Raw genomic sequence first — 288,358 nt, forward strand, 5'->3', positions numbered from 1 at the left:
GTGTGTGTGTGTGTGTGTGGGGGGGGGGGTTATGTATGAAAATGGCTCTAATTCCTAATACGAAAGACATAATAATAAACAATAAATAAAAGTAATAATAAATACAAAATAAAAAATGTAATACAAAAATAAACTAAAGTACACAGACTATGACATTGCCCAACTCCGTCTGTCTATCGATTGGCTCTGGTTTGTTTTCCAGCGCAGAGTAGCGCGTTGACGCGTACTTCACAGCGCGTGCTTCGCAGATTAGAAGCACCACTGGCGCGTGCTGCTACTGCTGGCTCACCTTTCGCGCTCACTCTCGCGCGCGCTTTTACCTTTCTAGCTCACCTCTACCCCGGCCACTTCTTAAAGCAACAAAAAAGGGCCAAGGAGCTGCCGTGAAGGAGCGGAAATAAAAAGATGGAGGAATGCCCGGACTGCGGTTAGCAGCTGGAGGACCGACAAGAGAACCGCTGTCGCAGAGGACTAAGAGCAGGAGGAGGAGGAGGAGAGAGAGGGAAGCAGACGCATCTCACATCTGCGGTGACTTTGGGGATTTCTGGGCAGCGTGAGGAGAAAAAAAGGAAGATACGTTACATTTTTTTTCTGATGCTGTTAAATTCTCCCGCGTGCAAGAGGAATAATTACCATGTGTTTGGATTATCGGTGGACCAGCGCGTTATGCTCTGCAGTTTCGGCAATTAGGGGGACATGTCCTTCAAAATAGTTGCGTCTTTTATTAAAAATAAACACTGTTGCCGGGCGTGATGAATTCTTCCGCTCCTCATTTTTAATCGGAAGCATCCGCTGGAGTGTTTGGCCACCCGGGGGAGCGGCGAGGAGGACGTTTTTTAGGGGGGTAACGGAGGACGGTTTTAAAGAGGTGATACCCTCCCCCTTCATAAATGCTTGCGTGCCGTTAGTGCTCTCGCTCTCAGTCGACCTCACCCCCTCCTCTCTCTCTCTTTCCCCGCGTCTCACACGCAGGCAGACGCGTCTCATATGCATACACAGACACGGGCAGGACTGGACATTATCTCACCCGCACACCGACACAGCATGCGCGCATAATCACACACATACACACAAGCCTTTCCTCTCAACCAGCCAGCCCTCCCTCCCCCCACTATCTGATGACTCCCCGGTGTACAGGTGGACGTGGTACGGAGCCGACTGTAGCATCATCCTCATCCTTAACACCGCCACTGTTATCATCATCACCATCCTCCTCCTCCTCCTCTTCTTCTCAGCAGCACAACCACCACCATGTCCTCGTCGTCGCGCAAGATCTCCTCGGAGTCGTTCAGCAGCTCGGTGGGCTCGGACTGTGGGCTCGAAAGCCCCGGGGGAGACGGAGGGGACGGCGGGTTGGAGCCGGCGGAGGAGATCCGAGGGTGCCCCTTCTCTTCCTTCCCCTCCTCCCACAGAGCGGTGCTCTGGAACGGCCGCAGCCCCGCCGAGAGGACCGTGTTCCCGGCGGGTGAGGAGCAAGCACCCGGCGGACCACACAAGAGGGTCACCAGGAGGAGAAGGGTGAACCTCGACTCGCTGGGGGAGAGCCTGAGGCGGCTGACCTCACCCACGGTAGGATTTCAAACAAGTGTGAAAAAGCTTCACTGTGACCTCATCAATTGTCTTTAACATGTTTCTAAAGAAAGTTGCGGTGATTCTGGTGCATTTTGCCTCCTGCTGTCAGAATATTGGTCACATCAGGGACTTAAAGTGTGTGTGAATTTGTGTAAACGATAAAGTATTCTTCTAAATCATTAAAAAACTCCTTGTTTGTCATACAATTAGGTCAATTACTGACCAAATCAGGTCTCCTGAAGATGAAACCTGTAATTTAAAACCAGCAGGGTCAAATATCCTGATGCATTTATTTCACTGCTCAGAGATGTCTCCAAAGTTCAGAAGGAACAAAAACAACCCAACAACAACATTCAAGCCTCTCCACATTAGTGTATTACTCCCAAAAACCCAGACAATGCCCTTTCTTACATCATGATAGGATGTGTGCTGTGCTGTCTACGAAAACAGCCTCTTTTCATCCCTCACCTCTGATAGCCTGAATCATCTGGCTGATTATATAATAAATATGTTGTTGTGAGTTAGAGAGAGACAGAGAGAGCGATGCCCATGGCTCGTCTGTGTGTATGCGAGGATGCTGGGAGTGTGGCGAATGAGCCTGCTGCTGTGTCTGCGTGTCTCAGTTGTGTGACAGGCTGTAATACAATAAAACCGCTATTAGAACTGAGTGCGATTGTGATGGATGGCGTGTTATTAGGGAATCTGCTATTGCACTGTCCCTCGCGATGGTACATCGGTTTGGGATTTGATTGCATCTGTTGTTCTGTAGTTACTCAACAATAGAAAATAAGTAAACAGATGGACAGACAAATGTGGGCAAAACAAAAGTACCAGTTGGGGACAGGACATCAGCTTTTAAATAAATTATACCACAATCTCCAATACTTATGATATTAAGGTATTTGCATATTATCAGTGTCACCATAATGTTGCTTTTTGGTGCCTTAAAACTGGGTTTAAGCACTCGCCTATTCCAAACTTCTTTCTGGACAGAGAAGATATTTCCTAGAGATATTTGTAAGCACCAGAAAAATGTGCATGCTACAAATAAACTGGGGAATAAAACAACAAATCGAGTAATAGGATGACTGTTGTGAATGTCTCTTTGTACCTGATTTGCTCAAGTATAAAAGAAGCTTATTTAGCCACAGTGCTTCAGTAAAAACATCTGTTAGTTTAGGTGCATAAAAATAATTAAAAAATACTATAGTGCGTTTATTGCAAGTAGTCTGTCGTTACATCCTGATGCCTGTTTAGGATATTGAACTGTAAATGTTGTCATGAAGGAGTTCAGTAGACATTGCCCAACTCTAAAAACGACAAAATCAGCGCAAGAGTAGTCTTCTTGCTGTGTTGTGAGTGAAATATGTATCTATCCTGAGTATTTGGTCATTGGTTTGTGACTTTGCAATTTCATGCTGAAAATCTAAAAGATTATGAACCTGAGTAGTTTGTGATAGTTTGGCCATGGTTTAACATGAGTGGGAAGTAAATCAGACACAAGCCGAAGACTTTGAGCCACAAAGTGTGTTGCTGAGACTTGAGACAGGCCGGAGACATGTCCAGGGTCTACTTTGCCTCTCACCCTATGACAGCTGGGATCGGCTCCAGCACCCCCATGACTGTGACTTGAATAAACCAAAGAAGATGGATGGATAAATGGAGTGCCACATTGACTCCATAGACTGTGTGTAAAATATGGAATTAACTTCCAGGTCCTGATATGCTCTAATGCACAATTGTGTTAAACTTGTGTTGTTGTTTTTTTGCTAATAACCAGCAAACCGTGACTCGTCTGTTTTGCAAAAACAAACGTGTCCAAGACTAAAGACGACTCCTCGTGTCGTAATTTAGCACCTCAGTAAACACTTCCTTAACGAGTTTATAGCTTCACTTACTTAAGTCTTAGTGAATACTGCGTGATGTTCATTCTACATTACTTATGTTTACAGCACTTTTTAAAACACACAATTACAAAGTGCTGCAATGTTTGGATAAAACCACACATTAAAGATAAGTTTTCAGTTCCCAGCATACAGTCAAACATAAGGTCATACTTCTAGTCCCACATGCATACTTCCATGCACGTATTAGAATCAAACCAAAGCCAAATATAAAAATTAAGGAAAAGGCAATTTATAAAAATGAATTTTCAGCAGTTTTCAGCATTCAGGGCTGAGGATGGCTGATCCAAAATTTTAGGTGTTGCAACCTAAAAAGTGCGATCGCCTCTGGTTTTAAAATGGAGTGTGTAACAGTTAAGAGGTCCCGATTGAATGATCAGAGAAGCCGGGCTCAGTAGGTCTGCTATATAGCAGCAGGAGCATGGCCATGTAGGACTTGAATAGTTATTGATAACGTTTTAACACAGATTCTGAGCTTTAATGGAACCCAGTGAAGAGAAGCATAAAGAGAAGTGAAAAGCAGACCAGCTGAAGGCGGATCTTAGATGTAAGAATGTGGACTGGATAAGCTTTGAGATGTGAGTCAAAATCAAAATTTGATATTGCTTACAACTGACCAGCTTAGAGTAGCAGTCAGGGCTGAGCCCGAGATTGAACTGGAGGCTGTTGAGGTTGTTGGGCTTAACAGTAAAATACAGAATAGCAATGATGCGTGTATTCTGTATGTTTACCCCTGGGTATACAGAATACACGCATCATGGTGTGGCTGTCTATCGATTATTGTGTCTCCCAATGATGATCATGGGAGTTGTGATGGTGATGAGGTCAACTCAAATCATCAAAATGTAAGTCCACAAATGTCAGTGGCGTTGTCCATTGTTTATATACAGCCTATGCTTGATTCCCTTTGGTACCGGCACTAGGTTCAGTGTTTTTATTTTAAAAAAATACCTTAAACTTCACAGTCCTTGTTCCTTTTATCCCTGAGTAGATTTTAGGGATCAAAGACATGGATGTAATGGGGATTTTTTTTCTTGACAGTCAAAATGGCCTGAAATGGTGAAAATGAAGGCAGCGGCACTGTATAGTCTTGTCTTGTTTGTGGTCTGTTGGGGGACTAATGAAGAATAAAGCTTTGTCAGATGTTACCGCTGGGATGCTTCGTCATCGCAGCGGTAACATCTTGTTCCACTTGGACAGAGATAAGTATAATAGCTGAATAGATGACCATTAGGTATACAATACATAACAGTCTTTGCTTCTAATCTGCTCTCATATGGTTACAAGATCTGTGTGTACTCCACGGAGCAAGAGCACTCCTGTGTTTTCATCAGGCTACGGTTGGTTGCGGGAATAGGTTTCTCCAAATTGCAAACACTCAGCTCTCGTGCTCCCATTCCTGCGAGAAATAGATGTTGTGGTGAAATCGATGCAGAAGAGCAGCGATTGTCTGCTTTTCTTTTCTTTTTTTTTCAATGGCCAGGCATAACCTCGCAAAATAACAATATTCAATAGCATAGCTGAAAAAAACTGAAGTTGGTGTATATTGGAGAGGACCAGTGAGAGCCAGCTTCAACTCTCAGCTGCAGCTCTTACTGGCCCTGATCTTTAATAGATCTATGAAAAAATAGGGAAGAGGGAACACTTAAAGACTGATTAGTATAACACTCAATGATGGTAATATCGTACATGTGGATGACTCTGTGGAACTGTGTGTGTCTACATGCATGTATGTGTTTTTTTTTTTGCAATAATATGCAACAGTTTGGCATCCTTACGGGTCATTATGATGTGCTTTGATCACAGAAAAAGGGAAAATGTCCAAGGTCTGATGGGCATTTGTGTGTTAGAGCAGCTCTGCCAAAAAGCCGTGGCGTAAACGTCTCCTTATCATGTTTCTTTACTATGGAAATGTAGGGAGGGATAGAAACAGGGATGGGGAGGGATTAAAATGGAGCCGTAAGTAGCGACATACATATGCAAATTAACTCACTGACTGATCAAACAACACGTTGTTTATTATCTTTTTTGTTCTCCCTCTCACACAAACTCTGCTCAAGCACACAATGGGTGCGTGCAGAAGCAGTGTCGACTACTGATTGCACTGGACCGTGACCGACGGAACAGAGCGTGCTCTCTGTGGTTGTCTTCACACTGACCTAGAAGAAATAACACACACAGATACATCCGTGCTCACCCACAATTACATGTGGTCAAACGCTCTGCCTGTTTCTTGTGCGCTTGGTTTTGTGTACACACATGAAGGGTGGCCATTAGCTTTGTGACCTGTAATGCTGATCAGCCCTGAGTGTTGGTCACAGATATGAAAAAAGTGAAACTCTAGAGTACGTCCTAGAGTGTAAATCCTTAAAGAGTAGATCAGTGTTGCTGGAAGCTACACTGCTTACAAATATCGATTACCTGTTACATAATTAATTAATTATAGGATTACCTTCCTGCTGCTGTCTGTCATCTTCTCCCCTGTGGATTTCTTCACAATGAGTTTGTCACCTTCTGGTGACTTTACCCACATTTATATTGTATGAGGAGTCATGAAGTACTGACTCTGCTAATTCAAATTGGTGGAGGAATCTTCATGTTTTAATAAATAAACTTACTGGCCACTTTATTAGACACACTGCTTTAAGCTGTTAAGCCTCCAGCAGTTTTCTGATCTCCGCAATCTCCTCCCTTTTGCTCCCATCTTTGGGTGTGTGGGTGCTTAAGAGGTTAACTGCTCATTTGTGCAGATATCTAAGCCAATCGTGTGGCGGTAAATCAGCGCATTTAGGCATGTAGACACGGTCAAGACGACCTGCTGAAGTTCAATCTGAGCATTAGAATAGGGATGAAAGATGAAGGGTCAGAATTTGGTGCAAACAAGATAAAAGTATGAATCCATCTTGTCTTGCATCTGGTGGTGGTGTAATTTTCGGTTTCTTGCCACAGTACCAGCTGAGCATCATGTCACAATGCACTTAATCTCATACTGGTTTCTTGAACACCACAGTGACTTCAGTGTACTTAAATGAGCTCCACAGCCATCAGATCTCAATCCAACAGAGCACTTTTGGGGTGTGGTGGAACCTCATGGATATGCAACCTGCAATACCTGTATGATGCTGTCATGTCAATATTAGCACAATTTCCTATTCCACACAGTCTATCACAATCCAAACAATCAATAATCACATCAGATGCAGCTGTTATTTCATTAAAACTGTTGTTTTTTGTACCGTTAAATTACACTTTTTAGAAGATGAACATTTCCTCCTTAGCTCTAGCAGCTAAGGCAGACAGGTTTAGCAGACGTGTTAACTGACAGCACCACCTACAAGCAGAGCATGGTTCCTCAACCCAAATGACCATGCATAGCACAGGAGTGGGAGCTGTTCTAAAGGGGATATCACACAGACACACACACAAAGGCACCAAGTATACAAAAAAGCACAAGTCATGAACTCTGTTTGTTCAGATACATTTTTTTTACTGAAACTGGATCTGAGTAGCTGCAATTGTGACATATAACAGTATTTTAACAGCTAATGGGCCTGTGAGTAATCAAGGCTGAAGGTTGTTACTGACTTATTAAAGGCCTTACACTGGATGCTTTCCTTTGGATTGACTTTTATTCCTGCATAGCTGTCCCCAAGTGACCAGAGTTTACCTCACCTCTGCAAGCTGAGATTTTGTTTCCCTTAAATATACAAGAAAAATCTCCACGAGCCGTCTTAGAGAAGAGTGTTGTGGTTAAATGCATGCTGGAGGAGGCCTGCAGACGAGTTGACACACACACACACACAACTCCCAAATGTCAACCATGCATTGTGCAGACCTCCGTGTTGGGAAAATTGGCTGCTTTATTCAACTCATGTCCAGAGGCTGGTTTGAAATGTGAAAGTGTAGAAGAAAACAGGACATTTCAAAACAAACAGATGCGCAACCGTATCCGAACAAACCTCTGTGCAAAGCGTAGGTCGACCTTTGTAGTGACAATTTTCAAACCTGTTTTGTTTTTGCTTTCCATCCGTTTGTCAGACACGGTTTTCTAAAGTGATTTACAATGAGTGTGTTCAACCTTTGTAGAGGAAGCAGCTAGATGTCATCAAATATTCACTCCACTGTCGTGTCTGAGACACTGGCTGCATTACGCTTATCGCGCTTTATAGTCACATTAACTGCTGAACTGTTCTCAGAGAGAGCCTTAAAATCCAGATAAAATGCAACGATTGGTATTCATTTTATATAGTATGCAATTTAACATGTTCATTATCACCCATTCAGTATCGTTCTGTTGCTCCCAGCTGAGAGTTTAAATAACCCACAGCAACAAGTTGGGCATCTTGATTTGGTAACTCGACGCTTACCAAATCCTACCATCTCAGCACCTTTGTGTAACTGAATGAGATTAATGTGTGTACAGTAAACAGGCCAGGGATGCAACAATGTAGACTAATGATCATGAGTGTGTACAGTAGGTTTGCACATTTAGGGCTGATACCAGTGTGTGCCTGTGTGTTTGGCCAGGTTTACAGTAAGTATTATTATAATGTAATGTGGCCAGTGAATAGCTTCATGAAAGATGCATTTAAAGGAGTCAGGCTGTCATGAGAAAACACTCGTTCTGTTCTGTACGTACATTTAATTCAGTTCAACTTTATTTATATAGCGCCAAATAAAAAGAGCTGTTGGTCCAAGGCGCTTTATGTTGTGAGGTAAATCCCAACCATTTGAGCAAGAAATTGGTGACAGTGGGAAGGAAAAATTCCCTTTTAACAGGAAGACCCTCCAACAGAATCTGGCTGAGGGAGGGGCAGCCGTCTGCTGTGACCAGTTGGCGATGACGAGAGGAAGACATGACAACAAACACACATACATACACAACTATGCTGTATATAGAAGCTTTGTATGAATACACAGTGAAAGTATGTTGTTTTTCTTCACTATTGGTTTTTGAAAAGTACAGCCCATTGGGTGTGTTTATATCTGGGAGTTGTGCTCATGCTGTTTGGCTGATCTGTGGCCAACTGGTGCTAAAAAGTGACAAAACGTGTTTGTGTCATCAGGTGTTTTTTAAGCAGCTAACATGCAGGCTAGCTACAATATGACGTCTAACTGCGTTCACCTTTTAAAACGTCTGATGACGCACACACAGCCTGGTTCCCTGACTACTTCTCATCATTTCTCATGTTTTTTGTGCTGCATGTTCACAACTCACTAGCCTTTATGTTTGTCATTCCCTCTCTGTCTGCAAGACACACACACACACACACACACACACACACACACACACACACACACACACACACACACACACACACACACACACACACACACACACACTGTCCGGAGTGGGTGGAGGCCTCAGAATGACCTCTCCAGCTGGCACACTGTGTTCTAGTATTGTCACTACAGCCTTGTATTTCAGCTGTACCACAGATAATCACATTGGACCCGCCCTCTCAAGCTTAGGCTGTCAGTAACGCAAAACACGGCAGCTGTACACACATGCACACGGACAGTTAATCTCATTGTGTTATGGTCATTTTGACATTTTTATTTAACAATATTGTTTTGGGTTTTTTTTTCTGAAATTTGGATGATAACAATATAAAAGGGAGTAGAAAAAATCCGTTTGGATGGAGGCTAGTTATTCACACCTGTGCTGTACTGTGACATGGCAAAAGGTCTTGAGTGGAAACAAAGCCTGTTACATATTAATCTATCTTGGCTACAGTTACACATCAAGGCTGACTTGATCACAAGTAATCTGATTGTATTTTTTATATCAGACTGGATCATGTTTTGAAAATGCATTGTACAAAAGAAGAAGAAGTAGAAGAAGAAGAAGAAAAAGGACTGAAATTATTGTTGAGCTGTCCAGGATGTACCCTTGCCCTGGTGTCAGCTGGAATAGATACCGACCCTGCCTAACCCTGGCTGGATAAGCTGATAAGAGGATGGATGGATAGAATCAGTGAAATGTGATTTCATTAGGTCTTTGTTAGGTCGGCCAGATTGTTAACACATTCTAGCAAGCAAGCTCATGACACTCCTATTTGTTTTAAAATTCCTGTGCTAATGTACAGGTCAGGCTCCAGATCATATATCTCAGTTTCTTACAAAATATGCTGCTGCTCGCTGTCTTCATTCACGGAATCTGTTATTTGTTCTTCCTCGTACACGACTAAAGACCAGGGGGACAGCGCCTTTCAGTCTGTGGCACCAAGGCTGTGAAACAGTTTACCATCACAACCCTGTTTAGCTGATTCTGTGGACTATTTTAAAAAGCAGTTAATTTTTTTTAACAGGCTCTCTACTAAGAATTTTATTGAAATATTATTATTATTTATTTATTTTTAAACTACCTGGTTATTTTATCATCTTGCCGTCTTATTGTGCCTTTTAATAAGCAAAATTAGTGCGATCCTATCAGAGCAATGGATTTCAAAAACAAAATGCAATTGGATTTTACAATTAGTCAAACTTTTGCATCAATGTCCGTGTGTCCCTGAAAAACCACACGGCCACAGACCAAAGACATGCTGGTGATTCTAAATAAAGTATAAACTGAGGCACATGTCATCCTCTGACAGCTGGCACAGCTGGAGAATTGGTTAAGGAAATGAAAAATGTTAAAATGTGTCCATATCTACACACATGTTTTCAAGCTGAGGTGTAATACCAACTGAAAGATCAGCAATGAATCAGGAACAAATTTTTATTGGTTAAAATTTGGAGTTTGGTAAATTAGAGTGTGAAGTTAAAGGGCCATGCCATTTATCATAAAAAAATAATTCAAATGAGGAGAAAAAAAAAAAAAGCTTTTCTAATATTTTTCACTTCTGCTTGCAGACGCAGACTGTTCAGGAAGCTCTACAGCGGACTCTACAGTTCTACAGACAACAGGAGATCAGGTAAGGCTGGCTTGCAGTCAGTCTCTCTTTCTTTCTTTTATTGGCCTCCGGTGCGTGGAAACTTCTTCTGTCACTTGCTGTCTTTCTGCTGTCTTGTCTCCGTATCCCCGCCGCTCATTCTCTCTCTTTTTTCCTTGTTTTTCTCACTTGGCTCACTGTCACACATGTTCATACGCACACCTGTTCAGAACCTGTGAACCTTCCTCGTGTCTCTGCTATCTCCCGTTCTCCCCGCTGTCTTCTCTTCCTCTGTTTCTGCCACACTAATACAAGCGAGACAGACAAACACACGCACACATACATATATAGACACACACTCCTTCACCTCTTGTCTCGGGCTCTCTCGCCATCCTGCCCTGTCAAAACTGTAAGACACAGTAGAGAGGCTTCAGTCGGGCGTAACACAAGTAAGCATTGTTCACGAAGCATACACTGCATACTGATACAGACCCTGGACTGTGACTTGGACTTCTACTGTTATTTTCTTTAACTTTCCTGACCACTCTCCTTTTCACACTTTGGCCTCAGTTGTTGTCGCTCGGTATTTTCTTGCTTCAATTAATGTACTTCATTAAGTAATTACCAGAATTCCCACAAGTAATACTCATCTTGCCTCTAATTTTGGAGCATCACAGTGCATGTAATTGTGGCATAAAGATTAGGGAATAAGCTTGCGAGCAAAAGGCCTCTGAACTGTCTGACAAGGAGACAAATAAAAACATTCCTTATTTGCATTGTTGAGGTGACCTTGAGCATTTTTCCATGCCTCTCTGTTGTCCATCTGCTTCTGCTGGCTCTGCTAAGTGATCAGCAAATATGAACGTGTGCAGGGTATGCATCAGGTCACAGAAAATGCTAAAAAACATATGTACTCAATTACCATTGAAAGTCCCGAGCCAATCAGCTAGTGTCTCTGCCAAGTGTAAAGTTTGTTGGAGAAGGATTATGCTGTGGGGTTGCTTTTCAGGAGTTGGGCTCGGCCCCTTAGTTCCAGTGAAAAGAATTCTTATTGCTTCAGAATACCAAAATATTTCAGACAATTTAATGTTCCCAACTTTGTAGGAACAGTTCAGGGATGACCCCTTCCTTTTCCAACATGACTGCACACCAGTACACAAAACAAGGTCCATTAAGACATGGATGAGTGAGTATGGTGTGGAAGAACTTGATGGAGTGGAGACTGCGAGCCAGACTTTCTCGTCCAATATCAGTGTGTGACCTCACAAATGTGCTTCTGGAAGAATGGTCAAAAATTCCTATAAACACACTCCTAAACCTTCCAAAATAGTGCAAATGTAATTTCTCATCACAGAGACCATTCATGATGAACCACCATAACTTATGTGTTTGGTTTGTTTCCTTTACAGGTGTCAGGAAGTTGGAGGGGAGAGACGAGAGGAGAAATGTCCATTTCTAGAGAATTCTGGTTCAGAGGAGGATGTTCTACAAATCCTCCAATACATGGCCACCATACTGGGTAAGTATATGAGATAAAGGTAGATGGGAGTGTGTTTGCCACAGATCCTGCCTTTGTGTTTTTTTCCCTCCCCATTTGCATGTCCTTCAATATTAACATAGTTATTTGTGCATGTACATACACAGAACCATCCCCCAGAGGCTTGACTTGGAAAATACATTGTAGACACTTCTAAGCCTTTTAAAGGAGATGCGGTATCATGGGTAGTGTGCATGCAGTCGCAAATATACAACTATTTACAAGGATAAGCAAACACACACCACCACACACTGTATGACTCACTATGGGGGCTTCTACTGTCTCCAATGCCCAGCATCAAACACACACACACGCACACGCACGCACACTGTCCTGGTGAGTCACTCAGTACAGCTTCTTCTTCCCTCTGTTACATCTAAGATCTCTTCCTGCCTCCATCTACAGTCTCGTACGTCCTTTGAGTCTTTTTAAAAAAATTTTTAATGTTCTGATTTTCTGCATTTTCTCGGTAAGCCGGTGTTACAGTATGGCGTTTATGTCTGTTTTGGGAAGGTGTTTGCCTATGCAAATGTGCTAGCATGCAGTCTTCCAAACCCCCCCCCCCCCCCCCCCCCCCCCCCCCAGTGACACTTCGCTCAACGTGGATGACGCTGTGCAGAGGTCGAATGCTTATTGGCTAAAAAAAAAAGAGCCTTAACAGGAAAGAAAGTGACAGTGGAAAAAAATAGCATGAAAAGCAAAGACTTTGCTCGTAGTGGACACATTTCAATGTTTTTTGCACTCAGTTTAGCTTAAAGACTGCTTATTTCAGACACTGCCCCGTGGTGACAGTATATAGCTATTATGTGTTCACTGGCTTTAGAAGCTATCTGTACACTCTGCATGGGTCCAATTCAAAGCAGTGTTTTAACCATTACCACCACTATGTTCATAACGTTGACTCTAGCGATAGCAGTAAAAAGTAATCCTTCTCGCATCCTACCCTTAGAATTACCAGTTGACCTAACCTCACTAACTGCATGTCTTTGGACTGTGGGAATCTAGAGTACCCAGAGAGAACCCACACAAACAAGGGGAGAACCTGCAAACTCAACACAGGTGGTGGAATCGAACTCAGGACCTTCTTGGTGTTAGACAACAGTGCTAACCACCATATCCTTTAATTTCTGTAATGAGTAAGAACGCATTCATGCATTATTTTTATGCCACTTTCTGATAAAAGCATCCAGCTCATTAATACTCTTTGGTTTCTGTGCTGCCAACGATTTTCAGTGAGAATAAAAGCTGAAGTCAGAGACATCAACTCAAGGATATTTGAGGAATGATTTCTAAACTTTGGGCTGATTCAACTCTTCAGTTTACACTTGGAGGGAAATGGATTCTGTAATCAAATCAATCCAAGTTTTATGTAGTTCTTGGTCAAAAATGTACTCTGCTGTGGTCTCCAGCTGTGACATCCATATAGTCTATACTCAAACTTTTGTCCTCACCATGCCTCTCCTTTCCCAGCAAAACTGGCAGTAATTTTATAATGCTCCTAATAGAAAAACTGGAGCTAAGCTAAGGCATCATCCATCATTAGCTTTCTTTCCCCATAGATCACTAATGGCGTTTCACTAAGGTGCTCCATTTTTTTAAAGGAAACATTTACAAAACCCCATTTAGGCCTCTTTTAGCCTTTATTGTCATTGTACAGAGTACAACGAAATTGGAGTGCCACTCCCATTTCGTTGTACTCTGTACAATGACAATAAAGGCTATTCTATTCTATTCTATTCTATTTTTATCTGGGTTTTCATTCTTTTGGTCATCATCCTGAGCGCATGACTGTTGGAAGAAGAGTACAAATCAGCTGATAAATAACTGATACCTGTATCATGGTTCATCTTAATAATAATAATAATACATTTTATTTATAGAGCTTTTCAAGGACAGCCAAGGACATGTACAAAAAAGCGAACAAAAAACAAGTAAAGGAGAACTAATTAGTGTTTAGATTACGCAGTTGTGTCACATAAAGCGAAACACTGAGGCCTACAGAGGATTTGGCTTTTGCTTGGACAACTGCATATACTCTCAGGCACAAGAGTACCAAAATTTCTTCTGTGACGTCAGAAGACTATATTAATCTCTAATCTGGATTCACTGACTGTGCTGTTTGCAGTTTTGTTTTTCTGTGAGCCTGTTTAGTCGGACCTTTTGATGTCTTTAATTATACTTCACAAATTCTATGGATTTTCTTCCGTATTTATTTATTTATTTATTTTTTTACAGTTTTATCCTGTTTTGAGGTTTTATTTACGTCAACTGTCGCTTTGACTTTTTTCTAATCTTTTAATCCCATTTTTTTTCTGTCACTCAACAAGCACCCGACATGTTTATTTTATTTTATCTGTATTAATTATACTAGCACAGCTTTGATGTTTGATTACTCAAAACACTGATTTTCTCTGCTCGATATCCCTGAAATGATTTTTTCTGCTGGATTTGAATCTCTGTCTAAACATACCATGGAGTAAAGATAATGTTGGGTTTTATATAAATTGTCGCTGTAACAGAAAATCATACTCGTGTAGGCATCAAAACATTAAAGTGCATATTTCTTCTTCAAAAACAGGAGAGTATCTTCTCCAATATGTTGATAGTTTAGCTGTTTAGTTCACTGTCTATGATATCAAAACTATGTTTACATCCTCAGAAGAGTGCAATACAGCATGGCTGACACTGGTGTTTCTCATCCCCCTGTCCCAGGAGTACCATTCTGTGAGCTGCGAGAGCATTTTGGAGAGGAGTTCTTTGGTCTCTGCTTTGAAGAAAATGAACGTGTACTTCGGGCTGTGGGTGGCAACCTCCAGGATTTCTTCAATGGCTTTGACGCCATTTTGGAACACATTCGCACCTCTACGGGGCGCCGTGCCTCATCTGAAAGCCCCTCCTTCCAGTGTAAGGACCCCCGTGAGGAGGACAAAGGCAGAAGAAAATTGGACAAAGTTGGAGATCAGGCAGAAAGAAATGGAGGAGGAAAAATATTGGTTCTTCATTGCTTCAACCCTGCCCCTGTTGTCGGGTTGGTCATGCCGGGGTTGATCAGAGCTGTTGCCAGGCGTATCTTTCATTCACAAGTGGAGGTGGAAGAGGTGCCCCCTCTAACTCCCTTGTTGCCCAATAAAGATGCAGAAAACACAGACTGTGACTCGACGACCCCGACCCCGACCGCGTCTCCCACTGCCTCACCCTCCTCATCCCCATCCCCTCCCTCTCCTTTCCCGACCACTGCTCCGACAGTTTGCCTCTCCTTCCAAATCCAGGAGACCAGCCCTCTTTGCATCTCTTCCCTCCCCAACGCCGCCTCGGCGACCGGTAAACGACCCCCCCTCTCGATCTCCACCAACCCCAGCGATCTGCGCATTGGCCTGGCCACATTTTGCCGTGCCTTTCCGTTTCACCTTGTCCTGGGGCCTCACATGGAGCTACTGCAGCTTGGGGAAGGACTGAGGAAACAGACTCGTATAGAGACTTACCGGAGCCTCTCGTTCAGGGACTGTTTTGAGATTGTCTCACCTAAGATGGATCCCTCATTTCAAGGCATCCTACTGAGGCTTGCATCCCCATTTACTATCCGTACCAGGCCTGACACCACACAAGCGGACATCAAGGAGAAGGTAAAGCTATCCTACATGGAAGATTAACTCCAGATTCCAAGTTCTTAAGTAATGAGGTCACTATTGTCATGTATTAATCAACACATCCTAAAAATCTAACCATGCCATGATTTTATTCCAGATGTATGTGCTGTCTTTGTTGCCACAGACACAGAGATTGTTAACAAGCATGATGCACTTGTGCTGTTGGAACAGCTTACATTCTGTATCACTGTTAAAACAAGCATGGCACTGCCTTTAGATCAGTGAACTGTGGCTTAGTTTTGGGCAGACTGATCCATGTTTAGCCTGATTAGAAGAGCATGCACTCTTTGTCATGTCCCAGCGTAGGGCTTTATGCACCATGGAAAAAATGGAATCTTTGTTCTGCCTTGGTATCACATGAAAGCTTCCAGTGTTTCCTCTAAATTAGTGCAAGAAGGCCACAGTTTTATTGTCTTTATAGTTACAAATTTCCCCAGATACCGATTTGTTTAATGTGTCCTAAGTCAAGGCTGAATTTAGTATAGCTAAATTTGAACTTCTCTGTCTTGTCTTTCATCTCCCCCCCCAAAAAAGTAGTCATGTGTTAGCAGCACTTTGTTTGTATTGAACTCTGTTCCACGTCATCACATCAACGCCCACAGGCTTGTAATGATTTTGCTCAGGAGAGGTGTGGTTTGAATTGGTTCCAGTTTGCGAGAAAGAATTAATCAGTGGGATTTGTGTGCTATATCCAGCTCTCTATTGATTGGATGGTCTCCACAGGTCGCCAGCGATAGCACCGAACACCCTGACGCTAAACAGAATCGACAGAGAAGAGATTAATCAGAGCAGCCACGGTGCTGCGCAGTGTATGTGTGATTGTGTGATTGAGTGAGTGAGATAGGTATGTCTTGAGCTTAAGCTGCAGAGAGGTGCATTAATTTTATAGATTCATATCTACCATATCCGCAGGTCATGAGATATTTACATCTTTGATCCACCTTGAAGCTGAAAGCTAGTTTCTGATCATTTTAGCTACAAATTTCTTCCCATCCACTTCGAACCAAAGTCTTGAGCATGAAGAAAAAACTGTGATTTAGGTAAATAAGTGATATTTGTTTGATTTTAAATCACTTGGAGGGTTGTTTTCATATTTATGCGTTTGTCCTGTTCCTCTGCTGTCCTTTTTAGCGGTTGCTTGTGTAACAGGTGGCTTATTCTGTGTTCAGATGAGAGATGAGATGATTTTAATGAGACAGTGCCAGGACTTATGCAGGCAGACTGTTTTGGCAATTCTAAGCACAGATGCTATTTTTACTCTTGTAGGCAAAGCAACACCATGAGCAAAAGGGTGGGTGAATATAGATGGTGTGGAAGATATGGAAAGAAATCTTTACCTATTGGCTTTGTAGCGGGCGCAATAGCTGGGGCAATGAAATGACTACATGTATCATATATAGTGGCAAGTTAAATGAATGGCAATGTGAAGCTATAGTGAGTGGCACACAATGTGTTTAAAATCTCACCATGTTATGCTCCTTGTCTAAGCACTGTTTGCTCTAGTCATTGCCCTGGCACGGCAGCTAGCAGTTAAAATTCATTTTTAAACTAAACTGACGTAAATATTTCAATAAAATACCTGTATAAATAATTGAAAATCATCGAATTTGTTTTACTTTTATGCAAGACGATAAGTGGGTACATCAAGGAAGTCATACTGATTTTACATCATCGGCCACTTTGATCTTAAGTGGGCTGGACCAGTGAAACTAAATGATAGGCGTGCAAGTTCTGGTAGCTGGTAGCTCATTGCAGAGACTTTTCTGCAATTATAAAAGCTAAAGTTTTCATGAATTCACTGAAAATGTCCTTTTTTAAAAAAGTCACGGAGTGACAATTTTAAGAACTATTGCCCTTAATTACCACATTTCAATACTGTAATAATTTCTTAAAATAAAGCACTTATTTGGGCATGGTTGTTGTCTGAAAAATGCAAGCTGCAATGTAGATGCTAAGATGCATATATAGAAGGTTCAGTTTAAGTGTTGTCAGTCTTGCTTTGGCCATTTTTAGTTCTTGATCCATTCATTTGCACAGCTACACAGGTTCATGTCCTGGACACATGTATGCAGAGGCACACAATAACAATGAACCGCAAAGTCCACATTCCACATGCCCTCAGCAGTCGGATCCCACCTCTTCACAGTCAGATCTCAAGCACCACTACAGCGTCTCCTCTCAAGCTTTCATCTTCTCTCTGTCAGTGTCTCTTAAAAATTCACTGTAATTCTCTCTCACCTCTCTCTCCTTCTCTGCTGCTTACTGAGGTCTGTCTCTTCCTTCACAAAGCTTTTCTGCTTCTTATCTCCAAGCCTTTTCATTTTCTTCCATTTCTTCGGGGAGTAAATTAATTTTAAAAATGTTTTTATCGATTAAAAAATGCAGCTATGATTGCTTCAAAAATGCCAGATGCATCTGGTTGGCAAAGCACAAACATAAGTTACTGATTGGTGCTACGGGCAAAAGATTGCGTGTGAAATCAGGTTTAAAATCATCCACAGTCCTCTGGTCGAAAAAGGTATTTTAGCACATCTATGTTTACTTCAGAGTCAGTGAGGCTTCCTTCTGTGTGCGTCACCAGTGACCAAACCTGGCACTGCTGAAATTTAAGTTATATATCATCTCCAAACTCCAAATACTATTTGCTAGAGACTTTAAAATATGTGTTTCCAGAGCAGGCAAATATAGTTTTTCCCAAATTTTTGCCCGGTGAATCTTGTGTCACCTGGGCAGACAGGCAGAAAAAAAACGAGAGGATGGGCTGACATTTTCACCAGAAAGGGCAGACAGTGAAGGCGACAGGCCAAGGTAAAGAGGCCTCACTCCAGTGCCGTGCAATGTGTGTGCTTGTTTGGATGGCCTTCACTGAATTTTCAGTTTGACTTCTTTCCTCTCTTCGCCCAGGGATATGTGCTGTGCAAGAGACCTACTGAAAAGGTCAGCTTGGTCTTTGTGCGCAGCGAACACTGTGGTCAACACACTGAGTGCAAACAGAGTGCACTCTTATATACTCACCTCTAACCGATGCATCATCGCCTTCGTCATGTTTCTCTCACACTGGAGTTTACGTCTGCCTCTTAGTAGGGGTGGGCGACATAAACAATATGCGATTGAAACGATATAAATTTGGCCAACGTCAGAGATTTCGACTATACCGCTCTATTGTGATAGTGCATGTTGATGATGTCATCAAGCTGCGCCTGTTTTGGTCGAAAGCATCGCACACACCACAAGAGCAGCGACTACCATTAATAACTAACCTTGTATTGTGCATGAATAATCTCAGTTGTTCTCCTGACTGAAGTTTGGCCCGTGTATAGCATCCTGCTATGCGATTGCATTTGTCCCTAACCACCAGAATCCCTCACGTTAACTTTTAATGAGTGGAAGAAAAGTTGATGTTCATCCTCCAGCTTCACTGTGCTAATGTTATGCTAACATAGCTGTGTCGCTAGCAATCACGTAGCACAACATTATATACCAGGTAGTCCAACTTCAGTAACCCTGCAAACACCACTGCTGTTTAGTTTTCTGTCTTCATTATTTTGGAAGTGGTAGCAGAGCTGTACGTTTTAATTCGTTTCAAAAATCTCTCAGTCAGAACATGGCGTGAAATGTTTAGGTGTAAACTAGCGAGCTAACTTCCTGTTAACTTGTAACTCCGTTAAATTTAATAAATTCTGTTTTCATGGATGCATGGATGTAAAACTTAATTGTTACACCCGATAAAGCAGCAACGCTGATCATTTTATTAAAGATGAAAGAATTTAGACCGTTTTAAACTCTCAGTTTGACTTTGGGACGGAGTTTTGGACCCAGAATACTCTGCGAAGCTCCTCACTACGGCAGCCGTAATGCTCTGACAATCCGTCAAGCAGTGCAGCTTACCAAAGTTGTACTAAAACATTTTTTAACAGATTTCTGCACGCCAAAATTAATTCGAGGTCAATAAGCACAACCAGAATTTATACATAAAGCACACTCTCGATTTTTGAGAAAATTAAAAGATTTTAAGTGTGCCTTATAGTGTGGAAAATACGTTATACAGAAGAAAATAATATATCACGATATATATCCTTACTGCACGTGCTTCAAATTATGCCGCAATATGGATTTTAGGCCATATCGTCCAGCCCTACCTCTTAGATTATTTGGATTCCTTGTTTCTAATTTGGAATAAGTACATATGCATTTAGTATGGTGCATTTTTGTTTTCTTCATACAGAAGATAGAGCTCTCTTGAAACATCTGTGTGAGAGGTCAGACAGTGAAACATAGTGACAATGCTCCCAGTCTTAATAATGTGGTGAGACTCTGTCATGTACAAGAAACCAGTTTAAGTGACACAATGCTTTATCCTGTTATGTGACAGCTGTGTGCAGGCAGGAGAAGGACCCAAAGTGCAGACTCTGGAGACAGAAAGTAACTCAAAACACAGCTTTAATGCTGAACTCAAAAGGGTAACAAAACTAGGACTAGACAGACAGACAGACAGACAGACAGACAGACAGACAGACAGACAGACAGACAGACAGACAGACAGACAGACAGACAGACAGACAGACAGACAGACAGACAGACAGACAGACAGACAGACAGACAGACCGACCGACCGACCGACCGACCGACCGACCGACCGACCGACCGACCGACCGACCGACCGACCGACCGACCGACCGACCGACCGACCGACCGACCACCTACATAAGGGTAGATCACAACACAGACACAGAGAAACACAGGGCTTAAATACACAAAGGGAGCAATCAGGGAATGGGTAACAGGAGGGAAACACAGCTGGGGAAAATCAGGCCTAACGAGACAAAGGAAGCAAAACCAGACACATTTACACGAGACACGGACTTTCAAAGTAAAACAGGAAACATAACACAGACTGAGCTTACAGACAGACTCACAGGCAGGCACTACAACAGAGGGAACAGAGACGTGGGACCAGGGCAGACACAGACACTGACTGGACACGGGGATATAGCAACTAAGGATTACACCGAGACATAAACCATAAGACAGAACTCTAAGAGACCAAAGACTAGAAATGATAAATAATATAATAAACTCAAACCCTGGGTCAACAACCCAGGCATCCTAACATATCCTGCTGGAAGCAACCGTCAGAGGATGGGTACACTGTGTTGATGAAGTGACGGACATGCTCAGCATTGATACTCAGGTAGGGTGTGGCATTTAAATGATAGTCAATTGGTACTGAGGAACACAAAGTGTGCCAAGAAAATATCCCCTGATGCTATCATCCAAATGTTGCAGCAGAGTCATCAAAACAAGGCAATATTTTTCCAGCCTTCTGTTGTCTGCTTTTTGGTGAGTTGTGTGAACTGTAGTCTCATTTTATTGTTCTTAGCTGACAGAAGTGGTTCCCTGTGTGGTCTTCTGCTGCTGTAGTTCATCTGCTTCAAGTTTCAATGTGTTGCGAGTTCACAGAACTGTTCTGCACACCTTGGTTGAAACGTGTGGTTGTATGAGTCGCTGCTTCTTTCCTATCTGCCCAAAGCAGTCTAGCCATTTGCCTCTTACCTCTGACATCAACCAGAGAAATGAAGCTCACATTTCTCCTTTTCTGGCCACTCTCTGTAAACTATAGTCATGGCTATATGAAAAAAAAAAATCCCAATAAATCAGTGGTGTATGAATGATAGAACAGCTTCACTTTAACAGGCTGATGAAGGGATTCCTGTTAAATATCTCATGTCTGAGAAAGGTTGGCAGGTTTGGTGGTATTTTTGGGGGCAAGGTCTGAATGCACTGGATTTTGATATTTTGTTGCTCTTAAAAGTAACAGGGTGAATAGCTCAGAATCTGTGAGTCATGGCATCTGCCTCCACAGCAGTGATGCTTTGTTACTAATATCAGAAAAGGTCCTAGACTCTTTGGGTCAAAGAGTCAAAATTCTGGTTAGGATGAGTCAGTCGAAGTCTAAGTGAGCGCTATGTGTGAAGTGGTCTATATTAGCTTAAGCTTATATTGTTCAGCTGATTTTTGGCAGTTATTAATAACACGGTGTGTTTTTGGGCAGTCACAAAGAAATCTTGCTAAATGATAAAGTGAACAAACATTTGTCAAGGAATGGACAAATCTGCTGTGTAATACTTGCGTAGCAAATGCTTCTGTACTGCATATGTATGGACTCTTCAGTGAGGTTTGTGTGTGTGCGCATTATTTGTGCACCTGTTTGTCGGAGTACAAAGAAAATCTTGACATTAGCGCCGCCTTTGATCTCTGAGAGATAAATCACCGTCGTTACCGTTTGTTTGGTGGAGAGTGCTTTGAAAATCAGTGTCCTTCCTGTCTATGTTTACAATTGCTACTTTAATAAAATGCAGCGACAAGGAGGAAAGAAATGAACTGACAGACTGGGAGAAAACATCAGAAGAGGGGGAAACGGTAAAAATATTTTTAGCCTGTGATTGTTGAGACAAAGAAACCTAAAATAGAAAGAGAAGGATTGATACAGATTTAGTGCTTCAGTGTTTTTGTAACATTTGGCACAGAGATTGACAATTGAGTCCCTGTGTGATAAAGCCTTAAAATGAATACATCTACATATCCAAGTAATGGAGAGGCACATTCATCAGATTCTTGGGACGGATCTGTTTTCCACCCTACTACCGTATCAATCTTTTGTGGACGAGCACATACTATACTCCCAAATACTATATTTTGGGGCCCAGAGATTTGGTAGTAATCATAATGCAAAGCAGAGGTTTTAGAACTGCTTCACTAACCAAATCACCTATAACCTATAATCACATATAAGTTTAAAAAAAACAACAACTTGAAAATAAATGTTTTTTAAGTTCTTTTTGCCTTTATTAGATAGTGGACAGGGAAGCAGGGGAAGGAGCTACATCTCAGCCTTGTAACACACAGGCTCCTGCTCACCTGTCGAGCTAAATTGGCACTCCATGTTACACATACAGTAAGTTAATCCTGTCATGCCAAGTGTATCACATTTAATACATGACTTTTTGTGACCTCTGCATCATCAGTGTGATTTCGTCCCCCACGAAAAGCCTAAATAAAAATTGCACAAAACATTTTTAAGCAATAAATTGCACAAAAATAATGGATGTAGCGAACATGATACATATATGTTCATTTATATACATTATTTTCTTTAAATATGTCAGAAGGTTCACTAAATGGTCCAGTTTCAAAAATCTAGAATTTTCCCGCAGTTATTTCACATTTCAGGCTTTACAGGACTGAAGATAACGGCCATGATGATGTAACTTTCAGGAGAAAGTAACAGAACGCCTCGTAGTTTTCCTCTTGTGGTGAAAGAGGTATGCCTCTCTCTCTAAGAAAGATCTCTGATTTGCGATACTAAACACAGAGTTTTCTCTAGGTGGTTTACAAAAAAAAAAAGTCACTGAAGGGCTGTGAAAAGTCACTAAATCTTGTTGGCACCAGTGAGGTGAAGTGTGAAAGTCACTTCTGTAAAAGAGTGGGCTGTCAGTGGCTCAATCTGAGACCTTAAAAACCAAATAACAGCTCAGCTGGCATCTCAAAGCAAGGATGTCCTGGGTTCAGGGTGTGTGTGTGTGTACGCGTGTGCGCTTGTCTTACTGTGAGAGTGTGATATAAGAGAACTGTCCAATATAGCCAGATCTTTGTAGCATTTTGTCCGTGTGTGTTTGTGAGTGAAAGAGGGGGTGAGGGAGGCTGACTCATTGACTCTTTGCTGCTCAGTGCCTGTTCATGCAAATGAGAATCTGTTGACATGCCAGAGTCTGCTCACAAAAGACAATCCATTAACTGTCTGTTCCACCTCCTGCTATCCTTCTTCCACTCTCTCTTCCTCACTTCCATTTTTCAAGTCGAGTGCGTCTAATTTTCCCCCATGCCTGTCTCTTTCTCTCTGGTCTCTCCCCCCCCTTTCACTTTCTGCCTCTGTTTACCTCTCAGTACCTTTGAGCTGTTTTATCCTTTGCCCTCTCTCCCTTGCTGCCAATGGCCACAGACACCCAAATCTGTGCATTTCAATAGTCAAATGTGAATACTACTGTTTGCTGCTGATCTTGTATTGTAAATATTACATATCCAGAAAACAAATATGCACTTATGGCTTTTAGTTGGAGCATGAAGAAGGGAAAGGCAGTTCTTGCTAGCATGTAATAAAGCTGTTAATAATATGTAGGTTTGATTTGCCTTGGTGTAATTTAATAAGGAAACATCTTTCTGACCTTTTAAAGTTAGAAAAAGCACTCAATAACTAGTAACTACACACCAACTACACACTTTGCCAAATGGATCATCATGGCCTTGCCGTATTGGTCCATTTGATCAACCTTTGTTGTTATTATTTATTTAATTTTATTTTCAGTTGTTACAGATGGGACAGACATGACTGAGGGATAGGAAAGGGAGAAAGAAAGATGAAGGAAAAGAAAAACAGAAGGGAAGAGGGACAGTGAGGGAAGGGCACTTAAAAAGAGAAAGAAGAGAAAAAAAAATCTCCTGGATCACCTGTTGAGAGAAAAAGAAGAGAAAACAAGCAAAAACAAAACAAAACAGAGCAACATACTAAACACAACACCATCACGTTAATCTAGCTAAGTGTAAACAGCAGTAAATACTAAATATTGAATGTTATTGTGTAGCAAGCAGGACCGACAGCACAATGTGCTAGGAAATAGCAGCCAATAAAGGTGTAGTTTATGTCTATGAACAGTGAACACCCGTGTGCACACCTGTGTGGATCAGTGCGCTTGTATTCAAAAGGTTTCCCCATGTAATGGTCTGTTAGAGGATGTAGAGAGCCATAGCCCTGCCCCCCCAGGGCATGAAGCAGGCATGGAGGAGATCCAGGCTCCAGACATCCAGAGGCCCCAGAGTGCGAGAGCCCAAGGAGGACCAATGGAGGGGCATCCGTGCCACCCTCCTGGGAAGAGCTGAGGAGAGCCCCAGATGAGGGGACACCCAGTAGCCACAGAGCAGAAGCCAGAGGGGGCTGCACTGGCGTGCCCACCGGCTCTGCCGGCAGCCAGCTGTGCCAGAGTGAACCGAGCCGCAGGCCCAGAGGCCGGAGGCCCGAGGGCCCCCTTTGCCCCGGAAGGGGCCTGACCAAGCAACAGGCACCAGGCCCCGCCAAGTAGTCACCGGGAGTGAGCTGGTACATACCTGAGTGCCCAGCCCCGGACACCAAGAACCACCACGCACCGATGCCTGAGGGCATCACTTACCGGCAGGGAGTGTGGTGAGGGGAGATAGGCCTTGGAGGGCCTGGGAGTTCCCAGAGAGGTGGAGTGTAAGACCCAACCTGACATATAAACTAGAGATGGACTGATCCGATATTACGTATCGGTATCGGTCCGATACTGACCTAAATTACTGGATCGGATATCGGAGAAAAATAAAAAATGTAATCCGATCCATTAAATATCACGAAAGCACCTCACAAAACTTGCAACACGCCGTAACTCACCTCAGAACGTTAGCACGTCGGAGCAGTATGCATCACGTGATAGAGCGGCTGTGGCATGCGGGACCTGTCGGTGGTCTGGATAGCATTTGGAGCTTCGCTAGCAACCCGGCATTTCATCTCCGACAAAGTTATCCCCGAGAGAAGTAAAGCAAGTGTGTAAGTCCATCTCTGAATGTTTGTAAAGCATTCCTGCGTTAAGCTTAACAAGCGACTGCCTCTTCTTGCTGCTACTTCATTCATGAAACTGCTTAATGATCAGCTGATCGGCTTTTCTGTCGCGAGTCCGTGTCTCTTGTTTGTTTTTGGCCCACTTTGCACCAGAAAGAGGAAACCAGCGGCTGAACAACAGCAGCACGTTTAAGCTTGATAAGCTGTTGTTAGAATGTATTTAATATTACTTTCTACTCGAGGATCTTTTTCTACGTAGCTGACGCTGGTAACTGTGCAGGGGCGGATCTAGCAAAGTTTAGCCAGGGGGGCCGATAGGGCATTAACAGGGAATAGGGGGCACAAAGACATACTTTTCTTTCTTATTCTCATTTAAAATGTCTAGCTTTTAATAAATAATTATCTGACACCCAAAGTTTTAATTTGATGTAAAATGAATAGAAGTCAATTACTGTATATAGCGACTATTAAGTCTAATATATATACCCTAGTAAGCTATAGTACTTTTTCCTTTGGGAAGGTACCATCTGTGCAGTCTGCAATTTTGTTGAAGAAAGATGTTGAATCTATTTAATATTTCTTGAAAAATAATTGATTTCTGTGCATTTTTTTTCACACTGCATCAAATTAAGGTTGATTACGTCGATTAAGCATCATGAGGTGGAGCGTGAGGGGTGGTTCCCTATTTTTTATTTATTTATTTTTGTTGTTGCTGGGAGTTGGAACCCTATTAGTTAGGTTGCTTAATATTTATGCTAAGTACTCTTTAAAAAACCAGAATAGGGAGGATGGTGTAGGTTTAAGTTTATTAGATTGATCAGTATTGCTGAACTATGAAATTTTTTTTTTTTTGGATACAGGTATAACAGAATAGCTTTAGTGTAGTTGTTGTTTTAAACTTGAGTATGAACTTATACAAAATGCAGCAAGATATTTAAAAAAACAGTTTTGTTGATTAAAAAACACTATATCGGATTCATATCGGTATCGGCAGATATCCAAATTTATGATATCGGTATCGGTATCGGACATAAAAAAGTGGTATCGTGCTATCTCTAATATAAACACAGACAAACAGGCACACACAGACACAAACATGCATTCCCACCCTAATGCACACATATACAAATACTTAACACTCACCCAACGTAGGGATAGACATACATGGACACTGTACACACAATCACACTCCCCAAACAAACTCTATACCCCAGGTCCAGGTACCCTCGCCCCTGGAGGGGGAAACGGCACCTAGACCCAGGAGATGTTACCCTTTCCCCCGGGGTGGAGGCAAGCAGACCGCCCCAGGCTCCGCAGCAGCAGGGAGGCCCCAAATCCCAGATCCCAATCGGACGGTCAACACCTATATGTATGTGTTATGAGAGTGTGAGTAATGTGGATGTCTAAGTTGTGGAATAAAATTGAGGCACGGGTGGCCAGATAGAGGCACGGGTGAGGCACACTATAATTAAAAGATAAGATATGTGCAGTAGCATGGCATGCAGTAGTAAAGTGCATTACTGCTTATCTCATAGGTGCAGAAGAAGTTTTGATCCCTTATGGTGAACACACATTGACTTTATTGCCAGCTACAAACAAGAATCACTGCAATATGCTGAAGTAGGGTTACAACACACTGACCTCACCTTACTTTCTGCTTTTATAACAACATTTTAAAAAGGACATTTCAGTGCCTCCTGTAGCTTCTCCCTCACTAAAATCTGATCAGAGCTTTTTGCTGTTGTCTGTCTTCTTTCTGTCTTTATTGTGTATTTGCTGGTTTTTCACAACCTTTTCTCCTCACTTGTTCTTCCAGCTATTTCTATAATATTGCTATTTTTCACCATTCGCTTCCTTCTTTCTCTTTCACCCATTTCTCCTAACCTTCCCCCTGTATCTCTGTCGCCTTCTTTTCCAGCCACTGTTCCTTTTCCCTAACCTCCGTACAGTTCGCTCGCCTCCTCTTTCTCTGTGCAATGATGACAGGGATGCAGGCAGAAGCAGAGGAGAGTGCTGAGCTAAACAGAGGCGCACAACTAGGGCAGCACGACTGCCTCCAGGGGTGTGTGTGTGTGTGTGTGTGTGTGTGTGTGTGTGTGTGTGTGAGTTTTCTCGCGGACTAACACAAAAAATGGGAGCGACGGAGCGACAGGGACGGACATTCAGAGCAAGGTGGCGAGGCAGCAGTACAATTATAGCTACTGTACAAAAACCCTCTTTATTTAATAAAATTCAACCTTCTTTGTGAAACAGTATTGAAAAAACTGAAAATCAACAAAAAAGGAGACTAACAGTTGTGAATGTTTACAACAGTCCTTTCAGAAAATTATGTTAGATCTGGAGGATGGTTTGAAATTATTGCTGGATGTTTGTAGGGCTGATATCCCAATGCCGTGACACGGTGCAGACATTACAGTGCACATTAATCTGTCAATTACTGGACTTCATGTAGTTAATGTGGGGGCTTTTTAATGATGACTTATTATTAGACATTATTCAGGCTTCTGTCATGCTCCTATTAGTTTTTCATGAGAGCTTGGAAGTGCTTGATCTTTAATGATGGTCTTGCTGCTAGTACACTGTACTGTAATGTACTGTCATCTACTCTACTGATAACCAACCATTGTTTTGGTGTGGCCTGTTTTGGCATAATAATGGATTATATGAAACAGAATCCTACGAATGCCAAAATGGGACCAGCAAAACATGTATTTGTTATATAGATGTACAGTAATGTGCAAAAATCCTGGGCCAGAATCTATATTTGTGCTGGCTCGTTGGTCTAGGGGTATGATTCTCGCTTCGGGTGTGAGAGGTCCCGGGTTCAAATCCCGGACGAGCCCTGAATGGTTTAAAAAATATTTCATGTTTTCTATGTTTGCCCCCCAAAAAATATAACGAAATGAGTGGTAGCTCAAAACTATTGCATGTTAATGTTTATACATATTTTCCCAATAAAAACAGGACCTATCCATACATTTAGAAACACACTAACGTATTTCAAAAAACAGTTGAATATAAACTTGATCTCCTGACTGACATACTGTCAATACATGGCTACAAGTTGTTTTGTATATTTACTCCAAAACGTTGTTTAACGATCGCTTTCAATCTGTATTGTCATCTTTAAATAAAGTGACAAGTCACACATGGTCCCCTTTGTGTAAGTGTGAGGAGTTCAGCCCTGCCTCCTCTATGGAGAGCACAGGAGATGAGAGAAAAACAAGGAGGTCAAAATCTCCACTCACAGCAGGGTTTCGAGGGATGTCTCTGGTCGACAGCTGTGCTCCGCGTTATCAGATGCAATAATCGGCCTTTATTGGAACAATAACAGTAATTTAATTTTCAATCTTATCGGCCTGTAATATACTGGGCACCAATATATCATACTTATCTAATTAATAGTACATATCGTGTTACAGTAGTGGTCTGATAAGATGTACACACTAAATAGAAACACTGAGGGACATCGTGATGACATCGTGATAACTGAGTTACAATCAGTGTTTTCTGTGTAACTTTTATTAATAACAACTAGGAGCCTTCAAAGTGCTTAAAAGCAGGCAAACTTAGGACCCGTATGTCATTATTGAAACAATGTTGCCTTGCTTCCAATATCAGCAGTTAGCTGAACTAAAATAAGTTGTAAGATCAATTTATAATTTGTGTTTTCATGCAAATCAGATTTCAAAGAGAAAAAAATATCAGTGTTACTTTTTGATCATGTGAAAGAGTCAGAAAAAAAGCATTTAAAGGCTGCGTAGAGACCGACAAGACGGAGAGTAGTATATTTGTACTGATGTCACAGTCTCCATGGAGATACTTGTTAGTATGTCAGACGTGTAGGCCCTCCCACTTGGCCAGGCTCAACCTCAGGAAACAGCAGCTCACAAAGACATTTGTTCAGGTTGGCATATGTTTTTTCTCTGCGTGCATTTGAGCGCGTGCATCGGCGTGTACGAGCAGTTATGCTCACATGACTGTTTTTCCAGTGCGATGAACTCTGTCAACCAGTAGTTTTCATCTGAACTGAATCACAACAAGATTCAGATCCTATAAGTTGCAGCCTGCATATGTGCAAATATGTTTGCATGCATTTTTGTATGTATGACTGTCAGCATTTCTGAGAAACAGACAGTCACAGGCCGCGTGAGTGTGTCCCTCTTCGATGTATGTGTGGGGAAATGCCGTGTTTGTGTGTAGATGTAGACTGTATGTATTATGCAGACCTAGGAGAGCCTTGTGCTATAAATAAAACAGGGCTGCAGTGTGCTCACTGGCGGAATAATCTATCTGACACTATGGAGAAAGAGGGAGAGCGAGAAGGAATGGAGCAGACAGAGATGAGTTCAGAGAGAGAGGAACGAAAGACGAGTGAAGAGAGAATGAAGAAGAGGAACTGAAGAAAAAGGAAGGAGCAGGGTTAAGGACTGAGCAGGAGAGAGAAAAATTAAAAGGGGCTAATCCACAGGGCCTCTAGCACTTAGTTAGCATCATGACACAACTCAGAGTCATGTTCAAAAGGGCGGTAATGCCTTTCTTCACTATCTCCTTGTAAATCTGCCATCCATGCTCGCCTCAGTCTCTCCCTTCTACATTATGTCTGCAAAGAGCAAAAGGTGGCTTGTTTTGTTTATGTTCCTCACACCTGTGGTAAGGACATGTAGCAGGTCCTGCACACATTTGTCATTGGGTGTAAGTGCTTGTGAGCAAAATGTCAGAAGCTATTAAAACCTCACTGAAATCTCTCTGATACTGTGAAGATATTGTTGGCAGTAGAGCTGCCGGTTATGGATTGGGTCGCTTTTTTTTTTTGTTACAGTTTACCCAACTTGACCACATCTTTTGACCTTTCGCCAAACCAGTATTAGCCTTCTTTGGCTGAAGTTTTTGTTGTCCATGGATCTACTAACATTGTAACTGTTGCTAATGCTAATAAACTTTATCCAGTTCTTACAGACCCTTTCCCAAGAAGTCTGCGTGCATTTATACATTATAAAACATTTGATCTTGCCTTTCAAAATCTTATTCAAAACGTTAGCTAAATCATAGTAATCTGCTGTTGCTGTAATTCTAATCTGTGTTGTAGTTACAGCATTATGTATATGTACATTTGGATGCAGACTGCAATTTTTTGACTCATTATGTTATTATTTGTATGATTGCATATAATTTTTTTATTGAAAACTAATATTGAGCACATCCAACAAATAGCCACCGAATAAACAGCTGTTGACCTTGAGCTATATCTAGACGACTATAATGGGGCTTGATATTGGATAATAGCTGGATATTAAAAACATCAGTAGGTCTTTTATCAGTCATAATCCAAACGTGTCACTTTTGTTTCATTAGTACAAGTACTGTAGATCATTATTTGTCTGCTACTAGTATTAATTGAACATGGTTATGATAACAAGAATCTGTCGTTTTAAAGCTACAAAGCTGATGTCAAAACCACAGTCTGCCTGCTTTCTTTAAGTAAAGAAAAAGTAAATAGACGTTTGCCTCTTTAACTCTTCTCCCTGCCAGGTGATGGAGTTGAAGGGTCAGATGATCCATGTGCCCGAGTCGTGCTCCGTGATGTTTCTGGGCTCTCCCCGTGTGGATAAGTTGGAGGAGCTGATGGGCAGAGGTCTCCACCTGTCAGATATCCCCATCCATGATGCCACACGGGATGTTATCCTGGTTGGGGAGCAGGCCAAGGCTCAGGATGGCCTGAAGAAGAGAATGGATAAACTCAAGGTAAATCGGTTGACAGTGTAGGCTCTGGCAAAGTAACTAATTTACCCATTTAACTAATGGGAAGGCTTTCCACAAAGGTTTACGAGTGAAGTTTTGTGTTTTTGTGCTTCATCCAGAAGCACATTTATAGGTCAGATTAAGGACAGACCAGCTGTTTGGGCTTGGGGGAGGGGGGGGGGTTAGCACTAGCTAGCAACATATATCAAGAATAAGAAAGTGTATGGTCTTAAGCTATAGTCATTTCACTCATGTGTTTGTTACGTTGCAATCTTTTCTTGTGATGCTAAGTATGAACTCAATGTTGAGAGTTACGGCTCACTGCTTGTTGAAGTCTTAACACAGTGAGTGTCTACAGCAAGCTACTCTTCTCTCTTTTTCCTCTACTACCTACTGACTGCCTCACTTCATGTGAGGCTCACCTTGTTCTTTGCTGCTGTTCAGTTTGTCAGAGACCAAGTCATGGCGCCTAAACTGGTGAAACTACACAAAAATATTCAGTATGTTTATTTGAGCTTTTCCACAATGCGAACAACTGAAGTGAACAAATTAAATCCAGTGCCTCAGCTGTACCGGCTACTTAAAGCTCCATATTGACTGTATTAATGCATACTGCCTGGAAAAAATGTGGCTCCTGGGACTTCCTCTCATAATTTGCTTTCAAAGTACCCTTGAGCAAGTCACTGAGTCTTGACCCAATCCTGTGCGTCTGTTCATTGCATCACTCTCACTGCAACTACACCCCCAGGCTAGTGTTATAAATAGCTATGTCTGAGTCAACTTGCCTGCTTGAACAATGGTATAGCACTAAGAAGCTTACCCAGAGATGCAAATAAACATATACAGACACACACAATCCAGAAAAAACAATCACACATAAATACATTTGCATCCACCAGCATTTTTAAAAAATTTGATGCAGTACTCCCACATCTCAGCATCTCTGTCATCAGTGCCCTCTTCAAAGCAAAGCGCACAACCTCTCGCTCTTCTCTTCCAGGCCACATTAGAGCGGACTCATCAGGCACTGGAAGAGGAAAAGAGGAGAACCGTGGACCTGCTTTATTCCATATTTCCGGGCGATGTGGCGCAGAAGCTGTGGCAGGGTCAGCCGGTGCCCGCTCGCAAGTTTGATGACGTCACGATGCTCTTCTCAGACATTGTGGGGTTTACTGCCGTGTGCGCTCAGTGTACGCCTATGCAGGTCATCTCCATGCTGAATGAACTTTACACACGCTTCGACTACCAGTGTGGCATTCTGGATGTTTATAAGGTCAGTAGACCGAAAGATATCCGCCTCCTTCATAGGATGTAGTAATAATAGAACTGTGAAATATTATTTAGGGAGGAGCAGTTTGATTTGGTTGCAAATGTAATATCTTTACCGGTTAATGAGTATACTTGTGTAAAATGAGTTCATTAAGATTGTTTTCCCAAATTTAAACCTTCCCAGAAAGTTCGAGCCCTCATTTCTTGGAATCTTTGGAGTGTTACCACACGAGCCAGCCTTTTCAGGGTGTGTCACTGTGTTTGTGCAAGTGCGTGTGCGTGCACTGTGTGTGTACGTGCCCTCATGTGTGGGTGCACTTGTGTTGTGGAAAAAGTAACTGATTAATGGCCAGTCTGTGAGAGCTTAACAAAGATGTGTCAATATTGTCCATCTGACAGTGTGGCTTTATGCCTAGTTACTGTATCACTGTAGTCTGCTGTCTTTTCCTCTTTTTTCATCTTTACTTTCTGTTACCACGTCCTCTTTTTTTCCAATCTTTTTACCTGTTTTCAATTTTTCCACCTTCGCTCCTCTCCATCATCGCCATCGTCAGTCATCTTTCATCTCTACCTTGGTACCTCAGTGAGCGTGACGGCAGCATACAATTTCCCATAAAAATGCGCTGTTACTGTGTTCTCTCTCAGAAGTGTCACACACATATCAGATACACGGCGAAGTGAGATGCAGAGGGTGAAGGCAGGGAAGTTGACTGTATGTAACGAGGTATATGTGTATAGCAGGGGAAGAGTTAGGGTGTCAGCTTGTGTGTGTCAAAGAGAAAGCAGAAACAGGAGGACATGGTGAGGAGACTGAATCACCCATATGTCGCCATTGTCATGGTTACTGTCGAAATGATTTAGCCGGTGGCAGGCCTTAATGAGAGCAGTTTGTCTCCAAGCCTCTCTACTCCCCTTCCCCAACCACCACCACACACACACAAACACACACTTCTGTGCCATTTTTTAAAAGTCTGTGTCCATGACACCTAGTTTGTGTTGTCATGTGGAGACATCCATGAAAGTGACACTTTGTTTGCTTTATTGACACGTGCGTTCTTAAACTGTTTACACTTGCTGCTACTGCAGACTAGGAAATACTTGGCTTTATGGCTTAAATCTTCTTCTGTTTATGCAGCAGTTGTCATAGTTTGGATATTACACAGAATCAGTATACTTGAGAAGAGGTGAAACCTCTCTTAAGTGTAAAATCCTCATTAATCAATGGGGATTGGAAAAACTAATGATGAGCACAGAAAATGTGTATTCGTACACATCACACAGTTTCTGCCGATTTGTTAGCTACACCCTGATGTGAATCTCCTGTTCCACCACATCACAGAAACAACCGATTGAGGTCTGATGGAGGCCATTTGAATACAGTGAATTCATTGTTCTGCTCAAGAAACTGGTTTAAAATGATTTGAGCTTTGTGACATGGCACCAGTATGATAATGTGAAGATGGGGTACACTGCGGTCATAAAGGGATAGACATGGTGAGCAAACTGTGTTGGTTAATTGGAGATAAATGATCTGAATTTCAGGAGCAGGACCACACCTCCAAACACGCCCTTTCTGGGTCTTATCTATATATCTTATCTGGGGCAGGGATAGCTCAGTAGGTAAAGTGGTCGCCCCATGATTGGAAGGTCGGCGGTTCGAATCCACTTAACGGCTACCCTGAGGTACCCCTGAGCAAGGTACCGTCCCTACACACTGCTCCCCGGGCGCCTGCTTAGTGGGCTGCCCACTGCTTCACTGAGTGAATGGGTCAAATGCAGAGAAAAAACAAGTAATTTCCCCATGGGGATCAATAAAGTATCCATTATTATTATTATATATGACCCCCCCAGTTCTTCGTGTCCCAACCTCCCTCCCCTTTTTCAACTCTTTCACGTCTTCATTTCTCATTAGTACATGGGGATCTGCCAGGCCCATCTAGGCCTTCCCCAAACTGCAGCTCAATTCTAGATTAAGCCATTCATCTTTATCTACTAAAAAATGCTGCCAAACCTAAAATAAGGACGTGGGCCCAGCTAGTGAAACGGTACTCAGTTGGTACTCAGAGGCACTATTGCACCACCACTGGCATCCCGAACTGTTGAGAGAAGGCAGGATGGGTCCATGCTTTCATGATGACCCTGTTATCCAAATGTTGCAGCAGAAATGGAGACTCATCAGACCAGGCAACTTTTTCCAATCTTCTACTGTCCAATTTTCAGTGAGTGAGCCCAATTGAACTGTAGCGTCAGTTCTTTTTCTAACTTCGCTCGGTGTTTCACTGTGGGAATCGCCTCGGCGTGACCAACTACGGAAGCTCCAATGACACCACGTCTGTCTATGACAGACCTGTCGAGCCGTGCTCAGGGCTCCGCCCCCTCGTACTAACACGGCCGACCAGCTCCTCCTAACTCATTCTCGCTTTCTTCCCGTGAGAAACTACTTTGAGCTCCCTCAGCGCATCCAGGCTAACTTGATTAGCTGCTTAACAGTTCTCAGGCGTCCCGTGTAGGAGTACGTCGCCGAACGCAGTTTTTCCGGTTCCAGTTTGGATCGTGCTGAGTAAGTCCTTCGAAAGAAGTGTACTTAGAGTTGCACTGTGGAACAGCAACCGCGTCAGGCGAGCTGTCCCAGCGGTTCCTGGTTTTAGTTAGCAAGGTAGCCGACGTTGTGTGACTCGGGCTAACGCGTTACGGCGAGCTGTTCGTTAACTTGTTAGCAGGCCACGAACCACATTAGCGTCTCACTAGCATTAGCTTGTTGGTCGACGTAGGGTTCGGTTAGCATTAAGTTGCTAACGATATTGGCTAGCGGAGTGCAGCTAACGTGTCACGACGAGCTGACTCCCGCCGCGACTAGATCGGATTTAACACCCGCTGCTAGTCCTAGCTACTTACGGGCTAACGTGTCGAGATGAGCCTGGTGTAGCCTAGTCTCACCCCTTTCCGCTAACCATGTCTACGGCTCCTACGCCCGCCAAAAGGTCGGAGCCGAAGGCTAAAGAGGCTGCATCCCGCCCGTGCCCCGCATCATGCGGTGCCACCATCTCGGGCAGGGACCCTCATCCAATGTGCATCGTCTGTATGGGTGCCAAGCATGCTCAGGCTTCACTGGCGGACCCTCAGGGATGCCCACACTGTGCTTTGATGCCAGAGAAAGTCCTGGAAAGGAGGCTGAGAGTAGCAGTAACGAACAGTCAGGACCCCTGCCTGTCGGCTGCTACTGCTACGAGCGATATCCGTCATCCGCAAGCCTCCACAAGCTGGGCGGACATGATGGAAGAAGAGTCCCCGCTCATGCCCCCATCGTTCGAGGACCTCCTCGATCAAAACGTGGGCGAGCCGGGTGGCGAGGACGCGGAGGGCGATGCCGACTCTGACCTCCTCGACCTGGAGGACATGGATGAGGAACAGGAGGATGACTCTACCTTTCCTCCCCAGCAGTCCAGGCCACCGAGTGGGGCTGAAGTTGCACCCCTGGTGGACAGCAATTTGTACGAGGTCTGTAACGGGCTGCTGCCAAGCTAGGCATCCCATGGCCAGCCGCCCAGGATGCCGAAGGGGCAGAACGCGACTTGTACGACGGCAAGAGGCTCCCACCAGCCTTGCCGCCATCAAAGCAGCTTCTGCCAGCAGTCCCAGCCTGCATGAAAGAAATGAGTCGCTATTGGTCAAGCCCTTTTAAAAGCAAGCTTCCGACCAAGGGCTGCTCTAAGCTTGAGATCCAGGGGATGGGTGAACTGGGGCTGACTGAACCCCCAGCAGTGGAGCCTTCAGTGGCGTATCACCTTCACCCTAACCGCAGGGCAATCTCAGCTTCTTCTAGCATTTCTTTGCCCAACAAGATAGATCGCCTCACGGCATCTATTTATCAAAGGACATACAAATATGCTGCACAGTCAGTGTGCTCGCTTAATGCAGTCACACTGCTATCAGCATATCAGGCAGAAATTCTGGAAGACATGGGCCGTCAGCTTGACTCGGGTTCCCCGAACCCAGCCCTCTGGGATGAAATCTGCGTGGTTAATGATCTCATTCTTCGCTCCTCCAGGGGAGCAGTCCAAGGGTGTGGTCGCGTTATGGGCCTTGCAGTCTCGGGTGAGAGAGCCTTGTGGCTAAACCTGTCAGGCCTGGGTGATGCTCAGAAGGCTGAGGTCATGGATGCAGCCTATGACCCAACCAAGGGTCTCTTTGGCCCAGCCCTGGAGAGAATGAGAGAAACAAGCACCCGCAGAAAGCAGGAGGGTGAAGCATTCAATCTCTGCTTACCCAGAAAACCTAACTCTCAGCCCCAGCAGGTGCCAAGAGCTGGCTTTGCAGCAACAGCAGCAGCTGCGAGAGGGAGACAGAGTGGGGTCAGAATGCAAAGAGGAGCAGGAGGCCAGCAGGGTGCCCACCAGGCCAAGGTAGAGAACCGAAGACCTTGGGGCAAGCATTCCTTTGTAGCAGTTGCTGCAAAGAACAAGCCGTCACACCCCGGAGAGGGGAAAAAGAAGCGGTCAGCCTAGCACACGCATTCTGTGTCACCCCTCTTTTCTTCCCCAAAGAGAAGGAAGGTGTTAGAAGGGGTAAACAAATCACTCCAAAGTTCAGGGTCTCCGGAAGTTTCCAGTTCACCAGGAGCACCCTCTCAGTCTCCTCCTCCAGTTCAGGGAGGACAGACTTGTGGACAAATGGCGCAGTGTCACCAAACACTTCTAAGCACTCTGTCTGTGTCACCAAGCACTGCCCAGAGTCACCAGACACTTCACTGTGGTTTGGGGGTAACAAAAGAAATAAAACGTGCATTTCTGCAGCCAGGCAGTTTGCCAAGGGCAGAATGTCCCCCCAGTTTCAAAATAAAAACAAAAGAAAATCACTGCAATTTGTCTTTGTTCCCAGCGGGGGGAGCTCACGCTCTTCCCGAGGGGGAGAGCCCCAACTCCTTCCGGGAGACAGGGGTGACGTCACGCTACCGCTTCTTCAGAGGCCCGCTCGCAGCGCGGCTGGAGCGGTGGCGCGCATGCGCAGTTCATCCCTGGGTCTTGTCAACCATTTCCCATGGTTACAGACTACAGTTTGCGGCAAAACCACCGAGATTCGGCGGAGTGTTAGCTTCTGTGGCCAGTCGCGATTCAGCGAATGTGGTGGAGGAGGAAATATCCTCCCTGTTACACAAACAGGCGATCGGAGCGGTTCCCAGCGAAGAAGCTCAGCAGGGCTTTTACTCCCGCTATTTCCTCATCCCGAAAAAGGACGGAACGTCGCTCCGTCCTATTCTGGATCTGCGTGTGTTAAACAAGCATTTGAGAAAGTACACGTTCAGAATGCTCACACACAAGACGCTTTGTCCCTCAATTCACACAGGCGATTGGTTTGTTACAATCGACCTATCAGATGCATATTTTCACATCGCCATTTATCCTCCACACAGGAAATATCTCAGGTTCGCTTATCAGAGCGTAGCGTACGAGTTTCAAACTATCCCATTCGGGCTATCCTTAGCTCCGAGGGTGTTCAGCAAATGTGTGGAGGCAGCGCTGTCTCCGTTAAGGAACAGCGGCATCAGAATATTTTCTTACATAGACGATTATCTAATATGCTCACGATCGCGCGAGCAGGCGATCAAAGACTCCGAGGTGGTGGTGAATCACCTCACGGAGCTTGGGTTCACTATCAACCTGGAAAAGAGCCACTTGGAACCCGCACAGTTTACAGAGTATCTGGGGCTCAGAATAGACTCCATCTCTTATCGTATCGCACTTTCAGAGCGGAGGATCGCATCCTTCACTCACTGTCTTTCCCGTTTTCAGCTGGGGAAAGTCGTGCGGTTCCGACTCTGTCTCCGCCTCCTCGGCCTCATGGCCTCGGTGATATCGGTGGTACACTTGGGGCTGCTTATGATGAGAGATTTTCAGCGGTGGGTCGCTTCTCTGCAGCTGTGCCCTCGCCGACATCTCAGTCGTGGTGTAAAAATAACGCAGCCGTGTATTGCGGCTCTCCGGCCCTGGAGGAGCCCGACAGCTCTCGCGGCGGGGGTACCGCTCGGGGCAGTATCATCCAGGGTGACGCTGACCACAGATGCATCCCTGTCAGGTTGGGGTGCAACTATGATGGGCAGAGCAGTGAATGGCGTTTGGTCACAGAGACTCACTCTGAATCACATAAATGTGCTGGAGCTCCGCGCGGTGCTCCTAGCCTTACGGCATTTTCTGCCGTATCTCCGGGGTCAACATGTTTTAGTGAAAACAGACAACTCCACTGTAGTTGCTTATATCAACCGCCAGGGCGGCACCCGTTCCCGGCAGCTACACAGGTTAGCCAGGGAAATAATTATGTGGAGCAGCACTCGGCTCCTCTCCCTTCGGGCAACTCACGTGCCAGGAATTCTGAACAGGGGGGCGGACCTCCTGTCCAGAGGAAATCCACTGTTCGGAGAATGGAGGCTTCACCCACAGGTGGTGGAGCAGATTTGGCAGAGATACGGCCGGGCTGCCGTAGATCTCTTCGCCTCGCGAGAAAACACACAGTGCCCCCTGTTTTTCTCCCTGTCAGACGCACACGCGCCACTGGACGTGGATGCGCTGGCCCATCCTTGGCCAAAAACTCTGCTGTATGCTTTCCCTCCCCTCAGCCTGATCTCCCCAACACTGATCAGAGTGAGGGATCAGGGGCTGTCTCTGATTTTAATAGCTCCACGGTGGCCATCCAAACACTGGATAGCAGAAATCATCCAGCTTCTGGTGGACGAGCCATGGCCACTCCCCATCCGCAGGGACCTTCTGTCTCAGGCGCGGGGGGAGATATACCATCCCCATCCAGACCAGGTTGCTCTCTGGGCCTGGCCCGTGAAAGGTGGAATTTGAAGGCAGCAGGCATGCCTCCGAAGGTTATTGAAACCATTCAGAATGCCAGAGCCTCCTCCACCCGTTCCATTTACAGCAGTAAATGGCGTGTTTTTGAAGAGTGGTGCCATGAAAAGCAGATTATCCCTTTTCAGTGTTCAGTGGTGGAGCTGTTGTGTTTTCTTCAAGACTTGCTGGACAAAAGGAAAGCTTTTTCCACTATAAAGGTCTATTTAGCAGCTATTTCAGCCTGCCACGTGGGGTTTGGTGATAAACCTGCTGGGCAGCACCCCCTTGTAGGTCGCTTCATGAGAGGAGCGCGTCGAACGCTCCCAGTTTCTAGACCACTGGTCCCTTTATGGGATCTGTCAGTCGTTTTAGACGCCCTCTCCCACCACCCCTTTGAGCCTATTGGGGCAGTGGGGTTGAAGTTTCTCTCTCTTAAAACCTCTCTGCTGTTGGCTCTAACCACAGCCAAGCGAGTTAGTGAATTACAGGCTCTGTCTATTCACCCCTCTTGTCTACAGTTGGCCCCGGGACTCACTAAAGCACTCCTGAGGCCTAACCCAGCCTTTGTCCCTAAAGTGTTGGAAACATCATACAGGTGCCCTACAGTAGAGCTCCTAGCTTTTCACCCCCCTCCATTCTCTTCCGAGAGGGAGCAGAGGCTGAACACTTTGTGCCCTGTCCGGGCCTTGGGGACTTATGTTGACAGAACAGCTGGATTCAGGAAGTCGGATCAGCTGTTTGTTTCCTGGGCCTCCCCTCACAAGGGCAGGCCCGTATCACGCCAGAGACTAGCTCATTGGATTGTAGAGGCCTTAGCTCTGGTTTATAGCTGTAAGGGCTTGCAGGCCCCCCCGGGACTCCGAGCACACTCCACTAGGGGTGTGGCCACATCCTGGGCGTTGTTCAGAGGTGTATCAGTCCAGGATATTTGTGCGGCAGCAAGCTGGGCTACGCCGCACACGTTTGTCCGGTTTTATCGGCTGGATGTTGCACAGTCATCCCTGGCTCAGATGGTGCTGGATTCTGGTGCCTCAGGTTCGACCTGAGATCCTGGAGTAGCACTGGAGAGTAGCTTCGGGAGCTGGCGCAATCCGGGAGTGGGCCATATCTCCCATAGTGAAACACCGAGCGAAGTTAGAAAAAGAACGTTGGGTTACTTAACGTAATCCCTGGTTCTTTGATAACAGAGTGAGGTGTTTCACCAACACTTCCCTCCTTGCTTAGGCACGGAAAGAAATCTGCTTGGAATGAGTTAGGAGGAGCTGGTCGGCCGTGTTAGTACGAGGGGGCGGAGCCCTGAGCACGGCTCGACAGGTCTGTCATAGACAGACGTGGTGTCATTGGAGCTTCCGTAGTTGGTCACGTCGAGGCGATTCCCATAGTGAAACACCTCACTCTGTTATCAAAGAACCAGGGATTACGTTAAGTAACCCAACGTTTCCTGTTCTTAGTTGACAGGAATGGCACCTGGTGTGGTCTTCTGCTGCTGTAGCCCATTAGTTTCAAGGTTTAATGTGCTATATGTTCACAGATGCTCTTCTGCAGACCTTGGTTGTAACAAGTGGTCATTTGAGTTACTGTTGCCCTCCTATCAGCTTGAAGCAGTCTGAACATTCTCCTCTTACCTCTGACATCAACAAGACTTTTTCACCCAGAACTAACTGCCTTTTCTCTTTTTCAAACCATTCTCTGTAAATCTGAGAGCTGGAGATGGTTGTGTACGAGGCTATCAGCAGTCTTTGAAACACTTAACGCTTTCTTTCATCATCATCTTTCTTCCTCACTCTGATGCTCAGTTTTAACTTCAGCAGGTTGTTTTAATTGTGTCTACATGCCTAAATGCACTGATTTGCTCACGATTTGAATTGGTGTAAATAACAAAGTGGCCAGTGAGTGGATTTAGGTTGATCCAAGCATCTCTGCCTCCCAACCCATTAACAGGGAAGCATAACAATGGTTAATATATAGGACAATCATCAGGTTCACTTACCAGCAATTCACCATAGTAGAAACAATTATTTTTTTCCACTTGAATGTAAGCTTTAGGTTGATCCTGGTTAAGTACAAAAAGTTTTAAAATGTTCATGGTTTCCAGGAAAACAGATAAAAATAAACCCACAATTGATTGGTTTTATACAATACTGATAATTTTATCATGATTAACTCATTCACTGCAATTGACGTCTATAGCCGTCAATTGCAGTGAATGAGTCAATGGGTTTAACTCATTCACTGCCAATGGCTGGCAGTGAATGAGTTAAAAACATTTTAACTTTTTTTTGTCTAAGGCAAGAGAGATATGCTGTAGTTTATATATTTTATCAGGAATGAGAGCAAGGAGAGGTCTCTGCAGAGAAGTAGTGAGCATTCCTCAAATGTTTTTGGGCAGAGATGGGCCAGCACAAGTCACTTCAGCCAACCATGTCCAACAGCTGAGGAACACCCACTTGGGCTCTGCAAAGGCTCCTTACTCATTGAAGTCCTTCAGCTTTAGCTTAACATAGTTACATGTACTCATAGCCACTCTTCATTTTGCAGATTGAGACAATAGGTGATGCCTACTGTGTGGCAGGAGGGCTTCACAAGAAGGTTGATAGTCATGCAAAGCCGATTGCACACATGGCTCTGAAGATGATGGAGCTTTCAGAGGAAGTGTTGACGCCTGACGGTAAACCTATCAAGGTGAGTTTTCATTCATTTTCCATCTTGCGTCCCTTATAATAATTTCAACTTGCTAAAGGGGTTGAAAGCGTCTGTTTATTCTCTCCTATTCTGCAGCCCTAACCTTTTTTTCCTCCTATTTATCTATTTTTTGTATAGAAAGCTGTCTCCTGAATAAGTTATATACAGTTTAATCTTGTGCTACTGTTGATCCTGTACCTAGGTTTACGTTTCAAACTTCATGTGTGTGTGTAATTGTAAAGCAAATCATACTAAAAGGCAAATTCTGCTGAATTGGTTGTTATCAAAATAACTTAAGCTGATCCGAAGTCCTTCTGTAAGGTTGTGGTTACAATTTGGTGCCGAATGATGCTGTTTATCTCTTCACTTCCCAGATATTGACATTCTTGACAATGTGGACTTATCAAACCAAGTGTGATCAGTCAGTTACTTGCTGATCAGAATCCCAAATATCTCACCGTATCCTCTCCGGTTATCAATTGTTATTCCATGGCAGTTTAAACAATGCATTCAGTCATAACAGTAGCTAAATGACTGCATGCAACAAAGTGCAAGTGTTTGTTTTCACATAAGCTTCATTAGTCTTATATTTCCCTTTTAACAGTTTTCTCTGATTCATCCACTTCCAACAAGATGAAACCTTAGTTTGAGTGCACCATTCACTGAGCTGCCTCTGCACTACGATAATGCTTCCTTAACAAGTTTAGTTTGCAGTCATTTCTCTTTTATGTCCTGTGGTTATAATTATAAATAAGACTTTGTGAGACTTTCTAGCAGTGCCAGAAACAGAAAGAAAAAATCTGAAAAGATATGAAGACGTTAGTGACATTTATTAATTGCCAAGAGATTTTCTTGGCATATTACCACCCTTAAGCCAAGCACCGAATACTTTATTTAGAAGTGCCGTGAATTAGCCAGCTATTGTGAAGCTTTGGACTGCATGCTTAATTTGAAAATTTCATCAGCCAGTTAGCACTATTAACACATTGGTTAAAGATGCTTTAAAGATCCTTTCTTGAACAAGAAGCATATTTATATGCAGTGTGCATTTAAGTGAAGAAAAAAAAACACTCTTAATCCAGCATTAATTCTAGTTTTGCAGCTGTTATCCCAGGATATCAACATGTGTGACAAAACATACTGTGCATACTATGTGCAGTCATTTATTTTTAGTACTAAAAAGTGTTCCAGGAAGAGAAGAACACAGGTAAAGATAGGCTCCCCTTTTCCTTTTTCTTGATTCTTCCCTTGTTACTTTTTCTATCTCTCAATTTTTCCATGTTTTCTAATCAATAAATAATATATGTTAAGATGGTTTACCCAAGCCAACAACATATTTAAGACAGCCTAAGTGTTGCTTAGCTGACATTGGTGCAGTTAATACTCTTTTTTTATCTTTCTTTTTACACCAGGTCCAACACATAAGTTTGTTGTATTTGTTGTACAGTCAATTCAATTCAATTTATTTTATATAGCACTAAATCACAACAACAGTTGCCTCAGGGCGGGTTTACAATATAGGTGACAACCCTACAATAATAAAGAGAAAACAGAGAAAACCCCAACAATCATATGACCCCCCTATCAGCAAGAGCTTTGGCGACAGCGGGAAGGAAAAACTCCCTTTTAACAGGAAGTAACCTCCGGTAGAACCAGGCTCATTTGCCAAAATCGGACAAAGACATGCTGTGGATTAGAAATTAATAGACAGAGATTAATAATAATGAATGATTAAATGCAGAGAGATGTATAAACAGAAAAAGGTGAGTGAAAAAAGTTAAGTGAAGAAGAAAATGGCATCATGGGAAGCCCTCAGCAGCCTGGACCTATTGCAACATAACTAAGGGAGGGAGGATTGCCCTAACTATAAAGTTTGTCTTTTTTTGCCAGTCCCATTTTTACAGGTGTATAAAATCCAGCCTGTAGCCACGCTGTCCGCCTTTACAAACATTTGTGAAATTGTGGGTTGTTCTAAAGAGCTCACTAAATTTGAGCCTAGTACTGTAACAGGATGCCACCACTGCAACAAGTCAGTTCGTGGAATTTCTCCTCTCTTAGATATTTCATGATCAACTGTAAGTGGTATTATTGCAAAGTGGGAGTGTTCGAGAACCACAGTAACAGTAAAGTTAGAGAGCAGAGTCGACAAGTGCTGAGGCGTGTAGTGCGGAAAAGTTGGCAACACTCTGCTGACTCAGTAGCTGTGGAGATCCAAACCTCCTCGGGCATTAACATCAGCGTTAAAAACTGTGCGCCTGGTGCTTCATGGCCTGGGTTTTTATGGCTGAGAAGCTCCTGTAGGTGTAATGTGTCCATATAGTGCCACATTTAACAGCTGCACTTGAAATAGTAACAGTGGTACTGTCCACATCATGTTGGTGTTGTGAGCTTTGACACATCATCGCAAAATGATCACTTATCAGCTCATTTTCATAGGTACGAAAATGAAAGCTAGTTTGTGGAACTGCATTTAACAGTGGTCTCACTGTACTTTTAAAAATGCTTTAAATTGTGTGTGGCTTCAAAGAGAGAGGAGAAGGAAAGCTGCGGGAAAAATGATGAGTACAGTATTTTAAGTAGGAAGGGAAGCAAAGAGTCACGAAGGAGTGAACCGAGTTTCAACCTCTCATGTTAATTTAGACGAATAAAAAGGAAAAGGGAATGATTTATTTATGACTATCCTTAGTCCAGTCACTGTGAAGGTCACCCAGCACACTTACGATGCCAAAGTGGCTTTGGAGGCTTTGCTGTATTAAATCGTATTACAGGCTGAGGCTTTGATATTCAGTGTTTTTCTTATTGGGAATAACCAAAACATTTAGAAAGTCCTAAATAAAAGATACTGAGTAATGAGTACTTCTGGTTTAGTACAATTTTGCAAAATATGAAATTAATTAGCTCTTTTTTAAAAGACAAAAATGGATATTTGTGACTTTAACAAATTGAGGAACAATAAACATCAAGACCCACAAACCAGGCATAAGTGTAAGAGAGACTAAGATGGACAAATGTTAAATAACAGAGAGAATGCTGCTCTGTGTACTGCATGCTCCTAACATTGTCCATCCATCTTAAAATAGAAAGACCTTGCCAAGCATTTTTGGCCTGCTCTCTTGCTCTCCCACTTTCTCTCTCTATTTTCCCCTTCCCTTCTTTATCTTTCACCTCCGCCTCCTCATCTCCCCGCCGACTCCTCCGCAGCCTGGCTCAAACTCCTTTCTTTAATTTCACCTCTTTCTTTTTTTCCCTTCATCCCGAAATGCAGTCTTGTTCTGCTTTCCCTGTTTTGCACGCTTTGTGATGCTCTCCTCCTTATCTCTCATCACTTTATGTTGGCATAAAGATATTCAACACTTCAGCATGACAAATGGTGTTCAGCGAGTGCACTCAGCTCCAGCCAATGCTGCACTGTTATGCAAACTAACACGAGAGCTGTGAGAGAGGAGTGAGAGAAAATGTTTAGCCACGGAGAGAAGACTGAGCAAGTGATCGAGTGACACAGAGACATATACAGAGGAGATGTCAAGAGAGATTCACGTATAGAAACCAAACATTGTGCCGTATGTTGTTTTTATCTACATTATTGCCTCAATTACAGGTCTATGCCACGATCTGTATGTATGCGTGTGCTTGTGTGTATGAGTGGGTGTATGAGTAGGTGAGCAGGTGTGGATGGGAGTGATGTAGTGCTTGCTGCGGCTAATAGGAACTGTTCCCAAACCTCAATGGTTTTCTCACCAAATATACTTCACAAAACACACTGTGTTAACACTCTCTGTATGCAGGTTTATATTCAAACTAAACAGTTGTTATTCTTTTTTAGTGGGCCTATCCCCAGCAAACAGAGACTGCATCTGCAGAACTGAGAAATGGACATGGACGTCCATGCAACCTGTATAGGACATTTACATGCAACAACCCGGCAGGTTGTTGCATGTAAACGATGCTCAGTTGGTACTATTCCTTAGCCCCTCATCTGTTGTTCCGACAAGGTTTGGGGAAAACAAAAATATATATTTTATTTATTTATTTATTTTCTCCTGTTATTTGGTAGGAGGGGATAAAATGGCTCTTTTGATGTTGAAGGTCGTTGAACTTGTACCATTACACAACTACTGGCAGCATAACCCATTAATACAAGGCGCGATGGGACACTTTAAATTTTGTTTATGGCAAATTCTGACTCTACCCTCTGAATGTCGCAGCAGAAGTGGAGATTCATCAGACTAGGCATGGTTTTCTGATTTTCTATTCACCAAATTTAGTGAACACATTCAAATTGTAGCTTCAGTTTGTTCTTCTTAGTGGACAGGGGTGGCACCTGGCGTGGTCTTCTGCTGCTGTAGTCCAACACCTTCAAGGTTCAGAGATGGTCTTCTGCATATATTGGTTGGAACGAATGGTTATTTGAGTTACTCTTGCCTTCTTCAGCTTCAAGCAGTCTGGCCATTCTCCCCTGACCTCTGACATCAACAAGGCATTTGCACCCAGAGAACTGCTCTCTGCAACATCATTGATGGTTTTTATGGGGAAATCTCATTAGACCAGCAGTTTTTCAAATACTCCAACACCTGCAGCCAAGCCACATTTATTTAAATCACATTTCTTCCGCATCCTGATCCTCATTTTGAACTGTCAAACAACTTCTCTCTGAATTATATATTTTAATCTCTAATATATTGATATGATGATAAGAAAAAATAGCAATGCACAGTTTTTTGATTTATACCAACCCGCTCCTCCCTGCATGCCTACTCGTCTATTCTATAAAATTTGTCAATGACCACCGAATTGGTACAAATTATTAGGCACTTAATATTAAGTGTCACCTATTAGGGAATAATCTCTAACAGGCATTTTTTCCAGTTTCAAAGTCTAAAAAAAGGCTTCTGTTTTTTCTTTCTTTCTTTCTTTCTCAGAGCACATGGCAACATCATTCAGATTGCTTCTTTTGTCTCAACAACAATCAGAAGCCCAAGACATTCAGTTTTGCAATGCTATAAAGAGATGGTTGCATAGCATGTTTAGGAGGCGGGACCCATTTGACTTTTTTAATGATTGACTAATCAGCTAACTGACTGTTTCAGAATTACAAATCTGACTTAACTTTGCTTAAGTATTGCTGCACTTTTGCTTACACTGGCTAACCCTAGCTCCCAGTTTTTTTGGTACATCTAGCCAAAGCTAATGCAGTCTAAGACAGTGGTCCTGCCAACAATTGTTTTTCGTTAAAACTGTTTGCATGACTAGGTATTTTTTTCAGATAATGCTATAGGGTCTATACCTTACAATACGAAGAATGACTGATGTTATGTTAAAATGAAACCTAACTGAGCCTTAAAGCAGTTTCCTTAAATGTGTTTTACCTCAGTAAAACTTACAAACTGCTGAATGACTGTATGAGAAATATTCACTCTTTAACAACAACTCCCTCCTCTCTGTGTCTCAGTCTGTCTCCATCTTTGTGCTTCTGTCAGCTTGGCCAGAGGCTAGAACGCGATTGGTCGTCTGCGCTGCTGCGCCATTTGCTCTTTGGCTCACTGAAGGCCATGTGCTATGGATGCTGACTCACAGCGAAAAGGGAGGGGAAGGGTGTATGAGTTTTACAGTGTCTGTGTTTTGAGACTGAGAAAGAAAGAGAAGTGTGGGCGCTGGATGTAGATTTGTTTGTGTGAGTGTCTGTTGTAGAGACAGACAAGTACATGGCCATCTGTAAGCGGTTTAGCTACAAAAATAGGTCACACTAGTGCACCTAGCAGCACCTTTCTCCTGTGCTTTCTGTCTCTCTCATTTCCTTTGTCTCTCCGCCTCTGCTGTCAAGGTTTTGCCATCTAATTATAGGGTTATTTTGTCTCCCTCTCCATTGTCTTTCAATCTGTCTTGCTCCTTCTCTCTCACTACTCCACTCGGCTGTTGTTGCTATGACTACCATGCACTGTGCTGGAATGCACAGTGTGGCATTGATTACAAAGGTGAAGAGACGCTCAAACAGATCATTAGAAATCTACTGGGTTCCACCAGAGACATTATGAGGAATCTTGAATAGAAATCTATGAAAGCATCCAACAACACCATAGACCACGGTTGTTCCGCTCCCAGCCTTCAAAGAGCCAATCAGCAGCAGAACCAGAAAACATATCAGCCAATCACGCTGTTGCAATGACACAACATTCAAGGTTCACAGCACCGTATTGGTAAACAAATATAGAGACCGTGGCTCAGGGGGTTGGGAAGCATATCTGTAACCGGAAGGTCGCCGGTTTGATCCCCGGGCTCTCTGTCCTGGTCGTTGTGTCCTTGGGCAAGACACTTTACCCTACCGCCTACTGGTGTTGGCCAGAGGGGCCGATGGCGTGATATGGCAGCCTTGCTTCTGTCAGTCTGCCCCAGGGCAGCTGTGGCTACAACTGTAGCTTCCCTCCACCAGTGTGTGAATGAATAGTGGCATTGTAAAGCACTTTGGGTGCCCTGAAAAGCGCTATATAAATCCAATCCATTATTATTATCTACTTGTTGTAGTAAAGATGTAGGTATGTCTGTCTCGCATGTTTCCTGTCTAACTGTAGCAATAATGTGAATCAGCATGACAGCAAGAGCTCCAATGGGATAAGCCAGGGATATTACAGGATTTAAAGCAACATACAAGATGAAAACCAAGCAAGCAAAAAAGATGTGACAAAAGAGTGAACTTCAGTTACAACCAGCACGAGAGACAGGAGTTAGTAGGACCTCCATCATACAGCCCTAGAGTTCAGCTGGCAACCACGTGGCAACCTCTGGTCTCTAGGGAAAAATTTGTATTCCCTGACCAGCTGACAAGAGTCTGCTGGAGATTGCTGGTGAAATTGTTGTAAAGAGGGTCATTGCTTTGGTAGTTTGCACAGAAGATGCAGATTTGTCTACAGACAGTCACTGAGAGGTTTTGAAACCAGAAACAGGAAAAAAGTTCTCCCTTACTGCTGCAACCAACACGTTTCAAAAGGCACACTTGTACTTTTAAGGGGAGACAAATAATTTCCATTTCTTCAATGCAAACTATGGGGGATTGTGGACAAATACTAGCGGAATTGCAAGGAAGTTTTAGTGCAGCACTGTATCCGGACCAATTTCACTACGCTGTCGATCGTCTGAGTTGTTTTTAAAAATAGTTCCCAAGGTCTTTCCAAAATGCGCTCCAGTGTGTGTAAAGAAAGACCAAACAAGTCTGACTTTCCTGTAAAAGTTAGGAAAAGTTGTAAAAGCTGTTGGATATATTTTATTGTGTATTTTCATATCTGATTCTCTAATTTGGTTTGCGATACTGAATCGAAAAATAACAAGCCCGGTCTTGCACCAGGTAAAAAGAATACTTACCTGGTGTGTCGAATAAGTCAAAATATGGTTTTAAAATCCTTATTGTAGAAAGAGTCTTCAAATACTTCAGGACTCGGTAGCACTGGCTTATTTGGGAGGGGTCTGTTCGCACAGCCAGACATGTACACCCCCACAATGACTTGTCCCCGAGTGGTAGAAATAAATGCTTGGTTGAGTGACCATGAAATGCAGCGATAGCCAGATAGCTTTCACTCCAGCCATTTATAGATTCATGCTTCAGCCAGATTATAATACGAACACCGCGTTGCTGCCATGGATCTGTTACCAAGTGGAGATGAAATCAATTATTTATTTGATTAATTTCCCTCTCATGCTCATGCTATTTTAAGATTTTCATCTCTCAAAAAATCTGCTTCTCCAGGATATCAGATTAGGTAATAACATCCAGACTAATATGGAACCATGATTACGACGCTACAGTTTCCATTTATCGGATCAATGCACACAACATAGCCTTTGTACTGCAGGATAGACAGCAAACAAATTAATGGCATCAGCCTGGTTCAGCAGGGAAATCAAATTTATGAACATCTGCAACAGTGGCAGGTTTGTTTACTCATTTTAGAGGCCAAGACGAGTTCAGTTTGGGCGCCTTGCTCTGAACTTTGATGCGGACAGTAATATTCTTTGGACTGTAAACAGACTCAAGTAAAACCGCTGTATAGAGTCTGTTTTAATGCCAAGTGCATGCGTGCTTCCAAGATATGCACATGAAATCCTTTCACTGCTTTAACATACCTTCCACTTCTGTTTTTTTCTTCTCCCACCACCTTCTTTCCTTTCTGTCTCAGCTGAGGATAGGTATTCACACAGGTTCGGTGCTGGCAGGTGTGGTCGGTGTTAAAATGCCACGCTACTGCTTATTTGGAAACAATGTGACGCTGGCCAGCAAGTTTGAATCAGGAAGCCATCCCAGGTGTATCAATGTTAGTCCCACAACGTATCAGTAAGTACCTGTGCTGTATGTTGCATAAAAATGTGTTTCATATATACTGTATACAGTACCTTAAATTATGGAAGTATACGCCCTCACAGGCTTTTTATTTGGTGTTACTGTTTTAGTGTGACTCATTATTCGATCATAACTTGATTTAATATTCATGTTATTTTACTTGACCTCTGTTTTACTTTTTTTAATCTTCTCTTATTTTCGTCTCTTTTCAACAGACTGTTAAAAGACGACCGCTCTTTTTCATTTGTCCCTCGTTCAAGGCTGGACCTCCCAGAGAATTTTCCCAAAGAGATCCCAGGGACATGTTACTTCCTGGAGGCGGGCACATCCCACAGTCACGCCTCACTGACAAGCTCTCGCTCCGCTCCTCCGGCCTCTATGAGGAAAGTCTCCTACAGTATTGGGACCATGTTTCTAAGAGAAACAAGTTTGTAGAGCCCATACACAGACCAGGTTACACAGTTAATTATTATGTTAGTGACTGGATTTTGAACTTGTGCAGGAAACCAATTACACAGATCTTTGGATATGCAAATGCATTATTTAAGAAAAACTTTGATTCAGACCTGTGGGATGGCCTGTATGAATGAAACTTTGAAAAGGCTTTCATCATAAGTGAAGAAGAACAACATGCCCTCGTCTCTCCTGAGCAAAAGAGATACGGTTCAAAAGACTTAAGGAACAGCTACTGCGCTAGTCTCACAAGGACCCTCCCCCAGGGAAGTGTACTGATGGAATCAATTAGAAGAGAAACCTTAATATAAACCTTCATGATCTAGCTGGATTCCTCAGCTCCAGACCTGGAATCTGGTTCTCTCTGACCTGCGTCTAAACACGGGAATGCTTGGAGAAAGCCTGGGGATAGACCAAACATATGACCGTAATTGCACTCAATAGAAATGGAACTGCGCAAATTGAACAAATCCACTTCCCATTAACAAACTGGGTGCTGAGTATAAAGTTGGGTGAATTTTTGCAAGATGGCAACATTGCCATAAACGTTTGCTGTGCATCATGGCCACTTTTACAAGGATGATAACAACACAGCAACCCCTTCCTCCCCTAGCAGCTGTCTCTATGTAACGTCATGCTTTACCAAACATACGTCTAACAACTGCTACTTGTTATATTAGGAAGCATCAACCTAGGAGAAGTTGGTTGTGGTGGCGGGTGATTAATGAGAGGCACAAAGGAGACAATTTAGTAGTCATCTAAGGACAAATGCCAAAACCACGAGCATTAGGCTGACTTTATAGGTCTGTCTACTTCTAGCCTACTGAAAACTATAACCAACCCAAGTCCAGCCATTTCATTGCATATTATATGTGTAGGTCTGAAAATTATTCCCAGCTCAGTGCCTTTTTATTGCTCAAATTTGGACAGATATAAGATGAATTGAACTATATATATACTATAGAAAATATAGGGATCGCTCAATTTATCTCATGTTTTAAGTTGTTTTATGACTTTTTAAAAAACGGTTAATGACATGAAAGGAAGAATGACATTTGCCAATGCTTTTAAGCCACTTTTGTATTTGTTGTACATTTCACTCTTGGATGGTAATGATTGGTTGGCAAGATAAATCAAGCCTTCCTCAAAGAATTCAGATATTTTAATTTGCATTCACTCGACTGTGTCCAGATCCAATACTACACACTAAATAGTACTTATAATACAGTACTGTGCCAAATTATTCACTTAGTCGTAGTATGCGTATCTTACACAGTTCACACTTACACACATAACCTGTTTTAACGGCTTTATATTTTTAATATACAGTATGCAGTTCTCTACTAGCCCTATCAGGTGCAACCACCAGGTTTCAGATTACGTAGTAGTCTGAGTATAATTTGCTCAAGAAAATCAAGCGATGTCAAGCAAATTCATCTGAGACAGTCTTCATAAGCTATCATCATGCAGCGGGAGCTGAAGGTTTGAAGTTGAATAGTCTTTGTATATTTGATAGCCCCGGCAGATTTGGGTATTATTTTATAGTTACTTTAAAGTGCTGCCAGTGTTCTTAAACAGTTGAGTAAAAAAAGGTTTATATCAGTTTAAATGGTTGATTAAGGTAAAAAAATATATACGGGGTTATAGTTTAAATTATATCGATATATATTTGATGTTAAATGAAATGTTTTTATTATGATATGAAGGGAACAGCGATAACAGCCTAAATGAAATTATTACTAATGGATGGCCCCCAACAAGCAAAAAACATGCATAAGATCTGTTATTTAAATCCAAATGAGCGGTACTCATTGCTTCCTTTCCATGCTTGACAACATCACATTATTGCTCATGTTGCTTTAAATCTAACTTACTTAATAAACTGATAATAACATCTGTTCCGAAAGAAAAGAATGGCTTCGTCACTGGTTTACTCCTGCACAGATTATAGTTCATAATTTTAATAGAAATAGGATGTCGCAAATTCACTACATCTTGCCAAATGACATTCTTGTTGCTTGAACCCAACAAGATAAAATAAAAAAGTGCCAAATGTGTATTTAGACACGCCCGAACACCAGGTTTTATTCCTGCTTTCCACATCTTAATAGCTCGCAGTAGTAGCAGGGAGGAAAAACAATGGTTACACATTGAAACCCATTGATATAAGAGATAACAAATACCTTTTCTGCCCTCTAACTTAGACATTCACCAGCACAACTATGTGTTGTTCCAAACTGATGGAAATGGTGTTAAGAGGGCAAACAGCACAGATTTCCTTTTAAACTGCCAGTGTTCATTATTGCCATAAAATTCTGTCAGCAGAGTCTCAGATGGGAGGAAGCATTACAAAGCTTGCACATTTTAATTTAATTAAATATTTTTTTACGTGTCACCATCATACCCACATTTCCTATTAACAAAAACGACTATTTCTAAAGTGTATGCTATGCAGTAGAGGGCTTACAGTTGGCTAGACAATAAACACATCAGTCAAAAACATGGCAGCGTAGCTTTTTGCCTAAAAAAATATTACGAGTTGCAACACAGCGAAAAAGTTTTTTATTAACATGAAACTAGGTGCCGTTGTTTAGTGGGACAGCTTTGCCATCTTAAGCTTAGAGTTTATCACTTAAAGACATCTGTCAACTTTAAGCTTAAATCAGTGGATTATTTTGCGTAGGGGGTTGCTAAACATTTTTATTACACTTTGCGGCAGCAGAGAAAAAAAAAATCTGTCCAAGACCGTCCATTCGTTTTGTATGATGCATGGAGAACCAGAATCTGCAGTAACCATCTGAGACATCAGCAAAACATGCATCTTATGTAAGTATTCATCAGTGGCTCAGAAGATTAGCATTTCTCTTTACATAAACTGTGTCAAGCCTATCAGTCAAAAGTAACGTGTATGTCAGACATAATGGTGTTCATCAGGTCTTCCAGAGTCAAGGGAAGTCGGTCTTTAAAGCCAGGGAAAGTAAAAAGGTGGTTATTGTTTTTTTAATTGACCATAAAGTTAGTTTTCACAGCTTTTCTGTGAGGTACCAGAAGGGTGATTTTATATGAAACCACAATTTTCAAAGTGTCTTTAAATTCTACCTAAAATTTTGTGTTATCGCTGCAAATAATCAACAATATTTGCATTGATTTCTTTTTTTGGAAGGACTCAACTACTGTGTTGTACCCACCAGTAAGATAACCCCCCAGAAACCTTGTTAAGTGTATTTGACAGCTGCGTTACTGAGCCTGGGGGAAGGTTTTTACAGGGCAGGCTTTCGCATACAAATGTACAAGTACTTCCCAGCTGTCATCCTGGCGAAAATGCATAGACAAATTAATGTATACTTGATAAATCTACTGTAGCATAAATGTAGTGCAGTGCCTAAATTTTTGCTGGTAGGCTTAAAATAGGACGTTACACCAGCATTACACCCACACAACTTGTGTCCAGTCCTTACATCTCCAAGTCTGTAGATTCTTGGCATAATAATAAATGTTTGGCCTGATCTAACAAGTCTATTTAGAAGCAGAGGTGTTGCAGGTACTGATTCTTTACAGTGATACACCAATGCACAAGTCGGTGACTTACTCACACACAGGCGTTCTTTAAGGTAACAATGGCAATACAACTGAGCTATAGTGTATAAATTGTCTCAAATAATGAACATGAACAAATACTGTTAAGTCAGTGTGTGAGGGTCCAACATCCAGTGAGACAAAGCCAAATACATACATGACTCCTCCAGCTGTTGTCTGCGTGCCTGATTGCGTGACTTTGTGCGTGTGTGGGTCAAAAAATAGGAGATACTACAAACACCACTTATTAGCAACATCTGTACAATTTTAATTATGTAATGTATTCCAAATGGGAAAAAACAAACAAACCTGAAATTGTATTACGATTACTTTGCAGGTTCTTTTTGGTATAATTCCAAAGTGAATTGTGAGTTGTAGCAAAACAAGAATCTCTGCTTTGTTGTCCTTATTTTTTATTTCAGCTTTATACTTTCTGTCAGTATGTTTCATCCATCTAAAGGCAGGCTGGTTTTCTCGACGCACCTCTGTCCCACAAAACCTTCATGCGCTCGGTAATGTCTTCTTCTTCTTTTTTTAAGAACTTAAAAAATATAGACACTTTTGTTACTTTTTCATTCTGTGTTTTACTGAATTAAATGATTTTGTTTGATGATGCATTCATGAAACATTTTCTTTAACTGAAATAGCATGAAAATATCATTTTTATTGAAGAATAAAGTTGCTATGTTTTTTGCAGGACATTGTTATAAACTGTTTTGTTGCCAAGTTCAGCTTCACCCCCACTGACATACAGTACAAAGGGTCAAAGATGATGGGAAACTGGACTTTGCTTGTTTTAACTGTCTAGTTTTAACAGCAGAAACAAATGAGGGTTGATGCCTGGGTCCGCCAAAAGATTTGTATTTCTATGTTCAGCTCCAACCTTTGAGAAATAGTAGCTTCCATAGGTTAATTTAGCACTAATTAATCATTTCATTTGAGACCCAGTGGTTTATAATCACATTCAAAAGTCTGCAGAGGCTCTTGTACTTTGGTGTTTTATGTTGTAAACATAGCAAAACTGAACCTGGAAATGAACCCCGTTTGACCCTGCTGTTGGAATTAGGTGCACTGTATATGGAAGGGGCATGATGACAACTGTTGGTTTCTGACTGACATTAAGGGCACATCTTATGTCTTATATGATGTAAATAAAAAACACCAAGTATCTTTAATAAGGAACAAAGCCTGTGGCTGTTACTGTGAATGCGTGCGATGACATGTCAATGAGTGTGTGAGACGGTGTTTGTGTGCAACTCTGGTAAAATTTAAAAACTAAAATCATATTAGCATAAATAATAATTGTAACAAAAAGTAGACTTTATTGTTATTTTTATTATTATACCAAATCAAATTTGACACTTTAGAGGTTGTGTGAACATCTTGTGACCAAACTTTACTTCTTCAAGAAAAGAGATGCTCAAGGATTAATATTAACACTTAATTCTGAAACAGGCAGGTTTAAGGTAAAGTGACACTTGATAGTTGAATGAGTAGCTGTAGCCAGTTTATAGGCTGTTAAGAGTAATCACTTTCAATCATTGCTATGTTGTGTGTGATACCCTGTGTCTGCATTTTCCTGTTGCTTTTCATTCTTGTTTTTCTGTGCTCCTGGTGTACAGGTTACAGACTATATAATATGATTAAATATGCAGAGACCAGGTGACATCACTGCCAACTCTCTCAGGCTGTATAAGGGGATGGTACCACCGTGAGCCACGGGCATTGTTACCTGCTGTTTTGGAGCCTTTAGCATTTTGTCTGCCAATATCCTGTTTTTTTCATAGTGGAAATGACAAGCAAGAGGTAGATCTCACTAAGACCCGAAATGTTTGTAGCAACACAAGGCATTTGTTACCTTTTTAACGAAATAAAAATAGCGCTGTATTAAAAAAAAACAAAAATTCAACATCTTTGTGCTGCCAGAGAGGTCGCCTCCTGCTGGCTGCTGGAAGCGATGCAAGTTTAAAGCACTGTCACACTTATTTATTATATAGGCCTTTAGTGTTTTGAGCTTGCACTTCAGTAGCAATCACAGCATTAGGTAGTGTGACACCTTCCTGCAGGCTTGTGCAGACGTGTGGATGTGTTAATCTCTAAATCAGAAGATAAACAATCGAAAAGTAATGTCTTAATAAATTTGTCTTGTTACTATTGAAGCTCCCTATCACCATTCATTCTCCACCTTAAATCCCAAAACGGACGTAAATGGACGTAGCGTTTTTGGTGGGAGAAATGTTTTGTCACTCACACAGCATTGTAAGATGGTGTAAGATGTATCCTTAGGCCCCCTCCTCGATTCAGAGATGGGCTTTCCCTTTACTTACCTGGATGATTGAGCATGCATCAAGACATTTTTTTCCTCTCCACCTTAAAGTTGTGTTTGAAAACAGAAGCTGACAAGCGTTACACATTAATGACGGTTCAGTTCGGCTTAAACATCTCAGTTTGTTCTGACAATGTAACAGAGAGTATATGCGCTCAATAGCAGGGCTGTTTCATTGAACCAGATAAAGGCTGTTCCTGTTGAAATGCAGAACCAATACAATCAATAACATTATGAAAGCAATTTGAAGGATCATACATGTGCTGCAAAGGAAAATGATCTCTTTGCTGAATAATTGCAATGTCTTCAAAATAAAAGTATTTTACTTATTTTTCTAAAAGTACCCAAAGGTTTTAATTCTCTAACTTCTGTGTGTCTTATGTTCTTCAACTCAACAAACTGTCTGCTTGCTATGATGCTCAAAGAATGCATAGTCTCTCACTAACTAGAGTTTAAGTTTACTATTATCTGCCAAATTTTTCCAGCCTTCATTCAATGCATTAAATAATATCAATTCCATGTAACATTTTAAAAGTTATTTTTGCTTATTTTGTGTATTTTACTGTATCAATCCTCTCAGATATTGCAGTGCTGCTGGTAATGTGATGACAGCTTTGGTTGTAACAGTCAATGAACACGACACAGCCAGAAGCCTGCAAAGATTTTTATGAACCTTCCAATGATGTTTTCCTTTCTTTTTACCTTTGTTCCTCATTCCTCCATCCCTCCAGCCCTTCATCTGTCCCTTCTCCCTTTATCTTTCCCCCTTCCTTCTAACTATGCAAATACACCCCCATTACCCTAATTGGCTCTGGGAGGTTTGAATATTTCGTGCAGATCATCTTCACTGATCAGGTGGGTGAATGTGGTCTTCGGCATAACGTCGAGCAGGTACTAATGGAAATCACACGCAAACAATGTAGGTAAGAATGAATGAACAAAGGTCAGGTTATTTTCACACTGTGCCAGTTGTATTAGCTCAATTAAGTAGGAGTTATAGAGGTTCTGATAGTATTAGCAGTTCAACAGGGAATTATGTTGTTGTGGGGTGAGGGTATGTGCATCTGAATGAATTATGTAGTTATTATTCATGGATGGATCTGTAGAGGAAATCCTCTGCTCTCTGATTCTCATTGAGGAGCATATGGTGTGCTCTACTTGACCTCTTGGGAGAATTTCTGTGGGAAAAATGATGGCAGAAAAAATATAGCAGAATTGACTGACCTCTAAGAAAAGGTTGCGCATAAACTGTACTCTTCCTTAAAAACTGTGATTTGTGTTCAAAAGCATCATGCTTAGCCTTTTTGTAGTCTGAGAAGGTTTTTTTTGTCTTATCCATTACTAAAGAATTACTTTAATGAAATCTTTAATTTTCCTAGCTGTAATTGTTACAATGTTGCTGTTAAAACAATTTCATGTTTTTGTATTTTATGCAGAAATTAGATACAAAAATTAGCCCGATTGTAAGCCTTCTCTTTCTGCCTTAAACTGTCACACAGCATGCTGTCAAGGTTCAAATGAACTTCAAACTTAATGCATATTTACATTATATTCCCTATTAAATAACCTCAAAAAGTTATTTACTATACCTTTTAAACTGTCTGCCAGAGCAGCCTGGTGACACTGGGACACTATATAGCATAGCTAGCAGGTCAGGTTGGTCTGGAAATAAACACGGTGGCCCCAAAAGACTGCAGAATTGCCACTACGTACACTTTTTCTCACAGTTAAATTTCATAAAATAAGAATGTGTGGTGAGAATGTGCTGTACAGTGGCTCTGGCTTTAAACTATAATGGAGATAAAAAATAATAATAATTGAACACAAAGATTTTATCTTTCCAAATTTAAACTGTAGCGTTACTGCCGAAGCCCAGAGTCACATCCTGACAAATATTAACCCTTGTGTGGTGTTCGTATTTTTGTTACTCAGCCAGTGTTCATGGGTCTGGTGGACCCGCTAGAGTTTTGGCTTTCCAAATTAACACTATCAAACAATTTTATGTTAAATTACTCAACAGATGTTTACTTCATCCCAATTACAAGACATATGAACAGCAAACATGGTTAATTTTTTCCCTTTACCTTTGTTAGATCACATTTATGAATTAATGTGCTTCTCGTTTTTCTTTTATATAAAATGTTATAAATAAATCAGTTATAATCAAGTGGAGTGAGTGGAAAGACACAACACATTTACACGTGAAAAAATTGTTTAATTTTTCTTTTGAAAAAAACTGAACACGGGTCTCACAGACCCGAACACCATACAAGGGTTAAATCATAACCCTGTAAGAGAACTGGTTCATAACCCAACACCTTTATTTCCTACATCAATATGTAGACTTTACTAGTAAAATTTAATCAGGCCTCTTATAATAATTTTTCTTGTTATTAAACATCTGCAGCAGTGCCTAATGGTCATCTTTACTTCTGATTTTACTCTCAGAAAACCCAAAATGCAGAGATAGGCTGTGTTTTTTTTCCTCCCTTCAATAGTTTTTCTTCAATTTTTGATTACCCGACTGCGGTGAGAATGTAGTGCACCAATTCAAAGAGGAGGAAGACCCAAACACATAACACCAGAGACAACGTTAAATCCAAAATCCATATCCTTAATCCAGAGAGGCAGCGGTCATGCACAAGTAAATAAGATAAACAAAGCCAACAAGGGAGAGGCAAAAAGCAAAACCCACAAACACTCCAAAGGTTCATACACTTCATATTAACAAGACTTTTGGGAAATGCTGGGACGCTGAGCGGCAGGTGAAAGACAGGAGGCACATGTATAGGAAGTGGGAACAAATGTGGCAGCTTAAACACAGACAAAGGAAAACTAACAGAAGACACGAGAACGAAAGATCGCAAGAATAAAATGGGAAATAACTTGAAAAATGAAAGGTATGAGGCACTCTCTCACTGCTTTCACCTATATATCCATCTTTTGTGTACAAAACGAAATACTAAGAAAAGATTTATGATTTAAAATCAGCAGCTGCTTTGTCCTGGTGGTTGGCAGCATGCTGATGACGAGGATTGACCTTCGTCTTCCTCGATGTTTTTGTCAGCCAATAAACTGTCAGACGCCAGAGGTGGGCGGATCGATCCAAGTATCAATAGCATCAATTTCAATGCTGGTATTGATATTAATGTGACATGATCGATACTTTCTTTCTATCCTCCAAGTGCAGTATCAGTATATTGTGATAAATAAGTAATGTTTTTGGTAATGAAAAAATATACCTCAAATATGGAAAATGTCTGAACCTGTTTGTGTTTTATTTAAAGGCTGTAACACATTTAAACAACAGAGGTTGACCCAAAGTGCTTTAGAGACACATTCCAGGTCTATCACGTGGCTAAAAGGGTGTGTCCACACTGCCAACCAGCACAGGGGTATATTTGTATCTTTGCAATGTTTTCATTGCTGCACTTTAAGCCAAAAGGGCATAGTCCTCAATAGTGAATCACCAAAGCCCTCTCACCTGTTTTCTTCTTTAATCTTCCCCCTCCCTCCATCGTTCTCTCATCCATCACATACCACAGTTATCTCTTGGTGATTTGCACATCACTCTCTTAGTCACTTTCTCTCATTTTCTTCATTTTTCTCTTTGAAGCACAGTAAAAACTTTAAACAGTATTCACTTATTCCAGGTTAATGCTAATTTTCTTCACCACAGCCCTTATTTAGACCCTGCTGTTGTATTACAGCACAGTGGAATATTCAAAAGAAACCAAATGAAAGCGCCAAATGAGAACAAAAGACATGACGTCAAGTAAACAGAAACCTTGGGTGAATTTATCCCAAAGACCCAATAATACCCATATCCTGCCTCGCTCTGAAATGTTCTACCAGGGTCACCAGAGTGGAAACGGGATGAGGATAGTCGAGGATTAGTGCTGATCCATGCATATTAAAAGATCACAGAGGCAACCATGTAAGGCTCTTTGAACCTTACCTCTTTGTGTGGGTCTGCATGTTTTTCTGTGTCTATTTACATGTGTGTGTCTGTAAGAGCTTGTAACCACCTCAGAGACATCCACCTCCTGTGTTTTTGAGGATTTTTGCTGGACTGTACGCATTAGAGTTCAGATTATGCATTAATTCATTTTTTTTTACTGGCTGTGGTCAACCATATGTGACATACTTGTTAATCTCACAGATGTATAGGACAGCAATTGTTTTTTTTTTTTTTTGTTAACCACAGTCTGTATATATATATATATATATATATATATATATATATATATATATATAGAGGATTACTTGAAAACACCCAATAATCCTAAGCCTTGGAACAAATAGAATGTCCACTGCATTAATGCATCAGCCTCTTTTGGCGTTTAATTCTGCATTGATTCAATGCGGGAAAGCTTCCTCAGAGAGTTTGGTCCATGTTGACGTGATAGCATCACACAGTTGCTGCAAATTTGTTGGCTGCACAGTCATGATCTTTCATAGTGGATGTTAGGAACACTGGATGATGAAATCCCAACACACCACTGAAATTGATACTTTTTCTCTTTAAGTACTAAACATTACCAAGGCTGGACATTGGTCACTCCTCAATTATATGCTATGACCATATTCCCAACCCATCCTCACTTACGCTCCATTGGTGGATTAGTTTATTAGATGTACACGATTGCTTATTTTGCTTTTTTCCCCTGCACAATCAAAAATTTTGAGTAGATTGGTGGGTATGCTGGACACATATGATTGGTTGTTCCTATTAGGATTTTTTTCTACTCAAACAAGTATATGGTATTTAAAGTGCTGTTTTCAACATATTCCTTGATGACCTTGATGAAGGCCACAGACTCAAATGTGCTGGTGAAGTTATAAAGCCATCAGAAGATGGGTACACTGTGGATGTGTTCAGCAACAATACTCAGACTGTGAGGTTCCAACAACAACCAACAACCATCCCACATCCAAAGTCAATTAAATCACGTAAATGTGGTTTTTACACTTTTTCTGTCAAACCTGCTGAACCATAAATGCAGCGCTGATGTATGGATGCTCATCATGCCTATGCATACTTCAAAAGAAACTGTCCCCCAGATCTACTTTCACTGAGCTAAACATCTTCCACTTTAGCACATTTCTGATTGTCGTTTAAACATTTGTGCCTTAGTATGGATAGAAATATGTAGAAGGAAATATGTGAGCGTCTTCTCCAACACGTTAAACCACTTATCTAATATCTATCATCTATCACTTTGGACACCTAATGTGTTTTTGAAAAATGATGAAAAATGCTCTTTTTACATAGCTGAAATCACACTAATACACAATGCATCCCTTTTAAAACTCCAGAGAGCAACTGTATCTAATTCAATGTTTTATGTTTTGTGGTTTGGAGTCAATCCAAGGGTGTTCAAAGGAAGCAGCAGGACACAGACACACAGCTGATGAAACAAAGTATACATGACTGTGCGTGTGTGGTGAGAGTGATTTAAGGATACGCTCTCAGTACTACATCCTGGAACATCCTGTAACCTCATTACCATGCGCTCATTAGATACTCATTTAAACCAATCAGATTTCTCCATAATCTAATCATTCTTTATAAATTATGAGAGAAATCCATTATTACTACAAACACCCAGCTAATTAGAACTGGGATGCACCATCTGCTGCATGTTTGTGTAAGACTACATAGTTGGGGATTCACTGTTACATGCATACACTGTATTAATGAGGGTGATTTAGATGGACCTCACCTTCACTGACTTGTATTCTTTTTAAGTTATATAAAAGAGAACGACATCACTTTTGTTGCACATGTGTTACCTATACTGACCATATAAGAGACGTGTTCCCCTTTTATTATTTATTTTGCCTGCAGATCTACTATTCTTACACGTGCATGTATGTATTTGTGAAGCATTATCTTCATTGACTTGACTCGGACATGAGGCAGTTGAAAAACACAAACTGCAAACAAAATGGATTTCTACCCATTTTTAGGAAATATTGTGTAAACTTCTCCAGAGTTTGAGAGTAAGTGATTTTTATTTTTTTTTCACATTATCATATTAAGTATGCACTGTTCCCATTTTTCAGCTGAAGCAGGCTGCTGCCTCTAGCAAAAGTACTCTAAAAATCCCACAGCACAGCATGACACAGCAGCAGGCACAGTAAGCAACCAGCCGGCCGACGTAGATTTTTTAGCAGATGGGGCTTCATATCTTTCCTGCAGGAGTTGGTAAACAGCAAAAACAGTGATAAATGAGAGTGAGTATTGGTTTTTGCTACCTATCTTTTCCTCTGGAGTGTTTAGTCTTTGTCCACAACTAACCTTAACAGACAGAGAGTTTATGAGAGCGCAATAAATCTCGGATAATCTAATAAGTTGAACATAATTTTGAAGCACTGCTTTAATTTGATTGCCATAACAGACTTGGGGAAAGAAAGGAAGGATGTAATACGATACACTCCTATGAAATAGACTCATGGACTCCATGCAGTCCGGTGGAAAAAAGTTTACTCTTATTGTTTCCATAGCAATTAAGAGAGTAATTAGCAACTAGTTGCTGCTAATCAAATGCATTTGATCTAAGAACCTCTGTAAAATCAATAGTTTTGCAGTTTGCTGGACTGGAGGATTCTAGTAACACTACAATCTTTCCAGGAGTCAAGTCCAGGTCAGATGGTGCAATGTGCACACATCACTCATTGATAGTTGCGGATTTCTGTCAGAATCTGCAGTTTCAACGTTTCTCCAACGTTGTCTTCCCAACAGTTTCGCTAACATCTACACTGGACGGCCAGGAAGCGTTCACGATGTCTTCTTGGGCGCTTCTCTGGCGCTGATAATTTGCGTCTGTCTTTGTCAGTGACATAAAAGACGGATTTAATGCGACATGACCGTTCAAACAGCAGTCGTTTTCTAAAACATCAGATATGTATCGGATTCAGTACCACATACGAAAGTGACCCAGATTGGATTTGAAAATATCGGATTTGTGCTGTTCACACTGTCATACCATGATCGGATATGGGTCGCAGAGGGTCAAAAAAGTCAGATTTGATGTGCTTTCGCCTGCAGTGTGAACGTAGCCTTAGACTCTACAGGCCTTACTTAAGCACGTTAAGTGTTAAAGTTCATGACAATTGAAAATTGAAAAAGACGAAACAAGTACGGGATGTAAAGTTACATTTAAATAAACCAAGATTTCATGAACTATGTCCTTTGGACAGATGAGATGAAAGTGCAGATGTTTGGCTGTAATGCACAGCACCATGTTTGATGAAAAACAAACACAGCACATCAGGACAAACACCTCATACCAACTGTAAAGAACGGTGGTGGAGGGGTGATGATTTGGGTTTGTTTTACAGCCGTCGGACCTGAGCACCAAGTAATATTCAGCTTTGGTTGCACTTTATATTTTATTTCTAATTAGCAAATGTAGCAAACTGTAGACTGACAATAGCATTTAGCATTTGTCACCAATACCATCTGTCTGAAGAGGATGGACAAATTATCATCATAATGAAGACTATTAGAAGTACAGAGAGACCACTCTTTATGTTTCCTGCATATTCATATGAAAATGTATTATCTACACTACCCACAATGCAACTTAGCTTGACTTTTGGCTAATGTAGCCACTACCCTTAAGCGGAGGTGATGGAAAAGGCTTTATAAAACTATTCACAGATGCAATTTTACTGCAGAGATACTCTGATGTTAAATATGGGATTATTTTTACCAACATACACGGAAAGTGAATTAAAAGTGTAAAATGTTTATAAGTGGCATTTTCTTTATCGTCGTTGGAACATAGATTAATTGATCATCTCAGTCAGCTCTCGTTAAATTCAAGACGCGCAGCCACGTACACCCGGCCACTCTAACAGATGTATAAACAGTTAGTCTGACCTTGTGCGTCTGCACGCATTCACAAGTTGAAATAGAGCTTAACAACAAACATACCGCTGACCTGTTTGACATGTGACATTTGGGAACTTGTTCTAGTCAGTGTCCTCTTCTTCAGCTGTAACAACATCTGTGCCTGTGTCATGTGTGCATACGTGCATTCATCCACATGCTAACAAACAGTAGACGAGGCATATTTATGTTTGGGTGATTTTTTTTAACCTTTGTGGTCAGAGCTACGAGGGAAGAAAAGACATGTCTATGGTGAGAAACGGTTGACTTCTTGCCATAAACTATTCACTATTACTCTTAAAATTTCTTCTTTCATCCACGTAGATGCTTCAGAGCTGTGTCAGAACAGAATGTCTAACATGCATATAAAATGTGGAGCAAACATTTGGGTCTATGGTGGGAATCTGAGAGAGGCAATCTGATCTTTAGACTTATTTTTTATTAGCATTCACTGGTCCCTGAAAGTCCTGATAAAGGCCGCACTCAAGGGCAGCATGGCTGTATCCTGCAAAGAGATATTATTATTTATTATTTTATTTTATTTCATTAACGTCACCACGACAGGGCACAGGGTGATGTGCCTTATGTTTTGCTGCTGGTTTGGCCAACCTTCTGGAGGACACAGGCTCCTGTTGTGTTTAAAACAAGACTTTTGCTCACTGCTTCAACAAGGGTAATTTTAGAGGCAAACAGCAGCTGTAACATCCGCTTGACTCTGTGAATAAAATGAGTATGCTATGTACATACATGTGCATTGTTATTTTTGTCCTATAGAAAATCTGTATTAAAAAAAATAAAGTAAATGAAACATACAGGGAGTGCAGAATTATTAGGCAAATGAGTATTTTGTCCACATCATCCTCTTCATGCATGTTGTCTTACTCCAAGCTGTATAGGCTCGAAAGCCTACTACCAATTAAGCATATTAGGTGATGTGCATCTCTGTAATGAGAAGGGGTGTGGTCTAATGACATCAACACCCTATATCAGGTGTGCATAATTATTAGGCAACATCCTTTCCTTTGGCAAAATGGGTCAAAAGAAGGACTTGACAGGCTCAGAAAAGTCAAAAATAGTGAGATATCTTGCAGAGGGATGCAGCAGTCTCAAAATTGCAAAGCTTCTGACGCGTGATCATCGAACAATCAAGCGTTTCATTCAAAATAGTCAACAGGGTCGCAAGAAGCGTGTGGAAAAACCAAGGCGCAAAATAACTGCCCATGACCTGAGAAAAGTCAAGCGTGCAGCTGCCAAGATGCCACTTGCCACCAGTTTGGCCATATTTCAGAGCTGCAACATCACTGGAGTGCCCAAAAGCACAAGGTGTGCAATACTCCGAGACATGGCCAAGCTAAGAAAGGCTGAAAGACGACCACCACTGAACAAGACACACAAGCTGAAACGTCAAGACTGGGCCAAGAAATATCTCAAGACTGTTTTTTCTAAGGTTTTATGGACTGATGAAATGAGAGTGAGTCTTGATGGGCCAGATGGATGGGCCCGTGGCTGGATTGGTAAAGGGCAGAGAGCTCCAGTCCGACTCAGACGCCAGCAAGGTGGAGGTGGAGTACTGGTTTGGGCTGGTATCATCAAAGATGAGCTTGTGGGGCCTTTTCGGGTTGAGGATGGAGTCAAGCTCAACTCCCAGTCCTACTGCCAGTTTCTGGAAGACACCTTCTTCAAGCAGTGGTACAGGAAGAAGTCTGCATCCTTCAAGAAAAACATGATTTTCATGCAGGACAATGCTCCATCACACGCGTCCAAGTACTCCACAGCGTGGCTGGCAAGAAAGGGTATAAAAGAAGAAAAACTAATGACATGGCCTCCTTGTTCACCTGATCTGAACCCCATTGAGAACCTGTGGTCCATCATCAAATGTGAGATTTACAAGGAGGGAAAACAGTACACCTCTCTGAACAGTGTCTGGGAGGCTGTGGTTGCTGCTGCACGCAATGTTGATGGTGAACAGATCAAAACACTGACAGAATCCATGGATGGCAGGCTTTTGAGTGTCCTTGCAAAGAAAGGTGGCTATATTGGTCGCTGATTTGTTTTTGTTTTGTTTTTGAATGTCAGAAATGTATATTTGTGAATGTGGAGATGTTATATTGGTTTCACTGGTAAAAATAAATAATTGAAATGGGTATATATTTGTTTTTTGTTAAGTTGCCTAATAATTATGCACAGTAATAGTCACCTGCACACACAGATATCCCCCTAAAATAGCTAAAACTAAAAACAAACTAAAAACTACTTCCAAAAGCATTCAGCTTTGATATTAATGAGTTTTTTGGGTTCATTGAGAACATGGTTGTTGTTCAATAATAAAATTATTCCTCAAAAATACAACTTGCCTAATAATTCTGCACTCCCTGTAATCTGCAGTTAAAATATTCAGAATATCAGACTATTTAATGGAAATAATATATGAATATTCTGGTTATCTCTCCTATAGTTAGATTTCAGGAAATTTAAATCAAGGTGACTGGAGTGTAGACTCAGATACCACAGCTATAAGGTTAAGGTCTAATTTGTTGGCCTACAGTAGCTGACCCCGTTTGTTTTTTGAAATCTTGCTTTTGTTTTTAATTCATTTGAACTTGTCCTGGACTGACTGTCAGCACCTGAGGCTCAAGTAAAGCTGAAAACTGTCCGATCCCAGGTGTATACTAACAGGGCAAGATTTTTGTGACCTGATAGCACTGAACAACATTTTTACTCAATATTTCTGATGTGTCATGTTGACCAGCGTTCCCCAACCTTTTTGCGCCACGGACCAGTTTATGCCCAACAATATTTTCATGGACCAGCCTTTAAGGTGTCGTGGATAAATGCAACAAAATAAAACTAGTACCGGTACCGAAAAAAAGGTTTATTCATAACACATGTGAAAACTATGGAAAAGACACACACACACACACACACACACACACACACACACACACACACACACACACACATGTTTTACAGTCCTGTGGATTTTGAGTGTGTCTGTGTTCTTTTTCACCAGTCTGAGCTGGTGTGGATGTGCATTTAAATGTGTGTCTGTGATGCCATGCACTTTGTCTCCTACCCTGGAGTGAGGTTTATTTTTGAGGTGATGCATGATGGTTTGCTCCCACAGGACACTCGTGCTGTCAAAACAAATCACTCGGTGTGTGTGTGTGTGTTTATGTATGTCTCCACATGGCTGGTTTATTTCTTTTATGCATCTGCCCCTATTAATGCTTACAGTGCATGTATGTGGCTATGGATAGATTACTTTGCATGTGTGCATGCAGACTTTGTATGTGCAATAAAGCTATTTTACTTCAGAGCCCTTAAAGTGAAAAATTCGAGCTGTAACTGTGTATATATTTTCAACAAAAAACCAGGCAGCAGCTATAGCTACTATGTCACATACAGCAGGTTTACTTTATATATATATAAATGTATATCGTGTTTTTATATGTTTTTGACCAGCATCAATAATAAACTATGGTATTCAAAAGAACCACTGAAGAATAACCATACTCTGATCCAGCACTGATAATAGAAACAGTCTCCTTGTGCAATCATCAGCCACCTTATTATGTACACCTTGCAATTTTTAGACCAGGAACGTGTCCAGAAGGGGGGCATGGGGTGGCAGCCCTCCTCCCCTGAAATTTGATTAGATAAGCTTTATTTTCAGTCTCTGAAACCAGCTGAGTGTTTCCTTGGCTGTGTGTTTGGGATCATTGTCTTGCTGAAACATCCACCCTCATTTCATCTTTATCATCCTGGCAGATGATGGCGGATTTTTCCATTCATTCTTCACCAAAAAAGCTCCACATCATGATGTTGTTATGGTGTTTTTGGGGTGATATGCAGTGCCTTTTGACCTCAGAACATGGTGTCTATTATGGCATCCAAGGAGTTCAGTTTTGGTTTGGTTATCTGACCAGACAACGTGATTTAGTGCATCACTTAGTGACTTTGAAACAATGGTACCTGCCAGTTGGAGGTCTTCTGAAGCTCTCCACAGGTGCTTCGTAACTCTTAGTGTTAGGATTGCTTTCTAAATACTGATAGATTTCATTTGGTGTCGTAACGTTCTATACCTTTTTGCACCTCCCTTTCTTCACGTGTTCAATACTGTTTCCTTGTGTCCTTTCTCATAATTACACATAATTTATGGACATCTATGGTTTGATTACTGTGCATGATTGGACTGGATGGGTTGTTATCGACATCTGGTGAGAATTTCATGTCAATAGTACCTTTAGAAGATATTTACTTGTTGACATGTTTAATACTTATTTTACCGGCTGTATATTTAAAGCCTTATGCTGCCCCACGTTTCACATAATAAATCTAATAGGTCACATGAGCCTGAAAATGATGTTTTCCATGTCAATTTTTCAATGCTAAAATATTGTACTGTTGTTATTGAATTTTCAAACTTTCTTAAGCACTGCACATGCTCTGACAAAAATTATTGTGAAATTAGTGTGACTTTGGTTTTTGACATTTATTCCATATTTTAACAATAATTAAAGTTATGTGTTGTGTTTTTGTGATTTAAGTATTTTGTGTAAAAGCAAATGAACCAAAAAGTCTGTAAGGTTATGAGGAAATCCTTTTTGAGGGTCGATATTGACTGATCTCTCACTACAGTTTCAATCACAGTGCAATGCCTTATAACACAAAGTGTTACAGTGAATTTGTGGAAGAAACAACATATTCTGTGGGGGGCAGGTGCAGGGCACCGGATCAAATCTAAGGTCTAAATCCACTGTGGCAGCTGTGACGTTGCTCTGACGTGCGGATGTGTGTCAGTGCCTGAAGGGGAATTGATTTTGTGCATCCAAGGCTATTCCCCGAGGACTCGCAAAAGTTGACCATGATCATAGCTCATTAACACACACACACATAGACATTTACATGTCTGTGTGTGTGTGTGTTAATGAGCCATTCCAAAACACAGTTATCAGTCTATTTTATTAACCCAGCTGATTGCTTTTGTTACTGGCAACAGATGGTAGGAGACTTTCTAATCAGCCCTTCATGCGTTTACTTTCAATTGTCGTTGTATTTGGTCCACATAACTCTCTTAAATTCTGCAGCACTCTTTTTTCCCGTCAGCTGACTTTGTTTTATCTTCATCTGCCATTTTCTGCCAGGTCTAATGATATTTGATGTTAAACCACAAAATTATCATTTGAGACTTAATAGTTATGTAATATGTTTCTAAACCAAATTCACTGTTACATTAAATGTATTAAAGTTACTACTCAAACAAGTATGTTCTTACATACCTTTTCCTGCACACTTAAATTGAAATCCTCATTCATGTTGAGGAAAAACACTTCAGAATGGTGTAAAAAGTAGGCCTATGTGGCTGGGACCACTTGATCCTACTCTGTCACCATGATTATTACATATGCAAAATGGCATACAACATTGGAGGTCATGCGTTTTTAAAATCTTAATATATAATAGCCCACAGATTTCTGTGGGACCTGAGCTCTTTTTGCTACCACGGGTATCACTGCCTGGTGGCCACTAAAAAGAATGCAGCTTTGAAGAACCTTGCAGACTCAAAAGCTATGTCCATCTTTCATGCAGACTACCCCAAGAGTTGATCCAGGAGTTGAAGCTGTATCACGACCGCTTTCATAAATACTTCAGGGTTTCAGCGGGCAGTTCGAGCTCTTGTTGGCAGAGTTGGGAACACTTCTCAGGAGGCAGAGAAACAATTTCAGAGAGTTGATCGACCCGGAGCAGCATCCAGCTGTGTGTCTGAGGTAAAATAGTATTATTTTACTATTTCCATATCATTGCATATTCAGTATGCAGTATATATTCAGTACTGGTGCTCATTTTGAGCTAGGAGCATCCTGTTTGCCAAATGCAGTCTGTTTATTGGCATTTGAAAAATTGGAAAAGTAGAAGTACAGATACCTGGGTTAAAAAACACTCTAGTAAATGTTGAAGTACCGAAGCAACTCTTTTGCTCAAGTAAAGGTGAAAAATTACAGGCTCTGAGAATACATGAGAATACAAAAATTATTAAAAATTAAATTCTAATTGTAATTTATGTATGTAGTTTGAATCTGTGATATAGGACCTCTGCAGTCAAAGAGAATTCAGCAGTTTCACAGCTATCCTGGCTGATGTCCATCCCCTACACTGACACTTAGTGTAACCTAAATCTAACCATGAACACCACAGCCTCTGTGCACCGGTCCAACACAGAGCTTTACTGTGAATTCATCCTGGACAAACCTACCCAGTATTTTCATGCAACATTTGAAAAACAAAGTTAGCATAGCTTATTTTGTTTTGCAGGACATTTCACAAAACGAAAATACATAATTTATCAAAACCCATCATATACAAATCAAATAAGTGAGTAACATTATGACATCACATGTAAGTGTTATATAGTTTATCGAGTGTCACTGAGCAGTCTTTACCTTTTAATCTAACCTGTCCTGTCTTTCTCCATCTCTGAGTGAAGTTAGCTCGCACTCTTTTCTCTCCCTGTGAAATACAGCAGCTGGACCTTTAGCTAGCAACATAGTGTGCAACATTCGATTTGTAAAGTCCTTAACTCTACTATTTCTGCCCTCTCCCACTTAACTTCCTTATTTGGCCCTCACACACTCAGATGTAGGTGCCCCAGTTACTTATAGAAAATAGGACAGTGACTGTGGATGTGTGTCTGTAGGGCACTTTTTCCTGCACACATAAGAAATGGGTGAGCAAATGTCATACTACAGAAGATGCTCTGTGTGTATGTGCTTGTTTTTGTCGTCTGTTCCTAGTCTGACTAGCTAATGTGTAGTGATCACCTTAATCGTTTTGCAGATTGAGCCTTGAAATTTTAGGATAGGTGTGCTGGTTCATGTTAGCTTTGCAGTAGAATCTCCCTGTAAGAAGCACACATGTTATTTATTGAGCGTGGTATTAAACTTCCTGTTTTGTCCTCTGTTAGCCGTATTTTAGAAATGTCAAGGGTCCTGAAATGCAAATTATTTCCCTTTGCTGTATTGGAGTATTTATGTTAACAATAAATGACTAGTTGTGAATGGAAAGTTCATATCTCTTCATATCTGCTGAGCTCACCTCAACTCTTAACCTTTAAATTAAGGTGTTTTCAGTCCCATTGCCACAAGTGTATAAAATCAAGCACCTTTTCAAATACATCCAGTAAATAAAACTCTAGAAGGATGTGCTGTTTAGGTAAAGCCAGACTAGATATGTCACCTTTTGCAGGATTTGCAAAATTGACAAAACTCTGAGAATGAGGCCCTTTACATTGTATTAAATGAAAATAAATATATGAAAACATATGAAATCAGACACAATATGTCACGGTCTGGCTGGCAGACCGTGGGGATGTGAGAAATGAGGACCCAAAATGCAGGACTTGGCGCTGAAGGCAGTGCGTTTATTTACAGTGGTGACAATCCAAACAACAATAAATTCCCCGTGCGATCCCAACTCCCGTTCCGTGTCTTCTCCTTTATCCTGTGCTCCGTGCTCTGTCTCCGTTCCCTGTGTACTGTCCGTGTGCTGCCTCCTGGTCGCCACAATTCCTCCTGAGAAACACGCATACAAAAGGCAGTCGTGAGTACAAAACCTAACGGCAGACTTGCACTAACCTTGCACGATAAACTAAGACTGACGGGAAGTCACTCAACGATCCAGCGTCGAGGAGCTCTCAGCCACACTGTTTTGAAGCTCCTCTGACGAGGCTTGATCGGCGCCAGGTGTGTGTGGATTCCTGGGTGGGACCGGTCAGCTGGCAGGGCCACACCCACCAGGCCTAGAAGTGCCTGCCACGACCGCACCCTCACACACATGCACACACCCATAAACACCTGACAGTACACCAACACGGAAAACAGGACAGCAGACACAACCATAATAACAATAACCACAATAATAATGATAATAACTACAATAGTAGTCCAGACTGCTCACGGACCCCGAATCCCTGGAACTGGGTCCGTGACACAATAGGCAACAGTGTGGATTTAGGTTTGTAGTCATCCCATTTAAGAGCACGTGCACTAATTACATGGCATTTGCACTAATACTGAGGGTTACTGAGTGTCAGTGTAATTCCATGCTGTACAAAAGCTATCACATTAACTCACTGACTAATCTCAGTCAGGTGCATCAGGAGGATTAGATAGAAAATGGAAAACACACACCAATGCCTCTAATGTCATATTGTACATATAGTATACATGCATCTTAGGCGATATTAATGCAGTACTGTTTCAAATCTAGCAAAAAACAAACAAAAAGAAAATAAAGGCATGCACTGGCCTTTTTTTTTGCACTGTTTATGATTTCTCCTGCAAACCAAACTTTGGTTGATTGTGGACTCAGAATGAAACATTGCCACTGAATAATGTATGACTCTGAAGTGGAACCAGCCTGAGCGATAGAGGATTATAACGAATTCCAGTGGCACATAGAAGTCAGTCCTCTTATCCGTTGCTGAAACACTGCTTCATATCTGAGCAAACATGAAGCTCAAAGCTTGGATTGAGAAAAAAAAAGACTCGGGGCCGTGTACGCCATATCTTCGCCGACTCCAAGCTCCTACATCAAAGTACCACCACGCTCCCTCAGAAGTAGCAAAGTTTTAAGTATCCACAAGAAAGAAAATGCAGGAGAAGAGAAGAAAAAATCCACTCTGAATATATTTTCCAGCCGACCAGACAGACATAACAAAGTCAGTCTATGACACTACAGTAAATCACTTTAGGCTTCAGCTCACAATCTGTTCTCACTGAAGTAGTGGCTTGGCAAGTCAAAAAAGCATGAATATGAAAATATCAAATTCTTTGCTTTCAGTCATTCTGTTGTGGATACACATGTATCCTTAGGCTTATTGTCTTGGCTCATGAGTCCACCCCTTCTAAACTTCAAGCCATGGACTGCTGCCCTGAAATTCCCCTGTAAAATTTCTTCATGCAATTTTCAGTTCATTGTTCCCTGATGATGATTGCAAGTCCAAACCCCGAGGTACCAAAGTAGCTCCAGAATGATGCACTCCACCATCGTTCACAGTCAGGCTGAAGGTTTTTGTGTTGTTGTGCAATGCCTTTTCCCCCCTTCCAAACAAACTGGTTTGCAGTCAAAAAAAGTCAAGTTTTATTTCACAGGTTGGTGGATCATCCAGATGATCTTTTGAAAAGATCTTTATACCATTTTCTAGTTTGTTCACCCCTGTAATGTATCATCTGCACGTGAAAGTCATTATAATAAAGGCATGGTTAAATCTAAGAGGCCCAAAGTGTGCCTAGAAAATATCGCCTGCATAATTACACCACCAGCACCAGCCTGACCATTAATACGAGGCAGAAAGGCAAAACTCCATGCTTTCATGCTGTTTATGTCAAAATTTGACCCTGATATCTGTATGTCACAGCAGAATTTGGTTGTATTTGAATTACTGTCGCCTTTTACCAGCTCGAAGCAGTCTGGCCATTCTCCTTCTGGTATCAATAAGGCATTTCCATCAGAAGAACTGCTGCTCACTGGATATTTCTCTCTTTTTCAGACCATTCTGTGTAAACCCCAGAGATGGTTGTGCTGGAAAATCCCAGAAGATCACCAGTTTCTGAAACACTCTGAGCAGCCCGCCTGGCACCAACAACATTCAGAGTCCATTAAACCAACTTTCTTCCTTATTCTGATGCTGCGATTGAACTTCAGCACGTTGCCTTGGTTATGTCTATGTGCCCAGATGCACTGAGTTGCTGCTTTGTGATTGGCTGATTAGATATTTGCTTTAACAAGTAGTTGAACAGGTGTGCCTAAAAAGCTTCTGTGCATAAAAACACAGAAGTGCTGATACAGAGATTTTATAAACTTATAAAAACGTTGGACAGAGAAAGGCTAGCTGCTCGCCTCTGTTTAAGCTAAGCTAATATGCTTCCAACTACACTCTGCTGGGAAATAAATAAGTGTAGTTTCCAGAATTCTTGATGCATTTTTGAAGTAAATGCAAAGCAAAGCATATGTCACATCGGCAGCTGGCATAAATCACCTCGAGTAGATGAGAATGTCATCATATTGAATCATTAAACAAAGTAATGGACACATTAAAGGATGAAATAAAATTAAAGAAATGTCAGGCGCAGCTGAAAACGTATTACTTACCAGCTCAGCAAACAAGTGCACCCATTACGTGAGCTTTCCTTCCTATGTGGGATTGGCTTCCTAATCACTCAAGCGCAAAGTCTTCAGTGGACTTGTTAGGTTCATAAGTTACAACAGGGTTTTATGTTTTGTTTTACACGTTGTTTGCAAGGCAATGGTTAAAAATGTTATTTTGAAATCGAGTCTAATTTTAAAAACATACCAGTGAAAGTTTAAATGCAGCAGAAACTGTTCTCCTGCTCTTCCTCCATCAGAAGAAACATGACTCTTATCCTCAACAGCAGGCAGGTGGATTTCATCTCTCACTTCAAGCTAAACTCAGTCTCATGCCCAAAGCAGTCTTGTCTCCAGCCCACACATAAGACAAAAAAAAGAGAGAAAATCTATTCCCGTGGTCTTGTCTCTGACACATCAGTAAACCTGAAGCAACTAAAAATGGTCTCTCTCTGAGGAAAGCCTGTGGGCCTCCAGTCTGACCCCGCTGCCTCCTCTCTCCTCTTCACCGCTGCAGCTAACGTAAGATTTAAGACGATGAGGAGGCAAATGAATTCACTCCAGCTGCAGACAACGACGGCACGCATATGTCATTTCAAGTTGTATACAGATACAACTCTGTACAGGCTCAGCAACATACACTTGAATCAGTGCACTTTTTCTCTGACATTTCAACACTATGTTATCTGTCACATATACAAGTGTAAACAAAAGGACTCCATAAAGCCACCTGGAGAGTAGGCTAAGGATAGCTAGAAAAAAGAGAGCGATGAAGATGAGCAGCAGATTCTGCAGGTTGGGTTAAACAACCAGTCCGTGCCATTGTGTGGGTCTCAGACAACCAATGTTTGCCTTTGATTACAATTTGAAGGCAGATGTGACACTGAAAGAACTCTTTGTGGCTGGTTTGCTTGATGTGTTTGTGTATCTGTTCAATTCAAAGGTTAAAGCAAAAGCTAAGTGTAGGACGTTCATTGAGATTGCTAACAGACCTCTTGGCACTGATGATAGCCAACGTGTGCAGGCGAAAAGACTTACGATCACAGGTAAGAAATAATATGCGATGCAGGAAAAGAAAAGGTTAATGCGGCAGACTGACACGAGCAATCTATGAGTTAGCCTCGAGAGCAGGAGAATAAGATTGAAGGAAGGGGACGGTCAGCTGAATATGTTCAACAAAAACAGATGCTGCCAGGCAGAGTTGAGAAGAGAGGGAAAAAGAGAAAGATGAGATATGATGGCAGTGACAATGTGGAGGAAGAAAGGAGGAAAACATTCATGCAAGATAAGAGTGAAGTTAAGAAAGAGAAGCAAAGTTGAGAGACATTTACATTTAGATACACAAGGGAGGAAAGAAAGACAGCAGTAAACAAAATGAGGCTTGAGCGTGCTCAACTGTGATACTCACATACATAAAATTGTACTTGTAGCATTGGGTAGCAATGCTGAAACTCGTTAATATGCAAAGTTTTAATTGTTGACATTGAGAAAAGTTATTTTTCAGAAGAATTGGGATGGACATTTTTTTATTATAATTATTATTCTGATGTGTAGAGAATAACAACAAAGTGTAGAAAGAGTGAGGGTGAATGACAGGAAATGATCTGGGAGAGAACTGAACCCAGACCCCTGCAGGAGGACTATAGATGTCAGTGTATGTCATAAGTAATGCTTAGCATGCATACTGAGGTTTAGGTTTTCTTACTGAAATAGGAAAGAAAACCTAGTTTGTCCAAAGAACATTGGTGGGTGGTGGATATGTTATTAAAAACAACTTTATATATTGTAAAGCATTACTGGTGCCCTCACAAATGTGCAAGAGCATGTCATGTGCACAAATACACCTCCATATGACCTTGGATGCTGGCTTTCTCCTCTTAACACCAGAGAATATGGCAAAAAATAGAGATTAAGAAAAGCAGCTGATCTGCAAAATTATTAAAGTTTATTTTATTTGCATTTTACACATTTTAAACGTTTGAAAATGACAAAAAAAAGTTGTTTTTTTATTTTGATCATCACCAATTCCCTTGTTAAACATATCTATTCTTATTTTTTAGCCAACAGTTGGATGGAAACATTTTGCTTCTGGATTTAACAGGGAGTCAGTGAAGTGACGCTAAAATGGGAGAAATATGCTCTCTTTCTGGTTCCCTGTCAGTACTCGCGCTGCAACATTTTAGATCAACTCAAGGCTTTTCAGGGATTATGAATGGCAACAATCTAGCCTAGAAGTAAAAAGGCAGGAAGTAGTTTTTCAGCATCACTCTGAGACAGGATGTTTCTAATTCTAGAGATATCGTGCAAACATATTAAAGCAGTCCTACATATGTTTGATATTACATGGAAAAATATATCCAAGCTAAAAACCACTCCAAACCTCCTCAGCGTGTTTCTGGAGGCTGAGGTAAGAATTAGGATTTATTCACAATTTCACAACAACTGACAGAAACCTCTCACCAACCAGTCATGTGACCAGATGTTGCCTGGTGGTTGCCAATCAGTTTCTAGTTTCATGAGACTTAAATCTGATTCAGTGCGTAGAAAGAAAACAAAATGACATGTTGGATATATTGTGTGTCTGTGTATTGGTTTGGTGATTTTTGTTGAATCCCCTGTCTTTTTTTATACTTATCAGAACTGAGAATCTAAAGATAGATGGTGTCAGATACTGTCTAAGTTCTTAGGTCCTTTGAGACAAGCCTGTAAATTCTGGCTTGGCAAATAAACTTGACAGGACGTGACTGGATTCGGGTTGAATACCAAAGCAACTTCAGTGTCAGTGTTTTTCTTCTTTGGCACTTCTGAAAGGTGTGCGTTTGTATGGCAGCTGAGTGTCGGCTTCAGATGGGCGGCTATGTGGACGTGTGTGTATCCTTCTGTCTCTGCGGAGCTTCAGCCTTCATCTTGAAGCTATCCCAGTAGGTGGGGTCTTCGTCTGTTAGAGGTGAGGCTGAGTCGATGAGCTCTCTGAACGACAGCACGGTAAATGTGGTGGGCGGAAGAAGAGAAGGCGGACGAGGCTGTGAGGAACCAGGAAGAAAGTTAATATTGTTTATCCTACAGTATGATAGCTACTCTTACTATTGTAGCTAAGTTTTCTTTCTTTTTTTAATCTATTCATTCCAAGTTCACATTTTTTTAATGGAAAAGTTATGCCTCCTTACTGCAGGGCATGTGTTGTCTGCTGGTCCGAGTGCTACAGCAACATGATGATCAGCATCCAGTAAACTCTCCTGCAGAATGACACACAAATCCAAAAATATGCAGTCTGGATAGACTTTGGAACCAATCATTTTAGGGTGTTTGGCACAAAAAAGGGCACACAGTAATGCCAATAGAGAGAAAATCAATAATTTATTTGAGTGGTGAGGAAAACTAAATTTTAACAGGCAGAAACCTCCAACAGGCCATCGGCATCGATGCTTGGGGTAAGTGCAAAGAAGAGGATGGAGAACCAACAAAAAACAAAATGCAGCAGTAAACACTCAGCAGGTTGGCGATGTGGCCAGTGATAGCTCATCGCTGCAGTTTCAAAGAGTTTCTGAAAAGTCAGAGAGGAAAGGAGACACAGAAGAAAAGTATGTGTGTGCACAAACTGCAGGGGAGATGACACAAACTGTAAATGCACTGAGAGAGAAAGGAAGATGTGAAGTGACCATTACGTCACAGCGTAGCTGGTTTACAGATGATATAGGGTCACCTGATCCAGGCCTAATGATAAGCTTATCAAAGAATAAAGTATTTAAGGTTAACATTAAAGAAGAGAGTCTGCATCACGACCTGGTTGTGTAGGAATGGAGCCTGACAGCTAAAGGCCTCCCGTGGTATTTTTGGAAGAGCCAGAAGTAGAGAGCAAAGTGCTCTACTGGGTACTATTAGATCTTTAAGATATGACGGAGTTTGGTCGTTAAGGGTTTTGTATGCGAGCAGGATTTTAAATTCCTTAAATCTGGAAAATATGATCTCTTTATAGTTTCTCTTAGTGCTTTTAATGGAACATGCTGGATCAGAGACGTTTTGAGTGAGCCTGGTAAAAACCCATGCACCAGGTCATCAGCTATGCTCTGTGACAGGATGTTCCTAATTTTAAAAGATGTCATGTTTTTTAAGGGCTTGAAAGAGATGACCTAGATCATTGTGGTGTGTTGTGTACCAATATGTTCTTGCTTTAAATATTTGTAACTTAGTGTCTGCTCTACGGCAAAGAAATGTACAGGTTAATAGGGGGAGCAGAGCAATGGCAGAAAGAGGAGTTCTTTGCTCTGTGAGGTGCACTCCTCTAATCTTCAGTTATCATGTTAGGCAGGATGAAGAAACACTCGAGAGCCCCCCCCCCCCAATCACAACCACTTGTATTTCTGTACGAGGCCACCTATGATTCTCTCTGAAGATGCTCTCAAGGGCATATTCACTGTGGAAATGTGCATCAAGGTCCCCTCTGCATAGCACCCAAGTCCTTTGAACCAATGTGTTAAACTTTCCTAAAAGCTGCTTCCAGCTTGTTTAATGCGATCCCAAATTATATGCAATGCATGGAAGCTCGCGTGGAGCTCGTCTTGTTTTGAGCTGACCTGATTTGTGACACATTACTTAATATAAAAAAACAAAAAATACACACACACACACACACTCATGTTATCATCTTTGCACTTGAAACTAATCGGTCATCAGTTCTATAGCTGCATACAGTATTTCACTCTGTGTGGGAAGCAGCGATTGCTGAGGGCTGCGTGGCTGAGAGGAGGAGAGTCTACTGATAAAGAATAGCTCAGAGCAGCTCATTTCCAAAAAATGTAAGAAACAAACACAGAATAGCTTATTTTTATCTGTGTGTGTGTGAACTGAGCAAACATTTGTGAAGTGTGAACTAGCACAGCACTGATGCATTTGTGACACAAGTGGAAAATCCGGAAAAATGGAGCAATTATCAAATGGCATAGCAACATTTTAAACCTGAGAATAAAACCACAGACTACTTGGAAGCTGATGAGAGACAAAAATAGACTGAATTGTTGAGCTGTGACCTCTAATACACAAACCTCTAGATTTTAACAACATCTCTGGACTTTTCTTTTTCTTCACAACACCAGACTTACTTCGAACACCCAGTCCTCTTCTTCTTCCTCATCTAGATGCATCTTGGTCTGGTGCAGTACCCGGTCCTGTGTGAGCGGCTCAGACGGCAGGTGAAACTCCACCCTCTGCAGGTTGAAGCCCAGACCGGTGCCGATGGCTTTGATGAAGCTCTCCTTCAGGGCCTTGATGGAAAGGGAAGAAACCCGATCAGCTGCATGCAGAAAATGATGATCTGTGTGTATGCGTGTGTCTTCATGTGTGGGATGGTGTGTGTGTATGTGGTGGAGGGTGTTTTGGCTAAGAAGAAACACCACTTAAAACCGCAACAGATGGGAGTTTGTGCACACATGTTTATCAGAGTGCACACCAAAGAAGGACATTGTGTGTCAGTGTGTGTGTGTGTGTGTGTGTGTATCCAGCCAAAACCGACCATGCACGACAACCAATAAGCCACAATAACACTATTACAAGGCTAATCGCTATGGCAACCGTTGAGCTCTGCCATTAGTCAACAGTGTGGTGGTGATATCAGTGCTTGACGTCTCTGTGCCACCCTCTCAATCGCACAAAATCTTTACTTAGCTCCACTGTTGCTTTTGCTGACCATCTGTGTGTGTGTGTGTGTATTAGAGAGAGAGGGAGCGAGAGAGTGTGAGTGCATGCAAGAAAATGAGAGCGAAAGGAGGCAAAAACCAAAGAAAATGAAATGAAAGCGCACGTCTCCGATGACAGCATGCAGCGATGCAGCGGGGCAGCGTTTGAGAAACAAATTTGCACATGTATGTAAAAAAATACAAGTGTGTGTCGCCTCAGAGGACAGCGGCAATGTTACGTTCTCCCTGTGCTTTCTTCTGTTACACACACAGGGCACAAGGTAGTATGGTTGCCATGGTTACCCAGTGGCGGTAGAACGCGGCGAGTTGCTGGTGCTCCGAGCCGGCTGATTGGATGGCGCTCCACTCGTGCGCTGTAAACTGACGAGTCATAATGCGGAAAAACTCCAGCACAGAGCTGCAACCTGGAGCGAATGAAAGAGGTGCGGGGACAAAAAAAATACAAAACCAAAACAGGAGGGGAAGAGAGAATGGATGAAAAATTATAAATGAGGGGAGGAGAATGAGGGAGGTGATGGAAAAGAAAAACAGTAATATTCAAACACAGCCTGTGTTTGATGGAAGTGTTTCGCACATTTGAATTCTGTGGTCACACAGAAATCCAAATTTACACACACAAACAGCCTTGGCCTAGTCAATACTGTATATATATGGTGCAGCAGCGACCCCTTGTGGTGGAATTTCATAGCTAAACGAGTCCAAAAATGTAGTCATTTCATATATTGGCACAGGTTTATCCTAACCAGGGAACCACAGTGTTTACCTGGCATGGCGGTCTTCATGATATCCACCCCGACCTGCCTCCCCTGCTCTGCAGCAAGCACTGCGTAGTCCCCTTGGTGGGAGAGATTGAAACTCCAGGCCAGATCTGACTCTGAACTGACCTGTAAGGAGAAGGATTATATGTTTGAATGTATCAAAATAAATGAAGTCTATACTGAGCTTGACAAAAATCCAGTATTTGGGCCACGCTGACCCTCCCTGCACTGTATTATAGATCTATTTCTGATATATTTCTGATATATCAGATTTATATCTGATTTTTAGTTACTTGTGCTGGAACACTTGTAGTTTAGTGAAATGACAATGCAGTGAAGTAAAATGCTGCAGTATATGCAGACTTTGAACTTTATGGAAAAAAGGAGTGAACCTTGCCAGGTGTTGCCAGGTAAGGTTTGCCTCTGGGAGATCGCTCCAGTCTGATCTCTGACCATGGGATCCCCATCTTCTCACACACAAGCCTCCTTAGCAACAACCGTCCAGCCTGTTGAGGCAACAGAGACGCAAAGACAGCTGTATAAACTTTTCAGAATAATTAAGGGAGCACTTGATGATAACAGCAGAATACAAAGTTTTATAAACTTTGGGGACATCACTCTGTCCAGGTAATAAACATAAACTACTTTTGATTGCTTTGGTGCAAATTAAAGTGACAACAGGTGTACTGGAGATACAATATGCAACATATTAATGGCATTTCAGGTTGGGGCCACAGACTGCTGCTCTCTACTTTTACTTCAGTTTAGCTTTTTTTGTTTTTTTTTACCAGTGTCCTTATCACTGCTGGTAGCTTGAGACAGGCTCTCATGACACTGTCTCTCTTCACAGATGAGAGCAGATTTGCACTAAGCACATGTGACAAGATGTGAAAATATCTGGAGATGCCATGGCAAGCGATACGCTGCCTGAAACACCATCTGTGAAGAGAACAGGGCGCCCTGCCAGTTCTGGTGTTCTCTGGCAAGAACCTGTGAGGAAGGTCCCGCTAAAGACCGTTAGGCCCTCATGCCACCGGAAACCTGTAGGAGTAAACCTGCTGGGCGTCATTCTGTAAGTCTCTGCTTTGCACTAAGTTCAATTCAATTTAATTTTATTTAAATAGTGCCAAATCACACCAACAGTTGCCCCAAGGCGCATTCCAGGTCTATTCAAAATACACGAAAAGCTGTGAGATGTGTTTTATTGTGTTAAGTAGGTAATGCGGAAAAAAGAAAAATCACAGCCATCTTGTGGTCATAATCAAGACACACTGGTCTTCCCAACAGAAGTTAACTTTACAGATTTAAAGTGTCGCTACAGGTATCGGCAACACTGGCTCTTTGTTTACTTGGCTCTTGGCCGATACCAAGAATCGGTAAAGTTTAGTTTTGGACTCACCATAGCTGACTTTGCATCCTTGGCGAACACAAACTGCCCGATCCGATCTTTCTCCTCCCGCTGGATGCAGCGAGCAGCGAACAGCCAGTCTGACCTGCCCGGCGTCCACGATCCGCAGCGGAAAGCCCACCGGACGGAACCCATCTCCTCGCCCCCTGCTCCACCTCTGACATCCGGGCTCCTCCACCGCAACGTCGGGCTGCTTACGAGCTGCTAATGAGCTAAAGTCAGCGCGGCGTCTTCGAATGTAATGTTCAGAGACGTGCGGATTTTCGCCCAACAGACTTTCCTGTTTACATTTCGGAGTTGACAGCGGTGCACATGCCCGGAAGAGCCCGGCCTGATTCAATGTCGTCATAAGTGGGCGCGGTGGAGGATTAACCAATAGGAGCAATTCAAATGGCGCGTCACTGGCGGTAACTTCAAATGTTTCAATAACATTGGAAATACGACAACACTACGATTCAGTTTCAATAAATTACCCCATCCCCGTGCAATACAATGACAAAAGTAGAGACGATGTCCGAATGAGATAACACCAAGTGCTTTTGTTTTATTTAGGTCTAAATGTCAAGTCTAAATCTCTCGAACCTTAATCGTCTTTACAGCTTTGAAACCTTAGTCTCTCCCGTTTCAGACGGGGCGATGAACGCAGCATTAAAATTGCATTTTAAACGGTGCTGTTTGGATTGCGGTTTTTCTGTGTGATTAAGGTGAGTTGTTTTTACTATTATTACCAGTGGTGTTTTATTGGAGGAGCTGACGAGATGCAGAAAAAACATGAAATTTATGACTGTTCTGACAAAAATGTGCTGAGCCTCTCTGGTTACTGATGCCTTGTAGTCATCCAAAAAAAAAAATCGTAATTTCAACGATTTGGAAGGTTAAAGAGGGAAAAATGTTTAACCTTCGAGGTTTATCCATTTATATATTTATTTATTTATTTACATACAACTAGGTCTTTCTTGTGTTCTTGTGCGATAAGGTAACGCATTATCATAGTAAAATTCTTGTTACAACACAGTATTGTCTGCTAATTATAGACAGATAGTGACGACTCGCAGAGTATAGAGATGTTTGATGTGCTTCAGAGACACGTGAGGCATGAGCAGTGTTCCTACCCATCAGTATTCATCATAGTTACGAGCGATCTCAGTATTTGCCTGTCTTTAGATTGAAAGGTGGCCTGTAGCTGATTGTCCAGCTCCAATCCAAAATTAGGGCAACTGATTAAAAAAAAACCTTAGAGTAAATTAAAATACTCAACATGTGTTTTTTTTATCTATAAAAACGCCCCCCAAACTAACTCATTCCGCTTAATATACAGATTAGTTCATAGTATTTGTATGATGACGCAATCGGTGTAATTTTGCCTCTCCATGCAATCATGGTGTATTTTAAATCAAACAATCAAAATGTGATAGAATTACAGACTTTCATCCTTAATCCAAGGGATCTAACAAAAGTACTGCATTAACTATAGGTATACACAGTCTTTCAATTTTAGTGGCTCAAATGTAATTTGTAACATGACTGACAATAAGTTTTATGGCCAGCTGAGAGAGAGTCATAACTTAAGGGTCTGCTGTGGTACATCAAAAAAAGAAAAGAATAAATACACTGAACAGCCCAGCAACATCAAAAAGCCTGAAAAACCATAGAAAACCACTGAAGTGAATGATGACAGAATTACTTTTATAGTTAAGAAAAACTGCTTTACAAATCCAAACAAGTCAAGAACATTCCTGAGGAGGCAAAAGTATCATTGTCAGTTACAATAAAGAGACACCTTCATGAATGGAAATACAGAGGTCTCTACAGTAAGGTCCAAACCACTGGTTACACCGAAGAAGAGGAAGGTCAGATTGGACTTGACCTGAAAATACCCGAATAGAAGGTAGAGATCCGAAGTGTACATGGGCATGTATGGCTGCCAGTGCAACCAGGTGACTAGTGTTTACTGATGATGTGTGTGAAGTGTACATGGCTGTACTCTCTGCTCAGATTCCACTAATGCAACTGTAGGTGGCTGTATAAACTAAATCGTGTTATCTGCTTTCTTTTTCGTCTTTTACACAGGGCTAAACAAGAAGAAGGGCTAAAGAACACTTTCACCCTGTGATGCTTCTCTACACGTGAGATTACCTGGCAGCAGCCCATTCCAGGAGAAGTTGGACTGCAACCTGAAGCCTTCTTATAATATTAATAATAGCTTGTGTCTTATTAAAAGAAAAAGTGAACCCTCCAGTCAAACTTGAGCAAAGCAGGGAAGGATTTGATGACTTATACCTCCAGTCTACCAGATCAACGCATTTCTTTCCAGCTAGCATTTCTTTAACCCCCAAGCCTTAAATGTCCTTACTTAGATACTCCCAGGTGGAAAACTTTAAAGAAGCTGCTACAAACGGAGCCACGGAGGAATTCCTCCCCGGTGTAAACTGTTGCGCTGCTGAAGGACAGCTAAGCTACAGCAAACTTCCACACTTCTCTCTATTTGAGGACTGAGTTTCCCTTTTACACTGAACTGCGACCTGTCTCTTTACACCTCTGTTTCAGTCCTTTCCCTCTGATACCTTCTTCCATATCTGTGCCTCTCTTTCTCATAACTTCACTCCTGTTTTTCCAGTTGTCTCTCTTGACTTGTTTTTCTTGCTCTCTACATTTCTGGGGGCTTCTGTCCCACTCCTTGCTGCCACACTGGATTTCTTGCAAATGAAGCACCTGAAGAGGAAGAGGAAGAGCAACTACAGCGTGAGGGAAACACAAACTCTCATCAGGGAGATCCACAAGAGGAGAGACGTATTGTTCTCCAGACAACAGGTGGAGATTCTTTTCTTTTCTTTTCTTCTTGATTTTATCCACAGAAAAATGCATACACAGCTCTCTTTCCTCGGAAGTCTGAACCAAGGTGCGGAAAATGACAAAAACAGCAGCACAAACCATTCAGATAATTCTGCCATCTCGCCCGCCTGTGTTTAGTCAGCTCCAATTTATATTGGTCTAAATTAAAACATCTAGAGGCTGTAAATAATGAACAAAACGATGACTCCAAGGTTTGAACTGGTTACATTACCGTTGCTGCCACTAGAGAGCACTGACATGTCTGTTTTTCAGCTGCAGGATGTCCTGTGTGTTGCACCCTGGACACATTTCTGCTTATACATAACAGTCATATTTTAATCTCCCTAATGAAATCAGTAGAAGAGGTTAAGAGGGCAGAGTTGAAAAAATGTTTTAATAACTTCATGCTGACTATGTCACCTGTACACTCTGCCCCAGTGTTCGCTTTCTTCTTCCCAATGAAGAGAGGGTAATTAGTTTCAATGGCACAGGAGAATTTAATTTGTGCAGTCACTTTCTTTTCCATTCAGTAAACTAGTGTCATATTATTTGCCTCTTTGAATGAAACAGTTTAACTGCTGGTCTTTCTTCTTTAATAGAACACAGCCATTAATGAGCTGAAGAGGCAAGCATGGGAGGAAGTGGCACAAGGTGTGAATGCCCTGGGAGAGGGGGAGCTACGCACTGCTGCCGAGGTGTGTTTGTCTCCATTCAGATCGTATCGTTGCTTCTGTGGACCCAGTTGTGATTTTTAAAGCAGCCTTCCCTTTCTGATGTGCAGGTGAAGCGTCGTTACCTCGACTGGCGTGCGCTTACGAAGAAAAAACAGTTGCAGACTGAACTCTCTCTCTCTTCCTCGCCCCCCTCTTTGGCCATTAAGACTGAGTATGGAAATTCCTCTCCAGAGCACGAGGCGCCTTCTTTGGGATCTGGTTGTGACCAGCTGCTTGACCTCTCGGGCTTCCCAAAGGACTGGCACTGTGACTGGCCGGAGATGGTGGCTCTCAGCGGGTCGAGCGGGCAGGCCGTGGGGGCACTGCCGGGAGTAAAGATGGAGGACGATGTCAGTGAATACAGAGTAACAGTGTGTGTGTGTTTCTCTCTGTAGAGCAGCCATCAAAGCTTAGAGTCTGTTAAATCATCATTTCATGTATATGCACACTGATTATTTTGTAAAAATATGCTCTTTAATACAGAGCTGCTAATATTATGAGAAGACAAACAGCCTATGTTGAAATTCAAGTGTTGCTAATGTGTAATTAGTCAAATTAATGTCCTTACCAGCCATTACTTAATACACATTATGCAGCTCAAGTGTCTCTAGTCAGTCCAGTCTGTTGATTGTACTCCTGCAGGTTCACAAGGTAGAGACTAAATTAAATTAAGCACGTGTTAATTAATTAGGATATAATTGAAGACTGACATTTAAATATTACTTTTCTGTGATTACATTAAGATCTGCTTTTAGATCAAATCTCACTGGTCACTCTTATCTTATGAGATAACGCTTCCTGTTACAGCAGCTAAAGAGTTAGTATATGCAGTATACGCTATATAGTGTTCATTCATCTGCCTTCAAAAAGATATAAACTTGAGAAAAATCCCATTCTTAATCCATAGGGTTTCATATGATGCCCATCCAACCTTGGAAGCGGCCATCCCCAAACTGCTCCTACAAAGTTTGGAGCATGAAATTGTCCAAAATGTCTTGTTCTTTTCACTATTTTAAGGGGCCGAGCCCAACTCCTGGAAAAGAACATGTCTCTGCTGATCTAGAGACCAGTGCTGGTGTGCTTTACACCACTGCAGCCGACGCTTTGCTTTGCACTTGGTGATGTGAGTTGCTCGGACATGGAAACCCATTCCATGAAGCTCTCTACACACTATTCTTGAGCTAATCTGAAGGCCACATGAAGTTTGGAGATCTGTAGCGATTTACTCTGCAGGAAGTTGGCGACCTCTGCGTACTATGCGCCTCAGCATCCACTGACTCTCCTCTGTGATTTTACGTAGCCTACGTAAAATGAGTTACCATCGTTCCCAGTTGCTTCCACTTTGTAATAATGCCACTAAAAGCTGACTGTGGAATATTTACTAATGAGGAAATTTCACCACTCGACTTGGAATTCAAAGAGCTCCTGAGAGCGAGCCATGTTTGTAGAGTCAGTCTGCATGCCTAGGTGCTTAATTTATATACCTGTGGCCATGGAAGTGATCAGAACTCCTGAATTCAATGATGTGGATGGGCGAGTGAAATTTTTTTTTTGCCAATATAGATATTTATACATCTCAAAAATTCTCCAGTATTTTGTGTCTTTGGTTGATTTAATACTGCCTTATAATATAAAACTGCACGATATCTAGTATAGCGGTACATATTATCAGCCAGAGAATCTGCAGTAATAAAAGAAGTGATGATGGTTTGTGTGCAGACCGTGAAATAATCAGCTCAGCACATGAAACCATCAAATGTAGTCGCAGAGATTTAGTTTAAAAATAATTTCGGGATAAACTCTCAGCCAGAAATCCAGATTGATGACTCAGAATAGCTCATGACTGTATTTAATGCTGTATCATTTATATAAAAACAAGAAAATAACTCAGGAGAAATTAGGATCCCCTATTTACCTCAGTGCTTCTTGAGCGCATCTTTCTTTGGGTTTATTTGTGAAGGCTTGCTTCAGAGTCTCCTGTGAGAATTAGAAATAAGTGTGGCGTTCGCTTTAGTTATGCCGACCCAGAGGAGCTCCTCGTCCTGCTGATACCAAACACATCCAATAGTTAAGGTGTTGCTACAGTTGATGCACATCTGCAGGCCACTTTGCACCCCAGCTCCTCATTTTCATGCTGTCTGACTTAATCAATTTCATGTCTGCGACCACTGATGTCTGCAGCGTTCTGCGCTGAAAGCCTTGCTGCTGATCTCCCCACTGGTTATCCACATATGTGTGAAAACCTGTTAAATGATGACTCTCTCTCTCTTTCTCCTTCCCTCTAGCTGGATGGGGATGTGGGAGATGGAGAAATGGATGATGATGATATTCCCTCTCTCCTTTGTGACATCGAGGCACGTGTAGAGGGGCATGATACTGATGTTTATTCCCACAATGACTTGGGCATGCCCAGCCCCTCCAAGGATCCGACTTCCACCACCAGCAGAAATCTACTGCTGCCCGGTGGCCTGATGGGAATGCTGGGTGAACTCAGCAGTGACGAGAACATAGGAGCAGGGTGTCTGGTTGCTGTTGAGAAACATCGTCTGGAGCTAGAGAAACAAAGGCTGGCTGTGGAGACTGAACGCCTGGTGGTGGAGAAAGAGCGGTTATTGGTGGAGAAAGAGCGACTTCGTCAGACAGAGGTGGAGAGAGAGCGGCTGCAAATAGAGAAGGAGAGGTTACATGTGGAGAGAGAGAGGCTGAGACTCATGCGTGTTGGCCAATCAGAGTACGTCAACTCTTCTTTTAACCTGCCGCCGCAACAAGGCCCAGTCCTTTCCTCTCGTTCGTCCTTATCCTCAACTCATGATGGACAGAGGGAGAAGGGAGTGTCGGCGGCGGACTTGGAGGCAGCGAAGTTAAATCTGGAGAAGGAGAGACTGCAGCTGGAGAAGGAGAGACTGCAGTTCATCAAGTTTGAGGCTGGCAGGTTGCAGATTGAGAGAGAGCGCCTGCAAGTGGAGAAAGAGAGAATGCAGCTCCACAAGGACCATTTGTCAGTAAAAATCTGATAAGAGTGAGAAAAAGAGGGTAGATGAGCAGGGTGAATAAATTAGATGTCTCCAGATCACTATTGGTACTAGCAGCAGATTTTTCACAGACATACTGTCTACGTTTGGTGCGAGACACTTTAGTGATCTTTCCTAAATGGCTAAGAAGAAGCCCGAGAACAGTGCCTTAGGGTGTAATATTTGTTCGGCACAATCAGCGGCCAAATGCAACAACTGTTGGCTGATGTTCAGCACTCCAGTTCACAGAAATGTGCTGTGGAAGATGTTAAATAAATACTGGGCTGTTAGTGCAATTAATCTTTATTGGTGCAGAAATATTTAAGTATATATATGAAATAGTGCTATTGTACTATAACTCCTATAAACCCTAACCCTTGCCTATCTATTATTGAAAAACAAATAGTTCAGTCACACTACAGTAAGCATATGATGGTAACCTCCTTGCATCTAGGAAAAAATGGTGGTTGCGTTATGATTACATTGAATATTTTGCATTTGGTAAACAACTGCAAATAGCTGCGACGAACTGGTCACATAGAAGGTAAGTGTGCAACTCCACCTACCTCTGGTTGGCCACTTTTGGTTGCAAGGTGATTGCTGATAATCTGTTTTGGTGGTTTTTTCCTTTGTCTGTGCCTTTAAGTCTTTGCAGGTCCCTGAGTGGATGAGCTGACGGCTGCCGATTGGTCCGCGATCATGTGGTCGCATTCAAAATCCCTCCACCAGCAGTTGTCCCTGGGCAGCCACTGACAGCAGCAGCAGACCTGACCCTGGCCTCCAAAACCTGAGACATTTTTGCCTGTGACTTTGTGCGACTTTTCTCAGTTCTGTATATAGTGTGTACATTAGTTTTCATTGTAAATAGCACATTGTAAATAGCACTGGAACAGAAGGGGTGAGCTGCCTTATTGTTTTCCTTGCACTGTTTTCTCCTGTTTATTTCAGTTAGGGAGCACTTGTGTCATCGATCCATTGATCCATCCATCCATCTTCTTCTACTTATTTGAGGCTGGGTTGCAGGGACAGCAGCCTAAGAAGAGAAGCCCAGGCCTACCACACCGAGATGTTCCCAGGCGAGCTGAGCGATATAATCTCTCCAGTGTGTCTTGGGTCTACGCCGAGGTATCCTCACGGCAGGATGCCAACACCTTGCCTGGTTGGGTGTAGTGTACATTGGGTAGCCTCAGCCAAGAGGACTGATCCCCAGTTACTTCTGTCATTTTGAAGTTAAATCACCATGTTACAGCAACTAAACCAACAATTGTGGAGGAATTTTTATATTATATTTGGACTGTGAATGTAAGTAGTGATTGTGAATTTCTGTTTAATGTGAAATTTTGTGTATGTAGAGGCTCACAGATTCAGTTTCCACCTGTTTATGACAGTTAATCACAGATTCTGTTAATTCAGTTATAAATTGACAGCAGACTGACTCTGTCCTTTTGCTTTTCTTTTTGCCGTCTTGACGTACTAAATTTGTTCTAATGTCAGTCAGATGACACCTGACTGCGTGCAGACATGGTCCCTGTCAGTCATTTTAAAGGCAGCAAAATTCCATGGTCATTGCACACGGTCACAATAATTTGCGGCGTTCTGCGATCTCCAACCACCGTTTTCTCTAGTGTAACTGTAACAAAAAGCACACAACTTTTGTTGTACAGAAAAAATTTAGTTCACAGAAGACAAACACGATTGACAATAATATTTTAAGTTGATATCTCACCTTTTCACAGGCTTTTAGATACTAATATCACTACCACTGATCCAACACGAGTCACACCACAACCCTGATACTGAGAAACCTAAATGGAATTCAGCTATTGCTGATTTTATACACCACACATCTGTATTCCTCCTACTCATGTCAGGAAGGACTTTGCAAGATTTTTAAAGGAATTTCTGATCAGCAAGTTTGATGTGCATGCTAAAAAAAATACTGTAAGTGAAGTAATGAAAGTTTTGCTGTAAACATGCTGTAAAGTATTACTGGCTTTGAAGACTGTAATCCATACTGTACTAAAAGCTGTGTCATCTGTAACATCAATGACACCAAACACAAGCTTTTATATTGAAAATTATAATAATAGTCATCATAAATATTGTTACTTTTTCCTAATGTTAGATATTTTTTTCTTATGTTGATTTATATTTGACATTCAATCATAGTATGAATATGTTATTATATAAAACTAAAGTCTACGGAGCCCAAATTCATGAAACTTTCTTTGAACACAGGCAAAGAAAAGGTTAAATATCGGGGTGTAGGTCTGGGTCAATTAAAATAACAAAATCTGGGTATTGGACTTTGTGGAGAATGCATTACAAGTGCGTCTTTTTAAAATATTTTCCTGAAATTGTGCCTTTTTGCTAAAATACTTGTTGATAAAGAGAAATTTCAAAAATTGTGGTGCTCAGAATGAAACAAAATCTGTTATACATCCAGATCCTAAAGTGCTGCTTCTGATGATTAAGCTGTGAGGGCCCTTTCATGTCTTTATGCATAACGACAAAAGAGAATAATAAGAAAAAATGCAAAAGTTTTTACTCTTCTGCACTGATGCTCTTTAAGAAGAAGGGACAATTGCTGAAATGTCCCTGATGCACCTCTCAAAAACTGCAACTTTTGAGGACTTTACTAAATCTGATGTAACCTGGTGACACTTGAAAGTGAAACATTTAAGTTCATAAGAAAGACCTTCATTATCACCCGAGGGCTTACACAAACAAAGACACACATTCAAAGCGAGGTGGTCGAGGCCGACAGATCAAATCACAAAAGGCTAGTTTACTTCTCGGTCCCATGGTTTATACTCGTCTCTACTTGAGAGAGGAAAGCCTCATTCAAAAGGCTCTGCTTTATCTTTAGACGTGATCTGAAAATCCACTGTGTTGATTCAAAGAGTCCCTCAGCACTGAAGTCATATATTGAGTCAACTGACTGCTGTCTAGACTGTGTGAGCCTATTAGAGGAAAAAAAACAATACAATATTTCCTTCCTGATATCGTGTTAACTTTACTTGACCTTATTCAGTGATGCAGCCCATTATATCAGGTTAACAGATATTACACATTTATAACCTTTCTGAAAAAAAGAAAAGAAATAAAAGTGAGAGAGCGCTGTTAGCGTTGTGAAGGTAAAACACTGTGCACAGACTGAGATGCCTGCAGGTCCTGTGGCAGACTGTTTCACAGGTGGCGAGGATAAAAACTAAAAGCTGCCTGCCCAGAGGTCACAGAGCTCGCTACAGCTCAAAGATCTGTGTCCAAGGATTTCAGGGGTCTAATACCTTAAAATCAGCTGTTTCAAGATTTGAAAAACAGTGGATGGACTTTAGAGGTAATCTCAGGTTTTTCTTCTCAGACTTGCTGTAAGAGCTCTCGTTGGCAGTCTATAAAAGAGAGAAGAGATATTACGAAGCCAATCTGATTAGTAATGAAAGTGAACATTCTGCCCGTCTAGTCCCATTCTAACCCATCGTTTTGTAAAATTCCTTTAATGATAAATGCTTTGTGACTGTGCATTGAAAGCCAAAAAAAGTGCAAAAACAGGAATTTGGTTTTGTTTCTGAGACACGTTGAGTCATGTAAGTAATGATAACACTGATCTGATGAGGTGCTGATTAAACCTAATGTGCTGTTTTACTGCATATTCTGATATTTCTGTTGGAGTGGATGCATAATTTAATAAAAACCCTTGTCTTGTCAAGATAAATTTGCTTTCAACATGTTAGTTGGATAGAAGAGCATGAAAGTGGCTTTGTACAACAGTTGATTGTCAGTCACTTAAAACTGGTTGGTGTCTGCTGTTCCTCTGTTCGGGTCATTCCATCTAAATCCATCAAATTACGAAACAAAAAAGAAAAAAATAATCCCACTTGATGTGCATAAATTGGTCTGAATTTTTTTTCTTTTACTGTGATTAGGTTTCCAAAAAATAAAATTTAATAAAAGGTGTTAGATGATTTTTTGAGGGGCCATTTTAAAATTCTATTATCTAAAAAACTATTTGAGTTTAGGTCCTTTATTAATATTATTATTATTACTATTTTTTTCATAACAAATATCGGGTAGGCTACTATGGCTCTGTTAGGATGCCTGGGTCGTTGACCCAGGGTTTTGAATTTATTGTACTATTTATCATTTCTAATCTTGGGTTTCTTTGTTAGAGTTCTCTTTTATGGTTTATGTCTCTGTGCATCCTTAGTTGCTGTCTCCCCTGTCTGCGATATCCCCGTGTCCAGTCAGTGTCTGTGTCTGTCCTGGTCCCACGTCTCTGTTCCCTCTGTTGCAGTGCCTGCGTGTGAGTCTGTGTCTTTAGTTCAGTCTGTCTTATGTTTCCTGTTTTATTTTGAAGGTCCATGTTTGATGTTAATGTATCTGGTTTCGCTTCCCCTTGTCTCATTAGGCCTGATTTGCCCCAGCTGTGTTTCCCTCCTGTTACCCATTCCCTGATTGCTCCCTCTGTGTATTTAAGCCCTGTGTTTCGCTGTGTCTGTGTTGTGATCTATTCGCATCTTGCTGTGTGTTCTGGCCATTTGCCATGTCAGGTTATTTGTTGTCGTCAGTTTATTATTTGTATTCCCAGTTTTGCTAGTTCTCTGTTTGCCATCTAGCAATGAATCTGAGTTTAAATTCACCTTTTGTCCGAGACGGTCTGCACTTTGGGTCCTCCTACCACTCCTGCCTGCACACAACCCTCACACGACAGGCTCTGCTAATATAGACCAGAAACCACAGTGTTGCAGGGAGGCAATATTTTTTCATAAATTTTATTTAGAGCTTCTCACATGCACGAATTCTGTTACTTTTTGCAGTCAACTGCATATCTGAAATCTCCCTTCCTCAGCTTCTTTCCAACTTCCTTGGACTCTCGTGAAGTAAATTTGGTGCCATGATGGATTTGTATGTAATCTGACATTTGACCTCGACTCCCAGTGCGTGTGTTACTACTGTCAGAGAAATCAGCAATTAGTTGTCACAGTGTGCAGAAAAAGCTAAGACAATCATCCAGAAGCAAAGTGTTTTTGTTTTTTGTAATCAGTTCCATTTGATTTACTCATAAATCGAAACTGAAAATATTTTAGTCATTCTTTTTCCATTGGCATTAAATGACAAACAATCTCATTTATTATTCATTCAGCCAGAAAATTTGCACTAATTCAACCCTGAAGAATCCCAGCAGTGAATTTATTTATTGTCATCTCATTTTTTGTGTGCGGCTACTCCAGCTCTGTACGCGTATAGGTAGGTAGTATGTACTAGAGTAACCCCACTTCTTAACAGTCTTAAAATATTCAGATCCTAGCAGCTGCAGTGGCAACAACAACAACAACAAACCAGCACAACGGTGAGCTGCCTGTGTGTGCTAAGAGTGTTGGAATTTAATCTTCTATCAGATCGTGAGAAATGCCTCAAGAAAAAGAGAGAGCAGGGGAGGTGGTCATAACGGGAAAGGAGCTGTGGATGACAAATCACGGTGTGACAGGGATTCCCCCTGAGAGACGAATGCAAAACAGGAGAAATAAGATATGACAAGAGGAGGGGAGGATAAAGAGAATGAGCAGTGAGAGCAGAGGAGAAATGAGGTGGGGCCGAGCAGAAGGGGGATAATGCAGAGCTGAGCGAAGGTAAGGCAGAGGCTGAGAAAGATAAATCGTGTCAGTAAAAATAAAAAGGTGAAAAGGCTGCTGTCACTCTGCAGTAACGATAAAAGAGGCAGACGGGAGGCGTGTGAGCGTTCACATGTGTGCATTTGCACACGAAGGTGCAAGGTTAAAAGGGTGGTGGAACTCCACAAAACTGTTATTTTGCTTCATCTTCAAGTAAATGGGAAATACTTGTCAGTAATAACACAGCATGGTGTGCGAGCGCATGTGTGGGTTTCTGCGAGAGCGTGAGTGAGATGGGAAATAATGGGAAATGCTTGTTGGTGATAGCTCTGCATTAAGAGTGTTAGATCCCCAAGGACTGAAGAAAAATACAACCCAAATGACAAACTCACAGCAGGGAGTTTTTAACCCCATAACGGCAGGTCTACAGCGGCAGAGACTGAGACATGTTGGTATCACACAGGGCAGACACATAAGAAGTCCTGTAAAACTTAAAAAAAAACAACCCCAAAACCTCCATCTGTCTCTGGAGAAAAATGGATTTCTCAAAACCACTGATTGAGCGATTTCGTTTTGGTTTAAAATCATGTAATGGCACGAGTACAGACACAAAAATCCAACCCTTTTTTAGTTTTTAAGTCAAGTTAATGGACGCAGTAATCCTCATCTGCTATGATCCTTTTGCTTATTAAGTGCAAAGCAAAAAGCAGAAAATATGTAGAAACAAAACACTAAAATAGTTCCTGAAGCTGCATGCAATCTATAGACAATTAGATGATATCCATGAACTTATTTCAGTTTGGTGTTGTGTTAAATTCTCCATTGTAAAAGTGTTTTTCTTATTAGAGAAACTCAATGAGTGCAAAATCATCAAATAATCATTGTAACTTCTGGTCTTATTGCCTGCTTTTATATTGCTACTTGCAACGTGTTTTATTTAGTATTTACATGTAACAAATCTATAAATAAATATAAATTTGAATTTGAATTAATTGATTTTTTTTTAACGCTTTGCTCTGGGGTGCGGATCATTTCTCAGTAGTTCATGGTGAAACTGTATCCTTCTCAGTTTGGTTGGGCAGTGATGGTCTTTAAGCTGCCAGGTCCCTACTCTGCTCCCATTTGACTGTAGCGATGTGAGCATAGTGCTGGTGATAATACATGAAAAGCTAGATCTTTCTGCAAACCTCCCTGCTCCATGGTGGTTAATGGCTGTTTATATCTGTGCCAGAAACTAGTCTAACGAATCCTGAGTAAACTGGTCTGTGTGATGGTCTGGCTGAGGTATGAATGACTCTGATTAGAATCTCACTCAAAGACAAGAAACCCTCAGGAAAAGTGTGTTTGGTTGGTAGATCTGGGATTAAATACAAGATTAGTAAACCCTGACCTTGAAATCCTAACACTTGTTTATGTTGTGGATAAGCCTGCATCAAAAATACTACAATTATTGTATATTCACATGTTGCTGTTTGTGAATAAGTGGGGATCATGTGTCATGGCTCCTGCACACTCTATCTTTACCTGAAAAAGAGTATTTGTAAAGAGAGGACTATGACCTGCTGGCTGGTACATGTGGATAAAAGCAGCTTTGGAGTATGTCAGGACTCGAGTTGCCTAAAACTGTGTGTACTTAATGTCTCATAATGACTTTACACTCTTAAACTTGCTCTATCGGGAGATGTTATATACTTGTGCCTGTTGTACCTTGGCAGTTAAGTGTTTCATTAACTTTCCTCAACATTAAGTGCTAATTTATTCATATAAGTCAACCATGTATTTTGTGCATGTAGTAGTTTTACAGATTTAGAAGTGGAAAAAATGCAATAACCCTTTTTGCCTCTGTACACAACTATAGTAGAATTTAAAGGTACAGTGTGTATGATCTCACCACTAGATGTCAGTACATTACATACAGATTGCAGTCAATTGAATTCTGTTTTCTTATCTCTTCAAATAACAGTGGCAGCTGAGGCAAAAAACTGGCCACAGTTAACAATCAATATGTGACTGAAGATGTGATTGAGGCTCAAAAGTAATTATACAGATAAAAGATCTGTAGATGATTCCAAGTGTTGTGTTTAATTTGGATTTGGTAGATGTTAACTGTAGCTCTCAGTATGAGGTCATGCCATCATTAGGCCATAAAAACAAATCTATCAGAGAGATAGACAAACCTTAAGGGTGGTAAAATCAGCGATCTGTTATAGTCTTAAAAAGACCTAAAAGACTACACGTGTCAGCTAAAGCAGATGCAAATTATTTACTTGGTTAAGAAAACCTCAACATCAACCTAAGTGAAGAAGACTTTTAAGAAGGTTTGAGTTTCACTGTTAAAGTTGACTATCAGATGCCTTCCTGAATATAAATACAGAGAGTTTACAACAAGGTGCAAACCACTGGTTATGCTCAAGAACAAGGAGCTCAGATTAGACTTTGACATAAAATGTCTAAAAGACAGATTAAACCAAATTAAACTTGTACCAAAATGATGGGAAGAGAAAAGTATAAAGACTGACAGAAACAGCTCGTGATTCAAAACATAGCACATTACCTATCAAACATGGTGAAGGCAATGTTAAGGCATGGGCATGTATGAGTGCCAGTGGAGCTGTTGACTCTCGTTGCTCAGATTCAGCCAAGTGCTGCAAAATTGATCGGACAGCACTTCACAGTGAAAAGGATGATGACTCAAGTCATACACAAGAAAACCAAGCGTTTCTCAAGGCAAAAAAAAAAAAAATCTGTATATTTCAATGGTGAAGTCAGTCACCTGATATGAGTAGAGCATGCTTTTCAATTATTAAATACAAAAATGGAGAAAGACCCACAAACAAGCAGCAACAGAGCATCTCACGGGAGGAAACACAGCATTTGGTGATGCTCAGGGTTTCTAGACTACAGGGATCGAGTTCAAATCACTTTCATGTTAAATAAATAAATAGATAAAAACAATAAAATTGATAAAATTAAATTTTTTCCAGTTACTTCTGAATCCCTGAAAACTGTGGCTATAAGTTGATTGCAATTCCAAAGTTAATCCAGTACTTTTGTTGGGAGTCTGTCTAAATCTGTCCAAACTGTAGAACTCCTTGGCTTTCTTCTTTCCTTCTTTCTATGTTGCTTTTTTCTCATGTTTCATACTGCTTAGTTAGTACTTACCTCAGTCCAGTTAAGTATATTTGACTATGGATCTTTCATTGTGAAACAAACCATTAAATAAAGCGATCAATATCAATTTCATCATCTGGTTGAAAATGAATCCACCGTTCTGCTGTTGGAGGTGTAGAATTGAGATTACTGGATAAATAAGCACAGACAGAGACAGGAGATTGAGCATTGATGTTTTACTAGAAAAAAGAAAACTGATGGAAAGAAAGAAATAAAGGAAGAAAGAAACTGTTAAAGCCAGAGCATTGACAACCCACCGGTCAGCTTTTTGCTGTCTTCGCACAAAATCTTATGCTCTGGTGGTGAAAAATAAAATAAATGAAAAAAAAAAGAAAAGGCAACAGTATCATGTGAGGTTGAAGTGTCTGGTGTTTCTGGTCTAGTGAGCTGGATTAATGATAACTGTAAGAAACCCACTATTTGAGCATTTTTTCTCATGCTGGATTGGTGCAGTACTTCTGCAGGCTCCTGATCCCCTCGGCCGAGAAGTGAGTAGAAAATTTCTACTTTACTGGTAAAATTTATGGATAGTTTAAATCTGTTGTCGGAAATACATGTAGATTCAAGAGGTTCTTTTCTGTTTATGTGTTTGTCTGTTTGGCTTGAATAGATCTGATGCAGGACTAATACAAGATGAGGTGCGAGTTCAACAGACAAGGTTATGATACAGAAGGAAAGCAACGCTGAGAACGCAGAGCTAGAAGAAACTCAGATTGTCAACCGGTGTCTCAGGTTCTTGATTAATCTCTAGCCTGTTACTTTGCATTGGATTAGGGCAAGAAATTAAAATATTTTCAAGAAATCATTCTTGAGATGTGCTATGTACAGAGCTTTTTGCATGTTAGGGGAGACACGAGCCAAAGGAAGATAAGACAAAACGTGGGGAAGGAACAATGATGGCCTAAGCAGGTGAGAGGTAGGGTAAAGGACAAACTATAAAATAACAAAATTGGAAGGGCAAAAAACATAAACATACAGTATCGGGCTGCATTATGACACAGATCTTAAGCATCATGCTTTAGCTGTATTGCAGTATAATAACTGCACTAATTTACTTCCCTTATTTTTTTTACCAAGATTTCCTCAGATATTAAAGGATCAGTGTGCAGGATTTAGAGTGCTTCTTTAAGCATGTTTTCATCATTATATAACAACCTGTACCTGGAATGACTGTGTTTCAGTACTCTAGAATGAGCCCTTCATACATACACAGGAAGCAGCTCGTCTTCATTGGATATTGCCAGGTTTGGACCAGCCAAATGCCAGAGGGCCTTTGTGTTTTTCTGTTGAAATGACGTTGACTGTAAGTTTGTTGCTGGTTGCAGTCTCCAATCTGACAGCCAGATGTCACTAACACCTACACACCGGTCTTTAATGCAATATGCATTTTTCTATTTTCAGGTCCCCAAAAATGTACCGTACTATATAGATTCGGGGGAAAACATAGTCCACTTATTGAAGCGCAAACCCATTCAGTTTGAACATGAATGTGAACGAAACGCGATGACAAAATGTGATTAAAAAAAAAATAAAAGCACCATTAGTGCTACACTTTTGAAGATGCCCCAAACTATTTCCCAGCAGTACAGCAGTCAAACTGATCTACCGCCTCTACGTACAGTCATAAACAGTGGCATTTTTACATTGTTTCAAGTGGCTTTGCAGCTAACAAAACATAGATTTGAGGGGGGTAAAGACACTATTAGACAGTGTAAAGCAGTGAATAACTAATGGTTCTATGGTTTGAGCCGACCGCGTCTATGCAACTATGTATGTGCGCATGTTTCCATGTGTGTGTCTCTGTGAGTGCCAGATGGACATTCAGTGTTGTTTCGGACACATGAAAACGGTGGTATTTCAATATTTTCAAGTTATCAAAAAACAGCCATTGAACAGAATGTATGCCATGGCCTCTGACAATCAGTGATCAATGTTTTCTATAGCTCTCTATAGGCTTTTATATATATATATATATATTTATTTATTTGTATTATATATAATATGTAGATTTATAAAAAAAATTTCATCTTAATTACAAGTAGTGGCATTTTTTTATATTCATTATTGCAATGAATTGTTATCTAAGATGATTAAAAAAGACAGGTGAATTCTGTTTTGCTACGCAGTTATTTACAACAGTTTTAAAAAGCAAGCTCTCTGATATGGTACCTTTTCCCAGCGACTGGAAAAGATGGAGGATCTCAAATAACAACCAAACTGCACATTTGAGTTGAACTGAATTGGAAATTGTCAAAGTTGGCCTTTATAGTTCAAATATCAGTTGCCTTTTACAGTGGAAAATGAATGCGTTCCCACATTTTTAAAGATTTTTACCCAACGTATTTCAAACGTCTCATTCATTTCTTCTGCAAACGTCTGTAAGATCCCAGTTGTCAGGCTGAGAAACACTTTGTTAGGAAGCCATTTGAGATCTGCCCATGTATTTTTTATTTTTTTTTCTCTATTTATCAACCTCACCCACTCGGCAAAATAAGTACTCATCACTTTGCTATTTAGAATTTCTACTGTCATGTTGATGCTGTTGATGAGGGGCTCCATGAATCACCACGTTTTTTTTTCTTTTACAAACCCCTGTGTAGTCTGTGTTTTGGAGGTTACTTCTGTTCTATATTGATTAACTCGCTGGTTTGGGGAGAGAAACCATTCTATAAGCATTTTCATTCATTTTGAGCAGTCCATGGCTGAGTAGTCCAAATGTTCAAGCTTACAGTTTTCTGGTCTTCTAAGGGTTATACTAGCTGGCACTCTTCGCAGGCAAGTTAAATTGATGACGACCGTGATGATGATTATGATGAAAACAATGTTTGTCGTCTTAGTAAGGCGCTGTTAAGGGGGTGTGGCTTATTGTCCAATGACGAGAGAGCGGGAGCTAAGTAGTTTGGTTGTCTGTTTTTTGTTTTTTTTCCTCTCGTCGGCTGTGGTCATCATCTTTCTCACTGTCATCATCATGATCAGTTTTATGGTCGTGTTCACAGCTCATTGTTCATGGGAATCTGTGCTGGCTTTCCTGTTGGTTCGATGATCTCGCGATATTGGCATCCTCTCAAAAAAAAAAAGATAAGAAAGAAAATTAAAAAGAAAAGAATGCTGCAGGCAAGTGTGACGCCATAGTTGTCCATTGCTCTGTTTCTACACCGTTCGCTCCACAGTTGTATTCATCAGTCTTCTGTAAAATGAGTCAGTGGCAGCAGGAAATGTGAAATGATGATGCGGTGTGTGTGTGTTTCATGTAAAAATGTGTTTCTCTGTATCTGAATATTTGAGCTTCTGTTGCTATGATCATGTACGTGCGGGTGTGTGAGCATATATATATAGATCTTTTTGTATGTAAGTGTGTGTTTGGGTCTTTGTCGAAGTCCTAGTATGTTTGTGTGTTGTTAAGGCACGGCAGGTGTTTTTTGGTTTTCAGGGCAGTCCAGAGGAGACCACTGCAAGGCCGGGGTGTCGGAGGGAGGCGTGGCCAGCATGCACAGCTTTGGGGCAGTCTGGCGTCAGGACGCGGCCATTCTCCCCCACACTTCCTGTGATGGACAGACGAGCCTTGTTCCGCATGGCTTCAGAAAAAGACAGCTACATGAGGAGAGATGAAAGGGAGAAGGGGAGGAAATAGCAGAGTGGAGATATCGTTTGAGAAAAAGAAAACACTCTCATAGACAGAAACACCGCACAGCAAATGCAACAACAACTAAAACGACAACTTTCTGTACAAACACATGCACAAAAAGCACTTACACATGCATGTGCCTGTACACACACTACACATATTAGGCTCACAAATACAAAAAAAAGGTCTCAGGGCGCGATCACGTAGACATATAAAATATTTGAAATAGTTAAAATTATATTGAGAAGGTTTTGCTGTTTGGAGTTTGTACATAAGCAAACCAGTGCTACAGGAACCAAATAAAGGATTTAATTAATTATCAAGCTAATCAGAGGCAACTCTGATGATGGATTCTTCTTTTAAATAATTGATCAAATAAAAATTTGAAACATTTGCCGTTTCTCAAACTGATCACGTACTTAATTTCCCTTTTACACTTGTTATTATTATTATTATTATTATTATTATTATTATTATTATTATTCAGTACATGTCTTTGTATTCAAGGGTGTTTAACAAAAGTAACAAAGACATTAGCCTGTGGTTTGGTAAATTCTAGTCAGCATCTTTTTGATCCCTCTAAAAAGACCATTAGATCAACATATAAGGAAAACACGTTACAATAAGAGACACAAACAATTGCTTGGTTGTAGGAATAGAAGCTGTAGTAGTAAATGAATGAATAAGGAGCAACCCAGTAGTTAATGAGTTATTCATCAGTTCTACCCTAATAATGCCTGATGCTGGATTTTATAGTATAAAAATGATTATTTACCAAATACCCAGCTGGGAGATGCTACTTAACTCAGCAGTTCCTTATTACTTCAGGATTGCTTCACCGTAACCTCCCCTTCAGGTGTCCCCTAAATTAAAGTAGTTAGTAAAGTCGTACGTGGCTAAACAAGTCTCTTATTGTAAAATGCTGACCAAATATGAGACATGAAGCTTATTCCTTTTTTTAATTATTAAACAAACCAAAATAAAAAAAGGGTCATGGATTTCAGTTCAATAGCCTGGAAAATATCAAATTTTGAAATTGCGTAGAGTTCTCGTGTAAACAAACTTCATTTAAAAAGAAAAAGTTTATTCATTACTTTTTAAAAACTTTCATTCATTGAGGCTGTGGGAGCATTATAAAAGCTGCTAATAAAAGCCTGGAATGTAGGCTTCTTGTTATGTGACATCTTGACCGAGTGTGCTATGTAATGCATGCATCTGCAAGCAGCTTTGCATCCCACCTCCAATCCATCTCCTCCTTTCTTGTTGTGTGCGACTTAATCAGTAATTTGCTGTTGTCCTTAATGCCTGCTTAGATCCATATCAAGGCTCTTGCTTGTGCTCAGCCTTCCTGCAGCTTTCCTATATGCAGATGAAACGGCAGGGAGGAGTGCTCTCCCTGACTTATGCTTTCCACATATGCGTGAGAAAGGGTAGGGAAGTCCCAGAAGAGAGCAATGCTCTCCAAATATAAACCACTGCAAATGGAAATAACATCTTTACATCACAGTGGTGCTGACTGAACTCTAATTTACATTTTACTTGCTAGCACTTCTTCTCTTTTTTGTGAATTGCTGTGCTAAGCGATTACTAGCAAGAGTACATGTGCATTCTTGTGCATGATGCAAACAAAATAAAATAAAACAGGCAATCATACATTGTGGTACTAATGATAAAAAACGCCACAGGAAACCTTTAAGTTTGTTTTTGACACCAAATTAGAGGTTATCTAGAGAACGATGTAAAATGTTTTGATTTGATGTTAGTATTCATTTGTATTTTAGAAAAAAAAAAAGCTCTAATCCTCTTTTTGAATTACGTTAAACAGATGAGGTGTGAAAGCACCCTAAACTGCACATTCAAATCTCATTAAGAGGCTACCACGCTGTGCAAATGCTACTGTAGCATACAGAGGCAGGCAACAATCCACAAACATGTACACTATAGACAAGAAGGGTTTGTGTTTTAGACAACTGCATTTCATAGGTGACCATGCGTTTTTGGGTTCTGGGTTTCAGTAACCTGACAGACTCGGGTGTGGATTTGGAAGGACAGGATTGAAATGGTGAGGACTTTGGAAAGACAGAGGGAAAACGGGAAGGAGTGATTTTTCTTCCAGGGTTTCAAATTCATAGAGAGGGAGTGACTGGCTATACTGCTCAGAGTCGGGTGACACTTCACACAGATGAGCTACTCTGGGATGTTTTGTTTTCTTAAAATTTCTCGCCTGCTAAATCATGTTAGAGGTTTTCAAACTGAGTACACTGAACATCTAGAGGCAATAATCTGTTTAAACGATGCTAGCAAAGAAAAATAGTACATTCTTAATCTTAAACTTCGAATCAGGTGTTCTTGTGTGAACTTTTGTATACTTGAATTACAAGATAACATCTGAAAATAATGTTGTGTATTATTTAATTCCCCTTTCCGTTGTATGGCTTTCTTATTTTAAGGGTTGTGAAGTGTAGAATTAAAGAGAAGACATGGAATTTTTAAATAACCTATGCATTTAATTTCTTTTGTGTGGTACCACTGCTCTTTGAAATATTCTTGTATGACTGATAGCAGACCATAATCATTTGGGGAATTGCTGTTAACATCAGTGTTGTTACTTTTGAGTGTGGTCCAAAATGGTCCGCTGTGAAAGTGGTTTGTCTTTGGTGAATTCTCCATCGTATTCAAAACTGTCAGTTTATGTCAAGAGCCAACATTCAGTGCGCATTTAGCTCTCCTTATTTTTGCATCCTCTGTATCGATTTTGCTACTTTCCTCAAGGTGAACATCAAGTATGACCTCATAATGCCTCTAAATGGTTTCCTACGCACTGAAATGTTCAGTGTTTTCTGTTCACTTTAGTTAATTGCTCCTTTATATAACAATAAACATGAGTCATGTTGCAACCACATCACAGAGTAGCTGTTCCATATGAAGTACTTGCTTCATCAATTATTCGTCTGCATTAAAACTAAGTAAGTAACCGGGCTGTTTTGAAATTGTCAGAGCTGGAAAGCCAAAGTGCCTTTTTTGTCTGTCTGCAGTAAGGATGCACAACTCCAGGTATTGGATGACACAATAGAGACGTAGAGTAGATGATACACAATATCAACTAAAAGCCAGCAGAGATGAGACTGGTAACTTGGAACTTGCTCTTCAATGTGTGCCTTTGTATTGTTTTTGTATAAATTTCTCTATATTTATTCCTGCTGTCTGCTATTTATATTTTTTATATTATATTTTGGTATTGTACAATGACAACAAAGGGCTATTCTATTATAAATTCAAAAGGAATTAACACATTTAATAAAAGGAATGAATTAACAGATCATTTAGACTCATGGTGTTTGCGTATACTTTTTAGCACAAAGGATTTCCATTGTGTTCACCTGTACCTTAGTATACACCCACCAGCCAATTCATAAGGTACACCTTGCTAGCACTGGATTGGATCCAGTTTTGCGTTCAGAGCTGTATTCATTCTTGTGGCATAGATTCAATAACGTGTTGGGAACATTCCTCAGATTGTTTTAATCCTTATTTTCATGATAGCTTTACATGGTTGCTGCACATTTTGTGCGTCTGTTCCAGCACACCCTAAAGTTGCTCTATTGGATTGAAATCTGATGACCGTGGAGGCCATTTGAATACAGTGAACTTATACTCATATTCAAGAAACCAGTTTGATATGATTCAAGCTTTGTGACATGGTGTATTATACTGGTGGAAGCAGCCATCAGAAGTTGGGTACACTCTGCTCAGAAAAAGAGATGGACATGGTCAGAAACTGTACTCAGGCTGGACATGGTGTTTAAATTTCCCAAGGTGTGCCAAAAAATATCCTCCACACCATTACACCACCAGCAGCAACATGAAACTTTGATACAAGGCAGGCTACCATCTAAATGTTTAGGAGAAAATGAGACTCTTCAGATTTGATTCACTGTTGCTTGTTAACTCAAAGCAGTGGGATGATAGTGTGGGACAAGTCCCAGTGGATCAGCAGTTTCTGAAATCACTTTTGAATTTCAGGAGGTGTCTTGGCCATGTCCACCTGCCTACATGCATTCAGTTGCTGTCATGTGATTGGCTGATTGGATTGCGTTAATAATAACTGAAAAGGTATACCTAACAAACAATGTGGTAGTTGGAAAATTTAGCTTTTACGTGCGTCAATATCTGTATTCATCTTTCCACTTGAAATTAAGATAAATGGAAAAATAAAGTTTTTACAGACAAAAGATATATAAATAAATAAATTAATAAATAAAAGCAATTAAAAGCTGCTGTTGGCTTAAAAAAAATCACCTTGCCATTTTATATCTCCCTCAAGAATTTGTACTTCTACTGATTAAGGTAATTTTTCAGGGGGAATGTGGCGCAGCAGCAACTTTGCTGAAGCTTTCAGAAGACCAGACGTGCTCTAAATTAGTTTGAATTGGCTCAACACTAACTGGTCTTAAGAGGGACCAAACACAAATTTCTATCTGCGTTCATGTGCTATTAACAACCCACTCTACCCATTTGTCTGGTATTGCAGTGGTGCTAGAGGGAGTAATGAGATGTCTAGTTATGCTGAAAGAACGGACATCTACAGTTATATAAATATCTTAATAATGCTTTTCATCATAAGATGTCTGTCACATTTTGGGTAAAAATATTTTAAGTCAGACCCAAATCCACAGTAATTGGTGTCCGCACACTAGCTAATTAATTTGTAGCTGGAAGCAGTCACAGATTTTAATGAGGGCTACCAAATTAACAAACTTTTGCTCTCAGGATGGTGAAAAAATGAAAATAGATAATCCCTAAAACCTTGTGAAAGTTTAACCAAGAAAACACATCAGCAGATGAGGATAACGAAGACGTTTTTAGCAGTAATAAACTTGAAACTTTTAAAGAAGGGACTCAAGATGTCACATGTGAAATAAGATAATAAACCAACACCATTAATTACGGTAATTAATATATAAATAATTAATAAATAATATATTCATTAATTTATTCATTCAAAATAAAAAGGTTCTAAAAAATCAAAATGTATTTAATGCTGGAGTTGTGCATCGCGGCTTCAATATGTTATCTGAAAATTACAATGCAGGTGCCTAGTCATTAACCAAGAGCATCACCACCACTGTCATCATCATCATCACCATCATGATCATCTGCAGCCAAAGACGATGGAACCAAATCTGCGGTCACATAATTCTAACCCCAGTCTAGCCCAGGGTGACGTAACCGTGACAAAACGCAAACCAAATTTAAACCCAAAAGTCTAAGAAAATATTCTGCCAATAAATAAATAAATAAATAACCAAAACAGCCAAAATGAAGCAGAAAACATAAAAAAACAAATTAAAAAGTACATTGGTTCCACAATGCTTGACCACATACTTATCACCACATGAAGAACAACACGGTTGCGTGGGGCTGCTGCGACAGCCTCGTCGGTACAAAATCTACAGCACCACCACCATGTTCAACACCACCATTACCCCACCTATACGGGAGCCTCTAAATCCTACCCCTATATCTTGACCCCCTCGGAGCCGTACACGTTGTACCCCTCCCTATAAGTGGCTAGATTCTGGGTGCTGGGGGAGGGGCTGGGGCAGTGGGGGGGGCTAAGGTCCACCTTCATGCGCTTGGCTTCGGCCCGTGACTTGTAGCAGAACTCGACCAGGGCCACCAGCATTGCCAGGCCCAGGCCGCCCACAAGGATGTAGAAGACCCCAGCCACGTTGGACAGGCTCAGAGCCTGGGACGACTTGTCCTGAAGAGATGGGAGGGAGGGAGGATTCAAGGAACATGTGTTTAAAAGATGAAAGGGTAGTAGTAGTAGGACAGGTAGAGGAGAAGTGGTGGGTAGACAGGAAGGAAGAGTAGAGAAGAAGGGGAAAAGTGAGGTGAGACGTTGAGTAGGCTCAAGGTGAGAGCAGTAAAAGGAGAGTGGTGCAATGAGGAAGGTGGAGACAGAATAGGGAATGATCAGAGGGAAAGGGAAAATGAGGGAAAAAGCAGACAAAGAAAAGCAGATACAGTAAGTTAGACACAGAGAAATGGAGAATATACCAGAAAAATTAATATGGTATTATCATAAATGATCACAGTAATACATTCTACTTATATAAACTGACATACTACTCATATAAAACTTTAATCTCTACTGCCACCACATCTGCTACTCCACAAATACTTTATACTACAAATCTATCACTACAGCTACAAAACATTCAACAGTTCTAGAAATGTTACAGTGTGCAAAATAGTGCAGCAAGAGTGAATTATTTGTAGAGCAAGATTTTAATCTGAGCGGGGATTTTACTTTGCTCTATTTTTTGGAAAAGCTCCAGTACTTTAGTTAAAACTTAAAGCAACTCCCATGTCAAATATTTATAGCAGGGCAAAAAAAACCCAAAACTGTTTCGCAACAATTTTTAGGTTTAACTTTGAAAAAATTTGAATATAATTTTGATTAATGTTTTTAACAGGGGAGGTATGCAGTATGAACTCCCTGGTTATTTCCCAGTTGCTTTGTAATTGTAATTCATTGGTAATTTAGATCCATTTATACAAATACTAAAGCGTAATCATAGATATAGAAACATAATTTTGTTGTGTTTTGTTTTTAGCTTAGCTTATAGCTCATTATATTATTTATTAGTGATATAAACTCTATTAATGATAAATGCAACATTCTGTTTTTACCTTATTAAAAATTTATATATATTTGTGTAGCTGGGCTCCTGGCACACTCCAGAACTGATTTTACAGCATGTCAATTTAACCAGTCAAATGAGTGTAGCTGCTGATCATTGCTTTTTATTTTGACTGACTTCTTTCAACAAAAGTTTTGAGGAAATAATAACATATCTAGACATTATGGAAACATTCTTAAATTAATAGAAAACAAGGGAGCTGGTCCCTGATTAAATCTCAAATATAAAATGGAGACAGTAATTGCAACAAGTTAATATTGCTGATGCATAAGGATCAGTGCCATTCTCATGTGGAATGGACTAGCATATGAGATTAAAATAGAAACATGGAAGTGAAGATCGTTGATTTTACATATTTTAATACATTTCAACATAACTGATTTGAAGATGGAATTGCCTCAGATTGCTACAGAGACTGAAGAAGACTGTTGTCTTCATTTGTATTTAAAATGAGGTAAATGTGGTCCACCATCCAAAAAGACTCTTTTAATTTTAATGTGGAGCACATTCAAGAAATATCTAAAGTGCTTAAAATGCTATTTCTAAGACAGTAGTTGCAGTAGTATTCATGATGAGAGTTTCAGGCTAGCGTTCTGCGGGCCACAGCAGCGTGAGACTGACCTTACTTCCAGAGTCCTTGGGTCCACACTCTCCCTTGTCATACCACCATTTGTTTTTCAGTTTGTCTAAGACGCCTGCTTCGCTCAGTTTCAAAACTGCAAGGTTTACTGGGGTTCTTCGCGTGTAAAAATAACATAAATAACATCATAGGTCATGTTATTTTATGTTATTAGAGTATTTCTCATTTGCATTGCACATCTCAGTAACAAAGAAAAACTTTTGCTTAGATTGAGTGACCTAGCATGGATCCCACTGAATACATGTGTGTATGCTCGTTGAGGAGGGGCTGGGGGGAGCGAGGAGCTAAGGCGAGCTACAGACATATGAGTGGGACCCACCTTTGTCACTTCAGGTAACACACCCATGCTGCCCCAGCTCAACCTACAACAATCCAGAGGCAATTACTATTAAACCGGGACTATTGGCATCAGGCTAGCTCTGTGTCACAACTGGGAGAGTGAGAAGTTCGCAAACTTACTTTGCATGCGTCGAAGCAGAAATGATCTTTTCTTTAAACTCTCCCTAATGCATATCATCAGAGAAAACAAATGGGTAGTTCTGTCTGTTGGTTGGTTGACTGTTTTGACCCCATTAGTTGTGAAATTTGGGGTGAGCATCAAAGGGTTAATCCGTTGGCAGTCATCAACAATCAGTCATCATCGAAATACACTAACAGGAAGACTACTGCCAGTCCACCACTTTGGGCTGTGACTAAAATCGATGGACTGCTATGATATTTGGATGAAACTAGGCAATGAAATTCTTGTGTTCCTAAAGATGAATTGAAATAATTCATCACAGAGTCAAAGTTTTATTTATTCAATGTTTTGATTTGTGACAAAATCTAAATATATACACTGCTAATGATGGTTTCAATAATAGTTTATATAGTTGTGCATACTAACAATAATTAATATTAATTACATGACAAATAACAACTAATTAGCATGCATTTAGCGCAAAGCCTGTATCTAATTACAGCCACTAACAAGCATGTAGAATTTATTCCTGTTCAAATGAACTTGATAGACTGCATTTAAAATTTCTCAGTTTTCAAACTGACTAAAGGAATGAAACTTTTGTTAAAGATCTAGCTGAATACTTTTAGAAATTAAAATATTTGACTCTTTATCACACTATAGAACTTTTTTTGCTGAAAAATGTTCCAAATTGCTGAAATCACACATATCCTGTGACTGGTTTTTTTGGTTTTATTAATTATTCATCTCTCCACTTGCCTTTAGTCAAACTGAGCCTCTCAGGGGGTGTCTGCATTTGACTCTAACTAGACTGTTTGTTTTCTCTCTACTCTTCCCAGAGCTGCCACTAGGGGGCAAATATTCCCGTCTTGACAGTAATTGCTCTCTTTATTATTCCAGCTATCCATCAGGGAAACCTCTTTCCATTACTTTGCACTCTGTCCTGTCAGAGGGACATTACCAGTTCAGTGCAAAGCACCTTTAAAATGGTTATCTTCATGAGATGTGCTTGATTTATTTTGGCAGTTACTCAGAATAGGGATATTTTTCCATGCATTATAAAGAAAATGAGCATTTCCCCCCTGATGATTCAAAATGAAAGTAGGATATATTTACATTTTCCAGCAATCGGGTTCTGGGTCTCTACCAGGTCCAGCCAGCTGATTCATTTAAAAAGAAGTTATTTCAGGGGTTTTCATTGTATGTGTATCAACAAGCTTCAAAGTGCATTTGTCATTGTGTCTGAACTTATATATAAAGTCACAGACCGTGGACATCAGTGCAACCATGTGCCCATTTTTGCAACTGCAGGTTGTCTCAAGAGATTTAAGCTATCTCTTCTATCCTCCCTGTACGCTGCGTGACTCTTTGCCAGGGCAGATGCATGTGTTACACTCCCAGGACGGGGGCTGTCGCGAGCCACTCAGCTGGTGAGCAGCCCCTGTCACCTGGAGGTGGGGGGGGCAGACAGAGAGGGCTAACCTTGGAATCCCCTCCCCCGCTGCCACATTCTCCTTTGTCATACCACCACTTGTTTTTCAATTTGTCCAACAGGCCCTGCTCGTTGAGTTTTAGCACGGCCAGGTTGACCGCGTTTCTTTAAGTAAAAAAGGAGGAACAGATAAGATAGTTTGGTCAGAGCAGAGGATGGAGGGACAAACAGACAAGATGGACGGGGGACCGTAGTCAGGAGAAGGAAAGGGAAAAGGAGGATGAGAGGGAGCAGAAATTAGGATGGGCTGAATTCACACATACAGGTGAGTTAGAGGGGGAAAACCGCACCCCGGACAACGCTCTCCCTTACTATCACTCCTTGACTTACTTCTGGAATTTTTTCCAAATTTGTTTTGTGGTTTTACAAAAAAACCCCTCTTGCGTTACTCTTCTGTATCTGGCTGCACTAAAATCAGATGCTACCACAGTGAGTGTCAGATTACTGGTATATAGTGTGTTAACCAGGTCTCTGTAGTGTACTGATGAGGCACTTGCCCCCTCCTGCTGCCCCCCTGTCGTCCTATTGCTCTGTGTGTGCACATTGTGTTTGTGTGGCCTCAGTTTCCTAAGGCCCTGCTTACTCTGTTAAAGGGACTGACCTCTAAACAAAATTCAGGGACACAGGGATAACTATTTGGCATCCGTACAGTGTATGTTTGTCTGTATACCTAGCATGATTTTAATGAAATACAAAATCATTACTTGCCAATACTTCTTTGTAGATGTGCATGCAGTGTGTGGCCTCGAGTGTCTAAAATGTTTATGTTTAAGTAATTTAATTACATGTAAATTTTCCATGCAAAAAAGAACAAAAATTAATTGAATCTGTTTGAATGGCAATTTACTTCATCAATACACAGTTTTTAGCAGGGGTGTCAAACATAAGGGCCAGATTCTGCCCCCCCAATGGCCATACTACGCCAAAGTAACAATACAAAGACATTTCTATATTAGAAATATTTCTTAATGATGATTTATTAATTATGAATTACTCTCCAGTAATTGTAACTGCAGTAGAGTCCGTGTAGCGAGCCACATGAACGTTTTTCTGTAATTTTACACATTTATTTATTTATGCTAACAGATTTCTTTCATTTACTACAGCAGCAATTTTTTATCATGTAGAACAACTGAGACATCAAATTGAAATTAAACTTCTTTTTCTTATTTTAAATGGGATTAAATGTGTAGTTAAACATCTTTACACTGACAGAAAAGGGAGTTTGGACTGTTTATGATGAAAGCGAGACATATGTGCCCCATAATGTAAAATCAGTTTGACATCCTGGATTTATAGCAAACATCCATCCATCCATTTACTTCCACTTATCCTGAAGCCTATCCCAGCTGTCATAGGGCGAGAGGCGGGGCACACCCTGGACAGGTCGCCAGTCTGTCTCAGGGCTACACAGAGACAGACAACCATTCGCACCCACATTCACACCTATGGGCAATTTGGATTAATCAATTAACCTATCGCCACAAACTGCATGTCTTTGGACTGTGGGAGAAAGCCGGAGTACCCAGAGTGAACCCACGCAAACACGGGGAAAACATGCAAACTCCACACAGAAAGACCCCGCCTGTTGGTGGAATTGAACTCAGGACCTTCTTGCTGCGCGGCAACATTATTTGAAAAATCATGCTTCATGTTTACAAGGGCCAAGAGTTATGGTATGACTGTGTCATTTTCTGCTTTCTCTGCCACATCTTTGATTTTTACAGCTGCCCATGAACTCTTTCCTGTCATCCTCTTCTTGTGCGACTGTGCTCTGCTTTTGTTTGTGCGATGCTGATCGGCCATACTAATCTCTGCACAACGGTCACAGCAGTCGCTGCGTACTTGTTTATTTGTCTGGCCCTTTGTCTGTGCACTTGCCTATCTGGAAGCACTATCTCATCTCTGACGGTCTGATGGTACACTGGTGTTAAGAGCTTAGAAACAATATTCGAGAGATTCGAGAAGAGACAGCGTTCTCTGGGGTGATCTAATCTGCCGGCCATGACTAATCTCATCAACATAAGAGGAATGGATGAAAACAGTTCAAAAAGATCTGTAAAGCATGATAATGACAGTCACATATTAAAAGTCACATCAAAAGGAGTCATATAGCAGAAAGTAAACAATACTATTAATGTTCAGCTCAGTCAGCAGAGTATTCATGCTCTTCTTCATCATCATCATCATCATCATCACATCAAATGATTACTGCACCAGGAGGAGAGGCAGGCTCACCCGGCGTGCGCACTCGCAGCCTTGTGCAAGTCTGTTTCTGCAGACTGAGAGCTGCCAGAGACAACCGTGGATAGTCCCAGGTATGTGTTACGGGGGAGCTTCCAAAGGAACCTATCCACTTGCTGTCTGTCACAATTTTCCCTCATAAACGGGAAAACCTTTTTTTTTCTCTTTTAAGAAAATAAGAGCTAAACTACAGGGCGACAGGGGTCTTGAGGAACTTTGCACCATGCACAGGGGAAAGTTATAGGACATGGTGTGAGGCTGATGTGCTGTTTGTGCTTTGCCTTTTATGTGGCAAATCTGAAATGCTGACAGAGATAGATGGAGGAGAGAGGAGTGAGCAAGTGGTCCAGCTTTGCTGAATTTAGTCAATTATTTTTTTCTCTCAGCAGGCACTTGTCACATTGAGAAGACAAAGTTTCTTTACTGCTGTCACAGTCACCTGGAAAATGAATTATCTGCATTGCTGAGGATATCGCAGTGAAACCTATTGAGACTGTTACTGTAAGCTCAAGTTAACAAGCCAGAGAAACAAATGTCTACTGAGGGAAAAACAAGATAAAATGACCAACTTCACTTTGTCATTTGTTTCCTCCATCTTTTGGTTTCTATTTCATGTTGATGCACTTTTTCCTTTTAAAAAACTACTACTAATTTTTCTGTTTGTTGGGCTTTAATTTGAGATTGTTCAATTATCTATTAATTTAACTGGTTTAAAGATTGAAACTGTGTCTTTCTTTTGTTTGTGGATCTGTATTTTTCCTGTATTATATTTACTTTGAATTCCCCCCATTGGACAGGCCCCTCTGCTTCCTGTTCCTCACTTTTTTTCTTTTCCTGGTTGTCTATAAATTCCCCCCGTGGCTCTGGATGGAGTGGCAGCAGTCTGTGGTTCTGCCTCTCCTCGTGGTCATTCTCTGGTAATAAATCTCTCTTTTAATCATTGTCATCATCAGTATCATGGAAGAGTGAGATGATAGCAGACAAATGAACAGAGTTACCTGGAAGGTGGCCCTGTGGAGAAAAGGTGGTTGAAAATAGCAACAAAAAAGAAAGGAAGGACACAAGCACAAAGCGACGTATGGATGACAGCGACACAGGACAAAGACAGTGGAGGTGACATGCTTTGATTTAACAGATGGCAGAAGTGAGAGCAAAGAGTCGAACAGAATTACAAACAATACAAAAAGGAAGGCAGAAAGTGGGGGGAAAAAGAAATTAAGGTATTAACAAAAGAAACCATGACTAAACAAATGATTTGCACGTTTAACACATTTATCGAAGTCACTGCTGCTCGGTAAAAACATATAACTGCCATAAATCCATAAACTGTGTTAAATCAATAACATTTACTGTTAATTTGGGACTTTACGCTTGCGAGAATCAATCAATATCCACTTCGGTCAATTTTTACAATTCTTTGGTTGAGAAATTTTCACCAGACAGCAGTGAGAGGTTGATTTAGGTCAAGTATTAAAGGCACAGCAGGGTAGGTGGAATATCGCAGCAATAGTCCAGTATCAGCGTCGTTACTGTTTCCTATTGTTACACTATTCCACCCACCTTAACTGTGAGCCTTTCGGTGTTGCAATGCCGTATCCTTTGGAGTCCAGGTTGCCTCCGACTTTCATGGTATCACAAGGCTTTCGCTGCTCCGTGTATTCGTTCATGGTGGACTCGAGAAGGAAGGCGTACTTCCCCTTGGACTTTCGGACCCTTGCCACGCCTTCTGCTGTGGTTTTGGTGAAGACAGTTGGCTCAGCGGATTTCATATATGACCACATCTTCTCGTATACAGCTATTTTGGATCTCTAGCATGGAAGAGGAGCAAAGGGGAGAAAGGAAAAGGTTAACAGGGAATTAATGGGTATAAATTCACAGTTATAGGAGCAAATTTTCCCTAAAATGATGTGGAAGCCAGCTGTCAAGGAAGCTACGTTGTAGATGTTCACTGTATATATTTCAGCCGTTTAATAAAAATAAATGAGTCCCACTAACAAATACTGCCTGTTTGTTGCTAAGTTATTGATGTTCTCCAAAAGATATTAAACATTAAACACTCAAACTTGCCAAACACATTGCTCTTAAACTTGATTTGGGAAGGTTAACAAAAATGAAAACAAAATTCCATTTTTGTGACCTATTTCAAATGGATTTATGCTTAAGGAATGACTAGAAATTAATTGGTTTTCAGTTACAAGAAAAATAGAACAATGCCTGCCAGTCTTTTTCTTTTATAAATATTACTTTGAACAGTGTGCGGACACTATCTAATTAATTATTCAAATCGACATGCTGACCTTAGTGCTGACTTTACTGATGCAAAAAGGAAGCTGTTAATCCATGTTAACAATCCATGTTTCCACTGGATTTGATTTGTTGCTACAGCTTCATATGATGTGAAGCTGACTTTTCCTCTTTTGGTCCCTGAGTAAAATGATGCTGTTGATGGTGTGCTGTGTCTTCAATGTTTATCTCCTGGTGTATAATCACATTTACTGCATAACCACATTTAAATTATGACGTAGATGCTAACAAGTCAAGCATCAGTCTTACTTTTTACTGGAATACTTGTACACTAAGCTGGTGTGTGGTTATGAATTTAGGACTGAGTACAGTACAAAAGTCTTCAGCCACCACTTATTTCTTTATATTTTGCCTTGAACAAACCAGACGTTTTTGGACTTTGGCTGCTTTTTCACTCATTTTCAGTCCACTCTTTGTACCTGGCTATTTTCAGAGGAATGTTGTGTTTTTTAAAACCACTTACTGTGGTTGAATCATTCAAGCATACAGAATATGCCGAACCTAATGGGTGAACCAGTGTTGTAGCTACAAATATAACAAAATGTATCTTTAGGCACTTTGTTACTATTAGCTTAGCCTATTAAAAAATGATAATTATTTGCAATTTCTTTACTTGAAACTTGAATCTATGAAAAATTCCAAAATAACTCAGTTTTTCAAGCATATAAACTGTGCTTTTGTACCAATATGGTGATACCCAAAGAGCCAAAAATCTAGCACATCTCCACATGTTATACAGTGTTTCCTTAAAGACACATAATGGAAATGACAGAGACAGAAGTGGCAGGCCTAAAAAACTACAAGACAAACCAGGGACAAAAAGCAGGGGTATGTCACATCACTGAAAAAAGACTGAATATCAGTTGCGACAGGTCATATGGGGTGGTGAATCCAAATTGAAATTTTTGGGTTCAATCAATTTGAAGACAGAGGAGGTCAGGCGAGAGCTACAACAGTGAGTGTCTACAGCCATCTGTAAAACATTTCAGACAGTGGTGCTGGGGATCTTGTCAGAACTGATGGAATTATGAATGCATTGAAGTATTTTCAGATCTTGATCCACCGTGCTGTACTAGCTGGAAAGCGTCTGATTGACATCACAATGATCCCAAACACACTGTCAATGCAGTAAAAGCACACCTGGATATCGGTCATGGATTGGTCTCCCCAGAGCCTGGACCTCAACATCCATGAAGCGGTGTGGGATCGTCTTGTGTGGTCATACCAGATATTGGCTTTTGAGCTTATTATAATTGTACAAACTCTGTTGCACATATTTCAGTAAATAAATTCACCAGTTTCTTAGCAAAATACGAAGAAATGAAAGGTGGCTTAAGACGTCTGCACAGTATTGTAAATAAACTCTATTATATTTTTTTATAATGTGTACTGTATACATCCTACATATGTCTGTGGTCTTGTAATTCTGCACATCGGTCTGTGTGTATATATGTGAAATGATTTGTTTGCTTGTGTGTGTGAACTGCGTGTACTCAAGAGTGAAAATAACAAGCAGAGGAGTCAAACTGTCATCCTCCACCAGCGCACTGCTTCTTTCTTCTCTTTCACTCCTGGTGATAAAGTGTTATTCTGTCGCTCTTCGAGCAACAAGCCAGGGCCTCAGCCACTGAAACCAGCACCCGGGGAATGATATGTGTGTGTATCAGTGTGCTGCTAGTGCGTGACGGACACCTATCCCATAATAATGTCACACACATCAAAAGGCTCCGCCTCTCTTCATTCAACCCTCTTTCTCTTCATTTTTCTCCTTCCATTTCTTCCTCTGTCTGCCAAAGTCTATCACAGTTTCTCACCCCCCTCCTGTACACCTCCAGCCCATCTATCCAAGCCCCCACCTATCAAAGAAAGTGAGACCGAGAGACGCCGATAATAAACGCGCGTGTACAAAGCGCCGTCTAGCCTTGGAGGGATGGATGTGTGACAATAAGGTGTGACTCTTTCCAGATTCTTTAACAATGAGCGTAGCTGTGAAAGAGGAAAATGGATGCTGCAAGTCACCTTCAGGCATGCACAATATGGAAATGCTTTTAAACTTACATGGACGCACGTACCGTGTTTCTGCGCGTTACAAAACGCCACTCAAACTTGCTTACACATATAAGACACATGCATATGTTGCTTTATGTGCACACGATATTGTATGTACACATCCACGGTCACACAAACACACTTGCATGCACACACAAGATAATTAATGGTGGTGGCGAATCCCCCTCAGCTGTGGGAGAGTAAATTGCTTTTTCACCCTCCACAGATTTCAGCCTGCTCGTTATGTTGATGATGCCAGAGCGACTAACAGAAGCACAAACTGCCTGCTACATTCTCCCCCCTTTCCTCCTTTGTCTCCAGACACAAATACCAGTGCACACATTCCTACAGAGCAGAACTGTTTATATACACATAACATGCACAGGAACAAAAACAAATCTTAATAATTGTGTGAAGCAAAAGGGAAAGAAAAAAAAAAATAGGATTGTGTGCATGTTCATGTGTGTCAACTATTAGCACTGACTGGAAGCCACATAGGTGAAGAGGTCAAAGGGTGAAGGTGTAATTGGGGCTTCTTTACCCCACTCTGCTATTCTTTCCACTTTCTTTTCATAGCAGCATATTCTATCCCACCGGTTATCCTTGACTTTACTTACCTTACTGCCTACTTTTATAATCATTATGGTTTTATTCCTTTATTTTGATTAACTGCTGAGGACTGTGGTAAAAAAAACATCTTTTCACTGTAATCAACATTGCGTTTGAGAAAATCCAGCACAGATCTTTTGTTTTCTCATGTCCGGTATAATCTTTTTAAATCTTACTGTGGGCTTTGATCAGGTTTTACACGCAAACTAACTGGAAACAGAAAGTCATCTCAGCTTACCATCACGTTTCAAGTCTCTCTCAAGTCGAGATCAGTACACGAAAGATCCTTTAATTTCGATTTTCTAGAATGTTGTAGATTGGTTTTCAAGTATGTGCTGCTTGAATTAGCCTAGGTAACCGAGGCACACTCATTATTCCCTACTAGCATACAAGTGATTAAAGTTCTGCCACTAAAGTATTTTCTGAACAATGTAATATTTTAAATAGTCATCTCTGTAAATTTGAATCTGCACCCAGTTGTCAGTTTATTAGCTATACCTTACTAATACCAGGTTGGACCCTCTTTTGCCTTCAAAAATGCTTTAATTCTTCGTGGCATCGATTCAACAAAGTGCTGAAAACTTTGATCTATACTGACGTGATAGCATCACACAGTTGCTGCTTTGTTGGGTGCACACCAATCAATCCCACAGGTGTTAGATTTAGATCTGATGATTGTGGAGGTTATTTTCAAGAAACCAGTTTGAGATGATCTGAAAAAATATCTCCCTCACTATTACACCACCACCACTGTTGATTCCATGATGGATCAGACCATTTTTCAATCTCTATTGTCCTATTTGGTGAGTCCATGTGAATTGTAGCCTCAGTTCCTCCTGCTCTTAGCTGACAGGAACAGCCTTATGTTGCAGTAGCTTCAAGTCTGGATATGTTGTGCACTGCACAGCTTGTCTGGTACAAACAGCAATGACACATTTAAAATCACTTAAATCACCTTTTCCACGCATTATGATGGCCTGTGTGGACTTCAGGAGCCTGTCCTGACCATCTCTACATATCTAAATGCACTGAAATGTTGCCATGTGATTGGCTGATTGCATATTTCCATTAACCTGAAAAGGCTCAAGCAATCAAATAAAATGAACAGTGGGCGTTGAGTTCATACCCTGAAGAATTCTTTAGTGGAGCCTGAGTCCAGCGTCCCATAGGCTATCTCTGTCTGTTTGGCCAAGTCCTCTGCACTCTCTATCGGTGAAACCATCCTCTCCACAGTGAGGAATGCAGCCAAGTTGGCTGTGTAAGAGGAGATGATGATAAGAGTAAAGAACCACCACACACCTCCAACAATACGTCCAGATAGAGACCTGCAGAGAAGAGAGTGGGGAGTGAGGTAGGGAGAAAAAACAGGGAAAGAAGAGTGAGGTGTAAGAAAGGGAAAGATAAAGTCAATTTTTTTTTTACAAAGTGGCCAAGATGGCAAGATTAGGGAGATGAAAGAAAGCAAACACAGACGAGAAATCAGCAGATGGATGAAACGGAGATGGTTAAGGTAAAGACGACAGTGAAGGGATTAAAAAACGAGAGAGAGAAAGAAACACAATTACCGTTGCAGAGATATGCAACACAGAAAACTGTAGCTTCACAAAGCGTTCTGTGTGCATGACAAAACTGACAGTACCGCCAAAGTAATTGTCTTTCAACCTGAAAACCAATTCAGCACTAACAGCAACCGAGGCTACATGAAACAGATAGCAATCGGGGCAAGCCAGCATCTCTCTCATCCTCTTTCCTTCTTTTCCTTTTCTCCATGCTTACGCTGTTTATCTCCCAATTGTGAGCAGGAGCATCAAAGTAAGTGGCAATTCATTTTTTTTTTTTTGCATGAACTTGTTTTCACTGAGTAAAAGGAAGGAAAGCAAGTGAGAGTGAACCTATTAGAGAAAGTCAGCGAAAAATACATGAAGGCCACATGATGTTTCCTTTTAAGTACCGCAGTCAGTAAAAGACCTTGAAATTCTAATGGGCAGAAACAGCAACAAGGAAAATAATAATACAGAAAAAAATAAAAAAAAACAACTTCACTTCAAAGGAGTGAGAAACAAAGTGAAAATATTACTGGGCATACACTACAAGACATTCAGAAAGAAAGAAAAAATGCAGAAAATGACTGATAAAAGACCTGATAAATAACTTGAGCATGAAAGCAAATCATCAATTCTAATTCATCGCTTTTGCTTTTAAGAAGCACTTTAATATTATTATTTTTTTGGTAAAATTACACCAAAAAGAAATAAAACAACTGAAAGGTGCTATGATGAACTCCTGATTCAGGTGATCTGTGATCCGTTGTTATCATAAAAACACTGATTATAGCCACTTAAACCTCGGGCGATAATCAGATCCTCTTGCATACAATCAGACAATGTGTTCCGATATTTACCGGACAGCCTGGTGATACCAACACTCTGATGTGAGAGCGGCGGCAGACAAATTATTTTTAGTCGGGTTTATTTGTAAGAAGTGTGAGCGGAAGAGAAAACGAGGAGCGAGAAAGTGGAGAGACGCATTGACGCATGACTCGGCATAAATTGTCACCTTTTGGAGCAACTCTGCATTATGCTGCTCTTCAAAATCCATCGCACCTCTTAATCCACACACACGCAAACACACACAGACTTGATAGTGTTTGTCCTTGAGGCCTTGATCTGTTTGCTTGAAATAATGAACCTGGCATACACCGTGATGGATTCTCAGACGAAACTGTTGTTAGATATATTTTTATACTTATTAGGATACAACAGAAACTTTCTGTTTTTTTAACCATGTGACACTTTGATGTAATGTTTGTCTTTGAGCCCAGAAAAGGAAATATGCCGGTGACAGAGATTAGGAGGATGAAGAGGATGGCATGTTCAGAAGTTTCATAGATTTCACAGGATTTCTGTTAGTGGCCAAAAACGCAGAGGTGATCTGACTGGTTAGCTGGTGAACAATACCTTATTAATTCAACCTTGTGGAGTGACTCTGGGTGAGTGGAAAAAGAAAGTGGTATAAAAGAAAAAATGACCGTGTAAGGAATCTGTTGAAGTTTAAGTTGCACCTTATTGATCACTGGGGAAATTTTGTCCTCTGTAACTGACCCATTATAATCACTGAGTGGCATTTGGCAGAGTGCACTGCTTATTTCCTTGGCTAGTGCTTCAGGCAGGACCGGTGACAAGAGAAGTGGCGTAAAACTTTACTGCAGTTCTGCATATCTTGTATTCATAAGCATTACATAAACTTTTAATAACCAATATACGCTCTAATGTATTTTTAAGGAGCATTTATTAATTCATTTGACAGCTCCTCTTGGGGCAACCGCAGGTGCTGGTATGAGCAGATACTGAATGACAATACACTGCAGCAAAACACATCTCTAACATAAAATATACGGGTTCCTCAAATTTATTACATCAAATTAAAGGCTCCGGCCTACAGCTTTCATAAATTAACACTGTTGATAATAACAAAAATTATTTTTGCAACGTATACGCAGGCTCTTTAATAGAAATTTTAAGCTAAAATATAACTACTGTTGTTTTCCAACAATTTTCAGATTTAATATAACCTAAACCACGTTCTTGCCCTAAAGTAGTGCAAACAGCCACAGATGCAAAAGAGAAGAAGTAAAATAGTAATTGCCAAACATAGGATACAAACTGAAAATCGTCTGTTTGATATGTGTCTAAATCACTACCTCCTTCATTGAAAATGGACTCTTTATACCAGTTAAACTGACTTGTTTTCTGGGAGTGTAATTTCTCTTGCTGCTTCTGACCTGTAGAGGCACTAGACCAGCATGTAAGCAAGCACTCTTGCTTTTTTTTTTAAAGCAGATGTTAGTAGCATTCCTAATAACATGCAATCTTACTGTAGCAAACAAAATCTCTTTTTTTGTCCACCAACTCCTCCTACACGATCAGGAGTTGAGGAATCAAGACAATCGGGCACACTGGTTCATCACAGCCCACTGAAGGTTCTTATCAATATCACATGTTATGGCATCATCGTGTGATCTAGCAATCACCTAACAGTGATCTAAAACCACAGTCTAAACCAGGGGTGGGCAATTCCAGGCCTCGAGGGCCGGTGTCCTGCAGGTTTTAAATCTCACCTTGGGTCAACACACCCGAATCAAATGATTCGTTCGTTACCAGGCCTCTGGAGAACTTCAGGACATGTTGAGGAGCTAATTTAGCCATTTAAATCAGCTGTGTTGGATCAAGGACACATCTAAAACCTGCAGGGACACCGGCCCTCGAGGCCTGGAGTTGCCCACCCCTGGTCTAAACAGTACTACAGTATGAACATGTACTAGGACCTAAAATGCATGTGTCATTAGATGAGAGAGGAATAAGGTACGATGAGGACATATTTCTTCTTCTTTTTGCATTAGAATTGTCATCTTAAACTAAACACTGCATCCATCAACGCCAAGCAGCATTTTCAGCTGTAGTTGTTGACAGATGAATTTCCGAGGTCCATTATTTTATCAGCAGAATGCTCAATTCGAGCATTCAATCATTTTTCTAATTAATTTTATTTACATTAAACCCGTGAGGTTCTTTGAATAAATCATCCTCAGTGTTCATGAATCTAAAATGATCACATCTGATTCATTTTATTTCTAGATTAAAGGTTTCATAGGGGGGGGAAACAGAATGTTGGACCACAGTGCAGGACAGCCAGCAAAGTTAATCTGACATTATAGTAGAGTCTAATTTACTAATTTTTTTTTCACTTTAATACCTTAACTTTGGCGTGTCATTTGCTGGGCTGAGACTGGGCTAGCATCTGCTGCAAACAATCTCCCTTTGTTCTGTTTACATTCAGACTAAACTTGATCTTAGCGAGGATTTTCTTTTTTTTAAATGATAAAACCCGGCAATACAGTGAAGAGCCAGGGAAAGATGGGCTTCCCCATTTAAATAAGGCTCAGCGTTTAATGAAGTCCTACAAATCTGTAACATAAAGCAAAGTCGTTAAACCTCACAGTAAAGCTTCTCACACTAATTACAATACACTGGGAAGAGACACAGATTGTGCAGCCTTTCAGTGTGTTTAAGGCTGATTTACAATTATAGCTACTCCCATGCACAGTTTTCCTCTTGCTGAATGGGCTGTTAATACAGATGTGACAATGACAGAAACACTGTAAAAGTTAAACGGCTCACTGAGTCTGCACATGCGCTTTGGCACATTCTTTTATGCTATGTTGGGGGCGAGGTTACTGCTTTTATTCTGAAAATGAACTAAAAATGGTTCTGTATCTCAGGCAGCTTGATAGAAAACCATCCTATTGGAGAACACGTTTGCCCTCTGGCACTTGATTTAGATGGAATCGTGTGTGACAATATGTGCAAGCAGGCATGTGTACAAATGTGCTTTCATGTGGACGTGTGGATGAATTCAGCTGTTCTCAGAGTGCATGCCAGTACACTCGGCTGATCTTTGACAGCAGTGTCTTTGATTCTTTTCGCGTCTGTGTGAGAGATGCTGCCTGTGTGTGCGGTTTCACGGTGTTGGTATGCAACAGGCGAGTCATTCTATAGCTGGTCATGTATCATCTATGATAGCCAACAGATTGCCTCCCCAATCCAGTGTGTGAAAGATTAATGGCATGCTGTTCGTCTTCACTCCCTCTCACACGGACTCACACTGTCACCCGCAAACACTCGAATCCTTCTGAGCTATGCAATTTGTTTAGCATCCAATACATCTGGATTTCATCGCCTGACAGAAGAGACTGCAATTTTGAGCTTCAGGTGTGCCCATAATATCTAGAGTGTGTTTTTATTTTTACTCCCATAAGACCAATTGAAGATCAGTGTCAGGCAGATCAGTTGAAAACTATAATCAATTACTCATTAAATGTTATTTCAGCAACAATTACAACAAGTCACCTCACTTGACTTCACTTTGATCAGTCAACATCAAAGATTCCTTTAAACACCTCCAAACCATCTAAAGCAAAGCTGTCTTCAAGTTACGGGAGGAAGCGAGACCAGTTTCATCAAATATCAAGTCTGCTGGCAGTGTGACTGATGTTTTAAGAAAGTGAAGCTTAAATGTTTGCTTTTGGCACAATAAAAGACAGAAAGGCTGAATAATGCAGGTGGGAGGCATAATATAATACAACCTTTCTCTTCTTTGTCTCTTCTTGCTTTCATCTTTTTCCGGGAACGACTAGAGGTGTGACATAAAGTAAATCGGCAAAATGATTGAAACGGGCTCAAAGACGCCACAGCAGATGAAGGCAGAATAAAGGGCATCAAGGCGAACATGAAAAAAAAAAAATCAAATTAATCGATTAAACAGTAGGTGCTGCAGGCAGGTAATGAACGGCATAATAGGAGACAATAAGAGGAACTATAAAAGTGAAGCAGAAAAGATCTGAGCTGCTTAGAGAGAGGAGCCTTGAAAAGACTGTTCATAAAATAAAAAGGATTACTTGTGAAATTCATAAACACGTCGTCTGTCAGCGTGACTGGGTTCTAATCAGTGACCTTGAGACTAATCATTAATTACTCAGTAGGCTTCGGTGTCCCAGTGCAGTTAGTTAGTCATGCCATTAGCTGGATCTGTTGCTACCATTAACTATTCAACACACCCACAGCCATTTGCTCAATGCACATGACACTCACAAACACACATTTATACGCAGCCACACACACTCAAGCGCACAACTGCCCAGACAGCAGCAGACACACTCGCACAGCCCCCCTCAATACACGTACACACAAGAGACGGAAGCTGTAATTTCATATGCTTATTGACAGAGACAGATCTAATCCCTGTGAGATGTTCACTGGCGATCCCTTTACCTCTTTCTTGCTTCCCTGCAGTCCCTCTTGGTCTTTCTTATTCTGAGAACAGACATTTCCACCATGATTTAATCTCTTTCTTTTATTTTTTTTAAGTCCCGCACTATCACCTAACCATCCATCACTTTGTTGCCACCCTTTATGTTATGACCAAGCCAATCGCCATCATCAGAAACCCAAAAGCCCGGGCTAAAAGATGACAGGCGGGTGGGGCTAATGCCCTATCAAGGTCACTCTGACAAGGTGTTTGAGGGTGTATAAATATGTTCATGGCAGCCATTACCTTGTGCTTGACTGGAAAGGTGAAAGAAACACAAGTCGGTGCGTCGGTTGCGTGGGATGCTCAGATAAAGTAGTCAGTAGTGTCATAAACATGTAGACACGCCACCACACACGTGCACAGCAGTTTCCATTATATAAATGCCAACTACAAAAGTGAGCATCAAAGAAAAAAAGAGGTAGGGAGGCCATAGGTGGACAGATAGATAGAGAGAAAGAGAGAAAGAAAGAAAGAAGAGAGCTGAATAGGAGCGTTGTTACACTGTGTCTCCTAGACTGCAGAGATGACTGCAGCACAGAGAGAGGGACCCACGCTGAATACCAATGGACTTACTATGGCAGCTCACTACAACATACACAGTCAATACACAGAGTATACGGAGTCAAACAACCAGTATCGACACATGGGTACAGATGTTCATAAATGTAATAAGACAAAACATAATGCGGGGCAGGAGAGATGCATAGTTCACCAAGCAAAAAAAAGAAACCATGCACTTGTAACAACCAACGAGGCAAACTGCAAAGCAGATGAACACAGACTGAAATGAACATATAGAAGAAACAGGAACGCATTCAACCAGTCAGAAAGAATATTTCTTCCTGCAGCGGCTGCCTCTTTTCCTTTATTCCCAACTCCACAGTAAATGTCAGCCTCGATATTCCGATCCCCGCTGACTGGCCAGGGACAATACAACTGGAAAGATGGAGGAAAGTGAGGATAAAGCCTGAGCAAAAAAATAGGCGTCCCATCGTCAGAGTAGACATATGGATGATGAAAAACGATGGAAAACAATAAAGAAATTAGATTCTTCAAAGACTTCAGCAAAATAATTTGCAGAGAAAATAAAGTAACTGTAGACATAACAGAATGAAGTACAGCATGTAAAGTCTGAAAGAAGACGTAGCTCCAGCAATGCTACCATAGTGTTTTTACCTACAGTGGACAATACTCAAAATTGAACTTTCTTCAGTTTGTCTGGTTGTTTTCAATTCATCATTTTTACATAACATATTTATCTGGAGCCACTGTGTCACAGAGAGGGTTACTTGCCCAAAGAAGTCATAAAGCTTAAAAAATAATGCATATATACATACTTTTTCAAATTTTGTTTATATACAGTCTCTTTGCCCATATGGAAAAGATATATATAAATCTTATAAAGTTTGTATCTGTCTTGTGTGAAACTTGTATGAAAAGCATATAAGTGTGAAAACAGATATAAGATCCCTTGAAAAATTATATAATGAAACTGGCCTGCTCCAGTAAAACAATGTGTGAAAGTAATGCGAAAGTGGCCACTTTCATGAGTAAATCACATATAAGTTTTTACTATTTCTTTTCCGTATGGGTGGATTTGATCTCTCGTACAAACATTGCAAGAAATTCTGTTATGTTTGCCTTTATTATCATTTAGTTCATTTTGTTGTTTTTTGATATGGTTGAACAGCTAATAGAGGGAATGTGATACTGCATATAGATATCACGGTAACATACGCATAAGACATCCTTAAATTTGTAATAAAAGTAAAAGATTATTGGATATTTTCAATACAAGGAAACTTGAAGGCATCTCGGCAAAAAAAAAAAGGGGGGGGGGGTTACAGTCTGTGTTATGATAATACATAAATACCTTGTCTTCACTGTAGCTGTAGCACATTTCTGCTGTCAGGTGTGACTTGAGTTAGCATTATGATTCTGCCTGCTTGCAAAGGTGAACAAGGGAATGTGAGATTAAAGGAAATGAACTGAGGAGAAAGAAAAGTGATATGACATTATGATATGCAGGACACGTCTCCTTTTCTAAGGACATGATCTAGTATTTCTGCAGAGCACAGTGTCAAAGAGGCTCATCCATCACATGATTTTATGGCAAAAAGCCTGGTCGCCGGGCTTATTTCATTTTTTCATCAATGAGTCTGATGACTAATAAACTCTTTGACCGTGATTTCATGTGGAATAATGCTACTACATGAACACAACCTAAATTTAAAAGCTTTATAGTCACAGACACTGCTATCTAGCCAAATTGGCACATTAAAAACAGTAAAATTTGGCTTCATTCAGCGTGGCTCCCAATGACAAAAGAAATACTGGGAGAAAGATACGGGAGAGCACGTTAGAGCCACATGAAGAGAGATTAAGAGGGACAATAGCAAATTTCTCCTCCCCTTACTGAGACTCCTTTGCTATAATCAGCAGCCTTAGTGTTTGCTGTAAGAAAGGGGTGTGATGCTAATCACGGTGCAGGGATGCATGGTTTAGCACGAGATGCATAGGTTGGGCAAAAGATTGGGAAGACTGTAAAAGGTTTTTGATTATAAATAATCTCACCCATAACGCTAAAAGTCACTTTAAGCCCTTAACACCCACTGGCCAAAATATGAGTCCATTGAAAATTCTGCTGCTGTATTTTGAATGACATTGGTCCAATCTGAATGACATTTGCCAAACCGCAAAGCCTCATGATTCAGAGAAGTTAAGTCTTTTACAGACACCATTGCTCTTATTTGTAAGCATGCAGCAATACATTGTCTCCCTTGACTCACTATATATAGCACGCTGTTTTCAGCAAGAGCCCATATAAAGCACCACATATATGGACAAAGCCATTGGGAACATTGAGTGCTATCTATTTAAACATGTGTGGTCAAGAGTTAATATACTTTTGTTTTCATTTGTGCTTCCATCATTAACCTCGCGCCTGTTCACTGAATGCTTTCACCTCTCCTTGGCCTCTTCTTTCTTATTAGAAAACACCAGGTATGTCCCCATATTGTCAATATTACAATTAAGAGATATGCATCTCCAAAGCTCATTTCTGTGTAAAAAAACAGGGGGTTGAAAACCAAATGCCATCAGAGTGGAGAAACACAGCAAATGTACCCGTCCTTGTGTATCCTGTGAGACTAAAATGTTGATACAGTGTAAATCAAAGTGCATTTACTTCATCAACTGTAACTGTAGGAGGTGCTACTATGAGGAAAAATCTTAAGCCTAAATTGCCAAGATTTGTTTGAAAAATCCATAAGATAAACTAAACACATTTCTTACTGTAAGAATATAATCTGGCATTTGCGGCCGCTGTAATCCTGGCCTATGGAGACGTTGTGCTATATTGGAAGTGACAGGCTGTAGTGATTTATGTGACGAACACTGGCTTCATGTTAAGTATCACATTATTGATATGACAGCTGTAGCTTATACTCAGGACCTGCAAGTGACAGAAAGGTCTACATGTGTGTGTTGGACTGTTGTGAAACTGTACGCTGGCTGTTTTGTTCTTTTACATGCGTGTGTATAAGGAAAGCAAAGTCTGTAAAGTGTCTGTTTATTCGTGTGCACAACTTGTATGACCGTGCATCTCTGAGTGGTTGTGCGCGCAGCCGATGTGAGTGTTTTCCATTTTGTGTGCTAAGGCTAGAATTGGCCTGTCAGTCACAGTAAAGTGGGGAGAAGAAGGAGACGACATGTGTCGGGAAGTGGAGAGAGAAAAGGAGAGCGTATGAAAGAGATGGATGCGAGAGCACAAGAGAAGGGCAGAGGAGCAAAAGAGGAGGAGGATGAAAGTGAAGTTTGGGGGGATGAAAAGAAACTTTTGTTCTTTTTTTGAAAGAGAAATGCAAATGGAGATGCAGCACAAATGTCTGAGCGATTCTTGATGTCAATTCATTTCAGAAACAGCAGAATAGTCCTTGAGAAGAAGAAAATAACGAATAATGATAAAGTTTGCCATATACCACTTTTCAAGATCTGTGATATGAAGTCCTTTGCAGGAGCAGCAAAGTAAAATGATTAGTGAGCAAAATAAAACAAGCACCAGAGACAATTGAAGTGCTGCAAAAGAAATAATTTAAGAAATAAAAAATGGTAACAGAATCTGAAACTCAGGTAAAATCAGGAAAAGCTTTCCTCTTTAAGTATATTTAAGTATAAGTATATCCATCCATCCATCCATCCATCCATCCCTCGTTTATCCCAACCACCTTCTTCATCTCATCCAGAGGAACTGTCCCCAAGCCAGCTGAGAGACATAGTTTCCTGTGCATACTGTGGGCCCTCCACCGAGTATGCCCAGAACACCTTGCTTAGGGGAGGCCCAGGAGGCATCCTAATCAGATGCCCTAACCATCTCAACTTGCTCCTTCTGGCATGGGGGAGCAGCAGCTCTAGAATGACTAGATTTCTCACCCTTTCTCTAAGGCTGAGCCCAGCCATGCTTCAGAGGAAACCAATTTCTGCCCCATGGAATCATGATCTCCTTTGGTCATTACTCAGAGCTTGCGACTATAGTTAAGTGTAGCAATGTAGTTTTACACTTTGGTTTTACGCTCAGCTCACTTCACCACAATGGATTTGTGCAGCATCTGCATCAATGCAGATGCTGCACAAATCCGTTTGTCGACCTTCCGCTTCCTCACTTTGGAACAAAACCCCAGATACTTTAAGTCCTTTCCTGTCGAGAACCATGGGCTTGGATTTGGAGAAGCTAATTCTCATTCCCACTTTGAGCTGGAGGCCAGCAACTGATGAAGCCAACAGAACTATATCATCTGCAAAGAGCTGACACGAAATCCAGAAGTGACCCGGCTTGTTAGAAAACAGCAAAAGACTGCCTGTAAATTTCCCCTGCAGTGCATATTGTGACATTTAAGGTCATTGTTGCATCCCTGACCTCTTAGTACCAAATCAATACATATACACAGCACTCCAGGACTGGATCCACTCACTGGATTCCAGTATGGGTAATGGACCGTTGCTTGGGTTGCAGCATGTGGGATCTTCTAATTTGTGTTGTTCTTACTGACTGGATTCTTTTCGATGTCTTGTGCTTGGAAGACTAAATCCATTAAGACATATTGCAGCTATAAAGATAATCTCCAAAAATGTAAGGACAGTGTAACTCTCCCACAGGCAGATAAACGTCATGTTTTAACGATTTCAGGTAACACGAAAGGGTTGTAATGTCATGTTGCAGGTGGAATAATGTTCAGTTGAGCAATAACTTTATCTTCCTAAAGTGTGAAGCTTCCATTTCCATATACGTGTGAATGCTTACATAACAGTTTTTTTTATTGTTCTCCCAAACTCGACTGATCACACTATGTTTTTCTTGCGTTCATCACTCATCAGGCTTTGCTTTCATTTGTTTTAGTGTGAAGTGCTCCCTGCTGCTCCTTCTCTCCTTAGACTTGCTCCCTAAAGGTCTTGAGGATGCTGGCAATGAATATTTCACTAAACTGCATTCTCAGGTTATCAATAATAAAATGGCATATTCTTATAAATATTCTAAAAATATAGCTGGACTCTGCCTCTTCTGTGGTGCATTAAAGATTCATACACACCTAGCAAACTGCTAAATCTTCCACCATAACAGACCCACATGTACATCACCACTGGACTGTATGCAGGTGTTTTCTTCACACTTCTACGTTTTTGTGTTTGCATGTGTGTGCCTTAGTGTATCAGCCCAGCTCAGTTAAACCTAGAAAAGTGCTAAAAGAGGTGATTCACTTTGTCAACAGTCTGAATCACCACTGTCTAATACTACAGCACTCAAGCATTACAGACAGTTACACAGGCACACATGCTCTCCCCAGCCCACACACTCACCCTGTACACAGCCTTAAATATGATCTCGCTCAGTCTGACGCACATGCAAACACAAATGCACTCTGTTTGTCTCTCACAGATCATTTCCCTCCCTCACCGTGGTGAGATGTCGCAGCCTTGTTGCATGAAGGCTCCCAGTGAGAACCACAGGGAGTTAAAGATGCCAAACTCATTTGGAGGTTGGTCAGTGGGGCCCTGCTCCGTGGCACCCTCCTCTGGTTCCTCTGCATGCCACTCATACGGACTGAAGCGACTCACCTAAGATAGCATATGCAGAAAAGTGGTTAGAAAATTTTAAAGAAAAAGAAAAGCTGAATAGGAACATTAAAATGAAAAATTGAAACATGTTAAGGACTTGAATATGCACACAAATGTTTTCATTTTAATTTCAAGAAAGACACTACAGGACTACCAAGGTCTGAAATGGTCAAAATCCCCTTTTTTAACCACATGGTAATGAGACACGGACAGCACTATCACCAATGTTATTATGCTCTTCCACAACATTAGAACACTAAAGGAATCACCAGAGATGTAAGTCAGCAATACCAGTGTATATAATCTATACTAAATATTGCGTATAAATATAATAGCAACAGAGTAAACTTGGACTTGACAAAGCTAAAAACAGTAGACATGGTGTGCAGCTAAATTACAGTACAGGTAGCTGGCTTGGCGTCATTTCCCTGCATTGCTCAGTAATAATAATAGTGTAGACAAAGTTACAGACCCATTTGAGGTAACACAGTTGTGTGGCAGTATTTTTGTGTGGCAGAAAAAAACAAGAGAAACATTGAAAAGGAAAGCAGCAAAATAAGGAAAAAATAGCTTTTTGGGCCGTTGGTCATCAGAAAAGAACATTTGTGGTTGCAAGCTACAATCACAATTGTTGACTCTACAGTATATATCAGACAACATTTTCTTGTTTCCAGTTTTCTACTTTATCACATGTGACTGTAAAGTACAAAAATGTATTAGGCTTTTTATTTATATAGAGGCAATGAATATTCTTTTGGCCTTAAATCAAACTTTGGCAAATACACAGTACTGTGTGATGTGATGGATCACGTTCCTCTATAGCTGGTGAAGTAATTTGACTGGCTAGTCAGTTAATATGTACACAAATAATTTTAACTCCAGAACTTTAGCAAGCTAAGGTTAACTGTAACCTGTAACTTTGTTACATGACTTTGGTTATAGTCATTTGATAACATTATCTGATTAGTTAGCTGTTATTTTCAAATTACTTCATGAGTAAGACAACCCCTGGGAGTATGTATGGGAGCTGGACTTACCAGAGTCTTAACTATGTTTTGCTAAAGTTTCACAAGTTGGCTAACCTTAACTTACCGTCTCACTAACACTGTCATTACTGCCATATTTGAATCCAGATAATTTTTGTAACTTCTTTAATAATAATAATAATAATAATAATAATAATAATAATAATAATAGTAATAATAAACAAACAAACAAAAAGAATAAATAAAAACAAAAACCTTGATCCACTTTTAAAATCTGATGTCATTAGCTATTTCCAGGTGCAAATGCTGCTTGTAAAGCTTACAGTAAAGAATCGCTCTTGCCTGGGAGCGCTTCTTTTCTGAAATGTTCAAATGTTTGGTGACCAGGACACCATGAGCCCATGGGCTGAAGTGTACTCTGTGAATTTTTAATAAATTCATAATAATATAGTGCACAAGTAGTGCTAATAAAAAGATGCAGAGGCTGAGAATGAACACTGATTATGGGCTTGCAACATTACAGCAAAGCATGGTGGCCTCTATCAACTAAACAGCAGAAGTTTTTGTTGAAGTGTATTTTTGAAAATGATTATCAGCTATTAGTGGACTCCATTTCCTAGCAAGTAGCATTGCCTGGTCTTCATCACCTTTGGCACCTTTAAATTTTCAAGTTTGACCAGAGTTGTTTTCTTTTGTTGTTTAAGATCAGTCCACAGGTCACAGAGTTAGTTGGGTAGGGTTGCATTTTTTAAGTTGCGCTATAATCTATTCACACAGAAGTTAATACAAAATGATAGAAATGTGTTTTCAGAGGCAAACTGAGCTAGCAAGCGGCGAGAGACATCTGTTTAACATCTCAGAACAGATAAAAGGAAAACCTTGGAGAGTGAATTTCTGATTTATATAAAAGAGGAAAAACAGTTTCCTTGAATATTCAGACAATCTGGTATCACAGGGCTTATGCTGATCTTGTGCATGCTGAAGTGGGCTGTCTTAAATATCTGACATTGAGCATCTAAATGTCTCACATACATCACTATTATGATATTTCTGTTCATAGAGGATGCCTCTAAGTATCCAATGGTTTCCTGCCTAGAAGCTGTCTTCAACACTGTAAATGCCATTTCAGCTGAGAGTGTAAAGGGAGTACTGTCATACTTCTTAAATTTTTAAATGCATTAGCTATTGAGGGCTAATCTATAAAACATAAAAAAATATATACTCAGAGACATCAAGAGTCATGATGAGTTGTGTGGTAAAAAAAGCACCTTACAATAAAAACTAACTTCTGTAGCTACTGTATGCGCTTTCATCCCTTAACCCAAGGCTTCAGTAACTTTTCTAGTCCAGTCCTGGGATCCAGCTCAAATTCTAACACCTAGTATGTAACAATAACTCACCAAAAACAGCACAACACTGACGCCAATGTAAGCGAATACTATGCACATCCAGATCTCGTAGGCCAGTGGGTCCAGGAAAGAGAAAACACCTGGTTTAGACTTCTGAGGCTTCTTGATCATGATTGAAATTCCCAGAGACATGAAAGGCTTAGAGAAGTCGATCACCTCCTCTCTCACCAGGGTGATGGTCAGTGGGGCCACAGCAATTTCTGCTTTCTGCAAAGGAGAGGGGTGGGGCTGAGATTTCACTTCACTCTCATGTTTTTACTGCAGTTAATTTGCATCAACTGCATATAAAACAAACAAGCTATAATGAATAGAAACTGTCAATGAGCAAAGCAAAGGGGAACTGGACTCAAAGGTGAGAGAAGAAGTGGGAGAGCAGAGGGTTGAAAGAAATGCAGGCGGGTGATGGGATACCAGAACGACAGAGGAGTATTTCATACAGTAGACATGAAAGGCAGTGTGCATACAGACTTACACACATTTACAAAATCCAAAGAAAAGTCAGAAATACCATTAATTCAGCACACAGACTGCTGAATGATTGCATGATTCTAAATGATAGTTACAGTGGTAAGTGAAACAACCTACGATAGCAGCACATTGCTACAAAGAGTAAAGATGCTGCAACACAAGAAAAGTAAACAGCAAATATAAAAGAACGAGGACAGAAGTGATATGAAAAGAAAACAGAGAGGACAGGATATCAAATACCCACTCAACCTAATGCACAATAGAGGGACGGATAAAACAAATTACAGCAAAGACGGGGGGGGTAAAGTACAACAAAGAAAAGACAAAGACTACAAGTGCAGTACAGTATTTTCTATGTGTGGAAGAAGAGTTATCAGGACGGACTGTGAGTGTTTGATGCAAATCAAACCCGATTAGTCAATGTTCTGCTGTGTCACCTTCCAGATTCTGGAGGGTAATTAATTCTGTCGGTGTTCTGCTGCAACGTCTCCGCTTTCACTCTTCGTCAAATCGACGACTGACATTGTCTTGTGTGTGCAAATAAAGTTTGTATTCAGACAGCATTGTGAGATCTCAGACTGTGCCTGGGAGTATATGGCATAATTAACCAGCGTGGCAAAAATCTCAAGAAATAAGTGAACCTGCCGTGACATTACATCTCAGTGGGAAGCTAACTTGGCAACTATGGAGATGCAGAGCTTGTGAGAGTTGCTATACTGCAGGGAGTCATTTTGAGAATTTCTCAGTCATTGCATGATGTAATGTCTCTGCAGCTCATACGACCTCTGCAAAGATTATAGAAGTTTTTGCCAAAAGGCACCGAAGTGCACCATAACAGGATGTGATTTGTGATGCTGTTGTAATGTCATTGTGATTTCACTTAAACGCCATACTCTGATACTTAACAGAAAATCCAGAACAAAATTCAAAGCATTCCTTGCATGCTGCAATTTTTCCATCCTTACCCCGTACACAAGCTCGCCAACCATGCCATTCCATATCTTTGTCTCTGGATCCCTCGCTCCATATTTCCCATCTGGTACAATGGAGATCTTGTATTTAATTCCGATGTGTTTGGCAATCTCAGAGGCAAGGTCCACACAGTATCCCTCATACTGGTCGTTGCCCTCATAAAGCTCCCAGTTCTTCTTCAGCATCACGTAAGGACCCTCCTACAAAACCAGCATAAGGGAAGAAGGACAGCTGTTTGGACGAACATGATGGCAGGAATTAAGAGGAACCAGTCTGCTTACGAACAATGCACCACGCATGAAACACGTACAAAGAAAATTGATGTTATTCTTGTGAAAAATAGACATGTATATAGATTTTAAGGAGAAGCTTATATTGAACTTCTTTTTGTAAAAAACAATCTTTGAGTAACAAATCTCTACAAGATATGAAAATAATGCAAAGCTACAGGATTGAATAAAAGACCAAAGAGCAAATCAGCTGAATTTTATAAACTACATACACATCACCCTATGATATCTTAGCGTACATACAGGACCATGTCCATATAACCCACCATCACATTATCAGATTCATGTGTTAGTAACTGTGTAGTAACATAAAATCTCACACACAAACTACCTTGTTAGTAAAACACAGAAGCCAGAACTTGATAAAAAATGATAGTTGATAAAATGGGAAAATATCTATATATTACAGATGGTTTTTACAAGGTGAAGTTTTATATCTTGTTTTTCTAACTTGCAGCACTGTGTTATATGCCTTCGTCTACATGACTCCACAGGGACCCTCACCTGAATTAGTGCAACACTAATGCTGAGAAGAGAGAAATGTATGAGAGGGAAGAAAAATACAAAGAAGGAGAAGAAAAAGCAGAGGAGACTGGTGCTTTTAGGCGAAATGAATTCTGTGCATGCAGTTATCAAAGATGAAAGCGAAAAGAGTGAGTTTAATGTGAGGTGGTCGGTGTATTAGGAATAGCACAAATGCATCGCTGCACGTAGGATATCCACAGAGAAAAGAAACGCACACAGACGCAGAGAGTCTTTTGAGTGACAGTGCATCTATCAGAAGCAGTGAGTAATGGTATTATGCCTGAGGCAGCTTACCCTGTAATCCACATGAAACAAAGCCTATTAAAATGTTATCAAACCTGTTTTAATCAAAGACTAATCTCATCTGTTTAATCAAACAGGCCCGGTATAATACCCAACACGGCCGAGCTATGAAACAGTAAATGTGGACGATAAAACGCATACAAAACGATAACATTTGAATTCTTCATTCGCGAAATTGATTCACACCAAACTCAAGTACAGTTTAATCAAGGAGAATTTTTATGCTGACATGAATCAAAGAGGTCAAATGAGCAATAAAGAACACAGATCTGGATGAAATCAATGGGAGAATCTTCAATCTGGGAAATTGAATTACATTAAGAAAAGGTCTAGCTCAAAGGAAGGCATGCAGAGGGATTAAAACCATCTCACAACAGGAGCTGAGCGATACAAACAAATCCTTCAAAGGGAAGTTGGATTTATAGATTGATCCTTATTCTCTTCAGCAAACAAAGAGCTTGAAATGAAACCATTTACTTGTGCACTTGTGTACGACTGAGGCGTAAAATGAGAAATTCTTCTCAGTGGGGGTATTTAATGACTTTGCATTTATCTAAATGTAAAGATGATTTATACTGCAGAAGAATTTCTGTCTTATATTATCTGATTCCTAATTTGGTTTATGAGTAAATATCTTGAAAATTAAAAGCATTCCCCACCGCCTCTGCTGGACATCCTGACACTGCTCACTGGATTGAGGATTACCATTCTGAAGACTCCAGTCTGGTATTTTGATTTTGGCCACCACCAAAATAAAATAAACCCAAAAAACATCAAGATAAAGTATTATCATTGTTATTTTAAGCATGTTCACAACCTGAAAAAGCTGCTAGGATAGCTGTAAACATTTCTTTTTCTAAAATATTATTTTTTAAATGAGTTCATCATCATTTTTTTTAGTTTGCTTAGGACATGCACACCTTTTTGTTCTTCCACATAAACAAGGTAAAAAAAAAACATACAGAAAATAACATTACATTTAGACAATTCAAAAACAAATACACATTACAGAGGTGCTTTTTGCAAAAAAAAAAAATTCTCCACTTTTCAGTAAAACACTATTAAGAAAATCTGTTTCTTTTGAAGCCAAGCATTCAAATCAGTTCTTAATTTATGTTGAATATTAATGCTGAACATTTGCACTACCAAGACAATCATCGTCATCATCATTAAGTACAAACATTTGCCCTTTGGTGCTCAGTTTCATAACATACAAAGAAAACAAAACATAAAAGAACAAAACATTTCTCCAAAAAATATGATTATCAGATACATTAGCAGCTTCCGGGGCACAAATTCCACAAACTATACATCAATCATGTGAAAAGCAAAGCAGTTTCATGTAAATGAAACAGATGCACAGAGCCATCACAATCGCATACCAGGGATAAAAAGTAAGAGGAAAGCGATAGTGTGAGGAAATCATCTTTTAAAGTACAAGTGCTTTGAACGCTGGAACCAGTTGTAATGCAGACAACTTGTACAAATATATATAAGGAAATAAGGAAACTCAAACGTATGCAATATTATAATCTGATTGATGTGGTTGCATGTTTAAAGCACTATCTATAACCTTAATAGTTTCCATTAACACATATGTGCTCAGAGCTAGACTGATACCACTCTAATTCTGTAAGTTAATTATGAAGCTGCAGCCATGAGACGGTTAGCTTAGCACAACTGTCCATTGGAATGAATGCAACCAAAGGATTAGCTGAAAAATACAACATACATCTCCTCAGTGATTTTTTAAAGCGGTCTTGAGCAATAGTTCTGTTGCTCTCTACATCCATCCGTAAAACATGGTGGAGGTACTGTCGTGATTTAGATCAGCTTTTCAGCTAGTGGGGTTGGGGATCGTTTCAAAATGAATTATGAACACAAAAAAAGGTACCATCTGGTAAGCATCTGATTGGCAACAGTTTCATGTTTCAACATGACAGTGATCCCAAATATACTGCCAATGTAGTGAAAGCATACCTTGATAAAAAACACACACAGTGGAACACTCTCAGTCAGGATTTAGCCTAAACAGAGCCTGGACCTCAACATGATTAAAGAAGTGTGGGATAATCTTGAACGAGAACAGAACAAAAAGGCAGCCAACATTCAAAGTGGAGCTTTGAATGTCATTCAAGAAGATTGGAGAACTACAGTTCAGCTAAGAGAGTTCAGACAGTGTTGAACGTTTAAGGTGTCATACCTTTCAAGCTTGTTAGAATTGTAACAAGCTATTTATTTCTTTATATATCTCTATTTCCATGTATCTTTGCACATGTTTCAATAAACTGCTACACCTATTTCCCATTTTCATTTTGAATAAACCACTCTATTCCTATTTTTGGAGCTTAATTTGAATTTGAGATTGTTTCTGATATAATTGGTTTAAGGTTTATGTAATAATCAACTTAAAATCATATCCACAAGTATTCGTGCACATGCTGTAGTGTCAAATGGAGAACAGCATTATTGTCCAAATCAAACTCTTGGCAGTTGGCAAATGGAAATATCTTCTAATGCATATTTATTTATTTTATTTATTTTTATTGTCAGCTTTATAGTGAATTCTGTGAATCCAATCCTGTCACGTCCAAACAACTTTCTTTGCTGACCCTGAAATGGAAGCGCCTTATCGGGTCCCTTCCTTAAAAAATAACCTTGAGCGCTTGTTTGCTTCATCTTTAATCACTGATTCTCAGCGGGAATCTTTTAGTCAGCTTGTGTTAAGGAGAATGCAGCCATCTCAATTACAAGGTCAAATGCTTGAAGTCTGACAAGTCTACTTTGCTGAGTTAATTTAGTTTTATGTAAGCCGATACACACGAAAGGATATACTATATGTATGGACACACACATTTTAGCTGAAGCTCTGGCAAAAGTGGCAGTGTATCACTTTAATGCCTCCTTAAGGTTTGTTATCAGTTTGCTCCAGACACTTTTGTCTTGCTGTGAGTGAGTGAGTTTGTGTGTGTACAAGATGTTAGCGCATGTATTTACTGCTGGGAAAAAGCATCATGTTTGGGTGTTGCCTAATGTGGCATCATGAGTTAGTGCAAGGAATGGGAGGGGAGAAGAGAGGAAGAAATAAGAATCAGGAGGTTGAAAGGAAAGAAGAATGGTAATGGGAACGAGACTAGCAGGATGAGAGGGATGCAGGGCGTTTTGGCTGTAAGAAACTACAGAAGAAAGATGAGGGAGGAGATCAGAATACAAACAGTGATCGCTACAAGGAGAATAGACGATAGAAACAGCAAGGGGGAAAGTGTGAAGGAGAGATTAAGAGAAAGAGAGAATGTGACAAAAAAAGAAAAATGGAGAAGAAGCGAGGGAGCAAGCAAAGAAGGGAAAGGGGTGTGTGAGAGAGGGAGAACAGCTTTGTAGAAGCAAATGGTTTGGGCTGATAAGACATGAAACACTTCACTCTGGTGCCAAAAAGGCAGAAATGACTTGCTATGTAAGCCAGTCAGCTAGCCTGGTGAGAAGACGAACCCCAATGCAATGGACAGTCAACTTAACTGTCCAGTCATTCATTCACTCCCCCTCAACCCCCCAACTGGATTACAGCATTTTAAAAGCCAGATTTTTACATAGCAAGAGACATCTCACCAGCCTGCGAGCTATCTGTTCACATGACCAGAGAAGCAAGGCAGGCAGTGAGTCACAGCCTTTGTCAGTTACTTGGTCAGGCAGTCCATTTATTAAGCAATTACTGCAATCACAGTACATAATCATCTATCCGGTCACATATTTGGCCAGTTGGTCAGTGCGATTAACTCCCAGCTATTTAGCCATAAAGAAAGCAGGGCAGTTCAGCAGTTAATAAGATTATTTGAGCAGCCAACCAATGACCAGAAGACGAAGACTGCCAGTCCTTCAAGTCCTCTTCAGTAACAGTCAGTCAGTTTGTCTGTCAACATATGAATCAGTCAGACAACTAATTAGACATCAAGGCAGACTAAGTCTAACCGACCAGCCGTGCACAATCCTTTTGGTTCGTTAAAGATTTGGTTTTATTTTTTCAATAACAATATTCTTTCTTTTAAGATTAGAATTGTTTAACTTAAAATCTAACTAATATAAAGTCAGATATATTGCACTACTATGATTATAAAGCAGGGGCATAAATAAGACACAGTCATGTCCTCATGGGTGTATCTGGAATAGAGTTAAGGACTCTTTAATAATGACCATAGGCAACACATCTAACAATCTGCCCTCATCTTTGCTCTGAGATCTGTGAGGGCTTTGTTGATGCACATGTATTCATGTGTTTGTGTAACTGGGTTTCTAATTAATGTTTACTTTAGCATTTGGGTCTTGAGGATGTCTGCAATATTTCCATTTTCGTGTAGGGTCAGCTTTGGAGTATTTTCTGGGATAGTTTTTAAAAAATGCTATTCTTTTACATGTAGAGTACACAAATGATCACAGTGTCTCTGTGGAAGTAAGATTAAATACATAGAGAGACATGGAAAATAGCACTGTCTCATACAAATGCCCAACAAGTCACCTAAAATTATGAGAACAGGTTTACTTTACCCTTTTATTTTGATGAAGAGATAAAAAAACAACAACAACCTATCAGAAGAGCTCAAATACACTAAAGGAAAGTTGACTGAGTAGGCATGACTGAATAGATTTACAGAGAGACACAGCATAGAGATGAAGACAGAGGAGAGAAAGGTGAGTGCTTAAAAAAATGCCGGACTGACAGTGAAGACCTGTCACTCTCCACCTACATCTTCTCTTAAAAAAAAAGAAGTAAAAAATAAAATCGAAATCTGATTAAGGCAAATTCTTCTGCAGGCAGTGTAACAGAGAGGACGGTGGTAGCTGTGTTGTCCTCAAAAAGAGAAGAATCTAAATTAACAGTGTTGTTCCACAGTCCGGTGACTTTGTGCGACCAAATGTCAAACCTTGACAGACGCTGCAGAATCCATTGCAGAGCTTTCATCTGGTGGTAGCTTTGTTACGAGAGGAAGACAGGAGCACAATGAGCAAGTCAGCCCAAAACCTCACAGGGCCATGATCCTCCTTCTCGTCTCTTCTCTGTGCCGTTATTTCTTAGCCATCTTCATCTAAGCAAATATATGATGTCAGAACCAAATAATTAAAAAAAAAATGTTATACAGAAAAAAAAAGAAAAGAAAGATAAGTCCTTTAAGAGCTTTAGAGAAACTCTATCAGGCTGTCTGTTCTCAGTCATTTTCGAGGGTCTGTGTTTTCTGTCTGTTGGTTTGTCTGCAGACTCGGCATCAGTGTCGCTGCAGAGGTTTCCTCATCACCAGAGGCTGCAAAGAGGAGGAGGTGGCTGAGCTAACATTAGTCAAGCCCTGCTGAGGTCACCATCCACAGAGAAATATGCAAAGACTGCAGGCATGGAGGTAGAAAACAAAGGTTTGGGGAGGCTGAAGAGGTGAGTACAGTTACAGAGAATCGAGAAGACGAAGGAGAGATGAGGGGAGTACGAGGACAGATGTGCTGGAATGTCAGATGAATGACAGACATATTATAGAATGACAGATGGAAATAAACAACGGAAGCATGTACACACTGTTCACCATACTAATTTATTCATAACACCAGCTCTTCAACCAAAATGAGATTAATGTATTGACACAGTACAAAATAAACAGAAAACAGCACTGCACTGTCACAGATTACTAAATTGCCCTTTTAAGTATCTGATCTTGATGATGTGTTTGTATGTTTCTCTTGCACCTGACTCGAGTCACCAAACCAAACACTGCAGTGTAGTTTGATATATTGCCAGCTGAAATGTGCATGGCTGAAGGTGAAGCTCAAACTGGGGACACCTAATCCAGCTGATTTAGTGTTTCTGAACTCTTTACAGCAGCATGCGCGGCTGTTTTCCTCTGCGCCAGCAGGAGTGATGACTTGATCTGGCCACCGGAGGCACTGTAGACTCACTGCACTCTCAAATCAACATCTTTGAGCCGTTGTCTGTTTGTAAGTATTTGCATGAGGGGAGGGCAATGGCGAAGTACAACTGCAGATATTTTGGTCACATTTGAGTTTTCTGGATGAAACGATGCAATGTGCCTTAAAACAAAACACCGAATTAAAGCCCGAGCATCTGTGGCTTGTTTTATCTCTGGGCTGAAATTAGTCTTTTGAGTTGCTTTCACTTGCATCACTTTGCATGCCAAATTGAATTAGACTGATTGCATTTACAGGAAGGGGATGGCCACCATAAAAACGCTGCAGATGGGTGAAGTGAAATCAAATGTAAGCGGAGGATGTGCACACATCCACCGATTAGCCCTCCTTTATCCTTGTTTGTAGAAGAAAGAGGAATAATTAAACTGGGCTGCAGAGCAGTGTCTATGTGAAAGCTATTAGAAGAGATTGGACTGAGGTCACTTCTAAATGGTGATCTGAGGTCACTTTTGGATTTGCCTACTAATGAGACATTAGTGAAATCTTCCAGCTGGACAAGTGCCACTCCCTCCTGGCTGTACTGCGAGGGCTCTATTGAACTCATCCAGCTCGTCCACTTCCAGGCTGATTTTTCTTTCAGTGTTAAAACGGTGCCATGTTGTGCCCTTGTTGGAGTTCATCCTCCAGCTTTCTGATGCTGAATGTATCCAAAAAGACCACAAAGACAGGTAAACCTCACCACAGAGCTGGACTTGAAGCGCTATCAGTTCTACAGTATCCACAAAGTAACTGTGGTAACTTCCCTCTCTACGAAAAGTGATTGCATATGTTGACTGGTTACGATCGTGTGTAATCAGTAATCAGCGGACGCATTACCGTTTTCATTTGAATAATGTATGGCCCCCACCAATAAAAAGAAAACAAAGAGGGTCCAAGCTAAAAAAACATTTCTTTTTTTGATAAGTGGAAGTTTCCAAACAGTTCCCATGGACGCTGAAACAATGGCTGAGGTGAGAGTGTGCCAGAGGCTGACTGAAAAGCCAGATTGTCCAGACATAAGGGTTCAATCGTCCTGTGAACCATCAGACGAGTCTAACAACACTTAAAAGGGGCACTTTAGCCTCGTATTATCACATTAATGTTGTGGCCATTGTTTCCCCACAGTACAGACTGCAATATTCATGGCAGACTCTATTAGCACTAAGGGATGACACATGCCCACTTCTCCTTTATTTAATTGTACTGAAAATAGCCCCAGTTCACCTAGAGGGTACTTTCAAGACACCCTTCAATGAAAAGGAGTGATGCGGCTTAAAAACAAGATTCTCACTTGCTATTAGAAGATAAAATGCAAAAGGTGGAGGCTAATCTGAGTATTTTTCAATATTCAAGAAACCAGCTTGAGATGATGTGAGCTTTCTGACATTAGGTCACTTCTAGTAGCTTCAACCACACGAAGATGGCTCCATGCTTTTCATCTTGTTTCAGCATAAATCAAGGATCATTAGACCTTCGATTGTTCAATTTTGATGAATCCTTGGGAATTGTAGCTTCAGTTGCTACAGCCAGTGTGCTCTTCTGCTGTTGTAGCTCATCTGCTTCAAGGTTGGACATCCTGTGCATTAATGTTTTTATGCCTGTGAATCCTTTCGAACAGTTACAAGTGATATTGGGCTATACAATCAAACTGAATCGAATTGATGTGCTGCTATTTTGGCTTCAATGAGTGGTTACTGGTGTTACTGTTGCCTTGCAATCAGCTAGAAGTCAGGCAATTTTCCCCTCTGACCTCTGGCATCAAGAGATTATTACCCAAAGAACTGCAACTCACTAGATATTTTCTCTTTTCTGGGCCATTCTTTGTTGGCCCAGGAGGTCGTCAGTTTCTGAAACATCAGCAAGCTGGCGCCAACACCCATGCCTAATTCAAAGTCCCTTAAATCCCCTTTTATCTCCATTCTGATGCTCACTTTAAACTTCAGCAGGTCATCTTGATTTGTCCATATGCCTGAATGTACTGAATCGATTCCATGTAATTGGCCGATTAGGTATTTGCATTATACCACTCGATCAGGGGTGCCGAATAAAGTGACTGGTTAGTGTGTATCCTATCCCCTGTGAAATATTCTAAGTGGGTGTTCTGTATATGAGAAATTCTCTGCCTAGAGTTTTCCTATTCCATCAATTTCCACTTACTAATCTTGCTTGGAAAAAAATGTAAAATAAAAACTTTTTTCATATGGTTATCATATTTTTTCTGGTGTGTAATTTTTTTTCAACATAAACTTCAAGTCTCTGCATACGTGCTCAAGTCAAATCAAGATTCTGGTGACATTAGGCTATGTATTTTGGAACGACTGAGTATCCGCGCTGAAGGAGAGCTTCACCCAAATAGCACCCAAACAATGGAGAAATGAAAACAGTCAGATGGTACATTACCATGATAGTTGTCACGACAACAGTCCGGTTCTCCATAGCCGAGCTGTCATTGGACAGAGCATTTTCATTCTGGACCAACACAAGTTTGTCTATGTCATTCCAGTAACCAATCTGAGGTAAACAGGGGGATATATGGGAGTAGGAGAAGATGAATGAGAGGGAAAAGAGAAAAAACATCCATGAAAATATAGTTTAATGTACTTTCAATCAGTTTTACCCTCGCACAATTTATGCAAAATGTAATTCGACATGCATGCAATACAATCGAGACAGAAAAGGTAAAACAGAATCATTAAAGGAAATGAGAAGGCGAAATAGGAGAAAATGAGACTGAGAGAAAGATAAATCAGATTGAGCAAACTCCAGGAAATTTCCCATTGGAACTGTAGGAGATATTGAGTGTGAGCCAAGAACCTTCAATAAACACACATTGCTGTCGAAGGAACAATTGTGATGCTGGAACATGGTGCTATATCTTTATTATTGGGGCTACATGTATGTGATTTTCCAGTATAGAGAATTTATAAGCTGTTCCAAATGACATCCTGTCCTCTTACTTTCTTCTCTTATTGAGACAGATTATGTTCAAACTTTACTTATTTATGTCACTGCAGATTTTATGTACCCCCAGGTTGCCTGGGAGCTGATCTCCAGTGTGTACTCCAAAAAGCCATTAATATACACAAGCTGTGATGGCTGGTTTGATTGCAGTCATCTAATGGTATTCATAATTGCAAACAGAAGTTATTAATTAAGAATTATGAAAATAATTATGGCGTAAATTATTTTTTTTATGAATGGAGGCTGAATGAAGAATGAAGCACTATACAAATTAACAGGAATTGTTTAAATTAATTGTGATTTATGTATATATCCTGCTGAGGCATCGCATTTGCTCAAATTAAGATAAACAGCATTTTCTTTGTATTTTCCTGTCTTTTAACATGGCCTTTTAGAAACACGGTCTAAAATACTTTGCTCATGGTATTGCTGTGAGTATCTGGACTCAAAAATTTATAGTCCTTGTCTTTTTTTAATGCATGAGGAACTTTTACCTTGCGCGGGCCATTGCTCTTGAGTTCAAACACGTCCATCGTGTAATTCACCCTCCGACCGTAGTGATCAAACTGAATATTCCCAGTCAGGCCCTGAATGCGCACCTGGATGAATTGTAACAGTAGAAACATAAAACTAAAATAGTTCATACAGATGTTTAAGATCGCAGACACTCAGTGAACAGTCAGGAGTACAATAGGAGTGCTTGGGCTTCTTTTTTTGTCTTCATGGTGAAGCCAAGCAAGCGGTGCTTAAACAAATAGTTCAATAACTGCAACGGGATGTTGCAACAGAGACAAAATTGAGTTTCCATTAGCAATAATTTGATGCACAGTTAACATTAAGACTGATACCCGTTATTTATTTCAATTATGTCAAACGAAACGCTTGCATTGTTTCCTATGAACACTTTGTGCCCAAGCTGAAAACCTGAATTGAGTGTGGGAATGTTAGCTGCTGCCACTAAGCAACTATAAACAGAAGAATTAATGAATGCAAATACTTTAACGGTGCTGGGTTTTTGACCCAGTGTTTTTGAGTTTGTTGTTTAATGTTCTCTGTTGATTCTTAGGTTGCCCCTCATTTGTTGTCATTAAGCGTTAGTTTGTCTTTGCTTTTAGAGGCCAAGTCTAATTAAAGTTAATATTGTCTCGTTTTCACTTTAAACATTACACTGAAAGTCTGAGGCAAATACCGCTGATGGGTAAGTACATGAGACATTAATATAAATTGATAAGATATAGAAATACGGCAGTACAAGTATAAACATAGAGACAATTGAAGTCCTGTTGATACAGTATTTTAAAACAACTGGACCAAAGCATTTATTTCCATAATATTTTGTTCTGTCATGTGCTGTTTTTATCATCAAATGGTTGGGACCTCCACAACTTTAACATTATGACCACAAAATTTCTACCGATTCACAACAGACAACAGCCGCAGTCCCTAACAGAGCATCCATGTACTGTATGCCTTATTTTCAAAATAAAAGCACTTGGATTTAACTTTCCAAAATAAAAGCACAAAACCAAGAGTTTATCTGAATGGTTTAATTAGTTTAGTTAGTGTTTAAAACCTTTTCAGTAATTTTTTCTGCTACCATTTTGTTTCAGATTATTTACAACCTATTTACCTCCAGCTTTTCAGGAGAAAGCAAAAAAATAAAAATAAAAAATTCTACATCAGCAACAATCCTAGTCTTTCTTCTTTGTTTTGTTCATTTCATTTGTTTTTTGTGTGTTTACATGTGATAATGGATAATTCATTTAGCATTCACTCTATTATAAAATTTGTACACTATCAGTGAAATTGAGCCAACCTGTTTGAGCGCACGCTCCATATCTATTCCTTGGTTCCAAGGAGCAGCTGGATTGGCCAGACAGTCACCTGCATTGCCACGGCGACTGATATCGATTTTTTGACGGCGAAGGGTGCGGAAGGCTTCAGCCATTACAAGGACACCATCATAAGTCAGAGATGAGGTATACTGCGAAAAAGAGAGAGGGGACAAAGGTTACCTCTTTGACAAGCCTAAACTTTGTATAGAACTGTATGTATATCTTAGGTCCTTCATGTTATATAACTGATAACATAAATTGCCTAAAAACTGTTTTATTATCCTTTTGCATTAAAATGTTTAGTGTGAAGTATTTCAGTATATTTGTTGCTTTCCAAGAATGTTTTTCTACAACAGTATTACTACCCACTCACATCTTTTGACCAGGCTTAGACCATCATAACTCTACATAAGGGAACATGGTCATTATGTAAACTGTGACCAGTGCCACAGTCTATCTCACTGCTCTGACTTTTATTTTATTTCTCCAGTAAATATCAATCAACACCACTATAAATGTAACATCACTGTAAATGTGCCAGGATTAGACAGAGTTACAGTTTTTAAATAAAGTCACTGTACGTGACATTGAAGCCATTTAAATGAGTTAAATTATATCATAAACGTGTTTTTCAAATATGCCATAATTCTTTGTCATGCTGATTGCCAAGGTTTACAAACGCTTATTACTGTTTCACTGGGTTGTATTATAAAATAGACTTAATACCTTTAAAATGACTTGCTATTAATTTTAATTCAATGTAAGACACTATCAGTGTCTGTGCTCTGATGAAACCCTGCAAGTGATGGTGGTCTTGACAGATTGCTTGACAAATTCATTATAGGTAAGACACAGCGCTGCAGGGAAGAATACACACACACACACTCAGCAGCAACACCCCCACCCAGGACACACACAGACACGCAGCTCCACACAGATGGAGGCAGTCAAACACTCAGCAGGCTGCCTTCACATCGCGACAGAAAGAAGTGGAGGGATGAAAATGGAAGGATGCAGGCAAGTCGGCTGAGATTCTCTTGCCAATGCTTTCCACGCCTCTGCAGGTAGTTTCTCTCTTATTGACATCCCTTGATTTGTATCCCACAAGGTGTTTTTTGCAAGGCTACGCAACTGTGTCATCCTCCTTTCATCTGTACCCTTTGAAACTAAGGAAAGCCTTTAGGCATGTGACTGACAGATGAAGACTATCCGAATCACAGAGAAAACAAAAAGTGAGCCAAGTAGTTTTCTAACTTTCAGTTTATGTCAGGAGCAGAGTACAAATGTTTTGGGGGCACAAAGAAACAGAATTACCTTTTAAAAACACAAAGTTTCAGGAAATGTTCCCCAGGATCAGATTCAATCTTTAAGTTTTTAAATGTGGCTTGTCAAACAGGATAAAACATTTAGAGAAAAATATCAGGGACCGGCTTTATGATTAATATATAAAGATGAACCAAGTAGTTTTCATTTTTCACACATATTTATAAAAATCTATGCAGCTATGACGCTTTGCAAAAAGTGAAATGATCAAATCCCTCCTTTTGCAAGTGGAAGGACTTGAACCTTGTCCAGTATAATCAAATGCAAGAAAACCTAAAATTATTTCTAGTAGCATCAGCTGTTATTTATCTTTAAAGCTAATAAAAATGCCATTTTGCTAACTAACTAAGTTTGTGATGTAAACGACTCCATCCAATTCGAGCCAAAACCATATTTGACCTAAATTTCACTGTCTTTGTGTAGCTCTCTTATGGCTCCCCTGCTGTTTTCAGATCACTCCTGGAAGTATTCTGATGACTTCCACATCTGAATCTTCACCTCTTTTACTGCCACGCAAAGAACAAAAGAACAAAAATCAAACAGAGCAAAATTCTGCTGTTGGGTAGATGTTACAGCTAAAACTTGATCCTGAATAATTTTGGACTTGGTATTTGACCCTGACATTCACAGTCTGATCATCAGGTCAAATTCCTTTTCCACAATTCCCATGACTGTGACAATATGATGACTGAAAATACATGTTTCTGATTATTCTCTGGGTTTGGATGCTGCAGGCTGTTTCACTGAAAGCTGCTGTTTGTTTGCTATCTTGTAGCCAAAGCCTTCCTTATTTAATTCCATGTATAGTTGTAATTTCCTGTTTTGAGAAGGGTTTTTGGTTTTCCAGATATCCAGGGTTGTTGAATCTGTTATAGATGTGTCCTTGCATGACAGCATTTAACGTGGCGTCATGAATAACACTGGCTGAGCACGAGTTCGTCTTCGTTCAGAGGGAGAACGGTACGGTCTGTGAGTGAAGGCTTTTACTGTTACGTTCTGTTCTAATTTTGTCTCTCCAGCATTTCCTTCTTTTTGAGACTTTGTCTGTTAGCTGTTTGTTATGTCCTGTTTTATTTTGTGAGTTGTCTCTTTTTGACTTGCTTTTAGTTTTACTGTCTTTTCATTGTCTTGCTTAATCTCAGCTGTGTCTAGTTCCCATTGTGTTTCCTCTCATCCCTGATCATCGCTCTGTATACAGTCCTGTGTCACTTTGGTCGTTTTCAGAGTGTCTGTGTTTTTACGCTTGTGTGCTCTTTTTTTTTTTTTTTTTAAAGTAGGGCTGCTGCCTTCTACCCAATATGAATGTTTAATTTTTTATCTTTTCCACCTGTAAGTTCTGAACCTGGGTGTCTTTCCTGTGAAAATAGCTCAAAAAAAATACGGATAAACTGGATTTGATTAAAAGCAATAACAAGAAAGATGGAAAACGTCAGGATTGTGCAAGAAGTTAATAGACGAACAAAAAGAAAAAAAACATTTAAACACTACATTGAAAAAAATATTAAATGAGTTTCTGAGAGGGAAATAACATCTGAACATTTAATTTCATACCAGCAATAATAACTAAAAGTAGAATTTAAGTGAGCAAATCTAATGTTTACTAAGATTATTATCACGATGATCATTATTAAATCCTTCTTATTAATCATTTTGATTAAATCTGTTAACACAGATGTGGTCAACATTCATAAAGTCAGATCAAGTGTTTGCAGAAATTTGGAAAAATTGTTTGTATCTCCTGAAGTGATCCTAATTATTATTTACAACATTTTAATGAGCTTAATATATTTCTTTGACAATTACTTTTCAATAAAATCTCCAAGCAAAACAAAGAGAAACCAGCAGTTAAGAGATTTTGATTGATGGGCGGCTCAAATTCCAGCCTCAAGTGTAGAAGGGACAATTCTCAGTAGTATTTCCCACCCTGCCCATTATCAGGCCACATTTTTATTTGGCCTAAGGCTACCAGTTGCCCCAAGGTTAACTGAGCTCATTTTTTTCCTTTTTTTTACAGAGCAAAAATTAGCCAAGAGCAATTTGGAGGCATCTGTTGTCACGAGAGGTAACTGGATTTCTGTTACTGTTAAATCATTCAAATCATTGTTTCCAGGTTTGTAACACAGTATATGTACATGGCAGCAAAAGTAAATACATTCTCTGAATGCACTTAAACAAAGATGTTTAGAGGTTTTGAGATTTGAGCACTTACAGGTGTGTTTGCTTCTGTTTTGTGCATCAAAATATGTTCACTGTGTTTATCTGTCACAATCATGCATAATAGGCTTACCTCAATTAACACACTAAATGTTGTGTAAATGTTAAGGGACGATTGATGAAGCTGACATCTACTAATGAGAATTCATTAGGTGAATCTAAAACTGATGATTAGCTCATTAACACTGGGACTGGGTGAAAAATAGCGTGCCAATTAGAAATCGTAAAACCATAAATATATATTTGCATCACTGTTACTAGTTACAAGTAGTTACTGCGTTACTGTGTTTTTTTGAGGATTATTGAATACAAACAATTTCAGCAAGCGGGCAGAGGGCTGACAGCTGATGTATTTTTAATGGGTAGGTGGACATTTTTTCTATAAATATACCCACAGGTCAGTGCTCTGTCAAGGGATTTAATTGTGAATATCTATAAGGAGCTGGAACTATAAAGGTTAAAGAAAGATATCTCAGAAAAGTGAGTAAATAGGTGAGAGAGCCGACACATGACAGCAGAATTTTATTCTAAACAGACACAGAACACCAAAGTCTTTAGTCTACATAATCTGTATGCATCACGTTAACCTTGAGACTTAATCACAGATAAGCCTTTTCACTGCCATATTCTGAGGTCATGCTCTGATTGGCTAAGAAGCTGTAACACATGCACCACATCACACTCTGAATGGTTCAAATACTGCGTATCCCCCTGTGGCTGGATACCTGATTGAAAACCTTCCGTGCAGCTTTTGCGTTGAATTTCAGGTACAAAGATCAATTTGCACATCAATGGCAGTAATGTGTGTGCGTGCACTTCAAGTAACTGTTTATCTCAATACCATGCATTTTTGAAGTAAGTCTGAATGGAAGTCCTGCATTTTCTTCATTCCATATTTTGCTGTAGAATTTATTTCAGTGCTTCAGATACCACACAAGAATATGTTTCAGGTACCGAGACCTCTGTCTGCCGCAGATTTCCAAAATGCATATTCAATGATAGAGCAACATGTTTTTATTACCTTAGGTGGGCTTTCAGATCCAGGGTATTCACGCTGATCGAGTTTGTTCCAGCGCTGCATAAGTTTTATGACAATAGGCTTGCTGAAGTCCACTAACTGGAACCCGGTCACATTGGCCCCGCCGTGCATGAACCTTTCCAAAGATATGTCCTTGAAACCCTGGGTAGACCAAAAGCATGACAGAAATAAAGAAATGTGTTTGGAACAATGTAACACAAAAACCACAAAAACCTTCAGACCAGACGATGTAATGCAGTCCATATTCATCTTATGAAATATCCAAGGAAACAACCATTTAATCAGTGTAAAGAAGGTACACTTCACTAACTACACATTTATTGCCTGAGATATCTTAATATAAGAAAAAAGTCTCAGTTTTTCTGATAAAGAAATGTGTTTTATTTTGTTTATGTATTTATTCTAACTGTGGAACCACTGTAAAAGTCAAGCAAAACCCAGAACTTTCTACAGTAGATCATTTAATTGATTAACTACTACTCAAGTACTTCGGTATCGTATGAATGGCCATGGGGGGATGTCTTTATGAGCAGGAAAAGCTGTAAAACATAAAACTTTAGTTAAAAGTCCAAAGTTTAAGCCTTCCTTCACATTTTCCAAAACTGTCCAGTGACCCAGATTGGAGACCTTGTCGGCCCAATTCTGACCCCCTGGCCATATGTTTGAGACCCCTGGTCTAAGGTTCAAAGTCCTCCCACAAACTAAGATCTCCAGATTACATCCCCACAGTGGAAACTTTGCAACATTGAGGAATCACTAAAAGCAATGAAATTCCATCTAACCTGACCTGAGCCGGACCCTTTTACACTGTGCTGGAGAGAACTACTGTTCAAAAGATTTCAGGAATTAAGGTTGAAACAATGCTGATTTTATTGAGCTTGATTCCAGCAGCTTCCCAAAGGTGTGACTTTGTCAAGGAGAGACACATGATAAAATAGTAATTTAGTAAAATACATAATAGGATCTGGTAGAAATAAATAGAAAATAATTAAGATAATGTTTTTTTAATCATTGCAGAAAATCTCCAACTCTGTAACGACAAAGACTTGAAGAAAAATTCTTCAAAGGTCCATCTTGTTTTGTCTAGTATTGCATGTCAACTGTGGATTCTTAAGTAGGCTTTTGGAATAAAATATTACACCAACAGGAAACGTGTTTCAGAAAACAGCAGGACAACAGTTGAAAGCAACGCCAGCATCCTTACCAGGTTTGCTATGATGTAATGGTAACCTTTGACATGTTTCCCCACACTGACAGCCTGAAAAGAGAGAGGGGGAGAGAAAACGTGGATTTAATTTGGAAACCAGGGGAAAAGTAGCATTAGGGAGCACGACAGGGGTGACAAGGACAAAAAGGTGATTTCCTCCATCTCTTGCTCCATTACCTTCCTTAACAGTGGTGCTGTGGTTACTTTATTATGCTGATTAAAGGAGGATAAAATGATGAAGACTTTGGTACCATGCTGGCTAAAAACTCTGCAGACTTTTAAAATGTTTTAGTGATGCAGAAAACAGCCAGTACTTTGTCTTTTGGAGACATTCAAATTGAAATGATAAAATTTAATTTGTTTTGTTGAAATAGCTGCTTTTGAGAAATGTAGTTCCACTGAAAGAAAGCATATAATACTTTACCTAAACTTGAAAACAGGTCAAGTCTGACCCAAACACAATATATGGGTTATAAAAGCTGCAGATGATTTCACTCTTTTCATTTTTTTTTTTTTTTTTTTGTTTGCTATTTGATTTCAAATGTGACCTATAAGGTAAAAATATTTCTGCTCAAAACTAAAACCCGTGAGTTTTTGGTCACTGATATTATCCATATAGGGAAATGGAGCGAAAATATAGCAGACTGTGGGAATTCTGACAAAGTGGTCGAATGCATATTGAGATTAACAAGTGGCATAAACCTAATTAACAAACTGTTCACATTTTTCTTTGTCTCTCTCTCACCCACACATATCAGCGGCTTTGTACTGACGCAGACAGATGTACGTACACACACGCGCGTGCACACACAAAGATCGCAGCTGGCAGGGGCAGACAAACAGAGCAGTCTCTGTCTCAGAGCAGGGATGCAAGCCAGTGCCAGCTCTGCAGAGCTGACTAGTGTGTGTGTTTGTGTCTGTATGCCCGTCTCAGTACACATGTGTGCGTTTGTGCGTGCGCCTCCTGTCTGTCTGTTCACTCAGCACAGAAGCCAATTAAGAAACAGTCTGTGTGTCTGAGATGCCGCTACTAGTGTGGGTTTGTGTCTGTGTAGCTGTATGACTATGTGCATTGTAATGCTGTAATTTGAGCTTTTTTTTTTTTACATATATTAAATTTCTGTGTGTTACCAGTAATTGTAGGAGTTTCTGAGAGGTATGTGCATTAGTGAATGTGCTTGTGTGTATGTTTGTGTTAGTGAGTTTATCACATATGCAAAGTGAGGATCACATGTAATGACAGGTGGCAGGACCAATGGGATGTTGCAGCCCTGAGTCACACGCTCTCTCTTTCTCACACACACTCCTGAGACCTGTCAGAGCTCAAGACTTAACCATCAAACAAGACAGACAATCTAATGAACTCAGACAGCCATAAGGTGTCCGAGCGCATGCCTTGATATTTATTACGTGGGTATATGCTTGAAATCTGTGTGCGATAGGACTCTTTACTGTCATTACTGCAATCACACACTGTTGGGGAAGTCACAGTTTTTCATTCCACATTTACGAACTCCAGGGAAAAACTCAAATCTTGTTTTCTTTCCAGATGTCAGAAAGCATCAGGCGAGCTGCTGCAACCAGCTGAGTGGAGCAGACAGTCGGCAGACACTAGTGGTACGGTGAAAAATCTCCATTATGTGGTACTACAGTCATTAGTAACTTAACTTTAATTCTAATTGTTTTCACTATTTCTCACAGGGTCTCACCTCATTACTTAACACAACCTATTATGTGGTTAAAAGGATCTAAAAACGTATCATTGTGCTTTGGCTGTATCTCATTAAGTGTTAAGTGCAGGTCAGTAATGTCATCTCTGCCCTCACTCAGTGATATTTGGGCAGCCATTAACTCGATCTCATGATCTTGTTTAGCATCCAGATCAGTGTCAGACCTCCATGCACCAGCAGTTGGATAATTCTTTTTTTACATTTTAAAAATTCCTTTTATTACTTGTAACCAGGGACTGTAGAGTATTTATAAATGCTGTAAATGTAATGTAGCCATTAATAAATGGCAATAACAACCTCAAACTTACTCTAAAACAGAATTATTTAACATTTAATAGACCTGTTAATTATTCCATGTTTTTCCATCCTGCTAAGTTATCTGCACCACAAATCTCTCCATATTCAACCTCCATACTCAACTAACATGAGTTACATGGTTTGCTGGCTTAAGCACTATTTTGGATTTTAGACTGAAGTATTCACAATCTTGTTGGTTAAATTTCCCAATAACAGTACCTGTTCCAGGATGCTCTGTAGTCTCTCAGGCTCCAGGTCAATGACATATTTTCTCTCCTGCCGTCGATCCAGGTCCTCTAAGAGTCTCCGATACGCCGCCTCATTGAAACTCTCCACACAGATTGCACTCACCTGTACATGTCAAATGCGCGCAGGAACACAAGAGAAGACATCATGGATAGAGTCATGCATGTAAACCTCAAGCAAATGATAAAGCTATTTGAAGAACTAATCACAGAAATGTGAATACACAGCATGGGAGCACAGTGTGTGCATGTGGATGTTTAAATTAATATACTAGTTGTGCGCTCTGAGAAAGCATGACAATTCTTGTGCATGTGTGTGTGTTTTAGCAGGTTTCCAAGAATTTGCGCATTTGTGTGTGTCCTGACCTGCCATCCGTTCTGCCCCGCTCGCTCCATAATTGCCTGCAGTATTGCATAACCTAAACAACAGAGAGTAAGGGAAGCAAAAAAGAGAATTAATGCTGCACTAGGTACATGATGCAGTTGAAAAATGGATAAATTATGCTTTGCTGTTTTTTCCAGAAAAAAAACTAAATAAATAAAAGTGCTCGTGTTTTCAAAATCTGTTATCCTAATCATAGTTGAGGTAAAACCTTTGCACACTATACCAGAATTAGCAAAACTGTTTCCAGGTGTGCATTACGCTTAAAAACTAGGGGCAAAATGCTTAGCATTTAACGCATCTTCAACTTAATTTTTTATCTTCCAGCCTGCAAAGTATAACGTCTGAATTGTCTGTCGAATTCTGACACTCAGTGTTGACATTTCATTGAAATTAAATTCTCAATCCTTTTCCCCCTTAAGAGTAAAATAGGATTAAAAAGTAATTCATGTGTAAATACTTAGTATTTATAGTCTGGAATCAAAACTATAAAATGGACTTCTGCTTCTACAATATGAGGCAACACACCTTTGAACAGGCTGTCTTCTTAATGTGTTTCTAATGAATCTGACTTGATCAAACAAGCAGAAGGTGTCAACATGAGTGACAATGGATATAATATTACACCGAACAAGTGTCATGTTGGGTCAAGACAAATGGGAAACATGTAATAATAAGTAATAACACAATGCAACAGCAATATTCTTTCTTAATATTGGCATGCGGCCATGTTTCTATCACAATGAGCGCTGAAACAAACCTTGATGCTAACTCTCTGAGCAAAGCAGATTCAATCAAAATAAAATGATATCACAATTTGCTGAAAGTCACATGGACACAAAGGCAGAGAAACACGAGTACAGCGGGAGTCTTCTAAAACACAAGACGAGAAAGCACACACTCTAGTTTGACCTTTTTAACCACTAGACTGATGCTATATAGAATCATACATGTGTCTAAATGAAAATGTCTGTGCCTAAAACTTAACCTAAAACTCTAAAAAGGTAAAACTTGGTGTAAAAAATAACCCAACTTTTGGAGAAAAATAAACTGACAAAAACGATTTTGTGAACTTACGAAATCCACTAAACTAAAAGAAAATTTGTTTTTGACATTTTGTTCACATGTGTCATCATAACCTGCCTGGATGAGACTTTGCTGATTTTGTTTATTAAGAATTAGCAGGTGTGCGTGACCTGGAGTCAACCGCCTTCACAAAGTGCTTTGTTTTTACTGCAATAACCAGTTTAAGACTAGCTAATAAAAACTAAACTAAAAATCATCATTTTGCATTGCACCCTGCCTTTCGCCCTGTGACCGCTTTAGCACACCTGCAACCCTGAACTGGTGAGGCAGAAGAAAATGAAAGAGTGGATAAAAACTAAACTCAAATGAGCTTATCTGCTTCAGAAACTAAACTGTATTGAACACAAAAAAAATCGAAATGAAATCAGAATTAAAACTAATTGCAGAATACAAACTGATTATATTGTAAGTTACTCAGGTGTTTTGCAGTATGTGTGCCTTCCTATGTACTGTTTTTACACATATTATCTAATGCTTTCAGAAATGGGTATGCACTAATGTAATCTATTTGAATTTGTCTGTGAATGCATTTGCCTTTGCATGCACATGTGCAGTTCTGTGGACATCCACAGTTCGTGCCTCTGTGAGTGCGTGTTAGCAGCTGTCTCTGGAGCAGAGCAGGGCGCATAAAACAGATCACAGTGTTACTGCCTATTTTCCAGCACATTACAGGCAGCAGGTCTTGATGGGAGCCTGTAATGAAGGGCCCTGCCTTGGCCAAGTCATGGGTGAGTACAGCCCAAATTCTTACGCATCCATCTTTCGCTCCATTTCTCCCTCCCATCCCCCTTTCTCTCAAACATTTCCCCTCCTTCCTGTGCTATATGCTACTGTACATCCCCAGAGGCTTGTGATTTTGTCTGTCTACTTATTCCTCCTTTCTGTAATGCTCCCCCTGCCATCCTCCACTGCCCCCCCATCTACCTCCACTTTCTCCTCTTCCTAGCCCTTGCCCCCGTCACCTTGTTTGTCTCCTCCTCTCATGACTCACAGCTAATTTTCTGTCTTTTTGACTTTGCCACCAGCACGACTGACCTAACCTGTGTTTCCTGTTCCCCCTTTTCCTTCCTCTTTTTTTCCCCTTTTGCTCCCCCAGGTAATAACTTAAAACAACGAAGGCCACAGGATGCTGGCTGAGGCACCTACACACATGCACACACACACCCACTATAGTACGGTCTGGGGACTTTACGTCATGTTTGACCTGTGTTTCACTCCCTGTGGCTGGGGATTAGTCTGTGTGGGAGTGTATGTGTGTGTCTATTTGTGCACACATGTAGGTGTGTGTGAGAGAAATAACGTGCCAAGCATCCCCATGACAGTGGTTAGGGTCTGAGGGCATCAGCTGTGCCTGCTCCACTAACTTGCGTGTGCTGCATTATGGCATGGTCGAATCAAAAGCAGGTGAACGCCGCGAGAGCTGAGGCCAAATCTTTGTCTCTGGCTGAAAAGTGCCAAATCACCACTGTTTCAGCTGCTGTCCTTATAAAGTCTGCTCATTAATAATAATGGATTGGATTTATATAGCGCTTTTCAAGGCACCCAAAGCACTTTACAATACCACTATTCATTTACTCTCACATTCATACACTGGTGGAGGCAAGCTACAGTTGTAGCAACAGCTGCCCTGGGGCAGACTGACAGAAGCGAGGCTGCCATATCGCACCATCGGCCCCTCTGGCCAACACCAGTAGGCAGTAGGGTAAAGTGTCTTGCCCAAGGACACAACGGCCAGGACAGAGAGCCGAGGGATTGAACCGGCGACCTTCCGGTTACAGATGCGATTCCCAACCCCCTGAGCCACGGTCGCCCATTGCCAGTAATAAAACCTTTGTGTTTCCATGAGAACACAGGGCTAAATATGGGAGTTACTTTATGAAAAAAAAGAAAAAAGAAAAGAAAAGAAAGGGTTAAGGCTAAGAGGGGTACGCCCTTACTGCTTTTATAGGAATTAAGAGGGTCAGTAGCAGCTGGGTGCTGCTAATCAAATGTCCTTGATTAACTGATCAACTGCAAGTCTGAGCACCTCTATGAAAGAAAAAGTTTTGACAGTTTGATGTTCTGGAGGATTCAGGAATGTTTTAGCTCAATGCTGCAATCTTCCCAGGAGCTGACGTCCCAGGAAATCCACCATATAGTCAAACAATGCAATGCTCGGCCTTAGAAATGCAAAACACCTCCAAGCAATAGGTCTCAGGGTCTATAGGCCTCAGTAAGTGTGTTAAATGTTAAAGTTTGTCACAGCACAATTAGATGAAGATTGACTGGTAAAAAAGTACAACTTTTTTTGAAAGGCTGCCATGAGAAAGCCTCCCCTTAAAAAACAAAAACAAAACAGGGCTGTATGACTTAGGTTTGCAAAGATGCTTTTGAAAAAAAATGTCAAGGGTTTAGTGCTTGCATTGGAAAGACATGACCAAAGTGGAGATGCCCAGCAAAGTGCCAAGATTGGTGAAAACCAAACACAACATATCAGCACAAACACCTCATGCCAACTGTTAAGCACAAGCATGGAGGGTTGATCATTTGGGGGCTTGTTTTGAAGCCACAGGACTTGGGTCATCCAACAGGACAATGATCCCAAGCTCAGCAGCAAATCTATAACAGATAGGCTGTAAAAGAAAAGAACCAAGGTGCTGCAAAGACCCAGTCGAAGTCTAGCCCTCAATGCTGTGAGACAGTGTGCGGGACCTTAAGCAAATGCACGCAAACCTCAAATTACAACATTATAAAGCAGAGCGAGCTAACCACAGCAGGTCTTTATCCTGTCTCACCCCCCAGTTGGTCACGGCAGATGGCTGCTCCTCCCTGAGCATGGTTCTACTGGAGGTTTCTTCCTGTTAAAAGGGAGTTTTTCCTTCCCATTGTTGCCAAAGTGTGTGCTTATAGTGGGTCATATGATTGTTGGGTTTTTTCTTTGTATAATTGTGAGGTGTTTACCTTTATAATATAAAGTGCCATGAGGCAACTCTTGTTGTGATTTTGTGCTATAAAATAAAACTGAACTGAATTGAATTAAATGTGAAATACTAAAAATCAAAAAGAAAATTATTACTTTAATTTTAAAAAAATTTTTAACACCAAGGATGGATCCAGAAGCTACTGGATCATGTGGTGTATGTAGTATTAACAGAATGGCATTGAGTCCTATGAAAACAATGACACACCTGCCCATTAGTGCTTGGATTTTTTTTCTGTGATTTTTTTCTGACTTTGCTCTTTAAAACTCAGAAGGAATAAAAGTTAAGTAGAAGAAAATTAGAAGTGGTCAGATTTTGTCTTGGTCATAAGACCACTATATATTCGAACTGTTTTTACATGCAACATTAGCACAGTCATTGCTGGGCATTTACCTCTGTCTGTGTCGTAGAGGAAGACAAATCGGCTCCAGTCATAGTGGTCCAACAGGGACAGCAAAGCTCCTCTGATGGACGGCCGAAGCTGCAGCGTGAACTGGCCCTCGCCTTCAGTGGGGAAGCTGGGTGTCACTAGGCTGATGTGCAGGGCCCCACAAAACGATGTCAGCGTGTTTACTGAACGCTTGTCGTAAAGGCCGAAGATAGCGAAGACCCCCCTTGAATACTGAGAACAGACTGTGGACAGAGAAGAGGTGGAAGATGGAGAGGGGTCGGGGGATAAGGTGTCGGACACAAAAGGGATCCAGGTAGAAGAAGGAAAAAAAGTGGGTAAGTCGACAAAAATACTATATGACACTATATTATACTCAGTGACTCAGCTGCTAGAGAAACGGTCCAAAAACAGCAAGAAGGGAGGATGGAGAAGCCCTTAATTAAATTCACATTGTGGAATCGGGTTTCACATGTGAACCAATTTTAATGAGAGACGGCTTCAACTTGTGTCAGCTATGCACTAACTTTACACTCCTAATTAGACCCACAAACTGCATTTTTTCTTTAATTTATTTTTGAGTTGTGTGTGTGACTGATTTTGCAAATGCCTAATGAAACAGAACAGATCTTGAAAATACATCAGTCATTTTCACATTAGACTGCCTTTGCAAAATGACTTTTATTTCACCCAAAACAGGCCCCAACACAATAGCCCTCCCTGCCACTTCTTATGTACTTCCACATGTAGTTATAAATTACAAGCACAAACATTTGCAGGGGCATGGGTTGAAAACCAGACGCCAACCTAAGCTCCCTGACAAGACATTTTCAAATGCTCACACAAAATCGTTCCCAGTTGCCAAAATTCATGTTGCTTCTTATGCCTTTTTTGAGAAAATTAAAATGAAATCCAAACTCCCAACAGCTTTTAGATCCTTAAGATCCATCTCTGCACACATACAGACATGCAGAGCCAAAAAAATAAATAAAAAATCTGAGACCAAGCCACGAGTTCACTTCAAATATAGTCATTTTCTGCTACAGCACTGCAGCTCAGTCGCCAAACATCCGGAAGCTTTCAAACATGACAGAGAGAAGACTAAAAAGCTCTGACATCTTCCGCTATGTCGCTTCTGCAAAATTCTACCCTCTGCTTTGTTTTGTCATTCATCTTTGTAGCTCAACCAAGAAAAAAGCATTTGGTATGTGAACAGAGGAATCCTCCATATTCTCAAAAAAAGAAGAGGACAGAAATTAAGCGAGTGAAGTCTAAGAAAACTGTGTCATCATTTATTTCTTTTTATAGGATTTAATGTTTCACTTCGGCTGCCCACTTTCTCTTTTATCCTCTTATTCCCTCCTCCTCTTTCTTTTCTAAGTCCCATTCTTCCTTTCTTTCAAACAGCCATGTTTTTAGACTTCAGCTCTACCCTGCATCATAATTCATTCTCCGCCCCATCATACGTCACACTGGAGTAAACAGTAAGGCACGAAGACTGCAGGGTTTGCTTTTGGCAACTGTCAGGCATTACTCTAAATTCCTTCCTGTCTTTCTCCCTCTATTTATCTTCTTGTGCATCACATCACCTCATACCTTTGCCCCTTTCTTTAGTTTTCCAGGCAGATGCTCCATCCATCCTCTCTCTTTCAGCTTCCACCATCATCCACTTTCCTTCATCTATAGCTGCCTCCTCTTCCTGTTCCTCCTGCTCTCCCTCCCCCTGGGACTCAGAGTAATTCCATTATCAGCTATAAGCCTCAGTGGGGGTAAACACTGAGGGAGATGCAGCTTTGACGCTTGGGCTTGTGGCAATTAAACAAAGCTGAGGCCCCTACACCCAGGAGGCGATAAGGCAGGGATTTAGTCTCTGATTATGACAGGAGCTAAATGTCTTCAATTCAGAGAACTAGCATACTAGACGTACTTAGCATGCGTCATTCAGCAGTAGCTGAGTCATGGCGTTCTTAAAGTCAATGTTCTTAGTGTCTTCACAAATGAGTTTTACAACTTTTTCCCAGATTTCGGTTGATATTTCAGTGCACATGAGCGTAACATAAGCGATGCTGAAATGAGGTTGTGTTATAAGATAATAAAAAAAGATTGTACTTTTTTAGTGAAGTGCCAGGAAAGTGCAGTACTTGGAGTTTCATCTATTATAAATGCTAAAGAAAATCCATTTGTATGTATAAATCTCAGTACAACTGGCTTGATTTTGGATGAATTTGTGGTAAAAGGATCAACTATTTTGAGTTAAGGAAAAAACCCAGCAGAATGAGAAATAATAGAACTGAAGCACTGAACATGTGAGCTGACATCCTGGGTAGCAGATTGGAGCAGAGCTCCTGTGCCAGCTGATGACTTCTTTTGAAATTTGACTGAAACTTCTGGCTTAGATGCAGCTTATGACATCACTTGTCTTCAAATTTGAATTTTCCCTCTACCTCATGGGCCTCTATCAAAACCTAAAGAAATATTGATAGCCTTAATCCCAAACCAGTCTATTTTTATACAATACCAAGACAGCTGCAACTATACACACAGGCCCAGAGCACATAACTGAAATCCCACTTTTCATTCATCTGAGCTTTCATTCTTAGCTTCTGTTCTCCGTCTATCGCTTCTTCTTTTTTCTATTCGTGCTTCCTGATGTTGGTTTTGCCTTTCTTACACTCACTGTCTTCCTTTCTCTCTTGATTCCCTTTCTGATCTATGCCTCTATTGGCTTTTTTTTTTTCTGAAACCCTCTCCACCAACACCACCCTGCCGCAAGGCTGGAATGTGCCAGACAGTGGCGTCATTGTAATAAAATGTGTGCTAAGCTTGCTTCATAAAGCTTTAATGAGAGGAAGGGACCAGCGGCATGGTACATCATCACCACAGTTAAAGCACTGGACACAATAGGTCTCCAGGGACATCTCCTACATTTACATCTAGTTGCTCCCCCTTCACTTGTTCACGAGCATCTCCTTTTTTGTTAATGTACAGTCTGTTTTTTGATTCTTAATTACTCGCTCTGTCTGTCAAACATCTCTGTTTCTCTGCGCATACCCTTCCATAAATCTGATGTCCTTCCTTTGTCTGCATTACTCAAGCCTCTACATCCACGGCCGTCCATGTTATTCTCTGATTTGTATCTCTGTGCTTATATAGAAAGCCCTCTCAATCATCTGCATACTCTGCAAAATCACTTTATTTCTTGTTTTCACATTCAAATTTGTCCAATTTGCATAACAGGGAAGAAAGAATGTTGCTGAAACAGTACAATAATTCACAGTCTAACAGTGTCGCTCTCTTTGCTTCTGGTGTTGTTTGCTCTTTAACCATTTTCCCTCTCAAATTCCTCACCATGATGCTGATGTCTTTACGACAGCTTCTTGCTTTTCTTTTGTTAACATAGCAGAGAGAATAGATACCTTCTGTAATTAAATCACGTTGGATGTGCATGAAATTCAAAAACTTAATTTGTTCTTGTTCAGATGACATGATACAATCTAGGAAGAGTGGTTAGTTGCCTGGACTCACGAAATTCACAAGATTACACGAGATGTCAAACCACAGGAAGAGGCAGACAACCATACACACCACGTGTATTGTATGTATTACTATTTACTATGGTTTAACTTGTCAAGGACAAAAACATAAAGAAAATTCTGCATCAAGCATAGCTTTCCTACTTTTGTTGAGTACCACCATGGTTCAATGCCATGGTGGTACGTGCTGTTGCCTCAGAGCAAGAAGGTCCTGGGTTCAAGTCCACAATCTGGCCAAGTTTGCAATGGGTTCTCTCTGCGTACTCTGGTTTCCTCCACAGTTAAAAGTCATGCAGTTATTAGGGTAATTGGTGATTCTAAATTACCCAAAGGTGTTAAAGTGCAAATGGTTGTTTGTCTCTATGTGATAGTCTGGCGACCTGTCCAGGATGTACCCTGCCCCTCTTACCCTATCACTTCCGCAGCCCAGATAAAGATAAGAGGATGGGTGGATTGGAAGTTGCTCTAAATCCGTTGAATTTTTTTGTTGAACATTATGTAATATGAACACAACATGCACTACAGACAGAAGTTACATTTGTTCATTCAACAAGATTATCACTGGTGTAACAAACAAATATTTTACTAGTTCATGTAACAAGACTGACTTTTCACTTGCCAAAGTGTTTAAACAATATAACATGACTTTAAATAAATTTAAGTAGACTAACTTGGTACAAACAACAACAAACATATATTGTGTGGAAACAACACAATCAAGATGGATTAATATAACATGATTTGTTTAGATGGAATATAAGTGGCAAGATGAAATTACGTTCATCCAATGAATTATTTTTTTTGAGTGTACGCATATACAGACCCATACTGTAGATGCTGTAGTTACCTTCACACACAAGCATCCCTCCATCCTCCAAAGCACACATGCAATTCTCAGTCTGTGATCTCCCATTATCTTGAGGCAAAGGCCAAAATAAAGCACACACATGAGCAAATGAGGAGTACAAGCTTGTTTAAAAGCCATAAGGTGCATTTTCCCTGACATTGCCTGGGGCTGCCTACAGGGTAGAGCAGTAGTACCCGAGAATGGGGTGGGGGGGGGGGGAGTGGGGACGTGGTGAATACCAATAATCAACTTTATGTGCAATATAATTATAGACAAATGAACTGCACAATGGCTTACACTGAAAGTTCACGTTTAACTCATTTACCCAGGGGTAAGCTCTGGAGAAGCAAGCTCCTGTGCTTTTTTGTTCCAGCGCAGCAAAAGTGAAAGTCCAGATTTTCAAAGAAAAAATATTTAACTGCTTGAGGATGATCCTTTGAACAGTAAAATGTCCACAGTGACTGAGACTCCTACTGTATGTGAAATTAGTTATTCTATTCAAAAAACACATTGTGCCAGTTAGGGTTAATGTTCATTTTTTGCTCTGGTAATTTCTAATGTCTTGCTCTGACCTGTACTTCCTCCCTGGCTCATGTTCCTGATTGTCATCACCTATCTCTTGTTACCCAGCTGTATCCATTCCTGCTGATTATACCTCTGTGTGTGTATGTGTGTGTGTGTTTGTAGCCACAGAGTCTTTCTTGAGTTATCTGATCCAGCTTTGTCTGTTTGTGGAACTCCTGGTTTATTGTGGTCTCTAAAAACCTAAAAAGAACCCACACAGACATGTGGAGAACTCCCCACAGAAGGGACCCAGCCACCAGTGGGTTCAAACCCAGGGGCTTGTTGTTGTGGGGTGACAGTGCTAACCACTGCACCATTCTAGAAGTTTCGTTTATTACACAGTGAAGCACTACATTTGTATGGGCATCAAAAGCTCTGTTAAAGAGGACCATTATAAAGACAAGATAGGAGTTTGGAGATCAATAAAATCTGGCAGAGAGCAAAGTCACTGTATGGATTTCAGATTAGTTCCCATATAATACACCATACTGGAGATTATGACACAATGGAGCAACTCCTTGCAAAAAGCTGCCGGCACCACAAAGGTTAGAAAAGAAAAGAAATTTCATAATATGCCTGTAAAATTGTTTTACTGTTTTCTCCCATTTGGTTCTTTAGAATTGTTGTCTGAAGACCAACAAGGATACCCAATGGTATGTTTTCTATAAAATCATGCAACAGTAAAACACATGAAACACTTTTCCCCACAGCTCTTCTTAAAAAGCAAACAGGTTAACAGATGCTTCTGTAATAGACAATCATGCACACTTTTTACACACGTTTATTTTTAAATCAAGAAAGCAGCTTTTTATCCACTCTATTTATGAGCAGAAAAGAAAAGAAAAAAGGTATGAAGTCAGGCTAAAAGCCTAAAGATTAATATTCTTTGAGAGAAAATGCTCACTACTTTATAAAATAGATCAAAATTAGGAGGCATCCGAGAGCTTTTTAAGCAATGGCCAATTGTTCAGCACCAAAATAAAGAGGTATGCACAGCAGTATAAGCAATATAAGCAAGAGGCATAAACGAGTTATGAAGAATTAAATATGTTTGTGGTTTCCTTCCCGGAGACATTATTATAACGCATTCTTCTCCCTAGAAGAGCTACCTAAAGAGTTTTTTGAATCTCATGGGATATGTTTATCCAGTTTAATAAAACATATTTATAACGCAAAAATCTGCAAACATGCAGAAAACAATTGATCAGACATTTTCAGGGACACCATGCCTCAAGTGGGCTAATTAGTAGCATTATAAAGACAAGATAAACCTTGAAAATCAATAGTCTGGGAAGAACATTCGACCACCTTATGGATTTCATATCGAATCCTCTCCAGTAGAACATAGCTAATAGGATAACTGAGCCACAACAGCTTCATAAACAGGGGCAGTGATTATTGAGAATGATAGATTGCTATGTACCCTACTGTGTGTGTGTGTGTGTGTGTGTGTGTGTGTGTGTGTGTCTGGTTTTGCTGTGCTTGTGAATAAGGCCATTCATTTCTCTGTCTGCCTACTTCTCCCGTCTATCTCGCTCTGTCGTCCCTTTTTTCTTCCCTCTTTCACAAAACTGCCTCAAGCAGAGAGAAAACGGAGGCTTCGGTTGTTCTCAGTGAGGGAAGGAAAGAAGAAATGGAGAGAGAGAGAAAAGCAAGAGAGGAAGAGAGTAGTTCCAAAACCCACGAGGGGCTCTGACAGCAAGAGAGTGTAAAGTCTGCCAAGCAGACAGTGCAGAGGAAAAGAAGAGGTAGAGAAAGATATTTACAAACAGAGAGAAAGAGAAAGTGAGGAAATACTGCTCTGGAGGGCAGCGAAGGAATAGAAAAGGCTTGGAAATTAGTCCTTAAATGCACTCATAGCCATTTGAATGTGTTGGGAGTCAGGTCTTCACATTAATAAACACAAGCACACACTGACGTTTACACTAACACACTGACACACACCGACACACACACATGCACAGCTGCTTCAAAGAGCATTCATAATATGTCTTTTTTTAGGACCAGTGTCTGAATACAGGGTTGAATGTCGGGTCAGGGGTGAGGGACATCAGGAGAAAATGCTCCTGGGTAGAACTACCACACTTACTTCTTTATTCTCTTTGATTGCATCTTTCTGCTTCTCTGCACCTGTTCATCCTCCTCACTCCTCCCCAGCTCCTCCCCCAGGGCCTGTCCCCGAGGCTTCATGAATAAAGCTTCTAAGAATAAGAATAATGACTGGGGAAAATGAGGACAGGTACCCAAGAGAGAGGCAACTACAGTACTTGTGTGGCCTTTAGTGTTATCCCATTTAGGGAATACTAATAGTTGGTGACACTATGGCTCACTCCCTGCTATCAAATATATGTAAAAATAAATACTTGGACACTCTAGTTCTTACTTTCGGATCATTTATCCTGTGACTGAGGTGAGTTAAATGTTACTAATTTTCTGCAGTTCACAGTGAGTTGAGGTTATTGGCTGTCTATCTCAGTCACCTAGAGAATATGTTCATATAGAGTAAATATATTAGCAAATCTTACAGTGCATTTCATTTGCAAACCCACAGGTTTTTCTTTTACAGTGAAATTTCCACTTGCACGCTTTGGTGTAACTTCAGCAGCTCTCAAGTTTTCTGTCCTTGTGTGAGTATACAGTCTTGTTGGTAAAAACCGATTTTTACCGACAGGATCGTATAGACTTATATCAGTGTAGGAGCTTCTCAAGGAGTCTCACATTATGCTGTGGGAGATGTTACAACAGCCTGAAAAGACATTCTGGAGAAAACTAAACAAAAGAAATATTTGCCATAGTTTTGCTAACTTTTTTGACTTTTTCTAGTCCTACATCAACAAAGACTTTTTCTTTTTGGCGACACTTATTGTTCCAGAAAAGACTGCAGTGAGCTCAGTGTGCCTATAAGAGCGAATGCGAACAGCAATGGTCTGTGGTGACGTCACAGAAGGAGTGCAACAACAAACAATCAGCGCGGTGCCCAAGAACCTGCCATAAATGTTTGTTGAAGCAGAGGTTATGATCAGTGATGGGAATAACGACATTACAAGTAACGGCGTTACTTTTTTCAGTACTATTCCCATCGTTACAACGCCGTTACCGTTAGAGAGATTTGTGACGTTTAGCGTGTTTGGAGTGTGTAGTTAATGTGTTGTCTTGTGTAGTTAGTGTGTAGTGTTGTGGATAGTTTGGTGTTGTGTTTCAGAACAATGAGGCGACTGCTGTCTCCAGGTAGAAAAAGGAGTGATACACCTGCTGTCAGACCTGCAGGTATCAGGCTGTGATGTTCTCCTTTATAGTGGATGGAAATTATTTTTTTGAAGTGGCACAAATAATTTGTGTGGCATCTTATTGAATGCAGAACAGCTGATTGTTCTGTAAATAGTTTGAAATGGTTATAACAAAGGGTAAAAGGCTGCAAATAACTTTGTTGTTTGCAAAACTTGTGCATATGATTTTAAAATTGACAATTTATATTTGCATTTAAAGTTATGAAATAGGATTCATTAAACATGTTTGTGGTTGTTACAGTAAAAATAATAACTTTCTACTCGGATTTTATGTTTTTTGTCTGATTTTAGATCAATTGTTAATTGTGTTAATACAGTATGTCAAAATGAAAACATAACTATAAATTCAGACACGTGAGGATGATACCAAACAAGGCAAAGTAAATAGTTTTTAAAGCTGAAATGTAGAGGGAAAATTAAAAGTAGTCAAAAATGGCCAATTATACCCTGGACCCCAGAGGGTTAAACATTTTTTTTTTTAAAGTAAAGCAATAGTTACTTTTCAAGTAATTAATTACTTTTAGAATCTTGTAACTCAGTTACTAACTCAGTTACTTTTTTGAAGAAGTAACTAGTAACTATAATTAATTACTTTTTCAAAGTAACTTGCCCAACACTGTTTATGATATTCACCTTAATTTCTGCAAAGCTGAAATGCACGTATGTAAACATTAATCTCTGGTCTTACTATCATGTGCTTTATAGGTCCATCACGCAGTCTAACCAACCAACATGCTTAACTTAGGAAATAAATCGTATCCAGAGCTCCAAATGTAATTGCAGAACACATTTAGAAACACAAATTTGTCTGCAAAATGTGTTCTCATTAGGGCTGGGTATCGTCACTGATTTCTAGAATCGATTCGATCCACGATTCGATTTGATTCGATTTGAATTGGGGAAATTTTGCCTCAGACAGTCAGAAATATTATAATCCTGATCACTTACCAATACATATCTATATTTTTATATCTATAAAAAGAAAGCTGACACTTGTGAGATGTTATCAAAGATGTAAGCATCACAGCAGATTCCTTTGTGTCAAAGTAACTGAGGATAAAACACAGAAAAACATGAAGGCGGTTTTCCTGGTCTGGGTTTTTATAGCAGATGACCTTAAAAATATTGTGCAGTCAAAAACGAAATGAAGCAGAGCAAAGTTACAGAGGTTTGATTAGAGACAGCTAAGCATTTTGCAATTTTGCATAATTTTAAAAAGTTTAAATTTGTTCAGTATTGAACAGCAGAAATGACTACTTTTAATTTTCCCTCTACATTTCAGCTTTAAAAACTATTTACTTTGCCTTGTTTGGTATCATCCTCACGTGTACGAACCTTCCAGATCTCTCAGGTCATCTGGATCCGGTTTTTTATCAGTTCCCAGAATCAGAACCAGACACTGAGAAGCTGCATTCAGCTTTTATGCTCCACATATCTGGAACTCCCAGAAAGCCTCAGATCAGCTGAAACACTCAGTTTATTTAAATCCAGGTTGAAGACTCACCTATTCTCAGCTGCATTTGAATAAAACACCAAATCCACAATGTTAAGCTTAAATTTCAAAATTTACATTTTAACTACTGATTTTATCTACTGTTTTTTTTTAAATAATTTTTAAATCATGCTTTTTATTTGCACTTTGAATCACCTTGTTGTTGAATTGTGCTATATAAATAAACTTGCCTTACCTTCTTGTCGGAAGTACGTAAAAAAAACAAAAACAAAACAGCGGCTAACACCGTAGACTGGTGGGTAATAAGTAGGGGTGGGTTTTGATTATTGATTTAGAGAGAGAGCAAGCTCTACATGAAGTGTGATTTTATCGTGGTGGAAGCAAAACAGCAAAAGTAAGAGGAAATTCGTGACTATGTTTATGTGAAGCGAAATGTGAAGCGTAGTTTGGATTGTCTTTGGCTGCTGGTTCAGTCAGTATTGTTTGGAGAGATATAAAACCTGCAGCTTGAGAATCTAGCGCAAAAAGGACGTAAACACAAAGCGCCCACTGACACTTCAAAATCAGTGAGCTGTCGGCTTTCAGCACCGACGGCGTGTCCGTGTCCACATACGTGCGTCGGGTGAGAAAGGCAACATCTCACTGATTCGGATGCGTTGGGTCGTGTTTTGTGTTCACGTCTTTGTGCAGAATCTGTGTACCTGCTCTCATTTACTGTTTTAGCTGTTTGGTGGTTGTAGAAATTTTGTGAGGTTTAACCTGAGATTCTGGCGTTTCGGGCAAAATAAATTTATATTTAAAAATTGATTCAGGATTTTAATTAATTGATATCGCGTTATCCAACCCAGAATCAATTTTAATCCATAAATCGTTAATCAAAACCCACCTCTAGTTCTCATGCCAGGGTGTCAAATACCCCTAAGGTGTCTTTTGGCGTCAGTATTCTCCAAGTTTGTCACACTGCTTCGAGCTGTTTTCACTCACTGCTTTGCTGGAATGCGGTACCAAAGCTAGTTTGTCAGATGTGGAAGCAGATGATGTTTTAAGTTAAATGAGCTCTTTAACATCATCCACCCTACAAAAATGGAGTGGAAAGCATATCAAAAAAATAGACTTCTTCCTCATTTTTTGAATTGCACAAACATGAAATTGACATTTCGTAAAGAGTCACTTCTGGTTTTGAACATTTTTAATAACCTGTCTTAATGTGGTGTGAAGCCTGCACATCAGGGCTATAATGAGCTTCAAAAATTGCTTCTTAATATTAAGTTTGTGCCATTTTCCTGCATTAGTCAACTCTGAAAATGGAGGGTTCTAATAAAATGGGGAGCAAGGGAATTACATGCACAAGTGATTGAACACCGATGTGAGTTGTAACTGTTATTGTCTCAGTCCAATGAGCCATGGACACGACCAATCAGCAGTTCTGTTTTCTGTGTAGTCGTGAGGAAGCGATCGCATTTTGGTAACATCTCATTAGTGTCTCAAGTTCATATCTCTTAGCTCAGCACATTACTTTGGAACATGAGGCTCTTCTAGAAAAGATTCTGCTGCCCACACGTCACAGAGATTTACTGCAATTGAAAACTAACATAATCAGGTTAAGAATGATGCTGCACTTACAAGCCTCAAACACCAACACACACAGCCACACGACTGATGTGCCACCATTTAGTGTGATTATTTTTGTAAGTTGTGGGGCACGATCGCCCCACAACTTACAAAAATGATCACACTAAACGGTAACCTTCCGATTACAAGGCAAACTCCCAACTCTTGAGCCACGATCGGCTCAAGAGTTGGGAGTTCGCCTTGTAATCGGAAGGTTGCCGGTTCGAGCCCCGGCTTGGACAGTCTCGGTCGTTGTGTCCTTGGGCAAGACACTTCACCCGTTGCCTACTAGTGGTGGTCAGAGGGCCCGGTGGCGCCAGTGTCTGGCAGCCTCGCCTCTGTCAGTGTGCCCCAGGGTGGCTGTGGCTACAATGTAGCTTGCCATCACCAGTGTGTGAATGGGTGGATGACAGGTTGTGTAAAGCGCTTTGGGGTCCTTAGGGACTAGAAAGGCGCTATACAAATACAGGCCATTTACCATTTAAGTAGCAATTGCAATAAATAGTCCACCTTCCTAAATATCTTACCATTTATGAAACAAAACAATGCTTGAATGTCCCCAGGATTGTCTTTACCGAGGCGTGTTATCAATCTTGTAATGGAGAACCTGACAAAAAGTCTCAAAGCAAAGTTCCAGCCCAAAGCAGATCTGCTCACAGCTTGATACACCAGTAAAACATGCATGCACACACAGACTCCCACATCTGCACGCGCAGTTGGAGCAGCATATACAACGCGCTACAAAAAACTTTGTCTCAACAGTGAGGTCTGCAACTTCTGAGATAAAAGATGGAGAGAGTAAGGAAGGGGGAGGGAAATGATAAGAGGGAAAGAATGACGGAGACTACACATCACCTGTCACAGGGCTTTGCTACCATATGGGATGCAGTTTTTTAAATAGGGATAATCTATAGTGTGTGCATGCATGCGTGTGTGTGTGTGTGTGTGAGTGAGTAAGAGACAGTGTTTTTTTTTTCAGTCATCTTTAAGGAGTACTAACGATAGCTAAAACCCCCTTGGGCTGTCCAGTATGAACACAGGCACCTCATCCCCCCCAACCCCACCACACACACACACACACACACACACACACACACACACACACACACACACACACACACACACACACACACACACACACAGCCAATATCAAAACCATTCATCACAGTAGACAAGGGAGGAGGGAGGGCAGGAGAAGAAAGTGAGGAGGAGAGAAAGAAACTCTCTATGCCAGCCTCATATTGTATGTAAGTACTGTGCTTTTATCTCCCCCGAGGAGTGATCGCACAGAAAAATCTGCAAAATAAAAAAAAAAAAGCCCACCACTTTCCAATGGTATAGCACACTTGATGTGTACTTTTCTCTTGTGATGTGCCTTGTGTTATCCTTGCAGTTTTGCAACCATCCAAAAGCCAATTTAATATTCTCCGCTTGTTCATTTCACACTCTGATTCAACAGCCCAAGGTGCGTAAAGCCGTTTTACTGGACAACTTTAGGTATTTTTGAAGTGGATGCTCCTTCTGCTCTACGCTCTGTGTGATTGCTTCTTAGGAGCGCCTGCAAAAACATGATAAGTAGCAATCACACGGAGCGCTAACTAGGTCATATGTGCACAAGTGCATCACGGTGACTATAGTTACCACTACTTAGTAGCTAATTACTATTGTCAAATAGTATCCTTAGCCTTCATCATCAGTGATGAAAGAAAAAGTTAATGTGACAAAACTCAAAACTGTGGTTGTGGTTTGGATAGGTTTAGGTACAGAGTGAGATGAAAGTACACCCTCTTTAAAGTCTATGATTTTACTTATCAGGAGGTGTTCTGCGTAACAAACTTTAAAACCGTATGAAGATGATATTTTTTTTTATCATGTTTGATATGTAAAACCTTCCATTTGCCTGCAGCTTTGGAAAACGATCACAGTTTGGATGAGAATAAGGAGTTTTGTTATGGGTCAAACTGCTACTTTCTCAGGGTTACAGGACCTCTGTTGTCATGGTCGTAATAACTTCCTTGCCATGGTTGAAAGGAACCCATTTCAACTGCCAATATGCAATCTCCTGTGTAAAAAGACCCCACTTTGTTAAGCTGACAATCTATTCGAACTTGGTAAATTCCTACAGCTCAAACTAGCTGCTTTGTCATTTGAATATTTTTTGTGCGACTTGCTGAAATGGCTGGTGCCGTCCTTTCAGAGGATGTGAGAAAGGCAGTTGTTTTTACTTATTTCTATTTCAACGTCCAAGGAATCAATGAGGATCTGAGTTAGTGTCCAATGACAATTCTGAGTCTTATTAACGTTCCAAAAGTTGCTCTGTGTTACTCTGTTTAACACACAGCATGTCTCAGAAATAGCTGAATAACACATAACAAGAAAAGGCTGCCGGTCTGATATTGACTGTAAAATTGTGAGAGGACACAAAGCAGCTGATTTTATCTCAGGTCTTTTTTTCTTGCAGGGCCGTCAGCAAAGCTCTGACTACTGACTGATGCATATTGAGCCAGACAATGCAACTGTTTGAATAGCTGTCAGTGATAACCATCTCTCAAAGTTCAACTACTGTTGCTTGATTTTTCTGTTAAAAAATAAAAGATTGCAAAATGTGTCTGTGTTTCTGTTTCATGTTTATCTCTGACCTCGTCTCTTCCTTTCTGATGATAACATTTAAGAGTAGAAATGATTAGAAATGAGCACGAGAATTGAATTGTGGACTATCTACATCATCCAGATGCACAGTCACCCAAAAATTGCATATGTGTGTGTGCTGCACATCTGTCTTCTCCTATCACTATAACTACAACAAATGGAGGAACTGTTACTTAATGGCTTGTTTGAAATAGTAATACAAATATGTCCGGATGCCACTATTTATGCGTTTGTGTGTCCTTCCAGCTGAGCACAGGTCCACGGTGATTGAGTGTGCTCACAAGATAAACAGAGCAGTAATGTAAGGGAGGTAATGGCGTCCCATCACCCATTTCTCCTGCTGTCTCAGTGCTCCCCCTCGCTATTCCTCATCCTTTCTTCAGCCCATCTATCTTGCTCTCCTGCTGATCTCTGTCTTCTTCTTCATCTCTTTCCATCCGCCGAGCTCTCGCCTCCAGTTAGTGTGACTCTATCCTTTAGATGAATTCATGTAAATTCAATTACATTTAAAACTTTAAGTTTGAATTGAATCGAGTCAAATCGAGTCAAGTCTAAACAAACTTAGTCACGTTAATTTCATCTGCCTCATCTTACAGTACAAGTTGGCAGTGGCAGGAGAAAAAGGAAAGCAGATGTCTGCTGAATGAATGATTGGTTTAATCCCCGGCTCTTAATGTCCATATGTCCTTTAGGATAAACCTGAACTTCAAACGTCTGCTTATGCACAGCCATTACACAGCTGCTGTTAGTGGATGAATGAGAAGAAAATTAACACAAAAAAAGCATTTTTTCCCCTCCTCATTTACACTTTCTACATTACCTTTAAGATGTCGGTAGCTTTTAGACTCCATTAACATTATTCAAGAAGATAATCACAGGTCTGTTATATAAAAAGAGATTTGGGTCATAGTGCATTAATTAGTAGTAACATGTTACAATAGGTACAAAATACCTATAGTGTGGTTAATGTGAGCTAAAATGAGCTGGCTTCGTGTTTGTCATGGAAGTTATTACAAGTCAATTTTACATGGAAAGTCTGGAGATCCTGACAGTGCATAATTTGGCAGAACAAAAGCAGAGAAAAATTATTCTCCAAAGTGCTTAATTCCTAAAGGATGCCAGCACTTATGTCACTTTTTTTTAAATGATTGAAAGCATTCATTTTGGACAGAAGCATTCTAGTGTATCTCCCCTCATTAGCCACGGTCCACTTCTTACACATACAGTCAACACAAACAACACCTGCTCTGTTATTTCTGTATATGTTGGCTACAGCCCTATTAACTCCATGTGCTGTATGAAATAGATGTGGAGAAGATATGTTAGTATGACTTATCTAACCTAGTGAATTAAAACATGTATGAGAATTGTTTAATAGTGTTTTTGAAGATGTCGTCTCAGATGTTTGAAACCTGCAGCGACTTTGAGCAGTAATTTCCTGCATCACTTGGTCCACTGTAACATTCTTCACTGGCCAATTTGTCTCCTTGTTTGCAAGTGCTAAGAGCTGAGCATATTTACTCAATGTGCCAGTGTGATTCAAGTAAAAACAAAATACCCAAAGAGCTTTGAGCTTTGAGTTATCTCATATCGTCTCATAGCAACAGTCGAAACCATGACTAGCACTTTCCCCAAGCATCTGCTAAGTGCCGATGCTAGCTAAAAAAAGAAGTGCTTGATCGACACAAGGCTTAAGCGCCTCATATCTCTCTTAGAATGAGCAAAGATGGCTATTTAATTAAGAGAACCAAATTTTATTTGTATTTTTTCCAGTTCAGTGATACAGACACTAGAATCCCTGGAGCAGTGTACCAAAAATGAACCTGCAGCCACTGACCTGCTTATAGAGGTAAAGGGAGCATTTCAGCAATCTGAGAAGTATCACAGAATTTTTGTTTAGTTGGATCAGTTATCACAAATCGTCTGGCATAATTTCTATGATACATTTAAACCCCTTATATAACTAGTCATAAAGGGAAAAATACATATACAGTATCAAATATAGACATTAGCTTCACGCAGTGCAAGTACAACAATTCTTGCTCACCACCTAATCAATAGTAAAAAAAACGAATAGTTATGTCTATACCTTCTGTTCCCTGAAGGAGAGGAACGAGGTACAACACATAAGTATGGGATATCACGCCCTCGCGTGTCCTGGCTGAAGAAACCTTTAATCACGCCTTTAAGGCAGTTGACGTGTGATGACACGCGCACAGCCCCGCCTGCACATATAGCCGCTGTCATCACAGTCATCCCTCAGTTCTTACGATCTTCACCTCGCTGAGAACACATCTGCTGAGTTGGGCTAGCTAGCTGCTGCTAGTTAGCTCCGTTGTCTGCCGACGTGAACTTAGCTTAACTGCCCCTGTTGGTGTTAGCCTCCACCGCGCAGTTGGTGTGTAGGCTGCCCGCGGAGCGCTAATTTCAAGTTTTCCCGTGCAGCGTTTTGCTTTGTGTTTTGGAATGGACTCCAAACCGAAGCGAGCAAAGCAGAAATCTTCTGTTCGCCCCTGTCCTCAGGGATGCAGTTTCTCTTTGCACGACAGCGACCAGCACGATGCCTGCCCTGTCTGCCTGGGGATCGTCCACGCTAGGAGACCATTGACGGAGCCCGAAGCCTGTGCGTTTTGTCGCCAGGTCCGGCACTCGACCCTGGAAAGGCAGGTGACGTTTGTGGAAAAAGTGCTGGGATGCTCGGCTGTCGCACGGCATGACCCTCTCCTTTCCGAGTCTGGAGCCCCGGCTTCGTCTGAGTCCGAAGACGAGGATTTTCCGGTCGATGTCCCCGCAATTAGCTGGGCTGACCACATGGAATATGTTGACGGGTTAGCATGAGCCACCGAAGGGGCTGTGACGTCCAACCGATAAAACCGCACAAAAGTGTGCGTTGATGCCCAACTAGCTGCCGCACAAATATCAGCTACAGGCACCCCTTTAAAAAGAGCCCATGAGGTTGCCATCCCCCTGGTGAAATGAGCTCTCACCCTGTGGGACAAAGCAAGACCACCAGTGCCGTATGCCAGTGAGATAGCTTCTATAATCCAGTGGGACAGCCTCCGTTTGGACAGAGCTCTACCTCTATTTGGATTAGCGAAGCAGACAAACAGCTGGTCACATAAACGCACATTCTGAGTGCGCTCAATGTAGGTGCATAGCACACGCACTGGACAAAGAAAATGCATCCTCCTCTGCTCCTCAAATGCAAAAGGAGGGGAGCAAAAGCTCAGCAACTCAAACTCCATTGAGCTATAAGATGCAGGCATGATCTTGGGAAAATAGGCAGCATTTGGACACAATACGACCTTGTGGCCATCAGAAGAGAACTGTGTGCAGGAGGGATGCACAGAGAGCGCATGAAGGTCACCCACTCGCTTTGCCGAAGCCAAAGCGAGAAGTAATGCAGTCTTATATGAAAGAAATTTCATATCCACAGACTCAATGGGTTCAAACGGGGGGCTACAAAGGGCCTCCAGCACCAAAGACAAGTCCCAAGCAGGGACACTGCACTTAAGCACGGGCCTCAGCCGGCGAACTCGTTTCAGAAAACGTATGGCGAGGGGATGTGCACCTAGTGTCACCCCGTCAAAGCCAATATGACAAGCAGATATAGCCGCTAAATAAACCTTAATTGTTGAAAATAAAAGGCCCTTATCCAGCAGCTCCTGCAGGAATGTCAAAACATCCACAGTAGAGCACTGAAATGGGAGAGTGTGGCGGTCCTGGCACCATTGCTCAAAGGCTCGCCATTTATAAGCATACAAGCCTCTAGTAGATGAGGCCCTAGCGCTCTGAATTGTCGCTATCACACTAGGTGGCAAACCCTTAGCAATCAAGTTTAACCTCTCAGCAGGTAAGCATGAAGGCGCCACAGATCTGGGCGCGGATGAAACACTTCTCCTCCCGCCTGAGAGAGGAGATCCCTGCGGAGAGGAAGCTGCCAAGGACTCGCTGCTAGCAGGCTGATTATCTCTGCATACCACGACCTTGTGGGCCACCAATGGGCCACTAGAATCAGAGAGAGGGGGAATGCCGACGCACTCTCTCTAGAACTGGAGATATCATTTCCACTGGGGGAAATGGATACAGGAGCATGTCTGCCCAAGGGTGCATCGTGGTCGATTATGGAGAAGAACAGGGGGCAGTGAGTATTTACCCTGGAAGCAAAAAGATCTATTTGCGCCATGCCAAATAGGTCCCAAATCTGAGCCACTATTAAAGGGTGTAACCTCCATTCTCTCACCAGAGGACCCCCCTTGGAGAGAAGGTCCGGCCCCAGGTTCAGGTGGCCCGGGACATGGGTGGCTCTTAGAGACAGAAAATTAACACTGCACCATAACAGCAGAGAGCGAGACAGGAGCAGCCCGGGCTCCCTCCAAGGACTGAGAGCTAGCATGCAAGACGCGGTTACCGGCAGGTGACGCGATGCACACAAACGGTGAGAGAGAGTCCAGCGTTGAAACGCTCTCATTTTTAACAGTCCAAGTGGCACTATGGCGATCAAAGATGCCATCATGCCCAACAAGCTTAATATCGTCTGGAAACGCAGTCTGCGTCCCAAATAAAACTGAGCGAGGCAGCGATGAAACGCGGCCACTCTGTGCTCCGACAAACGTGCGCGGCTGGAAAGCGAGCATATTTCCAAACCGAGAAAAGTAATCTGCTGACTCGGGATTAGCGAGCTCTTTTTAAAGTTCACAGAGAACCCCAGTGTCTGAATGTGTGACAGAACCAGCGACAGCTGTGTCTTCACCTGCTCTCTGGAGCAAGCTACGAGAGCCCAGTCGTCTAGGTAGGCTAAGATGCGGATTCCTCTCTCTCTCTGAGGGGCGCTAGCGTTGCCTCGGCACATTAAGATGCGGATTCCTCTCTCTCTCTGAGGGGCGCTAGCGTTGCCTCGGCACATTTCGTAAAGGTGCGAGGAGCGAGCGACAGCCCGAACGGCAGCACTAGGTATTCGTAGGCTATGCCCTCGAATGCAAGCCTCATAAACTGCCTGTGTTTCGGGTGTATAACCACATGAAAATAAGCATCTGTTAGATCGATTGTTGCAAACCAATCTCCCGGGCCGACCGCATTCAAGAGCTGTCTGAGTGTTAGCATCTTGAACCTGTACGTTCGTAGATACGTGTTCAAGACTCGCAGGTCGAAGATGAGACGAAGCCCTCCCCCTTTTTTCGGAACAACAAAATAACGGCTGTACCAACCTTTGTCTGTCTCCGAAGCGGGGACCACTCATATTGCTCCTTTCTGCAATAGCGCCTTTATTTCCTCTCTGAGTATCATGGCCGCCTCGGTGCTGACAGTCGTGTTTACGACTAGGCGGCTTGACCCGGAACTGCAACCGGTAACCCATGGCAACGGTTCGCAGCACCCACGGAGAGGGGGCGCAAGCGCGCCACTGAGGGAAGTGAGCAGCCAGCCGGCTGACCTGCAGCACCGTCGACGGGGCGTTGTCGCCCCCCAGTGTGTCTGCAGGGGACTGCATCACCTGCCTGACCTGGCTCATTCTGCCTGCAGGTTGAGCATTTGTGATTGTTTGAGAATAAACAACACTCTTTATTGACTGTAACATGGAAACATGTACATTTATACATTTTGTTGGAGGCACCTTTTCTGGGGCACAACAATGAAAAACAGCGGGAACACTCGATGTGGTCACCCGAACATTTAACACACCTGAAGAGGGAGTTACCTGAGGCATTTTGTGTGCAGGGGTTTTGTGCTTGGGAGACAGTGTTAGGAAAGTGCAGCGCCTTCTGGGGCTGACAACCTGAACAGAACTTAAGCGGCACCTCTTGTGCGGCAACAGAGGGGTAAAAACAGTGTCTCCCTGCTGCTGGACCCCCTCTCCACTCGAAACCACAGCTAAGAGGGCATGGTTATGGGACGGGGCCAGATAAGCAGCCAGAGACGGCTCCATAGGGGGTGGGTTAGCTAAGCCAGCCCCCTCGGCGCCGTCCAATTCCATGTACTGGCAGACAACGGAGCTAACTAGCAGCAGCTAGCTAACCCAACTCAGCAGAGGTGTTCTCAGCGAGGTGAAGAGCGTAAGAACTGAGGGATGACTGTGATGACAGCGGCTATATGTGCAGGCGGGGCTGTGCGCATGTCATCACACGTCATGTGCCTTAAAGGCGTGATTAAAGGTTTCTTCAGCCAGGACACGCGAGGGCGTGATATCCCATGCTTATGTGTTGTACCGAGTGAATCGACTGAAAGGGAACAAAGAACAAGTACAGACCATTCAGAAAGTATTCAAAATATGTTGGAGCTTTCTATCAGCTATTATGATGCTATAATGAAAATCAACAAAGCCGTATTTTTAAATGAGCATATGACATAATTTTTGCAGACACGTGTTGACCAGTTACTATAGAAAGTGAATGATATCCCGTGACTTCAAGTGATTACAGGTAAAATAAGAACAGGTGTTGGGAAGTTGGTGAGACCCAAAATAAACATTTATGAATTTACTGGCAGCCAACTACAGGGAGTGCAGAATTATTAGGCAAATGAGTATTTTGTCCACATCATCCTCTCCATGCATGTTGTCTTACTCCAAGCTGTATAGGCTTGAAAGCCTACTACCAATTAAGCATATTAGGTGATGTGCATCTCTGTAATGAGAAGGGGTGTGGTCTAATGACATCAACACCCTATATCAGGTGTGCATAATTATTAGGCAACGTCCTTTCCTTTGGCAAAATGGGTCAAAAGAAGGACTTGACAGGCTCAGAAAAGTCAAAAATGGTGAGATATCTTGCAGAGGGATGCAGCAGTCTCAAAATTGCAAAGCTTCTGAAGCGTGATCATCGAACAATCAAGCGTTTCATTCACAATAGTCAACAGGGTCGCAAGAAGCGTGTAGAAAAACCAAGGCGCAAAATAACTGCCCATGAACTGAGAAAAGTCAAGCGTGCAGCTGCCAAGATGCCACTTGCCACCAGTTTGGCCATATTTCAGAGCTGCAACATCACTGGAGTGCCCAAAAGCACAAGGTGTGCAATACTCAGAGACATGGTCAAGGTAAGAAAGGCTGAAAGACGACCACCACTGAACAAGACACACAAGCTGAAACGTCAAGACTGGGCCAAGAAATATCTCAAGACTGGTTTTTCTAAGGTTTTATGGACTGATGAAATGAGAGTGAGTCTTGATGGGCCAGATGGATGGGCCCGTGGCTGGATTGGTAAAGGGCAGAGAGCTCCAGTCCGACTCAGACGCCAGCAAGGTGGAGGTGGAGTACTGGTTTGGGCTGGTATGATCAAAGATGAACTTGTGGGGCCTTTTCGGGTTGAGGATGGAGTCAAGCTCAACTCCCAGTCCTACTGCCAGTTTCTGGAAGACACCTTCTTCAAGCAGTGGTACAGGAAGAAGTCTGCATCCTTCAAGAAAAACATGATTTTCATGCAGGACAATGCTCCATCACACGCGTCCAAGTACTCCACAGCGTGGCTGACAAGAAAGGGTATAAAAGAAGAAAAACTAATGACATGGCCTCCTTGTTCACCTGATCTGAACCCCATTGAGAACCTGTGGTCCATCATCAAATGTGAGATTTACAAGGAGGGAAAACAGTACACCTCTCTGAACAGTGTCTGGGAGGCTGTGGTTGCTGCTGCACGCAATGTTGATGGTGAACAGATCAAAACACTGACAGAATCCATGGATGGCAGGCTTTTGAGTGTCCTTGCAAAGAAAGGTGGCTATATTGGTCGCTGATTTGTTTTTGTTTTGTTTTTGAATGTCAGAAATGTATATTTGTGAATGTGGAGATGTTATATTGGTTTCACTGGTAAAAATAAATAATTGATATATATATATCAATATATATATATTTGTTTATATATATTTGTTTATACATTTGTTTTTTGTTAAGTTGCTTAATAATTATGCACAGTAATAGTCACCTGCACACACAGATATCCCCCTAAAATAGCTAAAACTAAAAACAAACTAAAAACTACTTCCAAAAACATTCAGCTTTGATATTAATGAGTTTTTTGGGTTCATTGAGAACATGGTTGTTGTTCAATAATAAAATTATTCTTCAAAAATACAACTTGCCTAATAATTCTGCACTCCCTGTAGAACGACAACCAAGGTGTGTGACAAATATCGCTGACTGACACATGCTTGGGGTCTTTGTACTGTGGGGTCATTGTACTGTTGGAAGGTAACCCTTCGGCTCCCTTCGATGTTCCTGGGTGCCCTGTAGTACTTAACATCTCGTTCAGCTTTCCTTTAACCCAAGGATATTTGACATGCAGACTAGGGGAAGCCAGGAATCGAACCACCAACCTTCAATCAGTAGATGACAGCCACTTACTGGCCGCTCTGCTAAAAAGCACACCATAACATAATTTTGCCACCACCATGCTTCACCACTGAGATGGTATTGGACAGGTGATGGATGATCTCCTTATTTCCTCAAGACAAGACAACTATGGTTTGACTGAATCAGAGAATCTAGTTTCTCACAATGTTTTTTTTTTTGGTCAACCCCAACCAGACTTTCATGTGTTTTTTGTTACCTTCCCTCTGAGGTACTATAAAACGATCTTACTATGCAATATGACATGAGATGATGTGTGTTATGAATATAGCGTATTATACCAGCAGGCTGATAATTTTATGTTACTGAATGTCAAAAATTGAGAATGAATATAATTTCTCACAATAAGCAGCCACTACACTGTGGCTACTGTTTGTGTGTCTGTCAAACACCCAGCATGAGTAAACAGACTGTGCGAGACAGAAGGTTTGGGAATCTAGAACCCACACATTAATCATTAAAGAAAACATGCAAAAAATCTTGTTTGGTAAAGATACGCTCCTTTAGAAACTATTGTAGCTGTTAAGGAATAAAATGAACCCCAGGCATAAGGGAGTCATTCTGGGAAGTTGGTTTAAAAAGAAAACACTGATTAGCTTTTCAACAGTCTGTTTCATTATGGGAGCTGCTATGTGATAGCTAGTAAACTCCCTTCTTGTCATATTTATGTTTGATCATTCGAGTGCATTATTCAAAAGAAACTCCAGTTCAGATCAACTCATTTAAAAGCAATTGTAATATATTTGTAATTGTCCCAATTTACAAAAACACTAACCTCAAGGGAAAGACTCTATCATATTAAAAGGACAACCCCAATCAGACAACCCTGACAACCCAAGCACTTGGTGACAGTGGAAGCAAAAAAAACCTTTTTACAGGAAGAAACCAGGAAGAACCAGGATCAGGAAGTGGGAGCAATCTGCTGTGACTGATTAGTGGTGATGGGAAAGAGAAAAGAGCAGAGAGAGACTAGGGGAAAACACACTATAGCAGAGAGTCAGAGTTTAATAATCACTAATAGCTAAATGCAACACTGGTGTTTAACCTCATGGAGAGTGAAAAGAGATAAGTGAAGAGGAAATGGAGGAAATGCTAAATGCATCATTGGAAGCCTCCCAGCAGCTTTTTGCAGCAAGACTAAGGGAGGGTTCAGAGTCACCTGATACACCTGATGAGAGTCACCCTAACCCTGAAAGTAAAAAGGGTGTATGCTTCCTGAATCCTCCTGAAACTGAGAGCTGGCTCCATAGTACAGCAGCATGACAGCTGAAACCTCTGCCTTCCATTCTACTGTTAGAAACTCTAGGAGCCTTTCAGTCTTCATGTTTCAGCAGGTCAAGCAATAGTCCAGATTATCACAGAAGATTATTGAATTAGGCACTTACTGATTTTAGTGCCTCTTGTCAGACTAACTAATCTTTGGTGAAAGAAGAAGAGTTCAGAACTTACAAGTAAGTATGTGACGTCCCATGGCTAATCTAGGGGGTTGAAGGGACGAACATAAAGGTGGATAGAGAAGGAGGAGCCAAGATGGTAATTGTAGAAGGTTTATTTAATACTGGTGATGGGATTTGGGTTCAGAGTGAGGTATAACGCCAGGCAGAGCCAAGGCCAACATAACAAACAAAACATCCCTGATGTAGAAATAAAAGAAACTTACCTAACTCCAAAGAAACAAAATATAGAACCTATAACCATAACCTACCTAACAACACATAAACAGTACATAAGTTGTACTGTATGGTTAGTAGCTAAGAACACATTTCTTGTGTTTTATACTGTGCTTCACACCTGAATGTGAATAGAGTTTTAAATGCTGTTACAGTGTTGATAGTACTATGTACTGAGGTAAAAGTTGGTATTCACGGACATCCCCTTGCATCGTTTTATAATACATGCTTTTGATGTCTGCTCTACAAATATATCTGATAACTCAGTTTTTAGAGCCTTTTAATTTACTTCAAAAACTCAGATTTAGAGCAGCAGGGATCATTGTTTGGTCTAAACAAGGTAGTCTAAAGTCTAGTTTAGTCTTTATCAAATGTTAGCTTTTAGTTTTTACTGGTGTCTACCTATAACATGCAAGTAATACCTCATGTGATGTAATCAACAAGATCTCCAATTCAAACTGTCACTAGCAATGCTGCCAGATGAGATGCTGCATTTACCACATGGAAGTTTTTCAAACCATTTGTCAAACACACCAGAATAAAGGAGAGTCGAACATAATAGAAGGTGTATAAACTGTGAGCGTCCCGAGTTCTGGCAAGAATGTAACTACACTTTCTGTCCCCCAGGGAGACTTCACACGCAGACACTCTGCAGGGTAGCAGCACAGTGAACAGTCCCTGTCCTCAAGCAAAAAGCCAGCCTCTGCAGATGAAAGCTAAGCACACGCATCCACACACGTGTCTTATTCACTACCACTGGGTGCTTTTCATTATTTGTGTCTCTCCGCTTCCTCCGCTCACATCTTTTCCTCATGCTCCTTAACGCCAGGATGTGTGAGAGAGAGATATGAAGAAGGACACCTTCGATTTGTCACTCTAACGTTCTCCAGAAGCCTCCTTGCTCAGTTTGATCTCCTCAAACTGCATTTAAGGAATTGATAGATCCTTCAGGATGGTAGATGGAGGAATCGTTTTTGGGTTGTGGGAAGAGAGCGCAAGTGAGCATAATGAAAAGCACTCACTGTATGGTCATATATTTCTAACCAAAGCTAAACATAGGAAAATTTCACATTATCAGTGTTGCATGTGTGTTAAATGCAAACAAACACAAAAATTAATCTTTAAACAATGATAGTTGACCAGAGTAATGGTTAAAATAACTCTAACCCATCTAAGGCTGACCAGATGAAATCATACATGAGTGAGAGTTTGCTTTGCTAATATCTTCACTTAAGATATCCATCCATCCATCCATCCATCCATCCATCCATCCATCCATCCATCCATCCATCCATCCATCCATCCATCCACCCTCTTCTGTTTATTCAGTTCAGGTTTGTGAGGGGCTTTGAAATCATTTAAACTATTTCATATATTCTCTTTGGTTTAGTGAACAGCAGATGAATCAACTGAAGAACATGAGAGATACATCTGGCACTTCAGTTGACTCATCTGCTGTTGACTGAAGCCTCATCAGAAATGGTCTCAGTTGAAGGGTGGCTGTCAAGCAGCCATCCTTATGAAATAGAAACAGGGAGAAAGGGCTGGGGTAGGCCAAATTACCCAAGAATGGATTGAAAATCAGGGGCAACAAGTCTTATGGAGCGATGAAGCCCTATCTGACAATTTTATTGGAAATCCTCATCTGTATGTATAGAAGAGGTCAGCAGAGAAGTCTATAGCGTTCTGTAAACCACAATGGAGGCTCCGTGGTTTGGGGCTGCATTTCAGACAGTGGTGTCGGGATATTGTTAATACTGAAGGAATTAACTCAGCCTCCCTGGGAAAGTCTATGCCAGGGTGCTGGAAAGGAGAGTTCGTCCGCTAGTCAAATGGCAACGGCCATTCGATCACTATACAACCGTTGCAAGAGCTTGGTTCGCATTGCCGGCAATAAGTCAGACTTGTTCCCGGTGGGTGATGGGCTCCGCCAGGGCTGCCCTTTGTCACCGATTCTGACAGGATTTCTAGGCGCAGCCAAGTGACGGAGGGCTTTCACTTCGGTGGCCTCAGAATCTCATCTCTGCTTTTCACGGATGATGTGGTTCTGTTGGCTTCATCGAGTGATAGCCTCCAGCTCCAAGTGTGAAGCAGCGGGAATGAGGATCAGCACCTCCAAATCTGAGGCCATGGTTCTCAGCCGGAAAAGGGTGGAGTGCCCACTCCGGGTTGGGGATGAGTTCCTGCCCCAAGTGGAGGAGTTCAAGTATCTCGGGGCCTTGTTCGCAAGTGATGGGAGAAGGGAGCCAGAGATCGACAGACGGATTGGTGCGGCGGCTGCAGTGATGCGGATGCTGCACCGGTCCATCGTGGTGAAGAGGGAGCTGAGTGTAAAAGCGAAGCTCTCAATTTACCGGTCGATCTACGTCCCTACCCTCACCTATGGCCACGAGCTGTGGGTAGTGACCGAAAGAACGAGATCGCGGATACAAGCGGCAGAAATGAGCTTCCTCCGAAGGGTGGTTGGCCTCTCCCTTAGAGATAGGGTGAGAGGTTCGGCCATCCGGGAGGGGCTCAGAGTAGAGCTGCTGCTCCTCCACATCAAAAGGAGCCAGCTGAGGTGGTTCGGGCATCTGACAAGGATGCCTCCTGGGCGCCTCCTGGGGTTGGTGTTCCAGGCATGTCACACCGGGGGGAGGCCCCAGGGCAGACCCAGGACACGCTGGAGTGTTCCCCCGGATAAGCTGGAGGAGGTGGCTGGGGAGAGGAAGGTCCGGGCTTCTCTGCTTAGGCTGCTGCCCCCGCGACCCCGGATAAAGCGGATGAAGATGGATGGATGAAGGGATTATGAGCCATCAGAATTTGGTCCACCATATAATACTATCTGGAAAGTGTCTGATTGGCAATAGCTTCATTTTCAGTATGGCAATGGCCAAACACACTCCCAGTGCAGTAAAAGCATAATTGCATGGAAAAACCTTTTCAACAAGAGTAGAAAAAAGAAAGAAAGAGAGAGACCCATTATGGGAAAAAGTACTATAAAAATGTGCGGTATAATGAAATCATGTTAATCATTGTGTAGAATTGTGCAGAACCTATAATTTATCCACCAAGTTAATTAGATAAGATTACTTTAACACTGCTGAGGGCTCTTCTTGATGTACTGCCAAGGACAGTTTCTAACTGAGTTTAGGGGAAGTTAGCTATGAAAAAGACAGATAACAGCAGGCTTTACAATTCACTGACTGAAAAGTGAGCACTAAACAGTGGGCCCAGCTGAACTGTTATGTATGCACATCTAATAACTATGAGCGTACAAGACTTCTCTGTGGGATCAAAGAAGGGCATTAGTGCAGTCTTTGGGTTGTCAATGCATGACCCCCAAGAGCAAGGGGACTGTTGTTTCCTCTTGTTTACAGCCAGTCATGTTTTTTATTTGCATGCTCAGTATGCCCATAGTTGGTTTGATCTCACAGACAGCTAGTGTTACAGAATAAGAAGCTCGGAAGAGACTCACAAAACATCTCTCATTAACATATGTAGATTTTATTCGCTTAGGGCAAAGTCAGCTATCATTTACAGTAAAAATAAATAAATACTCTTTGAGATGGAACACAATGATATTCACTGATGCATACAGCACAGAGTGTGGAAGCAGCTGACCTAGTGCTCATGAGCTCAAAGTTGGGGCAAGAATGCATACATAATGGACTGAAGTTTTGATTTTTGCTGTTTTGGCAGTAGTCATCATGACAACCTGAGTGTTGTTGAGGAATCAAATCCTCAGATTAGGATGGCAATAAGCATAATTGTGACGCAGTGCATTTGTGTTTTGCAGGTTTTCTGATTACAGTATGAGTCACACTGTGCATCGGTGGACAGAGTTTTCTCTTTAGAAATTCCTTCACATTGTGTTTTTCAGACATGTATTAGGACATTTGTTAAGTTAAAGTAGGAAATCAAATGTTGAGCATTTGTGCAAATAAGACAATGAATTAAGTTTATCAGAAATGCACTGCAGCAGCAGAATGTCCTAGTTCCAGCGCTGTCTGAAGCACAGTCATCCTTGACAGAGAAGTTTTTAATTAGCAGTACAGCTGCAGCAAGCACACGCAACTGACAGAACATGCATAAACATCCAATAAAATATATAATTGGTAATAGTTTTGCCTGCAAGTTCAGTAATAATAATGACTTTAGAAGTAACTGCTTGGATACGTGGACCAAATTAATGATATAGCAGAAGGCTTTATGTCAATACAGTGCTTGTCACTAGTGAACAAGGACTTTATTATGCTCAGTAATGGGTTATTTTTTATTTATACATAACAAATCCTCCTGAAACTGGCTTTAAAGGCTGTTTTGTGCTTTGACACACAGAAATATTTTTGGCATCTTACTTATTCACACTGGATAAACAGTGCCCATTCATCCATTTTCTGTTGGGGGTGGAACCAGTACCAGCTGTCATAGACCAAGAGACCAGTTCCACCCTGGACAGGTCCCCACTCTATCATAGAGCCAGCACAGAGAGACAACCATTCATGCTCACATTCACGCCTAAGGCCAGTTTAGAGTGATCAGTTAATCTAATCGATTCATCTCTTTGGACATGTGGAAGGAAGCCAGAGTACCCATAAAGAAGCCACATAGACACGAGAACAACATGCAAACCTCACACAAAGAGGTCCCAGCCAGCAAGTGGGTGGATTTAAGCCCAGGTGACAGTGTTAACCACTGTGCACTATGGTGCCTGGATAAATGCTGTTTTTATCTAATGCAATAAGCATTCTTGGACTGGCCCAGGTCAACCACAACAACGTCCGCAAAGCATTAAGCGTATGCCAGTTGGTTTGTTATACACACACCATCACACATATGCAGATGCACACTGAAATCCCTTTTTGTACATCAAGCTTTCAGGTGCTGTTTTTGATTGTGACGCAGTTTCTTTTTCTTGAGGCAAAGCCATTTGCATGCAGATTACTACAAACAAACTTCTCATACAAAATATATGTATATATATGAATAAAAAAATATGTAAAGACGTGCATTATGTGAACAACTGAGCACAAAGGAAGAAGCATAAATTCAGTGGAGAGAAAACACCTGAGCCTTTTTTCTACTTTTTTCTTTTACTAATAAAAATAAATATTTCCAAAGCTGAATGTGTTGTTAATGTCATATGGGTCTTTCATCTTTCATCTCTTTTGGCAGCATCATATGTAGCATCCAAAGCAGGCAAACACTCAAAAGTCCAGGCAGCTCAAAATGCAGTGTCTACTCATGAAAAATAGATTTGCTCTATAAAAAGAATCTACGATCTATATCCTCCAGTCTCTGTGAGTTGTTACGACAACTGTTTAAATTTATTTGGGGAGGTGCTGAAAAGGAAACTGTAAACAACATCTTTTGGTTTTGCAAAAAGTTAAACAAATAAAATTGTGTGAAGATACTCAGATTTGACCATAACCTGTAAATAGAAGATGACTACTGATACAACATCGGTTCATTTGTGGTATTTTGGCTGTCTCAATCTATGCTCTTTGAAACCAGAAATAACAACCAAGAGATCTGACTCACTGACTCTACCCTGAATAAAGCCATAAATTTGCAATACAAACATCATATTTTGTTGAAGCCTTAAAACGTGGAATGAAGACTTATCAAAAATCAGAACAAGTTACAGTCATGGCAAAAATAAAGTACCAGGTCTCAGGATCAAATAAGAGATCTGGTTCTTAGCAAGTTAACAAGGTAACTGCAACCTCAGATGAACAAACCATTACATATTACACTGTGTTGTGTTAAGCCAAAGTGCAGAAGTAGTGCATGAAAAAGTAAGTATATATCATGTTTAACCTGAGTAGTGAAAGCCGGCGGGGGATCTGAAAATGATTTGCCGGGAGTCCGGTGTTTGTCGCCAGCTCCAGTGAGTCTTGAACCCCCGGCTAGCTATCGAGCTGGTGGGACGTCTCCGAAAACGTTGGAGAACCTTTACAAATATGCGATGTCTTGATAAACTGAGCAGATATTTGAAGTTTACACACCTACATTCTCGCCTGAAAATATTTTGTGACCCAGAAAGAGTAATAACAGTAATATTAAAACAAAGTAGCTGCTGCCATTGTTGGAAACTGGAAATGGCTATGAATTCTGGGATAGGTTGAGCCACGAAAGATACACCCAACCCATCCTTCAAATCTGGTGAAAAGGAGGACGCATTTGTCGGCCGCATCTGGGGAAATCTAGCCACATAGAAAATATTACTTCAATATTACTTCAAGTTATTTCTGATAAACGTTCTTTTTACCATGACTGTATGTGACCCGGAGTGAGTCAACACAAGATGTTTACTTCATCAGAGTAGACTGATACCTACTAGCGTGGATTAAAGATAATCTGTACTATCATTCATGTCATGGAAGACCCAGGTGATTACCCTCGCTTTTCAGCCAATCGAGAGTAGCCCAGAACTGCCCCCAAGATAGTGGGATGGGCCTTAAACAAACTCAGGAAATCAGGAAAGTGTTTAGTGAGGTCAGAAATGAAGTGATAAGTCAGTGTCACTAATAATAGTTAATATTTTGCAATTAGAGGTGGTGCCCTGCTGGCAGTGGCGGTCCTAGCCTGTTTGGTGCCCTGGGCGAACACTCCCTCTTGCCCCCCCCCCCCCACCCCCCCCCCCAACCAACACACACACACACACAAAGACACACAAAACATATTACGGACTGTACATTAACATAAAACTGTTGTACACACACACACACACACACACACATGAAGAGAGAGAGAGTATGCATAGTATGCAAACGGCTACCAAACAGCCATCATAATTTGTCATACAATGAGAACAGGACAAATCAACAATTGACACTGACTAATTAATATTAAAATCTGTAACATAATGTATTGTTTGGAGTTTAGTCTGTTACTGTTGCTATTTTTTACCATTTCTTCTTGGAGCAACTGTAACTCACATAATTTCCTTAGGGATTAATAAAGTATTCTGATTCTGATTGTTTCAGGATGACCTGCTATTATCCAGTGACACATCTGCTTACCTGCATCTTTTGCTCGTTTCTCCTCCTCTTCTTTTCTATTTTTTCTAAACTGAGCACCTGATGGCTTTGAACTTTTCTTGTCCATCTTCCATTGGTTTTAATTTTGCACTCCAGTATGAACACAAATCCCCCAACTCGAGGATCACCACAACATAACCTAATAGACCTACACCTAGTTCACAGATTCACTTTGTCTAAGGTGTATTTCTGAGATTTCACACAACCCAGGATTCAAATCATGAATACATAATGGGCTTGGATTTACATCATTATGAATGAAATGTGCTCTATTTGGAAGAAGCAGGCCCCCCTCCCCTTTCGACGGCTTGTGTGAGACTTTAAATCATCAAACTGTAAATTTTAAATTGTGTATATTTATTTTCTTACTCTTCTTATATATATTGTTTGTTTACTTGCACTGCTGTAACTGGAGCCTCGTCGTCTCGTCTCTCTATATACTAGACTGTATGTAGCGGAGATGACAATAAAGTTTACTTTGACTTCAGAAGCAAGCAGGCGCACCGAGGGCTCTCGCGCTCACTTTTCGCGTGTAGAATTTCGAAAAAACATCGGTGCAAATTATAAGTCTGTATTTTAATGTCTGGTGTTTTCGTGTTTGTTGGTTTGTTTTTATTTTGTTTTATTTTGCGAGTTGGTTATTAGATGCTGCTCCAGCCAGCCAGAGAATCCCCCGCCGCCCCGCCCTCTCCTCTCTGCGCCGCAAGCAGCAGGCGCACCTCGCAAACGGAAGGTGCCCTTACTCCCAGCAAATGGACGATAGAACCGATCGGTGCCTGTACCATTCCCAGTATGCGCTAGCTGACGTCGGGGCAGCATAAGTACGAGCATTTTTTTTTTTTGCTGATGCCCACCACGATGCCGCCCCGGGCAACCGCCCGTGTCGCCCGTATCACCCGTATCTAAAACCGCTACTGCCTGCTGGTGAACCAAAAGAATGTAGTTGTCACAGGCTGGGTCTCTGACCAAGCATTTTGTGTTTTATTTTGTAATTTTTGAAGTTTTCATGTTAGTTTGGTTATAAGTTTGTGTTGTTCTTATTTAGGGGTTAGTGGCGGTTTAGGTTAGTGATTATTTATCATATGTCTCATTGGTTTCTGTGTTTGGTTCCTTGTCTAGTCTGTCATGTGTGTTAGGCCTGTTAAGCTTGTGTTGTCGTGTCTAAGTCTGCATGTTTCCTGTTTTATTTTGAAAAGGGTCTTGTGTTCTGTGTTCATGTGGTTAGCTTTCCTCTTTCCTGTGCATCATTATGTTTATCCTAGTCAGCTGTTTCCTCATGTGTCTCCACTTCCCCTGATCGCCTCATGTGTCAAGAGAGAGAGAGAGAAGCCGCTGCGTGTGCATGCGCCGCCATGGAAAGCTAATTTAGTGTGTATTTAAGTCCTCTGTTTTCTGAATGTCATTGTCAGGTCGTCTGTTATCCTCACCATTGTCTTAGTCATAGAGCATCATAGTGTTTGTTTCTTAGAGTTTTTTTTTTTTTAGTTTACTTAGGGTACCATGTTTAACTCCTGCCATCATCCAAATAAAGGATCGCTTTTTGTTTAAACCTGCAACTCCTCGTCCACATCTGCTTTTGGGTCCTGTTTCAAAAAACACACCGGCGCACCCCGACATGACAGTAGTTTTAAGTCAGTTCTTCAATTCATTTGTGTTATATACAATTTCTAGTTTTAACTTTAAGGTTGTAAAAGTCTGGCTGAAGATTCTGTTCCATGGGGATACTGACTGATGTCGACAAGGCTGTTAAAAAAAGTCTTCTGTAGCATGCTCCCTGGGATAGTTCCTCAAAGCATGTTGCTTGGGTTGCCTGGTTGACAAGTCTCTGCAACGTTGCATGTAAGTCTCAGATAGCGCATCTGACCGATTTAAAATCTACTGCTCTTATGTTTGGAGGAAAATTGAAAAAGAAAAAGCAAAACTGTGTCATTGTCCAAATACTTATGGGCCTAATCTAATATCTATATTTTCTACTATTTGAGCTAAACAGAAGCCATTCCACATTGCCAAAATGCAGTCTTGCATGATCCCTCGACCATGTACAACACAAGCCCAGCCTTTCTCACCCTCTGAAAATCTAATCTCCCTTTCCTCTTCTTCTTCTCCCTACATGACTGGACTGATTATTACCTTCCCATATGGAGAATATTACTCTAGTATGCCATCTGTACTATGCTATCATCCTATCATCCCCTTGAGCGTGTGACTGAGTGTGTGTTTGTGTGAGGATTAGAGCCTGTGGGAAAATGAGCAAAAAGAGTAGCATGCATGTGCATGTTTATAGTTGTGTGAATGAGCATGATGGAGAGGGAATTTAAGTGCCCATTAGGTTGTGCCAATAATGCATCTGTGTACAACCTGTTTTCAGAAAGTTTAGACACTGTTTAAATGCAAACAAGAATAAAATACAATTAATTTACAGTTGATTAAAATTATACACACAACATGACAATTTTGTATCTGTACAAACTGATTAAAGGAATAATAAAAATGTCCTTTTTAAATTGGTTTAAACTTTTTAGGGTTTTTAGGGTTAAGATCCTTTGCACTCTGTTTATTTCTTCCTTGAACAGGATTGTGATGACACAGTGCAGCAATTCTCACATAGAGCTGATTATTATAGTAGTTGTTCTTTTTCTGTGTATATGCTGTCACGATTCTTTCACTGCTTTCACATGCTGTCATCATTGTTAATTAATGCATACAAGATGACTGATCAGGAATCCTCGTTCAGCCTGTGTAGCCTCTCTATCATCTCCTCTCCACTCATCAGCAGCGTTGGGGTTGTAACTCAACAAAAGTGAGGTACTACACGCCACACTGTTCTTCCTGTAGAAAGTAATTTGTTTAACTACTCTTTACATTACATTAACCTCAATCCCACATACCAAAATCCCCATCCTAATGAAAACATAAATACAATTTAAGTGTAAACATATCAAACCAGTTATAAGATCCTTCGGAGGGGTGGCTAATGAAATTATACTGCAGAAAAATAGGTAGTAGAAATAAAGGTACAAGCTTTGTACCTTTACTACCTTTACTTGTTAAAGATCGGGCTCTGGCTGTTGGGCTCGAGTCAGCACACACTCAGCTTCAACATCACTCTGGGTTCTTGCTAGCTTATGCAAACTTTGTGTTAGCAGAAAGGTTTGTGCAGATGTTTGCAAAGAGCCAATTTTGTCTTGTTCTATGCCGTTGTTTCTTTCCTGGTTACAGTTTGCACTTTAGCCTTGTGCTCTTGTTTTTCCTTGCAATAGGAATAAAACTAATCTTTATTTCAGCACCACTCAGAAACTGTAGGCCTCAACTGGTATTCCTCTTTCCTGCACGATCTAGAATTGCCTGATTTTAGTGCAAGTGCTGGGAAGAAAAAAGGCAAGTTTTTGTGTTTTTTTTCTTTTTTCTTATGTTGAGATAATTTGTGACGTAAGTAACTAACTGCAATGAATTTACCAAATTTAGTTCAGTAATAAGTTACATTATTGCATTTTTTTAAAAGTAGTATAATTAATGTAACACTTTTAAAAATAATGCATTATAGTTCTGATCTTTAGAAATAAACACATTCCCAACATAAAACTTTCTGATATATTTTTCTGTTGTTGTTTTGAAGAACCAGCTCAGCTTTGACACTCCAGGCTCTCATACAGTTTTAATGGTAGTCCTATAAGTAGAATTGCAAACTGCACTTTGTTCTCCCAGTCAGGGGCATCAGAATTTAATGTTTCTCTCTGTTAAGCATGTTTAATGCATATGTATGCGCTTGTACGGATTGCTATAACTGGAGATGGATGGATGGATGGATGGATGAACACGGATGGATCTTATTTATATTCTAGGTATTCACAGACACAGCCTTTACACGGCTCAATAAATGTGGAACACACAGCAAAAGGTCCCCTTCAGAAAGGAGTAACAGCCGCGGATCATCAAGGCAGTTTGTGATCGTGTTTACTAAGTACCCTCTGATGACTCGTCCAACTAAAAGGGACCCAGATGGGAAGGCTTTGACCTTTATTGAACTTTTTCTGCATTGCCAAAAGGTAATGTGAACGCTCATCTAGTTTTCATTTCCCAAGTCAGTTGCTCTCTAAATGGAGTTAGGACTGAGAATGTGTCACTGCTATCATAACACAGACTGAACATGTCACACACGGAGTTTGAAAATTTCATTTCTATATATATTAATCTAATATATATTCTATTATATTTGACTACAGATAAGGTGTCACGGTTTGCGGGGGCAAGCCGTGTGGAATATATATAGGACCAAAAGGCGGCAGCTCTGGTGCAGGTGAGTGTTTATTAACAACAAAATGCAAACAACAAAGGCGCTAGGAACATGAAACTGAAACCTAAACTGGGTAAACTAACAACACAAACTAGAACCGAAGATGCAGGGAGATCCGGAGAACTATACACGGAGAGACGCAGGGAGACCGAGGGGAAACAACACAGACGAACCAGCAATTACTAAGACAGAAAATACAACTTAAATACACTCAGAGAACACAGGGAGATTACACACAGGTGGGAAACACAGCTGGGAGTGATTAACATAACGAGACTAGGGAGGCAAACTGAAAACACTCACATAAGACGCAGACCTTCACAATAAAACAGGAACACACGGGTAGAACAGAGTAAACACTAAACAAAGGAAGAACAGAACCAAAATCGAAGAGAAAACACAAAATGCTGGGTCAAAAGGACCCAGGATCATGACATAAGGAGGCTGGAGCCCACTCTACCTATACTAGTCATTTGAATTGGCATCCAGTCATGCTTTATTGTTCTATTCATTGGCTTTACAATGAAAAGAAACACAGTAGATTTTTGATAAAATTAAAAAAAATATGTCACTGCTACATGGTTCATATTTCTTTTATTAGCATTTTAATGAGGCTCAGTGGGGGAAATGTGGATGCCACTACTTCTAATATACATCTAATTCTACATAAACATTTTCAAACAGACAATTAAAGTCACTTTTTTTAAGGTACAATCTATCTAACAACCGCTTGTTAGGCGAGAGTGCAGTAAGGCAACAGCAACTGAAATAACCACTTGTTATATCTAATGCATGAAGAAGAGCATGTCTGAGCACACTTGTCAGTCCTTGAAGATGGTGTGAGGACTATTTTCTTGTCACACTTTAGGCGCCATAATACCAAATGAGCATTGTTTATACTGTAGCGTCCCTCGACAGAAGACACAGACGATCAGCGTTCCAGTTACCGTTGTTTATTCAGAAGAGTAACACGGGCTACTGTGGGCCGTAGCCAACGCCAAAAAAACAGCGAAAAAGTGCGCTCTCCAGCAACAGCACAACCCCCGACACTCTCCTTCTCTTCCGCCCCACACACACACTTTCTCTAACCCCCACCCCACGAAAACTCTCAGCCAACCACACACCTGCTCTCCTCCAGACTCTCTGTCATTGGTAGCTGATCTGATTGACAGGCCAACCGGCCTCTAGACTACTGCACATTCAAGGACACTCAGTAAATCACCATGCTGCGGGTGTGGTCCAACTATGCCATAAGTAACTGGCAATTCTGAACACAAAACACTGATAACACAACAGTCAACTAACTTGTAACCCAGTCCGTTACATTACCCCGACCCCTCAAAGTCCCTCGCCCACGAGGGCGGATAAAGTCTCTCAGATGGCCCGGTGGTCTATGGTGCCTCCTTGGGCGAAGGTGCCCGGAGGGAGGTGGGGGAGGGGCCACGTCCAAAGTGGCTGTGGGCCCAGGGCTCACAGTAGGGGCTGTCACAATGGTGGTGGCAGAGTCTGTATGGGTGGAGTCCATGTCCGTCAGCGGCCCACCCTGTTGTGCCAGTGAAGTGGCCGCACCCCGATAGGGAGCCAGTCTGTCCCGGTGCAGGGCGACTCTCCGTCCCCTTGGGGGCAGTTGTACCCTATACACCACTTCCCCCAGACGTTCCAGAACCCTACAGGGTCCAACCCAGTCACTGTTCAGCTTAGGGCATCTGCCCTTTTTCCTCTGGGGGTTGTACACCCAGACCAGTTCCCCCACCTTAAAATGTCGGCCTCTGGAATGGACGTCGTAGTTCCTCTTCTGCCGCCCCCCCGCACTTATCAGTTTCCTCCTAGCAAAGTCATGAGCAGACTCCATGCGATCCTGGAGCTTCCTCGCATAGTCAGGACCTGGTTGGTCCCCATCAGCATCGGGGGGTCGGCCCATCATCATCTCCGCTGAAGTCTTGATCTCCCTGGCCAACATCAAAAGGGCAGGGGAGCACGAAGTGGAGTCTTGGATCGCCGAACGATATGCCATGAGGACCAGGGGAACATGACTGTCCCAGTCACGTTGGTGTTTAGCCATCACTAGCGCCAGTTGCTCTGCCAGTGTACGGTTAAATCTCTCAACGAGTCCATCACTCTGTGGGTGGAGGGGTGTTGTACGGGTCTTATGGGAGCCTAGTTTCTCGCACATGGCACACACGGGACTCAAAGTTCCTGCCCTGGTCCGTGTGGATTACTTCAGGCACCCCAAATCTGCTGAACATCCCCTCCACCAGAGCATCCACAATTGTCTCGGCCTCTTGGTCAGGTAAACTGTGTGCCTCTGGCCACTTTGTGAAATAGTCCATAGCTGTGAGGATATAGCGGTTTCCCCTTTCTCTGCGGGGAAAAGGACCCAGGATGTCCATCCCCACCCTCTCCATAGGGTACCCTGAAGGAAACTGTTGCAGTTGGGCATGGGATTTGGCTGTGGGTCCCTTCCGTGCTGTACAGCTGTCACAGCGGCGGCAAAAGTCCTCTACATCCCGTCTATGTCGGGCCCAATAGAACCCCTGCCGGAGGCGGCGGATTGTTTTGGTGACACCAAAGTGGCCAGACCCTGGGGCCCCATGCACTGCGCGAAGCACCATCTCCTGCAGGGCCCGCGGGACAACCAACTGCCACCTCGTCTCGCCCGTAGCCAGTTCCTTCCAGCCCCTTTGTAGCACTCCATCGTGCCGCCGCAAGGCATTAAACATGGACCAGAGTCCCTTTGTGGTCTGTGACAACATGGCGATTTCCTCCCATTGGGGTTGTCGTTGTTCCTCAATCCACCCAAGCACTGGCTTGATGTCAGCATCCTCCTCCTGTTGACGTCTCCACTCCGTTGCATCCACAGCAACCAGCCTCTGACTGGATGGCCATTCCTCCACCCCCGTCACAGCACACTTTACATCGGGCACCAATTGGTCCTCCTCCTGAGCTTCCTTCCTCTCACAGTAGTGGCATCCGTCCTGGGCACAGGGTCTGCGGGAAAGCGCATCTGCGTTTCTGTGCTGGGCCCCAGGTTTGTGCATGACCTCAAAATCATAAGCCTGCAGCTCCTCAATCCAGCGGGCTAGCTGCTCCTCTGGCTCCTTAAAAGACACGAGCCACTGCAAGGCAGCATGGTCAGTTCTGACCGTAAAGTGGAGGCCCCCGAGGTAGTACTTAAAGTGGCGTATGGCACATACCACTGCCAGCAGCTCCCGCCTTGTGACACAATAGCGGCGCTCAGCTTTGTTAAAGGCCTGACTATGGTATGCCACCACTTTCTCCCCGCCGGGTGTCACCTGGGCTAGCACTGCACCAGATCCGACACTGCTGGCATCTGTGTCAAGGACAAAGGGCAGAGTGGGGTCAGGCGGAGAGAGCACTGGGGCCCCCACTAGGGCTTGCTGCAGTGAGGTGAAAACTACCTGGCAGCCTGCTGTCCACTGGAAGGTCACACCCTTTTGGAGCAGGTGGAACAGTGGCGCGGCTATGCAGGAGAAACCCCTTACAAACCGTCTGTAGTACGACGCCAAGCCCAGGAAGCTCTTTAACTCCTGCACAGATTTTGGGGTGGGCCAGTCCTTAACAGCTTGGGTCTTATCATCCATGGTGCTGACCCCCCCGGCCCCCAGTCGGTGGCCCAGGAACGCAACCTCACGTCGCATTAAGCAGCATTTCTTTGGGTTGAGTTTTAGCCCTGCTGCCAATACCCTCTCCAGGACCCGTCTGAGGGCCCCGAGGGCAGCGTGGAAAGAAGCACCATGGACCAAAATGTCGTCCAGGTAAACCACGCATTCTACGCGGGGAATTCCAGTGAGCACATTATCCATGAGTCTCTCAAACGTGGCAGGGGCATTGCAGAGGCTGAAAGGAAGAACTTTAAATTGCCATAAGCCTCCGCTGGTAATAAATGCAGTCTTTGGTCTGGCGTCTGGTGCGAGGGGTACCTGCCAGTACCCGCTGTGTAGGTCTAGGGAGGAGAACCATGAGGATCCCGCCACAGTGTCAAGGGTCTCATCTATACGTGGTAGAGGATATGGGTCCTTCTTTGTCACCTTATTCAAAGGCCGGAAATCTACGCAGAACCTCCAGTCATCCTTCACTTTCTTTGGAACCATAACAACCGGGGAGGCCCAGGGGCTGGTGGATGGTTCAATGAGTCCAGCACGCTGCATCTCTTGCAGATCCCTCTCCGCTGCAGCCTGTCTGGCCAGGGGGAGGCGTCTAGGCCTCATCCGAATGGGCTGTGCATCTCCAGTATCGCTGCGGTGGCCTGGTCGGCTCATTCATGGGTTTAGCAGCCCCAGCACACAGTAACTCTCTCTCTGTAAAATGGTAAATGGTAAATGGCCTGTATTTATATAGCGCTTTACTAGTCCCTAAGGACCCCAAAGCGCTTTACATATCCAGTCATCCACCCATTCACACACACATTCACACACTGGTGATGGCAAGCTACATTGTAGCCACAGCCACCCTGGGGCGCACTGACAGAGGCGAGGCTGCCAGACACTGGCGCCACCGGGCCCTCTGACCATCACCAGTAGGCAACGGGTGAAGTGTCTTGCCCAAGAACACAATGACCGAGACTGTCCAAGCCAGGGCTCGAACCGGCAACCTTCCGATTACAAGGCGAACTCCCAACTCTTGAGCCACGATCGCCCCAACTCCAGGGCCTCCTGAAGGGATTTAGGGTGAGCTAACAGTGTCTGGATCCTCAGCTCATCTGGAAGCAGGATCTGGAGGAAGTGGTCACAAGCTAATTCGCCCTGGATGGTGGGGGCATGTGGGCATAGGTGCGGTGGACCAGCCCTTCAATGTCATTAGCTAGGTCCCTAATGGATTCTCCTGGTCGGTGGCGGCAGCTGCACAGTTCGGAGCGCAGCAGGCTCGGAGCAGAGCAAGAACCAAACCGCCTCTTCAGAGCCCCAACCAAAGCATCATAATCCCCCCTGTCCTCTGGGCTCAAAAGCAGCAAGCTAGACAGGGCATCGCCAGTAAGGCACATAGCTAGCTGCAGGGATTTCTCTTCAGCAGACCACCCACCAGCCCTGGCCAACAGTTCAAATTGTGCATGAAAAGCTTCCCAGTCAGCCTTGCCATCATACCTGGGGGTCTTCATGGAAGCGTGGAAAGTGTCTCTAAAGTGTCTTTCTCCACACCCCCAGCCGCTGCAGAAGTCCCCAAATAGCTCTTTCGGCCACTCGAACGGTGAGAGGATGCAAAGCCGGCTTCTCTCGCCAAATCCGCTGTCGTTTGCCTCACCCGCTCTCTGTGCTCCGCGAACCTCCGGTCCCCAGCAGAGTAGTCATGTCCGTGAACTTCCGCTGTAGGTTCTCGCTTGATCTTGGAGTAATCCATCGGAAGCATTCCGCAAAGTCCCGCAAAAATCTCCAGCGTCCACAGCCAATGCCGTGAGTCGGGGTGGCACGATCGCAGATAACTCCGGAGGCGAAAGCTTTGCTTTTACTTCTGACACCAGTGTAGCATCCCTCGACAGAAGACACAGATGATCAGCGTTCCAGTTACCATTGTTTATTCAGAAAAGTAACACGGGCTACTGTGGGCCGTAGCCAACGCCAAAAAAACAGCGAAAAAGTGCGCTCTCCAGCAACAGCACAACCCCGACACTCTCCTTCTCTTCCGCCCCACACACACACTTTCACTAACCCCCACCCCACGAACACTCTCAGCCAACCACACACCTGCTCTCCTTCAGACTCTCTGTCATTGGTAGCTGATCTGATTGACAGGCCAACCGGCCTCTAGACTACTGCACATTCAAGGACACTCAGTAAATCACAATGCTGCGGGTGTGGTCCAACTATGCCATAAGTAACTGGCAATTCTGAACACAAAACACTGATAACACAACAGTCAACTAACTTGTAACCCAGTCCGTTACAATACACCACACACGACTTGAGTATTACCAGTCCTTCCTGCCAATTCCTGAGTATTGATCTTTCACTTTATGATCACGGTGAGTCCATCTTCTGATTGGTTATTCCTGTGGGATAATGGTGCATGCCACAAAGCTTAGAATATCTCAAACTACACAGCAAATCCAGCATGTCCAAATTAACACTGTCGGATTTGATTTCAACACTATTAAAGTGTCTATATGGGTCCACACCAGAGAGTGTTAATTTAACTCTTTTTGGAGAGTTGGTACGTTAACTCTGATTTAGTGTTAAACACCAAATCTGTCTGGAGTTGATAATTTAACACTTGGTGTTAAGAGTTTATATATTAACTCTCAAAGAGTATTTTAGTTTAACTACGTAAGAGTCATCTTCTAATTCATTCTAAAAAGCAGGAATTTTACTGTTCTGAACTTCTAGAAATTTCTTTTGGAAATAAACCTTTACTAAAAAGATGCAATGGTTTTTGAAAAACATTTATTCTGAACTGTGCACCACAATTTCAAAACATTTTCTGAAAGATGTAACAGTATACATGTTCTCACTTTCATTAGAATTGTGTTTATCAAAAGGTCTGACATAGGCGAGCTGGTAAATGCAAATAACAGCATTCTCATCACTTATTTCTTCAATACAATATGCATGTCCTTCATTCATCCCTTTGTGGAACTTCAACGCACTTCTGCTCTCCCCCATATTCCATCTTCACAAGCATATCCTGTGTGGAGATTGTATAAAAATTAGTTGACACTAATTAATGGCACAAATAATCCAGTAAACAATTGCAGCACAGTGAAAAAAAAAAAAAAGGAATCCTCTTTGAGCCATTACTTGTGTAAAGTATTTTCCCAAAAGACAAAGACACAGGCAACAGGTAATACTGAACTAAATGTAAAACCTCAACCTTTTTCATTTTTACCTAAACCGTCTGCACAAAACTCTGGAGGGATCTATGCTAACGTAGAACCCAGTCAGGACGCCTGCTACTGCTGTTTGCTCGTTTTTTTTTTTTTATGGGCGATCGTTTTCAGGCTTCAAGTACCACCATTATACCAACATTTCACATTCTAGACATTGTTTTAGGTGTATTTGACCAAAAGTTTGACTGAAAATTCACATGCAAGCTTTTTTCAAGGCTGTGGTATTTGCCCGCAGACAATACCTTTCAGCTAGCTAAAACGGAATATTATGCTATCACCGAGCAACATGGCTAATGCCTTTCACACAGCTTTGTCTCAACTCCAAAGAGCCACAGAAGTAAAAGCTCATAATAATAATTGAAACAATCTTTGAAAAAACGACTTACCAAGCATGGCAAACAACTCAAATATGTAGAGCAAAATGTTCTGAAACAGCTTCACTTCAGCTTCGATTGGAGCCGTGCTGGGGGCGGAGTCTGTGAATTTACTCTGTTGGTGTCACAGCCCCTGTAGGAGTTCAGAGTTAAGAGGTCAAGAGTTAATGTTTCCATTGTAACACCTCCAGATTTGACAGAGAAACACTCATTTTTAACACTCGATTTTAACTACTATCATTTTACACCTCAGAGTTACATTAAAAGAATGTGACTCTACTTAGAGTAAAATTAACTCTACTTTTGCAAGAAGACTATTAACACCAAAACATTTAACACTTTTGAATTTGCTGTGTAGTTTCTAGAAAATGACAATGAGTTCACTGTCTCCACAGTCACCAGATCTCTTTTGGATTACAACAGACATTTTTAAAACTGATGATAATCACAGCTGTAAGCACAAGTGCTGGTAAAGATGTTCTGCTATTACACAAGATAGTAATACCACAGTGCCACAAACTGCAACACCAATTTAAAAAAATGCACCTACAATCTCAAAAGAAGCTTTGAAGCTTTGATATAATTAGACATTTTATCAGGACTGTCTGGGTTCGTACAAATTGCTAAGTTAGCCTTGTGGTCCCGAGCAATGTTCCCTCTAAGCTGCGCACGTGCACAATTGCGCACTGCTGGCACGGTCTCTGCGCACAGAAAATCTGCGTTGCGCACAAAAAAAAAAATCTAACCTGAATTGAAATTAAAATCAATACTTTAACAAGTCTGTTTTGCAGTGTTAGTCAGTAAGTGACTGGCTGCTCCCGTATGGGATTAGAACGATCCCACTTTATCCCATAGTCCAGCCAATAATGCGATTCACATTCGTATATGCAGCCAATCAACGTCGTTGACAGGCTATGACAGCGCCCTTTTGTGCCGACACCGGTGTTTTAGCTAGCAAAGTGGTGTGGCTGAGGTGGAGTGAAGCCACGTTAATGACAATGTGTACAACCATTGGAGATGTGAGCAGGACAGACGGAACAATACCAGTTTTTAAATTGTGTTGATAGGCCACGTGAAACCAGAGTTGTGATTTTAAAAAAATGCAATGTTTGGTTTCCTTCCTGAATACTATGTTGTTTATATTTACTGCGGGAAGAAACAGTAAAAACGGCGTTTTATAAGAAAAAAGGCTCGAAAGCGCTCTCCGCCTGTGAGCAAAAACAAGCCCCCACCCCCCTCTCTCTTTCCTATTCGTCCAAAAAAGTACCATGTCAACCAATCAAAAAATGATATGGCAACATGGCATCTAGTTGTTAAGTAACAGGGGGAAATTTTAGGAGTGACGGCGGTGTTTTGAGATGTGAGAGATTTGAGACGTTTAGCGCAAATCTTGTGTAGTTAGTGTGTAGTGTAGTCAATAGTTTTGTTGTGTGTGTCAGAACAGTGAGGCGACTGCTGAATGTTACAGGTGTTACAGGAGTGATACATCTCCTGTTGTCAGGCCTGCAGGTATCAGGTTGTTGTTCTCCTTTATCTCATAGTGGACAGAAATTATTTTTTGGAGTGGCACAAATAATCTGTGTGGCATCAAATTTGATGCAGAACAGCTGATTGTTCTGTAAATAGTTTGAAATGTTTATTTAAAAATGCCTTGGCTGCATTTAAAAAAAATAGCTGCAAAAAACGTTGTTGTTTGCCAAACTGAGCTACTTTTTTGAGGAGTAACTATATAATTATTTGCCCAACATTGGTCATTATATACTATATTTTGCAGAGCTTTATATATATAAAAAAAAAAGAAAAGAAAAAAGAAAAAGAAAGTTGTGTTTTCGAAATTGGAGTTCAAGTCATTTTTACTTCCAATAGTGTTAACATACTACACAGGCCAATGGCTAGATTTCTTTTTTACATTTTCATTGTAAGTGGGCTAAAGCAGTTTAAAAGTAGTCTAACATAAATGTAAATGCTGTAATTTGATTATTTTAATAAACCATGTAACTTGGATGGATGCTGGTGTGACCACAGTGCACACGTCTGATGTCGCTCACAGTTGTCCACGGGATCGCTCAGGGAGGGAACATTGGTCCCGAGTGATAAGATTTAAATAAATATGGGATTGAAACTTGGGGGGGGGGGGGGGGAACACACTCCTGTAGTTTAACCTATTACATAACACATCATGTACAAATAGCCCCACCAAAGGTGACTAGATGTTGAATTATACAGAAGAATTACACCAAAGTTAAAGTGCAAGTCTTCGGTCTGCAAAGTAACAACTAACTATAGCTGTGTGTGGTGAAGAGCCTTCAAAACAATAATTACAAATACATTCATTTGCCTTGAGTTTTGCATTGATTTTCCTTTACTGGTGCTACCTTATCCATCCTTATTTATTGATAAGGTGTTTTTCAATTCTCAGATGGTCAATATGCTGATGTGATGTGTTTGGACATTTCCAAGGCATTAAATTCTAGTGGTTCAGACGTCGCACTCTTTTTCTAATATGCTCACAAGCTGGCACACATGCACAATGTGACACATTCTGGAGCATTAAAACCACAAATACAAGCACCACAAGAGCCTACAACTGTGTTTCACTTGGTTTTGCTTTGACATGTTTCTTTATGATTAGAAAAGAAAAACTCCAAAGGAACCTCCGTATGAGGCTGTGAGTTTTGCCATGTGGTGCTGTGCCTAACTTCTGCTGCATGAGTAAAAGTGTCAGAAGTCTGCCTTTGGTTCAGCCAGGAAAATCCTGCTGGGCTCCAACCAGGGTGAAAAAAAGAAACACCAGTATCGAAGACGCGCAGTACTCACACAGACGAGTTTGTATTGATGACACAGGGGTTTTCTTTATGTTTTTGTAATTGTGAAAAGAAGAAGGCAGACACACAGAGTGTTCCGGCGTAAAAATAGAAGCAGGGGAGTGTCCATCCATCACTGTGACTGTCTGAAGGGCCAGATCGATTGCGCGTGTGTGTCTGCATGTTATTTGATGCACTCCACTACCTCAGACAGAAGAGAGCCAGAATGTGAGTGGGCAAACTGTGATGTGACTTTTGAAACACAGGCACACATCTTGCCTGGCCTCTCTCTCTCTCTCTCTCACACACACACACACACACACACACACACACACACACACACACACACACACACACACACACACACACACAGACACACACACACACAAGGTTAGATGACTTGCTTTTACCCAATTGCAAAGTGTGTCTGTATATGTGTGTTTATGTGTGCACAAGAGTTCCTGTCCCTGTGATAATCAGCAGAAAGCGCATAATTCATTGTTTTCCTGTATTTCCATGAGAGGCTTTTTCTCTCCTCATATCAGTCCAACTACTGCTCTGATCTGTTTAATAGCTTTTTTCACATCCTATTTTGTCTCTTCCTATTTGTAAGTGTGATGAATTACCTGCTGGTTACCTTGGAATGTGTTACCCTAGCAGAATACCAAAGAGCCATTAGAGATGAATTGGTTCAAGGCTGACACTGACCTTAAGGTTGGCGTATCCTACAGGCGGAAATGTGGTTTTAACTAACACTGAGAGCAACATGCATGTTTTTTTTCTCCTTCCTTTTTTTTGCACATGCACAAGCACACTCAGCTACACACACGCATTAGGTTTCACCATTTACAGTGAGAGTGGGAATAATTTAGGAGTACAAATAGTTCGGCTTAAATAACACAACGGCAAATGCACTTTTTTGTGTGTTTTTGTGTGCTTCTGTGAATGTTAGTGCATGCGTGCAGATAACACCTTGGTGTGTATGTGTGCGAGTGTGCGTCTGTGCACGCGTGTGTAAAGGTCATGTCTCTCATCTCTAAGTGAGCTTCAGTGAGAAGAGCTGAGTGGCAGCACTCATCAATATTAACTAATGCCCTTCCTTTCATCCACAACATAAATCCATGGAAACAAACTCACACACGTGGGCCTCAGGAAGGTCTTGCTGTTTGTATGTGCGTGTGTGTGATATATAAAATAAATACTTTACATATCACTGTATTTACAGTAAAACAGTGCTATACGAAATAAACCGTTTGACGAGCTATTGCAGGTTTACTGAGTTTCCAGGTTCCACTTTGTGGCAGGTGACAGATGATGTGAAAACGTAGGTGTAGGTTCAGTGTGGGCTTTAGCAGCGAAGGTGTCAGCTTGAGTTTAGATAAACACACTACAGACACATCACAGGTTTTGTCCGACACCAAAAGCCTTTTAACAGCTAATGAGTAATGAGGGAGAGTAATGACAGACAGAGGATGGCGCGAGAGAGAAATAGAAAGTGAGAGAGGAAAAAAATAGCAAGTGTAAATGCGAGGTGAAACCATGTCTTACTGAAAATGGGAAAAAGGGAAAAGGAAAGATGAGGAAAAACATTAAAAAGGCAACAGACACGCACTGTGTTTATGTTTGTAATTAGGTCCGAGTATGTAAACGGACTCTCGTGATGGAGGAAAAGCAAAGCGAGGGGAATTTAAGGAAGAGCACAAAGTCGACAAATGGAAATCCTTTGATCAGAACACAAAAACAACAGCAGTAAAGCCGAGAAAGTGAAGAACAACAGAAAGACGTCACAGACAATTACTGTGAACACGTCTCCATTCAGTATAAACACCCCTGTGTTTTGCTAAGGCGACGCGTAACACTTAAAATCCTCTGTCATCTCTTCTCCAGCTTTTCATCTTCCAAACGCCAGAGCGTGAAAAACAAACAGAGAGGAAACAGACTTTTTTTTTTCTGTTTACAGCACAGCTATCATGCCTACTGGGAAAATAGAGATCTTAATGAAACACATTAGACAGATAGAGGCAGTTGAGGCACTGTGTGAGTGCATACGAGTGTGTAGGTGTGGGTCAGCGTGTGTGTTTAAGAGACAGAGTCGGCCTTTCATCCAGGAGAAGTCAGATTACCTGGAGGGAACATTGCTATTCACTGAGACATACTGCATGGTCTAATAATATTATTCACTCTTCATTACTACCGGGGCTTGAACAAAACGGCAAGAGAATACAGTGCTGACCCGCAAATCACATCCACCAAAAAAAACAGAAAAAAAAAGAAAAAACCTCCATCCACCCGATTGATGTTCTCTGCCTAACCACAGTTAATTGAAATATTTTTTCTCATTGTTGCTTTCACATCACTTGTCTGAACAAGACAAGAACAAAAAAACAACAACAACACTGCAGTATGTTGTGGGAGGATTTAACTTAACGGTTCAGTGTTGGTAGTCTGCAAAACCTGCAACACGAATGTGGCACAGTGTCTCATCTCGCCTCAAGGTACAGCAGACCCACAAAAAAGAATTTCATTAATATGGGTTCCAGTGCAGCTTTAGCATCAGTCTGACTCCTTAAAAGTGGATACATTGTCCCTTTTTCACTTTTATACCAAAATGTTTTTATATGTCAGACTGGGAATATATTGTTTCTATATATTATCCAAACCACCTCTTTCTTTCTTACACAGATACACAAGCGTTATCACCATTTTGGAATTTCCTGAGAGGCATTTTTAGACAACAGTGATATGTACAAATATTAAGATCCATCCATCCATCCATCATCAATTAACAGAACAGTGGTGGGACACCTGGCACCCCTGTTGTTGATGCATACGCTGGTGTATGAGTGTGTGAACGTTAGCTTAAAAGAGGCGGGGTACACAATCTATCACAGGGCTAACAGAAAGAGACTGACAAGCATTTATACCCACACCTGAAGCTAGCTTAGGATAATCAATTTAGCCTAATGCACGCATGCCGCTAACCACCACACGACTATGCCACTCCCGATTCTTTTTTGAAACATTTTAAATGAAAAAAATACTCCAAACATCCCGTCCGTCACAGCCTTAACTATCTCTGAAGGAGACAGAATCTACTGCCATTAGAAATCCTCTCACTGGGAAGATGCCAGGTCTTTCTAACAGTGGACTTTTTAATGAAAGAATTGAAATACACTGAGAGTGCATGTTTTATTGTACCACAAAATAAAATCAGATTATCTGAGGCAGTGCGCTGAATCATTGCAACATACTGCGTGATTTAATAATATTGCTTACATTTTGGTAATCACTGAAGAGGCTGTAGTAAAACAAAGCAACCGAGCAATTCTTCAGGGAGCACTTACAGTGATCCACAGGAGCCCCGCACCCTACACATAGGTGGCTGTTCAGCAGTTGACCATCAGTGGTTATTTTACAAAAAAGAAATGGGGGGAAAATATGAAAGTCAATACTGTGGTAAGATAGCCAACCACAGATGGTCATGTGCATGTGAACCTAGCGGTCAAGAGAAGTCAAAATGAAATAAATGAGATTTATATCCACACTGTACGTGAGCGCATTTTCAATGACTGAAAACACTGAATCACAAATGTTAACATGGGCAGTAACTTTTGTTTTTTAAATTTTTCAATTGTTTGTTGCTCATGTGAAGCCTAAATGCACTAAAATACATCAATGAATAACTTTAAAGTAAGTGCGATTCACTAATACACAGTTATGACATGCAGTCTCCACGCTACAAAACTGTTTTTAATGCACTGTGAGGGAGAGCTGACTCTCATGTTCATGTTCAGTTTGGATTCCCTGTAGTTTTATTCATTACTTACATTTTCCCAAACCATCAATTTTATCACATTCAACCTTTCAGCGTCACCGCTCTTGTCCAGTGATCTATGTATCCACATTCTCCAAGCCCTTAGCCGTTGTTCTTTAAAATTGTTCTGACCTGTCACTCTTCCTATTAAAGCTGTCTATCGTGCCTCCCACCACCTCATCTCGGTTTTCCAGGGTGTTGCACTCAAAGTCTCCCTCAGCCTCCCACTTATGTCTAGTCTCTAGGCACCCTGGGGCGCAGTCAAACTATCTTCATCTGGGATTTACCTTAATGATTCATTGGAGTCTATCTGCCAAAAATGCTTTTTTACTTTCACTTTTTTCTCTTTTGCAAACAATCTCTTCTTACTGAAATTCATTTATAATTTGACTTAAAACACACTGAATGCTCACTGAACTCCTCCTGTTTTATGTCAGTGTATCGGGCACATCAACTTGCAACTTGCAACTTGAACACCACAGCTGCTCACACTAGTGAGCGCCAAAATTTTTTGACCTCGCTGTGCTCCGTGCACAGCTGACTGCTCAAAGGTCAACTGAGTGAAACGTAGTCTGTTTAGATCGCATCATCACTGATACACATAGTGATTATAACACACTGTGTTACAGCCGTGATTTATATCAAATATCCGTTCATTTCATTTTTTTTCTTTTTGAGTCACAGCAGCTTTTAGTAAACTCATCGATACTGATGTTGAGCAAAATTTAAGAGGATTTGTGTAAACATGATAATTGAAAACCAGTGTTTTTCAATCAGCAATTACATTCAATATGTAATTACATTGGTTGGTCCAAGTCAGGTGCACTCAGAGAAGTTTGTACTTTGCACTCTACAATTTCACCTCAGCATCAAACTTGTGTGCAAACACTAGTATCTCTTTCAAATGGACTCAAACTGTTTGTGAAGGATTAGGATCTTCAGCTAAAGCTCAACCTTCTGGAAGCAGAAGACTTCATTTCAAAGTCAAAAGGCACTGTGTTAGATTTGGAACAACACCAGGCTATGCATTCCTCCTCCAGGGTTGAGACAGCCAATGCTGATTCTAATGTTAAGGTCTTGTAGTGTCTCAGAGAGAACATTCAAAGGAAACACCCTGAACTGTGTGGTATGTGAAACTGGTCCAGCAGTTCATAAGAACATGATCTTGAAAGCTTCATTAATGTATCATCACAATTCTAGGAACAAAAACTAATATTAACGCAGGACAAAATAGGAACACATAAAACATTTCAAATGTACATGGCTCACCAAATTAAAGGGACGCTTTTTAAACAGAGAGTAGTATCAAGCCAATTAAATGTGTGGGATATTGATCTGGTTGGTTAAATGACAGAGGGGGTTGTTAACCCTAACTAACCCTAACCCAACTCCTCCAGGATGGACACACAGACCTCTACAGGCTAGGCAATGTCATCCTGACTGCCATTACTGTAGGTGTCATCTGATACTACCAGGTTTCACCTCAGACTATCCAGAAGCGCAGGGCTTCCCTGGTCCAGATTTGGGAGATCACCATTTGTCGTCTCATTAGGAGTATGTCCTTAAATTGCCAGGCATACATACAAGCATGTGGTGGCCGTATTGTACAATTTTGTATGATTAAAATGAATCGCTGCAATGAAATTTGAGCGAAATGGACAAACTTCCTGCATAATATTTTCACTTTGATTTTTGTATTTGAATTGAGCCCCATGTAGGTTAATAATTTTCATTTCATATCAATAATGTGGCATCCTTTTTTTTCCAAATACAATACCCAGTCTATATCACTAAAGACATCCAGGATGACTCCTGGCATTTTGGGGATGTGGAATGTCAGCACAATTAGAATAATTCATGACAAGTAACATGAATAAATGTAGGTTTGTTGCAAATTCAATCTCCTTGCTTTTCCAGGGCGTTTTAGATATAATTTCAGTGTACTTCCTCCAGTGTGGTCATTATGAAGACATATAACCATGCAAAACATCATAAATAAAAAAGATCGTACAGTGCCATTACTGAGCCACTCAAATCATCTACAAGATGACAGAGCCTTTTAATGAAGGAATTGAGTGAGGTAAAGGCACAGAGTAATGCTGTATACGAGTGGAAAGGTTGGCAAAATCAATGTGTGTCAAGAAGACTGTGTAAAAATTTGTATTTATGTGTGTGTGAGAGTGGGTGGTGTTGAGTTGTAGCCATCTGTTCCAGGAATCTATTTAATCAAAGCTCCAAGCCTGGATATGCAGAGAAAATTTAAACACTGATGAACTCTTTTGAAGTGTGTGGCTACATGTGTGCACACACAGAGCTCATTGTCGTCCGTGCATCAACACCATTTCAATCACTACCTAAATTGGTGCAGCGTATCAGTCATTTTCTTGTCAATAAGAAAGGATCGGGCGTGTTTCCAGAAACACATTGGAAACAAGCCCCTTAAAAACAGCAGCGCTAAGAGCTGTTGACAGAAATGATATCAGCCAACCTGAGCTAACTGGAACCCTGGCACACTCGCAATCATTTTAAAGCTACCCGTCACTTGCTGTTGCCTGTTCACCTGTACATTTCTATGACAGATTTGCATTCATAGCATCCTATTCTTTCATTTACTTTGACATGAAATATTCCCCCTGCAAAAAAGTTACATGCAGGCAACATCGTGTTTTTTTAAGTGGAAGACTTCTGTAATCTACAACTGCGGTATTTCTGTTTATTTATTCATACAGAGCAGGAACTGTGCCGAGCAGAAGGTTTGCAACAGAGAAGGTTTTGCAAGAAATCTAGTACTGAAAAGGCGACAACTCTTTTTTCAACACTTTTTTTTTCAGGGAAAATCTTTGACAATCAGAAAATAACATCTTGTACCAACATACTGCAAAAATCCAGACCATACTGCCCACACCAGCCAAATCTAGATCCACTCATACCCCTATGGGGATGGGTCACATTCGACGCATTCGATGGGAATTGTCTCTTCTAGAGCAGGAGTGCCCAAGCTGATAAGGTACAAAGGGTCACTGAACAGTTTGATGAGTATAAAGATGATGTAAATCATGTGCTACAGCTTTCAAAGTCACCCAATGTCGAACCAGCTGAAAAGCTGAGAGTTTTCTATTGACTTATTAGACAGCCCACTCCACCACGTCATCAAAATTCAAAATAAGACAACATACTTTGGAAGATTGGTGTTTTATCACTCCATCAAAGGTCCAGAAGCTCAGTGAACCAATGTCACTGCACTTTGAAGCTTCCATCTGACTGAGGCCCTTCATGTTGGGTTTTTACTTTAATTTGTTACCCATCTGTAGGTCTACTGTTTTGCTTGTCACTGCACACTGCTGGTTATCCATATCCACGGTGATGCAAACACCCAATGAGTTCAGTGTATCAGTAATGTTTTGTTACACTGTGTCATTTATTCTAAAAGTGGGAAGCACAACTAGCAACAGAGCTAAGATTGAACAAATGTGAAGTGTAAGCAGTTTATGATATTTTATCATTATCTATATACGAGACTGTGTCCATATACTTATTAGATGTGTGAAGGCTGTTTTTTTTGTGTGATGCATAGGTGGAAAACTCTTAATTGAGAAGACTAATTGTCACCACATCTCTGAGCTGATTAATTTAGGAACAAAGCAAGACGGACACATCAAGGAGAGTCTGACTCCAACAGTTTGACTCAGGCAGGCTGCAGAGATAATCATGTGCAGCCAGCATGTAAACGCAATCTGTGGCAGTCAGTTATTGATTTGTGAATAACTGACTATAGGGACAATCTATATTAACTTAAGGTGGCAAATGAGGTCATGCATCGCAGCGATAATCAACCAACCACACCACACAGAACTGCACATCCTGCCTAATCATCTTTACAGCTGTGCAGTAATGAATAGAATAGAAAGCAATAGAATAGAATAGAATCTCACTTACACCCAAACACTCATCATTATGTTTTTAAGCTTTGACGCCACAAACAAAGCATAACCACCTATTGTTACAAATCGTTTCCTCTCAATTTCTTCCGTCTCTGCCTCTAATGCACCTTATCACTTTCTGACTATCTTCATCGCACTCTGTCTCAGTGGATTGTTTTGGTTTTCACAGCACACACACTATCACGCACCTTAGTGGTGCAAAGGTTTGTAGACGCACACGTACACAAATCAAGCACATGGATTAGCATGATCAAACCCTTGAAAAGAGATGGAGCTCTTCGCCCAGTGGAGTAGTGTGGTTCTCTACTGGGACACATTAATACAAACATCAATACACACAGCTTTAACAAAGTAAGACACAGAGTCACATCCTACACAGATATATGTGCTGATATAGACAGAAATACAAAGATTGATGGCAGATGAGGATATACGGATGTGTGACACTGCTATGAGAAAATGGTTTGTACTCCTGGGTGACCAGGAGAAGCGATGGGGACCGAGGATTTTCATGATCCATTCACACTTTCTGAATGCTAGAATAGAGAGGAACTAGCCAAGGTCAGAGGCAGTATTCGCTATTCAAATTCGGAGTGTTGCTCACCACCCGGAGCAAGAGTAAAGGATTAATTTAGTGATCCATTCGCCACGCCTGTGCAGAGGATAGGCGCAGTAAAACGCAATGAAGAGGAAGAGTCTGAGGAGATGGAAAGACAAGGAGGGAAAAGAGGGAGAAGTGGAAACCGGCGAAGGTGAGAGGGAGGGATGGAACAAAAGTGAAAAGAGTGGGCAAGAAAGGGAGAGAGAGAAAAAAGATGCAGAGAGAAAGAAGTGGCTCTGCTTGTTACGCGTAGCCTGTGGAGAGAGCAAGAGAGAGAGGGGAAGAGCCCATGGTTTGCATAGAAGAGCCTCCTCTTGCCAACACCTGTGCGTGTATGTGTGTGTTTGTTTGCACACTTGTAAGAGAACGGTACACATATGATTCACTGAAAATAAACTTGAGCGGTTGTGTTAAGAGCAAGGAAGAAACGGGTCAGTCAGCACAAAAGTGTGGCTTCTTGATGATGGTTCATGAATGTGAATTCCTGAACTGCATCAACAGAATCCAAAGACTGAAACCGAATGATTTTGGAGATTCCCTGAATTTTCAGTTATCACAAGGAATTTGATATTTTCGATTAAGAGTGAATGCTTCTTTAGCCTTTGGATAGCAGAGGTGTGACAAGTATTCAGAGAGAACAAATGTAGGCACAGGGAGAACATGCAAACACAGAAAGACACTAGACACTCTGTGAGATATCTGAGAAAAAAATTATCCACCCTCTCTGAGAATATCATTTAACATACATTAACTATCTATATCTATATCTCTATATCTCTTCATTGGGAAAAAATGCAGCGCTTACATTGAAATATTTAGTCCCAAATCTCCACTTTTTTATGGCACAACAGGGTTTCTGATGGTCACATTTCTAAGTCAGTCAGGCTGATTGATGGCACCTTCATACTCCTCCCCTTACTTTATAAGAAAGCATCAACCTGATGTTTATTCATTGTGCACCATTCCACTCACTCGCTCAGCTTAACAATGGACTGGAACAGATGCAGTGTGTGAAGGAATCTAAGGGTGGGAGGTTGTAGACTATCAATTTTCCAGTGACTGTAGCTGTATTAACTAATCTATTAATTTATGTGGCTCTGTGGTGCAGTGTGTAGAAACAAACTTGGAAATTACATTGTACACTTTTGATTTATGATTAAATATAACTAGAATTTTACTTCAGTTAAATTTTAGCAATTCCCTTTTGGGTGGAGGGTATGGCATCTCGAAATTAATTTTACTCACGTAACAAACATAAAACTATTGTCAGGTGATGCTTTAAACATTTCAGATTCTGAACCATTTATTTGTTCCTGGAAAACAAATTGATATAATATTGTGAAGACAAGCGGTGCATTGTTGTAAAATACTGTATTGATTTCGTACACAGCACCTAGTTAATAACCCTGGTGGTCGATTTGTTAAAGCTTAATGAGATAAGGAGGTAAAACGGTGCAACACAGTCTCTTGAGAATTTCCCTAAAATAGGATGGATGGACTTTAGAACTGAGTTAACGAGGGAACGTGATATGATGATGCCCTTGAGAGGAAAAACACATATTTTGCGAACAATTGGATAAATGATAAATAAATTCTTTCTTCTTAAAGCTTTCACTTTTCTGCTTTATCAAACTCACCCAATGTCTAGATTCAGCTCACCGAGAGTATCAGTGAAGCTTTATCCCCTCTCAAACACTGGCATAAAAGACACTGCACTCAAACATGCAATCACAAAGACTTGTAAACAAGCGCAGGCACACAACTGACTTAAACTGGGGCTTCTAGAAAACAAATAACTAAATGACTATCATACAAAATACACAAGGACATCTCTCAGTCATATGAGTTGAAAACAAGAACAAGAATCACATTGATCTAACATTCCCTAAACTGTTGGTCAAACTGGCGATGTGACACAAATCAGACTAAAGAAGCAGTTATAACAAACAGTTCTGAACTTTGTGGGAAACAACATTAGTTGATTAGTATAAATTCAACCCAGTCTTGATTGCTGCTCAAACGTGTTAAGGGTTTTAAGCGGAAAAACCTAACACATTTGATAGCAATCAAGAATGGGTGAAAAAATGGGTTAAAAAACAGTCTAAGGTGGTAAATGGCCACTGAAATATCAGTTTACCATTCTTCTCTTGGCGATTTCAAAGATGACCATACTTTAATACTGACTTTTGACCTTTGCTGCTTCAGGAAGTGGACGACTTGTCGTAATTGATGGAACCATGAATGGAACCCCCTCAAGCAGACTTGGGTTACACAGTACAACAATGATCTGAAAGGTAAGTCCTCCTCTGAGTGACTCACAAAGAAAATTAAGGTTTTGAAGTAGCCTAGTCAAAGTCCAGACTTAAATCCAGTTTCTTAAATCCAAACCTCATACAGAGGTTATCATCAGTGGCTGGATTTCTCTGTAAAGATTTCCTCCCCAGCAATGTGAAAGACTCATTACCATTTATCATAAACACTTGCTTGCAGTCATTGTTGCCAAGGGTGGCGCAACCAGTTATCATTTTATTTTGTTTAATTTTGTGTAATATTAAAATGTTTTTGATGATCTTACACATGTAGATGTGCAAATATGTAAAATAAATAAATAAATAAAAATAGCCAACAAAGAAAAATGTGTTAAAGCTAACGCTATCCAGAGCTTAGAGCCGCAAGCCAGCAGCCTCGGTATGAGCAAAGGATCAAAGCAGTTAAGAAAAAAATAATGGAGCTGAGTGAAAAAGAGAAAAGGGTGGATGTCCTGTAATCTAGTGAAGTTTTAAACATACTGTAAAATGATGTAAGTACCTGACATGTGATTTTTTTTTAAATAAATCTGTTCCATCTTATTTTGTTTGGTAAGGTAAGATTGGTCAGGTAAACTCAAAAGCTCATTTTTGGTATCTCTTTCCAATGGCAGAGCACTTTATTTATACTGTCACTTAAATGCTTTCATTATGCAAATATTATATTGCATTGAGTGGAATTAAATTTTGTGTCCATATGTTGTCACTTACAATTCTTGGAAAGAAAATAGCTTCTGGCAAAAATCGGTATTCCACAGTTGGGGCTCCTCTATGAAAAACCCAGAGAAACCTGCAGCATGTGCAGCAGTTCTGACATATCGCCAACCAGCTGCCCATATAGCCTTGTTAACACTACCTTGCGAGCGCAAACATCGTAAAATCTCTCTCGTAGGCTTCCAGGTCGACAGGGAGTTTGAAGGATTAGATGTCATCCCCTCATGAACAGACAGGGATGGTGAAAGATTAGCTGTCATCTTTCAAAAGATCAGAGAGGACACAAGCACCAACTGTTCCCCTCTGTTCTGAACACAAAGGACCCATATTAAACACTGTCTGCAACAGTTCCCAGACTAATTTTATACTTGTAACAGCCTGCAATATTTTGTGATGGGTTATGTTATCCTTTTACAGATGGGAGTGATGATGTGAATAGAAGAGAATGAAATAAATCAGTCTGGGTAACAACTGCCAACAGAATTAACCACTTGACAGTGCTTCAAAATGCCACACAGCAACGACTTTAGCATTTATCACTGTTTCATTGTCTTGTACAGTGTCTAAAATCAGCACTTTAAAACATCAATTTGAAGAAAAAGACCGCTCGAAGCAAGATATGATACTGTGCGTTTAAAATACGGTTACAGTTTGATCCTTTGAACAACTTCAGGTAGAAAATAAAACAAATATTTATCTAAAATGGTAATGACAGATTAGCTAAAGGGAGCAAAAGGCATGGAGAGAGAGGCATACTGTACGCATTTGTTGTTTAACCAGCTACATAGTTAAGTACTTACATGCATTGGTGACTGCAAAGCTGTTGGCAGTCTCTATGTTGTCCACATGTGGAACCAGGTTAAAGGGAGCTTCCGTAGCATTAGGGCTGGTGTTGTGAAGGAAGATAGCTAGTCGAAAAGCTGTATACTCCTGATCAGTATTCCTAATGAACAATCCACCTAGAAAGAGGGACAAAGAGAGAAGAAGAGAGGCCAAGAAGGTAAGAAACATGATTCAAAAGAAAGGAAGTGAGTTATTGTGAGGCGGAGAGGGGTCGGGTGGGAAAAGTCGCGAAAGACGGAGAGTGACAGGTAGAAGAGTAATGAGGGGAACGAAAGATAAATGGGGAGGGCAGAGAAAAACAGAGGAGGGGAGAAGTGAGGAGATAGCCAAGATCTTCATTAGCTTTGTTATAAAAGGTAATTTGTCTTTTAGCACATTCTCGCTCTCTGTCTCACGCACAAACATGAATACCAACACATTTATGGAGGCTCACACTGCAGACTGCATTGATGAAATCTGAGAAAGACAGAGAGATGGAGAGGAAAGGAGAAGAAAAGAGAAACGACTAAGCTGTCGGGAAAGCCATCAAAGAGATAATGAGTCTGAGAGGACTTAAAAGAAAACAGATCAAAAAGGGTCAGCCAAATAAAGGAGGAGAATATGCCATGAAAAAACACAGAGTAACAAAGAGCAAGCGTTAAAAGTCATTGTTTTTTTTTTTTTAAAATGAGAGCTTCCCCTCATGCAGTTCAGTGAAAGAGAATGAGAAGAAGAGGTAGGAAGAAACAGAAAAGGTAGCTGTATTGCATAAAACAGGAAAAAAGGCCAAATTAACAAGAAGATAAAACTTATACAGATATGTAGGAAAAGAACTAGAGAGATAGATGGGACTGACAGGTTACTACCTGTACTAGAAAGGAAAGAAAGAAAAAAATGAGGGAAAAGCTGTTAAAGGTCATGTAATCTTTTCCATACATTCTCAATGGAAAAGATTCTGTTCTTTAACCTTGAAAAAATATGCTACCTGTAATATAACACCAGTAACTTCTAAAATCAACAGAAGAGATCAAAAATGTTATAGATATGCTAGGTATTTGCCTTCAGTGAGATATAAATGGAACAAAATATGAATTAAATAAGTGGGTGAGACAATGTTTGAAAAGCTCTGAGAGTGACCCACCCACTAAAAAGAGGAGCGTAGGGAGACATGAAGTTTTTCACTGCAGTCTAGTGAAAAACTAAGTACACCCCATGATTCAGCACCTTTAGAAGCAAAAACTTCACTTCAAAAATAACTTTATTATAACTTCACCAGTCTCTCACATCATGATAGAGATATTTTGGCCAACTCTTCTTTGCGTTACTAAAATTCATTGAGGTTTGTTCATGCACAGTTCTGTTAATGTTCATCTCAGCATTTCAGTCAGTGTGAGCGCTGAAATTTGACTGTGTCATGCTGACAGCTTGAGTCTTGAGTAGGTTATTGCTATGCTTGGGATAGTCATCGTCCTGCTGCGTGACTCAATATTAGCTAAGGTTTAGCTGTCGAACAGATGACCTCCCATTTGACTCTAGAACACTTTGGTGTACAGCAGAATTTAAGGACCACTGTGGCTGAAAAACAAGCTCATTGTTCAAAAAGTCTTGTCATTTGTTCAGGTTCAGCTTCGCAAACCTAAGCAATGCTGCCATGTTCTATTTTGAAGAGGCTTTCTGCAGAAAACCCATTCAGGACATACTTATTCAATCTTTTCATGAACTTTTCCATTACGCAGTCTAACCATGGTGCAAATTCACTGGGAGGTCCAATCTTTGTGGTATTTTGCCAAGTAATACCCGAATGCTTCAAAATTATAAACTGGCAAAAGGTCTCTTTTTCTAGAGGTGCTTAAACTTGCTCATGATGAGGTGATCAAATATCTGGCAGCATCTGGCATCTACTTACCTTCCTAATTCCTGTGGAAACATTAAGGGTGTACTTAGTTTTTCACAGGACTGCAAAGAGTGATGTGAAAATGTTTAGAGTTTTTTTTCATATCACCTCATATGCAAAGAATAACCCCTTGTAAACTACACATCAGCAGCCTAAGCTGTGTTAAGATAACATAACATAGCAAAATTATATCAGCTAAAACACTGAAAAAAATGGATTTTTCACCTGATTCACTCCAACAGATGGATGGCAGCAATGAACCTCCAACCACCAAAGAAGAGAGAAAACCAGTGAGCGAAATGGTCTGTTTGACTGAACCATCTGGAATGTTGTGTTGTAAACTGTTTTAAACGTCAATCACAAATGTACTCGGCAGTCAGAAGACAATAAAATTAAGCCACAACCTAAAGGAGCTTTTAGAGCTATCGAGCAGTCAGTGCTGTTAACAGTCATGGCTTGTGTTAGGTACATATTAAAATTGTACGTATGAAAGCAACTTGCAGTCAGTCACTTTCTTGTATCTTTAAAATACTTAGCAAGTACTTGGATAAATCATTTATTTAGTGTCATAACTAAAAAAACACACCTGTAGCGCTTACTGGCAAGTAGTCCCTTGTAGGGCATCTATAAGTCCAGGCGGTTTGTTGTTTAGCTATAAGTGCTCAGGATCAGGATCTTGCAATTTATCTTGCAAATCTTGCGATTTTAACAGGTATTAGAAGGCATGAGCGCATCATTGGAGTTTTAACAGATTTACACGCTGTCCGTTTACCTGTCCGTTTACCTGTCCGTTTTTTGGATTGATTTGAACATTTTATTTAAATTTGCTCAAATTTTAAATGGTATAGCACACAGCTGTTTAACCAAGCTGCTCAACTTATATAACCCCAAAAAGAGCACGGAGATCATCTTTCCTGATGCTCTTAGTGCAGCCGAGGTCTTAATTTAAGCATAGAGGGGATCGGGCTTTTGCAGTTGCAGCCTCTAGTGGAAAAACCTGCCACTTGATATTTGTACTGCAGTCTATACAGTCTTTTAAATCCCATCTTAAAACTCCCTTTTTCTATTTTGCCGTTTAATTCCAGTTCAGTTGGACTTCCTGTTACTCTTGAGTCCCATTAATGTCTTTTTTATGTTGTGGTGTCTTTTTTGGTTTGTTTTTAGTCACATTTAATTGTATTTATTTGTTTTTATGTTTTGTTTTGTTGTGCTTATTTTACTGAGCTAAGATTTTATCTTGTTTGTTTTGTAAAGCACTAGGTCATCCTTGTTGCTTTGTTCTATTGAAATAAAGATTGACATTGACGTTAAGATAATCACATAAATTAATTCTGCCTAACATTACGACTTGAGGAAAACCAACGTGAATTAGTTTCAACCGAGTCAGGCTCAAGTCAACTGAATTGGATTACACGAGCAGACTGTGAAGCCTTGACATTGCTTTGCGAGAGAGAGAGGAGAAGAGGGGTTGAGAAAGGAATGACAGGGGAGGAGATGGGAGGCAGAGCATATTGAACAAAGCAATTATCACTACATAACATGTCACTTATCCATGTGGCTGCATGTGTCCCTTTAATACATCAGCTTCACTCTGATTTCTAGTGTTTCTTCTACAAAGCCCAGAGAAATCATCTCCAAATATCAAGACACACGTCTGTACACATACACAGAGAAGACCTTACAGCTGGAGCATGTGTGGGAACTGCGCAAATTTCACAAGAAATAATTTTGTGCAAACATTACAATTTCATCCAAAACTGAATTGTTGTATGGCTTATGATTAGAAATTCCAAGTGGCTTGTTCAAAAATGAAAATATATTTTAGTTTTAGGGTAAAATATCCTCTGAGAGAACACACACACACGCACACACATACAAACACACTTAACACGTACTGAAACTAGATGAGGACGTCATTGCAGTAGTTTGTCAAATAATTTTTTCTACATATTCGCATCTTTATTCTTCTTTGTCTCACACTCTCTTTTTCAAACACACGTATGTAAAAAAAAATTGTCTGTGCATCCAATGGCATTACACTTGTGTGCAATGCAGAGATATGCAAATGACTTCTCAAGTCAGCCCGAGAGCCAAGTGGATGATCATGTATGTATATTGGAGTGTTTTAAGGAGGCTGGCCAGAAGGAGGGAAGAAAAGACTGCATGTGTGTGCTTTAGCATGATCGTGCATGCTTCATGCAGCATGTAGACGTATGCAAGCATGTTCACTGTGAGCATGTGTTGTTGAATGTTTAGATGCGTGCTTGACATTTGTAACTACTCAAATGCGCAGAATACACCAGGTGTGCATTACTCTAACTGTATGTGGACAGTGTATGTGTGCACATCCATGCTTGAATATCAGTGCAAATGTGTGTATGTGTGTATGCGTGTACCTGTGTGTATAAAATCAGGAAATATTTAGCGCATTAAGTTTATTGGCAGCTGTAGAGAGACAGAGTCAAGGAGGCGAATCTCATTATAGGACCTCCCAGCTGCCCCCCACAAGGAGTGATGCAGTGCATTCATTATCACACACATGCCTGGCTGGATGTGTGTATGTTTGTGCGTGAAGCAAAGAAGGGGAGGAAGAGATTCTGAGCATGTGTGGTGGTTCATATGAGTAAACCCATGATTCAGATGCAGTTAACTTCATCTCAGATCTATTAGATGGCTTGAAATACAGGCTCATCCCGCACTGACACGGGGTAACTGGAAAAGGGCAGACAGCGAGAGAGAGAGAGAAAGAGTGTGTGTGTGTGTATGTGTGTGTGTGTGTGTGTGTGTGTGTGTGTGTGTGTGTGTGTGTGTGTGTGTGTGTGTGTGTGTGTGTGTGTGTGTGAGAGAGAGAGAGAGAGAGAGAGAATACTGCAGTGTCTAAACACTGAAGAAGACTAGAAGGGAACAAAGCTCGCTGAAACATTCATGAGCCCCGAACAGCGTGTAAAATACACGCAAATACATTAGAAGGACAGACAGAGTGAAAGCGTTTGTGTGCATTTATAAACCATATGAGTCACAACCAAACCAGCACTAAAATATCTTGGATTAGAAAAATAATAATAAAAGTAAGAAAAGATGCACCACAGAGGGAATGTTCCTATAGTTATATGTTCTTCTGTTCCTTCATTCTTAAGTGGATTTCTCGTGTTTTACAGAATCTTATGGTTTGCTGGGTCCTGGTGCACCTTTTTTTCATGGTGACTGCTGTCCGCTAAAAATCCACCAAAATTCCGCGTAGTGTGTCAGATCTGAGTGTCCGTGCGTAAAATCAGTAATCCTCCAACTCACCTATCTGCACTGAGCTGGGGAAAGCCCCTGTCGCCAGCCCCCAAAGGGCGGAATACACCCCGAGAAAGTGCCAAGAAAAAATTATAATCCTCATTTTTCTTTAATTCAATCCCTTCAGAAACTGTTGAGAGACATCGAGGGAGATGGGGAAGATACGAAAAGACAGAAAAAGGCGCTAGAAAAAAAGAGACGGGGAAAAAAGAGAGAAGAAGATAAGAGAGGTTTTATTTTCCCCCGTTTCCCGGGTCGTATTCCTATTCCATGGTGGTTTCGGTCGGTTCTTTCCCTGCAGTGTCCGCTCAGAAGAAAGCTGTGGGTCCGGTGCACATGTGAACACAGGGAGAGAGAAAGAGTGAGGGGAAACTCGTAGAATGATTGGCGAGCAGGGAGAACAGCCTGCATGGAAGAACTGGACATGCGCGCCCAGTCTCTCTCTCTCTTCAGCTCGTCCGCCCCTGCTCTGTCTCTCACTCGCTCACTCACTCACCCAGGGTTAGACGGACTGTTTCTCCATCTCCTTCTACATCTTCCACCCTCCTTCTCCGACGTCTTTAGGTTTGCTTGAACCCAAATGGTAAATTCTGGACGGGTTAAAGTGGAGAGAAAAACAAAACAACAGAACTCATGTTTAATCTGTCAATGAATGATTCACAAAAGGGGTGCGCGGGGCATAAAGTCAGAAAATCAAAGTGATTAATTTGAAAATGCGACGTTTAACATATATACTGTTGGGTTTTTGGGGGTGGCGTTGTTGTTGGTGGGGTTTAAGTCCAAAGTGAGAAAGAGTGTCAGAGAACGCGCGCTGGTGAATAACTAATTACATTACGAACCCAATCCATCCTCACGCAGCGCTCCACTCCGCTGTTAGAGCGGAATATGTTTGTCCAACCTGTGCAAACCTGTGAGGGAAACCTCAAGCTCTCTTTAACTGCCGGACGCCGTTCGCGTCCCGAGTTTCAGCTAAAATCATCGTTATTTCAACGTCACGACCCCGTGAGCGCAAACATCTGCCCAGTGAGGGGAAAACTGCAAATACAAGAGAGACGGTGCGACCATTCCTTGACACGGGCTCATAAAAGTCTGAAATAATGAGATAGTCGGAATAGCTTAGAATAAGGGAATAAAACGGCGGAAAGGGAATCATAGCCCGGAGTACTCCGTGTTAGAGTGCGTTATGTTAATGCCGTATCCCATTCAGAGTCGTTTAATCTAGCCTGCCGGTAGCAGGTCGGTAAAACTGACAGACGGTCTGGGATCGCGTAGTTACACGGTGGAGAGCACAGTTTCATTTTTCCAGATGGCAAAACGAAAGGGTTGCTTCACGGCTTGTCCCAGTGAAAGATGTACTCTGCCCGTCTTTGAAGGGTTTTCCCGGTCGGTTGCAAGAACATGCGACTAAATCAAACAGCCTGGAAAAATGCGAGTTCAACATTTTCTTACATTTTCCACTATACATCTCTACCTTCCGAGAATGTTAATTCACTTACAATTAAGACTCTCTTTCCGCGATGAAGCAGCATGCAAACGGTTGATTGTATTTGATTTAAAGCTAGAGTTTTTCCATAGAAGCAAACACTCTGCATCTTATTGTAGCCTGGCCTTATTAGAGTGCTTGGATAAACAGGGTGGCATCGTTGATCTTGGCTGGTTGTTTACCTCCATCGGGCAGTATCATGTGCAAGCATTTTATATTCAAAAGCTCAAAAGCTACACGCTGAGGGTTCATGTATATTCAGAGTCCTGCAAACCAGTGTCCAGCAGTTTGAAGCCTCAAGTTCCTCCACCGCACTGACGAAATCTGTCCATGGTGCTGAAGTCAAACTGCGCTACAGGCAGGCTGACTCGTCACTGCTCTCACACCATGTGCCGCTGAGAGCAAACAATCTGCAGGTATCGCTAAAAACAATCATCACACCAGAACATAATGCTGATGAGTTACTTCCCTCTGGACAAAGGTGTGCTAATTAGTACCTACCTCCTACTGTGACTGTTACTTGGCCGGATGGCATTATTGTGTATGCCACATAAGATACACTTATATATACATTTTCTGACATTTTAATTTAGTCAGGTATGCAAATTGTAGTAATCTACTTGATAATCACTTGTTTTGGTGAAGTCTAATGTAAACTTATACATAGATATAATTATACCAAGTATTGCAATGTGGCTGTAATGGAAAGGATCTCATAGGATCTCAGAAATTCAGTAGCACTGCTTACTCTTCATATCATGTATATGTGGACTATCTATGTGAACATTTTCTAACTGTGTTGCAGACAATACAAATGCATGCCAGAATGGCCTCTGTCCAGACTAAAGCCACAGATCCACTGATCCATTGTGCTGCTTTGTACAAAAGTCACTTGCCAGAGTGAGCAGAATGTGGCGTTGGGAACCCAAAGTGAAGATATTTTCTCAGAGTTTTCAGTCCAGGGCTAAGCCATCTGTACAATAATTTGTTGCATGGTAATGGACATTTATTGTGGTTTATTTTGAGCACATTTTGTAAATGTCCCGGTCGTTGAATTTAAGCTCACTGAATGTAATAATGGCTTTTACCACTGTCACTTGCCAAGTCACTTTCTGCAACAACGCAATGCCATTAGAAATCAACTCTGGACATCAGCGGCTTCAAAAACAACCACTTAGCTTTTCCACATTACTGATATAGTCATTTTAAACAGTGATGACAATAAATAAAACCCCACAGTAATTTTTAAAAGTTTAGTCATACAGAAAGCAAAGCTGGCAAAAGCAGGTAGCAGTTTAATAACTGTTAACTCTACGATATACATGTAAAAATGTATTTTATTAGTCAATGTAAACTGTGGTAAAATCTTCACACAAAAATATTCAGATTGTAATTTGAACATCTTCTAGAGAGGCAGAAACTTGGCATTCCTGAGTATACCCAAAAAGAACAAGTTCACCATAATAACCGACATCTGGATTCCACTGGTTTCATCTTCCAGGTGGTCCCATTTCAACGACACAAGAACACCATATGACTGAGATGTGTGTATCAGTGGCTTTGTTTGTGTGTAAGGCAAATTGAACAATCAAAACAAAGCAGCCACTGAATCAAACTGATGTACCGACTGATTATTAAATCATTAAATTATTGCCTGGCCAGCTGATGTTGCAGCTCAAGGATGAAATAAATGTGAAGTGTACTGTATCCAAAGAAAAGTACGGCAATTACAAAGAATATGTGACAAAACACTTTAACTCCTTTTTTTACCAGATGATTTTTTTTTTCAAAAACAGTTCATAAAAATATTTAAAATGTCAAACATGCAGCAACTAAATGACATTTATTGACTTTTTGAATTTGGTTTGTTTTTTCCGTTGCCTCAAAAATGCATTAGATGGATCATGACTGAGATACAATATCAGTGCTTATGTTATCAATTGTGAATGTTATAAAACATTCAAAATAAAAGGTTTTTAATTTTTAGTAAAAAATATCTTTTCTAGTATTCAGTAAAAGCTACAGTTCAGTGCTCCGCTTTGCATAACCTAGTGTTTGTTGCAGGGTGAAGTTTACACAAGGCACCATGCAGAAGTTTCTTCATGAATGACCACTTTACTGTGTTGGAGGGGTTTGCATGCCTGTGTGATCAAAGGAGTTATGTTGTCAAAGGCTGCTTGTCCCTGATGGGATCTACCAAGGAAAATTTGATGAGAGTGAGGAGCCGGCCTGTGGGATATCAGGCCTCCAACCTAAAGCCAGCAGTGGGAGAGAAGCTTGGAAAAGGTATTGGACCATGTTCCTTTCAGGGTGCTTCAGGCGTAAGGGTCCCATTGCCATGGCTATTTCATCCCCGTACAAACACAATTAGAGTTTGTTTTGCACTACCAGTCAAAAGTCAGACTCATACCCAGTGGATAATGAACTTCGCCAGTGCTGCCCTTTTATCACTGATGATGTTCTTAACTTTTATGAACAGAAGCTCTGGATGCAGGCAAAGGATGTCGGGATTCTGTTGGCTTCACTGAAGGTTGACCTCCAGCGTGCACTGTTGAGTGTATAAGCACTGGCATGTTCTACTGGGAGAGAGTTGCTGGGTAGACTGAGGATATGCTGGAAAGATTATGTATATCTGCTCACTTGAGAATGCTTCAGTGTCCGCCTGGAAGAGCTTGAAAGATGTGGATGGGGAGAAGGAGGTCTGGGCATGCATGGATGGATGAAATTAACATGAGGATGCTTTAAAAATAATAACATGAATAGTTTCTTAAAGTGAATATTATTGCTTGCAAGGCAGCTGGGCTTTTGCAAGATTTGCAAGATCCTGATCCTGAGAGAATTCATCTTGTGAGACTTCACAGTATGTGTGCTACAGGCAAGAACTTTATTTTTTTTTTTGAAAGTGCCTTTCCCCGTGGCTTTTTATGCACAAATGTTCATTGCACAGAAAGCAAGAATGATGAACTACATACTTAAATACCTATAACTACATAAATGGCTGTCTGCTTGTTCTGAAAGCTTCTCAGACGTGGCTTGTTTTTGCAGGGATCAATAACAGGATTATTTTAGGCTGACCTGTGGTGGACAGCAATAGACAAAGAGATCATTTGTCACCTGTCACATACTTTTTGGACCGTTTACAAATACAAATTCCCAGCATTCAAAAGGTAGCATGTTGCATTATATATATATTATATTGTTCCGCGGCCTGGAAAGTAGACAGAAAAAATAACTAAATGAAGACGATATAGAAAGGAGAGTTTTTAGTTCTGTCTATATACTTCTGTTCTACTCATAGCAAGTCAATACAGATAATGCTACAGCAGAAAATGATTGCACATTCCCTCATATCTTGCAATATCTAGCTGTAACCAATTTCTGAATCCATTCATCAATATATACATTGCCTCTGAGGCATTCTCTTCCTCTGCTGGATTGAAGTCATTTGCTAAGTTCACAGTCAATATACCACCCCAGTAAAAACGACCGATCAACAAAGAGTCCCATAGGCTTGTAGTAAATGACACTCTCGTGTTTGCTTTTTCAGCTGACTCAAACCAGAATGGGTGTAAAGTGAAAAAGAAATTTTTACTTTTCATTCGACTGTTTCCTGAAAGTTTAAATAAGCAATCCAGTTTTAATCACTGTTGCCATATTTCATGTTACTAAATACCTTCTACTGCATTTAATTTATCATCAGTAAACTAATATAGTAAGATACACTATATCGCCAAAAGTATTCACTCGTTTGTTTTCACACGCATATGAACTTGAGTGACATCCCATAATCAATCCATAGGGTTTAATATGATGCCAGCCCACCCTCTGCAGCTATAACAGCTTCAGCTCTTCTGGGATGGCCTTACTCAAGGTTTAAGAGTGTCCATCCATCCAACCATCTTCTTCAGCTTTATCTGGGGCTGGGTCACGGGGGCAGCAGCCTAAGCAGAGAAGCCCAGACCTCCCTCTCCCCAGCCACCTCTTCTAGCTTATCCGGGAGAACACCAAGGCGTTCCCAGGCCAGCCGGAGATATAATCTTTCCAGCATGTCCTGGGTCTGCCCCGGGGCCTCCTCCCGGTGGGACATGCCTGGAACACCTCACCCAGGAGGCGCCCAGGAGGCATCCTTATCAGATGCCCGAACCACCTCAGCTGGCTCCTTTCGATGTGGAGGAGCAGCGGCTCTACTGAGCCCCTCCCGGATGGCTGAACTTCTCACCCTGTCTCTAAGGGAGAGGCCAGCTATCCTTTGGAGGAAGCTCATTTCCGCCGCTTGTATCCGCGATCTCGTTCTTTCGGTCCCTACCCATAGTTCATGGCCATAGGTGAGGGCAGGGACGTAGATCGACCAGTAAATGGAGAGTTTCGCTTTTACACTCAGCTCTCTCGTCATCATTACGGACCATTAACACACTCTGTCAAACAGACAGACGGTTTAAGAGTGTGTGGGAGCATTCTTCCAGAAGGAGTTCTTCCAACCACATTTGTGAGGTCAGACAATGATGTTGGACAAGAAGGCCTGGCTAGCAATCTTTACTCTAATTCATCCCATACGTGGTATGTCTCCCTCAAACTCCCTCATCCATGTCTTTATGGATCTTGCTTTGTGCACTGTTTGCAGATATGCTGGAACAGAAATGGGCCATGTCCAAACTGCTATTACAAAGTTGTGAGCATAGAGATGCTCTACTTGACGAAGGAAGCTCATTCCATGAAGCTCTCTATGCACTGCTTTTGTGGTAATCTGAAGGCCACATGAAGTTTGACGGTCTGTAGTGATTGACACTATGCGCCTCAGCATCCACTGGCCTCCGCTCTGTGATTTTATGTGGCCTACCACTTTATAATGCTGTTGCAGTTGCACCCAATCACTTTTACTTTTTATAATACCACTAACAGCTGACTGTGGAATATTTAATAACAAAGAATCAATCTATCTATCTATCTATCTATCTATCTATCTATCTATCTATCTATCTATCTATCTATCTATCTATCTATCTATCTATCTATCTATCTATCTATCTATCTATCTGTCTGTCTGTCTGTCTGTCTGTCTGTTAGATCGTAAGTTGTGTTTCCAGCAGCCACTGAGCAACTTGTCACCACTCGTGCTTAAAAGGTTACAAGAAATAACCATCATCCCCTCCACTTTGAGTGCTGGTTATTCATCCATCATTCTCTTTCTTGTGCTGACTCATCAGTCTAAATGTCCTCTTCCTCCTCCCCATCACCTCCTCCTTCCCCACCTTCCGCATACTTCCTACAGCTCTTCAGCTTCATCCTCTACCTTAACCATGGTCTCTGTGACTCATCCTTTTAACCATATTCACATAACCATATTCCTCCTTCCCCACTCTCTTTTTAACCCTCCCTTATTTCTGTTAGCACTTCATTATGTTGATATCATAATCTATCAGACCTCTCAGTAGTCTTCCCTCTACTTTATCTTTTTATCTAATTCTTGTCCCCAACCCTTCCCTTCCTGCAACTTGACCTGTAGTACCATGTCAAATTGTGTCCTATGGCCCAGCTTCCCTTTAGCCAGCTTGCACCTTGTTGAAAACAGACCAAAAAAAAGGAGCATTTGTAGATATGCATCAATGGATTGTATTACACCACGAGGTTGGAGCTGCATTACTCTAAGTAGAGTGACGATCAATGCAAATCAATGACATCCGGTGACCAGTGCATTTATAACACGTAGCAGCTATTGTTTAGCTCATGTGACTTCAGACTGTTAAAAAATGCATGCTTAGTAATGGCCCTAAATGATGACAGTGGGGATATAATGTAGACATAGGTCTTGGTCATTTTTACACCCATTACTATAAAATGCAGCTTTTTTCCCCCAAAAAACTGGCATGCATATTGAAAGTGTAGATAGACGTCAGTGTGCTCAGTGAAAGTAACAGATCAATACAAATTTAAATCAAAATTTAGGTGTGAAAGACTTAAAGCAACATGTTCGGCAGTTGCGAAAGGCTGGAGCGACAGCCCACACATTGAGTAGTTACACAAACCTCTGAAGAGATTTGAAGGTCTTTGCAGAGCACATCGATGACTGAGGAAATATGCAGATTATGGTTACAGACTGTGCTCAGTCTCTCCCACACCTGTGAAATCAGAGCCCTCTGTGCCAGTAAACCATGACTTGTAAATAAATGCTATTATGGTTTGATTCAGTGACAGAGTGGCAGTGTGCCGCATCAATATGACTACCGGCAAGAATTAACGTCAGGCTAAATTAGAGGCAGCTACAACTGTGAGGAAGCTAGTAATTCAGAGATTAAGCCAGCAGTGTTGTGCTCATCATTATCTTAACAGGTTGCAATTTATGTATTTGTTCTTTTTTTGAAGGAGTGATATTGTCTAATGTTTAAATACTAACCATAAACACATGAATAATGCAGAGTTAGTGCATAAATAATACAGATGTGTATACACACACACACACAAGTTATGTATTGAGAAGCCAGCACAGTGATGTGTATAACTCATAAGCCATTAATGTCCTACCAGTCATCTGATACACAGCTGAACAGTGGAGATGAGACAGATGTCACTGATGTCAAGACATGAAAACTCCCCACAATCGTCAGTTCCAGCAAAGGTCCAGCATGCTGAGGCTTGAGGAGAGCAAAAAGAAGGACTACATGGATAAGTGAGTGTCAGAGCCATGATCCAGGATAAAACAAGGAGCATCCTTGAATACATCAGGGAAATGCCCCCCTGAGACAAACTGCTACAAGAACTGCCAAAGGCAGCAGACGACTGATGGAAATGACTAGGAGGAGGAGAAGAAAATGTCACGGAAGACCAATTCACTCCAGACAGAGGAAGAAATCCTATCACTGGCTAAAAAAGAGACAGGTAGCACATTGGCCCTAATCATGACAGCACTTGAAAGGGCCCTAAGCACCAGATCCATAAACATAGGAGCATACTTGCAATGACAACCCTGAGACAGTCCAGCACAGTGGACAGAGTACACTAAGGGGCAAAATCAAGTGGCCGTTATAATATATTGTGCCATATATGGATTAGAGGTCTTGAAGACATGCTGAAAAACTTGCAACTAAAATAACGTTTCTCACGTCCTTCACCAAGCACTTTGTTTATCAGATATAGTTGCAACATACTGCTGTATCCTTGGCACTACTTGTTTCTGTGGAACCTCTAATCAAATTGAGTTCTGTCCATGGGACTTAAATATAAATACACAGGAGCTCATTGAAGAGACTCATAAAGTGGCACTCAAGTCCTAATGCTTCCCAATGTAGCAGGGTGATGGGATGTGTTTAGGTGTGGTTGAGGTCCTTTAAGGCTTTCTGCCAGGAGGATTGTCTAAGTCATGGTCAGGTTGTTGAAAGGTTGTATTTTAATCCAGACCATGACCCATTCCTAAACCTAATCAGGTACTTTATTTCCTAGCTTCACTAAACTACACACAAAAAATACTGACTATTATTAAAAAAGCACTCCATCACGAAGCCTTTTAGGCAGAAAGCCCCTGAAGGAAAGCAGCAAGGGAGATTTGAATGAAATGCAACCGTCACAAAAGGAACATTCTGAGAGTCGTTCAGAGGCTCCAGTGAGGAACATTTTATTAATAAAACTATTACTGACGAAGCATTTATGTATGTAGGTCTGCATGCATTCGTATTTTCTGTCAGCAACTAAATAAAACAGTTTGCATATATGGATTTAACTTTTATTTGAAAAATTAAAAATAATAAGTCAAAGTCAGAAGCCAAATATAACAGTAAAATTAAATATAATGTACTTACAGTATTTGGATGAAATAGAAATACAACTCATGTAACATTTTGGTAATAATACAACAAGAAATGACACACTGAAAAATAGTACAATTAAGTACAAGCTTTGCACAAGTGGAGGCTAACACTTGCTCTTAATTTGGCTCACATGTGGGTATTGGACGTGAGAGGAATTATCATGAAAGAAGGGGAAAGTACATGAAACCATATTAATCTTAGATTTAAAGCAGAATACAGTTCAGATTCAAACAGAAGCACATGCAAAGGTAGTAACACCCGTCACTGAAAATCCCACCTCTCTCAAAAACGGACGAAATAGAATGACTCTGGGAGAAATGGAAAATACAGACCACTCCAGGAATAAGGGACATACTTTGTGGGAAAACTACAGATAATCCAGCTTTCAAATATGCTATATATGGAATATATATGCTTCTTTCAATTCATTTCATTCATTTTAAATATGATACACTAGGCATTAAGGTGTTAAATCACATTAACTCTTTATTAACAGGAGGATATGAGAGGAAACTGCTACTTTGTTTTCACCTTCTGTGTTCGCCAGTTGGACACACCACTTGATAGCGAGGGAGCTGAGGTCACCCAGAGGCTGCAGCTAAAACTAAGAGTAGTCTCTTTATCTGAATTTCACACTGGGCTCTTCTAAAAATTAGATACGTTTGTAGAAAGACTTTGATTTTTTTTTAATGAAAACTTTTTAACCAGATTATAAATTAAGATACATTTATTGCAACCTCAATCTCGCTCTTTCTGCGCACCTTTTTGTGACAATAGTAGTTATCCAATTATTATTCTTTAAAGTCACATTTAATACTACCCGATTTAGCTGTGCAACACAAACGCGGCAAGATCTTGCGATGTGGACTGTCACACCTCTACTTATTTTTATTAAGTAAATTGCTTCCCTTTTGTGCTGAAAGGTCAATCTGCAGTACTTTTGCTTGTTTTTCCAAAGTACTACATGCAAGGAATTAATGTTATCAAAATTGGATTTGAAATAGTTTCATTTGGTTTTTAAGATTACCTTGTGTACCTTGGGCCTTCAGAAAATCTGCATTTGTTGTACTCAAGTCTGCATGTATCTTAAGTTGCCCTTTTTAAGAATCCTTGTGGAGATGGTTTGGAGCCAGCAGGCAAATGACTTAGCTGGGCCGGTTGCCAAAACCATTAAATGCCATCCCTGGGTGCCTGTCAGATAATGATTACCCTCTTGTGCAGTGGTCCTGGATCTTCACACACCTTGTCTAAATGCTCTGCCTGGTTTCTGGCAAGGCAGACTAAATGCAAACTGTTTGACAGATCACAGACAGCACTGTCCCCAAAGGCTGGCAGATGGCTTTAAACTGCTTTGATAATATGACCATTTGAACATTCAGGCTCAGGCACACACACATAAATGTGCAGTGCTGCCAATGGAAGTTTACCAGTGCATACAGACATAGAGATCTAAACACATACATGTGCATTTGAGCACCCGTAGGGCTATGAGAATTGTCACTTTGGCTTGCATTGATAGTGATGCACATGTACATATGGAATATTTTGTATTGTAGTTTTAAGTGAATGGATGGAAATAAAATCTCTCTCTGCATCTCTCTATCTGGCCTCTAAGGCTACGTTCACACTGCAGGCGAAAGCGCATCAAATCCGATTTTTTTTTACCCTATGCGACCCATATCCGATCATGCTATGACAGTGTGAACGGCGCAAATCCGATATTTTCAAATCCGATCTGGGTCACTTTCGTATGTGGTACTGAATCCGATACATATCCGATGTTTTAGAAAGCGACTGCTGTTTGAACGGTCAAGTCGCATTAAATCCGCCTTTTACGTCACCAACACACTGAAGCCAATTATCAGCGCCAGAGAAGCGCCCGAGAAGACATCGCGAACGCTTCCTGGCAATCCAGTGTAGATGTTAGTGAAACTGTTGGGAAGACAACGTAAACATTTTATTTGTACTGTATAATCTGCAGATTCTGACAGAAATCTGCAACTATCCTTTGAAGCACCGCTCCTCTCTTAAACAGCAATAAGGATCATTATTAGGTTATTTACATTATTATGTAAATAACAAAATAACTTAAAGCAAAAATTGGGAAACGTGAAGTCCGAAGTCTTTATATTAAGGGCCATCAGTCAAACAATACTGTTGCTCTGGGTCTAAACAGAGCGCGTTGTGTGTGACATCTTCTTTTGCTGCTTTGAGCGTTCACACTAGAGAGCGTTTGCTGTCGCATTTTATTTGTAGTGTGAACGAGCAGACAAAAAAATCGGATTTGATCAAAAAATCGGAATTGAGCATTAAGACCTGCAGTGTGAACGTAGCCTAAGTCAGATCTGCACCATGTCCTTTCTCCTTTTCTCTCATCCTGCCATCAGCCAGCAAAAAACATCTGGGCGTTCATTGTGTGTCTCGATGTGGTGTGTTCACCAAGAGAACACATTAGCTTTGCAGTGAGCCTGTGTGTGCATGTGTTTGTGTGTGTTGGTTTCCCAGCAAACCTGCCAGGCTAAGCGTCCAACATCTGTGAGTTCAGATGTTTTCTAATGATATGCTAATGGTGCTGGAGGGAGACAAGCACAGAGGCTAATGTAGTGGTCACAAACCTCTGCCTCCCTCTCTTCCTCCATGCTAGAATGATGGTCTACCCATGTCATGTTCTTCATCTACATCTGGCTGCTCTCGCTGCTCTTTTTAACTTTTTTAAGGATTTAATTACAAATAAAAAAAACATTTTTTTTTCACTGAAATATAATGTTTTAACATCATCTGTCACATCAATGGCAACATTTGCACCCATGTCAAATATGTTATTCTGCAACATTAGCTTATTGTGTCAAAATGAATGATTAGTTAAGACTTCTAAATATGACCATGTCATCAGTTAATGTAAAAATCACAAAATTCTTTGTTCTATGAGAAAACATAATTTGAATATAATGACAGTTACAGCATATCTAATGTTTTAATATGTATGTAATATTGTATAAATCAGATAGTGAACACAAGAGGTGAAGGGAGCTGTCAAGCTGCAGAAGTCATGTTGAGCTTGAATGGCATGTAGGACTACAGAAGCAGCTGATAGGCAATTGGAAAAGATGAGGTTCACGCTAGAAACAACCAAAGCAAAACCCTAGGTGTGGGAAGAGCTTAGTGACAAGACTTTTGGTGGACCTTGAAGTGGTTCTGGCAAACTGTTATGAAACTCAAGATGGGTTAGGGTCTAGCTGTCCACACTACACACCATGGCTGCGGTGCTTCTAACTTCTAACCTTAACGTATTAAAGGAATATGTTAAGGTTCACTTGAATCCCACTGACATGCTTTCTTTAGAGGAATGGAGTAGATTGCCTAGCACTTGAGGCAAGATCACTGAGGTAGCTAAACAGCTCCTTGGTAGCCAGGATCCTGGGGTGGATGAGATTCATTGTGAGGTTTTCAAAGCTCTTGGATGACACACCTCTGCCACACTGCCTGGAAGTCAGACAGATTGGGATGGTGGTTCCCTTTTCAAGAAGGGGGACCAGTGAGCTTCTTCCAGCTTCAGAGGGATCATACGCTGGAGCCTCCCTTGAAAGGTCTATGCCAGAGTGCTGGGAAGGACGATTGGTCTGCTAGCTGAATCAGGAGGAAAAATGGTATTTTCATCCTAGTTGTGGAAAACTGGACCAGCTCTTTATTCTCTCAGGGATATTCAAGGATGTAGCAAAGCTGTTGATTTACCAGTCAGTCTACATTCCTGCCCTCATTTATGGGCACAAGGACTCTGGGTAGTGATTGAAAGAATAAGATTACAGAAACAAATCAAAATAAAGTTACTATTCTTCCAGTTTGAAAGGAGCCAGATGAGGTGTCTTAGACATCTGATTAGGATTACTCCTAGGCACCTGCTAGCCATGTCCTGGTGGGAGAAAATCATGGGGCAGACCCAAGATATGTTCAAGGGGTTATATCTCTTTGTTGACTTATATATACATCAGGGAACCAGACTCAGATAAGAACCTAAAAATGGATGGATGGACAATTGCATTAAGAATTTAATGAAACCTTATTTTCTAATAGAAAAGAGACGAATGAACAAAACTGGAAGCATTGGAAACTACCAATTTGCCTCGCATTCTTGACATGAAAATCGAAATTATTTTCCAAAAAGCTACACAGTCTACAAAAATGTTCTTTAATGCACACTTATCATCTGTCACTTGATTAGCTAGTAACAGGTTATGCCCACTTTTGCTTTCAGAACTGCCTTAATTCATTGTGGAGACTTCACAAGGTGTTGGAAACATTCCTTAGTGATTTTGATCCATTTTGACATGATAACAATACATAGTTGCTGCAGATCCATGATGTAAATCACACATTCCACCACATCCCTCTGTAGGATTAAGATCTGTTTGCTTTACAAATCTTTTAGGCTTTTGTTTTTGAATAAGGATTTCTGTAGTTATACTTTTGCATACAGGATATAAGCTGCTCATCACTCCCCACAAATATGTTACATAAGAAGTTGGTGAACTATAATGAGGAATGAGAAAATAGCTCTCTGGAGCTTATAAGTAGGTGCTTGGGTCGTAGGTACATCAAAACATAAGGGAAGAGAAGTAGGATTCTTGAAAGTCAAAGAAGGAAAAAGGAGATACATTTTGCATCTTAGTTGTATTTGAAATCAACAGTATGTTTGGTATCTCATGAAGGGAGATACATGTTTTTTACAAGGTGTAAGCTCCATGATGTTGTCTTCAATAGGTCATTGGCTTCAATTGATCAGCAGACAAACTAGGCATCTGACCATCTCCACCCCTCACATTCACTATAATAACCTAAGGCGTAATCTAAAACATGGAATACAACAGTGCTTGTGTGTGTCTCTCTGTGTGATTGAAGGTATGTCAGTGTGCTGAAAGAGCCTGCTGAGAATTGGCCTCAGTGAAATTATTGGGATTTAAGGGGGAGGCAGGGGTTTACACCAAGGTTTTTATGGCAGCTGATTACGACTTGTGAGCTCATTGAATGTGTACATGCGTGTGTGTGTGTGCATGGCTGTATTTCATTTGTGCACGGCAGTTGAATATTTATTAACACTACTGTCATTGCCTGTATGTTTAAGAAAAGCCTGCACTACAAATTGGGTTTGCGTCTGTGTGTTTGTGTATGTGTGTTACTGTAGGGTCTTTAGTGCAGGCTAAAGCACATTGAGGTGATTGTTGTTGTGATTTAAGGCTGTATAAATAAACCTTGATTGAACTGAACTAAATTGTTTGTCTGTGTAAGTTTGAGCTGAGCAGAGGAAATATAAGTTACCAGCAATTAAACTATTATGATGTATGAACACAAGCAGGCCTGCATGTTTAAACAACCTTTCACGTACACGGCACTGACACTGTCGACCTGAATGTGTTAATATTCAGCTGGAACTCAGTGTAATCAACCTTTCTTGGCCATACAGACCTCTCTTCATGATTTGAATGTATTATTAAAACCCCAAGCAAAGAGAAATTTAATGATTTTGATTATGTCATCAGAATTACAGATTATTACCTGGTCTAATATTTCTTCATGATGTCGAGAGGTAAAAACTATTACTGTGGTATCATCACGTCTGATAGCTCCTTCCAGGCAGTAATTTAGAAATTTAAAAAGGTTTGCCTTATGACCAACCCACTCCTTTAAAGGGGGATTTGCAGTGGAATCCGGATCAATGAAAAAAGCACAACCTTGCTCTCCCTCAACACTCTCAACCGCCTAACAGTACCCACATCCAACACTGCAGCACATAGATAAACTGCAATCTGGAAAGTGTTTATGACTGTTGGGGCAAAACATCCACATGTAAGTATCACCGGGAGTCCGAGCATGTGATGGTACAAATGTCCTCTCAAAGATGAAGATGGTGTAATGGCTAAATGTGTTGAGAACCAGTTTAAAAAAATCTATTATCTGAATTTTTGTAGAAATACTAGTAGTTTCTTCTATTTGTTTTATCTTCTGTTTCTTTTCAGTTTAGCATTTAAGTGCATTTAGCAATATATATATATATATTTTAATAGGTCTTAACACCGGTAGTACCAGTGAAAGCACAGACAATTTACTGTAGTCTGCTAAAGGGGGAGTTGTAAGTTATTAATCTTAAAACATTCAAAAGTATATAAAAACATTTTTAGAAATGTTATTGTTAAGTCAAAGATGGCCTGTATTGTATTGAAGAAATGCTGTATCAACTGAAGTCAACATGTTAACAAACTGAGTCTGGACCTTATTTGATGATGAAACCACCATATATTTATATATAAAACGAAATCACCAAAAAAGTGCAAACAGGTGTCATGACAGATTGTGGTAGTTCATTGTTGGCTGTCACAACACAGTGGCATTTCTTGGATGCATATCAGAGAAAAATAACCTTGAGAAATCAAAATGACTGCAATGTTGCTGGCACAAAGACAGCTCTTACAGTTTACTGCATTCATTCATTCTGTGAACCAATGGTGAACCCAACCATGCATACTAATGAAAGACAAGATGCTTGAAGAGAAGAGGGTTTATCAAACCTATGACACGGTTTGAATAGCTGAAACGTCGACAGAAGAAAACACGAGTACTCACACCAGTGGCAGTATACATGGAAACATATTTTCATCCCGTATACGTTAACTACAAATACATACATGTGGATGTTTTTTAGGCTGAAAAGCAGCACACATTTGGACAATTTCCCCTCTTATTGAATATTCATGAGCACCTGCTTTTTACCAAACATTCACAAGATCACTACTACAACATGAATGTACTGTACTGTATGTCCCTCTGAATTGATTATAGGTATTATGCTATACATAAGTTGGTGTTGTAGTAGAATTTTATCATGGGTGCAACTTTCAGCACACACGTTTTCATTAAAACTTAATTACAGAAACAATATCTAATAACCATGAAACATTCTTCAGAATGGGGTCTTTTTTTTGATGTTATCTAATCCCAGCCCTTTTCTAGTAAAGTACTACTGTACAAATGAACAATAGCATTGCTTAATCTATTTAAATGCCCACTGAAGTGTCTTCTCTTGTTGTTGCAGACAAAACCTTCAAACATGTGCATTATGAAAAGGAAACTTTCTGAATTTAATAGGTGAAACACACAGAAATGTCATACATGCATCATATTTTCTTCTTCTTCAGCTGGTTGGTTTAATTTCAACTGGATTATTGCTGCTTTTAAAAAAATTAGGCAAACCTCCTATTTATGCACAACAGCTGTGGATGGTTCTCTTTTGCAGATTTTCTGCAGATTCAATTAAAATTTGCACTAGATTTGAATAGAAACCAAGCCATCATTGTGAACAAACCTACACAATCAAGACAAAGGAATACTCCAAGCAACTCAACACAATGCCAGTTTCAGCTGTCAGTCATTTAAACATGGTAAGCAGTAAGCTGAATGTGTTTGAGTGTGTGTTGCGCAGCGTATGAAGGCTGCTGGTAATGAAGACAATTACTGTTTACCTTCTGTTCCTGTCCTCTTGTTTGGCCTGTTAGTGGAACACAAAAACAGAGATGTTCTTTAATCAACATGAATAATGAAACGCTTGCTTCCACTGTAAACAGCCGAACAACATGTCTGTACTCTACTCGTGTCTTAACTTGTTCTGAACTTGTATATGCGTGGGACAGAAAGAGAAGAACATGTGTGCGGAAGCAAGTCTTGCATTCAAAATTAATCCACTCAACAGTGATCAGCTATGAGTGCATACTGTATTTCTATGAAATATAAACACAGTGAAGTATTCCACAACTAGTTTGTGCCTATGAAAAAACTATGTTTCTCTCAACATGACACAGTGGTTATTTTTGGCACTGAAAGTAAAAGTAATACCAAGGCAGTGTGTGAGTGTGTAAGTGTGTGCCGATTTAACACCAGCTGAGCCACATGCAGCACAGTGAAGGTACAGTATGAGGAGGTTGAGTTTAATCCCTTCCTAGAAGCTGAAGTGTGTGTGTTTGTGTGTGTGTGCGTGCATGTTTGAATGGAGTTCAGGTGAGTGTCATATATCTGTAGAGCTTTCTAAACACACAGCACTGGATGAAAGTGTGTGTGCATGCGTGTGAGCACGACAAGTGTTTGCCAGTAGCTCAGAATACTTGAAGAGCACTTTGTCCTTTAGGTGGGGTTTAGCAAAAAAAGCTGTGTTTGACTATGTTTCCTCTCTTCCTCAAGAGCACTTTGTCACTTTAACATTTGGCATAAAAGGTTTCAGTCTGTGTATTCGTATTCATCTCTTCATTCCTGACAATTATCTTGATGATACCCCCCTTTCATCAGTTTCTCTCTCACTCTGATTTTTTATGAGCACTAAAACTTCTCCCCCGCAACCTAGAATTGCATATTATATCTTTCCATTGACCTTTATCGTGACTGAAACAACCAACTAATTTCTTATTGCTAATCCCAGAGACAATGATATCTTAAACAGTTTTTGTAATTCCTAACTATAATAAAGTGCTCAAATTGATGTTTGTCCACAGTCTACTGGCATAGTTCCTGAAGCTGTAAAAAACAGATCACAGCAGCACGCAAGGTGAGACCTCTCAGAAAGACACTCAGAACAAGCTTCGACCACCCGCTGCTCTCAGTTACAAAGTGGTGGCGATAACACACGTCACATGCTGACAGTGCATTCAGACTCAAATATATGAAACTGAAGGCTTATTCATTTCTTCAGTCAGATGGGGCTGAGGTTTGTACAGATTGGTTTGTTTTCACAAGCAAGCACTGTTTTGACTGAGGATTGATTGTGCAGCATGTACCAATAATGCTGTACGCTAGCTACAGTGATTAAAATTTTTAAAATGTCCCGGTAAAACACCAGTGTTGGAAAACTATCCATTCATCCATTTTCTTTCACTTATCCAATTTACTGTTATGGTGTTTCGGAGGTGGGCTATCCAAGCTGCCATAGCGTGAGGATCCAATTGAGATACACCAGCTTAACCAAACCCAACAAACTGCATGTTTTTGGAGTGTGGGAAGAAGCTGGAGGACCTGGAGAGAACCCATGCAGACATGGGAAGAACATGTAAACTCCACACAGACAGGCTAACAGTGCTAACCACTGCACCACCATGCTGCTCCTTTGTAGAACTAATCTTTTATTTTGTAGTCCTTTTTAATCTTAACCATGTATATTTATAGTAAACCCAGTCTTTGTAATTGTTTTATGAATTTATTCAAATTGTTTAGATTTAGTAGAAAGGGAAAAAAAAAGTCTTCTGGAGAAATATTTTTAATTGAAACATAACTTGTAAACCAAAACTTAGAGTAGTACTGGTTGAAATTTGTTTTTTTAATAGGCCTATTTGAGGAACCACCTCTGTTAAAACACAGTCTGTTTGAGGACAACCCCCTTGGCGTACTGGCAATCCTCCATTATAATCAACGGGCTAAATTAGCTACCCAGATGAATACCAGATGGATCAGGGAATACAATATTTTAGGATAAAGCCTGTGGATAAATTATATAAAATGGAAAAATACAGTGTAAAACATAAACATTGGCAGAAGTATGCTGTGTAGAATCTAGGCAATGGACTGTTACGGTTTAGGAAATTGCACTGGATGCTTTCTGTGAAAGTCACGTAAAAGCTTTGTATAGCAATATGGTCTAATTGCTAAGCAAGTAGTAGTATGCAGTCTGGTGCGTTCATGAGTCCTTTTCTCCTAATTTCAAATGAGTAAAAGATTGAAATTAAGCAAAGTGAAAGTGGAACAGATACTCACTATCTATAGGTAAAAGATACATAACAGAATGGAGAAAACATAGAGTATAAAACTGTCATAGTACAAAAAGTTAAAAATAAAACTACCAACTAATTCTACCATCCCGGTTTTTGCATATCTGTGGTTCAGTCCAAAATAGTTAAGCAGTAATCTTCTTCATAATGATGTATTAATTCAGGAAATTTATATAATATTAATGTTTTTCCATCTGAAATGAAAACTCATGTGTTTCATGTTAAAAGGAAAGGGGTGTCAGTGTCTATATGTCAGGTCGCGTATCAGACACCACCTCTCTAGGGACATCTCAGGCCCTCCAAGGTATGGAGGCCTATCTCCCCTTACCAATTCCCCTGCCAGTGGCAGACACCCTCAGACATCGGTGCATTGGTGGTTCTTTGTGTCCGGGGATGGGCGTCCAGGTACACACTGGCTCACTCCCGGTGGCTGCTTGTCAGGGCCTGGAGCCTGGGGCTCGCTCTGACCCCTTCGAGGGTGTTGTGCCCTCGGCCTCTCGGCCTGGGACTCGGTCACTCAGGCACAGCTGGCTGCCGGCGGAGCTCACGGGCACGTCACTGCAACCCCCCCTGGCTTCTGCTCCGTGGCTGCTGAATGACCCCTCATCTGGGGCTCTCCTCAGCTCTTTCCAGGATAGTGGCGCAGCTGCCCCTCTGTTGGTCTTCCTTGGTCTCTTGTGCTCTGAGGGCCTCTGGATGTCTGGAGCCTGGATCTCCTCCATACCTGCTTCATGCCCTGGTGGATGGGGCTGTGGCCCCCCCACACCCTCTAGCAGATCATTACATGAAGTAACCTTTTAAATACAAGCGCGTTCATGCTCACAGGTGTACACACAGGTGCACACACACACAAACTACACCCTTTTTGGCTCCTACCTCAAAGCACACTGTGCGCTGTCGATCTTACATGCTGCACAATAATATTCAATATTTAGTATTTACTGTTATATTCACATAGATCATGATGATGATGTTGTTTATTATATTGCTCTCTCTTTTTTGCTTGTTTTCTCAACAGGTGATCCAGGTGATTGATATATGTATTTTTGTTTGTTTGTTTTGTTGGTTTTTGTTTTTTGCCCTTTATCACTGTGCCTCCTCCCCACTGCTTTTGCTTTCCCTCTTTCTTTCTCCCCTTTCTTTTCCCCAGTCAAGTCTGTCCCGTGTGTAGCAAGTGAAAATAAAATAAAATAAACAATAAAAGCAAATGTGAATCAAATAGACCAATACGGCAAGGCCGGGATGGTCCATTTGGTAACGTAAATCTGTTGGGCATCTTCCTTTGCCTTTAGACAATAATTCTGATGGCAAAAGAACCAAACGGGACGGGCAAAAAAAAGGAAAGGGGTGCAATTATTTAAATTATTGTTACAAAAATGTATCGCGCCAATTATGTTGCGTATACTACCACTGAGTTATTATTAGTGTTGGAGTGCTTCCACAAAAGCAATCGCACATTGAATGAAAATAATCAAAAAAATAGAAAGTGTTTAAAAATGGTAATATATAAACTATTTAGGACAGAAAAGGTACAAAAAGAAATGTTTGGACCAATTTGTGTTTGGAAAAGTGTAAACCTCCTACTAATAGAGGTGGGGCGCTTCAAATTGCCTGCTGTCATTACTTTTTGGAGCCAGTTTTGGTGCCAGACTTTAACAGTATTATTCATAACACATATCTGAATGTAACACGGTGTTTGCAAAATTTCTAGAAACAACAGCATTTAGCCTTATTTTATCTCCACGCCAACTTATTTTTCTCACTGCTCATCCTCTTTACAGACTGTTTTAGTAGGAGGATTATAGCCATTAGTCTATCAGACAGGATACGTAATAAGTTCCCTTAAACATGACATACTTGTGAATACTTGCAGCTTAAAGATAAAAGATATAGGTCCCATATCATTTCTAATACCGAGACCACAGACACACATACATGCACACACTTAATTAGTTATTTCCGTAAGTAGCGGGGAGCTAAATGCCATCCATCCATCAATGATCTAATTGTGAAACCCTACTCAACCCACTCTTTCTTTTAACCTCGCATCCTCCTCCTATCTATACTCTCTTCTCATTTTCTAATTTGCTTCCTTCACTCCCTCCATTTTTTGGACCCTTCTTTGAGCTACGGTTATTTTCTCTGTTCTCACTTTCCCCTTCCTCCTCTCTCTCCGTCCGTCTCTCTCTCACTTCTCTCCCTCCGTTCGCAATTGCTGACTGAGAACCGACTGTGAGCAGTGGGAGAAGTCACTAACCTTTCATGACCTTTATCTGCAGTGCAATCAGCTTTCTCTCTATGTGCAGGTATTTTTCCTGATGAATAAATAAACAGTTAATATTATTACGGTCTGTAAATACCCCAGAGTATTAAAGTCTATTAAATGGTCAACACAAGTGCAAAGGTATTTAAATATTTTTTTTAGTGCACAGTATGGTCCCTGTATAATTTGACGGCTTCCTGTATCGTTCTCCTCGACAGTAATTTACAGTGGGGCAAAAAAGTATTTAGTCAGCCACCGATTGTGCAAGTTCCCCCACCTAAAATGATGACAGAGGTCAGTAATTTGCACCAGAGGTACACTTCAACTGTGAGAGACAGAATGTGAAAAAAAAATCCATGAATTCACATGGTAGGATTTGTAAAGAATTTATTCGTAAAGTAGGGTGGAAAATAAGTATTTGGTCACCTCAAACAAGGAAAATCTCTGGCTCTCACAGACCTGTAACGTCTTCTGTAAGAAGCTTTTCTGTCCCCCACTCGTTACCTGTATGTATGGCACCTGTTTGAACTCATCATCTGTATAAAAGACACCTGCCCACAGCCTCAAACAGTCAGACTCCAAACTCCCCCATGGCCAAGACCAAAGAGCTTTCGAAGGACACCAGGAAAAGTATTGTAGACCTGCACCAGACTGGGAAGAGTGAATCTACAATAGGCAAGCAGCTTGGTGTGAAAAAATCAACTGTGGGAGCAATCATCAGAAAATGGAAGACATACAAGACCACTGATAATCTCCCTCGATCTGGGGCTCCACGCAAGATCACATCCCGTGAGGTCACAATGATCATGAGAACGGTGAGCAAAGATCCCAGAACCACACGGGGGGACCTGGTGAATGACCTGCAGAGAGCTGGGACCAAAGTAACAAAGGTCACCATCAGTAACACACTACGACGGCAGGGAATCAAATCCCGCAGTGCCAGACGTGTTCCGCTGCTGAAGCCAGTGCATGTCCAGGCCCGTCTGAAGTTTGCCAGAGAGCACATGGATGATACAGCAGAGGATTGGGAGAATGTCATGTGGTCAGATGAAACCAAAGTAGAACTTTTTGGTATAAACTCAACTCGTCGTGTTTGGAGGAAGGAGAATACTGAGTTGCATCCCAAGAACACCATACCTACTGTGAAGCATGGGGGTGGAAACATCATGCTATGGGGCTGTTTTTCTGCCAAGGGGACAGGACGACTGATCCGTGTTAAGGACAGAATGAATGGGGCCATGTATTGTGAGATTTTGAGCCAAAACCTCCTTCCATCAGTGAGAACTTTGAAGATGAAACGAGGCTGGGTCTTCCAACATGACATGATCCAAAACACACCGCCCGGGCAACAAAGGAGTGGCTCCGTAAGAAGCATTTGAAAGTCCTGGAGTGGCCTAGCCAGTCTCCAGACCTCAACCCCATAGAAAATCTGTGGCGGGAGTTGAAAGTCCGTGTTGCTCGGCGACAGCCCCAAAACATCACTGCTCTCGAGAAGATCTGCATGGAGGAATGGGCCAAAATACCAGCTACTGTGTGTGCAAACCTGGTAAAGACCTATAGTAAACGTTTGACCTCTGTTATTGCCAACAAAGGTTATGTCACAAAGTATTGAGTTGTATTTTTGTTATTGACCAAATACTTATTTTCCACCCTGATTTACGAATAAATTCTTTACAAATCCTACCATGTGGATTCATGGATTTTTTTTTCACATTCTGTCTCTCACAGTTGACGTGTACCTCTGGTGCTAATTACTGACCTCTGTCATCATTTTAAGTGGGGGAACTTGCACAATCGGTGGCTGACTAAATACTTTTTTGCCCCACTGTATGTTTTAAGGGGTCTGTTGCAAGTGTGAATAGTTTTCTTTCTTCTTAGACTGATCTCCAAGTTCTGATTTCACATTCTATAAAGCCTAATGCTATGTTGGGAGGGAAAAAAATAAAAGAGAATCGAGTAATTTGATTACTATAAAAATGACATGAATTATATTCTGCGGCTCTTTATAGCCGATACAATCCAATCAAGTTGAACCCCACTTTTAGGCTATTGGTGGCCAAAACACTTCATGGTAATTTTTTATTTAATTTTTCACTCTTCTGTAACTACTGAAGCCTTAAATGACTTTTTTCCACTTAGTTGCTTCACGCTGCTGTGATAGGAACTGCCTATATGTAATTAGTGTAACTGCCCAGGCCTAGAAAAGAACATCACAAAAAGCAACACTTACCTTTTCTTCCAGCAATCAGTTTGCTATTGAATCCAAGTTAAATCCTTTAGATTGTGACGCAAGAAGACTTACAATACCTTCTCAGAATAAAATTCACTCATGAGGTGGTAAAAGAGGGAACAAATGTAGTTGTGTCACGGTCCGCTGTGACGGACCGAGTGGAGAATGCGTGTAATGGACCCAGGTGCGTACACAAGTGAACAGACGGGAGTGAGCTTTAACAGAAGGCGAGCCTTTAATATGGCTGAAAACAAGGTGTGCAAATACAGCAGGGATGGCGTGGCTAAACAAAAACCTAAACTGGGAACAAACTATGGTGAGGCTATGGCTTGGAAGACAACAGACCAGGCATGGAAACACGGAGGGTGGGAACACAGACGACGCGACACAGACTGTAAGAAACACAGAGACTAAATACACAGGAGGGATGATCAGGGGAAATGGCCACACATGGGAACGCAGCTGACACACATGCAGGCCTTCAAAGTAAAACAGGAAACATGAGACATGAACCGGGGAGACGTAGTACAGGGGGAGGTGACATAACTGACAGCATGAACTTGACAGTACAAGACACACAGACATAAACACACGAAGGGCAAGGGAGACGTAATGCAAGGGTAACATAATTACAAAAAGGACTGGACTACCTTAAAGAACCTAAGCAAACAATAAACATCAAAATAGGTTAAGCATAACACACTGGGTCACACGACCCAGGACCATGACAAGTTGGTTGTGTGAGACAGAACTGTCAAGACTTGCAACATCAGGCTGCTACAGATGGATGTCAGGGATACAATGTTCTTCAGCACTTGCTCCTTGACAACCCCCCCCCCCCCCTTTTTTCCCAAGCTTTGCCCCCTGCTCTTAAAAGAGTAGTCCATTTTAAGATGTTGCTGTGTTTACAGAAAACACTTTTAAAGTGAGTCAGGTACAAGCACTTAGTGACATAATAGCACAACAAGAATCACTGATGTAATGAAGCTGTTTTTGCTCGAACTTATGTGAATATCATCATCATCCTCATTTATTTATATAGCACTTTAAAAACACACCTGGTAGACCAAAGTGCTGTACAATACAAATATGCATATAGTAATAAGATAGCAGAAACCAGACATAGCAATTAAAAAAAAAATGTCGATAGCGCCTTGTTGGTGGGGATCATGTGGTGCGCATGGATGTACTGAATTTACTGTTCTTGTATGAAAATCCAAATGGATGAGCTTTTAAATGTGTTGTAGGAAAAAGGGCTCTCCTCTCTGCCCTGCTCAGTTTGCACAACCATCACTTTCACTGGACAGAACGTATCTGGGAAAATTATCTTGAGCATGCCTCATTTTGGTTTTGGTTTTGGAGGCCTGTTTTCAGTCACTTTGTTGTAACATGCTTTCAAATTCAAATTCAAATTTTTATTTGTCACGTACACAGTCATACACAGTACGATATGTAGTGAAATGCTTGGACAACTGCTCGTGACCTAAAGAAAACAAAAAAGGAAAAGGCTATGAATAAGAAAGGAAATAAATATGAAAAATTAAAAAGGGTAAATTTAACTAGGAAGGAATAAAATATAAATTAAGGTTAAAAATGAAATAACTGTACAACACAAATTAGAATGAAGGGTAAATTTAACTGGGAAGAATAAGATAAAGATAAATATATAAATTAAAGTTGAAAATAAAATAACTGTACAACAAAATACACAATACACAATATAGAACTATATAAGAATGTATGAAGAAATCTAAATATAAATAAATATATACACAATAACAGCAGCTGTACAAGTATTAACCGGAAATGAAGAATATAGTGACCAGTGTTGTGCAAAACCAAAGTCCAGAAAGTCCAGTGTGTGTGTAAGAACCATATGTGTGGGTCAGTACTGTGTGGTGGTGTGATTGAGAGACCGTATCGCCTGCGGGAAGAAGCTCCTCCTCAGTCTCTCTGTGTTGGTCTTCAGGGAGCGGAATCGCTTTCCTGACCTCAGCAGAGAGAACAGTCTGTTGTTGGGATGGCTGAGGTCCTTCACGATCTTCCTGGCCTTGGTCCAGCACCGCCTGCTGTAGATTGAGTGCAGGTCAGGGAGCTCGGAGCGGATGGTGCGCTCAGCTGACCGCACAACCCTCTGTAGAGCTTGTCTGTCCTGCATGGTGCTGTTCCCGAACCAGGTTAAGATGTTTCCCGCCAGGATGCTCTCTATGGTGCACGAGTAAAAGTTCCTGAGCACCTTGGAGGGCAGTTGGAAGTCTCTCAAGCGTCTGAGGTGGTAGAGACGCTGTCGGGCCTTTTTCACCACGGTGTTGATGTGACAGGACCATGACAGGTCCTGCGTGATGTGAACTCCGAGGTATTTGAAGCTGTCCACTCTCTCCACTGGGCACTCGTTGATGACGGGGGTCTGGTAGTTCCTCTCCTGCTTAGTGCTGAAGTCCACTATCAGCTCCTTTGTCTTACTGACGTTTAGAAGGAGGTTGTTCCTCTGGCACCAGTTCTCCAGATTCCTAATCTCCTTCAGGTAGGCCGTCTCGTTGTTATCAGAGATCAGGCCCACCACGACGGTGTCGTCAGCAAACTTGATGATGGTGGTGGAGCTGGTAGTGGCCACACAGTCATATGTGTACAAAGAGTACAGCAGGGGGCTCAGAACACACCCCTGGGGGGCTCCAGTGCTGAGAGTGGTGGAGGCTGAGACATGTCCGCCCATCCTTACTGCCTGTGGTCTGCCAGTTAGGAAGTTGGAGATCCACTGACACATAGATGAGCTGAGTCCCAGATGCTCCAGCTTGGTGGTGAGTGTGGAGGGAATTATGGTGTTAAATGCAGAGCTGTAGTCTATGAAGAGCATTTTAACATAATTCCCCCTTCTAGTGTCCAAGTGAGTGAGTGATGTGTGGAGGAGATGAGAGATGGCATCGTCTGTGGAACGATTTGGACGGTAAGCGAACTGTAGTGGGTCCAGTGTGTCTGGTAGTGAAGAAATGATGAAGTCTCTGACCAGGCGTTCAAAGCACTTCATCACTACTGAGGTGAGGGCTACAGGGCGATAGTCATTGAGAGAAGCAGGGTGGGGTTTCTTCGGGACAGGAACAATGATGGACTCTTTGAAGCATGTGGGGATCACCGACTGAGATAAAGAGATGTTGAATATCTCAGTGAACACAGGAGCTAGCTGGTATGCGCAGTCTCTTAGGATACGACCTGGGATGCCGTCTGGTCCTGCTGCTTTCCTGGTGTTCACTCTCTTGAAGGCTCTCCTTACTTCATGCTCGGAGATGACGAGCACGTTTCCGGTGCTGGCAGTATCTTCCTGTCTGCAGCCGTTAGCGCCGCTAACACTAGCATTGTTGGAGACCTTAGCTGCAGCCTCGAAGCGAGCATAGAAAGTGTTCAACTCGTCTGCCAAAGTCACGGCCGCGTTCGTCATACCGGTTGTTGGTGCTTTATAGTCCGTTATTGTCCTTAGTCCCCGCCACAGGCTCCTAGAGTCACTCTGTTGGAGTTGTGACTCTAGTTTCCTCCCGTAGAGCTGCTTCGCCTCTTTCACCGCCCTCCGCACGTTATATGACGCGGCTTTGTACGGGTCCATGTCCCCCGTCATGAGTCCCGTGTTGTAGGCAGCGGTGCGGGATCTCAGAGCGTTCCGGATGGTTTTATCCACCCACGGCTTCTGGTTGGGAAACGTTGTGATAGTCTTTGTCTCCACGGTATCATCCGCTAGTTTCCCGATGAATCCCACAACCGCTTCCGTAAACACGTTGACGTAATCGTCGGAGCTGTTTCTGAACATGCCCCAGTCTGCGTCATCGAGTGCGTCCTGTAACGCGGCCACCGATTGATCCGTCCAGCGCGCGACCTTCCTCTGAACCGGAACTTCCTGTTTTAGCCTTTGTTTGTATTTTGGGGCGATCGTGGCTCAAGAGTTGGGAGTTCGCCTTGTAATCGGAAGGTTGCCGGTTCGAGCCCCGGCTTGGACAGTCTCGGTCGTTGTGTCCTTGGGCAAGACACTTCACCCGTTGCCTACTGGTGGTGGTCAGAGGGCCCGGTGGCGCCAGTGTCCGGCAGCCTCGCCTCTGTCAGTGTGCCCCAGGGTGGCTGTGGCTACATTGTAGCTTGCCATCACCAGTGTGTGAATGTGTGTGTGAATGGGTGGATGACAGGTTGTGTAAAGCGCTTTGGGGTCCTTAGGGACTAGAAAAGCACTATACAAATACAGGCCATTTGGCATGAGGAAGATGGCGGCGTGATCAGATTTGCCAAACGGGGGGCGGGATTGTGCCTTGTAGCCGTCCTTGACCGTAGTGTAGCAGTGGTCCAGTGTCCTTTCACCTCTGGTGGGGCAGGTGATGTGTTGATAAAAGTTCGGCGCTGCGCGTTTGAGGTTGGCGCTATTAAAGTCCCCCGTCACAATAAGCGCAGCGTCCCGGTGTTGTGTCTGGTGCTGTGTGAGTGCCTCATGCAGCTCGCATAAGGCGGTGACCGTGTCCGCTTGTGGTGGAATATAAACGGCACTTACAATGACCGATGTAAATTCCCGAGGTAGATAAAAAGGACGGCACATGATGGACAGTAGTTCCAGATTTGGTGTGCAGGAGCGTGTGAGAGGAACAACGTTCGCACTGTTGCACCAGTTGTTGTTCACCATTAAACACACGCCGCCTCCCCTTGACTTCCCCGAGTCCCGTGTCCTGTCCATGCGGTGAACCGAGAAGAACTCGGCCGGCTGGATGGCGTGGTCCGGCACCGCTGGGTTCAGCCATGTCTCGGTGAAGCAGAGGAGATTGCAGTCCCGAATGTCTCTCTGGAACTTTATCCTGGCCCTGAGGTCGTCAAGCTTGTTCTCCAGTGACTGGACGTTGGCGAGCAGGATGCTAGGCAGAGGTGTGCGGTGTGCACGAGCTCTCAGCCTGTTCCTGACGCCGGCTCGCTTCCCTCTAGGCCGCCGCCGCTTCCCTTTGTTCTCCCTCGAGATCTCACTCGGCCAGCTCGGATCCGGAGTTAAAAACTTCGAATTGTGAGTACATTGTATACCAATAGAAACAAGAGTGTCACTGTCATACCTAATGTACCCAATGGTGATGATTTTGCCGATTTAGAAACGCTGAAAACTAACTTAAAAAACAAAGACAAAGAAAAAGTGGTCGGAGCAGTCGTGACGGCAGCCGACCTCACCGGCGCCATCTTAATCTTAATCTTAATCTTTCTGCAGGAAGTGGGGCAGAGGACACAGTGTGTGTTTAAATCTCCTCAGAGGGAGTATCCAAAGAAGCTCAGGGCTCTCTGGAGACCTCTTTGAGCAAATTGAGTAGATTTCATGTTCTGTCAAAACAACGTTTATGCTGGCTTTTGCTTCAACATAAAAAAAAAACTGAGCCTGCTATCAGTTCACCCAAGCTGCTTGTTATTTTGGAGATATCCGCTTGTGGGGCAGACAATAATGCCCAACCGTGAAGACCAACTCGATGTGATAAAAGCAATACTTGGACATATAATAACTTGCTTGATGTTGATGACATTTCCATTCCCACAAGCATAGCACTGCAAGTGACAGTGTGCAAGTAAATCACTAGTAACTCAGTCTTAAACTATTTACTTTGTGCCAAGCACTTAAAATTTGTGTTACCTATCGTGAAAGAAGGTCATACAAACGGAAAACTGATAAAACTATTGGTAACTCTTTGTAATGTGGCCCATGTCTGAAGGTGTAATTACTCTGTAAATAAATGTAATTTCAACATATTTTATTTAAAATTACAATGCCATCATATTTACATACTAATACTCAAAGATAGGTACACATGAATATGGGAAAAAAATCAGGAAAAAAATATACTATAATTTTAGATACTGCATAATTTCCTGGTAATATAGTGGAAAAACAAACAATATTTTCCAACCTTACATCGAATATACCCTGTACTTTCCATATTATAGAGTGCATTAACCCTGCCCAAGTTCTGGGTATTTTACAGGAAAAGAGACGCATTATACTGCAAGTATACTGTAATTTTGAGTACAGCATAAGTACAAAAGGATAGTTGAGTAAAAGAAAATCCATAATGCATATCAACATAGTAAATATTAAATAACAATGTTAGAAGAGAAGGTCAAGTTGCTCCATAATAAAGCCCAGGAAAGTAAATTGTACTGCAAAATGGGGAAATATTGTTTTTCTGCAAAATTACTAAGGAACTACACACTACTTAAATTTGTTATGTTGTACTTAAAACTTCTTATGATGTAATTTGCTCACCCTTTGCTGTAATATACCTGTAAGTTGAGCGAGGATAAGCCAAGTATAATTTTTCCGTTGTGTAATGTAAAACCTGACTTGTTACACCCTTATTCTAATGTACCTACCTTTACGTATTTGTGTGTAATTATAATTAAATTGTCATTTCAAATAAAATACCTTAAAATTCCATTAGAGGGGAAACGCCCTTAGTCGAGGATCATTTTAAAAAGTGTAAAAACGGCCTACAATTGCATGACTTTATGTAATGCTTTTTTCACAAAATGGTCATATTGTATGTAAATATAAATGATGCACGACAAATGAATGACATCATTAAAGTGTATATGAGCTCGCTTCATGTTACTGGCGTTAATAACAAGTAATTATAGAAATTAAAAGCTTAAGTTTTAGGATTTCCTTTTTCTTTTATGGCTTTTTTTTTATCATTACATTTCTATCTGCACTCGTGTAAATTCTGCTTATGTTTTTAACTGTGAGCGTTAATGTGTGTAACTCTACTCACCTCAACTCGAATGCACTTGAGTTGTGTGAGTTTGCGTGGGAGAAAGAAAGCAAGAGCACGACATGCAGCCAAACTGGCAGGTGCACAAGAATGTTTAATGTTATATAATTTAGCACAGTTTTTGTGACCTGGAAAGAAATAATCCTCATGTTACACCTCTACAAAGAAAATGAGCGACAGAACAGCGGTGTGTGTGTGTGTACGTGTTGTTCTCTGCCACAGAGCAACTAAGCCAACTCAAAGAGGGAGAAACGAGGAGCAGGGGAATGCAGTGAATGAGATAAATGTTTTTTCTTCAAAGGAGCCCAGCCTGTGGCGCCGTGCTCTTCCTCTTTTTTCCTCTCGTTTAATTAAGAAAGCAATCCCTCCTTCCCTTGAGCTCCCTCACTCTTAGTCTCACTCGTTGTGGTGGAAGTCACATTTAATAAATGATCATGATGATAATGGGGGAGAGGGGGTTGGCAGGGAACAGTGTGTGTCTTTTATGCATGTGTATCATATATGGTTTCAGTTGGTCTGATATAAAAAAGCAGACAATTAACTTACGTTTTTTTTTATATCAACAATATTTTTTTATGCTTTGGAGGTGCCTGATCCCATGCTGCCTAATGGTACAAAAGTGGCATTTTGTCATGCATTATATTACTGTGTATAGGAAAAGTGAAGCTGTTTGAGAACATCTAATGTCTCTATACAGAGCATAAGCTTTACACCAGAATTAGCTTCCCAGAAAATTAAATATTTATGCCACTGAAACAATCTCCTTTATCAAAATGTTATAGACTCTGTTATAGACACGTTAACATTTGAACTTTGGATTGGGTAATTTTTTTTGGACAACATGTGAACATCTATGGCAGGTGCAGGAAATATAAATGATTAATAATTTATTTATTTCTTTTACAAATATCAACATTGTTGTTATCAACATAAATATGAATACAGATTATTTATAAACAAACATGATTTATTATGTGTTTCTTTTGATTTATTCAGTACACGTGCAGTGTTTTTTTTTGTTATTTTAAATGTTCCTGTTTTTCTTTAACTGGCTTATTTATTTTAATTAATCAGCTTATTTGATTGTAACCAGGCTAAAACAGCCATTTATTAAAATGTGTTGAAATATTAAAAAACATTGAAATCCATGTTAAAATGTAAAATAATAATGGTTAAAGTGTTTAGAAAAATGTGTTTAATAAATTGCATTTGCATTACAAATGGTTCATTTTTACAAGTATCCTGTTTTATTATGAAAAGTTCATGATTGTAAGAGGAAGTGAATGTGGTTGTGATTGGTAGCTGGACTGAGAGAAGAATGGAAAGTATGAGATGTTTGTGTAAGTGTGTATGAACTGGACTATCTGTTTGTTTGTTGTACATTTTGCAAACTGCCTGTGAGAAGCCGAGGACATTTCTGCTCGAAGTCCGTGCAGCTGCTCACTTTTGTTTTAGCGTCAAAAGCCTGCACTATCATGCAGATGTCTGCTGATTCTGCATTCCTTCACACATAACTGTTATGATCTAGTCCCATTTCGGAAGGTGGCATACTGTTCCAGATCATTTTCCAATAATTTCATTTGATTTTCTCAGCTGCAGATGTAAACAAAACTACAGGAAAATGAGCCTAAAGGTTACATGTCCTCCACCCTCTGGAAATATGGGACTACAGAACCTCAAGAAGCAATATAAAAACAACATCTAAAATGAGTCTAAATTTGACATTGAAAAGACGTCCACAACGAGCACATTTGGATTATAAATAGCCCAAACATGGGACATCTGAAAAAAAAAAAACTTTGCCTGGCGTTACAAAACAACCCCATTAGTGGACGAAATTGGACGTCCAAATAAAAGAGGTCACTGCAAAGTCATTTTGTGCAGTACATGATGTTTTCCCAAATGTCTCAAAATTGCTATTTTCCATTTAAAATACATGGAATTCATGTCCTGTTTTCCTTTAGATTATCAAATATAAGTTTTTTCCAATCTAGTGCTGGTAGGTGGCAGGACATTCTGGTATTTCTCAATGAAAAAAATTTCTGCAGAGAGAAATATATCATTACTATTGCCTATAGTTAAAGTAGCTGATAATTACTGATGAATTATTTGTTGGCATGTTGAGCAGTAATGTTCAGACACATAGAATGAAGACAGAAACACCGGAGCACACTACAAATTGTTTTTTCTGCAGCACTGGATCTTAGGGCTCTCCCACCTGCAAAATTCAATCCACTGGTTATGACCTTGGTATACTGTATGCTGAAAACATTTGTTTTTGCAGCTTTGCAGGTATCAAGCCCACAGAGTGATCTCAGAATATGTATTCTCAGTGAGGCATTGTTTTTCAGATCAGTTGACAGGTAATCACAGCTAAGAGAAAAAGCAGTATGTAAAAAAAACATCACTTATGTCAAAAGCAGTGCAGTGACTCATAAATTACACAAGATCTTACAGAACTACTCAAAGTTCATATTAACTTGAAAATGACATTTTCTGTCTGCTGTAACCTGTGTAATATATCACTTTGAGCCAATTAATGTGATGTCAACGCATTTTGTTAGAGGCTGGAAGCTGTCAGGCTTTGTGTGGGTCAGCTTGGCCTTCTCTTGCTGTGAACAAATCTGAGCACCAGAAAATAGCTACAGATGGGAACCATTATATCAAGTGAAGGGAAAAAAAAAAAGAACAGATCAGAGGATGAACCCATGCTGACACTTTTGTGGTGCAACACTTAAATTCGCAGCAGGATCTTAGGGCTTGGGCCTGAAGTAACTACCAGCAACTTGAAGTTGGGTGTTCAGAATTTTGCCTAAGGTGTTTTGTTCCAACATTAGCATCTGTGTATAAAAGTTGTGGTTGTGGTTTATTATGGCCTGGCACTACAAAAAGCCACTAGAGTAAATAGCTGAGTGTGGTACCCTACATCTCATCTGTGATGACCCGGTCTCACTGCAGATGGCTGCATCAGTCCACAGTCCAAAAGATGTTAGTTTTACAATACTTTTTTTTTGGCATGTTACTTTTTTACTCTTTGCCTACATTCACCATTTTTGTCAGTGCTTACATTTGTTTGGGATGGAGTAATAGTGGCAATGCCTCCATTGAGAGATTATTATCAAACAAGTAAAAAAATAAGCAGGAAACTTTGTTGAGAGAAAAAGGAAGAAGCAATGGCTGAAGAGGAATGAGTGGTAGAAATGAAAGGAGAAGGTAGGAGGAGAAATCAGAATGGGTCAGGCAAGACATAATATGAGATGGGAAAAGGGGAATAGGGAAATAAAACATGAAAGGAAAGGATGGCTTAAAAGGGGAAGCAAAAGAGCTGAAGACAAAAACAAAGAACAAGACAGAGTAAGGAGAACAAAACAGGGTAGAGTAGGGAGCAGGGATAAAAGAGAAAAAGAGGAGAGAGAAAAGGAGACCAGGGATTTGGTAGTTGAGAGGACAAGGAAAGAATGTGAAAGGAAAATATGAAAGAAGCGCACAAGGGAAAGAAAAAAGAAAATTTGATCGAAGAAATAACTGAAAACAAAGACAATTGTTTTCAGATATGAATACTTATAGTAAATGATCTATGTTGTTTGTTTTATTGTACGGAAGTTTCAAGAGTGGACTGAAGGAATCAGAAAATATCTCACTAGTAAAGAAAGAAATCTATGTGACCAACAAATATTTCAACAGTAACTTCTGCTGTTAGTTATTTAATTCAATTAAAATTTATTTATACAATGCCAAATCACAACAACAGTTGTCTTGAGATAAAACCCCATCTATCACATGACTCCTTATGAGCAAGCACTTGGTGACAGTGGGAAGGAAAAACTCCCTTTTAACAGGAAGGATCCTCCAGCAGTACCAGAGTCAAGGAGGGGCAGCAATCTGTTGTGACCAGCTAGGAGTGAGGGGAGGAAGACAGGACAAACACCACACTGTGGAGAGGAGTCAGAAAGTAATAATAATTAAAATGTTCAAAACAAATTACCTTCTTCAAACTTGGGTGTACTACAAGGGAGGTAAGTAAGTAATACTTACCCTATGATCTATGATTTCAACACCTCAGAATGCACATGTTATATATGCTGCTATACCTCATTTTCTTTTCCTTTGTTAGTTATTACTACTTATTGCCTCTGATCCACAGCTTGTTTGACAACAGCTTGACAATAGTTTTATCCATAGTGTTATGGCGAGTGGCTTTGTTTTTCCATAGAGCTGTAGTGGTAGGGATGAAGGAGCCACCTTCATCCCTACCACGAGTTGCACCTGTGGGCAATTTGGCCTGCCAGTATATAAGACCAGCGCTCTCAATGAGCCCTCACTAGATCTTCTGCTAAACTAGTCCATCCTTCGGTTCATTATCTCACCCTTGGAAATGCTCACTCTTATCTGCATGTTGGTCTTCTCTGGAATCACAGCCACAGCCCAAGCTCAGTTCATTGCTAATTTACCTGCCTGCCTCCCTGCCACAGCAAAAGGATTTACGAACCATGTTACCTTCTGGACTCCCTGCCTCTGGAAACTCACCCGGACCACTTTGACTGCTTTCCCTTCCATGCCAGCTTCCATCTGCAAAGACTTGTCTCTGACACTCCACTGCGCAAGCAGCAACCCTCTCCCTGAGACTCCATTCTGCTCCTGCTGTATAGTTCACAGTCCCGTGTGACATCATAGTTCATAGTTTACACACTGTAGTATTTCTCAATTCCTCAATTTTTTTTTTCTGGCTCCTTGACCTAAAACACCTAACACACTTAACACTTACCTGACTTATGGTCAGGTCAGCCTATTTTCCAACTGATGATCAATCAGTTTTCCACACTTCCCAAAAAAGGAATCTTGTATTTCCTGGAAACATCACTACATAAAACCCCAAAACAAAACAATAATATTCAAGGAAACAATTTTTCTGCACCAGCTCTGTGTCTCCGCAAGGATATTCAAGGATGCATAGGAGTTTGCCCATGGGCCCATTGTTGCAGATCCCTGTACAACCACTGTGCAAACAATAAGTCAAGCTTGTTATCTGTGGGTGTTGGATAAAAGTGAAGCTGTTGATTTACTGGTTGATCTTCATTCCTACCCTCACTTGTGGTCATGTGCTCTGGGTTGTGACTGAAAGAATGAGATCACAAATTCAAATGGTGGTTTGGTGTGATTTGGACAGCCGTCATCCTAGGTAAGGTATTTCGGACAAATCCCACCAGGAAAAAAAAAATCACAGTCACAATAGTAGACATGCTGATTTCTAACTCTGGTTAAAAATTAAACAGCGTAATGGGAAAAACTAATAAACAGGCGGAAGAGTCTTGCCATGTACTGTAATTTTATGATGTGCAATTTGTGTCAATTAATGCGAGTGTTTGAATGAGTAAGGTGAGATGATTGACATTTTTGTTCCAGTGAACACACAGCTGTGCACTTCTATTTGAGACACTTTTTCTGAGAGTGTGAGTTGCTCAATTACTTACAAAAACAAGTGAAATTAAATGAAAGATTTTCTCATTTCACTGAAAGAGCTTGAAAGAGCTATCTCCCTTGAGGAGAACCAGTTACCACTACAGACTCTTGGCAACTAATCTCTGAGTGACATTAGGGTGAATGTGCCCAAAGAAGACAATAAACTGTCTGTGAAACAGAGACCCTGGGTAAAATTTCCCAGTAATTAAATGTATTAGTCAATATGGGCAAGGGGGGGGGGGGGGGGGGGGGGGGGGCTGAAGGGTTTAAGCCACAGCATGACTGAGTGCGACTGTCATGCTTGAAGGCAGCCTCATTCTGTCTTTGTTGCGATTGGGACTGTGAATCAGTCCAACAAACACAAATCAGTCTCTTATTAGTCTTAATGAGACTTGCCTGGTATTGGCCATCTAGATATGCGGCAGCTAAATCATAGGTGGGGAAATATATAACAAACAAGCATGACTTGAATACCAACTAATACACAACCTCCTGAAATTTAAATGTATCAATAAATCCACTAAATTATTCAAACCTCTGTCTGTTGATCTCTCTGTCCTCATCTCTCTCCGAGTCTGACACAATGGCGCCCTGTGGGCTTCCTGTGCTGACAGGAAGAGAGCGGCTTTTCACAGCCGGCCAAGACACACAGCTGAACGGAAGAAGACCCCCCTTTCTGAGCTTGTCTATGCCTGCTGCACCCCCTCTTTCCTCCTATCGCTTTCTGAATCACACTTTTACCCTCATTTTGTTCCACCCCTCTGTCTGGACCATCCTCTTAACTGTCTCTTTCTCTTGCTGAATCAACTCACACTCACTCACCACAGCCATTACTTAATAGTGCTTGTTCTGCTCATTGTGACTTGCTTCTTCTCATTTTAAATATTGAATCTTCTCTCCTCCTTCAATCACACGCTGCAAATTGTTCTCAAATTCCTTTTTTATTTCTTTTCCTGTCCCTCCAAGGAATCTTTCCAATTAAATTCTCTGTTACTCTTTTGTGGACTATCATTACATTTCCCAAATGGTATTTTAGCTGTCCCTCTTCCTTCAAATTACGTATCTCTCGAATCTAATCCTTCTCTATCTGATATTCCGTATTTTTTGCACACTGATCCCCTCTCCAAGCCCTGTTGTTCTATGTGTCCATTCCCTTCTCCCATTTTACCCTTACACGCTCTCCTTTCTTATCATTCCAAACATCTTAGTTCCTTATTCTTTTTCATCACCTTGTGTATTTATAAACACCTTCAATGCATCTCTATTCCATATAATTTTCTTTATTTTGGACTTTTGCATCTTCACACAATGAAATTGCTAGCAAATGTGTCTGTTTTGCTTGCAACTTGGGTTTATTTAAATATTCTACAGTACTGTCCAAAAAGTCTAGAGCCAGTGCACATTTGTTTAGAATTTTTGGAAATAGGTGCAGCAATCTACAGAAACATGAAAAAACATGAATGGAAATAGAATATGTAAAGCAAAAACGTTTGTACAATTTTAAGCTTGAAAGTCAATATTTGGTATGCTGATTCTTCACCACAGCCTGAGCTCTTGTATGCAAGCATTCTTGTAATTTCTTTAAGTAGTCATCAGCAATAATTTTCCAGGCTTCTTAAAGGACATTCAAAGCTCTTCTTTGAATATTGGCTGGCTTTCATTCCATTCTCTGCCAAGACGATCCCACACAGTAGATGGATCAACTGAAGGGCGCCATCCACTATCTCAGGTCCTGTGTCAGGTCTTTGCTGGAATCTTTCCTGTTTCCTAAGGACATGATGGTTTGTTAGGCCTGTTAGTTCTTTTTTGTCCCCAATTGTCCAATGTCCTCAAATATTTAAAGGACACACACGCAGCTCTGGTTCATCCCTTGCCTTTTTTATGCTTGAATTATTAGGATTAAGTGTCTTAAAAACATGAACATTCCTCTGCAAATAGTTAGGTACAATGACTGGCCTGAAAATTTGTGAAAATGTAGCCAATGGCTAAAGAAAACTTTGAAAGACCTGCAGAAAGTCTGGAGAACTGGAGAACTACTCAAAACCTTTCAAAAAATGACAAGAAAGTCTGTCTCTTTGGAAGCAAAATGGCTCAAGACTATATCTTGAGTCATTTTGTACAGTAGTGTAGTTTTACAAATTTCTGCATTGATATTTAGACATGGAAGCAGACTTTGAATTGAGGTTACTATAAATAGTGATACTGTAGTCAAACGTCATTTCTCCACCTGTCCCTGAAAGAGTCAATAAGCCCAGCTGGAATGACCCAGCATGACAATGGTGAGGGCAGTTCTTATGATTGACTTCTCTTGCATCAGTCTCATAACAGTTTCTTCTGTGCTGTTATATAAAAATATAAAAACAGAAAAAAGCTCTCAGTGTTGCAGAAGCAGTGCCAAGTCTGAATAAAGGCGCTCCCCATAGAGGCAGGTGCATCAGTTTTCTGTCACTCTCGGGGTGTGTGGCCATGCAGCGAATTTGTAGCTATTGTGTTGAGGCTCTCGCCGAACAAAGCCCTGATGTCTGTTTCAAAGAGGCCTGTGAGCTTGGTTAAAGAGCTTAATCTTTGCTTGTTTGCAGCAGCAGTGTAAACAGCTTCTGATCTGAGTTCTTTCTTCCGATGAGTTTGCTGTATGACTCTTCCCCTGCTTTCGTTCTCACTGTTACACAGACTCACTGAGCCTCTGTTTCTTTCTCTCTGGTTATTCGAGGCACTTATTTTAGTTTATCTGAGTTCTCCATCATATTGTGCGATGTGCAAATTAGATGTTTTATGGCAGTGATCAAAAGCTATGTTCAGTGTATAGCTTCAGGCTGGTGTCAGCAGTAGTGACTGCAATTGAAACTGGGTGGACTGAAAAACCTGGACAAGTGCTATTTGATACCAGATACAGGTTTAGATGTGTTATACTATCTTTAGATCTCCTATGTAATTGATTTGATTTTATCCATCCAACTTTGAAGACAAGCATAACCACCTTGGCTCCATTGTTTTGCTAGTTAGCTTGCTTGACAAAAGCTTAAGAACAATCCATGATGCTAACTGAATAATCTTTAGTCCCTCAGTGCTACAAATGAGATCTGTTGGACTGCTCTTTGTTTAAAAGAGAAACAACTGTTGCATGAAACTGTGACAAGTCTGTCAACTCGGCAGAATGGATCAATTAAAAGGTCTGCAAATAGGAAAGCAGTAGTACTCTTTTCCAGTTTTATAGTGAATTTTCTTCTCTAGCAGAAAGCATCCATTTAATTTATTCTGCTTATTTAACAGCTGGGGGATGGGAATGTGTCATCCCCCAGCTGTCATAGGGCAGCTGTTAAAATTCTAGTATGTTTATGTGTGATTATTATTATTATTGCTGATTTCCATGTGCATTTTGGAGAGAGGGTAAAGAATCCCCTAGGAGTCAAAGTGAAGCTAGTTTCAATATGAATGCATATTGAAAAAATCTCTCTTACTTCTTGCACACTAAGTTTTTAATTTAGAAAACCTTGAGAAATTAGCTAACTCATTTATTCACCCTTACTTAGCAGGCAGATTCTCCATAAAGTGAAACGTTTGAGTCATTGTAAGATGAGTTTAGTTCTACTAACCATCGCCAATTATAGAGAAAGAGAATACTATGAAGTTCAGTTTGAAAACATCATTTGAATATTTCAAAAGAAAAACATTGGGTCCTGCGACAGGTCTTTGCTGGATGTTTTGTATTTCTTAGGAACATAACTTTCAGATCCAGTTCATCTGCTATGGATAGTATGTTTGGGCCTACCACGTCTTTTTTTGTCCTCCACTCCAGACACATTGATTCATACCTTGAGTTTTTATGACTTTTTATGCTGAGATGATTCATGAGATCATGTTAAATGACTTAACAAACAAACAAGTAAACAAACTAAATTGTTCAGAAAATCGTCAGGTACAAGGTACATTTTCTTCTGCATATCCGGAATTGAGCAGTGAAGCCCACACCTCCCTCACCCCAGCCACTTCCTCCAGCTCATCAGTGGGCACATTGAGATGTTCCCTAGCCCTGGAAACTCCTCCAGGTAGAACATGCTGGAAATACCTCCCAGAGGAGGTGTCTAGGAGGCAAAACTTTGAAAGACCCACAGCTTCTGGGTCTAGGTGCGGTTTCCCCCTCTGGGGGCAAGGGTACATGAACCTGGGGTATAGAGTATGTTTGGGGAGTATGATTGTGTGTACAGTGTCCATTTGTGTCTGTCTTCACGTTGGGTGAGTGCTGAGTGTTTGTATATGTGTGCATGAGGGTGGGAATGCACGTTTGTGTCTGTGTGTGCCTGTTTGTCTGTGTCCATATGTCAGGTTGGGTCTTAGACTCCACCTCTCTGGGAACTTCTCAGTATGGAGGCCTATAGCTCCCATCACCACACTCCCTGCCGGTGGCTGATGCCCTCAGGCATCGGTGCGTTGGTGGTTCTTGGTGTCCGGGGCTGGGAGCTCAGGTGTGTACCCGCTCACTCCTGGTGGCTGCTTGATGGGGCCTGGCGTCCGTGGCTCGGTCGGGCCTCTTCCGGGGCGTGGGGGCCCTCAGGCCTCCGGCCTTTGGGCCTGTGGCTCGGTTCACTCTGGCACAGCTGGCTACCGGCAGAGCCCGTACACGCCACTGCAGCCCCTCTGGATTTTGCTCCATGGCTGCTGGGTGACCGCTCGTCTGGGGCTGTCCTCAGCTCTTTCCAGGAGGGTGGCATGGATGCCCCTCCGGTGGTCCTCCTTGGGCTCTCGCACTCTGAGGCCTCTGGATGTCTGGGCCCTGCATCTCTTCCATGCCTGCTTCATGCCCTGGTTGTAAGGGCTATGGCTTCCTACACCCTCTAGCAGATCGTTACATGGAGAGACCTTTTAAATACAAGCACGCTCATGCACACAGGTGTGCACACGGGTGTTCACTGTTCATAGACACAAACTACACCTTTCTTGGATGCTACCTCAAAGCACATTGTGCACTGTCGGTCCTGGAATTCAATATTTAGTATTTATTGTTATTTACACTTAGCTAGATTAATACGATGGTGTTGTGTTTATTATGTTGCTCTCTTTTTTTTTGCTTGTTTTCTCTTTTATTTCTCTCAACAGCTGATCTGGGAGATTTTTTTTTCTTTTTAAGTGCCCTTTCTCACTGTCCCTCTTCCCCACTGTTTTTCTTTTCCTTCATCTTTCTTTCTCCCTTTCCTATCCCCCAGCCATGTCTGTCCCATCTGTAACAACTGAAAATAAAATAAATAATAACAACAAAGGTCGATCAAATGGCCAATACGGCAAGGCTGTGATGATCCACTTGGTAAAGTAAATCCACTGGGCATCTTTGTTGGCAATCAGATAACAATTCTGGCAGCTAAAGAACCAAATGGGACAGGCAAAGAAAAAACAAAAGAAGACTTGCTGTCACGATTTTGAGTTTTGTATTATTATAGACATTTGATTTTTTGTTCAGTATTTATTATTTCTAGTATTTTGGTTTCTGTGTTAGCGTTCTTAGTATTCTGGTTTTTGTCTCTGTGTTCCATGGTTGCTCTGTCTCCCCTTGTCAAATCCGTGTTTATGTTTTGTGTTTCCTGTTTTACTTTGTAAGTCTGTGTCTCATGTCAGTGGCTGTATCCCAATTCAGGGTCTGCAGCCTTAAAGTATGCAGCCTCAACGGTCCTCAAGGGCCGCATACTCAAAGACCGCTAAGGCTGGAAGTGTGAGGCTTGTGAAATGGGACGGTCTAGCCTCCGTTGCGCTGCCCAGGTTGCCTAACAAACATGATAGCTGGAAATGTGTGGTTGACAGAAATGAAGGAGAACATATTTTGTTCGTTTGTTTGTTTCTACATGAGCTTTGCGTGATTTAATAAGTATCTGAGGCTGAGACCACAGGACTGTAAAACATTATTGTTGGGCTTCATATCTGTGCTGAACAGTCATATAAGATTAGCTAGTAAATAACAAATAGTTAATATTGTTCATGAGACTAAAGTCAGTGTAAATATGATATGGCCAATGTTATAGTTATTATACTAATCATTATTAGTTATTGCAGCAGTGAGTTTGAACTCTCAAATCAAATCACTTCTATTGTCACATCACATGTGCAAGTACACTGGTACAGCACATGTGAGTGAACTCTGTGTCAAATACTGAGCTTCAGTAAAGATAAAAGTTGCAGCTATTTATATGTCCTATCACCTTAAATCTTCACTCAAAGACACTCAAGTATCTTTGACAGTGTATATATATATGTATTATATATAAGAGACAAATGTTGTTCCTTCAGTATGTTGGCATTATTACATTTGGCTCAATGATTACATATATGTGTTAAAAGCAAATGTACGAGCTGTGATAACTGTGTGTGATAAAATGAAGAGTAGACTGATATATTAAATATTCCTTTATTGGGTGAGAAAATCAGACCATGTCATAACTGCTTTAAGTCACACAGAATAGATATCAGAGCCTTAAACAGGCTGGCTTCTGCTAAATGGGTCAAACTGGGCAGAAAGTATACAAACACATAACATCCTGATAGAATATGATGTAACACTATAGATCAACTTAGCTCAGAATATATAAAGCATATAAACAATTACAGCAATATGATGCAACAAACACAGCAGTACTACTAATCCAAAATACTCAAAGCTTCATAGAACTGAAACACACGTTAATTTTTAGCTCCATTCTGCTGCTGATACATACTTTAGGTTTCTGAACATTAAACTTGTTGCTTCCTTTCATAGTGTGTAACTTGAAGGTCCTGAGTACTTTCTCCCACACTGGAAACACTGGAATGATAAAATGATTTGAACATTACCTAATAAGACTGATTCAGGACAGACAATTAGTTATTCTAAACTTTTCTAGCAGTCCTTCACAAACAGGGAACAGTCTGTCTATTCTCTCCATCTGTCAGCTGCTGCTGGCTCTTCCTCCTCCTCCTCTTCCTCACACACTGCTGAGTTTGTCCTGGTGGATCATCAGGGGCGCAAAGCCTCACAGATGATGTGCAGCAGTGGGTCCCTCAGTCTGTCCTCACTGGACACTTGCAGTTGTCACACATATAAATCAAATGTGTGATAAGCTGCAGGATTCAAACACAAGTGTAACTTATAAACACATGTTCATACTTTTATTCCACAATCAGAGAGAAAGAAACAGAGAGAGAGTGCAGGACAGACAGACAGGTGACAGTCTCAGGTGTATACACTGCTACAAACAGGAGGATTTAGTGTTTGTGTTATTACGAGTGCTAAACAAGAAGAGTTCCCAGATGGTACAGTGGACACGTATGACTCCTGTGATTAAAGCATCTTTCTTTCAGCCTAACGAGTGAACCGTCAGCTCGTTCAAACACATGTTAAAGTCCGTTTGGCTTGACACCACCGAATAGAGGCAGCAATATAACATAGCTAACATTAGCAGTGCAGTGAATCCTGCTTGTGCCGTGATATTCAGCACTGCAAACCGAGCAGCATTCACTGACTTTCAGCTTGTTGTGTTTGTGGATATATGACTGACTTTAATTATCCACAAAATCATCACATTCTCTGTAAGATTAAGGTTGACTATTGTATTATTATATTTTAAAGGCTTTAAAAGCAAGTAAAAGCTGAACGTACAAACATCGCTAATGGCAAATAACTTTGCCAACATGTGGCCAACAGTAATGTTTTAATGTTCCTCATTATTAGACATTTGCACATAAATAAGTGACATAATATTCAGTACTTACTTTTCACAGTTTACTCTACGGCCGCTCCACTTCTGCCGTCTGCGGCAGAATTATCCACACCGACTGCCGGCGCTATGAATTGTGGGATATATGGGACCACGAAGTCTACACTGCCACAACCTTAAAATTCAGGGAAATGAAGGACGCATTTGAGGGCCGCATTTCGAGCAGCCTTTGAATTGGGACAGCCTTCGGCGCGCCACTGTGACGTAATCGGCCTTAAAATGCAGCCTTTAAGGCTGCAGACCCTGAATTGGGATATTTTGGCTTCCTCTGGTCTTGTTGTGCTTGATTACTGCCAGGTGTGCTCTTCTCCTGTGTCCCATTCCCTCGTTATCCCTCACTGTTGTTGAGGTTTAAATTTATCATCTTAAATGTTAATTCAGCTGGCAACTGCGAGCACTGGGGACGCTCGTTAATAGCTAGTCGTCAAGCACCACTTTACTTGCACTATTTGACCGACAGGGGCGCAGCCCCGGCCGTGACCATTCAATGTGACTGACAGGTAAGCTTTAAGTAAAGCTGTAAGGTGCAAGTTGGAGGTGGAGCTTCCTGTCAAGCCGCGGTTAGCGGTTATAAATTAATTAGGGCCTAATCATCCCAAAGCGGGGTGATTGACCAGCAGGGAGTGTAAAATTGTTATTTGGGATGAATGATTAAAGGTGCACATTGTGTTGAGAGAAAAAGGGCATGGTGTGTGTGTGTGAGACGATTTATTTTGTTTTTTTAAGGAAGTTTAGGGAGGAGTGTAAAATGCTGATGAAATTATTGTGTGGATGATGCTACAAAACTGAGCTGAAAGAATGGTGATATGTGTGGAAAATTGTTAATTGTCCTGATGTCTGAAAGAGCTCTCCTAAGCACGCTGAAGATTTTGGTGTGAATGCTGGCAAATGAAAGAGCTTAGTATATTTAAGTGTGTGTGCGTGTAATAAGGGTGCATTGTTTTTAGATCAAGACTGAGCAGAATTACAGAGGGTTTATAGACTGTAAATAGAAATAATAATAACAAGAGTTCGATTAGCCTGTAGAAACAGTTAAGAGAGAAACAGAAAAAACGAGTCTGTGTGGCTGTGTGTGTGTGTGAGACAGGAAGCAGTGTGTGTGACAGGAACTTTGCATGCCCATAAAAGGAAACTGGCTGGTGTGTGAAGTGTGCACCCAGAGAGAGAGAGAAGAGTTAAGATCTAAGCAGATGAAGCTAATGGGTGTCTTAAGAAAAGAAATGAAAAGGATATTAATTGAAGGTTTTAGTGTGTCAATACAGGTGGACTCTTCTCAATCTGAAAACATGCGTACAGCGGCAAAAGCATAGATTAACAGAATTGGGAGGAAAACAGGCCAGCCTTTGGCTTAAAATTTGACAGCTTCACCTCTCATTGTCTTGTTATCCTGAGAAGAAGCTTAAAGGACAGTCAATCTCCTGATGAAGACAGAAGACAGAAAGAACACCGTGTACTTGAAGAATTAACAGCAGGCAAAAAGACAGTGCAACTGAACTATAATACTGACGACTCCAGCAACAACATGTAAGGAAGCACGTGATGCAACATGCACGGTGAATTACAGGCTGGTAAGAACAGTGGGATAAATAACTGTGAGAAAGCACTTGACACCGAGTTTCATATTTGCCATGCTTGGAGTAATCCTCAAAGAAAAGACTGAAAAGATCAAGAGAGAAGCAATGGAGAGAAGAAACAGCTGATTTGGGCCTGTGTTGATCTGCGAGGCCCCACAGGAAACTGTGAGAGGTGAAACTGGACGCCATATGGTGAATGCATATGGGAAAATTGGATTGTAGGCTGAATTCATGGAGGTTTAGGAATGTCTACCACATCACAATAATAGGTAAAAATAAATAAATAAATACATTTAAAAAAGGGTAAAAATAAAGAGAGAAACTAAGAATTAGATTAATGAGTAGAAAACACACATACAAATGGTTACATGTGAAATTATTTTTGGGGAGAAGCAGAATTGAGATAGTTTGAATCCACAGCTCAGTGCAAAGAGGCATGAGTTAAACCTGATTATAAAATACATATGCAATGAAGGAGCAGCTTACACTCCATTAACATGACCACATAAAATGAACGCAAGGAAGAACACGTTCACATTTATCAAGGTGAATACATGAAATAAATTGGTATTTCTGGCTGGAGAGAGAGAAGTGGGTCGTTTAAGCACTGATGATAATAATGAAAATGTCTCAGTTTTGTTATTTTCCACATGCAGCGGTCGGAAGAAAGTTATAGGTTAACATCACTGGAAATGTTCAGGCCGAGTTTCTGGTTGAACTGGCTGAAGACAAGGAATGCTGTTATTTAAGGTGGGGAATCAACATTTTCGGGAGAGCAAATATAAGGTGACCTTTTCCAGATTACAACTGGCTGAGGAGAAGGCTACCTGTGGGAACCTCGAGTTCTTGTCTAAAAGGATTGCCACGTGTCAATCCAGACCAAAAATGATAGATAATTGTTTTGTCCAGTCATTCACAATTGCGTGTGAATGACTGGACTGTGACTGGACTGACAACTGGACCAAGGTTAGCATGAATAAAGGGGGACAAACAATTGACTAGGTTGGGGAGAGAAAGGGGATGCCTTGCAGACTTAATCTTTTGGCTGCTGATTTTGGGTTGCTGACGTTTGCTTTAAAAAGAAAATTTCTGTTTTATTGACTGGGTTTAGATTATGGTACTAGATTATATTGTTGGGAAAATGCCAAATGCTAAAGGGGAGAAACTTTTTGATATAACTCGTGCCATTAACAAAATAGGCCACTGTAGAAGTCAACTAAAGTTTATAGAGGAAAATAACTAAAACAAAAGTAATATTTATGAGTCACAGAGGCGATTGCTAGACTTTTCATATAACATGCAGTTATAGAATAACAAACACTTGTCGAAGTGACCAAAGTCTTTTCCTTTAAAACAGGAGCAAAGTAAGGAAAGCACATATATTTTGGTTAAGTCTGGTAAAGTATAATTAGAATGTACCGTTACATTAAGAGCAAAATGAAATCAAAATATGCTGTATCAAGAACATGTTATAACGTTTTAGGAGCTGGCTTTAGCGTATTTGACACATGAGATGTGTCAAGAAGGGGTGATTTTGGGTTTAATTTGAAATAAGGGGCTTTATGATCATGGTAGGACCTGGTGGGAGTTTGATTTAGCTATGATAAAACTTACACATAAGTAATTGCTTTTATGCTTAAACTCAATTGATTAAAATGTTTGTTTTCTCTTTGATCTTTTAGTAGAATAAGCGGTTATAATGATTTTCTTGTAATCTATTGTGAAAGGTGTCAGGGTGTAAAAGGTCAATGAAGATGCTTGCAGAAACAGATAAAATGTACTGTGACTTGTAGGTCAGAGGCACATTCTGCTTGGAAACTTTCACACTTGCAGAAGCAACAGTTTTGTGTGCAGGATGTTGATAATCAGATAAGAGAGAAGAGAGTGAGCAACAGGAAGCACCTGGAGGGACGTGAAAGCGTCGCTTTAAGTGTGTTAAAGGTGTTAAAAGGTTGTTTACTGAGATGAGTAACATTGAAGAATATATATAAATGAAAGTTGAAAACCTGGTTCAGCGTGACTGACTGAATTGATATATTGTAGGGAGGACCTTGAGGGCCGATGGATAGATGCTAACATGCTTATACACATAATTAGGTTAATGCTTTTGATTAGAGAGTCACGAACATGATAGGTTGAACCAAGTTTGAATAATTAAGAGAACAATTGATGAACATCATAAGTTAGGGAGGCATAGTAGGGAAAGGTGTTTGTTTCATTTGCAGGAGAGTTTGGGCCCACAGCGACCACGGGGGTGGCGAGATTCCAGGGAGCACCGGACCGAACAGAACCACCAGAGAGGGGCACCCAAAAGAAGCACAGAGCACGAATGTTCAAGGAAATTTGTTGTTTAGGATATTAAAGGCTTGTTAAGGCTAAATGTGGCCATAAAAATAATGAAGAGTAATGAGAGCAACTTTAGTAATAGTTTCCAGGATTTCTATGTTAGGTAAATTGCCCAAGAAATAGTGCTAAGACCGGATTTATGTTATCCACAGAGGGGGTGGGAAAACTTAACTCTAAAGAGACTGTTTCCAACGAGTGATAAACGTAAGTAATGCAGACGCTGCACCGGTCCGTCGTGGTGAAGAGGGAGCTGAGTGTAAAAGCGAAGCTCTCAATTTACCGGTCGATCTACGTCCCTACCCTCACCTATGGCCACGAGCTGTGGGTAGTGACCGAAAGAACGAGATCGCGGATACAAGCGGCAGAAATGAGCTTCCTCCGAAGGGTGGCTGGCCTCTCCCTTAGAGATAGGGTGAGAAGTTCGGCCATCCGGGAGGGGCTCAGAGTAGAGCCGCTGCTGCTCCACATCGAAAGGAGCCAGCTGAGGTGGTTCGGGCATCTGACAAGGATGCCCCCTGGGCGCCTCCTGGGTGAGGTGTTCCAGGCATGTCCCACCGGGAGGAGGCCCCAGGGCAGGCCCAGGACACGCTGGAGAGATTATATCTCTTGGCTGGCCTGGGAACGCCTTGGTATTCCCCCGGATAAGCTGGAGGAGGTGGCTGGGGAGAGGGAGGTCTGGGCCTCTTTGCTTAGGCTGCTGCCCCCGCGACCTGGCCCCGGATAAAGTGGCATATGCTCATTTTATAGTATAGTTTTAGAGGCCATAGATATTAAAATGAGAGAAAAATGCATATAGTAAGAACTCTAAAGTCCACATAGAAAGTATGTTGTAAAGACAGACGAATGAAATCAGTGAACTTTAAAACAAAACTAACAATTCCTTTGTTAAACAGGTAGTGGACATCCTTTTAGTTATAGGTATACCACATACTCCTTACAGTGATTTTAATATTGTGACTATGACACTGAAGGCCTTCTACAGAGACAGACCTCAATGTGCTTTATTACAAAAAGAAGAAGAAAAAATAAAACAAAAATGCCTGCTAGAGGGGAAAACAATTTGCATCATAATATACAGGGACATAAAGGCTAATACAGTGACTGTGATTAGCTGAAAAAATTGGAATTTAATATGTCAAAGGAGTGTTCTAGCAGCCAGTGTCTAGAAAGCTGTATTAGCAATGTGTTACAAAGTTACAAAGTGACTGTCAAGCTAAGGCTATTTTAAGCATAATAATATTAGCCATAACCTTTAAAATTTTTCACATTCCATTTAACAAGAGTTGCATACCACCAGGGCACTTTAACTCAATTTGCAGAAATATAATACATAACTCTTTGACAAAATATAGGCAAAACCAGGATATACAGAGTGTTGATTTCCTCATTTTTCAGGGAACTCTCTCACATCTTGCTTATTTTCACTATGCATCCATTTTTTTTTATAAGTCCTTCTATGTTTCGCAGTAATTTTGTTTTAATGATGTTTAGTTTCAATAGCAAAACTAACACAAATGCAGCATTAGACAAAAAAAAAAGGTAGCTGTAATTCTGTGGCTGCAGGTCAAAGCAATGTGCAAGTAAAGCTATTCATTTCTTTGACTGAAGAGTATGTGGCAGGAATTTGATTGTGCAAGTCCAGAACAGCTAACTTGCTTTTTTCTTCATTTCCTCGCCCTTCTTCACTCCTAAGATTTCCTAAAAAATAGAAGAAAAAATAGATGTAGCTTCTGGAAAATGAAGGCACGATCTCTCTTTGCTAATGACTTCATTGTCTTAGGAATAAAAATTAAATCTGTTTTATACATCTTGGTCATATCACATTTCAAACAGGAGGCTTATCCATGGTATTTTCCACTGCTCATTGGCTAATAACTTGCCAATCACAAGTCATTAGCCAATGACAAAGCAGTTTCTCAGCCAGACCCACCCCTCCTCATCACACTTGGCATTTTGTGGAACCAATAGAGATAGTGGAAATGTTGATCTTGATGCTTCATATCTGGAGTTCAGAAACCAGCGACATGGGTAAGTACAGCCTTCATTTATAGTCTCTATGGTGCATCCACAATAATACACACAATCACAATCAAAATTCATATCCACGTGAAAGCTTTTGTAGAAATTCATTTCATGTAAACAATAACGTGGCGCACAGCGTTACGGCAAAAAAGGCTCACACCTTTGACTTTGCGTTACTCGATCTCCGTTTTCCTTGTCCACACACAAACACAAAAACTCCACTCTGGAAGGAGTTTTTAAAAATGCATGTTTCAGTAATCCAAAATGCCATTTACGTGTGGATGAAAGGCCTAAACACAGAACAGGCACATGGCTCAATACATGAGCGGCGGACAGAAAGGAATTGGCAGAAATCCCAGAGGAGCGAAACACCAGTTACTGCTAGACAGAGCAGTTGCCCAAGACTGCAGGACCAGGCTTATCAACCTGTGCACTTCCTGGAATGATTAAAAGAAAACCTATGACAATGCCCCACACATGGATTGTGGAATGCCTAGAACTATACAAGATCAACAGGACCCTAAGAGCCTTCATCAGGAACTGTGCAGAGGCCAACTTCAAGCTAATTTCACAAGTCATGATAAAGTGCAGAATCTATCAAGGAGACGTCCTGTTCGCTCTGCTGTTCTGCTTCGACTTGAACCCCCCTCATCATTGACAAGACTGGCTATGGATACCGACTACAGAATGGAGCAATTGTCAGCCACTTCCTCTACATGAATGACATTAAACTGTATGCCAGGAGTGAGCAAGGCATTGCTTCACTGATCCACACTAGGATCTACAGCAATGACAACGGAATGTCATTTGGACTGGAGAGGTGTAGTTGAATGGTAAAAAAAAAGTGAATGAGGGGATTGAACTACCAGAAGGCAACATTGCACACATTGAGGACAGCTACAAGTACCTGGGGATCCCGCAGGCAAATGGGAACCATGAAGAGGCTTCTATAAAAGCCACAATCACCAAGTACCTGCAGATGGTCAGGCAAATAGTCACCTGAATGTCAAGAACAAGGTCCGAGCAATCAACACCTACGCCAGGCCGATGATCAGGTACCCTGCTGGGATTATAAGATGGCCAAAGGAGAAGACAGAAGCCACTGACATCAATACAAGGAAGCTCCTGACCATTCATAGAGGGTTTTACCCCAAGTCCAGCACCCTGAGATTGTACGCTAAGCAAAAGTAAGGAGGCTGAAAACTGGTGAGTGTCAGAGCCACTGTCCAGGATGAGACAACAAATAGGCTCAATGTGTAGATCATTTAAAAAAAACCCTCAGCAAATGATATCAGATGGAAATCACTAAGCATAAATATGGGCTATACAGGTTACACAGTTTGTACCAATGCTTGATAATAATTGAAAATGTACTTCTTGTCTAAACCTATCTGTATTAACTATCTGTGCTGGGAGCTGTGCTACTACTCACAGTAAATGAAACACCGCTCACCAGGGTTGTCTTTTTCATAACATTTTTAGTATATAGTATTTTGGAAAATGAAGTGTGAACAACTCATGTAGGAAAGCAGCTGTACAATTTGGAGAATAAAGCACAATCCTACAGTGTGCTGCAACCGTTGAACTGCTAGCAACATATACAGAAAAGTTTTATTCCAGGTTTTCATGAAGTCGTATTAATATTCATAAACACAGAGGTACCACACTGCATGTAAATATGATTTCAATTTAATATAAAGTAACTTGAGGGTAAAAAGTTGTTTTACAGATGAGATGTGTAGTGGGTGCAGAACACTTTAACAAAGCACACCTTCAACAACACACAGAAACACCAGTAGGTTGTTAGGGTTCTCACAAAGCATACATCGGAGTGACACAGGTTTATATTGAAAGGCATGAGCGTAAGAATAGATATAAGTTTTATATAAGAAAAACATGACCAGGGGCTGTGAGACATTGTACCTATTCAGATATTTTATAAAGGAAATAGAGAAAATTGGAGTGATTGAGTGGACACACATGTCAGATGATGGTGCTCAATGGATGTGAGATATGGGAACAGATATCAGGAAAGAGGGGATATCTAGAGGGAAGGAAAGAAGTTGGCAGGAGAAGAGAAAATGAGAGATGTGGTGTGTGTGTGTGTGTGTGTGTGTGTGTGCGTGTGTGTGTGTGTGTGTGTGTGTGGTGGAGACTAGCAGAATGGGAAGGGCATCTGAGAGTCAGATTTAGGGAGGGATAAGGATACAGGCATAAAAGGAGACTGCGAAAGAAATGCAAAGGAGGAAGTGGGAAAAAGAAGAGAATAGAGAGCAAAACTAAAAAAGGGGGGAAGAAGATGAAAACAAGATGAGGGAAGGTCAGTTTTTTAAAATTCTGACAGAAGTGTCTCTGAGTGACTCTCTTGAGGATTAAATATAAAGTATGTACACATAAACTCTCTCCCTCTCTCTGTTAATGTTTCATGGTTCCATTTCCAAGATTACATCTTTCAATTAAGACTAAGATGGTAGTCTCCTGGTGTGTGTGTGTGTGTGTGCGTGTGTGTGTGTGTGTGTGCGTGTGTGTGTGTGTGTGTGTGTGTGTGTGTGTGTGTGTGTGTGTGTGTGTGTGTGTGTGTGTGTGTGTGTGTGTGTGTGTGGGTAAAGCTTGGTATGAATATTCATTTTAACAACAGACAAAACACAAGTAACACAGGGCAATTATCTTGTATTAAAGTAAGGAAATACAAATTTAAGCAATGATGCCAATCAGCAATAAACAGAATCTGTGTCTGTCTGAGTGTTACAGCCATGTTTTCCAGCCATTAATGGAACTGATGCACTAGTATCTGCACAGCCAACACAAAGGCACACATTTCATTTGTACTGCCAAGTAGGCAGAATATACCTTTCAGGTGGAGGTGCTTTATAGATTAACATCCCCAGATTTACAGGGAGTCTATTAAAAATAATTAAAACCAACCTAAAAAGCAAACAAACCCTGATGACCTGTAAACAATGAATATTAATTCATTAATAAAAATGAATGCTATAAAAAGGTTATTGCAGCAAAAATGATTTCTGTGCAGGGTAGAGGGTATCTGCTCCTGAGACCTTTTTGAACAATGACATCAAATGTTTAATACGCTGGCTGTGTTTTACGCCATCAGAGTTCACAGAGTGGTTTTCACTTTACCCAATGAAAACTGGGAAAGATCTGACACCTGAATGGAAAGCATTACAATCAAAACAACAAATTATTTTGTCTGTAGTGCCACTGATGGCTTTAAAGCCTCAAATGTGATGCTTTGATTGAACGACAATAGTGTTACACCATTTCCTTTTAGTTGGGTTACACAGAGAAAGACCTTCTTTTGTGCATATTTATTTTAGAAATGACTGAAGCTTATGCATAAGTTCAGTGAGAAAGATCTGTGTGCACTCGTCTGCCTTCATTACTGGGTATTTGGTTGCTGTTTTTTCATCACTTCCTCTTTTCAGTCTATGTTAAATTCACTTCAGTTGCAATCGCGCTGAACGAATCATTTTCTCTCGCCCCCTGAAAGCCAATCATCTTCTGTTCTGTGTGCTTTAAATCTTAGTAACTCTTGTCCATTTGCCTTTTAGACTCATTTGTATGACCCTACTCCTCCCCATCTCCACCACACATCAATCATTGTGAACCTCTTCCTCCATGTGTGCCATCGCCGCCAAAACCACCAGCATCTTCTCCTACTTCCAAATATTGTCAGGACTGCTGCGTTTCCTGATCTGAGTCTAATTACCAAATAGCTTATAATGCAAAATAAATATTGTCCATTCTTTTACATGACCTCTGCTTACTGGAGTAGGAGAACTGATTTACTGAATCTCTTGATGCTCTACTTGGCTTTGCAAATGGTCTTTATACAGTGTAAAACTAATATAGCCTATATAGGTCCTATTAGCTAATGTGCTTGTGTGTCACTTGCAATACCAAAAAAATTTTTTGCAATAGAAGGTATGTCCAAATAAAGTATATCATACTTCCCTCTATGTTCCCTGCACTGAGAACTTCTTTAATCAGAATCCATGGTTTACTGTGTGTTTTTAATTAGCCTGCCTCCATAGAAGGGTAAAGCTTGCCAAAGGCAGCCACTTGGAAGGAGCAGATCACAGAGCAAGACTTTCTCCGGGAATCAACTACAACTACCACAGCCTCTCATCATCTACTACCGACTGAATTATCCATACACAGAAGGCCTACTTTTATTTTTAACTCTTCAGCATTACCCAGGGGTTCATTTTTTATATCTATAGGCAATTTATCTTATACCTTTGAAGGCATTCTAGCAGTGACTCAGATACTGTAGCAGAGTGTCCACTAACTGAAGGACTGGCAGTTTAATCCCTGACAACTCCTGTCTACATGTCGACGGGTTTGTGAACAAGACACTGAGCCATGTTTCTCCAAATTTGAGAAGCTATTTCCTTGAATGATAACTCCACCATTAGCAATGGATTTGGTGTGAATGAATGAATGAAATACACAAACCAAAAGCAATCCATTTACTATTCCTCGGGAGCAGTCAGTAAAAATGCCTTTTGGTTTGTCAACAGCGGATGCTTCTTGTGAAATTCTGCAGGCTAGAAATTACATTCTTATACAAATAAATTGCTTTCCCAATTACACTGTGTTGGTACGCGTAATTGAGGGGTGAGTTACGTTCAGAACCCACATTTTTTGCTGTATTTTCAAACTGCACCAAAGCTGGAAGAAACTGGATGGGGCGCATAAAAAATTTACTCTACATACAATAAATGACATTTTCAGTCATGTTTCAAGGGAAACATGATTTACTCCAAATATGTGAAAAACCTTGAAGATAAAAAGAAAAAGTTCACATGAGGAGAAATGGGTGTAATTTACAAAACACATGTTTTGTTTAGCTCATTTGCACAAGAAAATCTAGCATTTTGCCCCAAAGCATGAAGGGCACCCTTTCTGCTGCTTAACTAGAAGGAGAGATTCAAACTTTCCAAATAAATAACTCGTATGTGAAACATCGTTAACAATTAAAGACATTTCTTCCTAACACTACATACACACAATATGCGTCCTGGACCCCGAGCAAACAAACTCCTTTTAGAGACTTTCAGCAATGTGAAGTGATGAATTGAAGGCAGGCTGTAAAAAATTAATGTGGGGAATAATTATATATATAATGAATAGCTTATATAAGCATTTAATTTTATATCACGTGCTGCCCATGAATCCACTTACCCTGGCTTGTGTTTTCCCAGTATTAAGTACAAATACACTGTGTCCTTGCTATTTCATGCTAATTAATGACATTATCATTGCTGGTTGTAGTAATGCAATTCAACCTGAAATAGCATTAAAATAATTGGAGAATAAAAAGTTAAATTAAGAGTTTGTTAAGAGTAGCATCTTCTAATACTGTATATGCCACCAAGTGTTAGTGTTAGTTTAGTTTTTAAGTGTGAAATCTCAGGAATGAGCAGAATTGTCCTGTCAGGTGCATGGAGACACAGCGGAGCTGCTACTTGCACTCAGCCTGCATATTTGTTCTCAGTACGTGCACGTGTGGACTGTGTGAATTACCACAGTCTGAAAATAAAGCCAATGACAGTAGAAGTCCTTTCACTGAAAAGATAGTTCAACATAATAAAACTTGGGTAAGTAAATAAGCCATGCTTGCCTATTCATTCATTAATTTCTCTGTTGTTAAGCTAAGATAGAATCAACTATTTCTTTGCATTGCTTGCTACGTCTATATTATGCGGCACTGTCCATGGTGCTGAAGTTGCATTGCTACATGTTGTCTGTTATAACCAGGGTTTTAATAGTTTTGCAATTTTCATTAGTTTTTATTTTTATTTAGTTTTGACTTCAGATTTTCAATTTTATATCAGTTTTAATTAGTTTTTACCAATTGTTTGCTAGTTTAGTTTAGTTTTTATTTTTTTGAAAATCCTTAGTTTCAGTTTCGTTTTGATTAGTTTCAGTTATAGTTTTAGTCGTGTTTGCAATAATTAAGTGTAACAAAATCCCAGTTTCATCATATCAGTCATTCTCTTCTGCTTATCCTTGGGTATGTTGCTATTCCAGCTACCATACTCTGCACCCTGGACAGGTCGCCTGTCTGTCGCAGGGCTAACACGCAGAGACAGACAACTCACATTCCCACCTATGGGTTCTTTAAATAAATAAATGGTAAATGGTAAATGGCCTGTATTTATATAGTGCTTTACTAGTCCCTAAGGACCCCAAAGCGCTTTACATATCCAGTCATCCACCCATTCACACACCGGTGATGCCCAAGGACACAACGACGCTCGAACCGGCAACCTTCCGATTACAAGGCTAACGCCCAACTCTTGAGCCACGATAAATAAATAAGGGCAGATGAACAACCACTGATACCAGGCAACTATAAAATGTATATCTTGTCCCCAATGAGACTATTAACTCTTGCAGCACCGGGTGTTCGTAATTTTGGTTCAAGTGAATTGATAAACTTATTGAAGGCAATTGACTCACACAGTTATGTAGATATCCCAGTCCTGTTGTCTCGGGATGCATCACGCTGCCTTGCCTGGGGTTAGCGTCTGTTTCTGGGGATGAGGGTTGAGTGTGCTCCCTTATCTTCTCAAGGTAAGCTAGGTTAGCCTTCTTGTGTGAGCTTTTCAAGTGCACTTTAACGTTTGTGGGATTTTTTTCCCTTTAGAAATGTCCCTCATAATTTGTCTCTTTCCACTACAAGACACTTGCTTTATCCAAAACACAGTCATATTCAAAGTAATCCCAAATTGGACTCTGCCGCTTTCTCCCGACTTTTCCTGACATGATTCTGCGCGTGGACGGAGCAGCAACACAGACGACTCGACTAACGTACTGCCACCTGCTGGTATAATTAGACAGCAAGAAAAAAATCTGGAAACTAAACTTCATTTTCACCCTTGACTATTGTATGACACGCACACATCAATGAAAACTAAACACATTTTTGCTATAAATTCAGTTCATTTTAGTTAGTTTTGTGAACACTCATTACAGTTTTAGTTAGTTTTCCTTTTTTTGTTTTTATTTTTATTTCCGTTAACGAAAATGTTTTTTCACTTCTTGTTTTCGTTATTTCGTTAGTTTTCGTTAACTATAATAACCTTGGTTATAACAACACTAGGTGGTAATAATCACATAAAAGCTTCCTTCTTCTTTCAGGCACTCCCTTTAGGGGTCCCACACAGTGGATCATCTGCCTCCATCTCTAGCATCCTCCTCTGTGACACCAATCCTCTACATGTTCTCCTTCACTACATCCACGAATCTCCTCTGTGGTCTTTATTTTTTCCTCTTGCTGGGCGTCTTCATAGTCAATATCCTACCTTCTAATGAATATGTTTCAGTAGGGAGCACGAGAAATATTTGCTATTCAAGGATCAAAAATGTCTTCCTTGAAACAAAGGAATACCTGATCTCATTGTATTAAAAAAGCAGAAAAAATAGTACAATATTTTTCACTTTTTGGGAAATCTTCCAAATGATAGCTGAGTGGTATGAGAATAAAATCTACACAGAATTTATACTGTCCATGACTCATTGAGTCATTTTGCTAACTGCACAGCCACTAAACGTTAATCCATTTCATTTGCCCTGGCTTTTTTTATCCACTTAATTTGGCTGTTGCAGCCCTAAGGGCCAGGCGAATGTTGCCCTCTCCACTTCCAAATCAGCATGTGACAGTGTGGTTACTACTCTACGGTTACAATTAGCCATAAAGCCTGAAAAGTGACATAAAAGTGTAATACACCAGGTTTAAATGAACCTAATCATGCTTTAGGTGTAATTCATTTGGCACTAATATCATGTACTTTTTCTGTCTTCACTATAAATAAATAATCATCCCACAGCATGCATGACTTCTGCTTAAAAGCTGATATTTTACATTGTAATTACACCTTTTGTGTCCAAAGCAGATGTTACTGTGACCTCTAAGTCTTTATGCACACTGTAAGCATCAATCATCAGCTCCCACTTATACATTTTCTATGTGCTTGCGTTGCTGAACACACATATGAACTCAACCACAGAGGTGGCTCTTCCCTTTTTTAAAAAGCACTGGCTATATTCTTGATATTCATCAGTAGTATAGCAGTGAGACAGAGTGTGGGTAGATAATTGCCCAAGTCATAAAGATTAACATATCTACTTGAATGAACACCTATTATCAGCTGTCAGCTTGTTAGCCACAGATCCAGTTACAGGTTGTCATGTTCTGGTGTGAAAACAAACTAAATGATATAAATTGCCTGCCTCAAATATGTGCTTGTCATGCCAGTGGCAGATATCATTATCAGGCACCTGCCTTCATTTATTCCCAGAAACCAATAAACCACTCAGGAGTTGGATAAATATCATGCAGGTGGCATAATAATCACTGACTGGACAGTGTTCCTTCTTTGTTTATCCCTAGGTTTCTACATTATATGATGCACTTTTGGGTATTTAGGATCAACAATGCACAGATATGTGTAGAATTTTTCTTTTCTTGTAACATTTATAACAAGTGTAGTGTTTGCTTTCTTAGTATGTGTAAAAAGACATGTACTATTGCTCTTTTCACATTAAAGCCACAGTCAGTTTACTGCACTTTGCCCTCCTAATCTGGAAGTGCAAGCTTTCTCTGTCTTCATTGGGTTTATTTCCTCATTACCCACGACGTGTACTACCAAACTGGAGTTTGCAAACCCCAGACACCCCAAGCAGCTTGTGTGTGTCAGTTACAGCTGGCTGTCACAAAACTGCTGATTCCACAAGTCCATAACAAATGAAAAATTCATTAGTTTGAATTTGACAATGAAGATATCACATAACTGCGTTTACCGACATCCTCTCGTGAGCCAAAGACCTTCTGGTGTTCAGTGGAACAAATATGTTGCTGCAATTCTTTTCTCATCTAATGACCAACAGAGCAGAGTCTGGGCTTTAACCCATCATCTGCCAACCAAATCATTGTTTATTGATCTCATACAGCTTCTCTGCTTGTTCAAGCATTGCTTAATTGTTTTTTTGTGTGTTTTGCCTGACCACTTTGTTAACGTGAACTTTTCTCTTCATACTGTATCTGTAACCAGTTCCCAGGTTTGAGGTGTTCTTTGTTTCTCATGAGTGTTGAAGGGTCCCATTATCATAGATCATCAATTCATAAATAACCATTGGTTACTTCTCCATGACATGTGTGACTTCTGCTCCTACTACAAATACCATAAATGCTCTACAGAACCTACACATTAGTCGACAGTTGTGCTGGCTGCTTGTCAGGATCAGCTGACATGCTGTGAATTGTGCAGTGATGCATATTATGCAGCTAATTAAGTACTGATATTTATTAGGTTCTATAATGCTTTTACTGTGATCTGGGTCTATTCCAGTAAGCTCTTAATCATCTTCTCTTTTGCTGTTATCAACAATGTGACACATCAGACTAATCACTGAGTATGAACAAGTATGAACACTTGTGTGTCCTTATTTGTCCAATTTTCTACCCTTGTGGTATAAATTCTACTTGAGAGAGGAACAAAATAATCCCCTGAAGTCCTCAATTATTATTATTATTTTTTAAAGATCCCATATAAACATCTTCTTCTCATCTTTCAGCTGCTCCCTTTAGGGGTCACCACAGCAAATCATCTGCCTCTATCTCATCCTATCCCATGCAACCTCTTTTGTTACATCAGTTCTTTGCATGTCCTCCTTCACTACATCTATTAAACTTCTCAGCCACGTGAATTCAGAACAATATAAGCAGATCTTTTTTTACAAGTTATCATGGCTCATTTCCCAGTCCTAGAGTGTATGTGTGTATGTAGTATAAAAGGTAACATTTGGTAGGTGAATCTTATCAGCATCATCAGCTTTTAAATTTAGCAGGGCCTGCTGTTACTGACCCTGTATGGGTGTTTAAAGCTAGAGGAAGGGGAGCTCTAATGCCAGAGAGCCCTGTTGGTTTGCAGCTAGCAAGCTGTTTGTGGCAGCTCCTGGGTTTTGTTATTATTTTTTTCTTTCTTTTCAAGGTAATGGCAGCTTTTCTGTCTCTTTCAATTTAATTAGTAGTAATATTTTTAATAAAAACCTTTAACAATTTTGCCTTCATGTCTCCTTTTTTCAACCTGGACATGTTTTGCTACTTACCCCCATCACCTCGACCTTTTAGGAGAACGTAACAGTCGGCACCACATATGTTTTTTAAAGTGGTCTGTTCTTTCTGAACTGTGATATATTGCATGTTGGTTGCATGCAGTACATATACATTAGGCTTACAGGTTATCTAGAAAAATGTATTTCTCCATACCTTTGTTTCTTTGAAAAACAACACACAGCTGTATAAGAAGCCAAAACCCACACACATATACATATTTATGACCTCAAATATATTAGCAAGCGTAGACATGTACACACTCATGCATAGGCCAAGCCCACATGACAGTTATAGCACTGAACATTGTTTACAGCTGTGGGGGATGAACTTATTAAATTTTCATGATGTCAACAGTTTGTTACATTATATTTAGTGTTTTTTTTAAATAGCTGCCTAAGTCAAACTGAAAGGGCATTCGGAGGCTAAAGCACCTCAGAATATGACATCTAATTTGTGAAGGCAACATTCAGTACATGAAGATTGCTTTTTAAAAAAACACTAATTTCTTGTTTACCGTATAAAAACAAAACTATAGTCAATGTAGCCAATTATTCTCGACGTATCAAAGCAATAAATGCAATTAGGCTTTTTGCTTACAGTAGATATAGATGAAGTGTACTGACCAATTGGCAATCTAGGTCAGAAAAAATGAGCCACATTATTATTAGATATATTTGCTAATGGAAGTTAGAATTTAATATAAAATTTAAAAAAATTCAATGTCAACTTTCTTAACATTTGTATTATCTAACACGACAGCCCTGCAATAACTCTTACACTTATGACAGTTATAATATTTCCCTGTATTTTATGACACTGTTTAAATATATTATGTTATACCTTAATTATTTAGTCTGCAATAGAAGGTATTGCAGTTAGGGAGTACACTGCACACATGTATTTGTGAGACTTCAACATATTGACATCACTCTGATTGGCTTTTAAACTGATAAAAGGTGGAGCATACTGTCACAATAAAGGCTCATTTATGATGTAAAGTCCACTTTGTCAATTTTCTTTCCTCTAGCCAACCGTTGAGAATTTGGTTATAAGATTAAGATTATAGATCCTAGATTATGATACGATATAAGATTAAAAGTTGCTGTATTTAATATAGATATTTTTGATGTATGCCAATATTGTGTTAATCAATATTGGCATTTATTCCTTCATTAAGGAATAAACATGAAATTAAAAGAAAAAAGAGGAAACTCAGTAGAGTCTGTTTGTATGGCATCAGAAATACAGAGAGTCTAATAAGAAGCCTTTCTAAAAATACTGACCGATCCTGAACTTCTAAAGATAGAGACTGTCATATGTTTCTGTCACATTACACTAATGCAATAACCATGTTCTTTGTATTTGGAGGTAATTCTTGCAAATTTAGCCCTAAAATAGAACTGAAAAATCATCTCCAGTGACAATTCTTTAAGTACATTTGTATGTTAGGAAATAAGTGTGTGTAAGCATTAAAGAAAGTGTTACTGTATGAATGCACATGTCAGATGATCATCAATCTAATACCCTCCAGGAGCCAGAGGAGGACAGAGATGGATCCAGGAGAACTGGGTCATCCGCACCCTCAATGAGTACCGAAGACCTAAGGCCACACATCTCTGTGAAATCTGTGTGCCTATCCCAGCAGGAGAAGGAGGGAGGCCCTTGATGGGCTGCCCACAGCCAAGGAGTAGGAGTTCCAGAGGACCAGAGGCAACGGGCAGCTGACCACACTGGAGGCCACCCTAGTGCAAGTGCAGCATCCCGGGGCTCCATGCCCAAGAACCGCCTGGTACCTGGCAGAGCCAAGAGAGTGGGTCAACAACATATCAAAACAACAACTTTGAGTATATCTCCAAAAGTTGATTCTGTTCATCTGGACATAATGTTTTGTGGGAGAAATGCTTCGTCAGTCATCCAAGTGACTTCTTTCGTCTCAGCTGACTGCAGGTTTCCCCAATCGTATAAACAGTACATTGCATAATGACTGAAACCAGCCCAGTGAAGGAACAATAGGCTGAGAGGTCAGTTCCTTAATCTTAATTATGCAAATTCTCATGACCATTGATCAACAACCACTGACCAAAACCCACTGATCAAAGACCACTGATCAATGGCCATGAGTGCCATTCACAGAGAGTTGGGGAATGGCTGCAATCACAGCATTGTAACATGGCAAAAGATGTGCCCTTAGGGCCCCTCCTTGATTCAGAGATGGTCTTTCCCTTTTCACGTAAATGGCCTGTCCAGGATGTGTACATCCTCATCATTGAAAGACTGTCCACTGGCCTGTAGGTGTAAATAAACTGCAGAGTACTGGCCTGACGATTTAGCTCTTCTGCGTTGTGCCATCCGCTTCGACAGAGGTTGTTTGGTTTCCTCAGGGCCTAAGGGCACATCTTTCACCATCTTACAATGCTGTGATTGCAGCCATTCCCCAACTCTCTGTGAATGGTACTCATGGACATTGATCAGTGGGCTTGGGTCAGTGGGTTTTGGTCAGTGGTGGTTGATCAATGGTCATGAAAATTTGCATAATTAAGATCCCACCCTAACAGGTGCCATGATGATAATCAGTGTTATTCACTTCAGCTGTCAGTGATCATAATGTTATGCCTGATCAGTGAACAATGGCTAGTACATTTATAAGCACACCAACATTTATTATGTCATTAAAAGTGTCGATTGTCTTGCACTTGCACTTCTTGTACTTTTGATTCTTCATCTCTGTCTGTATGTGTGTCACCCTGACAAAAGGCCTTGCAGACACCATCTCTAGTCTATCCACAAAATTCATTTTGAGTTGGTGTTTGAAAGTCTGTAAGTAACACGACACCTACATAACTGTTCAAGAGGCAGTGGGAATAAAAACGAGAGCGTTTGAAGGTAGGCGTGGTCTAAGAACGCTGTAGGATTGCAGCTGGTGTGATCCCATTACCAGCTGGTCTCCAGTTACACTTTTGTATCTTTTTAAGATATCTTTTCATCATAAGTAGTGAGCTAATGATGAAAGTTAAAAGACTTCCTGGGGGTTAATTACCATATCTAAGTGAATGGATTTCTGTATTTTATCTTTGCTTTTCATGGACTGGTGAAATTAAGAAAGCCACACTGTGCCATACATTTGCTGTATATAAATTTGCAGTGTTGTGAATTTAATATTACACCAAAAACCTTTTGTATATTTAAGAAAAAAAAAGCAAACATTGCAAAATGTTTTTTGTTAAACCGTTTGCAGTCATGGAATTGCAGGTAACTTAATGTTACTCATAAATACATGTGCGGTACTGCAGTAAATATAGTGTAGCGCCAGATTTGTATCACGTTACTACAGCTGTGCATCTGTTTAGCCAAGTAATGTACTTACACACCTGCAGTGCATATAGGCAACACATTTCCCCAAGTGCTCAATACAGCTGATATTCATGCTTGTGGGTGGATTTGTTCAGTTACTTCCTTCTATCCATTAATGAAACTATCAAGCATGAGTGACTGAGCTAAAATATGTTGAGATTCCTCTGTGATGGCTTAATAAAATGTATCTAATCTTTCCTTTAAGTTAATCCATGCCTTAATATTTCATCTTTTCCATGCACTCGGATATGTTGGCATATATGGTGTTCCACTGGTTAGCACTGTCACCTCGCAACACCAGGTTTGAACCACAGCTGCGGCATTTCTCTGTGAAGTTCTACCAGTGCGAACTTCCCATAGTCCAAAGAGATGCATGCATTAATTAGGGATGGTGGTCAAGGGTGAGAAGTAAATTAAAGTGCTTTGAATAAAAAGCAGTTTTAATGAATGGTTAAATATGGCTTTTAGTCTAAATCACTGTGTCTATGTATGCCATGTCATAATTAAATTATATGGAATGTTATTATGCATTATAAATAAAACATAACAGTATGCATAATTTGTGTGATACATCTTTTTTTAATAGAAATATAGATAAATACAGTCTCTTGTGCTTGTATTTATGCTTACATGTAAGCATAAATATAAATATACTGTCTGTTTGAAACCAGTCTAATGAGACCTTACAGACTATAATGTAGAATTACACTCAAGTTGGCCAGTGCCATATCAGGCAAAATTAGCCTTTCCTTTCATGCATGCATCTCTGTTTAATCTATTCTCTGTCAAAATGAGGCTCAAAGGGCTGCTCCATACTCCTTCGTAAGACAACTGCGTGCATACACAAACATGCACACACACACATACACACCCACACACAACTTTTACTGCTGGAGGGAGCTTGATTATAGCCATTACCAGTGTGACAGCGGTGCCACAGTTAATGATATCTGTGTTATATACAGAGGAGAGCTTTGTGGTGAGTTATTAATACCAAGATGCCATGTCTTTTATGGGCTTATCAATAAAGGCTGTTCAGCCAGTCGATACAGCTGCTTCACACCAATGACTATTCATCTATAATGCAAATGGAGGGTGAGGGTGAGCATATCTGTGAGGGTTTAATTGGTGCTCTTGGATAGTTGGGATGTAGAGTACTGTGCAAAAGTCCTGAATCACTCCTCATTTTTTTCAATTTTGCTTCCAAGGAGCACGACTCTCTTGTAGTTTTATTTAAATGGGCAATAGTTCAAAAACATATAATTTGTTCCCATTTCTTTAGTAGAGTCTATGAAAAATGCGAAAAATGCCAAAATGCCAAAAATACAGACAGGGATGAAAAAAGGCATTTTTGCGGCAAGAAGTTGATTTCCAAAGAAAGCTGAAGACTTGGCATATCTCAGTGTAATGTGTCCTAAAAAAGACTAAGGACATTGGAGAAGTCGGGGACAAAAGAGGAAGTGGAAGGCCTTAAAAATTATGTAGAGCAGATGAACAGTATCCGAAAGCTGTGTACATATTTCAATAAATCGCTGGAACTATTTTCCATAGCCCATATCATAGTAAAACATAATTAAATGAAGACTGACTCGAGACTTTTTCACAGTATTTGAATCAAACATAAAAGCATATTTATGTGATGCATTAGAAAGCAGCCTGTCTGAAGACCTTCTGTATGAGGAAACTTCTGGTGCAGCCAGCACGATCAGGATAGCTCCATGCTGAGGAAATACAGATTTAACCTCATTTGTTATCATAGAACAGACAATCCTAAATCTAACAGTAATACAACGTATTTTGAAATTTTTTGGAGCCCACCCAAGTTTTTCAGTGATAATGCAACATGTTTGGGTTTTCATTTATTTGTTTTTCTGACAGTTTTCTTGCTGTCTTTAAAGCCACTTCAAATTGAGACAACAGTAAGTTGTTCACAGTTAACAAATTGTTTCCTTGTGCCCTGACTCCTGAAAGCGCTATAAAGGCAAAAGTCTAGCCCAAACCAGTATTTCTTACACAGAGAACTATCTAATAGTTAATGATACAGTATTTGTAGGCAAATTTCCCAAAGTTGTTGTCACAGTCCTGGGTCATTTGACACAGTGTTTTGTGTTTATTTTTTATTATTATTATTTTGTTGTTGTTATTATGATCCTTTGTTCTAGTTTATGCTGATTGTGTGTTTTGGTTTACACCCTTTGGTTCTTAAGAGGTTTGGTTTTGCGGCCCCTCTGTGTTGTCTGCCCATCTGCCCCCTCTGTCCTGTCTGTACCGCATCTCTGAGTCCAGTCTGTGCTTTTCCTGCTTTATTTTGAAGGTCTGTGTCTTTTGTCAGTGTGTTCTGTCCGTGCTCTCCCTGTCTCGTCAGTGTAATCAGCGTCAGCCATGTCTCCCAGCTGTTTCCTCTTAGTTCTGTTCACCTCTTGTATTTAGTGTCTGCGTCTTCCCCTACTCGTTGTCGCGTCGTACCCTCACTTTCACTGTGTGTTCCGTTTGCCAGCCTGCCTGTTTAGTTTGTTGTGTATTCTCAGGTTAGTTAGTTTTATTTGTTCGGTTGCTTTCCAGCAATAAAGCTGAGTATTTTGAGTTACGTTTGCCTCCGTGAGTCCTGCATTTTGCCCCCTCTCTTCCTACCTGCCTGTACACAGCCATGACATTTGTTCTTTGTTTTTTTAATAGAAATCTGATTGTACACACAGCTCGCAGCTGGTCTGAGTACTCTTTATTTGTAAGGTATGCGAACAGGTGCAAACTCAGTAGGTTTCATGCCAGGTGTGACAGCATGTGATTTCTAAGTCGCAGACAGAATAAAACATGTGTTGCTGGTTTGATTGCATGCAAGAACCTTTGTTGCATATCATACCTCTGGATCGCCAGCCATTTATGTTCACTGATGACATTTTTGGTCATTTGTATTAATATTGTGCATACACAAATAAGTCACCTCAAAACATTTAACAGAACGATAACACCAAAATTACTGTAGTTGTAATTTGCTATCATATGGCATGTGTCGTCATAGGAAAATCTACAGGATGAAAGCAAAATTTGAAGAAAGCCTCCAGTGCTCCTTGTGAGCTGAAATACAGTGTATGTATGCTCCAGCAGCTTGTGCATGTGCAGCATGTAAAATGTGCATTCTTGTTTGAGGTTCTTCTCAGTTCATGCTGTTGCCAATATCAAATGTAATGTATTTATTTATTCATGTATTTACTGGCATTTTTCATGTACTTATTTATTATCTGTTTTGCAGTTTTATTTATCACATATGCTATTTTACATATGATATGTTTGCCTTTGGGCACTTTTGTGGAAGAAAATAGTTTTAGGAGAGCAAATTAGGCTCATTTATTTTTCAGAATCAGAATCAGAATCAGAATCAGAATGGGGTTTATTGCCAAATGTTGAGCAGGTTTACAACATTAGGAAATTGCTGCGGTGCTTCAGTG

The 288,358-nt window shown here is 40.9% G+C and overlaps 4 protein-coding genes and 1 non-coding gene across 18 annotated transcripts; 3 read left to right on the forward strand and 2 right to left on the reverse strand.

The window, feature by feature from the left end:
- The first annotated feature begins 206 nt into the window (after positions 1-206).
- On the forward strand, positions 207-55,219 carry gucy1a2 (guanylate cyclase 1, soluble, alpha 2). 3 transcript variants are annotated; one of them, XM_026191759.1, is made up of 10 exons: positions 207-1,146; positions 1,236-1,569; positions 10,332-10,393; positions 11,761-11,870; positions 14,601-15,511; positions 30,699-30,911; positions 31,909-32,181; positions 41,546-41,689; positions 49,855-50,009; positions 50,231-55,219. In XM_026191759.1, exons 2-10 carry the CDS (start codon positions 1,252-1,254, stop codon positions 50,448-50,450), a joined length of 2,406 nt encoding a protein of 801 aa, XP_026047544.1. In that variant the 5' UTR covers positions 207-1,146; positions 1,236-1,251; the 3' UTR covers positions 50,451-55,219. The 3 variants fall into 3 exon arrangements, with proteins under 3 accessions (XP_026047544.1, XP_026047545.1, XP_026047543.1); XM_026191760.1 differs by having other exon boundaries at positions 1,239-1,569; XM_026191758.1 differs by having other exon boundaries at positions 207-1,569.
- On the forward strand, positions 27,938-28,009 carry trnap-cgg (transfer RNA proline (anticodon CGG)). Its single transcript has one exon. It is a non-coding gene; the product is annotated as a tRNA-Pro (tRNA).
- A 21,165-nt stretch (positions 55,220-76,384) lies between the features above and the next one.
- On the reverse strand, positions 76,385-82,614 carry aasdhppt (aminoadipate-semialdehyde dehydrogenase-phosphopantetheinyl transferase). Of its 2 annotated transcripts, XM_026192864.1 has the most exons (7): positions 82,264-82,614; positions 81,257-81,370; positions 80,870-80,990; positions 80,389-80,510; positions 79,513-79,674; positions 77,581-77,649; positions 76,385-77,436 (listed from the first exon to the last, which is right to left on the reverse strand). In XM_026192864.1, exons 1-7 carry the CDS (start codon positions 82,405-82,407, stop codon positions 77,269-77,271), a joined length of 900 nt encoding a protein of 299 aa, XP_026048649.1. In that variant the 5' UTR covers positions 82,408-82,614; the 3' UTR covers positions 76,385-77,268. The 2 variants fall into 2 exon arrangements, with proteins under 2 accessions (XP_026048649.1, XP_026048650.1); XM_026192865.1 differs by lacking the exons at positions 76,385-77,436; positions 77,581-77,649 and adding an exon at positions 77,752-77,957.
- Positions 80,467-92,522, forward strand: msantd4 (Myb/SANT-like DNA-binding domain containing 4 with coiled-coils). 7 transcript variants are annotated; one of them, XM_026192858.1, is made up of 7 exons: positions 80,467-80,528; positions 81,715-81,936; positions 84,343-85,083; positions 85,704-85,799; positions 85,886-86,167; positions 88,103-89,667; positions 89,777-92,522. In XM_026192858.1, the coding sequence occupies exons 3-6, from the start codon at positions 84,976-84,978 to the stop codon at positions 88,829-88,831; spliced, it is 1,215 nt and encodes a 404-aa protein (XP_026048643.1). In that variant the 5' UTR covers positions 80,467-80,528; positions 81,715-81,936; positions 84,343-84,975; the 3' UTR covers positions 88,832-89,667; positions 89,777-92,522. The 7 variants fall into 7 exon arrangements, with proteins under 7 accessions (XP_026048643.1, XP_026048647.1, XP_026048642.1 ...); XM_026192862.1 differs by lacking the exons at positions 80,467-80,528; positions 81,715-81,936 and adding an exon at positions 82,900-82,976 and having other exon boundaries at positions 88,103-89,372; positions 89,475-89,667; XM_026192857.1 differs by lacking the exons at positions 80,467-80,528; positions 81,715-81,936 and adding an exon at positions 82,900-82,976.
- An 8,467-nt stretch (positions 92,523-100,989) lies between these two features.
- Positions 100,990-222,486, reverse strand: gria4a (glutamate receptor, ionotropic, AMPA 4a). 5 transcript variants are annotated; one of them, XM_026193618.1, is made up of 18 exons: positions 221,953-222,483; positions 216,746-216,904; positions 159,288-159,527; positions 154,833-154,885; positions 154,441-154,572; positions 152,192-152,245; positions 150,970-151,128; positions 146,393-146,560; positions 145,071-145,175; positions 144,016-144,126; positions 134,551-134,757; positions 133,109-133,324; positions 130,562-130,722; positions 118,871-119,069; positions 114,343-114,590; positions 108,568-108,682; positions 106,863-107,000; positions 100,990-101,202 (listed from the first exon to the last, which is right to left on the reverse strand). In XM_026193618.1, exons 1-18 carry the CDS (start codon positions 222,044-222,046, stop codon positions 101,038-101,040), a joined length of 2,724 nt encoding a protein of 907 aa, XP_026049403.1. In that variant the 5' UTR covers positions 222,047-222,483; the 3' UTR covers positions 100,990-101,037. The 5 variants fall into 5 exon arrangements, with proteins under 5 accessions (XP_026049403.1, XP_026049402.1, XP_026049406.1 ...); XM_026193617.1 differs by lacking the exon at positions 108,568-108,682 and adding an exon at positions 110,529-110,643; XM_026193621.1 differs by having other exon boundaries at positions 101,140-101,202; positions 106,753-107,000; positions 221,953-222,484.
- Positions 222,487-288,358: the final 65,872 nt, after the last annotated feature.

Source organism: Astatotilapia calliptera, chromosome 14 (assembly GCF_900246225.1).
Source record: "Astatotilapia calliptera chromosome 14, fAstCal1.2, whole genome shotgun sequence".
NCBI lineage: Eukaryota > Metazoa > Chordata > Actinopteri > Cichliformes > Cichlidae > Astatotilapia > Astatotilapia calliptera.

Excerpts from the sequence above, each read along its gene's own strand:
- gucy1a2 (XM_026191758.1), top strand. The coding sequence starts at position 1,252 with ATGTCCTCGTCGTCGCGCAAGATCTCCTCGGAGTCGTTCAGCAGCTCG. Across the intron at positions 10,394-11,760 it reads TACAGACAACAGGAGATCAG|GTGTCAGGAAGTTGGAGGGG; the intron begins GTAAGGCTGGCT and ends TTTCCTTTACAG. Across the intron at positions 50,010-50,230 it reads GTTAGTCCCACAACGTATCA|ACTGTTAAAAGACGACCGCT; the intron begins GTAAGTACCTGT and ends TCTTTTCAACAG.
- aasdhppt (XM_026192864.1), bottom strand. The coding sequence starts at position 82,407 with ATGGGTTCCGTCCGGTGGGCTTTCCGCTGCGGATCGTGGACGCCGGGC. Across the intron at positions 81,371-82,263 it reads AGGATGCAAAGTCAGCTATG|GCTGGACGGTTGTTGCTAAG; the intron begins GTGAGTCCAAAA and ends TTGCCTCAACAG. Across the intron at positions 80,991-81,256 it reads ACCTGGCAACACCTGGCAAG|GTCAGTTCAGAGTCAGATCT; the intron begins GTTCACTCCTTT and ends TTCTCCTTACAG.
- msantd4 (XM_026192858.1), top strand. The coding sequence starts at position 84,976 with ATGAAGCACCTGAAGAGGAAGAGGAAGAGCAACTACAGCGTGAGGGAA. Across the intron at positions 85,084-85,703 it reads TATTGTTCTCCAGACAACAG|AACACAGCCATTAATGAGCT; the intron begins GTGGAGATTCTT and ends CTTCTTTAATAG. Across the intron at positions 85,800-85,885 it reads AGCTACGCACTGCTGCCGAG|GTGAAGCGTCGTTACCTCGA; the intron begins GTGTGTTTGTCT and ends TCTGATGTGCAG.
- gria4a (XM_026193618.1), bottom strand. The coding sequence starts at position 222,046 with ATGAGGATTATAATTTTTTCTTGGCACTTTCTCGGGGTGTATTCCGCC. Across the intron at positions 146,561-150,969 it reads GATCTGAAAGCCCACCTAAG|TATACCTCATCTCTGACTTA; the intron begins GTAATAAAAACA and ends TCTTTTTCGCAG. Across the intron at positions 130,723-133,108 it reads TCAGTGTTGTGCTGTTTTTG|GTGAGTCGCTTCAGTCCGTA; the intron begins GTGAGTTATTGT and ends ATGCTATCTTAG.